This window comes from Amia ocellicauda, chromosome 18, assembly GCF_036373705.1.
Source record: "Amia ocellicauda isolate fAmiCal2 chromosome 18, fAmiCal2.hap1, whole genome shotgun sequence".
Classification (NCBI taxonomy): Eukaryota; Metazoa; Chordata; class Actinopteri; order Amiiformes; family Amiidae; genus Amia; species Amia ocellicauda.
Genome location: NC_089867.1, coordinates 15,899,655 through 16,165,000, shown reverse-complemented (window position 1 = coordinate 16,165,000; position 265,346 = coordinate 15,899,655). Strand labels below are relative to the sequence as shown.

The 265,346-nt window shown below is 45.1% G+C and overlaps 23 protein-coding genes and 1 long non-coding RNA gene across 49 annotated transcripts in view; 14 read left to right on the top strand and 10 right to left on the bottom strand.

The window, feature by feature from the left end:
• The first annotated feature begins 1,863 nt into the window (after nt 1-1,863).
• On the top strand, nt 1,864-6,272 carry stmnd1 (stathmin domain containing 1). The gene is made up of 5 exons (XM_066690514.1): nt 1,864-1,981; nt 3,177-3,318; nt 4,144-4,280; nt 4,799-4,930; nt 5,031-6,272. The coding sequence occupies exons 1-5, from the start codon at nt 1,898-1,900 to the stop codon at nt 5,175-5,177; spliced, it is 642 nt and encodes a 213-aa protein (XP_066546611.1). The 5' UTR covers nt 1,864-1,897; the 3' UTR covers nt 5,178-6,272.
• A 1,972-nt stretch (nt 6,273-8,244) lies between these two features.
• rbm24a (RNA binding motif protein 24a) lies at nt 8,245-18,566 on the bottom strand. The gene is made up of 4 exons (XM_066690513.1): nt 18,218-18,566; nt 17,369-17,492; nt 16,663-16,717; nt 8,245-10,801 (listed from the first exon to the last, which is right to left on the bottom strand). Exons 1-4 carry the CDS (start codon nt 18,383-18,385, stop codon nt 10,456-10,458), a joined length of 693 nt encoding a protein of 230 aa, XP_066546610.1. The 5' UTR covers nt 18,386-18,566; the 3' UTR covers nt 8,245-10,455.
• A 5,606-nt stretch (nt 18,567-24,172) lies between these two features.
• On the top strand, nt 24,173-28,272 carry triqk (triple QxxK/R motif containing). The gene is made up of 4 exons (XM_066691073.1): nt 24,173-24,281; nt 25,807-25,902; nt 26,605-26,690; nt 26,923-28,272. The coding sequence occupies exons 2-4, from the start codon at nt 25,842-25,844 to the stop codon at nt 27,028-27,030; spliced, it is 255 nt and encodes an 84-aa protein (XP_066547170.1). The 5' UTR covers nt 24,173-24,281; nt 25,807-25,841; the 3' UTR covers nt 27,031-28,272.
• A 1,805-nt stretch (nt 28,273-30,077) lies between these two features.
• On the top strand, nt 30,078-42,227 carry gem (GTP binding protein overexpressed in skeletal muscle). Its single transcript, XM_066690993.1, has 5 exons — nt 30,078-30,281; nt 37,229-37,572; nt 37,774-37,850; nt 38,204-38,408; nt 39,002-42,227. Exons 2-5 carry the CDS (start codon nt 37,233-37,235, stop codon nt 39,277-39,279), a joined length of 900 nt encoding a protein of 299 aa, XP_066547090.1. The 5' UTR covers nt 30,078-30,281; nt 37,229-37,232; the 3' UTR covers nt 39,280-42,227.
• A 32-nt stretch (nt 42,228-42,259) lies between these two features.
• Nucleotides 42,260-57,269, top strand: cdh17 (cadherin 17, LI cadherin (liver-intestine)). The gene is made up of 19 exons (XM_066690992.1): nt 42,260-42,362; nt 44,829-44,901; nt 45,662-45,763; nt 46,225-46,362; nt 47,034-47,172; nt 47,385-47,543; nt 48,007-48,165; nt 49,482-49,681; nt 49,765-49,896; nt 50,286-50,436; nt 50,924-51,154; nt 51,878-51,954; nt 52,475-52,666; nt 53,142-53,386; nt 53,564-53,694; nt 54,449-54,682; nt 54,888-54,998; nt 55,582-55,698; nt 56,060-57,269. The coding sequence occupies exons 2-19, from the start codon at nt 44,851-44,853 to the stop codon at nt 56,161-56,163; spliced, it is 2,673 nt and encodes an 890-aa protein (XP_066547089.1). The 5' UTR covers nt 42,260-42,362; nt 44,829-44,850; the 3' UTR covers nt 56,164-57,269.
• A 2,311-nt stretch (nt 57,270-59,580) lies between these two features.
• cibar1 (CBY1 interacting BAR domain containing 1) lies at nt 59,581-64,498 on the top strand. 2 transcript variants are annotated; one of them, XM_066691435.1, is made up of 8 exons: nt 59,581-59,757; nt 60,582-60,816; nt 61,927-61,995; nt 62,258-62,359; nt 62,839-62,943; nt 63,100-63,213; nt 63,538-63,657; nt 64,262-64,498. In XM_066691435.1, exons 1-8 carry the CDS (start codon nt 59,729-59,731, stop codon nt 64,370-64,372), a joined length of 885 nt encoding a protein of 294 aa, XP_066547532.1. In that variant the 5' UTR covers nt 59,581-59,728; the 3' UTR covers nt 64,373-64,498. The 2 variants fall into 2 exon arrangements, with proteins under 2 accessions (XP_066547532.1, XP_066547531.1); XM_066691434.1 differs by having other exon boundaries at nt 62,258-62,380.
• A 2,583-nt stretch (nt 64,499-67,081) lies between these two features.
• Nucleotides 67,082-73,315, bottom strand: rbm12bb (RNA binding motif protein 12Bb). 5 transcript variants are annotated; one of them, XM_066691430.1, is made up of 2 exons: nt 73,044-73,315; nt 67,082-70,416 (listed from the first exon to the last, which is right to left on the bottom strand). In XM_066691430.1, the coding sequence occupies exon 2, from the start codon at nt 70,393-70,395 to the stop codon at nt 68,437-68,439; it is 1,959 nt and encodes a 652-aa protein (XP_066547527.1). In that variant the 5' UTR covers nt 70,396-70,416; nt 73,044-73,315; the 3' UTR covers nt 67,082-68,436. The 5 variants fall into 5 exon arrangements, with proteins under 5 accessions (XP_066547527.1, XP_066547528.1, XP_066547530.1 ...); XM_066691431.1 differs by having other exon boundaries at nt 73,188-73,315; XM_066691433.1 differs by having other exon boundaries at nt 73,271-73,315.
• An 83-nt stretch (nt 73,316-73,398) lies between these two features.
• On the top strand, nt 73,399-88,312 carry tmem67 (transmembrane protein 67). Of its 3 annotated transcripts, XM_066691428.1 has the most exons (29): nt 73,399-73,504; nt 73,799-73,889; nt 74,056-74,147; nt 75,040-75,130; nt 75,399-75,498; nt 75,655-75,724; nt 76,457-76,528; nt 77,516-77,578; nt 78,072-78,226; nt 78,613-78,721; nt 80,660-80,746; nt 81,148-81,213; nt 81,737-81,893; nt 81,992-82,115; nt 82,290-82,395; nt 82,569-82,625; nt 83,654-83,752; nt 84,049-84,147; nt 84,691-84,777; nt 84,966-85,065; nt 85,468-85,607; nt 85,706-85,846; nt 86,104-86,184; nt 86,279-86,395; nt 86,521-86,637; nt 86,773-86,877; nt 87,162-87,264; nt 87,366-87,508; nt 88,092-88,312. In XM_066691428.1, exons 1-29 carry the CDS (start codon nt 73,502-73,504, stop codon nt 88,170-88,172), a joined length of 2,856 nt encoding a protein of 951 aa, XP_066547525.1. In that variant the 5' UTR covers nt 73,399-73,501; the 3' UTR covers nt 88,173-88,312. The 3 variants fall into 3 exon arrangements, with proteins under 3 accessions (XP_066547525.1, XP_066547523.1, XP_066547524.1); XM_066691426.1 differs by lacking the exon at nt 73,399-73,504 and having other exon boundaries at nt 73,542-73,889; XM_066691427.1 differs by lacking the exons at nt 73,399-73,504; nt 83,654-83,752 and having other exon boundaries at nt 73,542-73,889.
• Nucleotides 88,313-90,357: 2,045 nt separating this feature from the next.
• Nucleotides 90,358-95,915, top strand: pdp1 (pyruvate dehydrogenase phosphatase catalytic subunit 1). Of its 2 annotated transcripts, none has more exons than XM_066690580.1 (2): nt 90,358-90,487; nt 91,780-95,915. In XM_066690580.1, exon 2 carries the CDS (start codon nt 91,831-91,833, stop codon nt 93,448-93,450), a length of 1,620 nt encoding a protein of 539 aa, XP_066546677.1. In that variant the 5' UTR covers nt 90,358-90,487; nt 91,780-91,830; the 3' UTR covers nt 93,451-95,915. The 2 variants fall into 2 exon arrangements, with proteins under 2 accessions (XP_066546677.1, XP_066546678.1); XM_066690581.1 differs by lacking the exon at nt 90,358-90,487 and adding an exon at nt 90,495-90,690.
• A 153-nt stretch (nt 95,916-96,068) lies between these two features.
• LOC136713480 (kinesin-like protein KIFC3) lies at nt 96,069-108,842 on the bottom strand. The gene is made up of 19 exons (XM_066690579.1): nt 107,936-108,842; nt 107,382-107,484; nt 106,950-107,116; nt 106,484-106,742; nt 105,842-106,011; nt 105,333-105,398; nt 104,778-104,915; nt 103,986-104,183; nt 103,497-103,670; nt 103,027-103,174; nt 102,809-102,939; nt 102,481-102,592; nt 101,419-101,600; nt 100,908-101,012; nt 100,552-100,682; nt 100,157-100,280; nt 99,817-99,946; nt 99,474-99,703; nt 96,069-99,350 (listed from the first exon to the last, which is right to left on the bottom strand). Exons 1-19 carry the CDS (start codon nt 108,026-108,028, stop codon nt 99,219-99,221), a joined length of 2,793 nt encoding a protein of 930 aa, XP_066546676.1. The 5' UTR covers nt 108,029-108,842; the 3' UTR covers nt 96,069-99,218.
• Nucleotides 108,843-109,081: 239 nt separating this feature from the next.
• LOC136713806 (transmembrane protein 276-like) lies at nt 109,082-113,642 on the bottom strand. Of its 2 annotated transcripts, none has more exons than XM_066691022.1 (3): nt 113,510-113,642; nt 111,822-111,929; nt 109,082-111,701 (listed from the first exon to the last, which is right to left on the bottom strand). In XM_066691022.1, exons 2-3 carry the CDS (start codon nt 111,909-111,911, stop codon nt 111,192-111,194), a joined length of 600 nt encoding a protein of 199 aa, XP_066547119.1. In that variant the 5' UTR covers nt 111,912-111,929; nt 113,510-113,642; the 3' UTR covers nt 109,082-111,191. The 2 variants fall into 2 exon arrangements, with proteins under 2 accessions (XP_066547119.1, XP_066547120.1); XM_066691023.1 differs by lacking the exon at nt 113,510-113,642 and adding an exon at nt 112,599-112,865.
• Nucleotides 113,624-117,770, top strand: LOC136713805 (probable flap endonuclease 1 homolog). The gene is made up of 11 exons (XM_066691021.1): nt 113,624-113,755; nt 114,147-114,237; nt 114,486-114,588; nt 114,770-114,818; nt 115,057-115,118; nt 115,330-115,466; nt 115,772-115,832; nt 115,990-116,121; nt 116,230-116,390; nt 116,554-116,695; nt 116,808-117,770. Exons 1-11 carry the CDS (start codon nt 113,674-113,676, stop codon nt 116,859-116,861), a joined length of 1,074 nt encoding a protein of 357 aa, XP_066547118.1. The 5' UTR covers nt 113,624-113,673; the 3' UTR covers nt 116,862-117,770.
• A 268-nt stretch (nt 117,771-118,038) lies between these two features.
• ptpn23a (protein tyrosine phosphatase, non-receptor type 23, a) lies at nt 118,039-133,775 on the top strand. Of its 2 annotated transcripts, none has more exons than XM_066690654.1 (25): nt 118,039-118,272; nt 122,083-122,157; nt 122,332-122,459; nt 122,603-122,679; nt 122,904-122,953; nt 123,245-123,376; nt 123,563-123,643; nt 123,726-123,857; nt 124,097-124,144; nt 124,336-124,392; nt 124,655-124,713; nt 124,940-125,019; nt 125,131-125,245; nt 125,350-125,415; nt 126,848-126,993; nt 127,078-127,383; nt 127,524-127,678; nt 127,789-127,940; nt 128,034-128,213; nt 128,868-131,175; nt 131,350-131,534; nt 131,624-131,728; nt 131,879-132,017; nt 132,151-132,264; nt 132,372-133,775. In XM_066690654.1, the coding sequence occupies exons 1-25, from the start codon at nt 118,189-118,191 to the stop codon at nt 132,957-132,959; spliced, it is 5,562 nt and encodes a 1,853-aa protein (XP_066546751.1). In that variant the 5' UTR covers nt 118,039-118,188; the 3' UTR covers nt 132,960-133,775. The 2 variants fall into 2 exon arrangements, with proteins under 2 accessions (XP_066546751.1, XP_066546750.1); XM_066690653.1 differs by having other exon boundaries at nt 124,285-124,392.
• Nucleotides 133,776-134,069: 294 nt separating this feature from the next.
• Nucleotides 134,070-152,139, bottom strand: scap (SREBF chaperone). Of its 2 annotated transcripts, none has more exons than XM_066691485.1 (23): nt 151,971-152,139; nt 146,094-146,288; nt 145,344-145,464; nt 145,032-145,189; nt 144,686-144,906; nt 144,488-144,593; nt 144,220-144,392; nt 143,940-144,066; nt 143,205-143,317; nt 142,969-143,063; nt 142,781-142,879; nt 142,461-142,697; nt 142,009-142,361; nt 141,597-141,758; nt 140,515-140,716; nt 140,195-140,310; nt 139,502-140,003; nt 139,087-139,172; nt 138,788-138,870; nt 138,526-138,692; nt 138,184-138,264; nt 137,868-138,074; nt 134,070-136,441 (listed from the first exon to the last, which is right to left on the bottom strand). In XM_066691485.1, exons 2-23 carry the CDS (start codon nt 146,213-146,215, stop codon nt 136,196-136,198), a joined length of 3,777 nt encoding a protein of 1,258 aa, XP_066547582.1. In that variant the 5' UTR covers nt 146,216-146,288; nt 151,971-152,139; the 3' UTR covers nt 134,070-136,195. The 2 variants fall into 2 exon arrangements, with proteins under 2 accessions (XP_066547582.1, XP_066547581.1); XM_066691484.1 differs by having other exon boundaries at nt 146,094-146,308; nt 151,971-152,090.
• A 249-nt stretch (nt 152,140-152,388) lies between these two features.
• On the bottom strand, nt 152,389-154,805 carry elp6 (elongator acetyltransferase complex subunit 6). Its single transcript, XM_066691486.1, has 8 exons — nt 154,523-154,805; nt 154,181-154,314; nt 154,015-154,093; nt 153,816-153,886; nt 153,612-153,736; nt 153,284-153,476; nt 152,989-153,144; nt 152,389-152,863 (listed from the first exon to the last, which is right to left on the bottom strand). Exons 2-8 carry the CDS (start codon nt 154,232-154,234, stop codon nt 152,735-152,737), a joined length of 807 nt encoding a protein of 268 aa, XP_066547583.1. The 5' UTR covers nt 154,235-154,314; nt 154,523-154,805; the 3' UTR covers nt 152,389-152,734.
• Nucleotides 154,806-161,200: 6,395 nt separating this feature from the next.
• On the bottom strand, nt 161,201-184,183 carry LOC136713735 (chondroitin sulfate proteoglycan 5). Of its 8 annotated transcripts, none has more exons than XM_066690946.1 (6): nt 183,528-184,177; nt 174,273-175,245; nt 168,680-168,868; nt 166,214-166,292; nt 163,818-163,874; nt 161,201-161,799 (listed from the first exon to the last, which is right to left on the bottom strand). In XM_066690946.1, exons 1-6 carry the CDS (start codon nt 183,622-183,624, stop codon nt 161,632-161,634), a joined length of 1,563 nt encoding a protein of 520 aa, XP_066547043.1. In that variant the 5' UTR covers nt 183,625-184,177; the 3' UTR covers nt 161,201-161,631. The 8 variants fall into 8 exon arrangements, with proteins under 8 accessions (XP_066547043.1, XP_066547039.1, XP_066547044.1 ...); XM_066690942.1 differs by having other exon boundaries at nt 166,136-166,292; nt 183,528-184,127; XM_066690947.1 differs by having other exon boundaries at nt 166,214-166,289; nt 183,528-184,101.
• An 11,202-nt stretch (nt 184,184-195,385) lies between these two features.
• Nucleotides 195,386-213,446, bottom strand: LOC136714190 (SWI/SNF complex subunit SMARCC1). Of its 3 annotated transcripts, none has more exons than XM_066691527.1 (28): nt 213,211-213,446; nt 211,183-211,302; nt 210,871-210,956; nt 210,552-210,633; nt 209,798-209,890; nt 209,572-209,671; nt 209,374-209,443; nt 208,946-209,021; nt 208,642-208,767; nt 208,004-208,122; nt 207,719-207,846; nt 207,441-207,500; nt 207,066-207,103; nt 206,584-206,705; nt 205,859-205,930; nt 205,496-205,609; nt 205,253-205,406; nt 204,970-205,080; nt 204,804-204,863; nt 204,413-204,671; nt 204,004-204,165; nt 201,703-201,758; nt 201,358-201,493; nt 201,056-201,207; nt 200,537-200,671; nt 199,208-199,454; nt 197,926-198,057; nt 195,386-197,583 (listed from the first exon to the last, which is right to left on the bottom strand). In XM_066691527.1, the coding sequence occupies exons 1-28, from the start codon at nt 213,403-213,405 to the stop codon at nt 197,492-197,494; spliced, it is 3,297 nt and encodes a 1,098-aa protein (XP_066547624.1). In that variant the 5' UTR covers nt 213,406-213,446; the 3' UTR covers nt 195,386-197,491. The 3 variants fall into 3 exon arrangements, with proteins under 3 accessions (XP_066547624.1, XP_066547626.1, XP_066547625.1); XM_066691529.1 differs by having other exon boundaries at nt 208,681-208,767; XM_066691528.1 differs by having other exon boundaries at nt 209,602-209,671.
• A 1,081-nt stretch (nt 213,447-214,527) lies between these two features.
• Nucleotides 214,528-221,775, top strand: LOC136713758 (KAT8 regulatory NSL complex subunit 1). 2 transcript variants are annotated; one of them, XM_066690970.1, is made up of 13 exons: nt 214,528-216,423; nt 217,525-217,666; nt 217,752-217,814; nt 218,103-218,200; nt 218,592-218,754; nt 218,879-219,044; nt 219,196-219,402; nt 219,539-219,660; nt 219,762-219,880; nt 219,971-220,070; nt 220,213-220,325; nt 220,440-220,638; nt 220,842-221,775. In XM_066690970.1, the coding sequence occupies exons 1-13, from the start codon at nt 214,685-214,687 to the stop codon at nt 221,313-221,315; spliced, it is 3,705 nt and encodes a 1,234-aa protein (XP_066547067.1). In that variant the 5' UTR covers nt 214,528-214,684; the 3' UTR covers nt 221,316-221,775. The 2 variants fall into 2 exon arrangements, with proteins under 2 accessions (XP_066547067.1, XP_066547068.1); XM_066690971.1 differs by having other exon boundaries at nt 214,530-216,423; nt 220,440-220,602.
• Nucleotides 221,776-235,009: 13,234 nt separating this feature from the next.
• Nucleotides 235,010-249,740, top strand: LOC136713656 (nitric oxide synthase 3). Of its 2 annotated transcripts, none has more exons than XM_066690834.1 (26): nt 235,010-235,304; nt 237,237-237,333; nt 237,632-237,777; nt 237,935-238,097; nt 238,627-238,718; nt 239,259-239,400; nt 240,481-240,620; nt 241,019-241,193; nt 241,990-242,091; nt 242,252-242,446; nt 242,862-242,926; nt 243,392-243,536; nt 243,709-243,813; nt 244,143-244,204; nt 244,303-244,419; nt 245,138-245,312; nt 245,462-245,591; nt 245,782-245,860; nt 246,156-246,340; nt 246,645-246,811; nt 247,485-247,695; nt 247,808-247,895; nt 248,047-248,168; nt 248,315-248,463; nt 248,698-248,892; nt 248,996-249,740. In XM_066690834.1, exons 1-26 carry the CDS (start codon nt 235,186-235,188, stop codon nt 249,116-249,118), a joined length of 3,489 nt encoding a protein of 1,162 aa, XP_066546931.1. In that variant the 5' UTR covers nt 235,010-235,185; the 3' UTR covers nt 249,119-249,740. The 2 variants fall into 2 exon arrangements, with proteins under 2 accessions (XP_066546931.1, XP_066546930.1); XM_066690833.1 differs by having other exon boundaries at nt 237,629-237,777.
• A 986-nt stretch (nt 249,741-250,726) lies between these two features.
• LOC136713808 (lysozyme C) lies at nt 250,727-252,294 on the top strand. Its single transcript, XM_066691024.1, has 4 exons — nt 250,727-250,940; nt 251,269-251,430; nt 251,703-251,781; nt 252,095-252,294. The coding sequence occupies exons 1-4, from the start codon at nt 250,742-250,744 to the stop codon at nt 252,159-252,161; spliced, it is 507 nt and encodes a 168-aa protein (XP_066547121.1). The 5' UTR covers nt 250,727-250,741; the 3' UTR covers nt 252,162-252,294.
• A 709-nt stretch (nt 252,295-253,003) lies between these two features.
• Nucleotides 253,004-255,395, top strand: LOC136713797 (sialic acid-binding Ig-like lectin 15). Its single transcript, XM_066691012.1, has 3 exons — nt 253,004-253,216; nt 254,377-254,760; nt 254,944-255,395. Exons 1-3 carry the CDS (start codon nt 253,108-253,110, stop codon nt 255,372-255,374), a joined length of 924 nt encoding a protein of 307 aa, XP_066547109.1. The 5' UTR covers nt 253,004-253,107; the 3' UTR covers nt 255,375-255,395.
• Nucleotides 255,396-255,831: 436 nt separating this feature from the next.
• Nucleotides 255,832-258,177, bottom strand: rpp25l (ribonuclease P/MRP 25 subunit-like). Of its 2 annotated transcripts, none has more exons than XM_066691013.1 (2): nt 257,952-258,177; nt 255,832-257,359 (listed from the first exon to the last, which is right to left on the bottom strand). In XM_066691013.1, the coding sequence occupies exon 2, from the start codon at nt 257,329-257,331 to the stop codon at nt 256,759-256,761; it is 573 nt and encodes a 190-aa protein (XP_066547110.1). In that variant the 5' UTR covers nt 257,332-257,359; nt 257,952-258,177; the 3' UTR covers nt 255,832-256,758. The 2 variants fall into 2 exon arrangements, with proteins under 2 accessions (XP_066547110.1, XP_066547111.1); XM_066691014.1 differs by lacking the exon at nt 257,952-258,177 and adding an exon at nt 257,668-257,812.
• A 1,076-nt stretch (nt 258,178-259,253) lies between these two features.
• Nucleotides 259,254-263,056, bottom strand: dctn3 (dynactin 3 (p22)). Of its 2 annotated transcripts, XM_066690954.1 has the most exons (8): nt 263,038-263,056; nt 261,590-261,696; nt 261,326-261,410; nt 260,746-260,832; nt 260,572-260,655; nt 260,364-260,422; nt 260,057-260,116; nt 259,254-259,837 (listed from the first exon to the last, which is right to left on the bottom strand). In XM_066690954.1, the coding sequence occupies exons 2-8, from the start codon at nt 261,689-261,691 to the stop codon at nt 259,766-259,768; spliced, it is 549 nt and encodes a 182-aa protein (XP_066547051.1). In that variant the 5' UTR covers nt 261,692-261,696; nt 263,038-263,056; the 3' UTR covers nt 259,254-259,765. The 2 variants fall into 2 exon arrangements, with proteins under 2 accessions (XP_066547051.1, XP_066547052.1); XM_066690955.1 differs by lacking the exon at nt 263,038-263,056.
• LOC136713746 (uncharacterized) overlaps nt 261,691-265,346 on the top strand; it is a 19,873-nt gene continuing 16,217 nt past the window's right edge. For both annotated transcript variants that reach the window (XR_010804976.1, XR_010804977.1), the window contains exons 1-3: nt 261,691-261,924; nt 263,895-264,033; nt 264,143-264,397. This is a non-coding gene — a long non-coding RNA (uncharacterized LOC136713746). The remainder of the gene's footprint in view (nt 261,925-263,894; nt 264,034-264,142; nt 264,398-265,346) is intronic.

The window sequence follows — 265,346 nt, the reverse complement described above, 5'->3', positions numbered from 1 at the left end:
CAGCTTGAGGCAGACAGAACAAGCATTGTTTTTTCCCCATTATTTCTTAGGCATGCCCAATCAATATAAATATAGCTTATATATAAATCGGGGTACGAGGTACCTTATAACAAGTCATGCATGTTCAAAATTGTACATTGTATACGTCAAATACATAAATGTGAGCTTACTTATATAGCATCTTCAGCTATGAGCAGTGGATTACTGATTCTGAAATTATAACGTCTAATTACATAATTCTATATTTAAAAATGTTTTCCTGAATATTTAACGGTTAGGAAAGTGAAGTGACTGATTAATACAGCCACATTGTCTGCTGTATGACTATTTCAGGTGAAACATGTTACTTGAAAATCTTTTTACTTGATTTTTAATGATGAATAGACTAAACTGTTCTTAATCTGTCATGGCTTGCTTTGTGTGGTCTTTTCCAACATAAAGTGTGTATTGCCTCAGTTTCTTTTCTGATTCATTAAAAAACAAAACACAAACACCTTGGACTGTGGTTTTCAGTGTTACTTAGGTTTTAGCATTCAAGATGGATCTTGAACTCTGGGGGCTTATCTTAGAAGTTTGAGGCACCGCAGCAACGATACCTTGCAGTGGGAAAAGCGTCTTTTTAATGTGCTCTTCATTTAGAAACATGCAGTGTAATGTTTTCTTTCACATTTCATTACTTTTTATATCTAAAAAAAGTAATGTGTCTGTGCTCTCTCTTTTATGTTAGTTTTACTGAATCATTGTCAAGTACTAAAATAACTTAAATTGCCATCACTGCTGTGGTCATGAGAAAAAACACATCGACAGAAGTAGAAATGTATAGAAAAGCCATAGAATTAATTGTACAATCGACATTTTTAAATGAGATTAAAAATAAGATACAAATGACAGTAGTTTGGGCTTGCAGCACCCTAAAAACAGCTGTTGAAGTAGCAATTCAAATCTTCCAACATTCTCATCCAAGTCATATACATTAGCTTTGTACTGCAGACTCTTTGTTATTTAAACCAATGTCAAATGCAATTGCAGAACAAATGTGATTCTTGGTTGGAAAATACACTGAACCTTTGTTTCCATGAGGTACTACTACATATATTCCAAATGCTTTTAATTTTTGTGCTTTACATTTTTCTGCACTTCGTAATTGGGATGCAATAAAAAAAGTCAGTCATGTATCTGTTCTCTATTTTATGTTAGTTTTGCTGAAACTTTGTCAAGTATTTAATGAAATTGCAACATATGAACAGTATTACCCACCCACAATTAATTAATTAGAACGGTTTGCATTAACTAGTTAGACACCTTACATTTCTATTTTTAAATATAATCAGAAACAAAATAACAATTAAATTAAAATTGCAATTACTGTAATAATCAAAGAAGAGCACTCAATCAAAACGTTGATCTGCCTACGAATCGCTAATCTGTGGCCTGTTGCGCTTTACAGTATTGTCAGAAGACACAGTTTTTAAATCACAATTAAACAGCGTCGTGATTTGCCATTCGCGAGTGGGTCAACGTTTTGATTTGGTCTAGCCCCTAGTCTTGCTTTTATGAAAATAAATATAGATACACCGTCCATCTGAACCCCTTCACTGTTAAGGAGCCCCATGTGGCTGGTGCTGTCTGTCCTACGTGTGGGAGGATCTCAGTCTATCTATCTATCTATCTATGCAAAATTTAAAAATATGCATATTGCAGTATATGGATCAAAGTTGTGAACTATTGTTACTTGCAAACAATAAGCCGGGAGCCGCAATTAAGGCTTTAAACGAGACAGACGGCGGATACATTGTAGCAACGGCCCATGGCAACACTGAGTCCAGGCAACCGACCGAGTGCCAGTATAAGAATGCGCTCATGTCCGCAAACAGATCCACACCAGCAACCCGCTGCCATGGGCTGTGCCAACTCCAAAACCACCCCAGTGCAACCCGCTGCCATGGGCTGTGCCAACTCCGGCCCGGGAGCAGACACTAAGGTACAGTTCACTGCTGTTACCATGTGTTTGAGACTCCAGGGCTGCGTGTTTGTAGCTTAAGAACCAATACCAACAAGGAACTAAAGCTCTTTTTGAGGGTGTCCACATTCCACAGCCCACATACATATTGGTAATAATCACTGTTAAAATGGTCTCCGGTGTCCTGGTCCGTGTTGGGATTCATTCATGTGATTCAGTTGTTAAATAGCACTGGTAATCATGTATTATTTGCATGTATCTTATCTCCATGAAGTGGGCTAGTTAAGAGAGAGAGCGTCGTGTTTTACGCAGCGGAGCAGCAGCTGGTTTCACGCATTCATTATTCATCTGTTTTTGTGAAACTTTGTGCTGTAGGCTATTCATTTGTGTCGGTTTTATGTATTATTAAACGGGGTTTGATTCATCAGTGGTACATTTAGTTTTTCACCCCCCCAAAAACTTAAGTTCTGGCCTTGGCTACATTGTGTTGCGTGCGCAGCTACTGTAACACATACAAACTAAGTGCATTACTGTGTATGTACTAAATAACTATGTTACATTAATATTTGTGTTAGTATTGCTATTATTGTTGTTATTATAGTTATTTAATATTATTATACTGGTTATTTATTAGGAGGAGGAGGAGGACGATGAAAAGCTTGCATTTTTATTAAATTCTTTCATTTTATTAGTTTTGTGTGTACCTCTTCCATAGCCTATGATGTTAAACACCTTTTGAAATGTTTTATCAACTACCATGATGGTTTCTTTTATTTTTGTATGGAATTTCTTTAAATTCTCCTTAGTTTTTGACAGCTTTAAAATGGTCTATACATTGGGAGTTGGGACTTGTGAATTGATCAATGAAGTTGGTTTGATTAGGTAAGGTGATGTGAAACTGCTTTCCCTCCCAGTGAAAATGAACTGAATTTGACCCCTAAATAGTGGTTGTTTCATGAGAGATGTTCAAGATAGATAGTTTCCAAGACTACTGTTCAATGTAAGCTGCATGACTCCGCTGTCCATTGCAGATGTCTGTGGCAGAAGCCTCTCCTATGCAAGCACTGTGGAGGCTTGAATTCTACTGGGACTGCACAGATCATTAGTATATTTGACACAAAAAGAAGCTTATGTTGACAAAAGTTTTATAATATAATATATAATCATTATAATATTATAATAATTGTATTACAAATTGTGCATTTTCAATTTAAAGGGAGATGCCTCTCCAAATGCTAAACTGGGATCAAGTGCTAGAGGAGGCTCTGCAGTGTCAAATAAAACTACAGATAGTGGTGTGGGGCTGGATAGTGGGCACCTACCTGGAATAGTGGCAAGGAAACTGCCCCCTCTGAGAGGTAAGCAATACAAACTGCAGTGGGGCATCTACAAGAAGAAATAAGTCCACCATTGCAGTGTTAAATATGTTTGAGACATCTCTCTGATCAGAACACATTTTGTTAACCTTTGGATTGTACAGATAACCACTGAGGCAATTGCAAGACTTAAATTAAAAGGATAATTCAGTATCTGAAATCACATTCATATGGATGTACACTGGTGGTCAGAAGTGTGGGGACTCCTTTACATTTCCCTGAAATTCTATTCTGAAAACTGTACATATAGGCCTAAATCATTGACTTACACCAGTTACTCCAATTCAAATATCTGCTGCTAGTTATTTTAAATGGCACCTAAAAAAGTAACAGAGTTTATGATATAGCCTGCACGTCAGTGGGGCTCCAGTGAGGATATTAACAACAATCATATATCCATACGCACACCACACATAAATACAGTATTTGGAAGAAATAACAAAAAAGTAAATGTTCACATTCATTAACAGTTTGACGGGGCTCATCGTGTACATGGTGACGTAACATAAAACAACTGGAATTGATGCTAACTCATAATGACTAGTGGAACAGTTGTACTCTGCTGCTTTGGTTGAACAGCTACAGAATATATTTAGAAGTCAATGGTCACTACTTTGTTGTTTAATATGTACCCCCTTGCAAGACTGAGGGCTATATATAGCCATTCAAATAATAAGATTACATTGAGCAATGTGAAAAATTGTCTATGTGTCTATTGTCTAATAAATATTAAAACTGCTTTTCAAAGAAATGTTTGTGAAATGTTTAAAAATGCACAAACTGATGTGTCTGTTTCTTCCCCTTTAGCTGCTAAGAGCCCAGGCCTCTCGCAGGACCGCACTGAGAGACAGGACTCCTCTGATATCCTGGAGGAGCTGTTGAGTATAGGCCTCATCCAAAGCCAGGCCCGAATGGTTCGAAACGCAGAAGCCTATGATGTTACAGTGAGTACAAGTGTTTGATATTTTTACAATAACAATTCTGAGTAGTTAGTGTTTATATTATTCTGTGTTAAGTGGAGCTGTAGTCTAAGGCTCTATGGAGCTCAGACATACTCCTGACTTTTGTGTCATTTTAAGTGAACTTCTAACAAAAAGATTGAATATACTTGCTAGCATTTAAAAAGCAGTTAAAATGCCAATGGGAATGATGTGTCTTTCCTGACGTGATAAGAGAGGAGCTGACTTGTACCCAGACTATGATCAGAGAAATGCATGATGTGATAAAAACAGGTATTTTCCCATTGGAAAATGAACAGTGAGGTATGGTAAGGTTGGCTTGGGCATGCAGGATGCTCTCAGCTTCATAAAAAGGCTGCTGATAGGTGTCTGTGTTTGCATTCTAGTGCCTTTTCCACTTCATTTCCTCAAAAGCTAGATCATGCTCTCAACACTTTCCACAGAAGCCTGTGGGGGTGATTTGCAGCTAGGCCTGATTGCCACTGTTTTTTTTTTGTGTGCAGGTGGATTCCACATACAAGCAATTAAGGAGACCACCTCCTCGCCTGGAATCTCTGAAAATCAAGAATGAACAGGCCACTGTAAGCAAGGAGGACATTGACAGGAAGCTGAAGGCTGCGGAAGAAAGACGACAGGTAAAGTACTGCTGTTATGGAGCAGTCTATTAAAAAAGGAATTGTGAGATGGTGTGAGAAGTGTTTCTGAGATTGAACCTGCCCTTTGGTCCCTCTACAGAACAAGGAAGAGGATCTAAGGATGAGACTTCGCACTAAGTCAGCAAAGTGCCGTAATACTTTAAGGCAAGAGGAAGACCTCCAGCAAGAGACATTAGAAAATGCCACTCGTCCAGACCAAAAAACAAGTCTGGAAAAAGTACTATAACAGGAACCGCTTGTATTTAGCAAAAGACAGAACAATAAGAAGACTAATAACCTTGGTAATTGTCAGCCAACACTACCTTCAACAAGCCCAGAAGTCAGCAGAGGATACTGAGAATTACTTTAGCCCTTAAACAGGACATATCTATTTATTTTTTGGAATCGCCAATTATTTTTTGCATGTTTTTCTCCCCCCTAAATTGGGAATTGCCAATTATGCTCATGTATCTCGGCTAGTCACTATGAATCCCACATACCTTCCCGTGGGGATGGGAGAGGATGTACATTCAGGCTCCTCACGATGCCGGCTAAACAGCCTGCTGAGAGGTTCATTGCAGGAGAGGCGGACATTTGACTTACGGCAGGCTTTTTCAGGGATGCTGCATGTCTGAGAAAACGTCTGCCGGAAGTCAAATGTTGTGGCAGAAATGCCGCACACAATACCGGGTTCATTATTTATAGGGCCACGAAGTGTTGAAGTGGATTCAAGTAGCTCTGTGCCGGTAAACGAGTTAACGCCTCACTGTGGTGGCATGATTTATTGTCAATACAGGCTTTATAAAAATATAAAGCTGTGCTTAATAACCTTCAGCTGCGATAGAAACAAGAACAATTTGTGTTGTGAGACATTGGAATTTGTGTCTGTCAGGTTATTCACAGCTGTAGCATCAACACATGAACGAACCTCTGTGAAGACACTAGTGTATAAAAACATTGAGTTGCGGACATTTAAAAAACTATGTGGAGCTACTTGTTATTATTCAACATGTTGGAAAATATATAAAACTTATGTAGGTGAAACTTTTTCTGTCAAATACACTAATTGAGAAGTTTAATTACAGTCGTTCATAAACAAGTGCCAGGAGAATAAAGTGTCATTATAGTTTGACTCCTCATAGCCATATGTTGGTATTTTTGGCATGGAACCTCCATACACAATATAACTGAAAGTAATACAAATGTAACTAATTTACACATCATTCTTTTAAATATTTATTTAAATCTAAAAAGTGTACATCAGTGCTCCTTTTTAAGTCGGGATTATAAATCAGCAACTAATAACAAAAAAAAAATACAAAAAATGAAATGTAGTCATTTGCACATCTCTTTAAAATCTTTATTTTATTTGGCTCATATGTCTTTTTACAAACAATCTTTCACTGGCACAGCCCTAGATAAAAGTGTTGTATGGCGAGTTTGTTAATTTATCAAACATTTGTTATTTTGCCTTTGCAGACGGAGTTTACCAGAATAATGACACTTATTTACGAGTGAATTCACCTTCTCAATATAGCATGGATTTGATTGACACTGAACGACAACATTATTGTCTACGTCATTTCTGGCACGACATTTTAATTCCGGCAGACGTTTTGTCAGAGATGCAGCGTTGCTCTTTTTGTGATGTTACCACCCTTTTACTCCAGTTGTTTCAACTCCTCACTTTGCACCCCTCAGCTGTTAATACTGGGGTGGGGGGGGGGGGGGTGTACGCCTATGGAGGCAGGCATACATTATTGGGGGGGGAAATTTAAAGTTCTCTCAACATTGAGGGATGGGTACAACCCAATTGAAGTAACTGAATTTACAAAACAAAGTGGCTGTGCCAAAATGCTGCAATCAAAAGGAATTAAAGACCTGATATGTGATTGCCCCTTGTGTATAGAGTTCTTGTTCCACAGGGTGAAAAGTCAGCTGTGGTGAAGCTTATGCAAATATTATGATCATATTTCTAATGGTTGTGTTGCTATGCAGTTCTGATTTAGAAAGAGAAACCATCTGTACACATGCGAATTACTTAATTTACAGCAATATAAGGGAGGATACTAAAATATTTGTTTCTGCATGCATAAGAAGGAAATAAATATTCTTTAAAGAATCAGGAGAACTCCATGCATTACACCTAAAGGATTTATTTGATCTGTATTTTTTGAGCTGATAAAGGTGGAACTATTCCTGGGAACAATGTCTTTATTAAAGAATACATTATGAAAAAAAAAAAAAAGTTAAAATTGACTTTAAAGTGTATATAGCATAAAATATATAGCATTTTTAGTTAAGTAGCTGTGTAATACATTTTCTGTATGTGTGAATGTAAAAAAAAATTGACATGAATGTGCAGTAATATCAAATTAATCAAAGCATTTTTCCATTTAAATAATAAGGGAAAAGTTTTTGTAATAGCTTCACTCCCAGATCCTAGTAACCTTTACTTGATCTGACAAAACACTGAAAATGCAACTTTGCTCGACTTACTGTTGCTCTGGATTTTCTCCCTTACTGTCCAACACTGACCTTGACTGGACTACGACAGTCTTAATATTATTAGTTGCATTCTTGTAATGATTTCTAGGTGTGCTCTAATAATCTGGTTAAGGGGGAGGGGGGCATAAAAGGGTGTACATGGGATGTTGTGGGGGAAAACAAGGCCTTCTCGTCCTAATGAAGAGATATCTGCCCAGAGTGGGGTCTGTGGATTCACTTCAAAAGACTAATTTATAGAGTAACCAGTAGGCTGCCATATGGAAGGCCATGTTTTAGAAATGCTTATAAACTGAGTATTTAGTTTCCTTTTCCCCCCCCTTTCAGGCATAGATCTGGGAAACATTTTATGAAGTCCATACTTGCACTGTTCACATGTGTTTTCCAAAAGCAGAATTGTGCCTATACTCAAACATTGCATTGTCTTTAGTCAAGTGGTTGTGAAGCAAGAGAAGCTACCCAGTGGTTTTTACCAGTGAGAAGAAAAAAAGCAGGAATGAGGCCGGAAAGTCTGATCTAGGTAAAGCAATGCAGTCATCTGCTTATATAAGGGGTAAAATGGCAAGTAATTACTTCAAATGCATGTTCTTGAGTCTTAGGACAAATGGTTCCACCTCTTTCAATTTAAAACACGCCATTTCAAACCAAACCGGATTTGCGAATGGCTGTCCATTTCACAACGAAAACATCAAATAAAATAATGAATTCTGTTGCATTTCTATGGGAATAGCAACCCAGATTTCCTTTCCATCAAACAGAGACCTATTTGATTTCAAACCATTTCCCAATGAATGAATGCCACAATAATATGATTTATATATATCATTTTTATTTAACTGAGAGTATATACTATTGAGATTCTGAAATAATATTAATATCAAAAGGACCATTGCAGTTTAATTGTATAACACTGGAATTCCGCAAATACTTTACATAATCCAGTCACAATGAAAAGGCTCCTTAAAAAGTATATATATATTTTTTCATTATGTTTTTTCCCTTGTAAGAAATTGTTCAAGTATAAAAATTCTCAACAGTGTAAAATAGTCCATTTGATAAAGATCAACAATAAAAGCACAGATGTTCACACTTTACAAGACAATACATTCTAACATATAAAGCAGCATTTTGCAATTAATTTTATCATTAGTTTTGTCTGTTTGTGTGTGTGTGTCATTTTTCATTTCTAGGTTTCTAAACACGAGCAGAGATACATACCTTCTGGGCAACAGGCCTGCATTTAAAATGTTTAATAGAAAAGGCATTGAACTAGAAAATATTTAATGTCGTTCTAAAATTCAAAGGCAAAAATATATTGTACAGTGCACATACATTTTGGATCTTAAATAACCCTAGTCAACATTTTCGAATGAATATTAATTATACTACACCTAAAACCTATTTCATAATTTATATGCCATGAGATGAATACATAAGATTAATTTATACAGTATCACAGCTAAGTTTCCTTACTCAGTGCGCAACAACTTTCAAAATAAATATATTTTCTCATAAATAGTATTACAAATATTATAAGGCACAGTAAGAACCACAGACTAGTATTTAACCCTTTAAAACGTCAGTGCTGTTTTTAAACACAACAAGCGATTTCATAAATGTGTTTTCTGGGTGCACAGGAATATTTTTAACCTTTTAAGATGCAGCTGTATGGTAGATATACACATAAAAAAATTAAAATACAAATGGGTGTGTGATTATTAATGTTGAACAAAACAGCAGGTTTTAAAGGGTTAAGCTTCACATTTTGTTTTTCCTCTCTTGCATTTCATTCAGAAAGAAACAAAAAAAATGCTCTGGACAGGTGCAATAAATAGAAAGACAAGTCTGTTGTCGTCAAGGGCTGATCCTGTTGCAGAATTGGAATAGCTGACACCAGCAGTTAAAGTTTCCCAAACGGACGGGGAGAGGGATTAAAACGTGACAGCTCATCACATAAGCACAAGTGATGCGTTCTTTCCAGAGCTGTCTGTGTTATTGATTGTCCGGACAGCTGTTGCACCGTTTTTATTCCACATCGTTCGCTCCCGAGTTCCACTCATGCAGAGAACGAGAAAGAAAACAATGTTGGTGCCTTTTTGTTTTTTTTTGGTGCTTTACTTTGTTTTACTAGAGTGCCTTAAAATTGTTCGATGCCCTTTAAAGAGAGATATCAAAATGTCCTAAAAATAAAAAATAAATGCATAGGTCAAGATGAAAGCCATAAAGGACATTCAGCATTTGGAAGATGAAAGGCAGTTTTTTTGCTTACAATATGAGCTACAGCATTTTGTATAATTAGTTTGCATGATTACTTCTACTATTCCCTGATCTGCAGAGTCTTTAAATTAATTGGAAAATACTTTCTTTCCCTGATAACTGGAAAAAGGCAATGCAGTTATGAAGAATGAGAGCCCTTTCAATCATAATAATAAATAAACAAATAAATAAATATAAATAAATAAATGAAACTGGACTTTACTTAATTATAAGGGACAGTTATAACAGACATTTCTTTCCTCTACTTATTGTGTAAAAGATAGCACTATTTCCTTATTAGTATTAAACTTATGCAGCATTGGTTTGCTTTTACACAATTTGGAGCTCTGCTTTAGTAAATAAAATAAGAGTTAACTGAATACTCGTCTCTCCAGCTGCAAAAACAGTGAGACGCGTCTTCAGTGGTACTTCTGCAGGGCTGCACTTATTGTATTTATTGAGCAGTGAAAGTAGAGCTTCAGAATGCAATAAAGCAGTTTTTGTGTGTGTTAATTCAAATACTTAGATACTTTTCATTGACATTAATGATCGAACCTACTTATACAGCACAGGTGTTTGTTTTTGTTTCACTTTTTATAACTATCACCATGATAAAATAAAACAAAAGAAGTAATCTTCAGCTCCTTATTTCATACTGCCTTGCTTTTAGTATCACTGCAAGTTGTAAAGCTAAGGAATATGACCCTACACCTCTTCCTGCTCACAAGGCCATCACCATCGCTCTTATTCCGGAGGTCCAGCTGTTATTGCATGCGATCGGTCTGCAGTTGCTGTGGCTGGTACTGGCCAAAGGCAGCGGCGGCAGCGGCGGCCGAACCGGGAGCCGCAGCTGTCAGGGGCTGCTGGACTGCATAGCCGTACCCAGCCGTGGTCATGTACCCAGTTGCTGCCGGGGAAGCTGCATAGGGGTACTGTTCGTAGGCAGCTGCAGCTGCATTGGCAGCGGCAGAATACTGTGCATAGGCGGCACCAGTATAGTCGATGTACGGAGAAGTGGCTGCCGCTGCTGCGGCTGCAGCGGGCTGAACATGTGGGATAACAACGCTGGGCTGCACAAAAGCCTGAGGATAGACATAATGAGCAGGGATCCTGCAGGGCAGAAAAAATGGGTGTCAGCATTTTTAAAACACGTTCGTAACAAAAGGCAAATACAACATTCAGTAAAAAAAGAAAAACAAATAAATAAAACACCAAGTAGTTGTTATTAGAGACATAGGGTTGCCAAAATAGAGGTCTGTAAATATTCAGTTTTAAGGTTTCTGTACAGATCTGCTAATTCATTCCAATTGCATTTTTGATTTGTTGATATAATGGGGTCATTAACTTTAGTTTGCAAACTTGGCAGAGTGTTCAATTCCGTTTGCACATCACATGCATTTCATGTTGCTTTTGTTTGCCGCACTGTGCTGCTCCACTAAGATGAGGGATGAAAGATCATTGTGAAAATGTCACTGCCATTTTGACAGCTGGACAATTTTCAGAAAGGACTTGCTTGCCATTTACAAATGCTTTATCGAAGCATCTCATTTGAGAAGGGTATTGGATTGAATCACAATGAGGGAGGAAACACTGTTTCAGATGCCATGGGCAAATGTCATATAATTTATCCCAGAGAACTGAACACTGCCTTATTTGTGAACCAACATTAATTCCAATGCCAGTTCACATTTAATGTCTGATCTATTGTAAAAAAATAAAAAAATAAATCTTATTTTCACTGTATACAGAATGTCAAGTTTTATCAACTACCATAATAGTAATAATAGCCTGCACCACTTCATACCATCCCTTTTTTGGCAGATTTTAAAAGAATGAAGTCTTTGAATTCTGCTTGATTCCTGCCTGAAAAAGTATGTCTGACCTGGCAACATCCTAAACACACTTTCACAAACATGAAACTTCTGCCTACAAACACACTACATTATATTTGGTCCCAAACCCTACTGGTACAGTAGTATTTTCCCTACTAAATCTCTGTTTGCTATAAAACGGTTACAGTTTAACACTTTGGCATTTATTTTAGTTTGGACATTTTTTACGGGTTTCTTAAGACTTCAAATTTGAATTTCAACTTTTCCATTTCAGAACAACATCCACATTTTACCTATTTGTGTGGCTGATGGAGTCATTTCATTTAGGAAGCCTGAGAAGGATCAAGATTTCAAAACTAAAATTGAATGTTTTTGTCAGTGTGTTTTTGATTGTAAAAGCCTTTATTGAGCTACAAAGTGGTTCAACCAGTAAAGGTGCTTGATGCGAACACAGGTTGTGCTCTATAGCAGAGACATTGTGGGTTCGAGTTTGGACTAGGCCACTAGCTGACTGTGACAGGGAATTCCCCCGGCAGCGGGATGCAACTGGACTCATTCTGGCAGAGTAGGGTTTAATGTGGCCAGGGTTCATTGGGTCAGCTCTACAAAGGCAACTAGGGATTCGCCAGACGCCTACAAGCTGTTGCTGTTGGCAAGATGTTAACACAAGGACAGCACTGAACATAATTATTAAACAAATTGCTGCATGGAAGACCAATCTCGTGCGCTCGTAGTTTCTTTCCTTTCTTTTTTGCCATACAGGAAGTGATCAAATGACATCCTCACACCTCGAAGGTGCTATGCTTTCAGTGACACTAGAAAAATATAGTGATCACTCCAAATTAATTAACACAATTGTATCTGAAAACTTACACAACGATTTCCATTGAAAGCTGTATTCCTTAATTTGAAGGAAATTAGATGAGATGAAACCAATCTGGACTACAATGTAAACAATTGCTTGCTCCTGTATGGACTCCTAATGTGAAGAACACTGGGTGTTGAATAAGGTCTTGACCAAGGTGGTTTAGAGTACTGCGTATTGTGATGTGCATATCATTGCAGTGCAGACGATCTGACAAACAGAAGGCTTGATCTTGTCATGTAATGTTCAAAGATCAAGGTAACATTAAGCATTAAACATTCTTTAAGGATTTCCTCCGGTACAGAGCACTTTTAAAATGTCGAGTTGCCAGGCCCAATTCTCTTTTTCAGACTGTCAAAAAGCAGCAATGGAAAAGAGAGACTTCAAACAAAAATACTTGGTATGACAGGGCTTTCAGACAATTTGAAGCTTAGTGGTCTTCAAATTGTCTGAAAGCCCTGTCATACCAAGTAGTTTGTTGCTTTACCGCAACGAAATGTTCCTAATATTGTCTTCAATTTGTGTACAAGGACAGTACCTTTTTAATTAATAATTAACCATTAAGGTTTTAAAATATAAATAATTTACATTGTTATAAATTAGATTCCCCTATTTTGCTTAAATAATGGGGGAAACATGTTCTAATTGCACAAAGAAAATAAATGGAAGGGTCTTAAGAAACAAATTCTACAACCTGTAAAAATAATCTATTATGGCAACCCTATATAGTTTGCAGACTCAGCACTCCATTATGTAACCACATCTCCACAACCCCGATCACCCTCATTATAAAAAGACAAAATAAAAAAATGCAGGCGTCACAAAAATATAAAAAAAAGTCCACAAGTGTCATCAACAGCAGAACAACTCATCAAAAATAGATAAATATGAAACTCCAGTGCAGCTTTCACTCGGTTTAAAGTTGCTCCTGTGACATACACAAATGTACTTGACAACAAAGCAGTAAAACCTAGCACTTGTGCATCACAATACACTGTACACAGGTCATAAGCAGCGTTACAGTCAAACCTTGGTTTAAATTGCAGGCCCTCAATGTCTGCTAACTGACATACAAAAGACAGATGTTAAAAAATAGTTAGAGATTCCTAAACAAAAAAGTGACAAATCCCAGGGAATTGCACAACACAGCAATTAAAGATATCAAGCTTCAATGTACCGAGTAAATCAATTTACTTATACTGCCCTGGCAATTTCAATTCTGTATAAAGATATGGGTATACATAGTTATGGCCAATGCCTTTTTAAAAAGATAAGCTAATGGCTGAAATGGTTGTCAAAGAATATTATAAGATTGACTGATCAACAGGTTTTTGTTTTAAAGAGTTCAACATCTATAAAAGATGATGTAGGTAAAACAAAAAACAAGTGCGTCACAATTTTGTTTTCAGTTTGGGAGCAGAGTCAAGACCTCGCTGTAGTCTCTCATTTGTAATTGGATATGTTCATTTATTATTTATTTTTAAACCAGACAAAGTTTCCAGCTGAAGAACATTGAGAAACTTGTTTGGTAATGAAAGCTGTGGTAAATATGTTTTTGTTGACAACAAGTGCACAGTTTTAATGACAAGAAATACAGCTTAGCTTGGCATTTTACCTTGATATATTATAAATAAAATGATCGCAAGATAGATGGCTACAGGTGCAGCTTACAACCCCCTCACCCTTTTTCTTTTTGAGTGCTTAAAAAAAATACACAGAACCTCTGGGGCACAGGGAACAGGTGGCAGAGTGCGAAATTGTATCCGTCAGGCCAACTCGCATGAAAACTAAAAGCATACTGTCTGGCACTGTTCTTTAGCACCCCACTGACTGACAGCAAGGGCTGAAGCAGTGCTATTTTTGTTCCTGTGTCATCTGAAAAAAGACTTGCGATGGCTGTATAAGGTCAAAGGGAATATGTTCTCGTCCACAAGATATTGCCTGCATGCAATGGAATTCCTGTTCCACCATTAACCTCTTCCGTGCCGCCTTTAAATCCCTCATCTCATACGCACATCAGAGACATTGTCTGCGTCTCGTGCTGTCAAGCAGCTGTGGCTTTCAATTGAGCAGTTTAACACAGCCTTACTAGTGCAGCATATTACATTCGAGACTGAGAGGAAACTAACCGAATATTTGTTTTCGTTGACAGAAGAAATCTAACCTAGCGAAACCGTAAACAAAGCAACTAACGTGGAATTTTAGCATCCATCGTACGCAGAGACATGTTGATATATAAAACTGTGGTATAGATGGGTTTTTTAACATACATTTAGTTTTGCTGCAAATAAGGTTTACACTGTTACAAAAGTAAGATTACAACTTTCCATATCAATACAGACTTACAAAAGGGGTGTAAATTACTGCTTTAACCTCATTATTAGTCACCTTTCATGTGATACTGTGTGCACCCCAGTGTAAATATTTTCAAAGCTGTTCAGTAGTCTTTAAAGTTCAGAGCTAAATAAAGATGTTTTGCCAACCACATGACTAATCTCTGGGGTGTAAGGAAATATTCATCCTCTGAGTTTATAGCCCACCTGTTGTTTTCTGCCGGCCTTAATTAATCTATTATTTAGCAGCGTAGAACAGATCTAATTTTCCAAATGAATGTGAGGAGGGAAGTAGTTTACTGAAACGTACCAGCTGGTGATTAATCCTACAGGTTGGACATTTCAAATAAACAAGGTTTATTTTATTTATGTGGTTGGTTTAACGACCTTTAAAATGGTTCAGTCATCCTAAATTGCTCTGAAACTACATTGTTACACACAGCTGTATGTTTAGTGTTTTGCTGTGTACTGAAGCACGCTGTACAACAGGGCACTTTCTGGGGGGTACTACTTTGGAGGAGTTATGTGGTTTGCCTGCCTTTTAACACGGTAACAAATATTTTTTGTAAAAAATCTATGAAATATATATACATACACAGAAAGCCTATTAGGTAGCTAGGTACCCTGTTAGTATCCTACATTGTTAGTTGAACAGAACTGATGGAGAATACCACCACCAATCAGTCTGCGTTGTTTCACCCTCTCTCGTTCTCCCTCACACACACACACCAAGTACACAACAGTGGGATGTATTTATCCAAGGTAAAACATGGCTGCCAAGACTAAACTTTTTTTTTTTTTTTTTAAACTCATAAATACCGCCTGACAAACAGCAGAGCTACATGAACTCTCTGGTACTGTTACTTCTTCAAAGTCTACCATATAGGGTTGAGAAAACAGAGGGAGACTGAAGTAGATATTTTGCACAGAGAAATCAAGGGGAGGCCTAGAAGAAGCAAAGCATTGCCTTCTAAGGAGGCGGGAGAGGAAGCATGTAGTTAATATAAAGAAACAAACCAACAACAAAAGAAAAAATGGAAAGAGAAAAAATGGCAACATGCAAGCAATGAGTTGATTTTCTTTTGTCATAAAATTCACGCAAACTCAGCACTCACTCCAACAACAACAAAACTTGTTAAAACAAAAACCAGAAAAACAAACAAACAAACAAACCCCAAAAACAGGCTACAGCAGGAAAGCAAAAACCAAACAAAGACCCTTTGCTCCCCATGGCAAAGTCAACACTCCTCAACAAAAAAGGAAAACCCCACAAATCCTCAATACAGCTTTTTTTTTTTTTTTTTCCAATTAAATGAAAGCACACAGTTTAGCTATCAACACCACTTCATTACGGTAAAAAAAGCACACACAGCTCTATTGACTATTAAAAGAAAAAAACATACATGCATCGTTAATCACCATTTTAGCTTGTTTGTGTGTGTTTGAGTCTACTGGTAACAGTTTAAGATCTGCTCAATGCGGAACACAGCTATTCCACCTCATATCATCAAATCCTTCTCATGACATCAGTTATCTTAACTGTAAACGACCCTGTCAGATCAGAAAGAAATAGATAACATTGAGTCAAGCTTGAGAATGGGACACAAGTGGACTTCCACAAAAATCACACCTCTCTGTACTACAAAACGTTACTGTGACTTGGTGGTCATTATGTCAAGGATTAAGTTAATAGAAAAAAACAGTACTTGACTCAAGTACATCATGACTATAACATTTCTGTGTTGTTAACCAAAAAGCAGTATTAAAGGGGGAAAACATTTATGAATTTATCTGAAAAGGAAGTCAAGATAATTAAAAAAAAAAAAAAAAATTCAAGTACTGTTTATCCTGATAATACAATGTTGACAATACATTACAATAATACTTCTATAGGCCTATATAAACAGCATCATTCATACTTAAAGAAAGAGATTATCATACCCATACGGTCTCTGGATGAATGCAGGGTGGATTTGTTGAACACCAAAGGTAAAACCTGCAAAGAGAAGACAAAAAATATATATTTGCTTTCAAATGGTAGTCACTGTACCTAATTTAAAAAATGTATTAAAGAAAAAAAGTCTTATCCAGGAGTATGACATCTAATCAGATGTACATAGATATATTCTATGTCAAATTTGTAACCATGAATCAATAGATTAAGTCAATCTATTGACAAAATATTTAACTCTAAACTTTATTATTTCTTCTGTTTTCTGCACAAATGTTTCCTACCAAAATATTACTGGAATTCTATGTAGAATTCTAATGAATTCTTATTTTGCATGATGATGCGTTCTGAGGAAGCAGACAGATAAACATCTTTCGGTTTTGTTTTCCAGTTTGACTTCAACGACAAAATCAAAAAATGCTACATTTTATGCCTAACTGTTACACTCTACAGAAGAGTGAAATGTCTCTGGCATCCCAGAGGAAGATATACTTTAAACTTGTCTCAAAGCCAGGGGAGGATTTTCAGTGGATATTCCTTGTGGTTACTTTCAATGGAAACATCCTTTAAATGCCTTGATATAAACACATTAAAACACTCTTGATTTAATATATTTTATGAAGTATAATCAAAAACAATTTTAAAAAGGAAAAATAAAATAAAAACAATGGTCCTTTACAAACCAAATCTTCTCACCTGGTTGCATTACCCTTGGTTTGGCACCTAAGTATGCCAGATTTACATTTGCTTTCCTGCCATCTATGATAGGATTGGGATCCTTGCAAGCCCTTTCAGCTGCAGCTCTGTCAGCCATGGTGACCTCAAAAGACACAAAAAACATGACATGGACCAGACTGTTCCCTGAGACAACACAGCATTTATTAAATACTACAGACTGCAAAATCAAGTCCTCATTTCACCCTATTTAAATACACCTATATACACTCACAGTTGCCAGGCACATTAGCATTATCCTACATACTTACTACTATATGGCTGAACAGAAAATACATACCAAACAAAGTACTTGTTTAGATGTTACAATGAACACTGCTTTACTTTCTTCCACTTCAGGCACCACAAGTTAAAGCTACATAAATCATATGGCAACATGTTTTATTTCATTTAAATCCTATGTAATATACATATGAGATGCAGATCAGAAAAGAACAGGGTTCTTGGAGTGGCCATCAACAGACTGAATGAAACACACAAACACTTTAAAAAACGACTTACTGACAAGAAAGACAGCAGTGCCCTCAAAAACAGCTCTTGTCCCGTTTAAGGTAATACACAGAGCACCTCATTAATGAATCGCTCAAAAGACACTTCACTGAAGGTTATCTGCGCATAAACAAGGGAGAGCGCTTATGTGGAATTGCGGCAGGTCATGGCATGCTCTGAAGATGGACAGCTTGACCGCGACTTTAAATAAGTGTCCAGGTCTAGTTTGTCCCGTCCCGTCCCCGCGGACCGGGTCAGTTCTCGGAGGCGCCGGCCTGTCCCGCGGGCGCAGTCATAGCGCGACACCCGGTAAACACTTACGAATCCGTAGCCGCGGGACTTGCCGGTCTGCCGGTCCGTGATGACCACCGCCTCCTCGATCTCGCCGAACACCTCGAAGTACTTGCGCAGGCTGGAGTCCGTGGTGTGGTACGGCAGCCCCCCCACGAAGATCTTGGTGTAGGTGGTGTCCTTCTGCGTCGTGTGCATCTTCTCAAGAGCCCAGTGCAATGTGTGTGTGTGTAAAGGGGGGTGTCGCTTTTAAGAAAGGGAGTGGGAAAACACTCGAGGTAGGTGCGTTTTCAATCGTCCGGGACGAGGCTCGCTGTGCTTCTCTTTGGTTCTTCTGCACCGAACTGCCCTGGCTCTCCCCATCCCACTCAATGCGCTCCTGCAAACCCCACCCAGCCGTGTGACACCCGAGAGGGGCTCCCCGCCCACAGCACCCAGTGGAAACCCCACCCGGCGTGACACCCGAGAGGGGCTCGACCCCAGTCCGCCCCGCTCCCCGCCCCCCGCGGCCCCCAGCTGTTGGGCGACACGGGAGCCCCTGTGATCCTATGGGAAATGCTGTTAGTTGTGTTGGGCTGCATGGAAAAAGTCAGTCCGCTTGAGTTTCATTGAGTTTCATTCACAAGTGTATCTATCTATCTATCTATCTATATATATATATATATATATATTTGTTTTCGGCGTGCTTTGTTTAAAGTCTACCATTGTTGAACCTGTGGGCCTGCCTGTGTTAACAGATATTGCTATGTTGGATAAATACTATGTGGAATTGACTAGTTTTCTTTCAACTTGTGTAGACCTCATCTAAGATAGCCTGCTTAAAACAAAGAAATGATCCACAAGACTGGACAGGTCAACAGAAAATAGATGATCTGTCTGTATAAAGGCTATGCAACTCTTATATAAACGTGTAGTCCAATGTAAGCTAGAGAGAACTAAGAAAGTTAATGAAAACGTTTTTTTCTGTTGAGAGAAAACAAACAAACAAATTCATATGTGGGGGGATGTAAGCACAAATTCAATTCATTGTTAGTGTTAAGTCGCGAATTAAAGGCGACACAGATAATACATAATTAATACTAATACATTTTAGTTTTTTTCTTCTTCTTCTTCTTTCTTCCCCGGTCGGCTTTAATAATAGGACACATTCACTTAATTAGCTGTTTGTCATTAATAGTTCCATATATACAAAAATATACATTCCATAAAAAGATAAACATAATTAATTGCAAGTAGTAATATATATTATATTTTAGTAAATTAAACATTTATTTTTGTCTCTATTTTTAAACAGCCATATTTAAAAAAATATATAAAAACATGTATGAATCACCTAGATTTTCTTTTTTATTCCCTCAGTAAAATGTATAAAGATATTGGAGTAGAGTATAGGACCCTGGACTCTGAACAAGAGTGTTGAGGGTTCAATCCCAGGTAGAGGACACTGCTGAAGATTGTAGATTATGTAGATTTCTGCAGTAAAACTCCAGCTGTATAAGTGGGTAAACATAATGTGATATGCTGTAACAACTGCAAGTTACCCTAATAAACTTTGCCAGTATCAGAAATAGTTTAAAACAGTTTTCCTCAGATCGCATCTGATAGACTTCAGTCTTTCTTTAAAGTAAATGTATTCAAAAGCCACAAATCATCATAATTACGTTTACATTTTCAAATTAATTAGAACTTTATATGATTTCTTTATTATGCCTTGTTTTAGTTTAACTGGAGCAGCTACATAGACACCTGCAGGAAAACAAATGAATTACAATGTAATCATGAAGGCAGGACAAATGCCTAATTATTAGTACTCATGTTTGAATTTGATCATTTAAATGCATAAACAAAGCTGCATTTAATACAGGGAATTAGACTAGCTTTAGCAGAAAAACACCTAAGTATTGAAGGAGATCAGAGAGATATAATAGCTTCTGTCTGGCAAGTGGTTGGCTTCTGTATTTTCTTCTGAATTATAGGAAGCTAGTGAAATTGTCTTTTGTGCTTGTTAATTTATATGTTAACTGCAGAGTTTGCACCAACTGACGACTGAAAATAATGCAACAAGGTGACCATTACAATAGTCTTATCTAAATTTAACAAAGTAATGGATTAAACTTTCCCCTGCAGTCATATCCAAATAAAGCATATTTAAGCACTGCTTCTAAAATGGAAAATACAGGTCTGGAAAAGAGTTTAATATGTGCTTTAGAACACAATTCATAATAAAAAATATTAGTTTTTCATTAACAGGACTGACATGAAATCAGCATTCCCTGGGTTAAAACCTACTGCAAATTGTTAAACATCATTATAGTGGTGGATTGTAAAAGCTTAGTGTCTGTATCCATATGATGAGTGCACAGCGGGGGAGGGGGTTGTCACATTAAGGTATGTTGGTTTCCTGATTGGTAGACGCATTTTGCAGCAAAGCCTGATAGGGTGTGGTACAAATGGGAATGAAAGGGGCTGGTGTCAATGAAGTCACTGGGGGGAGTTGAAAAAAAAGTTGCTGTTGAAAAAGTGAGAGCGCTCACCATGTGGTAGACAATCGGAGCTCTAAGACTGCTGAATACTGAACATTATACTTTGTACTCCTTCATCACTGTAATCCTGGGAGTGACCATAACAAAGCTGTTCAAAAGAGTCATGGAGTCACTGTAAACTGAAAAGATGAACTCTTGTAACAGAAAGATTCCTGAATGAGAATAAAAAATACAAGAATAACCTCTTCAATTTTGTATTGGACCAAATAGTTATGATCTTGCTGGCTTTCACAGGGTACAACAATGAGATGCAGAAGAAATCTTTCTATGACCCGTTTCTAGAGAGTGTGCAACACCTAATTGAAGGATGAGACTGGCTGCCAAGAGAATCTTCTTTTTCTGATAGAAAGAACAAGCGTCAACCAGGTTTTAGTGAAATTGTGTGACAGTTAGCCTACAGTGAAGAGGGATGACAGTCCTAGTGTCTGGGGCAAAATGTCAAATAGTTAAATCACTGAATAATATTATTGCCTTAAAGTGAAACATCTTAAATCAGTGAATTGGACAAAAAATCAATAAGTGTGACACATTGTGATATATATCTAAAACATAAAGCTATTATATATAAATAAAGATATATACATATTCAGTGCCTTTAACTGTGATTACAATAAGAACATGTCTGTTACAATTGTAATATATCATTGGATTGTATTATGTTAGAACATGGTTATCAAAATGCTTGGGTATCAGTCAATGAACTGTGTTGATAGTCACAGGAATATATGAGGGTTGGTTCAAATAATTCTCATTGAACAAACAATATTAAATGAACACCAATATACCCCAATACAATAACCATATCAACACTCTTGTGTAAACACTTATATGGCTTGCCTTTTAAATGTATTTGAATACTTGTTGCATCATTGTGACTCATTGTCCTGCCCCAAACTCAAGCCAACAGAATGGTTGATTATGTCATTAATACTGTAGAGCTTAAACAGAGGTCACAACACTGCAGATAATGTTGTTGTGATGTATCTGGGAGTCTACAATTTGAAGTTGTCAAAATGTAATTTAACTTAATGTTAAATGTTAAAATGTGGGGATCACACCATTATATTGTCATCTGGGGTGATCCCTCATCTCAAACAGAGGAAACTATGTAGGGATTTGAATTCGGTATTCACAATTCTAAATGGGATATAAAGCTACCCAGAAATACTGGTCCAAGCTTAATATTTATATGTGTGTCTGGAAATTCGGTTTGGTTATATATTTAAGACTACAAATCCAAATGAGTAATATGGGCCAGATGCCCCCCCACACATTTGTAAGAACTCTAATGTTATAACGAGAAAACCTGATCTGGAACGCAGTAAATTATGTATGCCTTTTCTCTATAGAATAGACGACTATTATAGACAGACTTTTTATGCACTAGAAATGTGAGAGGCTGTCTCTTTCAAACCACATGCCCCAGGGCTCTGTCAGCTGCATCTAACTAGTTTTGTATTGGATCAAATCATTGTTGTGTGAATAAACCAGGAGTAGACAACATGACAATTTACCAACTGCTACTAGCATCTGAATTAGGCAACTTGATCAACAAGTTTATCTTGCGAGTTAGTTATTTATTCATAAAGTGCCATATGCCTATCACGGTAAAGTGAAGTAGATGTAATGAAGCCAGTCATCGAATTACTGCACACAACAAAGGAGGCCTGATTATGTTGCTCTCTTTGCTGACTCTTACCTTTGCTTGGCTCTTTTGTAACAGCCATGGGGGTTGGGGCGGATGGCTGACAGAGGGCTTAACAGCACTGACGTTCCAATTAGGTCAGTCATGACCAATAGAAAAACGCAGAGGTAAGTGATCTGAATGCAGCTTCTGTAAAGATCTCCAATTCACCAAAAGCGTGCTCGAAGTCAAGTGTCATGAGATATTTTTTTCTTTGTTTAATCCTAGCCAGAATGTGAACTGGGGCTTCCTGTCGGTCTTAATTCGAGAAACTCTTATTGTATTCAGACTTTTGTAAATAAAAGGGTTAATTTAATATCTCAAATAAAATAAAAAATGTGCATATGTAAGTTTCATATATGCAATGATTTGATTATGTTTTATATTCTTTTTTTATAAGAATTGTTTAATAAAATACTACATGCCAGTCACCAATTTGGAAATACTAACTGGGTAAGAATTGCTTGCTTTGCTGTCATGTGTTTAAATTATTAAATTATGTTACTTAAATAAAACATAGCACTGTCCTCTGTATAATCTTCCAGTGCCTTCCGGGATCCCTTTTCCTATTAACAAAAGCATTCCTTCGTTTGGTTACATAGTGGACAGTTTTACAGATTAACATCTTGTTTGTTTAACTTTCATTGCAAAATCTACATCATTAACAAAACAATATCTGTCCCCTTATTGTGAATCCATTGTGCCAAGTATCTAAACGCTGCTCCTTCTAATTGTATTTGACTTATAATTTGATGTAATGGTAATCAGTATGTAGATGATGCAGTCAACTTCTGAAATAACAAAAATACATGATATGAATTCCTTAAAATCAGCAAAGTCCAAATTACACTATATGATATCATAAAAGATATGCAGACACAGTTCAGTTGGGAAAGCAAACATGGCTTTCAATACACACATCCTTTTAAGATAATCTACATCCCTTTGTCTTACTGGCCATGTTGAGGTGTCCTCTGGTGAGAACATCCAGCTGAGGTGTAGCTAAAGATAGCTGTCTGTGTTTCCAGTGTATTTAGGAAGAAGCAAGCTCACCGTACAGCAGTATTCATATTGCCTAGGGATGGAAATACATTTTACATATTGTTAAAACGTTAATGTGTGTCAATTAAACATTTAAATAACAAGTATCCCCCAGCTTCCTCCAGTACAGGGTGATGAGCTGGAGGCCAGCCCAACGTACACAGGGCGCTTCAAGGCCAGGCACACCCGGGACGGGACACTATTCCATCCCGGGCAATGAACACACTGAAAATGCAAAAAATACAACAACAAAAAACACTCAAACGACTACAGGGCAATTTGGATTATCTCAAATAACAAATCTTTGTCTCAGCCAATTCCACCACACTTTAAACAACACATACTGTAGCACAGTGCAACACATGCATAGTAAGACAGGAATAAAACCACACGAAAGGTACAATGAAGCTGTGCTAAAATGACCCACAAAGTCATGGGGCACTGCTGTAGCAATTGTTTTTTTTTCTGTAGTAATACCACAGGACGTGTGCATTAGGGACTGGCACATATAAACGGTATGTATCTTTGTGTGTCGTCTGCCGCTCTTATTTTCAACTGAAGAGGCGTGGTCGCTGTATGACATCACGCACAGGTCACACCTTCATGTGGCGCAGATTTCCGCAGATCTGCGCAGATTTGCAGAATCTCTCCAATCTTATTGGTGTATCAGCGCAGATCCGTGCAGAACTGCGGAAATGTGCGCTACACGGACTCGACCTGTATGCACTGCTGTCTCCGCGCATTGGATAAGCGCGTATTCGTCCTGGAGCAGCAGCAGCAGGCAAAGTCCATCTTGCACCACATCAACATCTCGGAAATCAAGCAGGTATCGGCACTTCTGCAGCTCTTTGAAATATATAGCTGTCCAATAAGCATGATATCAAACTGTTTGTTTTGCTTTATTCACACCAATAAGTGGTATTTTTTAACAAAAGCATTTTAACATTGCATTGAAGATGATGCCATGATGCACACGCTGACTCTTGTGTTTGCAATTGGTTGCTTCATGTGTAATCTGGACGGTGATTGGTGAGTGGAGCTGTCAGTCAGCGGCAGGGAGGGCGGTGTTAAGAAAGCGTAGTGTTGGCATTTGGCAAGAAAAATATTAAATCAACTGCGCAGTGACGCACAACTTAATTAGCGTTCATAATATAAGAATATTGTTTAAAAATGACAATGAGCCCAGACGTCGTTCTGCCTGAGGGATTTGCGTGTGCATACATGATACATGCGTGTTCAGTGTTTGTGATCCAGAGTCTGTTTACTCTATCGGAGCCGGAAGGGAGAGAAAACAGTTTCATTAACTCCAAAAACTGCAATATCTGAATTTCTGTATCAGGAATCTCAGTGTTTCGATCGGTGATCGGAGGATAATCGTGCATAATAACAATGACGACAATACAAATAATATCGGTTCATTTTGTCGTCTGAATTAGAAACGATATTTAGTAGGTGTTGGTCCAGATGTTTTCTGTATTGCAAATGCAGCAGAGCATGGATGCCCTGAATGCGCCGTTTCTGATCTCATGTGCTGCTGTTGAAGATGCATCATAAAGAAAGCAAAAGCCGTCACATGGAGAGGTTCTAGACAGGGCTGGATGTTGTTTAAGAAAGCTCAAGATCGTCTGAAATTGTATGAAAAATAACACTGTATAAAACACTTCCCTGACTACTGCATCCTGAAGCAATCTATCCCCCATCTCTCTCTCTGTTGATTTTTAATGCCTTTATTCTCAAAAACCAAGGCAAAAAGGTGCTCCATGCAAAGCAAAAACAATAAAAAGCAGCAACACAGTGCAACAGAGTAAAAACAAAAACAGCCAGTAAAACAACGGAAAAAGTCTATCTATCTCTTTCTATGCACCTATATATATGTGTGTGTGTGTGTGTGTGTGTGTACATCATTTCTTTAAAAGGTTTATTAGTACTATTAGTTACTTTGCTAACAAAGTTCCAGTGGAAATGATTAAGTATTTTACCTGTTCAGGGGTTATGTTACTTATTACCACGAGGGGGCAGTATATTCTTATAGTTTGCGAATGAGTGCATTGCCTTCATTGGGAGAGAAGACTGTAAGCAAACCAGTTGCTGCTACATGTTTGTTAATAAACAAATTATCTTTATGAAATTAATACATATTAAAAACTACAACAATGTGTATATATACTCATCGTACATGACCTGTTCTAACAAATAATGTAATTTGAATAATTTCACACATTTTGTTTCTTTGTATACTCACATTAAGTTACACTTTGAAATAAAGTGTTTTCTGTACATACATAAGGAAACGTACTTAAGTGAAGACTAGTGTTTAAGACAGAGGTGTACCCCATCTTTTCTTTTACCAGCTTCCTTTGGTTTATTTTGGACATCTGAGAAAATCATGGGAAGGAAAGATGCGACTGCTGCCAGGCTTCCAGTTGATCAATACCGCAAACAAATCGGTATGTTCATGTCATTGCTGCTTGGTAACGTGTTTATAGTGGTTGATAACATGTTTCAGAATTTGAAAATTCTTGTGACTGAACGCTTAGATAAGGAAACATTACAACTAAGTGTAACTTTAATAAGAGATCCTTGGTCCTTGATCCTTAGCATGAATTACTGTATAGAGAGAATGGATAAGAAGGAGTTCACTTAACCTGAACACAGAGTCCAATTTGCATAGTGGTCTTTGTTAACTGTTTTTCAGATAAGACTGAGTGGAGAGCAGCTTCTCTTGTGCTAGTTATTTATTACACTAGATGTAAATAAAATAAAGTTCAGCAGAGGGAAAGAAAGGATATCTAGAGAAGTTCACATTAAGCTTTGCTTGTGGTGATTCATATCCATTTAAGATGGTATGACTGAAAGCTAGAATGGAAGAGAGAGGAAGATCAAAAGAATAAGATAGTCAAAAAGAGAAACCCTGATACCCTCTGATCCTAGCACCGATGCACGACTGTGAATCCTTCATTGCACGCTTCAGGCATTTGTCTCATCCCTCCTGAGGACGTCGTAGCAGTGAGCCAAGTTCAGTAACTGGCAAAAAAGTGGGAAAATAATTGGACATGCTGTTAAAATTCCTTATCTGCTCTGGGTAGACATCAATATTGATGGCTTCATTGATCATTACAATCAATACAATCATCATCATTGTATTTCAGGAAAACAGGACTATAAGAAAACCAAATCTGCCTTAAAAGCAAGCAGATTAAAAGCAGAAGCTAAGAAAAGTGCCCTGGGAATACGGGTAGGTGCTGCTTTGATATATGAACTGAATTCATAAAGCTATTTACATTTGTTTTTGCCAATGAGGATATTTTTAAGTGGTAATCTAAGAGTTAACAACAGCAAATCAAATGTTTATTTTCAATGTTCTAAGTCATGCAACTATATTTTGGCAAATTATAAACATCACATTATACAGATTGTCTTTCCTGCCCCCCCATTTATTTAAATAAGATTTTATTTTGTGATTTCAGGATATTGTTCTTATCCTCATGGCTGTGCTGGTATTCCTGGTGTCTGTATATGCTTTTTTCTACCTGAAATTGACCACAGAAATGGACTTGGACCTGGATGTGGAGTAAAAGCCGCCCTCCTTGAATGCTGCCTGGCTCTCAGCAGACTCCATCGCCCCCTCGGTCTTGACTGGGCAGAGCCAGAGGAGATGAAGACTCACTGTCCTTTTCAGAGTCCCAGTGCATCGCGCTTCATTCACCACGGCTCATAAAAACAGGCTCCCTGCTGTGTGGCCTACCACACTTCCACTGCACAAGAAGGGCTGCGCATGGTGGATGGGCATCATAAACATCTGACCTAAAAGGGGAATGAAAGAATGACCGGATCGACAGGGACAGCAATCAGACTCGCAAGTTACAGACAGTAACTGCTCTGGACGGCATCGGTAGTTCTGTGTTGTTTAGGGTGTTCATGATGTTTAATCACTCAGAAGCACCATTCCACTATATTTGTGTTATTCCAGATATTTTTAGGTGGCGTGCAATCAAATGTTTTCAAAACCAAAAAAGCACAATCTCATTGTCCTGATTTGGTACTGTTATATTGTGTAGGGACTTACGATGCTGATCTATAACACATTGTCTTACTTTCATTTAATTTCACATGCTTTGGGAACAAAAATAATGAGGAGTGAAAGTTTTACCTGCAAAAACAATAAGTAGTGTATGGAGAAATTTTCTATTTCTTTGGGGAAAAAAAATGTGTCTTTAACCTTGAAATTATTTCTTTATAATATACGAAAAGGGAAGAAATTATAGCAATTTTTCAAATATGGGCTTTTGTTTAATGGGGTATTGGGACTCTGAGAGGAAAACTTTTGATATAATTCTGCGGTTTGTTAATTAATACTGGAAAATACAGCCAAGAAAGAAATGAATAAATAATACATAGGTAGAAAAACTACCTTTACTTGTTATCTTTGCTAAAGGTCATTGGATCTGACAGGAAGTGAACTATAGTAAAAATATATATTCATTTGTTTCACTGTAGAAATATGCAAATCTATCGCTGTAAAGCAATCTCCGTGCATTCCTCTACACAAACTATACATTCAGGGATCCTACTCATGCAGATTTGACTTCTGATCGTGGGCTGATTAAACGGGTCTCCAGTTCCAAGCAACACTCTGATGAATCGAGGAGATGTTTGAGAGCTGCTGGTAATACATTAATACTGCAGACGTGGTGCTACATGGCAGAGACACAAACTGTTTGAAGGAAACATAATGTAAATGTGAAGCATTTGTTTAAACGTACAATTGAAATCTTTGTATTTTAAAAATTGATTAAATTGATTCGACACACAAGGTTGATGAAGTTCCCTTTGACTGTTTATAATGAACTACACAACATTCATGTTCTACTTCCAAAGTTGATAACGCATGTAAATATCAGTTTTGAGGACAGATTCCCTTTCACATACCACTGCTAAAGACGGCATACAAATGTTCTACATATGGCTCTGAAAATCTGGTTGCTCTGGAATGTGCGTCCTTATCTGCCACATAATAATAATAATGATGATAATAACAAATTAGATATTAAATCCTGCCTGATAATCTCTCTGGAATCTGGACGTCCAATCTGCCAAGGGGTTTTTTGGTAGCATTATTATTTTAAAAATCTGTCTAGCACAGCTTGAGAAGGCAGAGAAACATTTTGTTCTGATTTGATTTTTTGTTTCGTTTTGTTAAAAGCTAATCTTAATGGGCGTACACAATATAGTTGTCAGATTTAAACCTCAATCTCAGGAGAATAATTATTCATGTAATAAAAATCAACCAAACAATTTAGCTTTAAAATGAAGCTAAGATCCAAATTAAGGATTATATTACTGTTCCTAACCAATCTGTTTCTCAGGCCTATTTTGAGGCTTCACTAACCTAAATTGGCAGCTGTTGACACAATCATATTTGCACTTTGTTGGCATTGGTTTTAGCAATATTATAATATCCAGGGCAAATAACTATGGTTACAAGATGTCACATTATTTTGACATACAATTACTTATGTATAAAGCTGGATTTTTACTGGAGCAATCTAGGTACAGTACCTTGCTCAAGGGTACAACAGCAGTGCCCCCAGCTGAGACTGACAACCCTCCACTCCAGAGCCCTGAGCCCTGAGCGCTTCTCCACACTGCTGCCTGGTACATGTGCTTTACCATGGTGTTTCATAATTTGTATTGTTTTTTTAATTATATATATATATAGAAAGGTGCCTGTACATGATTTTGTTGCAGTATTGTAATCACTGCACTGCTAATCTGCTGGACCAGGTTCAGAATCACCCTGAATGAACCATCTACAAAAGGATATAGCTTAATGTATCATATATTTAGAAGTTTGTTTAATATGCTTATTTAGATCAATCTTGTTCTCAGTAATCTCTTTAATTAGCAGTTCAGGACCTTACTCTAGCAAGCTTACTCTACGGTAACCTCATTATAACTCCCGATTGAATTGACCTAAGATGACCAGTTTCTTGTTGTCAGAGCGCTTGTGTAAAGGTTCTTTACAAAGTACTTAACCTTAACAAAGACCTGGAGTGCACACCCGAGGCAGAGAATATCTGAAGAGGACAAATATACAAGTTCTACACTTTACACTGAGCTCATCCGACCACAGTCCAAAATGCATTTACTCACCATTATAGATACCGAAAAGATTTTGTAGGACATGAGAGAACTGTTGCAGTTCTATATGACCATTTTGAGAAAACAGATGTGAGACTGACAGTTACCTCAGAGGAGATTCAGCCCTCCTGGTGCCAGCAAACGGGCAGAAATGGACTTCTCCCATCTCTCTGTTGGCTTTAAAATACAGTTCTCCCCTAGAAGGGAACTCTGAGAAGCTTCTTTCACCAAACCCTGGATCAGTGTAGGGGAGTGTCTGTAGGGATGCAGTGGAGGCACTGTAGATAATGCAGTCAAAAATAATAGAGATTTCCCTATTGTTGCATTTAAATACAAACTCATAAGATAGGTCACTAGAATATAAATCCAATGCGGTATTGCCCATGTATAGTCTACTGCTTTCAAATGATAATGGTCTCCCAGTTGGCATGTATGAGCTGGCCAACCTACAGACTCCTCTGCTGGATTAGAGGAAACCCCCTCTCTCTGACTCTGGGGTCTGGCCTGGAGGAAGGGAGGAATGATGACGTCTCTGAGCCCTACTTTATATAAACCAACACAGTGGAAAGCGCATTAGTGTGCAGCAGAGATTCAGACGGGATTTACAACACAAAAAGCCAGAGCACAGATCAGGATCCCGGGCAGAGAGACTCTAGGATCACTGACGCTGCCTCCATCACACCATGTAAGAAATCATCTCGGTTTTGAAAATAATGCACTAAAAACCACATTGACGTCTGTCTATGTGCTTCTTTTTCTTTATGGTAGTTTTTTCCACAGAGATGGTGATTATTTCTTTGTTGCAATTGATTTTGTTTCTTTCTGTGACTATTTGAAGTAATTTAAACAACTATAGGGCAGATATAAGTAGGAAAAGCCAGCCGGACAAATCTTGCCTCAATATGCATTTCTATTTCCACAAATCGGTAATATGTTGTCATTTAAGTTAATAAGATCAAAGGTGATAACCAAGAGAGCAGTCACCTGTTGCAACCCTTTAGTGAGATAAACTTTAACTTTTCGACATTTGTACGAATGTATTGTGGTAGCTGATGTGTTGCTAGTGTAGTGTGTGTATAGAAGCCATATACTATATACTACAATATTATATAGCTACTACCGCAAATACACTACACTACACTACACAGTACTGCAGTCCGTGTGTTTTTCATGTCCCGGTCTGTCTCATCAGGACCACAGGGAGAGGAAGGCAGATGAACAGTCAAATCAATGGTTTAAAACTTATAAATACATAGCATATTTTAAAAGTGAAACGGCAGGGAGTGTGACAGGTATTTGTATCGATTTTAATGAGAAAAGCGAGTCGGAAATATAGAAGTTGTGTTAAACACTTGGAGTCCAGTCTCTCACCTGTGCTGCTGCTGTTGGACAGACCACTTTCCCAATTAGGATCACTGTGGGCACTATGGAGGACAATATTTAAATGATCAATTCAAGTAAATTAACTTTTTAGAGAATATTTAAATGATCAGTTAAAGTAAATAATCTTTATAGATTCTATGAATATGGTAGATATACTGCTCTCTTATTTCGAGTGAGAGCCGAAGCACTTTTACTTAGATATCAACAACCGATTAGTTATTTTATTTTCATTCATTGGTGAATTGGTTTAGTTTCTTATTATTATGAAGTAAATTAGCAGACGATTTTAGTTTTATCCAAGGCGATAATCAATTGTATTGTCTCCAACCTTTCTTGCTTGTTCGCTGTTTTAGAAATTCATTACAGAAATCTAAATATATGATTTATTCTATAAATTATTGTATATTCAAATGTTTGTATTGATGTGATTGTTTTTTTCAACCTTTTTAAGTGCAAATAAAAAAATGTCCCTGTCTTCCAAATCTCCTGGTTATGTTCAATCCATTGACTGTTTAGTCATTTGCACCAGAGACTTGGAGCAGCAGAGTGGTTGAACTCCGCCCATCCAGTGTGTGGCGCTGCAGCTGCGATCCACGATCCAGCTCCAATTAAACAATTAACTGTATAATAATTATTTGAAAGAAAGGGATATCACTGATTTGCAAAACATGAATATTTTATCTGAAACTTAATTCTGACTTTTTCCACCTGCACTAAATCCCTCAAATGCTTGAAGGCCATGAAGAATGAAAAATAATGACCATTAAGAGACATTAAGTCAAACTGAAATCAAACGTAAAATGTTGAAACATAGAATATAGTAATATTTTATAATTAACTTAAAATGTAAAATTCCTGAAAGATTGTTTTGTGATAGTGAGACATTTTCTCCCTTATAGACAGGTGGACTAATGAAGAATAATGAAGCGCTCTGGAGATGCCAGTCGGGAAGACAAATCTGAAGGTTTTCTAACAAACATACCATTGTATATATAGAAGATTACTCCCTTGGCTGCTGGACAACTAAGTGATGTCAGCAAGGTTACTAAAGTACCCCGTACTAGATCGGCCCTGTCCCATCAGGTGTATCAGAAACTTAGAAACAGACAATCTATGAGATCAATTTGATAAAAAAGCAGACAGGTCAAATTCTACAAAACAGATTTTTTTTAATAGTTTCCAGGTTTGCTTCCCAACATTCCCATCTCAGTTGAGGCTTTAGGCATAAATATTTTGGATAAAAAGGTTGGAGCAGGAAAATCTTCCTTGCATTAGCTCCGCTCCAAAGCCCTGGTTTGCACAGTTCAGTTACAGATACCCTAATCCTATCCTGTGTTAACAGTATAAAAATAAAAATGTACAAACGTAAATAATAATAATATACAGTGAGGGAAAAAAGTATTTGATCCCCTGCTGATTTTGTACGTTTGCCCACTGACAAAGAAATGATCAGTCTATAATTTTAATGGTAGGTGTATTTTAACAGTGAGAGACAGAATAACAACAAAAAAATCCAGAAAAACGCATTTCAAAAAAGTTATAAATTGATTTGCATGTTAATGAGGGAAATAAGTATTTGACCCCTTCGACTTAGAACTTGGTGGCAAAACCCTTGTTGGCAATCACAGAGGTCAGACGTTTCTTGTAGTTGGCCACCAGGTTTGCACACATCTCAGGAGGGATTTTGTCCCACTCCTCTTTGCAGATCCTCTCCAAGTCATTAAGGTTTCGAGGCTGACGTTTAGCAACTCGAACCTTCAGCTCCCTCCACAGATTTTCTATGGGATTAAGGTCTGGAGACTGGCTAGGCCACTCCAGGACCTTAATGTGCTTCTTCTTGAGCCACTCCTTTGTTGCCTTGGCTGTGTGTTTTGGGTCATTGTCATGCTGGAATAGCCATCCACGACCCATTTTCAATGCCCTGGCTGAGGGAAGGAGGTTCTCACCCAAGATTTGACGGTACATGGCCCCGTCCATCGTCCCTTTGATGCGGTGCAGTTGTCCTGTCCCCTTAGCAGAAAAACACCCCCAAAGCATAATGTTTCCACCTCCATGTTTGATGGTGGGGATGGTGTTCTTGGGGTCATTCCTCCTCCTCCAAACACAGCGAGTTGAGTTGATGCCAAAGAGCTTGATTTTGGTCTCATCTGACCACAACACTTTCACCCAGTTCTCCTCTGAATCATTCAGATGTTGGCAAACTTCAGACGGGCCTGTACATGTGCTTTCTTGAGCAGGGGGACCTTGCGGGCGCTGCAGGATTTCAGTCCTTCACAGCGTAGTGTGTTACCAATTGTTTTCTTGGTGACTATGGTCCCAGCTGCCTTGAGATCATTAACAAGATCCTCCCGTGTAGTTCTGGGCTGATTCCTCACCGTTCTCATGATCATTGAAACTCCACGAGGTGAGATCTTGCATGAAGCCACAGACCGAGGGAGACTGACAGTTATTTTGTGTTTCTTCAATTTGCGAATAATCGCACTAACTCTTGTCACCTTCTCACCAAGCTGCTTGGCGATGGTCTTGTATCCCATTCCAGCCTTGTGTAGGTCTACAATCTTGTCCCTGACATCCTTGGACAGCTCTTTGGTCTTGGCCATGGTGGAGAGTTTGGAATCTGATTGATTGATTGCTTCTGTGGACAGGTGTCTTTTATACAGGTAACGAGCTGAGATTAGGAGCACTCCCTTTAAGAGAGTGCTCCTAATCTCAGCTCGTTACCTGTATAAAAGACACCTGGGAGCCAGAAATCTTGCTGATTGATAGGGGATCAAATACTTATTTCCCTCATTAACATGCAAATCAATTTATAACTTTTTTGAAATGCGTTTTTCTGGATTTTTGTTGTTGTTATTCTGTCTCTCACTGTTAAAATACACCTACCATTGAAATTATAGACTGATCATTTCTTTGTCAGTGGGCAAACATACATAATCAGCAGGGGATCAAATACTTTTTTCCCTCACTGTATAAATCAGCTCTATCATAATTGCTACTATCTTGAGTAAAGGTATAAATGCAGCAGTTATAACATATTTGATTTGCATTTATATATTACTGGTTAGAGAGTAAGGAAACCATACATTTGATATCCTTATATGTTCTGTATGCCAAAATTGCCTATTTTTTGATAATTCAAATACATACAATATATTTTAATTATATTTTAGTTTGTAATCTATATGTTTATTTTTTAGGTTGAATATAGATGGTGATGTCTCCAATATATGTTCAACCTATAAGTTAAATACATTTAATAACATTTAAGTTGTAGTCAGTCAAGCATGCGGGCATATTGTAGACTGAAGAAACTTCAAAGTAGAATACAGACCTCTGATGATATAATGTCCAATACTGAAATAAAGTGATTAATCATAAAATGACAACCAATGACCAATCATAATACATGCTTTTAATATTGAGACAATGAAATGATGGTGTCCATATGTTAAATTGTAGTACTCTATTGCCACATTGTGGCTACATGCAAAGTGTGCAAAATATTTCCTAAAACATAGAAACTAGATACAACTCATTAAATTGAATACATGCAAGTTCTAGTAAGTGTCCTTTTCTTTCTTTCTCGGTTTTGGTCAAAATTCTGGAATCTGATATTCATCCTGAAAAAAATACTAGAACATTTGAACCTGTTGACTTTAAACTTCACATGTCTTTGTTGTACCTTGAGCAAATGTTCAGACTGGATTTGATTGGATGTGATGCATAACTGCCATGTTGGATTATATGTTTTTAGTAAAAGAAAAACAATCTTACACCAGAACCACTGGAGCACTTAAATGTGTAACATCTGACCATGGTCATGTCCGCTTACTTAGACATTCATTTATAGAGTTTTTTAAATCCAAGATGGTTGACTGGAACCAATGAAAATCAGCATATAAAAAGTTGCACAAAAAATATAAAATGTAATAATAACGGTAGAGCGGTGTGGTCTTGTACCACAGCTAAAATAGCACTGATAGATCACTCTGGATTTGCGGCCATGTTGCATTTTACTAAGCCTATAATGTTTTGATATATTTCAACAGTGTTCTTCTCCAAAATCACTTATTGTACAGATGTGAATGTCGGTCCACACAGTTAAATGATGATGTACATTTACAATTGTTCAAGGTATAGTCTGCACTGACCCATCAAAATGTGCACTGCAACATATCTGTATATATGTTAAAAGACACCCCGAACAGTACTTTGATTCAATTTGTCATAGTGTGACTGTTTTCAGATACGTTACTTTTAGTACGAATTTAACAATCTTGATTGATTTATAATCTATGGAAAACACCAGAAATCCCATTGACAACAATGTTGGGACCCTAAAAATACACTCCTCCGTGCAGCACTTATCGCTTGCAGAGACTGAAGACTTTGGTAACATGCCTAAAAAGCCATTTGTACTCCCTTTTGTGTTTTAATTGGGATCTAAATGAGTCAATATGTGTTAATTTCCAGTGAGTTGGCTATAAAAGAAGAGTGGTTTAACAACACATGACAGAGGAGCAGGGGCCGGGAACTGTGTTTGTGTTTGTGTTTGTCATGAAGCCGCCGGGAAAGACGCTGGATTTGTTATCTTGGAGACAGAACTTGTGCCAGCAGGTTTTGCAGTGGATTTAAAGGGATGTGAATCTCCTGCAATGACAAGCTGTACAGAACTATAAGTTACTACCTCTGATGGACGGTAATTGATTTGTGTATCTTGAGATTGACCTGGACTCTAATCGGGCCCCTCCCTCTCCCTTGTGGTTGTATATTTGTGCCCTGGTTCAATCTAAGACTGTGATACTGCAGCAAAATAAGACTAATCCTATTCTATATTCTTTGAATGCATATTAATTACATGTGCCTGGATTAAATTAACATCAGTCCTATGCCACCCTAATTATAGTTTTCTTATATTTTTAAGTATTGAATGTTTAGTAAATGATATCAGTAGAATTATGTATTTATTGTAAAGTGATACTTGGTGTGTAAATGTATGTGACATTTATGTGCGAGTGGCTAATAATACCTGCTTGGGGATTAATTAATAAAGGCATTGATTTAGGAAGTCTGTGAGAGGGGTAGGGTGTGGCTTCGGGCCCCTGGTGGGTCTTTTTGACTTGGACTTAATTGAGCCCTGGGGTTGATTTTCTTATATTTTTTTCTTTGATGATTATAATTGGCTTGCAATTGGTTTATTTTTGTTTCCTAGATTTGTTCCTTTTTGATATTTGAGTAGGGGACTCTCTGGGCTTTTTTATAGTAGTTATTCTATATGCTAACTACCACCACTTTCTCACAGAAGAGTGTGGATGTGAGTTTCTTGTTTTAATAAATTAAGATCAATCTTAAGAACTGCCACTAATGACCTGTTTCCCCTCCACCCTGGTTAACCATTTGTTAGCACAATATCTACCAACCTCCCTGGGAAATAAATGTGGTGGCAGCGCACACATTTCTGGGGTATATATCTGTGATAAATGTATGCCTGAGGTTGGGGGCAGTCATAGGAGATGGGAGTTGTATGGATCTTTAGCCCATATGGGGGCTGTGTGTATGTGTTTGTGCATATACTTTAATCTTATGCATGGTATTACCACGTTTTTACCAGTATTTTGCCATATTTATACCATGTTTTGACCATATTGTCCTCATGATTTTACCATATTTAGACCATTTTATTAAATTTTTACAATGCTACACCATACTACACTTTAACATATATTACTATGTTATTACCATTGTAAACTATTTTACCAAGTGTTTCCATGCTACACCACACCTTACTGTATCGTTACCACAGAGCACCACTATACTACAGCTACTAACCTACATGCTTTAATACTGATGCATAAGTAATGGGGCTCATCGTGTACATGAGCTCGTTACACCCTTCTGCAAATCAGTGCAGTGATAAACCTCCCGCGTCTTTTGGTGTGGTGAGCTTATTGCTCTACTAGGTGGAGGAGGAGTGTCTTTACGGCGCAGTTCAATTACAAACTATCACTGATATCACTCACATGCAGACAAAATATATTAAAATTCTAATTAATAAATCATACACTAGCTGTTAGTGACTTACCTGACAATTTACTAAACTATAATTTATAGTATTACTTGTAATGAATTGTTACCTTTCATTAATATTCAAAACTAATGGAATTTGTTGGCACTTTATGAAAATACATGATTTATTATCTTTGCATGCTTTGATATCTTTGCTATGTTGCTTTCATTTTTGTCTTTCAGAAAGATGACTCTAAATGCATCCACGAGGCGGAGGAGTTTCTGTCTGCAGCCTCGGCAGCATCGCTGGAGTATTTCTACAGATGGGAATCTACTATCCAAAAACCCTGTGCTTTCATCTCATGTTGTACGCTCCACGTCGTATACCAACAGCAGCGACACTTGTAGGCAAAGGTGGTCATCTTCAGACTCGTCTTCAGACTCTTCAGATTCAGTCACTTCCGAGTCTGGCAGCAACCTCTACAGAGTTGTTTTAATTGGAGAGAACAGAGTTGGAAAGTCTACATTAGCCAACATTTTTGCTGGTGCCCAGGACAGCATGGACAGTGATGGTGTCCTATGTGGAGGTTATTATTATAATTATTGTTGTTGTAGTTAGCTTTAACAGCAACCATAATTTTGTTTTGTAAATTTAGTATTTGAAGCATATTGTACATAAACAAAGGATAATATGTTTATTGCGTTCAATATCTTTTAGCTCAGAATACTTTTTGCAGAAAATCAAAATAATAATAATAATTAATAATCTATTTTTGTTTTAAATCCAGAAAACACTTATGTGCAAACTCTGACAGTAGATGGAGAAAGCGCAACAATTACTTTATTGGATACGTGGGTTACTGAGGTAAGGGTTTCTCATGGTGCAGGGATTGATTTGGAACAGTTGAAATAAATGCTCTCTACCTCGCTCATATGTGTACATATGTGTACATTGATCAGCACCTGCTATATTATATTTTCTATATAATGTGTTCCTAAGCTGCACAGTATCGATTGGCTACAGATTTTCTAAATATATTTTAAAATGTAATTTAGCATCAACACAGAGACATAGATGTTTGATTAAGGGAGTATTTTGCAAATACTGTACCAGATCATTCTTGTCCCTTCACTTTCCATAGGCAGAAATATCTTTGGAAGGTTGTGATATCAATTGTTAATAACTGACTAAAGTTGAAATGTCTTACGCTTTTTCAGGAGGAGGAAAGCTGGAGCCAAGAGCAGTGCATGCAGGCAGGAGACGCATACCTAATTGTATACTCAATCACTGACAGAGCGAGCTTTGAGAGAGCCTCCGAACTGCGAATCCAGCTGCGGAGAGCTAGGCAGGCAGAAGATATCCCCATCATCCTCGTTGGCAATAAGAGTGACCTTGTGAGATGCAGAGAAGTGTCAGTGACAGGTTAGGGTGCTCTTGTCTTATGAATGTTTACCACAGTACACATCTAACTGGCATGGGAAAATATTGTAGCTTTACCATTTCTATTAAGGCTTAATATGATACAGTTATATGAAGATGATTAAATAGATGTTAGAGAAATGCACAAGTGTTAAATGTGGAAACAATATCTGTACAGGCCAATTTTAATACCTTTCAGACCAGAATCAAAAACTGTTACCAACATATAATTATTAATTTAATAGCAAATACTAAAAACATATGGGCAGGTAGAAAATTGCCAGTTGTAATCAGCATATCCAAGGACTGGAGAACTTATGAATTTGTCCAAAGATTTGTGCAACTCTGAAAGACCTGTGAAACATAATGACATAGATGCTAAATCTGTAATTGTACACATTTGTCAACTCATTAACAATGCAAAGCAAATTTACATGAACAATATTATAGCAACACATCTGCACATATTAAACAGAAATTGACAAGAGCATTGATTCAATACTATCATATCAGCACACAGGCAGTAGGGAAAACCTAACTGTTTACCCCACTTTCTGTTTCAGAAGGTGAAACTTGTATTTCTAATGTTTTTGCAGAAGGCAGAACATGTGCAGTGGTGTTTGACTGCAAGTTCATAGAGACATCAGCTGCCGTGCCGCACAATGTTCGGGAGATGTTTGAAGGCATTGTGCGTCAGATTCGTCTCCGGCGGGACAGCAAGGAAGACAACCAGAGGCGGATGGCGCTCAATAAGAGGAGGGAGAGTATTCCCAAGAAAGCCAAACGGTTCCTGGACAGAATTGTTGCCAAGAACAATCAGAACATGGCGTTCCGACTGAGATCCAAGTCTTGCCATGATCTTTCGGTGTTATAAACCAACAAGTGGACTTTCGTCAATCTATATTAGAGTGCATTACAAAACGGTACAGCAGCACTATGAACACAGTCTTTGAGAAATGAAAAACTGCTTGGGAATTTACAATGTTGGGGTTTATCTTCAGAACTGTACTTGGGCAACAGTGGCTGTGTCTACATGGGGGTTTCAGTTATGCCAAATGTTGTGCTTTAAGTGACAATTTTAAATGGGTTAGACTTAAATACTGCAATGGTGTGACAAAGACAAATCCTTACCATGTTTGTCCTGATGGGCTTGCTGTATTATTTAAGGACTTTCTTCTTTTCCAAGCTCTGCAGCTGCCAAACAGGCTACTAAAGCACACGATTGAAACGCATGATTAAAATGTCATTGCCAAACCACTTAAAATAAAGTAGCACTTAGAACATATGCAATGACTGTGAAGGAAACAAAGTAAAAAATTCATGATATATTAGTATAATTGTTTTCATTACATGTTTCAAATTTAATTATTGTGGATTTAGGCTCTGTTTGAAGTATGTCAAATTTCACTTTCCCCTTAGACCCTGAGTCCTACTTGGACAAAAATGGTGAGACCTTGTGTATGTAAAACCATTGTTGTCTCATCCATTTACATGTGTCAGTTAAAGCACCTTTGGAGCAACAAAAACTCGCATGTATGCACAGTCAATGGCAGTGCCAAACTGATAGCTCGATTGATGATATAGAACAGATTCTGATGTATACTTCTGCTGTTCATCGGTTAGCTTGATATATTCCTTATCACTCCTTCAGAAACTTGGGAGAACAAATACATGTCAGTGTTGTAATGTTTGAAAGTCTTTATAGCGACTTGCACAGATTGTTGAGCTAAAGACACGCACAATTCATATTTTCTCCATAAAATATGATTCTAATCCAAAGTGCTTTAAGACTGTAATGACATCCTTAAACAAATCTAATAGGGTGATGAGCAGCTTTTCTATGTAGCTAAAGCACATTCTGGATTTATTTTTTAAGTTTTATATTTTTCATTAAGTGGTCTCTGTGTTCTTTGGAAACAAATACATATTTTTTTACACTTTGCATCTATTGAATCTGATTTTGTGCGTGTTTTCATATTGTAAAGCAGCTCAACTCAAAATCTTTAGAAAGCTTTGGTACAATGGCAAAATTGCACAATTGTATAGCTGTTATACAATGCCTAAGAGTTTAGTGAAATAGTTTAGTGAATAGTTAAGTGAAATGCTTCATTCACGAAAGACAATTTCTGTTTTTAATTTGGCTTCTGAAAATATCAGACAAGTAAACAGAAATACACAAAAACAAAGTATTGTATATAGTTCAAATGAAACATAAGCAACAGATGAAAATGGTTAACTTCTATTTCAAGATTATTGGTCATTTAACATGAAGTCAAAATAGTGAGTCTTATCAGCATCATCTGTCACTTCTGGTATCAACACTGAATTAGCCCTGATAGATTAGCTCTGATCTGAGTATAGGATGCCATAGTTTAAAGTCTGCTTTAGTACTGAAAGCCTGGATTGCTCTCTCTTTCAGATCTCTTTCAGCTAACTGTACTTTCAGTCTGCATTTTGACCTCCAGTTCATAACTGTGCTAAATAAATAGGGTGTGTGTGTCTAATTCTGTCCTATAAGATTAAAAAAAATCTTTTAGCACTAAGAGCCAGATGTTTTAAAGGATTGCTCCAGTTTAAGTGCCCTAACCTACTGAAAATACATCAGAAATCTGGGGTTTACAAACAGAATTATGTTTGCAAAGATTTAAGACATATGATTCTAATGTTCCTATTTCAGCCGTGTCACTTTAAGGCAGTAAGTGATGTCAATAAAGTCTGGGATTAGCACAGCTTATTGTAAGGGGATTCCATATGCTGCAGTGTTTTCCAGAGATTGCCTCCATGGACACTATCAAGGGCTGTTTGAGAGTCTATAAAGTTTATGTTCAATTCTCTCTGCCACTCCACTGCACACAATTATGTTTATGAAAGTGAAAATGCGATCTATACATCCTCTTTGTTCCCTAAATGTAGCCAGTTCATTTCTCTCGTGTGTCTTCAGAGAGTCACTACAAAATCCTACAAACAATGTGTATGAAGATGATCGCACAAAATCCCTTCCCGTCACGGACAGTAGGGTGGTACCATGCTAGTTGATACGAGAGTGATGCCACCTTTCTTGGGAATTTTCACAGTGGTTCATTTGTGCCAGTCTTACAGACGTTCCTTATAAGCATCAGCTCTTCCCTCTATTTTGATTTCCATATCTTCTGGTGCCTTTGCAATATCCGTGTTCTCTGTTGCATCTTCTCTATTAAGAATTAATTTAAACTACTCTGCCCATCACTTCTCTTGTTCCTTCTCTGATGTCATCCTGTTTCCTTTCTTGTCTGTTTTCTCCCTCCATAAATTGACTTGTTGAACTTGAAGATGGTGTCTTGATCTAGAGGCTTTTCTGCCTCAGCCACTACAGTAGTATCTTAAATATTTTTCTGACCGCTTGACCTGTATTTGCTTCCCTATAAAGTGCTTTGTTTCAAAGGTTTAAAAAGGTTATTTTATGTTTATTTTAAGTATTTTTTTCCTATTAAGAGCAACAACTACTGTGTCACATGTAATCCAGTTGAATGCAAGTTCAAAAGAGTAATTACTCCTTTTCATTATCATTCTTAACATTAGAAGCTGCAATTATATTTATATATTTCTCAGATACAAACATTTGCCTGATTTTTTAAAATGTCAGTTGAAAGAATACTATAACAAACCTCAGTGGCAAATATATTCTGAGCAGAGTGAATAAACTATTGCCTTTATATTGGAAAATATCAGCTCCTGAATCACCTTCTTAGTGACATTGTAAATACCTAATATTGTAATCATTGTTTCTGTAAATTAAAACTACAGTTTGCGCTTCCCATCTGTGTCATATGATGACTGTTCATCTAAAATGATAACCATTAGCAAATCATTAGGTCCAATAAAATGTCCTTTCGGTTAAAGTTTGACTAGCTCAAAGGAGTGTTTCAACAACCATTTATGCTCAAGAGCCTGAGGAATGACAAAGAGCTTTTCATTAAGGTATGTCTTCCACTTTCATTTCTTTATAAGACTTTTAAAACAACTATTTTTTGTTGTTTTAGTCGATGACATTCAAACTGATTCACAGTTTAATATGTAGAAATTATTATTTTGGATTAGTAAAGGAAATATAGTGCTTGCCTACAAAGGAGGGGTGTTTTCACGATCATTTGGAGCCGAACACAGAAATTGTTACTGACACTAAAATGTATGCTTTGATTCTTCATATTTGTTGTTTTTCTTTACAAGAGAAACCAGCAAGTACGTCCACTATAGATAAGATAAACAAATTACCACTTTCACTTTACCTTTTTTCTCCTATACATTCATCCTGTAAATGCTTCAACTTTTGCAACCTTCTGGTATGATGTTAGATATACTAATACATTGTTTTCTAATCCATTGACTACAACCTGGACAATAGAAAGGTACAATGAAAGGATTGTTTTATTTTAAATCTGATTTTTATGTTATCGTTTACTGTACAGAATCCGAATGCAATCTAGTCTTCAATTTAGAATTATGCATTTAAAAATCAGATATCAGGAATAAGGACCTGAGGTGAAGTCTGTTATATCGATCCGTCTGTTTAATAGTATAAGTAAGATCCTCTGCAGACAGAGGCCTTATACATGTCCTGTATATGACCTATTGTGCTGTTAGTACAGAGTTCTCAAAGTCACCTTGTTCAGTCTCACTGAAGTCTTATCACATCTCCGGTATCATACGTACAAGGTCATGTTATTAAAAAACAGCAATAACTGTTACAAGTCTCATTCATATGTAGAGCTTGATATGAGATTTTACAAACAAATTTAAAAAACAAGGCTTTCAACACTGACATTGTTTTGAAAAATATATTTAAGAACACTACATTTTCTTGTACTAATTAAAGGGAATATCAATTTCCAAATTAATGTAATTGAATACTATGCCTTTGACTCCTTAATTTACTTGTATACTCCCTTTTGAACACCCTGCCAGTAACTGTAAAAGAGCCCTTTGTCTCTCCTTGTTGAGATTTAACTTCATCACAGATGTCTTTCCTGTCTTTCCCTCAACCTGTTTCTATTGGAGTTTTTGTTATAATAATTGTATCGTGGTGATCATCTATACAGCACTGTAAACCACCCTCAGTTTATTTTAAATCGTTCTGTTATCTTCCAATTTTAATTTCTAGAAATGGAAGGCACGTTCAGTTGAAATCTGCAACAATAGTTTGGAATTGTGAAATTATGTATTTCCTGGTATTAACTGATTTCCTGGTTGTACATTGCTCTGCCAAATTAAAATTGGACAGCTGTCACATTGACATAATACAGCGAAGACAAATGAAAATACAAAGAAAATAATTCAACAGACAGGAACATAACCGTACATGCATTTTACAGGGCATGAGGCAAATGATGATTCAAATTCAGATAGTTCTGTCTCGGCCCTGCAGGACACGACTGCAAGGTTATGTATTTATGTAGTTTGTATGGTATTTGTAAACTATCAATTTACAAATCCCTACATTACATTAAACAAAGATGTTTCAGATGTTGCTTACATTGAAAGAGTATCCTGTGTCATTAAAGGTCTTCCTGCTCAATTGCATATAGTGATTTTCATTACCGCAATGTTTGGACATACGTGTCCATTTCATGCTTAATGTATATTCATATTACAAAAGGAAACAAGGAAACAATTCAAATACTGATATCTATGGTGCCATGTACCATGTATCTTCAAGTGTGTGTAGTGTGTGTAAAATCCTTATAACACACTTTACATAATAGAAGCATTTTCTTCCTTTTTTATCTGGAAATGACATGGAAAGCAGGAGAAAGTTTATTTTTTATTTTTTGCATTTGCTGCTTCTCTTATTCTAAAGAACATTAGAGTTGATCAAAATCTCAAATTAGAAAAGATAATCTCACAGAGATCTATCAAACTCCAAAGTCCTTCCTTTGATAGTATTGAAAGCATGGAAAATTAAGTGTCTAACACTTATCACCTGGATTTGTATTTCATTCTTCCATATCTTTGATTTTATTGACTGCAAGATGTTTCGTTGATTGGTTTTCCATAGTAACTACCTGGCTGGTTAGGAGGTTACTGTGCAACTCAAACAAGTATTTCAAGTGTAAAATAGCTGTAATCACAGGGTACATTTGAACCCCTTAAACATTCATGTTTAATTAATGCCATGTTCAGTATATCAGCTGACTGGTTTGGCAGGTGCAGTACAACAGAACTGATACACCATAACTGATATTCAACAACCCAAATATCTCTTAATGTTAAGAATGCTGGAACTATTCAATAATTGAGATCACAATATTCAATTCACATATAATGCTTAATTGTTTCTGAAATCCATTCGTTATAATAGAAATAAAACGTTTTGTCAGCACCTTTTCAGAAATGTAATTGAAGATTTTCTCTGATTTTGAAAAACTGATTCACATCTTTATTTCACAGGTTCCCACATTTATAATTCAGGATGATTCTCAATCAATGTAATATATATCTAATTGTTCTCCTATGTACTGTGGTAAGTATGCATTTAATATGATCAGGTTTTATTTGACTGACTGCCTGACTGCCAATCTGGCCACCAAACCCCCTTCCAGTTTGCACCTCCATTGAATAAGTCCTTTGGTCTGGGACACCATAAAACACCATAAAAGGGTGGAGAAAAAAATCAACAACTCTGAATGGTTTCATACAAAGAAAGGTCAAAGTTACTCAAGTGTGTGAGTTGAGTGTGTGTGTATGATTTACATATGCAGTTGTTCTTTTAACCTTCTGCTTTGTTTTTGCCTCAAACAACACCAAAAAAACTGATATTTTATGTAATGTCCTCATCTTAGATTCCGCATGAGTATTTCAGATGTGTTCAGAAGTTAAAGTATGTATAGTATGAGACGTTATGAAAAACAAATACATTTCATATTTGATTCTCAACACATGTAATGTATGAACATTTTGAAAGTCCCCAGAGTAACATCTACCCATTCATTAATGTTTATCAATGTATCTTGCTATACATTAACAAGGACATTGCCCGAAGTGTCATGCAACAATTACTAAGTTCTGAGTCCATTTTAGTCATTTGTTTCAAATGAGAGCATACTTCATTGAAAATATTCTATCCTAACAGTATTTCAAGCTAGGTATATGCATTGTTTCATGATATATCTCACAATACCTGAAAAATAGCTAGTACTGGTAGTAAGTAAATTACTGTAACTGTTGTTAAAATGTGTGCAGTTCTCCCAGCTACCACTTAGGCTGCTTTATTGTTTTTTAAGACGATTACGAAAACTGAATTCTGGGAACACAAGAAGGGTCCAATGGTGGACAAGATCCTAGACGTTCAAGAAGGAACTGAGACACCATATCCAATCTATCAGGTACCCTTCAGTTTTTGATGATTAGGATACCATAGGCATATATTTGTCTTCCCTCCCTTCCTGACCAATTCCATTAGGAATCATGCACAATTTTGGTCACTATTTAATATAAGTGTTAATTAAATAATATACAGTAGGAAAATACTTTGCGACTACCATTATTTGGATTAGCTTTAGTATAAGGAGTGGCATACTTTACTTTTTAAATCGTTACAGACTGCATTTCATTTCACAATCCGAACATAAAACTGGCATTTAAAAGTCTAATTGTAAATGAGTCATTTCTGTCCTGGTTAAAAGTTCTATAAAGAAATAAAAGGGTGCAGCACGATTAACCAGGATTAATCATTAAAAACTGTATACTGCGAAAGTGAAAGTAATTCATTACTTATTGAAAGCTGGGACTGAACTGTATTTTAAAACCTGATTGTAATGCAGTTGTTTGTGCGTTTTTATTTTAGTTCAAAGCATCTGATCTTGCAGTGAAGACATTTCGAGTAACGGGGGAGACAGACAATAAAATTGAAATTGACAATGATGGATGGCTGTATCTACAGCATGCACTTGACTGGGAGGAAAAGCAGAGTCACAGTTTAACGGTACAGAAGTGAAGTGGTAACAATGTCTGGAATCACATTAATCACCATCATTATCATCATCAGATGGCCTAGCACTGAAGGCTCTTTACATATATGTTTATTTCCTTGTTGTTTGGCTGCCATGTTGCTTTTTTAGGAAACATTTTCTTCTCTTAAACCAAATACAATACCTGAAACTTGGTGCACATTGTAACCTGACCTCCAGCCTTCACACTTTCTCATCACAAGATGATCGGTCACATATTTTGGTGGCATTGTTTTTTTTTTTAACATTTAAATGACTTCACTGAATCTCATCTGAGGGTTCAGATAAGCAGTAGGTTAATACAAACACAGATAGGAATCCATATCTGGTCTATACAAAAATCTCCCTCTGTCATTTTTGACATCAGGATTGTAAAATTTGCTTAAATTGAATTATAATTATTATAATTATTATAATTATTATTAATAATAATAATAATAATAATAATAATAATAATAATAATAATAATAGTTGTGCTCCCTTTGTAAGACATTTATTAATATTGTTTTGATTATCTAGATCATTGTACAAATGATCTATGTCTTTGAAAAATGTTGCAGACAATACATACAAATATAACTTTGATCGTGTAATTCTAGTAATTTATGGTTTTCATTCCATAATATTATTCATATTTTGATTACAGATTGAAGCCCTTGATGAGACATCAGAGACAGTGGAGGGACCTATCTCAGTCACGATAATTGTAAAAGACGTAAATGACAACAGGCCAATCTTCAACCAGTCTGAGTACAATGGAGTTGTGAGAGAGCACTCATTAGCTGGTTTGTAATTTATTGATTACTCAGAATTTTTTCTTCTTCTTCTGCCATGTTACTTTCCATAAACCGAAATCTATATATATGCTTCAAACGTGCTATTGTAAAAGATAATTTTATTTTTGACAGAAATGCATTACAAAATCATACAAAGTCAGACAAAATCCAGCTTTTCCCAATGCCTGTTTGAGGTGCTAACGTATGCATCCTGTTTTCAGGGGAGCCTTTCATGAAGGTTTTTGCCACCGATCTGGATGACCCAAGCACCTCCCATGGCAAACTGAGATTCAGCATTTTAAATCAAATTCCAGATCGCCTCAAGGTGCCTCTTTTTCAAATTGATCAGTTAACGGGGGATATTTCCACTACTCCAGAAGGTATGTTGAGGTTACAATATCAATTTACTTCTATTCTAAGTAGCTAACATTGTATTTATGTGTCAGGTAACTGAACAGTTTCTTATTGGAAAGGAGTAATACTCTCATAAAATTAAACCATATTAATCTATGTTAGAAACCACCTGATTTTCAAACAGCAAACTAAATTAATGGCACACTATTTTCATTATTGATTTATTTGTGTGTGTTTTAATGTAATCATATTTATGTTAACTTAAATAAAATAAAATAAAATATTAAAGGTTTTTCAAGTGGAATCTTGGAATTAAAAATCTTTGGAACATGTTAGAAGTTGAATAGGTGTAAATAATAAACCTTAAAAAATGATTATTGGGAAAACAAATCTTGGTGGAATGATGGAGGAAATTAAAGTAGAACCCACAAATAATAAATAAATAAATTAAGGTCTGAAAAAATGAATCGCTGTCTCTGCACATTTTAGGGACAGAAGCACTGAAGGCCAGAACACCATTCATGATTCATCAAGAAGAGGAAGAGGACAGTCTGCAGAGCTTGATGAGAAAATTTGATGCATATTGCATTCCCAGACAGAATGTAACCTATGACATGAATCCATTCTTCACATGTGTACAGCGAAAAGGTGAGACCTGAAGCGATTTAAAGTTTTTTACTTATAAGAATTATTCATTGAGCTGGCATGACCCACACTTAGTACCTAAAGACTTAACCAAGATTGGAAAATTATTCAGTGGTGAAATTAAACTATTTTATAATTATGAATTAGAATAAAATACAATACCAGTCACAACAATTCTTAGCTACAAGACCTTTTAAGACCTTTTTTGGTTCTACAATTGAAAACAATTTATAAGTTAGTGTAAGCTGGAGAATTAAAGGTCTGTCATTGATATTTAAATCTAGGACATGTTCCCATAATATTTATATTTTTAGACCCCCCCCGCCCAAAACCCATTGTGTTTCCAAAAACATGATGTTGTGTCTCATGAGAAAAGAGTTAAACTTTGTAATTTTGCCATGTAAGTTGTTTCCTTTTCTGTCATATCTGAAATGGAAAACTGAAATAGAATAATTCAAGGCACAGCTGGATAACTGAGGTTGTATGGTGAGGGCTTTGTTTGTGCACATTGAATAAAGAAAGCACTTATACTTGCTGTAAGGAAAAAGTGCTCGACTGCAATCTTGTCAATCAATGGTTCTTTATTGGGACGTAGCTGCAGCAGAGCAGAGGACGCAGCCATTGGTTTCAGCAGGAATTCAATCTTTTGTTCCATCTGATTCCGGGGGTAACCATCTGTTATGTGAAATCTGCCTAAACAAGAAAACAAGTCTATTCAGGCTGTGCCTCTGATTGCCCTACCATCTTTCCATTAATTGTACTCATTCATATCCTGTGGTCACTCACCTGGGCCCTGGATCACGATACACATTCCCCCTGACAAACCTGTCTGCAATCAGTGCCTCTGCTCATTGTTGTGCTCCTGGCACACAATGAAATCATCTTTCACTTGCTGACTTCTCATCTCCTGAGTGTTGACATCTCAATACCAGGGGTGTGCCCAAAACATTTGAAATGTGGTGGCACAGCCTTTGAAATGCCAAATCATATTGGTGACGATTGTGCTGACCGCTGCATGACAGCTAAGCAAATTCGTCCCCTTAAAGCGTGGTAATTCCACTGCAAAACATTATTTTTGACTTAGTTCCAAATGGCCCCTGGCCCCTGGAACCCCACCCTGGTCCCACCCTTCTCAATACCCCACATCAGTGTTTACTACTACCATTGATAATAATATCTGTTTGATATGGAGTTATATTTGTGTAATCACTACAAAACCAACATGATGTGCTGTACACTACAAGTCTTACAAACCTTTTGGTGTCCATAACTATAACACATTCAAAGGATGCTTTCTAATATTTTTCCATTTCTTTCAGGCGGTTTGAGGGTGGACCCACAGATTGATGCTGACTATACTCTCATTATTGCCGTCAAAGATTTAGAAGGCTTGTCAGAAAACGCTTTGAGTGGAAGCACAAAGGTGAACATTGTGGTGAAACAGAATCTTTGGGTCGCCCCCGAACCATTGTCCATTCCAGAGAACTGGCCAGAAGTGCACCCCTTCCAGATCACACAGGTGAGCTCTCGCCAGAGGAAAATCATTTTAAAAAAAAGCATTTTCTTCTCAGAATTACATAAGTTCTTTTGATCAATCTACAGGTCCAGTGGAATGAACCAGGAGCAGTATATGTACTTGCACAAAAGGAGAGGTATCCAAAGTTTCCCTTCACGATAGATATAGAGGGCAGAATCTTTCTGACTGAACATCTTGACAGGGAAGAAGAAGATATGGTAAATAATTTTAATATTTGCAAAAATTCTAAAGTAATGGAAAGAATACATATGTTTAATTATTAATGAATATATGGTGAGTAGGGGCAGTAGAAGAAACAGCTCCTTTACACCTCCAAGCTTCTTAGCTTTTTGGACTGTTGCTGACCTTGTTTAGTTTACTAAATAAAATATTACATTACTTTGATTCTCTGATTCCTTATATTCAGATTTGGTCAGTATAGAAATGAATTGATTAACTTTTTGTAACTATCTCAATACTTGAATAATGTACAATAACATCAGCAATCTGAAAGAAAAAAAAGTGTTTTGTGGAGTGACTGACACAAACCATGACTGTATCAAGATAGTTATTTGCAATTTAGTGTCAATGTCCCTTGCTGTTTTAGTATGTATTGGTGGTATTTGTCCGAGATGAATATAATAATGATCTGGACAGACCATTGGAGATTCACATCACTGTTGAGGATGAAAATGACAATGCACCAGTGTGTGAGGAGAAAGAGACTGTTTTTGAGGTGCAGGAAAATGAAAAAATAGGTAAGTCCATTCATTGACGTTTGCTTCCTTATCAAATTGTATATTACTCATTATATCAGTCTCATTAAATATAATGCACTAAAAGCTAGTTACAATTTTATATTGCTTCGAGATGTCGAGATTGTTCTTATGGATTATTATCACGCTTAGATTTCTATAGAAGTTCTATATGCAATCCAATCTGCTATTAACTGAGGGTCAAAATAGGATCTTAAGAGTAAGAGATTGAATCGTTTTTAAAGGAACAATAGACAGGGCCCTTTTTAACAGTATCATCATCTTATTATAATTTACACCAAGAAAAATAAATAAATAAATGTTCAATTGATTGTACAAGATAAAATGCAGATCCTTTCAAATAAATTGTTGTATGTCTAAGCAATTGGAAATGGATTATTTTCCTGATTAATATTACATACCAGTATGCTCAAGATGTTTAGACCTGTCTGGATGGGTTCTGTCATATCTGTGTTTCGTGTATCACTAGGTAATGAGATTGGAAATCTAAAAGTCACAGATCTGGATGAAGAAAATACAGAGAACTCCTTGCTCAGCTATCAGATCAAGAGTCAAGAGCCAAAGCATCCTTTTCCCAGCATGTTCAGCATTGATGAAAATCTTGGGAAAATTCAGATTGAAAACGCACATTTCCAGAAGCGGGAGTTTCCACAGTACAACCTAACAGTGAAGGTTTCTGACAAGGGAGGGAAAGCCTCAGGTGTGTTTGTGCATTTTATTGATTAATTGTGGTCATTGATTGTAATTAACTGTGCATTACAAAAATATTCCCCAGTTATTTAAATTAAGAGATAATGTCAGCACTTTAAATTACAGTACACATATCACCATGCAATTACTGTATAATTAAGTGGCAATGTTATGGTAATGACATATTTACTGGGTAATTACAAATCATTCAAATATTCTAACTATGTTTTGAATAAGAATGTAATTAGAGAGAACATGTAATTGTTTTCAACTATAATTACACACTCAACAAAATCACCAGTGTACAATTAACAGAGACGGAGTAGTAGCAGACTTGGAAGTGGACTGATTATGTTACAACATTACTACTCAATTACTACCAACTTACAAATAATAATAATATAAAAGAATACTGTAGAATGTTGGTATGTAATTACAGTAGGAAACTTTATCATTACAATCATAGTTACATTGTTACATGATAATATGTTACTACAGAAGAATATGAACCAATTGGTAATATTAACCAGTAAGACCGTCAATACATATAATTACTTGGTTATTCATCCATTGTAATCTAAAGTGCTATGGAACTAAGCAAGCAAACAAAATCAACCAAACACTTTTCAGTAATGAAAATAACATTACAAGCATTATTCAGGACATGTTGTTGTTGTTATTAATATTATTATTTATTTGTTTCTTTATTAATGTATTTGTTTTATTTTGTCAGGATTAATCACTGAATGCAAAATTGTCATAAAAATCATTGATATCAACAACCAGATTCCAATATTTCAAAAAAGTCAGGTAACTAAATTCTTTTCTTGTATCAAAATGGACCAACACTTGGGTTTTAAGACACATCTTCTGACACTGCCTGAATGTCTCTTCACATTGTGCTGTCCATCCCCATGGCTTATTGCACTGAAGCTGTGCACGGGGAGGTATTCAGACCACTGGGAACTGTGTTAAAAACTATTCAGAGTAATGAAGCTATGGATTGACCACAACACTGTCACATTATTGGCTTAATATGGCAAAGCCAAATTATCATTTAGAGATATCTCGAAATGCTTTTAAATATATATCTAAATGATTTGCAGAGATCTTGAAATGATTTAGAGATATCCTGAAATATTTGAAAATATTTTAAAATAAATTAAAGATATCTATCAATTATATTTTGACTTGCCATAGTGTTTAGGACTGTCTAACTTCACAAAATGCTGTATTATCAAAGAAAACTGCTAATGTGTGTAGCGAAAATTCATACCCCTCCCAGCATGAAACACAACTGGCAGGTTGAGCTCTGCTTCCTTCTTTTCAGTATGAGCCCATAACCAAGTCAGAGGACACCGCTGTTGGAACCACTTTGCTCAGTCTACAGGCGACTGATAATGATGACCCAGGAACAGGCAGCTCAAAAATCGTGTACACTGTCGGAGAAGGGGATCCCGAAGGAGTTTTTGCTATCAATACAAATGAAGAAACAAATGAAGGATATCTTTATATTGTCAAGGTAAGCATGCAAATGATCAAAGTTCTCTTTACAAATGTGTTCATATTTGCAATCCTGGAAAATTCAAATGCTTTTACACCAATATTTTAGCTTTTCTTTTCATAAAGATCTAAGTGTCCAAATAAAAGAACACAAACATATATAATTGGGATGTATTTATATATTTATATTTCAAATATTGAATGTATGTTAAGAAAAAATGTAATCAAATTGAAGAAGCATATGTCAAGAGTTTCGACTTTTAATCAGAAAGCTTGGGTAAACAACAGCAAAATAAATTAAAATGAGGCCAAAAGCAAAGCAATTCAGTACTCATCTCACTTACTCTTTGTGATTAATGTAACAATATATACAAACATACCATTAAAACACTGAAACAATATGAATTAATCAACCCAATTTCATTAAAATGATTCTGTGAAAGAATGTTTATTTTCTATCTACTTAACTTTAACTTATATATTTCTTTTTGCAGCCCCTTGACTTCGAAGCTCAATCTCTTCATCGCCTTCGTATTGACGCGAGAAACCCAGAGCCCTTGGTTTCTGGAGTAAATTATAACTCCAGTTCCTCAACATTTGTCACCATTAATGTTACTGATGTCAATGAAGCCCCAGTTTTTGATAGCGTTATTTACCAGGAAACTGTCCTTGAAGACCTTGCTGTTGGAACCGTGATTCTAAATGTACATGCCAATGACCCAGAACATACAAAAATCAGGTAATTCAATGTATATATATTTATAACAAATAAATATATCTGAGAACAAAGATGGGTGAGGGAATGGGTGTATATAGGTGTGTATATAGAAACCTTTATACATGGATGAATAATTATATATTAACTAATTTTAAGATGATTCATATTCAGAGTACTGTGCTCTTTTTGATAATTTAGCTATAGACTAGAAGACGACATCTTCAACTGGTTGGAAGTGAATCCCGATACTGGAGATATAAGTTCAAAAGCAAGCCTGGATCGGGAGAAGACTGATGTGTACAATGTGCGCGTTATTGCTCGTGAGAAAGGTAAGCACATTGCCCAGTGGATAGTGTCTGAAGACCTCTGCCTTAGATTCTCATCCGGATGGACAAATATCATTACTGTTGTGGCTTCATCGGTTGTGTGTACTGAAGGGGTGTTCCCTGCAACCTCTTATCAGCCCATATTCAGCTCTGGAAAAAATTAACCACTGCATTTTTTTCTTAAATCAGCATCTCTACATGTATGGCAGCCACTCCATTCCATTCATGTTTTTATTTGTAATTTGGGAGAAATGTTGTCAGTAGTTTATTGAATAAAACAGAAATGTTATTTTTACCCAAACACATACTTGTAAATAGTAAAACCAGAGAAACTGATAATTTTACAGTGGTCTCTTCATTTTTTCCAGAGCTGTAGATTGACTCATATTTTCATCATAGTTTTCAATGATAGGACATTCTACATAGTCTTGTCTCTTCATGTCCATTTGGTAGATGATATAAAAATACTTTTTAGGATAAACTGCACACATGGAAATGTTCAATTTTGTAAATTATAATTGCAGGTGACAAATAAGAAGAAACCCAACAGATCTTCCTTTTGATTTTATTTCAAATTAGCCCACAACACTTGTTATATATACCTGAATATATATCATATATATATATATATATATATATATATATATATATATATATATATATATATATATGTAGATAGCTAGATACATAAATAAAGACAGATTTTGTGAAAATTAATGTATTGATCATGTTTCTGTATTATTCTTTGTTTACGCAGAAATCCCTTACCAGGAGACAGAGGTGCAAGTCACTATTTATTTGAATGATATCAATGACAATATCCCAAAATTGACAATGCAAAACCCTGAAGCAGTCTTTTGCTACCCTCTGGGAGAACCCAAGGTTATCCTGCTGGAGGCAACAGACCCTGATCTGTCACCCTTTGGAGCCCCTTTAACCTTCTCCATTGATGACAAGTACTCTCTGGACTGGAAAATCGAACAAATTAACGGTAAGCACACTTTCATTTTGTTGATTTTGATAAATAATTATTAATCTCAAAATAACACACACAAAAAATAATGTTTTGATTATTTCTACATTTATAGTTCCACATGTTTTGCAGTGTAATAATAAACCTCATGAATCTAACATAATTTGCAGTACCTGTACAATTTATTGCTCGGAATTTATTTATTTTTCACCTTCATTATTAGGAACATTTGCAAAGCTTGTAATGCAGCACAAAAATTTTCAAGAGAAATCCCACAAGGTTGACATAAAAATCAAAGACCATGGAAATTTAGAAAATTCACAACCATTTTCAGGTAAGTCTGTTTAAAATAACAAATTGGAAACTATCAGTCAGTTTAAATGTCTTTAAGCCAATGTAAGATATAACAATGTGTGTCAATACATGTGAGTTTCTGTCCTGTTAAATGTACAGCTTTAAGTACAGACCTGTCAAGTCTCACATTTGGATGTTGTATGACGCTCACACGCCTTTGTATGAATTTCTGATGAATTTCAAAACGTTTACACAGACATTGATCTACACCACAACATTCAGAGCAATATGAATGTAGTTTAAATGAACTCTGCCAGAAATATCAGCTTACATGAGCACAATTGCTTCTGTTAAATATGATGCTGTTATATAATGTTGAATGAAAAAGTCCGAATGCTGTGACATCATTTTACTGTAACCATTTCCCTTGCCAATTTAAATCTGTCATTCCATTCAACTGAAACTTGCATGTAAATGCAGCCACTGTCTCTCTAATATATATATATATATATATATATATATTACAATTATATACTTCTATATAATATTGTATTAATATATGTATATGTATTTAATTTCATTTTCATGCCCGTAACATTTATATTTTATGTTTTTATCACTAGTTGGCATTTGTACATGTTCTAAGAATGGAGATTGCTACTTTGAGCCAGACACACAAAATGATAAGCCATCAATTACCTTAACTGCTGGTGTGCTGGGAGGAACATTTGCATGCATTGGTATGTATGCTTAAACAGAGCCCATCTTTTCTTGGTTAAGGATGAGGGCTGTGGGTTAAACAACTATAATCTGACAGAATTAACTTGACTTTCATATGCAACTAAGCAGGCATTTCCAATTTAGTTTATTTTCTGTAAACTCTAGTTTATTTTCTTTTTCCATATTATATATGGTAAATGAATTAATGGTTTAACTAAAAGTAATGGGTATATATAATTGTTATATGTATTTAGTAATAATATTATTTATTTGCATATTATAACTATGATCCATCCAAGCTATGTTATGGTTGTACACTCTCTGATACACATATTCTATACAAAAATGTTTATGTCTGACATCTGTTCCTTGTGTTCACAGCTTTGATTCTGATGACTGTGTATTGCCGGATTAAAAAGAGGAATCCTGAAAACACGACAAAACAACCTAATGGTTCAGCAGAAATAAATCCAATGTTAGAGTAATTTTCCACAAAAGCACTCATTTTAAGATCATTTTTAAAAACAACCAAATAACAGCACTCTCTTATCAGTACCTTCCTGATTATTATATCTTCTTGTGTATGTCTGTTTATCAGCGATGTCAAACTCATTGTCCTTTGCATTGATGTGTCTCCTAGTTTTCTTTTCAACTGAGTTCGCCTTTACTTAATTGGCTTAATTATGTGATTATGTAACTAGAGATAAAATAGAAATTCCTTCCAGGTCTTAGAATATTTTGTAGCTCTTTTTCCTTGGCCAAGCTTAATATTTAAATCGGCAAGTGTGCATAAATATATACATACATACATATATATATATATATATTAATCAGAGGAAATGATTAGTAAGTACTGAATATATTAAGAATAAATCATAAATGCCTACAGTCCTTCAGGTTCAGAGGCTGAATTAAAAATAAAGGAAGTGCAATGCTTCCTAGCCCTGGCTATTAAAACATTTATGGTCAAGCAAAAAAAATGTATAAGGAATGTAAGGTTTTAGCTTATTTTGATGAGTAGTTTTAGCACCAGCATTGCATATCTTAATTAGCTATTTTAATTAAAGCACATATGTTCACTGTCTAAAACTAAATCTTGCTGATTGTTACCTGAATGAAAAGCTTAAGAAGTAAGATATTTAGTAAGTAAGTTGCTTTTTCTTGAAACAGAGAAATACAAGTCTCATTAATGATCTTTGGTGTACATGAACTTTATAATGAAAACCATTGAAAATGTATTTTGGGAGTTATGTGTAATACATATATGTAACGCAGTTATATGTAATGTAATACATGTAATCATCATATGGAGGACTACACAGAATGTGATATATTATTCATATTTATTGAGAGACATACAAAGAAGCTAAATAGCTAGGGAATGGTTTATTTACCATAATGCCAGGCCATTCATTAAATTAAAGGATAATAATAACATAACTGAAATTATATTCTGGTCCTTCCATCTGTGTAACAATAAATAATTATAATTTGCAGAGCCACCTCACAGTAGGATACAATATTGTTTATTGTTGATTTTACTGTACTACAATAGACTTAACCACAATGCAAATAAAAAAAGTTAAAACGAGGTGTATTATTATTACTTTATTATTCTATTATTAATTTCTTCTTAGCAGACGCCCTTACCCAGGGAGATTGATATCTATAAATGTTTGAAGAATTATAAAGTGTAGTAAGTACAATATGTGTAAAGTGAGGCAAGATAGAGTAGGGCAGGCATACGTTCAGAAGTAGAGTAAAGATATTAAAACTGCTCAGTCATCGGGAGCACAAGGGAACATTTCATAAGTGCATTAGAGTCAGAGAGCCATGATGTCAGAAGATGCTGGCTAAAGTACAGGTACAGTTGTGTGTCTTGAGACTAGATTTACAGATATAGAGATTTACTGATATTTTTCCAACATACAGTGAGGGAAAAAAGTATTTGATCCCCTGCTGATTTTGTAGGTTTGCCCACTGACAAAGAAATGATCAGTCTATAATTTTAATGGTAGGTGTATTTTAACAGTGAGAGACAGAATAACAACAAAAAAATCCAGAAAAATGCATTTCAGAAAAGTTATAAATTGATTTGCATGTTAATGAGGGAAATAAGTATTTGACCCCTTCGACTTAGTACTTGGTGGCAAAACCCTTGTTGGCAATCACAGAGGTCAGACGTTTCTTGTAGTTGGCCACCAGGTTTGCACACATCTCAGGAGGGATTTTGTCCCACTCCTCTTTGCAGATCCTCTCCAAGTCATTAAGGTTTCGAGGCTGACGTTTGGCAACTCGAACCTTCAGCTCCCTCCACAGATTTTCCATGGGATTAAGGTCTGGAGACTGGCTAGGCCACTCTAGGACCTTAATGTGCTTCTTCTTGAGCCACTCCTTTGTTGCCTTGGCTGTGTGTTTTGGGTCATTGTCATGCTGGAATACCCATCCACGACCCATTTTCAATGCCCTGGCTGAGGGAAGGAGGTTCTCACCCAAGATTTGACTGTACATGGCCCCGTCCATCGTCCCTTTGATGCGGTGCAGTTGTCCTGTCCCCTTAGCAGAAAAACACCCCCAAAGCATAATGTTTCCACCTCCATGTTTGATGGTGGGGATGGTGTTCTTGGGGTCATTCCTCCTCCTCCAAACACGGCGAGTTGAGTTGAAGCCAAAGAGCTTGATTTTGGTCTCATCTGACCACAACACTTTCACCCAGTTCTCCTCTGAATCATTCAGATGTTCACTGGCAAACTTCAGACGGGCCTGTACATGTGCTTTCTTGAGCAGGGGGACCTTGCGGGCGCTGCAGGATTTCAGTCCTTCACGGCGTAGTGTGTAACAATTGTTTTCTTGGTGACTATGGTCCCAGCTGCCTTGAGATCATTAACAAGATCCTCCCGTGTAGTTCTGGGCTGATTCCTCACCGTTCTCATGATCATTGAAACTCCACGAGGTGAGATCTTGCATGGAGCCCCAGACCGAGGGAGACTGACAGTTATTTTGTGTTTCTTCCATTTGCGAATAATCGCACCAACTTTTGTCACCTTCTCACTGAGCTGCTTGGCGATGGTCTTGTAGCCCATTCCAGCCTTGTGTAGGTCTACAATCTTGTCCCTGACATCCTTGGACAGCTCTTTGGTCTTGGCCATGGTGGAGAGTTTGGAATCTGATTGATTGATTGCTTCTGTGGACAGGTGTCTATTATACAGGTAACGAGCTGAGATTAGGAGCACTCTCTTAAAGGGAGTGCTCCTAATCTCAGCTCGTTACCTGTATAAAAGACACGTGGGAGCCAGAAATCTTGCTGATTGATAGGGGATCAAATACTTATTTCCCTCATTAACATGCAAATCAATGTATAACTTTTTTGAAATGCGTTTTTCTGGATTTTGTTGTTGTTATTCTGTCTCTCACTGTTAAAATACACCTACCATTGAAATTATAGACTGATAATTTCTTCGTCAGTGGGCAAACGTACAAAATCAGCAGAGGATCAAATACTTTTTTCCCTCACTGTATATACTAAATCAGGGGTTTCCAATTTGAGATTTTTGGTGCGCCCCCCCAAAGCCAGCCTTCAGCCATCCCTTTTCTGAACCTTATCTATATTTTTACAAAAAATGCAAACAGCATCCAGATACAGACTGCAAATGACGAAGAAATACTGCAACGCCCTCTGCTGGTGGCACGGCGTTCAATAATAAAATATGAATACTGATGTGACGTTTCCATGAATATGTTTTGTAAGAACAGTTCAAATCAGAGATCATCATTTCTCCATGTTTAAATAAGTGTGCTGTACCAAAGCCTTGCCACGGTGCTGCCTCTGCACATACCTGACTGCGGAGCGCCGGCACATACACGGCGCTTGCGCAGTGCTGCTTTACGGCGGAAGTGCCCAACCCTGCAGACGTGTGCGACGGCGTCATGGAGACGGCGTGCCGCTCCGTACGCTGCCCTTGACCGTGTAAACAGATGCGCGCCATCCGGGCCATTAGCAGCCATTTGTGATGCCTTTGCTTCGGTACTGAGGTCCAGACAACAGGAATCATGAGTCGCACTCCAGATGCCAGGGAAAGGTGAGTGTGAGCCCCTGGGCTGCTGCGGGTCAGACTGGGCATGGCTGCTGGGGAAACAGCGAGGCTGCAGTGGGCCTGTTCGAGCTGGAGTACCGCCTAGTGATCCGGTGTGCTGTTCAGCTGGGATTACTTTCTTAAACAATGTCTTTAAAAGTATATAAGCTGAGAGACGTGTGAGCTGTATTATATTACCAGATCGTAACAAAAGCATCCACTTTGTGCTGGCAGATTTGAATGTCGGTGACAGTTATATTTAAGGTATGATTTCCAGATTTTACGACATGTTATCTACGAAAAGGAGACTTTCCAAAAAGTTTTCATGAAATCAGTAGCGGTGATGCAACTTTTAAGATGGGATTTCATATTCATTACTTGACTGAAGGTTTTAAATGAAGTATGAGACTCGCCTGCTGTGCGGTTATTTTTTGCCTTTTAGAGATGCAATGGCTTATATATTAATACTGCCTGCAAACCAGCTTTGTTTTCACACAGCACTTGAGTGCATTAGACGTCTGTACCACTATATTATGCATTGTTCCTCTATTTTGTAATGGACTATTTCTTATTTGTAGCAGAAAATACTTTTTTTTTAAATGCTATTTCTAAAATATTGTACTCCCCTACAATAGTGTATAGCTGCAAGCACTCATTATTAAGATTACACCTGTGCATCAGTTTCATAATGAATTGTATCCCACATAATAAACTGTAAGCAAAATAAAACTCTGGATGAAGGTTTTCCTGAATTACGGTTGGTTTGCCTTGGTTTTGCACATTAGTCCAGTTGTGCGTGCCAGATTATAATCTGTGTCTCTCCTTTGAAGGGATAACCAGACCAAGCAGATCCAGGAGAACATCACAAATGTGGAGAAGCACTTTGGAGAGCTGTGCCAGCTGTTTGCTGCCTATGTCCGGAAGACAGCACGGCTGCGGGACAAGGCAGACCTCCTGGTGCGAGAAGTGAGCCTGTACGCTGACTCTGAAACACCAAATTTAAAGAGTGGATTGAAACATTTCGCTGACCAACTTGCTAAAATTCAGGATTATCGTCAAGCAGAGGTATGAACTACAGCTGTATTTTATTGTGATGATGATGATGATGATGATGATGATGTGGTAAACTAATATTTAATTGAGAGGAACTTGGCCACACAGACATTCTTGTGGCCCTTTAAAATGCTTACTTAGAGTTCACCACAAATAGTATGTATATCAAGATGAAAAAGAGTGTGAGTGTGTGTGTGGACATCAGGCTCCTTAATCAAATATTTGTTACCACTATTTATATTTAAACCTACATGTTGGCTGTGAAACAATTGAAAAATAAGTAAGTTATGCATTTATATTAATTTGTAGTAAAACTGCAATAAAAACACTACAGTAATAAACTACTTAGCTACAGTAATTAATTTAATTGGGGAATTAAACACTTGTTTTCCTTTTATACTGCGACATAACTACAAAACATTTAGCAACCCTATAGTTCACAGGCAATGCTACAAGGAATGCATTGAAGCAGCTCATACAATACATTTTAGTCTAACACCTTGACTAGAGTCAGATCAGAGCTTTCAGGCCTTTATTTTCTTTTAATAAATAAATAAATACATACAATAGCAGTACTTGCATCACGATCAATACTGTATTTTACAATGTGTGCTTTATTTTTTCTTGCCATGGTTGATCTTGGATTTAACCAAAAGCCCTGAGCAATAATAAATTGCATTATCATAATTCAGAATATTTTAGCTTGAAATATAACACAAATTTAATAAACACTTTTCATTAATGGATGTGATGTAATGACAAGATTAAGATAATACATCCCTGAATATATGCAATAAACATAATTATAATTAAAATATAATTAATCCCCAAGAGTTAAATTACATGTTTGTTACGTTATTAGGCCTATATCATATTCAGAATGAATGTATATGATAATAAATTAAACCATTCTTGGTCTAAATGTAAATGGTATGTAAGATAGTTTTAGTATTTTGTAGCGTCTGCAATAGAATGGTGTTGCTAATCATGCTTTTCATTTATAACACAGGTTCCTTTGGAATTGTCAAAAATAAATTAAATGGTCTTAGTCTGACACACTTGTATTGAAGATGCTCAGAATCCTTCAAGACCCGGTGTTTGCATTTTATTTTTATTTTACAGGTGGAAAGACTTGAAGCTAAAGTTATAGAGCCGTTGAAAAGCTATGGTACACTTGTGAAGCTCAAAAGGGTAAGCAGGACAATGAAAGCAAATCCAGCCACTGTGAAGAATGACATCATATATTTTGACCCTGTGTGTTGTGAGTTTCAGTGTTTAGATTTTTACAATATTGATGCTGAACAAGTCTCTTGAAATTGACTGAGCCCTGGGTTATTGGGCTGTCCACTTGATGGCAGTAGTGTGTTATTTAACAAGCATAAGCCCATTGTGCCCAGTTAAACGGATAGCCTACATGGTATTGGCAGTTGAATGTCTCGCTTCTGATCTGCAGGATGACCTCAAAGCAACGATGAGTGCAAGGAATCGAGAAGCCAAGCAAATGCAACAGCTGGAAAGAACGAGGCAGCGGAACCCCTCGGATCGCCAGATAATCGTATCCTTTCCTTCGGCATCGGTTCGTCATTCACCCGCATGTATACCCTGATCTGTAGATGTACACTTTCATAATTGCTCTGAAAAGATGTAATAATATGACGTATCGGGAAACGTTTTCCTTAACTGCAGGACACAGTCTCAGGTGGGTTTATGAAGAGAGATCTGAAGCTTCTGTATGGTGTTTTTTTTCATGTATACATTTTTATTGTAAGAAAACAGAAAAATGTTAGCCATCCCTTTTTTGCACTTCAGTAAATAATATATATTATAAAAATGTCAATGAAATAATAAGTTGAATGAAATTCTACTTGTTTATGAAACACAGATGTGCAGTCTGTAAGCTCTGCCCTGTTGTGCTTCGTTAAAATGTGTCTAAATAGTCTCAAATGAAATCCTTTATAAAACAGTGTTGCAATTCGAATAATTGAAAGTGGATCTGACGGTTTAACACATACATGGTGCGATGTTGTGAGACAGGCCGAGACTGAACTCCAGAGAGCAACGATCGATGCCACTCGCACAACACGGCAGCTGGAGGAAACCATTGATGACTTCGAGAGGAAAAAAATACGAGACATCAAGGTGTGTCCGCTCTACGTACTGTATTGTTCAATTGTTTAAGATAATAATATGTTGCAGATGTTAAAAATGCTCACAAACGCTATGTAACCACACACAGTCGGTGAACGAGGCAGTGTTTGACTTTTTAATTGCCTTGTTCTGTCTTGGTTACTGCAGAAAGTCTTTGGCGATTTTGTGACCGTGGAAATGACGTTCCATGCGAAAGCTTTGGAAGTCTACACGACTGCTTTCCAGCACATACAGAGTGTAGACGAGGAAGAGGATCTCGAGGTAAGTTGTGGGTTGATATGATGAGAGTCTGGTATAATCTTACTAAAATAATAAATAATAAAAGAATATTCTATAGTTGAATTCAGAGCTTCAGGACTAAGTGATATGAAATGTTATTCCATGGTTTTCAGAATAAAATTATGCTTAATGATTTAGTTGGAACAGATATTTTTTAATTATAGCCCTGTTAATGACCCAATAGAGCCATACTAATAAACGTCAGTACAAGGAATATGTAAGGATTATGATTATTTGGTATTAGTTCATATCGGTGTGAGTATCGCATGGTCTGAGAGAGTATAGCACCTCTCACTGTGTTGGCAGGTTTTCAGGAGCTCGCTGCACCCGCCAGATCAGCAGTCTCGGATAGAAATCGTGCGTGCGAATTCCAAAACGTCACTCAGCCGGACTGGGTCAACAAAGAATAACTCGGGGACCTTACAGGTAAGAGATTATTTCGATATGTAATGTATAATGTTGGTTTCCACATGGTCCATTAAAACAGACCCTTAGAATGGCTTTAAAATAGAATAGGGCTGGTAGATAAACCGCTTATTGTGCATCTCGGACCTTCACTGCCGGCCCTCTCATACTGCAAGTGTCTCCTGATGACATGCTGTTCAATACTAAATTCAGTATAAGATTTTATTCATTCAAAGATATAGCATTTCATTTCAACTTTATGAGGTCCTGGAGATCCTCAAAACATACTGTCCTATTGGAGCAATGGGAGTAATTAAATACATAACTTCCTACACGTTATTTGTTCAATGCATTTATTTGGAGTGCTGACTTTTCTTCTACACAAATACACATAGAGGGGCATTCTCACTAATGAATGAGAACCAGTTGCATAGTTCATCATATATTCATTTTATTAATGAAATGGAAATCCCAAATGTATGTGTATTCAGATGACGTCACCCACATCCAGTGAATGTGCCCTGCCCTGTACTTTACAAGTCGTCTTTTTGAGGGACAGTAATGTCTACAAATCTATCCACGTTAATGCCTGAACAAGACGGTAACTGATGGATTGTGTTTGCAGCAACAGACGCCGACCTGGAAAAGGGCAGTTGAAGACGAGGAGGAGGAAGAAGAGGAGGAGGAGGAAGCTGATGAGGATGACCTGGAAGATGTCACCGAGGATGAAAAGTAATTCCCAGCCTTATCTTAACACTAATGTCTTACCAATTGCATTTTAATTAATGTTAATCAGTATTTCTTACATATTTATGTGCACTTTGTTGGAAATCAATAAAATACTTATTATAGTAACTATGAACAGCATTATTTTCCATTTATATTCAAATAGTTATATAGATGAATTGCCATCAGCCTGTATGGATCCACTGCTGAATGAACGCCCCCAAGATGTCTCCACTTGCTTTGATCTGCAGCTCCCCCTGTCTCACCTGCACATTTTATTCAATCTTCTGTTCTCAGTCTTTTTTTTTTTTTTTCTTCCTCTATTGGTTTCCAAAGTTCTGGCAACGTATCCAGCCCATTGCCATTTTAACTCTTTCAATGATGATATACACACACACACTTGTAATTTGATTAGTTTGATAGGATTGAAATAGAAGTTGATTTCAAAATGTATCAAACTAATCAAGTTGCAAGTTCAATGAAGTGGTGAGCTCAGCAGGAAAATAGAGCAGTAGACACTGGGGTACCTAGACCCAGGACATAAAACTAGTGCACACAGAAGAATACCAACTTGTAGAGCCAGTAGGCCTAAACCTGCATATTACAAACTTGTAATATGCAGGTTTAGGCCTACTTGCTCTACAAGTGTATTAAGGTTCTCCATGTGTGTGTGTATGCATATATATGTATAAAGGGGCTTGGCAATTGCTTGCCCCTAACCCATTCATTTAATAAAATAAAAATACACCATAACTTCAGTGCACTTGGCGTTTACCCTCCTAGCCTACAATAATTAATTTCTGGCTCTATAGACGTCTAAGAGTGCAGTTTGATTTAGGTAAGTTAAATACAGTATACAAGGAAAGATAATACAGCTAGTGGAGAAAACCACTCAAAATGCAGGACCTTCGAACAGGATGTTTCTGAAATGTGCAATGGGTCTTGGGCTAGAAACAGCTGCCTGACTACTGCCAGGTACATTTTCAATATAACACTAACACATTTCTTTTTTTTTTGTATTGTTCCTGGGTAGTAAGCATTATTTCCTAATTGCTCATGCCTCAAAAGTATAGAAAAGGTGTATTATTCCCCACAAACTTTGCTTTTGTGACCAGGACAGAAATATTTTGAAACTATTTCCAATGAGGAAAAGGGTGACATTGTCTTTTCGTTCAAAAAAAAGTCAGAAAAAACATGAATCCAAATTACAGTAAAGTATGATCATAAATCTCAAGAAACTACTCACTTCTAACTCTTTTGTAGTCATTTTTGTATTACTTTAGTATAAATACATGTTAATTTGGATTAATATGTGGTAATCAGTGTAATCAGAGTACATCAACTGTGCAGGACCATGTTAAACATGCTTTGGCCGCATTATCCCTTGAAAACACACCAGCTCCCCTGTGTTATTGGCCCTGAAGAGTAGTGAATTAACTGGTAAAATGTGATTCCACTCAGTGCCGGCCTTACACATTATACCGCCCTAGGCAAAATATAAACGTGCTGCTCACCCCCCATTGGCAAGATAAACATAGCGCCCCCTCTCTCCTCCTGTTCATTTACACACACACACAAACGCAACTCTAAATCAGTTAATTACCACAAAATCATGTTGATAAATACAATAAATGTACCAAAATGATGAACAATGTTTGTAAGAAAACAGTATTACCTTCAAATTATGAAAACGTAATTCGTCAACCATTCGACCGATCCTGTCACTGTGGGCCACAAATAATTTGCGAGTAGTTCCAACTTTGACAAACTGTGTACCCCACTCGCAACAGTGACAGGCAATGCCGGCAGTATTGTGAGAGAAATTAACGCATTTGGAAACATATGACATGTTATTCTTGCAAATGTATTCCAATATATCCTTAAGTTTCGATCCCAAATCAATTAGTCTTGATAGAGCTTTTGGCACGTCGCATAATTCAAGTGCATCAATGTCCTTTGGGTCTCCGTGTGCGAGAGCCATTTCAAGAACGTTGCATTGGTCAAGTCACCCTTTTGTTGTACAGAATTTTGAATACATCAGTTTTTGAAGCTGTTAAAAAACATTCAGTGTTGCAGAGTCCAATACCTGATTAAAAAAGTTCACTTTGAATTTCTTTTTGCGATCATAGGTTCGTCCTCTGCGTCTTTTTTCCTTACGAGATCGAATCTGACATTTTGAAAAAAATACATATTTCCGTTCATACACTGCACCAACACAAATTCGCTGTAGTTTAATTTGAAGGAAACTAAGATGGTATCATGTGACCGCGTTAAAAAAAAAAAAAGTCAGCGAGACTATGGCAGTGACACCAAAGGCAGTCATTTTGGTTTGTAAGCACACATCACAATATATTGCAATCTGATTACCTTTTATTTTTTTCATGTCGCCGTCCCTACATTTTGCCACCCCTGAGTTTTTCCGCCCTGGGCATTTGCCTACTTGCCTACCCGCTAAGGCCGGGCCTGATTCCACTTTATGATGGTAATGAAAAGAGGACAAAAATAAACGTGTAATGAAAAGTGTACGGCCTTGTATACTTTGTGTTCTTTAACACTACTGAAAACAATGTTTTTCACCTCTTCAACTATATTAATTGTAAGAAAGGTACTTGCTCCAGAACTACACTCCATTGTATTTTTTATTTCACTAGCACTTTAAATTAAATAATAAAATACAATTAATATAGAAAGATGAATCGATCAATTAGTATTTGAAGGCCTATATACGTACGTGTGTGTGTGTGTGTGTACATATGTATATACATTAAAAAATTGCAAAAAGCAAACTGTTTAAATTGGCAGAGATAGCGTTAGCACATTTTAATCTTAGGAAACAGCTATTTTTCAACAACAACAAAATCCAGTGAGAAGCTTCCTACCAAATACAATAGTACTTGTCTCAAAAGCTTACTTCAAGCTGAAATGAAAACAGTTTAAATGTATTAACAGAACCGTGTGATTCATTATTAGAATCTGAATGTATACAAATGTATCCATTTAATTCACAACACTATGTTGTAAAGGATATTGTACAGTTGGGTCAGTAAATTACCCCAGTAAATAAACTGTGACCTAAATCACCAGTTTCAAAAAATGCCACAAATGTATTTTTTTTTCTTCTTTAATAAACTGAAAATATTACACAGAAAATGTTCCACTCAAGTGGAGTGGCAAGTTTAATTACAAATGACATGGAAATTATATTTAATTATTTATCAAATCTAGTAACACAGGTTTCGGAATTGATCTCTAGTAAGCAAATGTACGTTTCATAAGCAAGTCTTCTTAAATACCAAAACTTCATTTCTACAAATATTTTTGTAAATAGTGTGGGGGGGATACACAATATTAAAAAATAATGAACTGCATATAATTCGTATTTTCGATATTTAATATATCGCCATGTCATTACTAAATACCAAATTGTGACAATTTAAACAATGCATCAAATGTATACCTTGGTTTTCAGAAGACATCCTTGACCTGGATATTTTTATAACCCTGCTGAAGCTACTGACACTCAATTCCAATAGAAAAACGACATGCTTCAATGTGCTCTCAGTCTAAGGGTGGGGGGGGGGGGAAGGAATAGTAAAGTAACATTTTTAGTTCAATCCAATCTATACTGAACATCAACATTTTCACTTTCATTTATCAAATTAAATCTACATTAAAACCTGTGATGTGTCATAATAACCCAGTCTATGCACAATAAGGATTATACTGAAATTACCAGTTTACCATGTTCGAAGTTCTTGTAGTAAAAACAGAAGCAAAGAAGAACTACATACAAAGAGCCCCGTTTATGTATTTTGGCACACAGGTAATGATATAAGATGCTGTAATAAAGGTGCCAACCAGTTTTTCAGGGAGATTTTCCTTAGAATCCCCAAAATTACACTTCTGGTGAGAATACACTCCATGCAAACTTTAACAGCCAACAGTTTCAGATGTTAAAACCACTCAAATTCACAATTACGTCTTGAAAGCCACAATTCCCTTTCAGTAGTTCATTAAAAGCAAATCTGAACAAAACTATGCAGCTTTTTATTCCTCCAACAGCTTCCTTCAGTTTTAAACAAAACTTAACCGAATTTTACGGGTTCCAATTGGTCTTCCGCTTAGTTCTTGCAATGCGGTCTTCGCTTCTCGCCAGGTTTGAAAAACAACAGTCGCAGAACCTTTTGGAATACCTTTTCTGGTGTACTGTAATGAAACAGACCCTGGAATGACACGGTACCCATAGCAGAAGTCATAGATTTCATCTATAGTTATTTTTAGAGGTAAATTAATCAGCTTCAAACACGTAGGGCCATCATATTGTCCGGGATTACCAAATCCACTGTGTCCAGGACCACCTCCTCCATCAAAGAACACATCAGAGTTGTTCATTCCTGAATCAAAAGCATTGCCGCTTCCCACAGAATTTGGCAAGTCCTTCAGAGTGGGAGCAGCTTGAGGAATATCAGAAAATTTTGATTTCTCATTCTGACTTAGGTATACCAGAGGACTATCCTCTCTTGGTTGGTCCTGGCTTAAAAAATCTGGAACACCAAATTCCTGCATTTGTTCTCTTGAAATGCGTTTCAGCATCACCTCAGATCCAAGAAACCTCTGCCCATTCAAATATTCCGCCTTTGCTGCCTCTTCCTCAGACTCAAATTTTACCAAAGCCTCGCCAAGACCGTTTCCTTTGTCATCAAAGAGCAAGTGAATGCAAAACTCAGATATCCCAAAGTTCTGGAAGAAGTCCTTAACCTCCACTTTGCGCACATCGAAAGGCAGGTTTCGCACATAAATGCATACCCGTTCAGACAGGTAATTGCTTCTTTGTGAACGCTGAGATTTTTCACGGGATCTACTAGACCTTTCACGGTACTCCTCCAACTTCTGCTCCATAGAGTCTAGCATTTCCACCATTTTCTCCTTCGAAATGGGGGAAACGTATGTCGTACGGTGGGCCAGGCTTTCTTTGTGGCGTCCTAAGCCAGAGCAGTAATCCCTCAGACTCTTGAACAGCACGAAAGCTGCCCTTGTTCTTTTCCCATTCTTGTCATGCAAATGCAGAACCTGGTCATCATGCAAGACCACAGGCTGGAAGAAATTCTTAATATCACTCTTTTCAACAGAGTATGAAAGGTTTTCCACCAGCACACAATACTCCTCATTAGAAGGTGAAGACGATCGGGATCTGCAATCCACTGGCGACCTAGACCTCGACTTCTCTTTGGAATATCTTTCTAGATAAGATGCTGATGGCCCTGGTTCATACCCAACAGCTTTATCTACAAGTGGTCCTACATGACCCCCTGCATTTATCCACTCTTTCTCTGTACAGGAATTCACTTCAACAAATCGAGACCCAATGTACTCACGGTCCAGTTTAAGGCCCTCATTTGCATCATGCAGAGATGAAAACTTAACAATACCCCTCCCATTATTTTGTCCACGGTGGTTTTTCATCAAAAGGACATCCTCCACATCTAAACCTTGGAAAAACCTTCTAACATCTACTTCTGTAGCAGAAAATGGCATTCCATGTAAATGCAAGTAGAAGCCATCATTATTGTTTGGAATCACCTTCCTTGGTGGGCGAATACTATTCGGACCCGAAGCACTTGGGCCTGAAACAGCAGCCATACCCAGAGGGTCCATTCTTCTGACCTCCACCGACAGATTTTTTGTAAAGGCTGAAGGGACTGTCTTGGTTTCAGACCTTCTGAATCCTGGCCTTTCATTATAAATCCTTCTTTTACTTGCTTCTGGTTTTTTTGCACTTGCTTCAAGAACATTTTGCATTTCTGTCTTGCTGCTTAGTTGGAGATGAACCGGAGACCCTTTAATGCATCCTCCTGAGCGGATCATGGCACGCCTTGCATCTTCATCGGAGGCAAATATAATAAAAGCTTCTTCGAGGTCTCCACCAATAATGTGCACCCCACCATCAGGGATTTTCAGTCCAGTGAAGAAACTGCGTATATCCTCAGAACCAGCACTGATTCTGAGCCCCTGTAAACGGATGACCACCGCCATGCCGAGCGCAAACAACAGCACCTGCAGACAAAAAGGCACACAGAACAGCATTATTATACCAAGAGTCGTTGTCCGAGAATTAACAGTGTGCACTGCACATCACAGTAACTAAGCTCTAGGAGGAGCCTAACATCAGCCATTTGGAAAATAAATCAAAACGGAGACAACCATTATATGCATTTCATGTTACTGAAAGACAACACTAATAATGGCTTTTCACGTGCCTGGCCTTCTGTACAATGCTGAACAAGCATCAAGGTCTAATAACATGTCTGAGAACCAGAGCAGACACGTGAGGGGTCTATGGATATTGTCTCTACATATACCGTTAACCATAAAAACAGAATAACCTACCCATATCAAAATCACTTAGTTCTAATATCAATATTATAAATTGTATTTCATGCATGGTGTATATAGGATTTATTTCTAACTAGTTACATTAAGTCGTCTGAGTGACAGGAGAACCTTAAGGTGCCAAATGATGGCTTGGGTGTCCGCTGAGTCTTTACATAGCTGACTCTTCTGACACAGCTTGGAACCGATAAGGCTATACGCCAAGTCTAACGTTCTTCAGCCTCAGCTGTATTTTCAGCTTCAACTTCATAAAAGACATTGATAAACACATTAAGGCTCATCACCAAACTGGCGTGTCCTCCTTGACTATACAGCATATCTGGTCTGGAAACTGATTCAGTACAATTTCCAGTTTCTTTGGAAAATGTGAAAGTAATCCCCAAAACATCTCACCAATGATACATTATTGAAAGAAAATAACTAAATGTAATGTATACACCAATTTGCATGATAGTGGATCTTTAATGCAAATATAAACAATGTTCAGGGTTTTCATTAATAAATCAATAACCAAAAAGCCAATGTAGTCAGTACAAACAGTTTTATAATACTAATATTTACTTTTGTATTTTCTCCTTCTCGAACTACAAAAACATATATACAGATCTCAAGATCAGATGACACCAAACAGGAACCATCACGTGGGGAACAATTCTCAATTGAGCTTAACAGAAATGCACCATCTCCTCGGTAAAACAAACACCTGGTGATACTAATGACAGGTTATGGGTTTCTGTCATTTTTGTTTTATGCTGCATTTCCATATTCAAAGACCAATAGCACACCAATACCACTCAGATTCTCTGAAGCCAGAGAAGATCAATACAACGACACCTAACACTGCAAACCAAATTAAGGGCTCCATGCAAATCTGATGTCAAAGAGTATCCCATGTTCTGATGGCTCTTTCTCCATTCTTGGTACTTGTACTTCAGCACAGGAAATTAATGTCACAAAACTCAATTTTCTGTTTCATCCTGCAAGCAAAATTCAATTTAAATAGTTTTTACTTACTTATTGTGCTCTAAATCAACAAAGAAATTCAACATGATCCACTTTAATGAATTAGTGTCATATATTTAACATTACCACCTCTGGGATGTAAGACAACCACAATTAAAAATGACAAAACCATAATTTGCAACCAGAAACAAAAAAAAAAAAAAAACAGTTTAAGAGGTCAGGGAAAAGATATCACAGATGAAGACTAAGGAAACCACAACTGTGACTCAGTTATTGCTATCTCATAGGTACAATCTGGAGTCATGAATCTTTCCTTTCAATGGGATGCTGAGAAATGAATACATGCTTTCATCACAGCTACATTACTGCAATGCCATTCAAAAGGGTAACCCTACCCACACTCTGTCAAGATGTCAAATAAAAAGTCACCATATTAAATCCAACTGATCACATCACTACTCAACCAGATGAAACCTGCAAACCATACCTCTATCAACTGCCATTCATTCAGCTGCACCAGTTTTACATCTAAATCTTTGAGCTATTAAGTATTGCACACACCAGTAGGTAATTCCAACCTAACCTTAACATGATCCACTCTGTAAGTCACTGTATTGCTTAATATTAAACAAATTGTAGAAGTTAATCAATATCTGTTGTATGAAAGTAATTTTATTAGTGAAGACAAAACATTTCCATTAGCAAAAATCTATTTCAACTATATGGTCATTTAAAGACATTTGAACACAAGTCCCACAAACGCACAAATATGCATATGTATTTATCGAGGGGTTGATCCCCTTCTGTTGGCATTAGTCTGGTGACTTCTGGCAATGAGGGGAAACAAAATAGATTAAGGACATTTTTCTATAATACACATTTACAAAGTATATATCGAAGTGAATCTATTGAAAACTAAATTCTGATTGTAAACGATGATGCATAGCAAGTATAAATATTCATGATCTGCTTCTAAAGTATTAATCACATATGCAGATGTAGTCAAATATTCCCTATTACCCAGCAAAATGAAACCTATGAGGAGCAGGCCCAAAAAACAGTGCAGTCCTACACATTGTATTAAACCCAGTATATATTACTGCAAGAAAATTCACTGCATGCAAGCAACAGCATGACATTTTAAATATATTTAACACAAGATAACAAATATATATTTTAAAAAAACTGGCTACTATTCCTCAAATAACAAAGAAACACCCTTAACCCTTAAGTGATGCTAGGAACCAAAGAGGCCGTGTCTGAAGCGAAATAAAGACCAGTTACACGACAAATATCCAAACAAAAATAAACTGTATATTTTACACAACCTCCAAAATGTCTTGAAATCAAGAGCACTGTTCTTCCTGACAAAGAGGCAGAAAACGCCTCGGCCAAATGCCTGCGAGATTAACTGACTGCACCGCCTCCATTGCAAGGCACACGCAAAGCTCACTGGCACACTTTTTCCTTACGTGTCACAATAATATATTTCTTAAAAATGTTTACTTGTCCACGGAAACAGAAACAGTAATTTTCCCCGATGTCCTAAACCGACCAGCCATGCAGCAGCCACTGCAAAATGTCGTTTGCACCTCAGCTCGTCCCGTTGGCGGCGTAAGCGTGATGACGACATTACGTCTTGAGGTAAACGTGGACTACGGAATAGCACAGGGGTCAAAATTCACTGTAAAACGACGGAACTGGATAGCGCCTCAAACTGAAGTGTCTTTGTCGCAGTAGAAGCGCTAGTATGCGTCTTAAGTCGGGGTGAACGTGTGTTGCTGCTATGGTATATTTTTAAGACAATCACATTACTTCATAACATATATATGAGTGCTGGGTGGTGGTGGAGGAAGGGGGTGACATACTCCAGAAACTGAATCCGTTCAGATGAATGGGAGCATCTCCAGCCCCAGCCCTGCAGAGCCCTGATCCCAAACTGGGGAATTGTGGGAGCCCGGAAGAGCATCAGCACCAAGCCATGGCGACGGGAACGCCACAGCTCTGCACTTATACATCTCTTTTATTCGTCTTGTTCAATTCAGATGTTTACCATTGCCAACCATTTTCCATCCCCTTTCAGCAACCGTCAGGGTGTGGTAGCGATCAGTTCTTTGATATTTCAAGGCTGTCTTGTGCGAAATGTGGGCTGAACCAAATCACTAGTATTGCTGGTGAGTGTTACACTGTAGCAGTAGTTTGATTTATGACTTTTGTACGTGAAATTATATTGCTGTCATATATAAACAAAATCACATCCTTATTCCATAATGTAACACATTCCTGTTATCCTACCTCTGAAAGAAAAAAGAGTAAAGGACAGTAAGTGCTGTTTTGCAGGAACGTCGTGCGTGTGTCAGACTGGGTTCAGAGCTGTCTCTAATAATGGAGGACCTCTGTCCTGTGAGATATGTCCATCTGACACCAAACAGGTATGTGTTTTTCCTATAGGTATGTAGGATGTGTGTGTTGGACTCATGCAAGAGTGATTAAATGTGTCTTAGATTTTCATTAAACAAACAATTCCCCCACTGTGCCAATGTCCAAGATTAGACAAACACATTGACAGTGTTTTCTGTGACCTATGAAAACCTGTGGTAGGAAAAGTCAATTAGCCAATCAGGCATACATGCAACCTTCACACAAGAAACATTGACAATAAACCTGTATTTATTTATGAATCATTTCCAAATTTGCTGAACACTGATACCAGATGGTGTAAATATTTACACGATCAAAACTAAATGAAAGTGTGACTTAATACCAAATGCATTTCAGATACTCTTTAGTTCAACAGTTAATAGGTGATTGATTACATTATAATGCATTTGTACAGTTTTTTTGAAGATCATGAACCATGTGAGTGTGTTGATCTCAATTTGAAGAAGATGGGCTACACACAGATGAATATAAACTTTGCAAATTAATGAACAGTATTTAATTACAGCAATAATACAAATACTTATGGAATATCACAATATTTTGGAATATTCGGATACAAAGAGAAATTCAAATGCTTCAGAGTTTTTAAATGTAAATGTGAATGTGTCTGCTAGAATAAAATCTAGAGTTTGCAGTACATTGTGTACATCCTCTGAATGCCCCTCCATTGCTTTTTGTAACATTGCAGTCAAATGAACAGTGTGAAGACTTAACTACAGTGTGGACTACAATTATTTATTTTAAGTATATCAAAAAGTAATAGGGATAAATATAGGTATAACCAAAAAGAAAAGGAAAAAAGAAAAAAAAAGAATCCTCTCACAGACATAGAGTCCTGTTACTTCTTCCGACTAAATTCAGATGGTGCTCTCTGTTTTAAAGGGGGTCACTAAAGATGGTTTTGACTGTATCAGATGCCCTGGAGATTTAAATGAGGATGGAACATGCCACTGTCCTACAGGAAGTATACTTGGTATGACATATGATATAATACATTTTGTATGGATATGGTTTCAATTTCTAAGACTAAACCAAGAATTCTATGTAGTTGGTAAACCTAATGCAAATTTCAAAATCTGAAAAAGAGATTTTCAATATGTGGGCTACATTGCAATGTTCTCACTGTTATGACTGAAAATACATTTACATTTTCTGTGTTTATGTATAAAATTGATGTTTTTTATTTTAGTTAACAATCTAATGTAGCTCCAGTTTGAAAATGTATGTTTTTGTGACCTCAGTTGAAAGGGGCATTGATGGAAGTTTACTGGAGGAAGGGAGATGTGAGAGTTGCATTGGTGAAAATCCGTCTTTTACAGTCCCAGATGTTTCTGGAGGCAGGTAACTGGCTTTGAATGTCCCTTTAGTTGCAAAATGATAATCTGTCATCTGGATCTTCCTTATTATGTAATATCTGATTTGCATCACATTCTATAATGTCATCTCTGTACGTATTCAATTTCAATAATGATTTTCTGTTCTTTTGTTTTCTTTAAGGTGTGTCAGATGCCAGCAATCGTTTATCGATACATCTCTTTCCTGTGCATGCAGTCCAACTAATTTAGCTGTAAGTCCCTCTGTTTCTATAGGACAGATCTGAGTCCTCAGCACTTGAAAAATTACTGGTATTGGTAACCACTATTTCACAGGTACTCTTATTATGATTATTATTAATACATATTATTATTGTAAGATGTTAATGCCAAGGCACTACTAATTGTTATTACAGCAGTTGACATATTAATGACAAATCCTTTCCTCTTGCAGATTATTGTCTCTGCTGGGATATAGAACTGCCACTCTGGGTTTAGTTAAAATTGCTAATAAGATAGGGTCAAACAGATTGTATTGTAGTCTCTCTGGATGTTGTTATATATGATCTGAAACTGTGTGGGGGGAAATAGATTTCATCATTGCAAGGCTTGAATTAATCATTCTTTAGAAATGGGTTACAAATCATGCCTCAGTGTTGAACTGTGCACACCTCCAGCATCAGGAATGAAACCAGGCAGAGCAGCACAGAGCCTTCGGGACTGGAGATGAGTTGGTAGTGCCTTCATTTCAAAAGTCTTACATTTTTGTATTATCTGCATTTTCTTTATTCATTCATGATTTTCTAATTTTTCTCATTCGGCAAAATTATATTTTTGACATGTTATGTTATTATGCTTTGTACAAATCCTGCAAAACCAATTTGTTTAATGGACTAACACTGCATGTTGTTATTTTTGAAGTAAGGATCTGCTACAATCTCAGATTGCTTGATATCTACATCAAAATGAAATCCTTTCTCTTCTAGTCTGGAGGTTTGTGCTTTTCTTCAAGTAATCTACCAACACCAGTGGCTTCTAACATCAATTTTGCACAACTGGTAAGTAAACACTAATTTTCCTATTCTAGAATTACTTTCAAATACCACAATAATACAATAGTATTATAATATGAAACTTTATTTTGCTATGTGTGCTTAATTATGTGGGCTATAGATAATTTTAAAACAACTTCCTATAAAGTCAAATAAACTTATCTTACACTAATTAGCATGTATTGTTTATCACTTTCATATGTGTAAGTGAATGATAGTCAGAATCTATGGATTATTACTATTAAAATATTGACAAAGACAATTTAAGGAACATGCAAAAAGATGGTCATGGTCATAAGCAAGAATGATCATATCAACAAATACAACTTAAATCCATTTTCACATTTTCACCAGTTGCTTTCTGGATGGTGGTCTCTAAGAGGAGTGAACAAGTCATGTTTTCCCTGCAACTCCTCTTTTACAAAACAAACGAACAGGGGCGCCATCTGATTTTTAGAATTATACATCGAAATGGTCAATGGAAGCAGTGATCTAGCAGTAATTCATCTTTGAGATAAATTAACTGTTTACTGCTGGTTAATATCTGCGACTTCCAACACCAAGTCATTCTGAGCCGGGTTTTGTTATTAGTGTCAGTGTTACACATTTTTTTATTTACTCAAATCCACTGTGACGGCAATTGCATTATTCTGCCATAAACCACAGCTTCTCATATTGTGCCATCCAGCAGCAAACTTATTTGCTAGTAGCTTCCGCCATTCAGAAACTGTAGGATCAGTCCACTTATTATTAAAAATAGTAAAATTATCAAAATTAATAATGATAAAACAATCCTACATATATTTCAGTGGAGCCACATCGATCATAACAGCACAGCACAGATAACTCTTCATGTAGGAGTTCTAGCAGTAGTAGCATTAAAAGCAATTCATACAGACAGAAATGCTGGTATTACATCTTCTGTGTAAATGGAGCATTTGATAGATATTTTAGACATTAGATATATTTAAGATTTTCTTTTGAACCATGCAGGCTATCCTAGTCCAGTCTTTATGGTTTACTGAACATCTGCAGTCTTCAGCAGCTGCATGCTTGGTAAGTCTTTTTTGAGGTACAAACTAAAAAGAAACATCTGCATCCCACCTCCCCCTCCAATTGATAATTATGTTTTCACACTTGGTGTATAACCACATAATACAACGCGCCCTGCTTATAAGAATCTCACTTCACCCGGACAATGTGATTCTTACAAAAATAAAAAAAAGTGAGAAAAAAGTGGATTTACAAAACAAATATTAAATGAATGGTTATGTTTTAACTGCATAAATTACATAAAGGAAAATTAAATTTAAAAAATGAAAATAAATCTTCCACTAGCAAATGACTCAAACAGGATTTGATAAGCACCTGCGCACTGGGGAATACTTATATTTTCATAAATGCTAAAACTGGTTATTTCTAATCTATTTCAGTCTATTTCAGTAGGAAGTTGATTGTCTAATACTAGTTTGTGTTTTTATCCGCACAAAATATTGGGTATATTTTATTTAACAAATTAGACTTAACACATATTGTGCTGATGTTGCAGATGTTTTACAACCTCACTGCCTGTCAAGCCCTTGGGAACATGTGTGTGATGAACATGAATGCCATCAGCAGTGTCAGTAATGATGCCTGTGGGCTCTTCGGCACCGTCTTCAGAACCACTGCGGCTTTGGGATCTGTGCAGACAATATCCTACTGGTGAACCATATCTTTTTTTAATTTTGAAGATAAAGATATTTTTTTTTACAAGAGTGCATGGCTTATTACTGTATAAAATGTGATCAAAATTGTGTATTGATTAGGACAGCATTGGGACTGGAGAGAATGGCTTCTGTATGCTAATATCATAGGCCACGGTTTCAGAATCCCGGGCTGAAGATGCAGTTATAGCAGTCCGCTGAGGAAGCATTTGGTTTAAAATAAATCTTGGGACTAAAACTGTCCTGTTTCCCTCCTGTCCTTTTTGATTGGAAACATCTGAAGAGAGAATAGATCAAGCAGATTGTGAAACAGAAGCCAAAAGTATGCTAGGTTTCTCCTGTGCAAATTCAACTCTAAATGTATATTTTTGTCACTTGTTTCAGGAGGATGAACCTCCCATGGCTGTATTATGGTGACCAGCCAGGTTTAGCCTCCCGGGTCCTTTATGCAGAGCCTTTCCCAGCAAGCTTTAGTTTCAGGGGTGCAGCCCAGGTAAAGGACCCGGAGACCAGACATCTGGTGAACACCGGAGTGAAAGCAGCTGTTTTTCTTCAGCAGTTTTTATTTCTCATTCTCAATACCATGCATATTATTTCTTCTGATTATAGCTGATGAATAATTTAGCATTTCAGAAATGTATTTAGAAATACATTTTGGCACTTTTTTTTAATTTAATGGAACATATTGGCTGGGATTAAACCTTTGACCCACCTGCTATTAGAAAACTACACAACTGTACTCAGTTGCAGCTTCATTTTTAGTAAGATGCCACTTTCTCCTAATCAGAAATGTAACCGCTATGATGTACAGGTTTTTAGTTTGCTATTAGCGGGTGGGTCAAAGTTTTGATTTTATCCGGCCCATTGTTTATTATTCAGTTGTGTGAATCCATAGCAATATACACTCACCTAAAGGATTATTAGGAACACCTATTCAATTTCTCATTAATGCAATTATCTAACCAACCAATCACATGGCAGTTGCTTCAATGCATTTAGGGGTGTGGTCCTGGTCAAGACAATCTCCTGAACTCCAAACTGAATGTCTGAATGGGAAAGAAAGGTGATTTAAGCAATTTTGAGCGTGGCATGGTTGTTGGTGCCAGACGGGCCGCTCTGAGTATTTCACAATCTGCTCAGTTACTGGGATTTTCACGCACAACCATTTCTAGGGTTTACAAAGAATGGTGTGAAAAGGGAAAAACATCCAGTATGCGGCAGTCCTGTGGGCGAAAATGCCTTGTTGATGCTAGAGGTCAGAGGAGAATGGGCCGACTGATTCAAGCTGATAGAAGAGCAACTTTGACTGAAATAACCACTCGTTACAACCGAGGTATGTAGCAAAGCATTTGTGAAGCCACAACACGTACAGCCTTGAGGCGGATGGGCTACAACAGCAGAAGACCCCACCGGGTACCACTCATCTCCACTACAAATAGGAAAAAGAGGCTACAATTTGCACAAGCTCACCAAAATTGGACAGTTGAAGACTGGAAAAATGTTGCCTGGTCTGATGAGTCTCGATTTCTGTTGAGACATTCAGATGGTAGAGTCAGAATTTGGCGTAAACAGAATGAGAACATGGATCCATCATGCCTTGTTACCACTGTGCAGGCTGGTGGTGGTGATGTAATTGTGTGGGGGATGTTTTCTTGGCACACTTTAGGCCCCTTAGTGCCAATTGGGCATCTTTTAAATGCCACGGCCTACCTGAGCATTGTTTCTGACCATGTCCATCCCTTTATGACCACCATGTACCCATCCTCTGATGGCTACTTCCAGCAGGATAATGCACCATGTCACAAAGGTCGAATCATTTCAAATTGGTTTCTTGAACATGACAATGAGTTCACTGTACTAAACTGGCCCCCACAGTCACCAGATCTCAACCCAATAGAGCATCTTTGGGATGTGGTGGAACGGGAGCTTCGTGCCCTGGATGTGCATCCCACAAATCTCCATCAACTGCAAGATGCTATCCTATCAATATGGGCCAACATTTCTAAAGAATGCTTTCAGCACCTTGTTGAATCAATGCCACGTAGAATTAAGGCAGTTCTGAAGGCGAAAGGGGGTCAAACACAGTATTAGTATGGTGTTCCTAATAATCCTTTAGGTGAGTGTATATCATGCTGTATAGTATTGTATTCCCATTTCCAAATAATGTTTTGATGCACAGCATTGGTTTTGCTTCTCATCTGAAGGATTGATACCAAATGAAGGGGTATAATAAACAGCAAGATGGAGTATAAAAATCAGTATCCATAAACCAGTAGATAATGCAATGCACTGTATAGGCAACGATAACAAATAAGTTGCGGGGCCACAATACAGTTCAGTGCAATACAAAGTACCTAATAAGAAGGCATCACGTGATGTGATGATTTGTGTAGTCAGAAAAATCATTGTTTTTTAATTTAATTCCTTACAGAACAGAAAGATCCAATTGGTTGCAGCTGTTTACAATGCAAGAGGTGATTTCTTAAAATGGGAGAATATTGCTGGAGGTACATTGCAGGTAAAGTGTGGAAATGTTGTTTTAACAGTAAAGATAAAGCACAATACTCAAAATACATTTACCACCAAACTACATTTTCTTAATGAGAAAAAAACAACATAAATAAGTAAGAGGAAAAAAAGGATTTTGTACAATTTGTTGTTTTCATCTTCTAAAAAGGCGATGGTAAACTTAAACTTACATTAGAAGTTTAATGGTTCAATGTTGGAAAAACGTGTCTGGCAAATGAATATTTGTCTGTGCTCTTGTACCTGTGAATTCTACCACGTTAGGATTGTTTTTGGTATATTCTACTTAGAAATGAACATCAATTTCTGTAATGATGGATTTTTTAGCATTATAATTGAGTCTACCAAAGCAATTATACTTCAATCTAATACATATTTTTTTGCTTCTTCCAGCTCTGTCCTGATACCTCAGCCAGACTCAATGCTGCTTACACATTTGGAACTACATATCATCAGAGTGTGAGCTCTTTTCTCTTGTTTTCTCTTGTTATTATTAGCATGTAAAAGCGAGCCCCCAATGATCTGACCAGGCAATATTACTGATTTGCTGTCTGACTTTGATCAGTTCCATATTTGCTCTGGTTAATTACTTAATGGTTTAAGATAATACTTTGCTTTAGGACACAGACTTGAAATTCATAATAATTTGAATAAGTATTTAAAAATCCTGCATCTCTTGTGTGCCTTAACATACGACGCAGTGTTAGAAGATTCTGTCCTGAAATTTGTCTTGGGAACAGGAAAACAAATCCTGTGACTTTATACATCAAACCATGTAAACATGCTTCCCTTGTTTATTGCTAACCATTATTTCAAGGCTAAAAAATGATTGGTCTAAAGCTGCTTTTGAGGCCTAACGGTTAAATTATTGCAGGAAATCCCATGAAAATAAAAGTAACGCCTCTGAATTTATACCTCTCTTGGAAGAATGAACTGTTTCTCCAAGTGTGTATATATAGTATATTTTTATTTTTGCCCGCAGTGCTTCCTGCCAGTCTCAAAGCTTTTAGCAGCTTTTCCAGAGCCCTTCTTCTATGACCTCTACATGGACTTCAGTGATGCAAATGAAGAGAAAAGGCTCTGGGCTGTGCCTGTTCTGAACCGGAACCTACAGTTTAATGGACAATTCGTAAACCAAGGTCATATCCATATTAATACATTTAGGTCAACTGCAATCTTTATTTCAAGGTTAAAATATAACTTGTGTACCTGTAACATGTTTTTTGTTTATAAACAGGAGATAATTTGAATAACTGGTATCTGACACGTCGGATTTTTCTGGTGGATACCTTGAGTGGCCGCGAAACTGCATTAACAGATCAACCCAAAGTCATACGTGTTGCAACAAGTATAAGAATAGGGTGAGATTTGCTTTTGTTAGCAAATGGTAAAAGTTTGATGTGGATTATCTTTGCGAATTGCAAGTTGATGTCTCTATCACCATGAATACATTTGGAAAACAGATAAGAAGAAATATGTACAATAATACAAATAATAATGTTAAGAAAATGCTAACTGTTGGCCTACACTTACAGTTTCAAGCTGGTACGCAACACTCGGAAAGGAGAAATCTATCCACCGCTGCTCACTGTCTCTTATACAGATGTTCTCATCACAGATGTTGACACACAGACTGTTCCGGTAAGTTATCTGTGCTGTGAAGGATAAGTGCTCCATGTGTGCTTAAGTGTTATCTGGTTACTCTTGTCTTATTAGTGTCACTTTGTCTTTTCATTGAGATTTACAATGGTAATATAATTAGGGGTACCAGTTGTTCATCCAGTTATAGTAGTTTTTTTTTGTATATATTACAGGTATTCTTTGCATTGGAGTATGAAATGGATACAAGTGAAGCTCAGGTCCAAACTGATGTGAGTATTGATGTACTGAGTATAGTCAAATAACAATTATTTGATGTGGAGGAGCTCTGCTAGATTTGGGAAATGAGGTATTTGTTTCATGTTGGCATTGTGCCTAGGTTAAGGATAATGTTTAGGTTTGGATTAGGGATTTGGTAGGGGGTTAAAATCTGGTTTTGCGCTGACTCTGTACTTTCTCTTAAACCATAATTGACCCCGTCAGATCCTACAGATCAATCAATTATTCTTTTTTGGTATACCACCCTTTACAATGAGTTGCCACAAAGTGCTTTCTCAAATTTAAGACAAAACAAAGATAGTCACTGTAGCCATGAAAGTCAACATAACTCAGGTACAGAGGCGAGGAAAACTAAACCTCCCTAGAACAACACATCTATGGACAGAGATTGCACTCTGCTGTACCAGGTCATGTTGAGGAAAATTAACTGCAATACTTTGCTTTTCTGATCTTTGGCTGTCTTTTAACATATCTGAAGAAATAAAAAAACAGAAAAGCTAAATTAGCCCGCTGGGGCAAAATGTTTGGATACAGCACAGAACTCCTCCTCACATTGCTAACCCTGTTCTTTAAAGGGACTGTGTATATTCAACTGTACAACTGTGTAATTCTCTAGGTACCATACATACATACATTTATTTTTCCTGTTACAATTGTTACAAGAATTGAAATGTTTGTGCATATTGTGTAAAATATTACACTACATATTAACCACTTCATACTATGTAACAGTACTCCACCACATAATCATATTATTATTATGAGAATAATGGTCTGACAGTGTCCTGTGCGTGCATGATCACCTGTCTACAAATCAGTTATTTTGCCAAAGTTTTAAATAAAGTTTAATAAAAGCATCCTTATCAAATATTCAAAAAGCAATCAAAGTGTACCGAGTTGAACAAACTGCTATGGGAGCTTACACTTTGTATCCACTGACATATCTCGTCTGCAATGTATACAATATCTCCCTGTGCCCAGCTGTCAGGCAGCTGTTCATTTTAAGACCCATATCTTTCAGATTGCCTTAGGAGTCCTTGGAGGCTTATCTGTTTTGTATTCCCTCCTGAAAACTGCAAGCTGGAAACGAAGAGTAGCATCACCTTTAATTGACTTAGAGGTGTGTACAGTACATTGTTTGTGTGACAGAGTATTATCTTAATGCTTTTTATAAAATCTTTTAAAAAGTGTAATTCCTATGAGGGAAAAAATAGAAAATAATACTTGCAAAAGCATAACAAACAAGCTCAGAAAATATAATAATAAGCACATTGAAAAGTGTAAGTAATTAGAGATTTGGGAAAAGAAAGCATTATTTGAGAAGAGGCAATATTTAAACTGAAGAGCCATTTTGAAATAATAAATATAGGATGATAGTATTTTAGTATTTAGTTTTTCTTCTGTCTTTCTTTCTAGACCATTCTAAAGTTTCTGCTCTTTTATGCTGGGGACTTAGGAAATGTTTTCTTTGCCGTTACATTTGGAACTGGACTCTATTGGCTCATTTTCTTTAAGGTAAGTGCAATATGCTAGAAGTAAAGTAGCAGTGTTGGTATCCCAATCTAATCCCCCTCATAATAATGCATTGGGAGAGAACAGGCCGATTGAACAGTAGACAATAACAAAGAAAACAGAACAACACTTATTTGAAACCCTTATAGTTAAAGCGTAAATGTGCATAAATATAATAACAACAAAACAAAGAAAAATGGCTTCGTCTAGTCAAGAAAATCCTTCACACTCAAAGCAAAGAAAATGTATAGATTAATGGGCATATATTTATTCCATCTTCCCATGACCTTGTATTTTGAATGTAAAATGTCCAATTGTAACTGGCAGCAATAAAAGTGATAGAATCTCAGAGGGATGTATGTATTTATTTAAATATAATTAGTTTTTTTCTAACTTTATGTTTTTATTTTATTCCTTCTGTTATGGGCATACTGTCCAGACTGTTGAGGCAAGTTTCCTTTAATTCATATTCTGTTTTCTGCCTTCCTTATTTTTTTCATTCATAGTTCAGTGTGTGAAACTTGTTTTGTCTATTGGTGTTTTCAGGGTCAGCAGTTTGTGTCAGTTCTGTTGCCTTTGCCAGAACAGGAAGAGCGGTTTGTTACTTATGTTGGCTGTGCATTCGGACTGAAGGTAATTAAAATAATACAAACTGTGGTATTTATTAATTAAAAGTTAATTGCTTTGTACTTTAAGTGGCATTCAAGGATATCACCCAGCATTGTTCAGCATTATCCTTAACCAGGTTGAAAAAAGAAACCATGTGCATCTTTAAATGTATGAATTTTATTTGTCTGTATTTACTTTTTGTTTTCTTTCAGGCAGTCCAGTTTCTGCACAAACTAATAAACCAGATATCTATTGACATCTTCTTCATTGACTGGGAGAGGCCTAAGGGAAAGGAGTTTAAGTCTGTAGAAGGTAGTGCATTTTAGTTCACCACCAGAATATGTGTTTTGCTTTTATTTGATTGTTTGTTTTTACAATTTGTACCATTCCAGTCGTAAGATGTTTCATTATGCAGTATGTTTAAATGGCAGATTGTCTGGATGTGCAGGAGGATGAGTAACTGGTAAGAAGTGTTCGTTGACGATCTCATAATGACTTTGATGTACGAAATTAATCTGAGAATGAATGAAGCCGTTCACCTTTACCTCATAATGGAACATCTGGACTCAAGGGACACAATGTTATGTTCATAATGATTTCCTCTGTAATGTTTGGATTGAATAAATATATGTATTTAATATATTTGTTTCATCATAATTAAATCATATTGAGTTACATCTGCAGTATATTAAAAGTAACCCATGATGTTTGAAGGTGGAGGCGCCACTAAAAGGATCGCTTCTCCTGTGAGCATCTGGAGGACATACTTTGTGGCCAATGAGTGGAATGAGATCCAGACAATACGGAAAATCAATCCTGCGTTTCAGGTCATCGCAGTCCTTTTCTTTCTTGAGGTAACTTGCAATTATATCTTGTGAGAGAGTTCCATAGTTTGTAACCCTTTGGAACAGTCATTTTTATATTCCAAATATTTCCAAATGATTCTCTTCAGGTTGTTGGCTTCTCAAACCTGGCATTGAGAGATCCTTCGTCTCGTCTCAGCAGAGATCCTGGGAGTTACACTGCCCCCTGGAGCCTAATTCTGAGATTTGGTGTAACCACTGCCACGTGGCTCGTGATTGGATTTGCACAGGTACATTTTTTTACATAGTATTATTTATCAAACTCTCTATTTAAGAATAGATAATGTACAATACCTATATTGTCTTTAATTTAGCAAATCGTCATCCCAACAATCTTTCTCATACTGCTGGGTAATCAGAAGTGACGTGTAAATTGATTAATGGTTACTTATAACCCGTTTAAAAATCCAATTATTATTGTTCTCGGTTTAAGTAAATGTGCTTTGTCCCTGAATGTAGATTAACTTTACAATCGTTTCTTTTTCAGATGATGTTCTTCACAGTATTTTATGAAAGATATGTAAAAGACAAAATAAAGCAGTTTGTTGACCTTTGCTCTATGAGTAATGTGAGTATAAAAGTGATATTTATCATAGAGCTGTGACACGTATTTTATGGGAGCAGAAAGATGCATTTATTTAATTATTCATTTTACACTTTAGATTTCTGTGCTGCTGATGTCGAACCGATGTTTTGGGTATTACATCCACGGGCGTTCGGTCCATGGCCACGCAGACACCAACATGGAGGAGATTAACGCCAATTTCAAAAGAGAAGCGGTACAATGAATTTCAAGAGACTTTTTTTATACAAACCAATTAATAATTTGCTTATATGTCAGTTTGAATGTATGTTAACATTACAGTCATCCAGCCATAGTTGTCTCTTTTTGCCTTTTGTTTAGGAAAACCTGTGTGGTCAGAGAGGTCTGCTTCCAAACACTGACGTTCAGACCTTTCAGATCGCCATTTCATCCAAACTCAGACAGCAGTATGACAGGATCTTGGAACCATTGACAAGGGTTGGCATAAACTGCTTAATTTCTTCTTTTTTTGGTTTTCACTTTTTTGTGTTTCATTTTATTGGCTCATTTTTTGTTTGTTTCATGTTGTGTGGTTGACGCGGAAATAGTGATTTCCTTTGGGATTTTTTGCAGAGAAATGGTCCGTCTCGACTTTTAGATTCAACTGCCGATTCTTTCGAGCAGAGCGCCAAGACCTATCACACAATGAACAGATTCCTCACCTCCACCATCGACCATGTAAATATGAATTTCTTTACAGTCATTAAAACATGAAATATACCTAAATGCAATGTCAGTGTAGAGGAAGTACAATATTTTGTATTAGACTGAGAAAAGTAAATATAAATACCCAATTGGTTTTGGTTTTAGAAAAATGTTTTAAATTGAATGTGAGTCTTGGTTATGCAGCACTATACGTTACTGTGGATCTGTCTGAATCTTGTGTCTGCTCACCTCCAGTCAGTGTTTGTGTTTAAATGTGTGTTGGGACTCAGCGTTTGTGTTTAATTACATTCCCACAGGCACATCCCGACATGGACTACATAGTTAAGGACAAGCTGCTGCTTGAACGAGTTATTGGAATGGAACTCATGGAGCCGCTCGATAAAAGCATATTTTATAATGGTACATGTGTATTTTTTCTTGTGTAATGTAAATATATTGTATTATTTATCTTATAATAAAAACAAATCTGAATCTTCATGTATTTAATTTGTTTCCCACAGACGATTCCCATTCATTCAGTGATGTTCTTTTCTATGGTAATGAAGCCAGTCTTCTTATTTTCGACACACTATTCTTCTGTGTTGTGGATCTGGGAACTCAAGATCTTGTCTTAGCAGCTATCCTGACTTTTGTGCAACAAACGGTAAGTATGTACAACTGGAAGAGAGATTGTAGTCTGTAGTAAGTAGTCTGTAGATTGTAGTAAGTAAACGACAATATAATCAGCTTCATCCTCAAAATAAATGGTCCAGAATCAACTGGTTTCAAGGCCTTGAGAAGTCATGCAGAACAATGAGGAAATGTAGATTGGGAGTGATGTGGTGTACAGTAGGATGCTATGTATCTGGTAAAAGCTGTTAGCGTATATTACATATATGTGGTAAACAGAGCAAGGATGAGGGTGAAGTGAGTGCTGTGTACATTGTGGAAAACTGCTAAGATCTCATTAAAAAGTCAGAAGACGTATTTGCTGAAGGCCTGTGAGATTGCGATGGTCACACAGAAGGGTGTAGTGCAATATTTGTTGGGTTACAGGGGGATGGGAAAGGAAGCCTTGAATGGTGTTGTCTGCCCTCATGGGGGATTCAGTCAAAAATGTGTTGTAACCAATATTAAGAAAAGTATTGTTATTGCATAGTATCAGTGAATGCCTTTACACACAGTGTTTTGTTGGAGTAACACGATTTACATGAAAGGTCATTGTTGTTTTTTTCCATTTTTGACAGGTATTTCAGTTCATTCGTAATGCAAGTGGACAGAAAAATATGGCTGCCAAGTCCCTGGTTGATAAAAGATTCCTCACATAGTTTTTGCTACAAATTAATAATAATAACTTAACCAACAGTTGTAATTTTCAGTATTTTTGAGGCATTCACCACTGTATATGTTTTTGTTTTGTATTTTTATATTATTAATTAATAAAATGTATTCTGTTTAAAAAAAAAAACGTTATTAAATTACTGTTTTTATTTCTTATAGAGATAAAGGTGTATGAATATATTAAATATTGTTTTCGGTATTACTGACTAAGAGGACAGTAGAAGGACCAGCTGTGAAGTTAATCCAATTTGCTAACCATTAAGAGAAATTGAATGTGGCCTCATAGAAACAGAACACCATGAACTGCATGCCTGTAAAAGCAAGATGAGCTGGAACAGTGACTGGTCAAGCCTGCTAAGAGTCCGACTGATGAAACTGCGGTTTTATGCACGTTTATATATATCCTAATTAACATGTTGTCTCCTCAGCAGTTCATCCCAACCTAGTTATCATCTTTCTGTTTTTGTAACACACACTGTCCTCTGTAATGTATTTTGATGTGATTAACTTGAGTGATACTTGAGTGCAACCCTGTATACGCAGTAGCGGGGTCACTAGCCTCACTGGGATCCTTTAGAGGGTGTAGTGTGGCCTAGGTCAGACAATTTGCCCGTCTCCTAGCACTACACCACATATTGCCTTTATTGGTCTATCTTAACACAATTCTTATTGGTTGAGACCACTACTAAATAATAAAACCCAGTCCTCCTGACTCTCTCTCCCTATCACACTGCCAGTCTCCCCCACAGCTACAGCTGCAGTCTGGCAGGGCACAGCTCCAAAGCTGGACTCTCCTGCCCTGACTCGGCACTGTCAGTATCAGTCTCGCCGTGGCGGTTACTTGTTACCATTCTTCCCCAAAGCTGATCTTTCTTGGACTAAACACTGCACACATGGCAAGAGAGGCCCTGGCTCTGTTTTTCACTGGAACTCGCCTCAGCTTTAGCCTTATTTACAATATCAATCTAGTCCAATCTGGTCCTTTCCTAGCAGGCATCACTCCCAAAAAAACATGCCTAGTCTTCTGTAACCGACCCAAAATAGTCCTTCCCCGTCAATGGGACTGTGGAGTTGTGGTTGAAAAAGTACCATAGTGGTCCAAATGAAAATCAACACAGTAACTTGTCAAACAGCATGTCATGTATGTTTATTTATTCATGTAACTAATGCTTGTGTCCATGGTAACTCTCGGATAATATTACAGCATTCTTAATTAAATGTAATTAATTAATAAGTTAAATAGTGCAGAGTTGTGTTACAAACTGCAGACTATGGCATGAACCTAATGCATTACCTTACACTGACAAGCAAATATACGTTCATTCACTCAAATATACATATTATATTTTCAATAGGAATAACATCTTATCTTTAATGCAATTTACTTTAAAAAAAGATTGTAGTATTTAGTAATTGTATTGCACTATATAAAAGATAAGAGAGGTCATGCATATTTTAGTGGCACTATAAAAGTCATAAAAGACAATATCCACTGGTAAATAGTATGAAGTCTAAGCAAAGTAACTGGAGTGAATGTTTTGTGCTTTTGGGGTTTTTGATAACTTAGTATTATTATTATTATTATTATTATTATTATTATTATTATTATTATTATTATTATTTTATTAATAATAATAATAATAATAATAATACTACTACTACTAATAATAATAATGTTTTGTTGTTACTTCTACTTCTATTATTACAAGAAACCTACCGCAAATAATACATCTTTAGTGACTAAAATGAAAACCTATTAAAAGTATAAGATAAGACAACATAACCACATGAATATGAGATACACCCTTATATTTTCGGAATCTGGGTTTTGTCTCAAAACTACATGTATTTATTTTGTGTAACACTACTGTTAAAACCAAATCAATAAAAATATGTTCCTTGTCATGCATGTAGTCTAAGTACTAACAAAATCAATACAAATATCTCTCTCTCTCTCACTGTGTTGCAGCATGACATCAAAAGTTGACAGCTGAAGATCATGTTCACTTTAACCCGGCGCGCCGCATCTCTCGGTGGCAACTCCGGCATGCAAGTGGTTAATGACGGCTGACCAGCCAATCAGAGCTTGTATCCACTGGCACACGCCCCCCTAGCCCGGCCGGACCAGCCAATCACAGCTCGTATAGACCGACGTACGGCCCCCTAGCCCGGCCGGACGAGCCAATCGGAGCTCCGGCATTGCGGACCGAGCAGGCCTGGGATGCTGGGCAGCGGGTGTGCGTCGTGTTGGACACTTTAATAATAACCTCTATGGCGCTGAATCCACTGAAGTACAAGTGAGGTTAGTGTTGATGGTAGTGAGTGTGATGTACGAAGCTATTGTTGCGTGAGACGACGTGCGCATCGCGTCCTGATCTCTCCGTGCCTCTTTGAGCTCAACTTTGGGGATTTAATAACACACCCGTTCGCTGGGGTTTGCGGGACGATTGTGCAGCAGCAATATGTGATGCGTGTTCTGTTTTATTTAATTCGCTAAACAAAAAGGTAGGTTTGCACAAAGTTGCCCTGTTGTTCGGCTGCATTGCATAGCTTAGGCGTGACATGGGCTATATGTAGCAAACCAATATGGCAACTGTGTGTTTACACGCACGACCTTAAGGGATGGATGATGCCGCTCCCCTTTTTTGAAGGGGGTTGACGTTTTATTTTGGTTAATACAATAATTAGCATCTCTAAACAAATAAAGGTCTATATATGACGTGTTGTGTTTGATCCATGACGGGTATATTTGCAGAGCTGTGTGTTTATTCTGCAAGTCTGTCACATAGTGTTTCGGCACTATTTACATTCTTGCACTAGCAGTGTGATTAAAGATTAGGATTATTCATGGCGGAGGTGGTGCTCTTTTAGTTTTAACCACAGAGTGCAGGACAATGCTTAATTGTTTGGTTTTAATGCAAAGCATAACCATCTTGATAAAATGCAAACATACTCCTAGTTTGAAGTATTTAGGTCAGCAGGGTCTTGTGCGATGCCTTTCAACAGTAAATGTCAGAGCCGGAGTAGCTGCCAAAACAGACACTTAACAAGCACATGTATTTTTAAACCACCTCTCTTGACTAGGCTTCTTATGGCCAGCCAGAAATAGGTGTGAGATACTATACGAAAGAAATCACTTGATACTCTGATTTATATTAAAGGTTCGTCTGTGAAGAAATGTTGACTAACTGGACATTTTAGTGCAGAGTGAGCTCCCACTCATGAGATACACTTTATACATGCAGGACCTCCGCCCAGCCTTTTGCTTGGTCCTAACTTCCTCCATTACTGGTAAAGAAAGGTGGATTAAATGTAATGTTAAGTCTCCTATAGGGTTATTTTAGCATGTCAAATTAAAACAAATGCAAAAGTTGTCAGATTGTTTGGTTTTATGCAATTTTATGATTTTAACCTAGTCAATTGTAAACCTTCAGCTCCTTAATGTTAACACTGGGATTAATGAATAGCAGTGATCTTCATCCAGTGACAGTCGATTTTAATTATAAAGTTTAGCTGCATTTTAAATGATTTTGTTTGATAATTTTGTAAAAATGACATTCACGATACTAAATACATCTCAATTTTCTGTTATAGGATTATTGAACATATATCATAAGAACCTGAGAAGCTCGGCAGTTTACTACCATGCCGGTGACCTCCCAGCTATTTGCAGTGCTTCGCAGCGGGGAGATCAGAAGGATATGCTGCTCGGCCTTTCAGTGCCCCGTTCAGCACCGATGCCGTCAGTCACTGCCGCACTCCTCGAACAGTGTAAAGCTCGTGCAAGGGAAAACGACCCGTGCAGCAGCTTTAGGATCAAGCCAGTGGGGCATTCAGTCACGCAGCTATAGATCTTCTTCAGAGAGATGCTACAACCTGACCCCCCCTCAAGTGAACAGCATCCTGAAGGCCAACGAGTACAGCTTTAAAGTCCCAGAGTTCGATGGGAAGAATGTGAGCTCTGTGCTCGGCTTTGACAGCAACCAGCTGCCAGCCAATGCGCCAATCGAGGATCGGAGGAGTGTTGCCACTTGCCTGCAGACAAGGGGGATGCTCTTGGGGGTGTTTGATGGGCATGCTGGCTGTGCTTGTGCCCAGGCATTGAGTGAGAGGCTGTTCTACTATATTGCAGTCTCTCTGCTTCCTCACGAGACATTGCTGGAAATCGAAAATGCTATGGAGAGCGGGCGGGCTGTGTTACCCATCTTGCAGTGGCACAAGCATCCCAATGATTACTTCAGCAAGGAAGCTTCCAGATTATATTTCAACAGCCTGAGAACGTATTGGCAGGAACTAATTGATTTAAACAGTGGAGAGAACCCTGACATTAAAGAAGCTTTGATCAACTCCTTCAAAAGACTAGATAATGATCTTTCATTGGAAGCTCAAGTGGGAGATACTAACTCATTCCTCAATTATTGGGTCCTCCGTGTGGCCTTCTCGGGAGCCACGGCCTGTGTCGCCCACGTTGATGGCAACGATCTGCACGTGGCCAACACTGGAGATGGCCGGGCTGTGCTTGGGGTGCAGGAGGAAGATGGGTCGTGGTCAGCACTCACCTTATCAAATGACCACAATGCACAGAACGAGAGCGAGATCCAGCGCATTCGATCTGAGCATCCCAAGAACGAGGAGAAGACGGTCGTCAAACAGGACCGCCTGCTTGGTCTACTGATGCCCTTCAGAGCCTTCGGAGACGTGAAATTCAAGTGGAGCATTGAGCTTCAGAAGCGAGTGCTCGAGTCTGGGCCCGATCAGCTTAACGATAATGAGCACACCAAGTTCATCCCACCAAACTACCACACTCCCCCGTACCTCACTGCCGAGCCTGAAATCATCCATCACAAGCTAAGGCCCCAGGACAGGTTCCTGGTGTTGGGGACCGATGGACTGTGGGAGACCTTACACCGGCAAGAAGTGGTGAGGATCGTAGGTGAATATCTCACTGGGGTTCACCTCCAGCAGCCCATCACTGTGGGAGGCTACAAGGTGACACTTGGGCAGATGCAGGGCTTGCTCATGGAGCGAAGGGCACGGGTATCCTCCGTCTTTGAGGATCAGAACGCAGCGACTCATCTCTTAAGGCACGCAGTAGGGAATAATGAGTTTGGCTCAGTGGACCATGAACGTCTCTCCAAAATGCTGAGCTTGCCAGAGGAGCTGGCGCGTATGTACAGAGATGACATCACCATCATAATTGTTCAGTTTAACTCCCATGTTATTGGTGCACAGAATAAGACGGGGACGACAGGTGATCCTGCCTAAGGGACTGAATGTTCATAATACCAAAGATATTGCCAATGATGTAATGGATTTTGTGTGCATAACCATCCTGAAGGTAAAATACAACGGTGACATAGCATTAATCCTTCATCCCACACTTCAGATCAGAAATATTAAGCCGACAACAGAGGCCTTGGTTCAGTTATGGTTCAGGTACTGATGTAAATTCACCTGTATATTAAATGTGGTTATACATACTTAATTTAATAGACAAATTATTAGCATTCAAAATCCTACTGTGTGCCCCAGTTATGGAAACAAAAAAACTTAGTGGTGGCTAGAATGTTTAGTTATATCTGGAATTTTAATTTGGAAACCAAATGAAAACCCTTTTCAATATTAAATATTAACTTTGCAGTTCCAGCTTGAATACTAGCAATTGATTACTTGCTAGATGTGTCATGCAATGGTAATGTACAATGTCAGTTTTAGATATGTATTAACCATTTTTGCTAAATTCACACTCATTCAAGCTTCATTTTTTTTGTCTATTTAGTTTCCGGTTTGTTTTTTTCTTCCAAAATGTTCTAGAAACGTCCTTTTCAATTTCAATATATCTTAATATATTAAATTGTAATTCTCTCATGAAGTATAACTACAACAGGACATTACATGTAATTCTACCACTAATATAATATAGAAAATAGCAGTTTTCCACTGTCTTGTTATAAATTTCAGACTTTTGGTTTTGTTAAAGGCTCTGAAGATGCCAAATGCTTAGTCTCTGCAGTAATCTGAATATCAGTTTTGCCAATAAAACAGGTGCAGCCTTATTACCGTCAGGGTAGGGTGTGATTTGGAAAAGGTGTGAGGTCGTAGAGAGTCTCTTTACTACTCATAGTCAATAAGGAATCGGTTGGGTTATTGCACAGAAACAGTGCGATTAAAACATATGTGCAATCATTTAGATCAGCGGTTCCCAAACTGTGGTAAAAAGATGAAGGGGTGAAAAATCTGATCTACAGGACTCCTTGACCTGTCCAAGGACAGGACCCTGAGCGCAGCTTTTCCTTCAACAAACGGTTCAGCAAGTAAAGCAGCATGGCCTCCATGACCAGAGGCCAAGAAAAAGCAGAAAACAATTATTACTAGACTATTGTTCTTTTGAGAGTGTGTCCAAATTATCACCAGACATCAAAGTGCTGTTGGAGATGTCTCCAACACTTAACAAACATGAGCTGTGACTCAAATGGGAGGTGCGGGAAAAGCCAAGAGGTTTGGGAACCTCTGCTTTAAATGTTTGCCATCACAAATGTGCTTTGATTTACAGTATTGAACCAGCCGGTCTTCCTCAAAGCCCCACAGGAGCAACTAATTTGTTTAAGGAAAGATTTTTATATTTAACAAACAAAACAGTCTCACTCTGTACATCACACAAAATCTCTTCACTGTTTTCTTTCGATCTGATATTCAGAGATGGAATGAATGTTTAGAAATCTTTCTCAGGATTGCATTGTTAATGACATTCCTTGGTATGCGTTTCATTTGTTACCTGTATGGAGTTCGAGTTCAGGTTCGACTGGGGTCACAAATGGAATAGGATGAAACAGAAATTAAAGCATTCAATACTAAATTAAATAATATATTTTTTACCTTTTAATGTTTATAGGATGACATCATTAAGGCTATATCTTAATAAGCAGTTGCAAAAATTGATTGGATGTTCCATTTTGTTGTTTAAAGGTAACCAGTTGCCATATATCAATTTCAACATATTTTAGCTTTCAGAATTGGTTATAAAGAGCATGTATTATTGAATGTGTTGATAAACAAAACCTATCCTTTTCCATTTAAATCATTTTACATTTTTATTGTTTGTAACACAATACAATTATTCTTTGTTGAAACGGGCTGATCTGTCAAATTAAACAAAACTCACAGGACAACATTTTCAAAATACACCTTGGATCTTTTCCACCAGGAATGTTTTCATCTTTTGTGGAAATTGTGCAACAGTATTCACTGTAAAAAGCTTTTTATATGCCAGTTTTTATTAAGATCTAAAAGGAATTGCACTGTGAGAGTTGTTTGCCCATAATATGAAGATTGTATTGCTCACAAAGCAAGGTCATAAAAGGGGGATAACTTCAACATTGGTAGTTTTAAATCCTGTTTTGTTCTTAAATGAATGTAAAGCAGCTTCATGTTAGATTACATCTGTTTAAATTTGATTTAGAGTGTTTTGGACTGTTACAGGAATTGAGCACTTTACCATATTTTTTTACATGAGGAATCCTTAGTATAAGACCAATGCCGCCAAATGAGAGATCAGCCTGTAGCAGTAAAAGATACTTGAAGGTTATTTAAAGTACTTATAAATAATATTTTGTAACACAGTACTTACAATATATACCTATAATATGTGTTAAAAACATGATGTATGTATGTATGTATAGCATTTTGGGGATTTCAAATGTTTTAATAAAATGGAGAAACATTCTATCCAATGCTTTTCAGAACTGACTCCCTCAAAAACACACACAACACACACACACATATATCTTGAGCTTTGTTTTGGTGCTTAATTTCATAGCCCATCCAACAGCAATCTGTGGTTCACTATCACTGGTACAACTCTACTTATGTGATGAGGAGAGAACTTGCCTTTGTTTCTTTATTTTGCAGACGCCATTAGCCAGGGCGACCTGCTGTTGTCACAAAATACACTTCTCAAAAGATTTGCATAATACAGTAAATTACAATAAATGCAAAATACAATATACACCAATATACAATAGGCATGTAGGTCCTAACAAAACAAGTCAAATACAGTGCAGTATTACATTCCTAATGTGTGCAGTGGCCAGATCAGGCACAATTAATTCATTAAATATTACATTCAGCATTATTAAAATGTATTTTTCATTAACCCAAGATAAACAGGAACTTTGTCATATTAGTAACGGCAAACGAGACACATATGGATGTATTATGAGCCTTTATTTGATGTGTTTATTGCAGTGCAGTGGGACTCCACTTGTTAATGGTGTAAATAATGCCAGATTAAAATGTTAATCTCTTTTAAAGGCTACTTTCAATCTCAAAGTGTCCCAGTGAACACAGAGCCATATGCTCGCTGTGCCACTGAACTAGCCCCAGCTGCAGGGGTAAGACAATCCCTTGCTCTTGAAGAAGTAGACTTTTCTGCTGAAACGTCACTTCCTGAAACACCAAAGAGTTTTCCTTTGGGTTATTGACAGGAGTCACGATTACAATGTAGGTTACAATTATAAGTTTTAAAATTACTAAAATGATAGAATGGAACAGGAAAATCACAGATATTTTACTTATACACTGCTACTAACACACTAAACCGACTAGGCGGGACTGGGATAGTTCCCCTCTGCGGTGTTTTTATAGGAATTGTTCACATGGGTGATGAACATTTCACACAATGCGTCTCCATTCCATTGGTTCACTAATTAGTTAATTAGCTGTCTTATACTACAAAAAACAAATATGTGTCCCAGCCTTTAAACAAAGTAAACATTAAAATAATTGAGCAGCCCAGAAAATCTATTTTCAGCACCCATTATATACTCAGTTTCTCTTATTCTTCAACCTCATGACACCCTCCCCCCCACAAAAAAACATAACAAAACTCTATAGCAATTTCATTTATAAAAAAAATGCAAAAGTATGCTATAGTATACAGTATATGCTTTTAGATTTGTTAAAATAACTGCATGCATAGTATATATCCATGTCTACTCAAGAAGTACATGTCCTATCAGATTAAGCACTAATACATATTTATTTCCACATACTCAGTGGTATGGACAATGGACAGTTGCTTCTATTGTAAAGCATTGCCTGCTTTGTCAGCCAGTGCAATCAGAGGTTTTTAGGCCAGCTAAAAGGGTTTGGGATATGTTTGCATCTTTAAATGTAATTGAATAATAGTACAACAGTATTAATGAATAGAATATTTTCAAGAACAATCCATTTATTTTAATCCACTATTATTGAATAATCTATAGGACGTTACTGAAAAAAATAACAATGAAATAGATATGAAAAACAAAAATGTCATTAAGCACATAGTTCTACTAATATATAATTTTGGATAAGAACATAGAGCACATTGTCTGTTCTGAAAATAACATAACAAGCACAATCTCCTCTGAATTCCAGATCAGAGCTGAATGACATTTAAATGGCTCAGCTGAAGGAATGCTGGGGATCAGACGATGCACACAACCACCATTAAACCAACATGGCCTATTTACAAGAGCAATCTTCAGTGCAGTGTAACACCTCATTTCTGGCAACAGTCAAAACACTGTAAAACTGAAGAGGGACAGGAAAGTTCTGTATTTTAATAGCAGAAAAGTCAGTAGAAGATATTTCACCGAAAATAGGAGCAATTGAAAATAGTATAATCAGGACCTTTGGGTGCAGTGCAATCTTGTGGCCGTGCATTTTCTCAGAACCAGCATGCAAAGTGTTAATATTAATCCCATAAATTAATTATTTTTTGCTGTGTTTTTATGGCCCACAGTTTTGCTGCTGTTTGTATGTTGAAATTACCATGTCAGTCTCAATGGTTTTCACATCCCTCTTCTCCATGTCTATATGCCACAGTCACGTGCAGGTACGGAACAGATCAAATTGTTAATTATATAGAGTGGCTGTGTTATTGTTTTATGTCAATCAAATACATTATTTTCTATGTATTCCAATTATGTAAAATCCTGTTAGGATTATTAAAGATTATTTATTATTGTCTTCAGCTACACGTATCTAATCAATATTTCCTTCACAGGACAGGATGTAAATCACTGAATTTGTTCAGCCAAATTTCAAACCCGTGTTGACTTTAACACAGCAAATTTAGCAACTGAACTCCAGCATAAAATGAAGCGTTTGGGCTTTATGTTTGTAGTGTAAAGTGACGTAATCTCAACTTTGCAAGTAACAGATGTAAGGCTAAGTTCTGTAATTACCTGAGTCAGTTTAATGCACCCTTATATCAACAGAAATCCCATTGATATACATGAATTATTTGTATAATTCACTTTTACTGAATCAATTCATGTTTTCATGTTTGATCTGTCAGGTTAAATAAATTACAGTCCATCTTACTTGTAACCACCCATGCTAAACAAAGCTCTGAATCTGAAAGGTGATGAGACTGATCACAAATATGCTAATCATCTAGACAACAAAAGTGTAAATAAATTAGTTCAGCTTGTTCAGAAGTCACCTCTGTTAGTTAGTTACAGTCAATAAAATGGATTGAGAAGATTTGGCCTTCCTCCTATTTCAGGATCTCTGTTTCAGTATTAATTGAACATTAAGCACACGTGTCTGTTTAACATTAGAAATATCCACTTCATGGATCCTGTTTTAAGTCTGTCACACCATCCAAAGCCAATCTCAAGAACAGAGCCAATTATATACTCTGGAGTATATTTTGTTTTAATGTTTAGGAAATTCTTCAAATAACATTTTGAGTGTCTAGTAATAATACCAATGATAACTTTAAAACCAGTGGCGTGTCACAGACAGCATCATAGGTGTGTTGAAGAAAAATGTTTAGCATGCAGATCTGCCCAAGCCAAGCCAAGCCAAGAGCTGCAGGCACTATTTCTGGATTTAAATTTGAATATGTTTGGAAAATGGTAAGAATAAGATTGAAATCCTAGTCACATTATAGTGACCCGTCTAAACTCAGCCCTTTAATTGGAGGAGTGGGTTGAGTCACTGACTTTTGAAATCGTCTTCTGCCCTCTTTCTCTGTCACCAGATTAAGAGAGAAAGTCACAGTGTCCTGCAGACTCAATCTTACGTGACGCAGGGCCCAGCTCCACTTTACACACTCTCTGTGCAAACTTCAGAGAGCACAAGGTCTCACCCACGTTCCTCTCCAACGAGGAGATCTGAAAGAGAGAGACAGACAATCAGCTTGCTTGGTCTATACAGTGACAAGTATAGTAAAACAATGCCAAGGTCCTAGTCTAGGAATCAACCCTTTGTGTCTGACATCCCTCTGGGAACCATACCTGCACTACCATCGCAGTCTTGTTTCCCTTTCCCAGCGAGTCTTGCAGCAAGTAGGTCAGCCTGGAGTTCCTGAAGGGAACGTGGGTCTGCCGGCCCCTCAATGCCTGGATGACGTCCCCCAGAGCCAGCAGGGAGAGATTAATGTTCTGAGCCTCCTTCAGCCGCTCCCCTTCGGCCCCGGACTTCCACACGCGCTCAGAACCCGCCAGGTCCACTAAGTTCAGCTTACCTGCATGGCCGCAGCACAGGACAAGACAACGAGTGAAACGCTTCCCCATTTCAGCTAGACATCACACATACATACACGACTCTAAATACCATTTTAACTTGAAGAGGTCTCACCTATAGTCTTTGCTCCACTGGCCAGGTCAGTGCCGGTCACTGTGATGGTGAGCAAGGCGTGTGAGCGAGAGCTGTGCTGGTTCATCTGGGTGCTGTAAGTGATCCTGTTCTTCCGACCCAGAGCCAGAATCTGCAGGGGAAGAACGGCACTAGCGCAAATGTAGACAAGGCCACCGTACGCATCACAACCAGAATGGCTGAGAGAATGTATCTAGACTGGAGTTACTGGTCAAAAGTATCAAATACACTTACTTTACTTAACAAATACCACGTTCATTTAAAGAAACCTGAATAAAATGTTTGATCTGCTACCATCCAGTGAGAAGGGAGGGACACTTACTTTCTTGATGTGCTGGAAGCTCTTGACCTCAATGACCCTCAGCCCAGGAACATGGAGCTGCCCGGTCCCGTCAGGACTGATCTTGATGTCCAGCTTCTCCCCGGGATCCTTGCTGAGCAGATCTCTGTGCGTTGTGGTGAAAAGAAATAAAAAAGAGTGAAAGGACTGTAGTGACTGTGAGGGTGAATGTAAAAGTCAACCCGAACTCCTTAACACGGATGAGAGAGAATGTAATACAAGTACATTTATTGATCTTTCTAATTCTCTGTGATCTTTCAAGACGTTGTTGAATGAGATAGACATGGAATATGCAGATAGGGATCAGTTACACCAGATTCCTCCTGCTCCCCTGTAAGAGGGTACGAATTACTCAGAGGAAGATGGCAGACGGATACCTGAGCACTTCGTTGTAGATCTCCACTAAACTGAGGGTCACAGCATAGTCCCACATCCCCTTCCTGTCCTCCATCTCACTGAAAAGGTGCTTCAGAGCCCTTTGGTTTATCCCAGGGTTTTCAACACTTCCCTGAGAAAAGGGCAAAAGATGTGATGGAAACACATCCCTGTGATGTTATAAAGCATCGGGACAGTGCCTGCTGATATTTATTTTTCCTGCTATTATAGTTTGTACTTTACTATGAAGATATATCCAAGATTCCTAACTGAAGACTCTGTCACGAGTGAATTGTTATTTTCCATTCTTTTACCACAAGTGATTCAGCTAAGAAATGGAGTGGACTAAAGGGAATACCTCCATAGTGTAGGTTTTACCAGAGCCAGTCTGTCCATAGGCAAAAATGCACACATTGTAGCCATCAATGCAGGAAGTCACGAGGGGTTCAATCTCCTGGAAAACCTTTACAAAACAGAAATACAGTTGTTTAATTGTTGGTTTCTACCATTAAACTTATTTTATTCATGGAGCAGAACCCAGGGTTTTGCCATAACCGAGTTAAAGCTCATTTACTCCAGCTCATTGTTAATAGGTAATTCAGAATACAGAGTAGCAAACCAGTGCCTGGCTGTCAAAGGAGTGAGTAGCCTCAGATTTAAGAGGGGTTAACATGAGATTCAATTAATGTTACTGAGTGATTACGTTTGAAATTATAATAAACGTTATATACAGAATACCAGTAGAAATATTCCAATGCTAATCTGATCTGACCCTGTATTGATCTCGGCTGGTGGAATCTATGAGGCTAAGAGCTCGTGTGGATTTTTATTGATGCAATATCATTGATAAGTACAGCCGTGTCCAGCACCTCATCCTGAGAAGCCTGAGGCTGAAACACTTTGTCCAGCTCAAACTCTCGCGCCCGTCCTTTGCTCCGCACGGTCACTGCGGATTCGTTGTTGGGGTCGGTTGTCACAGCTGTGGTTTGTCCTTCTTCCTGCTGATCCTCAGACAGGACGGGCTTCACACGGCATAGGACCCGGATGTTGCCTGGCACAAAACAGGACACCTTTTCTTATAATACCGAGACTACAATCTAGGTACCAAGACTAAAAGCCTAATGGGTCATTCCCGCTGCATTGTCAGGGGAAATTCCAACCTTGCTGGAGCACAGAATTCTTCCAGTTACACAAAAGGTTTATATTTGATTTTGTCGACATGTGATACAAACCACTTTTGTTTTAGTTACACATTACATTCAGGTATTTATAAAAAAATAAAATAAACGCATTCAGAATGTGAAAGGATTGATTTTCTCTGCCCAGTTCAAGTTAATTGGTCTAAAGCTGCCCCTGTTGGCGATTAATTTCTTGTAACTTACAATTTCCTCAAACGTTTCCACTTTTTTCTTTCCTAAACATCTTATTTCCACTTGTATCACAGTCCAGCCTGTCTTCCAAGGGTATCCCCTGTTCTATAAAACCCTTAACGCCAAACTAGGGGACTCGGAATTATCCTCTCATCATCTGACAACTTACTGCAATGTCTTCTACCGTTTAAACATGAATAAGTCAACAGGTCAGAGTTTCAATTTCATCCATGTGTTTCGCTCTCTCCCTATATACTCAGAGATGTTTTTGTGTTGTTGCACAGTGCGGAACATGGTCTATGTCTCTCTAAGGACAGCCTCTGACACAACAGTTACACACACAACACCACACTGTTTTCACAATAGAATTACGTAATTGAGGACATGATTATGCCAAATCGAAACTCTTATGTATGGATCATTAATAGAAGTTAGGGAAAATGGGAGTGAAGATATTAACTATACATTTTAATACAAATACATTTAAATTAAATTAATACATTTAATCACATCAGTTATTAGGATACTATTCAACAGGAAGCAGAGTAACTAATGCCTTACCTTTAAGTTCAACCAGTCGCTCATGGTACTTCCTGCGCAGAGCCACTTCCTTTCTGTATTTCTGTAGGATGTCTCTGTTGGCCTCAGACATCTCACTGATTGCAGAACATAACTGTTGAGGACAGGAGGAATTACACAATTTTACTCGGTGCAAACTGTTGGGATGCAAACGATTTATACCGGGGGTTAAAAACATGAATAAAACATCACTAATCATTCATCCAGCCGTGTATTTCAATAACTGCTTCATCCAGTACACGGCCACGATGTTACTAATCTCATAAATGCATGTATATATGTATGAAATGATCAGCACAGCCTGACACACCTGTTTCTTGGCTTCGTTGACTGCTGCCCCGTAGAACTCAGAAAAGCTGCGCACCTGGCTGCGCAGACTGCCGTAGTCGGCCTGCACTGAGCGCAGAGCGGGCTGGAGGGCAGACAGGCGGCTCTGTAGACCTGCAGGACGGCACAGTCTTTAAACTACAGACCGACGCTGTGATGCACAAACTCACAACAGTGCAGGGTGTTGCTGTGAGCTGCTACCTGTGAACTGCTCCCTCAGGTGCTGCAGGTGCTGCTCGGAGCACTCGGCCGCCTCTCTCACTGCCTCCTCCTTTCTTCCCTCCAGGTGGCCGATCTCCTTCAGCAGGTCCTCCCTTAGCTTCTCGATTTCAGACTCATAGGCAACAATCTGAGGAGTGTCATTAAGAATCAATCAAGAATGGTAGGCTGTGAACCCCTAGGCTTTTGCCTGAAAGTACAGACAGATTGTGTAGTTATTGTGTGTTTCCAACATCTCTGAACTGATATTTTCAATAAAATAACAGAATGGCTTGTGACAGAGAATACAACAATATATGCAACAAGGCCAAACACAAATTAGGGGGCATGGGTTACAATGTATAAGTAACTGTCTACATTGCTTCAATGAACTGATCCATCTTGATTGTCGGAAAGGATTTTGTGTCAGTCCTGTCAACAGGTCTGAATTGTTTGTTTTGTGTTTTTTGTACCTTTTTCGTCAGACCAGCAGTCACTTCCTCTGACGCCCTGATCTGTTCCTCCAGGCGGCTGCATTTCTGGCTCTGAATGGACAGCTCCTCAGCCAATCGCTTATTCATGTCCCTCGTCTCAGCCAACAGCCTCAGAGTCCCGGGTGACTCCACTTCCACCGTCTTAGTGACGTACTGCGGGAGGAAAGCAGTGCCAGAGCTCTGTGAAATCTCTCCAGCAGACAGACAATGAATAATTGACTTCAGTCCTAGTTTTAGTCCTCCTTTATCTAGCATTTACTTACAGCAAAAATGTGTTCATAGTGGGTTATATTGGCACATGATATATAATTTGAGTTTTGATTAATTGTTCATTGGCAGTTGGGTTGTGTATTATATTGTTCAGCACTGCATTATGTTACAGTATGCACCAGAATGACTGTTCTATGCTACCTTTTCTTCTCCTTTGTGGTGTCTCAGCCCTAGTTTAAGCTCCAATGCAGTTTATACCTTTACCACTGGTTCCCGGCCCCTCTCCTTGTCCAGATCCAGCTGTAGCTGCCTCACTCTGTCATCCCGCCTGCACATCTCGTCCCTCCTCCTCCACTCGGCCTGTTCGCTGTCTCTCTCCAGCCGGGACAGCTGCTCTGCGCGATGCTGCAGGGAGCTCTCCAGCTGCAGGACCCGGCTCCGCAGGGACTCGTTTTCCTGGCAGGAGAACACAGGTACAGATTTACACAGTTAAACTGTTACACAGCTCTCTGCAGTTCAATTTTACAGTCACCCTTTGTGAGAATTGCTAGTGTTCTTCAGCAACATTACTGAACCTGTGTGTATCTGCCTTTCTTTCTGTGTCTTGACAAATCGGTAGCAGACAGAGACACTCAGTTCTCAAAACAACTGATTTCTCTTGCTTTGACACTTTTGGGGGATGAGGTAAACATGGCTATATTGATAACAAACCTTCCTGTTGTTTCTCAGAGACATCCACAAGGTTACAGCAGTGGTGCTGTGGAAATGTACCAGAGGGTTTGACATATCTACCCATTAGCTATATCGTTGATTATTCAGTAGCCAATATAATCTGTTAGCCTTGCCTATGAATCAGTATTTAATGCATATTCATTCTTCCAAATTATGTATGCACTGGGTATTATTTTTCCGTGAAGAAACTTTGCATTAGCTTGCAGTTGTTGCTCCATTTAGTCTCGACCATGGCCTGGGTCTGTGCAGGTCCCTGCCACTCCATGGGGGAGAGGACAGAGGGCAGCTTTGGGCAGGGTGAGGGTGGAGATCGCTCACCTTGATCAGCGCAGTGCTGGACTGAGACGGCACGAGGGACAGCTGCTGCAGGAGGCTCTGGGTGACGCTGAGACTCTCCTTCAGACTGTCGTTCTCAGCTGCCAAGCGGAACATCCTCTTCTCAGAATCTGTCACTCCCTAGAGGCAAAATACCTTTTCCATGTAATCAAATGAAAACACTGCTGAGCACCTTTCATTGACTTTCGCAGAGATGAAGAATGAAAGAATGAAAGATCTGACGCCAACTGCAATGAGAGAGCTCCCGAGCTATTCAACTATGAACAGGATATACTATATATGAGGATTTGCTTGTTTTATTTCCTTTCCTCTGGGTTTCGGTGACATGGAGTGTTATAGTTTCTCATGAAAGGAGAGACAAGCCTGGGAAGGAAAGCATGATGTGAAGACTCTGCCATCTGTGTTGCCATATAACATTTATATTAAATCATCCTGCTAAGGGGAATTCATTACACCGTTACAGCAGACTTCTCAGAAAACAAATCTGATCTTCTCCAGCCTTGATCAAAATGAAAGAGGTAAAGGCACTGGACTCACTGTTTCTGTCCTGAGCCGTGTCAGCTCACCTTCACGCTCCTCGATGCAGCGCTGCAAGTCTTCAATCTGCAAGAAAACATGTGCTTTACAGAAGAGTGTCATTGGATACGCCACTGACACTGCATTTCAAATTCCAGAATTGGTGTTTCTATAGACTCAACAGGAGTACAACGATATGAAGCACTTATTTGCAATATAGTCTTACATTGGGTGTTTATTTCTGTTGTCTCTACCTGGCTTTTAAGAGATAGGCTGCGAATGCGACCTCGGCTATCTGAAAAAGAGAATACTACCCAAAGAGGGAGGGGCCTATGCCGTTATCAAGCTTGAGTGATACATACAGTGACATAGGCCCCTCCCTCTTTAGGAATTACTGTACAAAATGTCATGCTGTGTATTTATTGATCCAATAGCTGAGTTTCACTCTTGGCTAACAGGGCGCTTCACATATGTGTAATAAAATCAAGAGAGTAAACAAGAGAAAAGTGGTCAATGGACCAGAACTTCACCTGCTGCTGGAAGTCCTTTGTGGTGTGCTGCTTGTCCTGCTCCCTCTGCTGCAGCTGTGAGTGCAGGCGCTGCAGCTCCCCCTGCATGCGGCTCTTCTCCCCCTGCAGACTGCGCAGGGACTGCACCAGCTGGTGAAGGCTGTCTTGGGGCGGGTGGGGCATGGTGGGGCCTGACAGGGACACACCCACAGATACTCAAGAATGGAAGCCACAGGTATCAAGAACATCGTCCAAGTTACAATTACTATTAGTAGTTTACAGCGGCATATACTGAATACCACCATTATGACCAGGTATTTTCAGTAGGACTGTGTTAAAAAGCTGCACTTTTAAATAGTATGAAAATGTGTCTATTAATCCAAAAAGTATTGAAAGCCACTTGATAGGCTTTGGAAAAGTTGCACTACAATTTACCTGTGCAAACATTACCAGAGCAGTGTATATAATAAATAATTATGAACTAAATATGACAGAAATTAGTTACGGAGTTATGCAAACTTGTATGAAGTTTCTTGCTGTATTCAAAACTAAACTATTCTGACATTCCCTCCTGCAGGGCCTGACACAAATGTTCTTGCTGCTATATACCATGGAAGGAGAAGTGTTTTGGGGAATCTGGACAATTCCAGGCAGTGACCTCACCACCAGACGGCATGCTGCTCAGCCGGTCCTGCTGGTCGGTGATCACCCCCTCCAGGCTCCCGATCACTCGACTCTGGTCCCTCAGCCGCTGGCGGTAGGAGGCTTTCAGGGTCTGCAGCTGCCGGCGGTGCTGGGCCCGGTGCCGCTGCAGCCTGACCCGGTACTGTTGCGCACGCTGCTGCAGCTGCGTCATGTGGGCATGCTGCTCCAAGAAGGTCAGGAGGTGGGACATCACCGTCAGCAGCGGGGACTCGGCTGCCTGGAAGAACACAGCCAGTGTCAGCACTTCTGTCTCCGAAACGCGTAGGACTGAACCCCCTCAGGAACAGCATCACTAAGATTATTTTATGCTTGGCCCACATAAAGCAGCATTGCAAGACATTGCTGAAAACCAAGATTAATGTATATCTCTGTATTAAAAAACGAGTCTATCACGTGAATAGCGATAGACATTCCTGCAGGGTACCTTTCCACTGCTGGCTTCGGCCTGGGCCTGTGAAACTCTTCTTCCTTCAGCTTCCTGTTTAAAGGACAGGAAAGCAGCCAGGGGGGAGACTGCACTGTCCTCCAGGTCTTCGTCGTCACACTCGTCTTCCTCACTGAGAGAAAGGCCATCACTGTCAGAGCTGCTGCCTGCAGACAACATTTATGAATCAGTCAAGATACAGATATCACACTGACTGAGAGGGGGAGACACAGTATAATTATAGTCCTGAAAGTATGTCCTCTCACACAGGTTTTCACATCTTTCTTCGTGTCAGCAGTGATCGCACTCAGTCGCTTCTGTGCAGAGAGCTAACCTTGCCAGATGCAGCAGTTTCTCAATGTGCCAGGCACTATATTTCAGCCAAAATATAAAGGCCAAATATGGATCACATTGATTGTCTTGGACACCTACCCTCAGAGTATTCCAGCCCTTTACAGCCATCTTCTCGCATGCTTGGTGGGGGGGCATTTTTCCCCCTCAAGCTCTTTGTTCTCACAGAGACAATGTCTGGTTCCTGAGGAAATCAAAACACACCAGAACTGTTGCAGGACTCTGAGCTCATGTCCCCTCAGAACTACAAAAAAGCATATTTATGTTTTCAAGTTTAGTGAGCAGAATCGTTAATCAGGACTGTTTTGACCTGTAATTAGATATATATATATATATATATATATATATATATATATATATATATATATATCACAGGGAAAATATGAAGCATTAGCATTTTACCTTCCAACAGCTGACTACAACAACAATGTAGATCGGCAGGAAAACACACATATATAAACAGAGATGGAGATTTGATGACATTTTAGGAAGAAAAGCCCGTTCTGAAAACAAGGAGACATTTATTAAGTGTCCCAAATCCTGTGGCTGTGACCATTATCACATTAGGTAATGGACAGTGAAATCTGGCACAGCGGGACCTGGCTGGGTTTTCTCACGGTGATGGTGTCTCCTACCTGTGTAGAAGGTCCTTCTTCTTCCTGCGCAGACTCCTCCCTCTTGAAGAGCGTGTAGAAGATATAGACGAGCAGAGAGTAGAAGGCGTACATCTCCGGGCCCGGACCCCAGCCCAGTGCACAGACACGGGTCAGACTCCCAGGTAGCCAGGCCCGTGTTGGCCCTGCTGCACTGGGAGGCTGGAAAGAAAGACAGCTCCCGACACCAGACTCGCGACCACAACGACACAGGTCTTCAGGACACCATCCCAACCTGCCCCAGCTCGTTACTCTCGCCTCATTGAAGTCAGGGAAGTCTGCACAAACGGATTCACTGCAAAAGAACAGGCTTAATATTGCAAACTGCTTCTGTTAATAAAGGGCTTCCTCTTTCCTGCTCCATCCACAGTGGAAAATCCAATGCCTTTCTCCTTGCCCTCCTTTATCACTCTCCCCTCTTCATCCTTTCTCTCTCCCCATATTTACTGTGCTTCATTCCCCTTCAGCACCCCTCCATCTGTCATTGCATTCCTTTGTCAGGTTTTCAGTGTCACATTCTGCCAGTTTGTGGTTGAGCCCTGATACAGATCGCCCCCAGCTGCAGCAGCCTCCCGCACTGTGCTCCAGTGTAGTCTGAGTCTGGCCTCTATACTGAGACAGCCCCCCCCCCGCTACAAACACACACACACACATCGAAGGCAGAATGCTGCAGCTGTTCAGAGCATGCTCAGTAGAGACTCTCTCCCGCAGTGGTGATGAGAGGCAGTGAAGATGGATGAGGCTTCGGCTCTCACAAACCAAGCCGCCACACAAAGCCTCGATCTGAAACGGTCAGGAGGGGAGCGCTGTGATCTGTGCCGAAAGTCTCTAGAACATGTGGAAAATATGTGAAAGATTACTTCAGTGAAAAATACAACGACATTATTCAAAATTGTGGTAAGACAAGAATCAATACAACAACAACCTTTTCCCTCGGGCAGGTTCTGAAACGTTGTTCATGACAAACACAAGAAAATACGTGAAATAAATTGTTTTAATATCCTAAATACAGATATTTCTGAATGTATATAACATTATTTCTTAATCTTCCATTATCTAAATTGTTTAATATAAATATATATATATATATATATGTATATTTTAGTAATTTGTAGGATTATTCTTTCCTTTCTCCTCAGTTAATGATTCATTAGCTGACTCAGATTAGCACCAGACTAGGACTATCCAATGCTATTCGGGGTTGAGTTGTTATAGACTGGTGAAAATCTGGGCCTGAGAAATTGGCTGAATATATTTGTGTCAGGCAATGCTACAGAGAGTGAGAATAATCCAAATAAATGTACTACAGAGTATAAGTAAGGTGAAGACAGTAATTTAGCCTTTCCACTGATTGTCCTGTTTTGGATATTGTCAGATTTCAGTCAATCAATTCAGGAGACGCATCTTCTAGACAAGAAATCCTCTTTATTCGATGGGCACAAAGGGAGTCTCACCCTAACTCAATAGCTGCCAGGCAAAACTCAAAGATGCTTTGTTCAAACAAGATACTTATACAGTCTCGGTGCAGTTGACATTGTTAGTGACGTAATCATGCTGTAAACACCTGTAGTTTTGACACCCTCAGATGGATTCAGTCCCAGTCTGACTGGTTCCTATTCCCCCGGTTTTAGCAGTATCTTTGTTTTCAGACCTTAGCTATCCTTGAAAGTCAACCTTCATGAAAGGAAAATACTCCCTATATACTGTATCTCATCAATGGAAACACTCCGTGCCCCTTGATTAAGGAGAGTACAGAAAATAGTCTCTAATCTAATTGAATAAACAATAATACATTTTCCTCTTTAGTGTTGAAACTTATTTCTGCTGTTCTTATCTCATACATACTTTCTTGCTGACTTTCTTTGGACTCACGCAGAGTGTCTCCATTCTTCCATGCTACACATTGACACCCAAAGCTTTCTAAAAACGTTTGTTTAACAGCAGAGCTACCTTACTTGTACACAACTAATTTTCAGCAATTGTTAATATAAAGCATTCAGAAATATTTATGTATTTATTTCTCCTCCCCCTCGTTACAACCCATAAAATACAGGGATTAGGAAAATATAATGAATATAAATAAAGATCGCCACTTATGCACACTGATCAGTGTTGGCAGCCTTGAGTTTGGTTACATAGATTACAAAATATGAATCACAAGACACAAATTGTATTCATCGCAGCCCACAGTATAGCGCTTGTTCAATTTAAACCAGAGTTAATTCAATGTTTTTACAAGATTAAAGTTCAAACTCTTACACAGCAGTTGCACTAATTCAAGTCTTTATATTACTGTAGGTATTGCATTAGTGAATTCCCAGTCCCCTCACTGGGTGTTTCAGTCAGTCTGGTTTATGGACTCTAAAGACATCTCTCTGTGCTGTTCTCTCTTTCTAAAGGCACATCCCTCAGTGCCAGAGACATGACCGGCTGCTTTATTAAACACTTTAGGTAGAGTTGTATCAGACTATAGTGCTAAAGGAGGACTGGGACACCAGCTGGAGGAGTCTACAGTAGTCACACTCTCACCAGTATGAGTATATCTGTGCTGGGAGCAGTGGAAGCTCAGTTCTGCAGAGTCCAGGACTGCTGAGGTCAGCTGACTGCATCATAGTACGCTGCCTTGGAAAGCAAACATGGGTTTATACATTCTGCTTAGGTCTTCAGCAACAAAATATCTGTGGAGGTGCAAGCATTCCTGAAATCCTACCAACAAAAGGAAACTATGCATGAATCACTTGTGCAGACAAATGTTAATGATCACTTTGGTGCTTAGTCTGAAATTCATCAAGTAGAAAGAAAACGTGTTAGTGATTGTAAGTGTGCAAGAACACAAGCCTCATTAATCTACTTAGAGAACAAAACCGTTAGTGGGCCACACTACAGTCATTGTTCATTACTTACACATTACGACTTGACCTTTTAAAAAAAGAAAAGGAATGTAATGTCTCTACAATTAATGAATGGTAAATTTTTATGTATTAAAGTCAAGTGGCCGGGTCAAAGAGTCTGGCTCAGTAGTGCTCTCCACTGGTGTTTCTGGGCTTCCCCTCCAGCAGTCCATCACAGCTTTTATTTAGGCGAAATACCAACAGTACGGCCTAGGGAGGCATGCGCATGCCAGTACTAAATGAAAGTCATGCCAGAGAATGGGTTCACACATACAGGGTCTTCATACTTATTTAAAGAGGGGAGTAAATCTGACAGGCCTCCCCCAGCTGTACAATAATGGCATACCTCAGCATCCCCCCTTCAGCTCCAGCTGGTACCATCTCAGTGCTCGTTCTGTGGCCAGGCTGCCCAGTGACATCAGGCAGCTCAGAATGGCCTCCGAGGTCTTCACTGTGAACAAGGGTATAACACCCAGATCTCTGACCTCAGGGCCCAGCAGGGCAGGCAGACTGAGAGCCAGGCTGCCCAGGGCACCGGCAAAGCTGGCGGTGAAGAGGCAGACCGTCAGGGAGCTGGCCAGCGAGGACAGAGCCACACAGCGCGACAGCACGGCCACGGTCTCCTCCGACAGCCGGTCACGGAGTGCAGCCAGCAGGGCTAGGCCCCCCAGCAGCATGTAGGCTGTGCCACGGTCCTCGCTCAGCCACAGGTAACCGAATGAGACCAGCGCCGGGCCCACAACATAGCCGGCCCACTCCACGTCGCGCTGAAGCCCTGCCAGCAATGGGCCGGGCAGCACCCCCACAGCAGCACTGCAGGCCAACAGGAACAGCCCCACTGCAGGTGCTCTGTGATCCTGCAAGGGACGGCAGAGAGAAAATGAGAGCTCAAGAGGGTGCACACTTTCAGAGCTGGAAGACGGGAGTCATTAGATTACAATGTGCATGACATAAGAACAAAAGCTCCCAGTCTTCACCTTGAACAGCCGACGAGCCGAGCGCAGGCCGGAGAGAAACAGAGCCACTTTCGACAGGGTGGAGATGCACTGCGCAGGACTGTCAGCCATCAGAGACCTGTACCTGAGCTGTAACACAGCAAAGAGTCACAACGTACACAATCCACTGTCTCCCATCCCAACGCACTGATCACTGAGGTCCATGGAGAGGCAGTTGAAAGTTCACTCATCCCCCTGACTTTGATCACTTTTCTCTCAGCTGAATCCGTTTTAAACAAATTCTTTAGAGATGTACCTGATGAATTTGTTTAGATTAACAATAATCAAATATCTGAACGAAATAAATGAATCACTGAATAAAACTTGCAAATTTAGGGTACAACTACAAATATTACTAACTGAAAATATATATGATTTGCATTATAGCTATCATCCACAGACGAAGGACAAGGGTAGTTTACTTTACAATCAAATGTAGCATTGTCACAAAGTTCAAAGATGCTGAATAGTGCATTGAGCATCCCAGTACAGCAGACAATTAGACCAGAGACACATTTCCACACCAGTGCCACGGTGGTAAGTGTAGAGCATGACAAACAGATCAGATGTGTCAGTGCTGAAGGACAGTTAGATCGGCCCACAGCTGGGGAACAAACTGGGCGGCACCGATCCGCACTCACAGCGTCTCTGCCGACACCAAACCTCCAGGGTCGCACCAGGCAGGCCCGTTGTTTCTCTGCATCTACTGCAAATATAATTAAATATAAAATACATACTTGACATCAGGGAGTATATTACCTATATGATTCACGGGTTTATGGATGAGACACGTTTGCTAAACACAGCTGAAGGCAGTGAGCGAGCCGCGGCGGAGGGAGGAGCCGGGTCTGCAGCAGCTCCTACCCCCGCCTGGGATCTGTATCCGGGGGCAGCCTGGGCATGGGCACCATGTCGCCCACGACACCACCGCCATCGCCAGGGCTGCCATCTACACACAACCCCACTGTTTATTCATTGCATCCTCTCCGTGGCTATCATTTATAAAATCCGAAATAATATATATTGTTTGTATTCAAAGCAAGTTTCGAGGAACAGGACTATTTTATACCCCAGTGCGCTTGCGCCACAGATCTACACTCGCTCGGTTTCTTGTAGCGCAGATTTGCAGAATCCCTCCGATCCCATTGGTGGAGCACCGCAGATCTGCGCAGATCTGCGCTACTCGAGCACAGCTTTCTAGAGTCTATGTGTGGTTTGCGCAGACTGTGGGTGCAGTGATTAAGTTAATTGTTGTCGCTACAAAATGAAACAATTCAATAGTCGCTCGCATTGAAGGGGGTGGTTAACCTCAACCGCCTGTTAACCTCAAGAAAAACGACATCTGTCTTTAGTAGGCTGAGGTCACGGTTTCCCCCAGATGCATTTGCTTACATTTTAAAATAAAACACTTAACCAATTACTGTGTTGTTATGCATTACTCTAATTTTACCAATGCGTTTGTGAGTTGTTATTGTTGTTTATCTGTCAACTCGCGTTGAAAACAGCGTTGTTACTATGTTACTCTAATGTTCACTATATGAATGTGGTATTAACATTAATATGCACATTTTCTGTAGTGTTTACGCTTCGATCATTTTTATACTGTTGAAATCATCAATATAGTTACATCTGCAGGCAATGACATAAATACTATAAGAATGAATACGTACATAAAATGCGAAGGTGTATATCGTGTGACACTAAGTTACTATTATTCGTTTCAAATTGTCCGCCAGCTGTAACCGGATCCACATGACAGGAAAGCAGCAGTTTCGCTTTCTTCCTGGATGCTCATCTCTCAGAGGTGTTTTAAAGGTTTCATTCGGGCTTCACAATGGGAATCAGCAAACTGGCCGAGCTGGTCCGCACCGACGCGCCGGCCGCCATCGCCCACCGGGAGATCAGCCACTACACAGGTCAGCACCGCCCGCCACCACGCATGTCTGCAGCTCGGCCAGGGCCAGGGCAGTGCGAGGGATGCACCTGAACTGCAGAAGACGTATTATGAGATAGTGGGGAAAACATGACATTTGAATGTGGACTATCCACATTGTTTTACAGGACAAAAGCGAACTAGACTTTTGCGTATGGTTTGTAATTAAAATAACAATAGTGTCTGAAAATACTCTGGAGCCAACTGTAAGCATCTGAAACTGACCCCTGCTCTATACATTTTCATGATTTATTTTATTGAAGGTGCAGGTGTAAGACCAAATGATGGCACTGTATGTGTGTTCTGTGTGTGATGGCAGTGCATGTGTGTGTTGTTGCTGTTTTTGTTTGTGATGGCACTGTGTCCCCCTCCAGGGAAGATCATTGCTCTGGATGCCTCCATCGTGCTGTGCCAGTTCCGGACTGCCGGGCCCAAGATCCAAAACCGAAATGGTACTTTCCTGAGGTGAGGCGTGTTTCATATGCTCTTATAACCCAACAGTCTGCTGCAAACCTCATTTGGTTAATGGTGCCAAAGACCGAGCCCCCAGAGAGCTCCTTACCTGTGAAGACAGGTCTGTGAGAGGAAGAGTGTGTAGAGGTATGAGTGGTTGAGGAGATGGGGAAGGCTGAGAGGGCGATGGAGTGGTGAGTGGAGTGAGAGGTGCGTGAGGAGAGCAGTCGATGTGACAGAGCTGTCATCCTGTCTCACAGCCCCCTCACTGGCCTATTTTTCCGCACGCTGCACTTTCTGGAGAATGACATCAAGCCAGTGTTTGTGTTTGAAGGAATTCCCCCCGCACAGAAGAGCGCTGTGGTGAGTGAGCTGCCACACCTGGGCTGGGCATGCTAATAATTTAAATTAAGCATTTTAGGATTGCAAAGGTTGTTTACAAGTCTCATTCAGGGTTGTGTATCCCTCCCTCATAATGCAATGAGAAAACAGTTGGTGTGGCTGTACGGGGAAACTGACAAGCACTGTGTGTGTATCTGTACAGCTGGAGAAACGAGCTGCGATGCAGGGCTGGAGTCACAGGACCAGCACAGGTGAGACAGACACACGGACACACACACACATGGACAGGGGGCATTATTACATTATTATATTATGTGTATATGTATGCAAACAGACAAAAGAGGCATGCAGACACAGGTACATCAACACTGACATCATGGCACTGAGACACACAAACTAGGCAAACAGACACAGACTTACAGCTGGACAGTCCACTGGCCCCACAGTGTGAGAGCTTCCTCTTTGCTGAGCTGCTCTCTGTCCCCCCAGAGTCCCCCCAGACCCAGGACTGCCAGCGGCTCCTGCAGCTGCTGGGCGTGCCCTTCATCCAGGTGAGCCGGCCGGCCGCATGGGTTACAAATACAGGGAAGAGGGTAGAGAAAACAATTAACTTTAAGGGGCAATGAACTGTAATAATACCTAGAATTAGTCAATCAAAAAGATCAATACAATCTTAAAATATCAATAGAAATAATAATAACAACAATAATAATAATCATAATGATTATTTAAGGAGCTCTAACATTAGGAAATCTTCCCCAGGCGGCAGGTGAGGGTGAGGCCATGTGTGCCCAGCTGGTCCGCTGTGGTCGTGTGGACGCTGTGGCCTCGGAGGACATGGACACCCTGGCTTTTGGGAGCTCACTGCTGATTCGCCAGCTCAACGCCAAGAAGTCCAAGTGAGTGGAGAGCTTTGTCACCCTCTCTGTCATAGTGCCTCCTGCAGGCCCCAAGTGGAACAGCAGCCAGAGGGCAGTGTGTGTGTAGGAGGGACAGACTTGTCTGAATAAAATCATTGGGCTCTCGTAGTCTGTTGACATCTGCTATAGGAGGGAGAGCGGGCTGCACATCATAATGATATCACTGTGTCCAATTGCAGATGGAGCCATGCTGTGAAAATGTTTATTACAACTGTTTTAATTCTTGACAGGCTATACTTACTTTACTAAATTAATCTCTCTCTCTCTCTCTCTCTCTCTCTCAGCGATATTGTGGAGTACTCTCTGCCCAAGCTGTTGGATATTTTGGGACTGACACAGGAGCAGGTGAGTACTGAGGTAGTGTCTCTGCAGAGTTTCCTCCACATGTGTACCAGTGTATTCACACAACTTTAGCAGGGTCTGCAATGCATTATGGGAGTATTACCCAGTCCTCTCTGCAGTGTCATCGGGTCAGCGTCTCATTTAACGTCTCTCTCCCCAGTTTGTGGACCTGTGCATCTTGCTGGGCTGTGACTACTGTGAGAAGATCCACGGGCTGGGGCCACGCAAAGCACTGGACCTCATCCAGGAGCACAAGACTATTGAAAATGTTCTCCTTAACATCAACAGAGAGGTAGGGAAACTCTCCAGTAGATGTTTAGAAGGAAGCTGCTTTGTTTTGTTGTGTAAGGGGGACTCACCCTGCAGTGTATGATGCCTTGTGTCTCTCTCTGTCTCTCAGACTCACCCTGTGCCTCTGTGCTGGAAGTACCAGGACGCACGCAGGCTGTTCCTTGATCTGCCTGGCAACCTGGCAAGCGACCAGCCTGACCAATTGCTGTGCTGGGAGGAGCCGGACGAGGAGGGCCTTGTGCAGTTCCTGTGCCGGGAGAAATACGTCAGGCACGGCACCTTTCTCCTCAAACCCCAGCTGAACAGCCTGTGACAGCCTGTACCCCATCCCCTAGCCAAGGATATCAAACACACTGCTACCCCCTGAGTGTTACTCGGAATATGTGTGGTCATAATATATATATTTCAGCCTTAACCTTGTGTGTGCCAGCAGGGAGGAACGGGTGCGAGGACGGATGGAGAGGTTTCGCAAGACCTTGCAGGAGAGGAGGAAGGAACGGCAGGCCAGTGCCCAGGAGGGGTGCAGCCAGCAGACTTGCATGGACCAGTTCTTCAGGGTGACTCGGCGGAGACAGGTGAGGCAGAGCTCTGTGGAGAGTGACAACATATGGATTGTTAGGTAGATAACCACGTAAGTAACAATGTAACATTTTTAATAGACCCATTATCTACTGTGTGTTGTGACAGGCCCCTGATGCTGAGGAGCAGAGCAGCAGTAAGAAGTCCAGACTGCAGTCATAGAGGCTATGTGGGCTGTTCATGGACTGTCTGTGGATTAATACAGACATGAGTGAGCTGTTCAGGACCACACAGACTGTTGCAGCACATGAGGAGCTTAGTCTGTGCTGGCTGAGCCCGGCTAATGCTGACAGACATGCACCTATCAGAGCAGCAGTGTAGAGGGAGCAGTCTGCCTGGATGGCTGAGTCTAGGAGGCTTCCTTTAGTCTTCTTCAGTCCCCTGCAGAAGTCAGGGACTGTGATGCCCAGAATAAAATATTTCCTTGCTGGAGATAATCAAAATCACTTCAATATTCCAGAATACAAGGATGTTCTCACCATTGCAGATGAGGATCTACCATAGCCAGTCCAGCACAGTATCTCTAATTTGGCTTTATATCTGGATTTGTCATTTGTCATGACTTTATCATTCAAATTATTATTTGTTTTACATATACTGTATAATTTATTTTTACTTAAATACAGTTATCCATAATATAATTATGTGACACATTCCATGGGTTAAATAATGACATAAAAACAGAATAATGCTGTCATTTAAAATGAAAAAAATATGTGAATGTGTTAGTTATTACCTTTTTGAAATCTATAATTTCCATTTCAAAAGTTGTATTAAAAACAATCCATAAATTACAATATATATACCTAATATGCTGTGTAATATCCATCTTGCAGTGTCCATTCATCCACCATTCGTTTGGGTGTAATGAAGGTGCGTTGTGCAGTGTAGATGGGCTGACTCAGTGGACTGGAGTGCTGAGGGGGGAACTGCAGTAGAAGAGAAGTTGTCTAATATTGAAGAACCACAGAGAGGCTAAAAATTAGACCGTTTTGCTTGATTGGTTACTGTTAATATCCCCGAATCAGTTCGAGATGTTTCTTGAAACTCGGCTGTCAGCTGCGAGAACCCGGATGGATAGGTTGTCCCACTGCCTGGACTCTGAAAAGACATGACATGGCATATATTCTGTTTGAAACTCGCTTAACGGAGTTGTGTCCACACCTCCCCCCCACTTCTGTGATGTAATGTGTGTGTTTGTGTAATCATACGTTTTTTACAGGACACTGTGGTAAATCATTCACCCAAGCAAATTGTAGCTACACGAAACACAGTAGTGTCGGTTGACTACATTCCCCAGAATGCCTTGCGCTCGAGGAAGCTCCCTGATGACGCAACTTCCTCTGGTTGCCTTAACTTCCTGTTAGAGTGGAAAGTGGACGACACAGGCGCAGAGGGCGCACGAATGAAAACAATAGCCATAACTCCTCACAGCACCGACCGCTACGAGTAAAAACACACGGGCAGCAAGACTCCGATCCCGGCCGCGATGGAGGCAGTGCCCCGTATGCCGATGATATGGCTGGACCTGAAGGAAGCCGGGGACTTCCAGTTCAGCCCGTCCGTCAGGCAGGTGAGAGCGGAGAGCGGGGCGGGGAAAGAGTCGGGGTGGGAACGGCAGTCAGGCGCTGTGGGTGTTGGAGAGTCTGGGAGAGAGTAAATAACAGGTATCGGCCTCGGTACTGCGCTGTGGGAGATAAAGGGCAACCTGTCGTGGCAGGCAGCGGGGCCCGCACTGATCTCTATCGGTCAGCACGGCGCTCATCAGCCTGTCTCTCGGTCCTTGTCATCACTCGCCATATTGGCCTGCTGATGATTTGGGGGATCCCGGGGATGCGGTGTGTGGGAGTCCCCGCAGTGTATAGCAGCGCTGCGTGTGTTTCAGTCACAACCAGCCGGCTGTCACATCGCACTGCATTCAGGGTCTGCCTGGGTCTACAGTGGCACAGAGGCAGATACAATACTGGCAAATGAGATGCGGTCATCTGAACCATCGTTGGGTTTGTCAGGTCACTCACACGCGTCTAAACACACAGTCTCTTGCCTGCACTGTGTATAGCTTACACAGCTCACACCCTGTCCCGGGCACTGGACTGGCACCTGGGCAGAACAATGCAGATGTTTCAGCTCATGGGGAATGTGCTGGGTTTGCCATGACTTTGCACGTATCTCTGGAGAGAGAGAATGAGGAAGTGATTCAGTTGGATTCAGTGCACTGCAGATGTCTGCTCTGTACTCCCAGCCTCAGCATATCTGGGCTCTGTCATGATTTCAGTGTGAATGGACAAAGCATCCCAGGCCATTCACCCCTGTCTACGTCGTTTGACTGTCACACTGGCAGCCTCCGTTGTTGGCACAGTCCGAGCTCTCTCAGACAGGGCAGCACCCGTTGTGATTCCGCCTGCTCTCGCCATTCGTGAGAGGAAGAGGCGACAGCCCCCACACTCACACAGACACAGCCTGTCTGGCTAGCAGGAGCTGTAATTTGATTACCAGTTTCCCCAGCAACAGATTGCGGATGTACTGCATCTCCTAGGTCTTAACAGATGTCAAATACAGTGCTGCAAGACACTGGCTCAGCACCTCCAGAGCAGGACTGTCATGTCAACATTTGTAATATTTGTTAGCATGGCACAGTCATTTATAGACTACACCAACTATTGTATTTACTCATTGTGTTCACAATACAGGGACTCAGTCTGTGTCTGCATCTCATTTGCCTGTCTGTACTATCGACTGCGCTGACTCCTCACCCTCGGCTATAAGTCTCCTTATTGTAATTGTATTAGCCTCACTTCACAGAGAGCTGCCTGCTCCTCCCAAGCAGAGCTCTCTTTTATGAGTGCTCTTCCATGCCCCTGATTTGATAGTGCTTTCTAGCACAGCAGATTTAACTATGTTTGTTCCTGTATTTGAATAATGGAAACAAATTTACGTTGAGTAACTGGCCTGCTTGGTCAAAGTCTCTTTACTGATATAAACCATCACTGCTTCTGTATCTCTGGTTACTCCCACTAATCACTCCACTCTTACTTTCTAGTTTAAATCCGTGTGTGATTGAGTGCCTCCTCTAAAGCAGGCCACAGCTGGCTATGGTTAATTGTCAAACTGAAACCCATAGGAGCAATGGCAATGTATGTGCATGGATTGAGAACCCAGAATAAAACCTGACGGTATAATAAAACATTACGAATCACTGCTGCTTTCCTCTGGGATGGAGGTGGCTCTGTGTATTGTAATAGTACCAACTGCAGTCGAATCACAGAGGAGTGATTCCACCCACACTCAGTCAAAAGATCCAGCCCAGGCAGGAGCTGTATATCGGCTGTTAGGCCACCTGCTCCCTTCAGCACTCTGTTTAGGGTTGTTTGGTGGTTCTGTGGGCAGGGAGGTGTTGTCATCCACATTCATTGAACCATCTCTGTATGAAAACTTAAGGGATGACGAAGCTTTGGTGGGCAGTGCTGTGACTCTTAATTACTGGACAGCCCAAACAGACAAGCTCTCTTTGGTCCATTGCTGCCTGGAGCATAAGGATCCTGAGGCAGTGATGTCATCGCCTTCCAATGAGGGAGAGCTGTAGTGATTTGGGGTGATGTCGCTGTCACATGCCCTGCCTCAGTGTGCTGTGCGTGAGTGAGTGCCTGGATGAGTGTAACTGATCACAGCACTGCCTCTTTGCAGTACATCTTGAGGAGACTGCCAGGCACTGTGTTGTTCAGTATGGCTGCTGTGTTCCTTTAATTTTCTGTTGTGTTAGTGCCCATCTCCTTAATTAGGCCTGCACAGTCACTCGCTTTCCCAAAGGGAAGCGACTGCTTGGTATTCAGCCCCCCAGCTTGTTTATTGAGCCATGTGTGATTCACTGACACAGCCGCTCTCATTTGAGAAGTGTGATGAATAGCAAACTACATTCTCTGAATGTGTCAGTGAGAGCGCAGGCCTGTCATAGTGTGTTTATGGACTGTGTTACTAAAACATCCAGTGTCCAGTCCACTGCCAGGATTAGCCTTAAATCCCAAGGACTTTGCTATGTTATGAAATCCGCATCTCTGTTTTGCAATGGAAGAGAAATGGAGATGGAAATGGAGCTAGAAGGACAGGGAGAAAGAGTCGGGTAGTGTTGAAAAGAGAGAGACCGGGAGGGAAAGAGAGAGCAGAATCAGGCCGCACACTGTAGCGTCAGTTTGCCTCAAGAGGACAGAAAAGCACCATTGAAGAGGCCATTAGAAAGGCATCCCTCGCTGTGCCGGCAGGACTCCCTGCCTGAGTGGGTTGTTTACTTTTTAAGCTTGTTGGTATTGTTGACTGATTCTCATTACCGTCCCTTTGAATATGCTGATGCTGAATGAATTGTACGATCTAGCCCATTCAGACTCTCGTTAGGAGAGCGCTCGCTATCAGACACACAGGCTGCAGTGGGCTGGGGCTGGGCGCCAGACCGGCTCGCCCTCAGGTAATCCCAGCCTGCCTGGAGAAGAGCTGGGGTTCATTATTCCTGTAACTATGCAGCCCTGAGGAAGAATAGAAACATTATGAACTGCGACACAATGCTTTTAAAATCAGCGGTTATATTGAACAGAACTGACTGGGTCTGGGAATGCACACAGTATGTTTGTGAGCGAGTTTCTGAGTGTTTGTTTGTAGATCTGTGTGTCATTGGGGTCTGATTTTTGTCTGTGTGTTTGTTTGTTGTGAGAGAGTCTGTGTGTATGTGCCTGTGTATCCAGCGAACACTTTGTAGGTGATATGAGCCTGCAGGGTAGTATAATTCACTAGGGTGCATTCGATAAGAGCAGGACCCTTATCACAGCATCAGTAACCATCTGGGAAACGCAGAGGCAGGACTGCAGCAGTAATCTATAGGAGTGCCTTCTGTCAGCAGTAAGCTGATGTGGTGGACTGTAATAAATATAAGGACTCACACCAAGGCAGATCAATGGGTAGAGGTGGAACAAAGATGGCTGCTCTTAGAACTGTGCTAAATAGATGTTGTTTCTTGAGACAGCTTCGTGGTACAGTATTATTAGGGATCCCAGCTGGTAACCAAATGTTTTCAGATGTTTTGATTTTGTCAGAGTCTCGATTTTAAACTCAGTGGCAGAAAGCAAAAGCAGCTGCGAACGGGGTTTGTTTTAGACAGTGAGTAGTAAACTGTCTGCTTTATCTATCATCAATAGTCACCAGGTATTAGGACTCACTACCCCTACAGATGCATTTTATTTATAATTATTATAAAATAATGTTATTTCAGTTTACATCTTTGGTCCTTTAATGGGGGGGGTTATGTGTTAAAATCTGTGGTTGTTTGGTGCAGTAAGGCTGCATCCTCACTGAAAGGATGTTGTTCACTAAGTGTTCTGTCTCCTGCCCTCTTTCCCAGTTCATCCTGAAGAACTATGGGGAGAACCCGGATAACTACAATGAGCAACTGAAGAAACTGGAACAGCTCAGACAGGCAGGTGGTGGGCGGGGCCAGGAGGGTCTGGGGGGCATTTCTCTCCGATTCACAGAGACTGTATCAAGACTCATTGCAGTGCAGGTGTTTCAGGTGTAAGGAGCTCTGCCTCTGGCATGTAAGCCAGCAGCGTTGCGTGCAGAGCCTAACGTGTGTTTTGCGTGTCCCTGGCAGAGTGCGGTGAATGTGACTCGGGATTTCGAGGGCTGCAGCACCCTACGGAAATACTTCGGCCAGCTGCACTACCTGCAGAGCCGCGTGCCTCTGGGCTCTGGGCAGGAGGCATCTGTGCCCATCTCCTGGTAAGGAAGACCCCGAGCCGCTGTACTCTGATCCCCTCTACTACCCTTTGTCACAGTGATGTCATCCCCATGCTGTCCTCTCTGTCAGAGTATGGTCAGCTCTGGGCCCACTCTGTTGCTTGATGTGAGTTTGTCTCTTCCAGGACCGAGATCTTCTCTGGAAAGACGGTTACTCACGATGATATCAGCTATGAGCAGGCCTGCATCCTTTACAATCTGGGTGAGGGCAGTGTCTCTCTCTCTCTCTCTGAGGGCTGAGAAACGGCAGGCTGGTTTAAGTTACAGTGGCTGAAGTAGTTTGTATGGAGAAATAATTGTTTTTATTGATACTTCAGCAATAATGTGCTTTAAAAGTAGTGCTATGTTGTAGGGGAAACCTACAGGTTAGTGGCATTGCATGCTGTGAAGTTCAGCCATACCTGTATTCACACTGCTTCTCCCCAGGGGCGCTGCACTCCATGCTGGGAGCCATGGACAACAGGGTGTCGGAGGAGGTGAGCTGTGCCTGCTGCATCCCACTTCTGACAATGTGTCCCTTCAGGCTGTCTGACTGCTTAATTTGTCACTGTCCTGTACATCTCTGTGTTGTCTCTCTGACCTCCACCTGGCATGTCTGTGTGCTCTGCCACTGGCCAGCTCTGTACTTTTAGAGTGTGTGTGCGCGCGCCGGTCTATTTTACTGTTGGCTGTCCTTCTTTATATTTTCCATCTCTTTCCACTGCTCTTTTCCTTTCCCTTTCTCTGATGCCCATCCTCTCTCTCTCTTCGTCTTTCCCCCGCTCCAGGGAATGAAGGTCTCCTGCACCCATTTCCAGTGCTCAGCAGGGGCCTTCTCCTACCTGCGGGATCACTTCAGCCACAACTTCAGCGTGGATATGAGCCACCAGATCCTCAACCTCAACATCAACCTCATGCTGGTGAGCCCCGCCGTCCCCTCCCGTCCATCGCGGTCCTTCAGCTTGTCCCTGTGGGGATCAGGCGCTCACTCAAGGACGCATGTCCTATAACGCACGGCTGTAAAAGATTCAAGTTCTGCGTCCTGTGCCGTACCTCTCCCTCACGCTCGGTGCTGAGATTGACCCATGTGTTGTGCTCTGCCTCAGGGCCAGGCTCAAGAGTGTCTGCTGGAGAAGTCCATGCTGGACAACAGGAAGAGCTTCCTAGTGGCTCGGATCAGCGCTCAGGTAGGCCTTCTCCCCGATCCCACCCGTCTACTCTGGCTTCCGACCCAGTATGTGGTTCTGACGCAGTGTGTGTGACCCACAGGTGGTGGACTACTACAAGGAGGCATGCCGCGCGCTGGAGAACTCTGACACGGCCTCGCTGCTGGGCAAGATCCAGAAGGACTGGAAGAAGCTAGTGCAGATGAAGATCTACTATTTTGCGTCCATCGCACACGTGAGTCCGCTCTCCCTGGCTCTGTGGTGCGGCAGCTCAGAGAACCCAGAGACCCAGTGTGGTTAATCTTTCCACCCCAGTTTGAACTCTGACCTCCATCTCTTTCTGATTCTTCCTGTGGTTTTACCTTAACTGCAGCAGAACCCTTTGTGAAGGTCCTCTCTTTGTGACGGTGTCTGTATAGCAGCAAACACTCACATTTTCCTAAAATAGCTCACTCTCCTTCACTCTCTCTACAGCTGCACATGGGAAAACAGGCAGAGGAGCAGCAGAAGCACGGGGAGAGGGTAGGTCTTCCTCTCACTGTCGTGCTTGTTTTCTGTGCTTGTGGATGGGGTGGGAGTGTTTATTTCAATCCTTAAAATCATGTTTCTACAGCACTGAGTGTGTGTATTCACTACAGTAACTATGCAGACTTCTATTTCAGGTTACGTTCACATCAGTCACACAGTGTGTTAAAGTCTCTGTCTCTGTGCAGCTGGCGTACCTGCAGAGCGCCCTGGACAAGCTGACCGAAGCCGTGAAACTGGCCAAGGTAACCGTGCTGCTCCGCCACCCTGCCGAGCACCAACACTGCAGAGAGACAGCTGGACGAGGCCGTGTTGCTCACTACAGTTTTTGATAGACCAGGCCTCAGTACAACACTGGTCACACAACACATCTGCATGCCATCAGACTTAACAGAGACAGATTTCACAATTCAGACCAGAGAAGTTAGTCCTACATGGTCTTGGATGGAAAGCTGTTAATGATCTCCTCTCTCTCCATCCCTCCTTCTCTCCGTCTGTCTGGAACAGGGTCAGCCAGACAGCGTGCAGGACGCCCTGAGGTTCACCATGGACGTCATTGGAGGAAAGTAAGTAATTGTGTGTTTCTGTGCGTATCCCCGTCCTACCATCTCTCCTCATGGGTGGAAGGGTCCCCCATGAAATCTGCCTCAGATTAAGAGCAGACAGGATCCCGATTTGAGATTGCACGAGTCCCCCCCCCCACAGCTCCCTTCAACCAGTGGTACCCTGTCCGCCTGGCCAAGGGCCCGAGTGCGTCTGTCCATCTGAAGTCTCGGTTCTGTTCTGTTCCAGGTTCAACTCTGCCAAGAAAGATAACGACTTCATCTACCACGAGACTGTGCCTGCCCTGGACACGCTTCCCTCTGTCAAAGGTACCCCCCAGCTCGGTCTTAACCCTGTCATTCTGCAGTCCCCTGTCTCTGTGTCCCCCTCTCTCTCGGCAGCCGTCTGTCTCACAGTGCCTCCTCTTTCTATCTCTGCAGGCGCCCCACTGGTGAAAGCTCTGCCAGTGAACCCAACCGATCCCAGCGTCACTGGCCCGGACATCTTCTCCAAGCTGGTGCCAATGGCAGCACACGAGGCCTCCTCTCTCTACAGGTGCGAAGGGGGGCAGTCTGACATCTTGTCTTAGAGCTCAGAATTTCAAACGGATTAACCCAATCGATCTTTTCTTTCCTCTTCCCCCACTCCATCCCTCGCAGTGAGGAGAAGGCCAAGCTGCTGCGAGACATAATGACAAAGATCGACAGCAAAAATGAGGCTCTGGAGTGAGTGCCACTGCCGGTCTCGGACACACACACACTCTATCTCTCACGTGGTCGTAGTTGGATATTTTCCTGTTGAAAAAGATCAAATAAACGAACAATGTTAAATGCATAAATTATGTTTTGAATCGGTGTAGTTGAATCTACACTCACCTAAAGGATTATTAGGAACACCTGTTCAATTTCTCATTAATGCAATTATCTAACCAACCAATCACATGGCAGTTGCTTCAATGCATTTAGGGGTGTGGTCCTGGTCAAGACAATCTCCTGAACTCCAAACTGAATGTCTGAATGGGAAAGAAAGGTGATTTAAGCAATTTTGAGCGTGGCATGGTTGTTGGTGCCAGACGGGCCGCTCTGAGTATTTCACAATCTGCTCAGTTACTGGGATTTTCACGCACAACCATTTCTAGGGTTTACAAAGAATGGTGTGAAAAGGGAAAAACATCCAGTATGCGGCAGTCCTGTGGGCGAAAATGCCTTGTTGATGCTAGAGGTCAGAGGAGAATGGGCCGACTGATTCAAGCTGATAGAAGAGCAACTTTGACTGAAATAAGCACTCGTTACAACCGAGGTATGCAGCAAAGCATTTGTGAAGCCACAACACGTACAACCTTGAGGCGGATGGGCTACAACAGCAGAAGACCCCACCGGGTACCACTCATCTCCACTACAAATAGGAACAAGAGGCTACAATTTGCACAAGCTCACCAAAATTGGACCGTTGAAGACTGGAAAAATGTTGCCTGGTCTGATGAGTCTCGATTTCTGTTGAGACATTCAGATGGTAGAGTCAGAATTTGGCGTAAACAGAATGAGAACATGGATCCATCATGCCTTGTTACCACTGTGCAGGCTGGTGGTGGTGGTGTAATGGTGTGGGGGATGTTTTCTTGGCACACTTTAGGCCCCTTAGTGCCAATTGGGCATCGTTTAAATGCCACGGCCTACCTGAGCATTGTTTCTGACCATGTCCATCCCTTTATGACCACCATGTACCCATCCTCTGATGGCTACTTCCAGCAGGATAATGCACCATGTCACAAAGGTCGAATCATTTCAAATTGGTTTCTTGAACATGACAATGAGTTCACTGTACTAAACTGGCCCCCACAGTCACCAGATCTCAACCCAATGGAGCATCTTTGGGATGTGGTGGAACGGGAGCTTCGTGCCCTGGATGTGCATCCCACAAATCTCCATCAACTGCAAGATGCTATCCTATCAATATGGGCCAACATTTCTAAAGAATGCTTTCAGCACCTTGTTGAATCAATGCCACGTAGAATTAAGGCAGTTCTGAAGGCGAAAGGGGGTCAAACACAGTATTAGTATGGTGTTCCTAATAATCCTTTAGGTGAGTGTATATCAAGGCCCAAACAGAAAGATGTGTGTGAGTGCAGGATATGTGACTGTATGTGTGTATCTGCAGGCAGTTCATGGACTCCCTGCGCCTGGACCCTGACACTGTTGACAACCTGGACACATACAGCCACATCCCGCCGGTGCTGATGGAGAAGTGTGCGGCCCTGAGTGTGCGGCCCAACACGGTCAAGAGCCTCATCCAGTCCATGCAAGGTGAGCCTCTGCTGTGAAACTCTTACACTACCTCTCTCTCTCTCTCACTCTCACCCATTCACTCTCTCATTTACTCTCTCTCAGTGCTGTCCGGCGTGTTCACGGATGTGGAGGCCTCTCTGCGAGAGATCCGGGACGTCCTGGATGAGGAGGAGGCCCGCGAGCGCCAGCTGGAGGAGGCCCTGGGGAAGCAGGCGGCGCCGGCGCCCCACCCCGCCCTGGGAGAGCTGCGCCGCGACCTGGACAAGTACCAGGAGGTGCACGAGAAGGCCAGCTTCACCAACACCGAGCTGCACCGCGCCATGAACCTGCACATCGGCAGCCTGCGCCTGCTGAGCGGCCCGCTGGACAGCCTGCACGACGCCCTGCCCCGTCCCCAGCTCAGCGAGGGTGAGAAGTGCAAAGAGCTGCGTGCAAGTGGCAGGGCTGTAGCCTGGGGGTTGTGCAGTCTGTGCTGTTAGTTAATACTACAGGGATGTGCCATCTGGATGTGCTGTCTCACAATGACCCGTGTGTGTGTGTGTGAGCAGAGGACATGGCTGTGCTGCAGTCCATGAAGAGGATCCTGGGGAAGGTGTCAGAGATGCGGGAGCAGCGCAGCTCGCTGGAGAAGCAGCTGAGAGACCTGATCCATCAGGATGACATCACCAGCGTGCTGGTCACCACAGAGCGCGCTGACATGAAGGTACACTGACACACTGCAGTGTGCGCTGTACATTCACTGCGCTAACTGCTCCCATGGCAGTGTATTGCCAACAGAGAGGACTGCACTAAGTATGATTCTCTCTCTCTTAGCGGTTATTCGAGGAGCAGTTAAAGAAGTACGAGCAGGTGAAGGTGTATATTGACCAGAACCTGTCTGCCCAGGAGAATATCCTGAAGGCCCTGACTGAGGCCAACGTGCAGTACGCCACCGTGCGCAAGAGCCTGGCTGACACAGAGAGCAAGTGAGAGATGGGAGCGCTGTGGGGGTGGGTTCTTTGTCTCTGTGTGACATTGTGACGTTGTGTGTGACATTGTGTGTCGGATGCTGTACTCAGGTGGAACAGCACCGTCCAGACGCTGGTCTCCTCCTACGAGGCGTATGAGGACTTAATGAAGAAGTCTCAGGAGGGGAAGGAGTTCTATGAGGACCTGGAGGCCAAGGCCTCCCGCCTGCTGGAGCGCGCCAAGACCGTGAGCCAGGCCAGGGAGGAGGAGCGGCAGCAGCTGCTGGAGAGGTGATGACTGGTGTTGCACGGCTGTTCCGCAAACTCCACCCTTTATCGATACTTTAAAAAAAAAAAAAAAAAAAAAAAAAGAAAACGGTTCGATACTAGATTTGTTTTGCGTTCAGTACTTCTGTCAAATGTGTCACGTTGTCATGATTGAGAGAAATTAGTCGGTCTCGTAATTTCTCTAAATCTGCTCAAGGGGGCAGATGTCTGTCTAAAAGAGGCTACAGAGCAGTACAGTGCAAGTTTGCAAACATCTAAGTGACAGACACCCTGCCCTCTTCACAGAATACAAAAGACAACTAGTGACTGAATAACGACTAGTTAGTGAATGAGCCAGCCTGCTATAGCAGTAGCAAGCTAGGATTAACCTGCTGTCAAAAAAGATACTCGTGAGATGAAAATGCACTGCATACAAAGACTTGAGTTCCAGGAACAACATTCATTTACATTGATTTGGGGAATGTCACAATTTCATTCAAGGTTTCATTGAATCAAATTCTAATCCTAATCTTTTTGTGAGAGAGAGATTATATTCTGTTATTAGTTTTGTTATTTAGTTTTGTCTGCCCAGTCATCAGCACAGTGAACAGTCTAGTGGATAACCTTTCCTGGATAATTCAAAGTTGTTCTCATCGCCGTCTCTTTTCCTCTCATTAGGGAGATGCAGAAGAAGGCGCCCCCCCGGCCCACAGCCCCCAAGCCCCCGCTGCAGAAGAAGGCCTCCGACATGGACTCTGGTGCGAGTATCGAGGACCCTGAGCTGGCTCAGTTGAGTGCAGCCATCCTGGGGCTGGGGGGGGAACTGCCAGAGGAGCTCCGCAGCCTGCCCCCTGACGCCCCAATGCCCTTCTCTGGGGGGCCCCGGCCCCCTGCCCCTGAGACTTTCCTCCCAGGGAGCACAGGTGGCCCTCCTCTACACTGGCCAGCAACTGCTCTTTATGCTCAGCCCCGCTTCCCTGGGCAGCTGCCCCCCCCCGAGGCCCTGACCAGACTGCCCCACTACCCCTCCCAGCCCTTCCCCCCTACTAGCGCAGCCCTTCCCCGGCAGGCCCCCTTTACCCCGGCAGCTATGCAGGGCCCCTCCCCCCAGCATCCCCCTGGCACCGGCTATGGCCCGCCTCCGCACTCCCAGCCCGGCGGCCCCATGCCCAGACACCCAGGCGGCCCTGTGCCCCTGCGGCCCTCCACCACCACAGTAGACAGCGTGCAGACCCCTATCCCCAGCTACACCCCCGCCCCTGGCCAGCACCCCTTCCCAGCTGCCAATGCCATGCATCCATCCCGGCCACAGATGCCCCCTGCTGGGTATGGACCGCCACCCCTAGTCGGGCAGTTCAATTCTTACCCACAGCCGCACATGCAGATGCAGCAGCCCCCGCAGCAGTACCCCCAGCCCCCCGCTCCGTTTCCCCGTGCCCTTGGGCAGCAGCAGCCGCCCTACCAGCCTGCCCTGGCCCAACACCCAGGCCAGCAGCCCCACCAGCAGTACCCACACTACCTGCCCCGGCAGCCGCTGCCTCAGCACTTCGGGCAACCCCAGCCTCACATGCACCCAGGCCTGCCCCCGCAGTCCCAGTACCAGCCTTCACAGCCTCACCTCCTGCCTGGCACTCGCCCCTCCCAGCCTCATCTCCCCCCCGTCTCCCAGCACCAACTACCCCCAGCCTCCATGCCCTCTCAACCCCAGTTAATGACTTCACATCCCTCCCAGCCACACCTGCCACCTCCCCCCTCCCATCTGTCACAGCCTCACCTCCCCCAAGGCCCGGTGCCTCGTCAGCCCCAGCTACCCTCCTCGACCCTCCCCTCAAAGCCTCACATGCTCCCTAACTGCATCCCAACACAGCCTCAGCTGCCGCCTTCCTCCCAGTCTCACCTGCCTCCTGCGTCCCAGCCTCCCATGCACATGCCCCAGCAGGCTCTACCCCCACATTCGGGGGCAATGTGTTACCCTGGGGGAGCTCCTATGTTGCCCCACCAGGCGCCTCACGTGCCCCCACAACAACAGCAGCCTCAGCCCCTGGTCCCTCAGGCCATGCCCCCAGTCGCCTCCACCCCCACCTCCATGTCCTACCCTCCTGCTTCTGGTGCTGGTCTTCCTGCCGTCTCCTTACAGCACCCGGGGGCCCACCTCCCACACCCCCAGCACATCCTGCCTCCCTCCTCGGGGGCTCCTGTGTCGCAGCCCCCCAGCGTCATCCCCCCCTCGCCAGCCCCGTCACCCTCCCCTTCCCCTAGTCCCTCATCCTTGGGCCTCATCCCTCAGAGGCCTTCCCCCTCCCTGACCCCCGTGGGGGCTCACCTCCCTCCACCATCCTCCTCTTCCTCTTCTTTGGGCAGCCTGCCACCCCCCGGCTCTGCAGAGCCCCTGTTCCAGCGGCAGAGCACCAGCACTGACGACCTGTTGTCGTCCAGCCCTGAGAGCCAGCACGGGGGCCCCAAGGCCGCCGCCAACGTGCTACTGCCCACCAAAGCCGACCCGCAGGAGGGGCAGCGCAGGAGGAAGGCAGAGGGCGTGCGTCTGATCGAGGGCGACCCCTACCAAGCCCCAGAGCGCGTGTCCCACCTGTGCGCAGACCTGGAACGATTCCGAAGCATAGTGCAGGCGCTGGAGAGGCCCCTGGCAGCGGGAGGTGGGCCCTCGGAGCTGGACAACTTGTGGAAGGAGCTGCAGGAGCTGCAGGAGAAGGACGCGCGGCAGCTGTCCATTGCCATCGCGCGCTGCTACAGCATGAAAAACCGGCACCAGGACATCATGCCCTACGATCGCAACCGCGTCGTGCTGCAGTCTGGCAAGGACGACTACATCAACGCCAGCTTTGTGGAGGATCTGTCACCCTACTGCCCCTGCCTCATCGCCACGCAGGCCCCGCTCACCGGCACCGCCGCCGACTTCTGGCTCATGGTCTATGAGCAGAAGGTCTCGCTGATCGTCATGCTGGTGTCTGAGGCCGAAATAGAGAAGGTCAGTCCAGACACGGTCATGGTCAGTCTGGCCCGCGCCCATTTCCACCTTGCAAGAATGTCTGTACAAAGTAGTGTGTAATAAACTGAGAAAAAAACATTTCCCCATGTCTGGTGTAGCCGTGTCCAGTTCAGCTTGCCCTCTGTAGTGATGCTCCTTCCTCTGCTCCCTCAGCAAAAGGTCCTGCGGTACTTCCCGTCGGAGCGGGGCCAGCAGCTGTCCCAGGGGCCGCTCACCGTGACCCTCACCACTCAGAAGACCACCCCCACCCACGTGGAGCGCATGATTGGGCTGCAGTACCGCGACCAGAGTCTCAAACGCACCGTCATCCACCTGCAATTCACGTCTTGGCCAGAGCTGTGAGTGCTCACTGCGCTCAGCACGAGTGTGGCACAATGCTGCGGTGTGCAAGAGGGCTGTGCGAGTCACTCTCTCTCTCTCCTTCCAGGGGTCTCCCTGACAGTAAGAGCAATCTGATCCGTTTCATCCAGGAGGTCCATGGCCACTACCTGCACCAGCGCCCCCTGCACACGCCCGTCGTGGTCCACTGCAGGTACACGGGAGGGGCTGGATATCCATCTGTTGTGTGTTAATCTGTATGCACGTCTGTATGTTAGGGCTATGAGGATACATGAATGTGTGGTGGGGTGTTCGTGGGGTCTGAAGGAGCGGCTGGTTCATTGCCCGTCTTGTGTTTTGTCAGCTCGGGGGTGGGCCGGACTGGCGCCCTCTGTCTGCTGTATGCGGCGCTGCAGGAGCTGGAGGCAGGGAATGGCATCCCAGACCTGCCGCTGCTGGTGAGGAGGATGAGGCAGCAGAGGAAGAACATGCTGCAAGAAAAGGTGAGTGCTGCACCCAAGCTCTGACACACAGAGGCAAGGTTATTGGTACAGGACCACACGACAGGCCAGGTCTACACACAAAAACATCCTCACAAGCATATGTGCAAATAACAGCGCCCCCCGTGTCCTTTAGCTGCACCTGAAGTTCTGCTACGAAGCTGTCCTGAAGCACGCCGAGCAGGTCCTGCAGCGCCACGGCGTCCCCACCGCGCCCTGCAGCAAGAGCGCCAGCAGCACCGCCCTCAAGGTACGGCCGCCCCCACCCGGGCCTCGGCTCCCACACACACGCACACGCACGCACGCGCCCCAGGCCTGTCCTCTCCTCTCACGCTGCCTCTCACTCTCCCGTTTCAGCCCTACTCTCGGCAGGAGTCCCAGGACATCGTTCTGGGGGGGGACATGCCCATCAGTTCTATTCAAGCCACCATCGCCAAGCTCAGCATCCGCCCCCCCTGCTCCGCTGAGGCGGGCCTAGACCCCGGCCTGGAGCCCTTTGCTGCCCAGCAAGGCTTCCCCTGTCTGGGGGGTGTGGAGTCTGGCGGCCTGCCTCCCCAGCCCCAGCCCCAGCCGGAGCCCCCTCTCTCAGCACAGCCCAGTGACCCCCTGCCCTCCTTCTCCCCTCCTCTGTCCTTCTCTCCTGTGAAGACGCACTCCCCCCCCCCACTGGAGGACAGTGCTGAGGGGCCGCACCCCTCCTCCAATCACCACTGCGACGCGCCACCCTCTGATGCCCCGATCGGCTCCTCCTCCTCCTCCTCGCTGGAGCTGCTGGCGTCCCTGACCCCCGAGGCCTTCACGCTGGACAGCAGCGCCCGGGGGAAGCCCCGCATCAGCAAGCACAGCTTCCTGCAGCCGCCCGAAGGCCAGGGCCTGCAGGGGGTGCCCTCTGAGGACGACCCCCTGAGCTCCCTCGACCCGCTCTGGACACTGAACAAGACCTGAGCCCTGCGTGCATCTCTCTCTCTCTGTCTCTCTCTCTCTATCTTCAATCTGTCTTTTTCTTTCTTTCTTTCCTCTTCTTCAGCATGGGACCAGTTCAGCACTGTAACCCCCAACCTGGCTGACTGCCCAGTGCTGCTGCTGAATCTACAGCCAATCCCCTCCCGCCCCCAGCAGAGCTGTCAGAGGGACCGCAGCACTGTGTCTGGGTCTCCTGAGCAAAGCGGTATGAGAGCTGCATCGCTGACCTCGTCTCCCCGTCCCCCGTAGCGTCCACTGTGCTGTGCAGAGGGTAGCAGCTATCCCAGCATGCAACGTTGCTCCAGTCACACAGCGACCTCGTGTTGTCCTGGTGCGAGTGATTCTGCGAGGGGGCTGTGTGGGTCACACAGAGAAGCATGTCTCCCCCTGCATAGAGCCGATGGAGAAGCACCCTGCAGCCACAGAGCACGAGTCCAGAGTCACTGCACCGGAGGGTGTGAGGGGAAGAGCGCTGTGCTGTCAGACTGGACACAAACCCCCGTGACTCTAAACCGCAGACTGGAGATGCAGTTTTAACTCTTCCCAGGCGGCCAGGCTGGCGTCGCTGTGAGGGGAGATGTGGCACAGAGAGCCCGGCCTGAGCTGCCCGCCGCCCACACTACAGCGGTCCGACCCGCGCGCCATCCTGTCTATGTAGAGTTGAAGCATAACCGGTAAGAAGTAGGGGCTTACATTTAGTATTCTGTTCTTAATCAGTCAGACAGAATCAGCCGATCCTAACACTTCAACTTTTTTGTTGTTTTATTTCTAATATGTAAATAAACTTAATTAACATAACTAGCCTTTGAAGTTGTCGTCTGTGTGTTGCTGTGCAGTTGTGTCTCCGGTGGGGGTGCAGTGCTGGCTGACAGGGAAGCGCCAGGTTTCCTCCCCCGAGTCCTCGAGTCTAAATAATATGATCTCTGCTCTGAAGGGGGTTAACATTTGGGGTGTAGTATTAAAACTTGTCATTTAATATCCCTCAAATGCAGTGCTGTTGACTTCACAGAAAACTCTTACAGATCTCGAATCAAACCGTACGCAAAGCCGTCGCAGACGACTAGTGGATATGAAAGACATCAACACAGCGCAGAGGTATCAAAGCCTTTTATTTGTAAATTAGTATAAAGTTTCTTTGTGTTAAAATGTTAAAAATAGTACAGAATGTTAGGTACATCCTCTACCTACAGTATGGGTACACTGTACAGTAATGGGGTGGCCGGTGTGGGCAGCAGGCCTCGGAGCCACACGCAACAATATTTACACCCAGAGGAGATCTGTGCCACACGCCCCGGCGCACCGCTTCACATTCCACAGCGCTGCGGGACGAGCAGCCCGAGAGGGGGGAGCTGTGCGGTTCACACCCAGCGAGGCTTCAGCCGGACTGTCCAGCGGGGGTCTGCGGGTCACAGAGGCGATGGTTCCGCCTGCAGCTTCCACACAAAACAGACCCACCATTCCCACGTGCCGCCTGAAGGCTCGGGGTACGAACACGCACACGGCAGCGGTCACGGTAAAGCGCTGAGCGAACCGTCGGAGGACAGGAGTAACCGCTGCCACTGCGGGTTCAGAAGGGCCTGGACACGGGCCTGGTGCTGTGATACATCTGTATTAGGAAAGGGGCTTCTCACTGAACTTCCCCTCAGAGCAGCAACATCGCTGCCGGTTCGTTAGTGCAGCAGGATTCATTAAAGGGATATTTTGGCATTTTAGCCCGATGTCTTACTCACCCACAGGTCAGAGATTTGCACCCATTAGCTTAGCACAAGTCCTGGAAGCTAACAAAACAACAAATTCAAATTTCTTCAAACTGGATGCACAGAATTATAAAAGGTTTGACTGGGTGAGTAAGACATCAGGCTAAAATGCCAAAATACTGAAATATCCCTTTAAACACCTGATTCAAGGAGGGCCGCAGAACAGACTAATTTACACTAGTGTCTCTGAAGGGGGGGGTGTCGCTCGGCCTCCTTCACAACACACAGCCGTCCCAAACCCACGACACTGGGACACACCGCGGTCTGGAAAAATATAAAGTAAAAAGAAATATCGCATCTCATTTCTAATAAAAAGTTTCTCAATTTCTAAATCTCATCTAATATTTACATCTGAAAAACTAATAAATTATAACCGTTGTTAGTGGACTCGATCGGTATTGTGTGAATCAGCAGGTATCCCCGCTGCAGTACATTCACCCAGCGCGGGGCTGGGGCTAATGAGAGGAGCGGGAAGGATTGGGATCATGGGCTCTGAGAGGGAGGGAGGCTAACCTTGCAGCCCCCAGTCTCTCCTGCGGTTCCCGGACTGCGTTCGATCCACAAGCACTACAGGACAGACAGCCGGAGCGGACTCTCGCTGCTCTCTGGAGCTGATGACCGAGGAGTGAAGACTCTTGTTATAACCTGGTGACGGTGGGAACAGAACCGTGTGCCGGGCTGTGCGGTCTGGGCTGGGTCTTTAAACCTCTCTATAGCACGCGTGTCCCACCAGGGGGCAGCGCTACAGCCTCCTCGCCCACTACACGCACACACCCAGGGCAGAGCTGGTATACTTAAAAGAAAAATTTAAATTAAATTATCTGTTAAAATAAATAAATAATAAAAGACTTTAGCATATATAAAAAAAAAAGAGAGATCAAGGGTTGGCGTGGGCACAGCGCTCTCACACAGTGCACGCAGGCGTCTGTGTTAGCGGGAGCCCGTTGCTCCCGGACCGGACTCGGCACACTGCGACCCGAGGCCGGACAGGAGGGGCCCTGGGGACACGGCCGTAGGGACAGGAGAGGGACAGACAGAGAGATAATGACTGCCTGTGTGCTCTGTTGTCAGGAAAGTCCCCTGCGGTTAACTGAAGGTTTCTGGTTTCTGCAGAGGGAGGGAGTGAAAGGAAGTGTGACTGAGAGCAGGGCAGGGGTGACGGGGGAGGGGAGGGAATGTGGTTGATGATACAGGGCCAGGGTGGGGGGGGAGAGGAGGACAGCAGTGAGTTAACAAATAAAGTTCAGGAGCAACTCCTGCGATAGCCTAGACCCGCTGCCCGGTCACTGGCACGGCGGTCCGTCCTCAGCCCCTCGATACGGCGTCTCGGAGCTGCAGTCCGTCCGCGCAGCTACTGTCAATCCGCAGTCGGGCGTGGGTCCCGTCTGTGTCTTCTGATCCCAGAGCTGGAGGGCAGGGCTGGCTGGGGAGGTGCCGGGCCGCCCGTGGGTGTGTCCAGGCTCAGTCCAGCTTCTCCAGCACAGAGGGCACGTACACCAGGCTGAGCTCGCTGCCGAAGTCGCAGACGATGGCGGCGTTATCCAGCACCAGCAGCTGCCGCACGCCCTGCCCCTCGCTGCTCTGGCCCAGGTACACGGTCTGCAGCAGGTCCCCGAAGTTCAGGTCCCAGAAGGACACGCAGCCCTGCCCCCCCGTCACCAGCAGGCTCTCGGAGATCACGCCAAGGCTGGCCCCACACCCCACCTCCTGCGGAGAGAGGACAGTCAGCTCCCTGCAGGCACCAAGGCTGTACAATGCGTTACTAATCATAAGTATTAAAAATTTGAAATGTTTTTATTTGAAAATGTAAAATACTTTAAACAATAAAACAGTATTTACTACAGCATGTGGTCAGTGTGTGCGGTACAGAGAGTATACACTCACCTAAAGGATTATTAGGAACACCATACTAATACTGTGTTTGACCCCCTTTCGCCTTCAGAACTGCCTTAATTCTACGTGGCATTGATTCAACAAGGTGCTGAAAGCATTCTTTAGAAATGTTGGCCCATATTGATAGGATAGCATCTTGCAGTTGATGGAGATTTGTGGGATGCACATCCAGGGCACGAAGCTCCCGTTCCACCACATCCCAAAGATGCTCCATTGGGTTGAGATCTGGTGACTGTGGGGGCCAGTTTAGTACAGTGAACTCATTGTCATGTTCAAGAAACCAATTTGAAATGATTCGACCTTTGTGACATGGTGCATTATCCTGCTGGAAGTAGCCATCAGAGGATGGGTACATGGTGGTCATAAAGGGATGGACATGGTCAGAAACAATGCTCAGGTAGGCCGTGGCATTTAAACGATGCCCAGTTGGCACTAAGGGGCCTAAAGTGTGCCAAGAAAACATCCCCCACACCATTACACCACCACCACCAGCCTGCACAGTGGTAACAAGGCATGATGGATCCATGTTCTCATTCTGTTTACGCCAAATTCTGACTCTACCATCTGAATGTCTCAACAGAAATCAAGACTCATCAGACCAGGCAACATTTTTCCAGTCTTCAACTGTCCAATTTTGGTGAGCTTGTGCAAATTGTAGCCTCTTTTTCCTATTTGTAGTGGAGATGAGTGGTACCCGGTGGGGTCTTCTGCTGTTGTAGCCCATCCGCCTCAAGGTTGTACGTGTTGTGGCTTCACAAATGCTTTGCTGCATACCTCGGTTGTAACGAGTGGTTATTTCAGTCAAAGTTGCTCTTCTATCGGCTTGAATCAGTCGGCCCATTCTCCTCTGACCTCTAGCATCAACAAGGCATTTTCGCCCACAGGACTGCCGCATACTGGATGTTTTTCCCTTTTCACACCATTCTTTGTAAACCCTAGAAATGGTTGTGCGTGAAAATCCCAGTAACTGAGCAGATTGTGAAATACTCAGACCGGCCCGTCTGGCACCAACAACCATGCCACGCTCAAAATTGCTTAAATCACCTTTCTTTCCCATTCAGACATTCAGTTTGGAGTTCAGGAGATTGTGTTGACCAGGACCACACCCCTAAATGCATTGAAGCAACTGCCATGTGATTGGTTGGTTAGATAATTGCATTAATGAGAAATTGAACAGGTGTTCCTAATAATCCTTTAGGTGAGTGTATAGTGCAGTACACTGAGGACACACTGGGCTGACCTGCTGGACGGAGTACAGTTTGATGCCAGTGCTCCGGTCCCAGATGCAGATGAGGTCGTCCAGCCCGCTGCTGATGATGCAGGAAGTTGTACAGACGAGGGAAGTGACATCACCGCGGTGTCCGTACACGTGGCTGACCCGGCTGCCCGTCAGGACGTCCCACAGGCAGATGGCCCCGTCCTGGCCCCCGCTGGCGAGAACCATGGTCTGAAACGCAGGGCAGCGCACACTGAGACGGGGGCGGCACCGCGGTGCAGGGGGGCAGTATGGACCGCGTCTCAGTGCCTCGGTGTGCAGTGGACAGGGACGGCCTTACCTGGTCAATGTAGATGGAAGTGATTCCCCCCGAGTGGCCCTGCAGGGTGAACAGACAGCAGGAGTCCTCCAGGCGGTACACCTGCACATAGAGGGAGACGGGTGATCAGCGCGGGTTCCGTGTAGATCACAGTAAAAATAATTACATAGTAAAAACACGTGTGTCTTCAAATAACTATTGATTCAGGAACATCATGTACCAGTGGCCTTCAAGACCTTCACTAAACTTTAGAGCATTAGACATTAAGAACATATTAAAAGTATTATGTGTTACGGCATGTGTTTGTACATTGTGTGTGCGAGTGTGCGCTGTGTTTCTGCGTGTCGATGCAGTGCGTCTCACCCTGACGGTGTGGTCCTGGCTGCCAGTGACGACGCGCCCCGCCGCCGCTTTCAGCACTGTGATCGGCTTCTGGTGAGCACACTGCACCGAGCGCGTCAGCTGACAGCTGATGACATCATCGCTGCTGTAACAGGGGGAGGGCGGCACGCTGCCCCGGCTGGGAGTTCCTGGGGGAGAGAGAGAGTCAGAGGGTGGGACTGAGCAGGTGCTGGGGGCTGGAGGGCTGGGGGCTGGGCAGAAGAGGGTACACAGTCAGGCTCACCCCTGTACTGCAGTAGACCCAGCGGCTTGTTGATGTCGACGGTGAAGAAGTCCAGGGAGCCGTTCAGTCGAGCCGCCACGATACTGCAACACAAGAGCACAGCCGCGTCATACAGCGTCAACCCGCCACTCACTAACATTTCATTCCTAGGACATAAGCAGCTCAGCATAGTGCTTATTATGCCCTGAAAGAAACATGCTGACCAACACTTGTGCATATTCTGCAGGAGTGTTGGTGTGTGTGCGTGCGTGCGTGTGTGCTGCGTTTGGGTGGAGTGTGTGCGTGCGGTGAGGTATTACCGGTTGTTGAGGAAGGCCAGCGCTGTGATCCCAGATGACGCGTCCTCATTGCTGCTGCGCAGGACCCCTTCCACCGCATCCCACAGCTGCAGGAAACCCAGTTACACACCGACACTCAGCGCCTCTCAGTTACACACCGACACTCAGCGTCTCAAACTGGGAAGTGCACTGTAACTATTTTCCCTTTAATCTTCCCCTTTAGGTTCCTGAAGTTCTTATACTTCAGTTTAGTCTCTTTGCATATACGCAATGTTATATACTGAATCTCAATACAAATCCCTCAGAAATGTTCATGGTTAGTGAAGCGGGAACGTGATTCTCCATCACACACTATTCCAGACTGCCGCAGTGTCAAACCTGCATCCTCTCTGACACTGTGTTGCACACCGATTCTCTCTCTCTCTCTCTCTCTCACCTCCAGTTTGCCGCTGCTCCTGCCCGCAGCTATGAGGTTTCCCCGGAGCTCCAGAGCCCACACCGCGCTGTCCCAGTCTGGGGGGCTGGGGGGAGGGCGCTCCTGGGGGGGCAGGGGCTGGTCACCCAGGCTGCCGCGCCGCTGGGGTGGAGGGGGAGGGGAGGGGGGGTACCCTGGCAGGCCGGCCGAGGCCTCGTGCTCCTGGTAGGCACGCTGCACTAGCCCCCTGAAATCAAACGCCCCTGGCTGGGTGGGGCACGTGGGGGGCGGCTGCTCCGAGAAGTTGGTGTCAATGAGGGGGGTGAGGTCAGGCTGATCCCCAAACATAGCGGGGCGTGAGGGGGTTACTCTCCTCCTGAGAGGGTACCCTGCCCCGCCTGGCACCAGCAGGCCTGCCCCAGTTTCCAGGCCCTCCATCCCCCCTACGCTCTCCGGCTCAGAAGCACCCCCTCCATCCCAAGCATCTCTCTGCTCCCACACACCACTGCTGCTCCTGTGTAGCCTGAGACAGAGGGAGAGAGAGGGCAGGAGAGGGTGAGGGCCGTAACTGTGCCAGCTCTTACTCATGGGAGTCCAATACTGAGTGATTAAGGCTGTGTGTGTGTGTCTTCGTGTACCGATGTGTCAGTGCTTGTATGGCACTGTACATTCGAGTGCAGACAATGTGGGTGGGAGTGGGAGTGTGGGTGTTACCCCTGGTTGGGGATGACTGTCAGGCAGTCTCCAGTCTGGGCGTCCCACACGCGGATCTGTCCTGCCAGGCAGCAACTGGCCAGCAGCATCCCATCACTTGCCAGACACTCGATATCCTGCAGAGTGACACACAGACAGACCGGTGTCAGATTGCTCGGTTTGTTCTGTTCGTTTGTAAATATCCTGAAATGTATTCTTGTTCTACACGTTACACTGTTCCGTTCACTGGGATGGGCTGTAAATGATTTGGCCAAACTGGTATCGCCTATGCGCCAGTGGGCTGTACTGGTGTGGATGCTTGTGGGGTGAGGGAGCCATACCATGTTGTGCCCGCGCAGCAACAGCGGCGAGATCTCGCTGACGGGCGGGGAGTAGCCGTAGTCGTCGCAGGGCAAGTCTCCGCGGCGGCGGCGGCCGACTGAAACTCCGTTCTGGCCGTAGTTCCTGGGGCAGAGGACCCGGTACAGACAGAACAGCAGCAGCACCAGCAGCACCCCGGCAGCCAGGCCCAGGGCCGCCACCCTGAGAGAGAGAGAGAGGAAGAGAGGAGAAGAGGGGTTCAGGCAGAGACAGGACGAGGCAGGGGCTCCCCCTTGCAAGCTTTAGTGTTTTTTCCCCACAGACAGTGTAGGGCTTTGTTTCATGAATGAATGTATGTGTTAATTTACTTATTTAAAAAAAATTACCAGAAAAACATGTAACCCTGATCCTGACCGAGGCCTGGCAGGCACTGTATGAGGAGACTGATAACACACCCCTAAGATGTCCCTGGGCCCGCCCACCTACTATGACATCACTGAGCAGCTCATCTTACGAGAAGCGGAGTATCCAATGAGCTCTCGGGAGGCGGAGCTGGAGGGGTTGTAAATATTTGCCAATAGTACGGGTGCAACCTTTAAAGCGGACAGATCGAGAGAAGGCAAGATAAGAACTCCCCTGTGATAATGACTGAAAGGCGTCCAGACCCAAGACACTTTATCTTCCAGGAAGGAAAATGACATCATTGCTAAAGCGCTGCAGGGCAGGTTAGACTGCATGCTTTGTGGTGGGACTCTTGAACAGACAAGAGCAGCCTGGGAGACCGCAGACTCATCCAGCAGGTTTGGGGACTCTAAACACAGACGCCTCCCTCCTGTCCCCCGCTGTCACGAACACCCAGAGACGGAGAGAGCCTCTCCCGTCACTGCTGGAGAAGGGGCCCGCGTGTGGATTGTGTTAATCAGCTGTGTGGCAGAGACGCTACGCCTCCCTCCGCTATCAGTGCGCTTATCTCTAGTGAGACCTGCTAGTAGAGCAGAGTTCAGCTTTAAATGCAGGCAGTTGTGAAAGCACTGACACCGTGCCCTGGAGCACAGATGGGTACGGAGGTCAGGGGTGAGAGCAGCAGAGAGGAGACACTGACTTGTACAGCGTGAGGTCGGCCTGAGCAGGAACGGGCGGGGGGCCAGGGGAGCCAGCCAAGGGGGTCTGGGGGAGCCGTGTGTCCTGGGGATGCCGTGTCTCCAGGGCCTCCTGGGCGCTCAGGTACAGAGACACTGGGATCACTGGCAGGATACTGATGTACCTGGAACACACAGCACGTGAATGAATCCACAGGGATGCTGTACAATCCACACACTCACTCAACGTTAAGATATACACTGACCTCGAGTGTATAATGTACCACACACAGTCAGGGCAGCTCAATACACACTGACAAGCATCTTTAAGGGTTACTATATAATATATGCTCACACATACATCAAATCTACTGTTACAATATAGTTTCTGAACAACACACACACCAATGGGTTGTGGACGACATCTACACCCACCTCTTGGCTAGAGTAATGTTGTAGTAGCTGAACAGAGAGGGCCAGTGGCGGAAAGACAGGCGTCTCCAGGTCTCCTCGTCCTCGGGGCCCCAGCTGATCTGGGGACCGGGAGGGCTGTGGCTGGGGAGACCGTGGCCCTGGGAGTGGTTCTCCGGCAGTGGCACGGGTTCGGGAGGGGGCAGGACATTCAGGGGGCTGGTGGGGTCGCCTCCGGGGAAGACCGGGGGCACGCCCAGGGGGGGCAGGCCAGCCTCACCCAGGGGGCTCTGCTCCGACACCTGAGCGGCCAGGTAGGTGCGCAGCCCCGCGGGGTCGGTGTACACCAGGATGCCGATCCAGATCACGGTGCCGGCCTGCCAGACACACAGAGGCCACCATCACACAACAGGCAAAACCGGCCATGGCAGAACTTAGACTCAAACACCGGGAATCTCTGAGTTACTGAAACTCACCATGATGATGCGCTGAGCCAGGCGTGTCCGTGCCAGGAAGTAGACGACGCGCAGCCGCTTGGGCAGCCGCAGGGAGCGCAGGGCGGGCTGCAGGGTGATGGTGTGGGGTGTGGAGGGCCGGAGTGGGGGTGGGCGCTCGCTGCGGGGAGGGGCGGGGCTGTCCCGTGGGCGCAGGGGGGCGGGCTTCGGGGGGGGCAGACCAGCCTCTGCGGGCAATCGCCGATTCAGATCAGCGAGCTGAGGAGAGAGAGAGGGAGGCGGTGTTTCCGAGGTTGACGTGAACATGGACCTGACCTGGAGCGCCTGGCTTAATGGCTCACCTCCATGCGGCGGATGTCGATGGAGAGGACAGTGGTGAAGAAGAACATCTGCAGGAAGAAGTCCGAGACCAGGCCCACCACGGCAAACAGACAGAACTCCTGAGAACGGACACAGAGAGTAACATCACCTGTAGGGCAGTGTGCGCCCGTGTGGGTCCCCTGTAGCGCGGGGGGCACAGCAGTGGTACCTGTATGGCAGGGACGAGGGTGAAGTAGCCGATGAGGATGATGCCGAGCTCGGTGGCCATGTTCTTCATGATGGACCAGCTCTCATTGCTGAGGCCTGGGGCAGAGTGCAGGTGGAGGTCAGTCATGAACCTTTTTACCCGTTTTTCCCCCACACACACCTCCCTCTCCCCATTTCTCTCATCTGTTGCCTCCCTCTCTCCCCCGTGATCCCTCCATCTCTCTGCTTCCCTCTCACCCTGAGCGATGCGCAGTCTGACCTCCAGGTCCACGGGGGTGGACACTACTGACTTGGTGAGGACCAGCACGTTCTCCAGACCAATCACCACCACCAGGTATGGGAAGATCTCCCTGCCCGAGAGAGGGGCGGAAAGAGACGGAGAGAGAGAGCGGGGGGGTAGAGTGTAAGTTTATATATCTTAGTGTGCAAGTTTGCATGTCATTCTGCCTGCATGTTGTGAGTGTGTGTGTGTTGGGGGAAGGGGTGATGAGTGCGTTTGTGTTTGAGTCAGTGAGTGTGTGTATCAGCCTGCTTATTGACCACACTGACATCACAGCTGCACGTCAGATGGGGTGATGCGGTCGCACCATTGTCCCGGGAATACCCCCTGCTGCACCGGGGGCCCAGGCTGCAGTGGGAGGGTCCAGCCCTCCAGAGCCACAGACACACTGAACTGCAGAGGTGCTGCTGATTGGGAAGGACAGTCAATAGCCCATTTACTCATTAACCAGCATAGTGTGCTCACTGCACGGCTACACACCGATTATTAACCACTACAGCACAGGCAGTGGAGTGTTAATGGCAAAGAGCATCGACACCAAGAACATTTGGGCAGTGTCCAGCATAAAGCATCCACCTGACAGGAAGCTGATCACTCTATATCACACCAGAGCTCAGTGTCAGTGTCTGTGTGGCAGAGTGTGGCAGTGTGTGGCTGTGGCAGGGAAACCCCATTCATGGTGCCAGCCTTACCCCCCATTGAGAGTGGGTGTGAGTCCGAACAGTGTGCACAGCCCCACCGACATCAGCAGGGAGCTGAGCACCGTCACCACGGCCGCCAGGGCCAGGCCCCACTTCGACTTCACCATGTCGATCTTCCCTGGGGGGACAACACAGCACAGGGTCAACACACGGCACAGCGACAGCCTGAGACACTGAGTGTAGGACGGAGTGACGAGTACACGTCACGTCGGCAGGGAGAGAGTGAGAGGCAGTCAGATGCCGGCGGAGCGAGAGCGGGGCGGTGGCGTACTGGTGGAGAAGTAGATGTAGGCGAAGAGGATGATGTAGGTGGTGACCAGGGGGATGAGCTCCGCGATGCCAATCTCCTCCTTGAAGTGCACATGCACCATGTGGTCCTCCCGCACGCTGCAGTTGGCACTGGGGTGCAGCTGCCTGAGCCGCGAGCGCAGGCTGCCCACGAACCTGCAGGGAGGCACAGACACGGCTCGGTTCCCTGGGCGTCAGAGGAATAAGCGCGGCTCGGCGACAGAGAAGGGCGGCTCGGCGAGGGTGCTGACCTGGCATCGTAGCTCTGCAGCACCACGGTGATGGTGTACGTCACCACATGCTTCCTGCTGTACAGACTAACCCCCGTGTGCTTTCCCGGCACGCCGAACAGCAGGTCTGAAACGCAGCGTGAACACACGGGCACTCAGACGTGTACCGGACAAACTGTTCCACTCACACACAGCCACCGCACATCGCACATACTGTACCTCTCAGGGTGGCCGATGTGTGCAGCCCCTTGGGCTCGTGCTGGTGCACAGTGCGCAGGATGTCCGGGTCCGAGTCAAAGCGCTCACGCTGGTTCTGCCAGTAGTTGCCAGGGGAGACGAGCAGGCAGCCGTGTTCTGGCAACACCGCCTGCATCCGCCGTAACCCTGGCAGCAGGTCTGTCACCTGGAGACACAGCTCCTCCAGGCTGTGGACACCAGAACTGAGACACAGGGAGGGGGAGAGAGAGAGTTAGTGGAGCTGGGTCTGCTCTGGGTTACATCAGGGATGCAGGGTACCCGTCTGAGCTGTGTTTCTGGTGCACATCTATGCAGTGTTATTGGGTACCTGTCTTTGTGCACATGGTTGCGAATCTCCTCCACCAGAGAGAAGACTCGGCCCAGGGGAGACCGGAAGGCGTCAACCGGAACCAGCCGGTTGTCCCACGGGGACACGGCCGCCTTCACCAGCACCTGCTGGATATAGGCCACGGGGGGGCCGCGGTACTGCACAGCACAGGAGAGCGGGGAGACAGAAAGACCCATGAATTTTACACACAATTTTTACAGCTGCTAATATTCCCAACATTTCCTAAGTAGCTCATTCCGTTTTTTATTTGTATGTGCGCCACAGAGAGACAGAGGAGGTGAAAGGTCTTACCCAGTCGGGCCGGTCCCCAGGGTCCCCCTGCGGCTCGGGAGGCGGGGGGGCGTAGTCTCGTAGCCCAGTGGTGAACTCCTCAGGCCCCGTGCCAGGCAGAGGCAGCTTCAGCAGGGGATAACTACAGAGAGAGGAGAGGGAGGGACGGAAGAGATGAAGACTCTCTCTCTACCACCATTCCAGTTTACTGCGTTTCAGTGTGTGTTTTAATATTCGTATTTGTAACAATATCTAATCTAGCCACACTATTTCTGAGCAATCAAGAATTCCTGGGTTCCTCTCATCACACAACACATCTGCATTGTGATACACCAGCAGGGCTGACTATAGCATGATGCCACTGCGGGGGGGAGCTGGAGTGTACAGGACTGGGCGCGAGGTGCGTGGAGAGGGAACTGGGGCACTGAGCTGTAGGACCGCACAGCCATCTCCTCTCCTCTCATATCATCCTGTTGTTTGGCGCTGCACCGAACATGAACCAAGCACTTAATTAGGTCATTTAATAATGTATAAGATATATGATCTCTTACATCTTTACTGAAAGTCTTGAGCGGCTAAAACCAGTTTCATCCTCCCAGTCTCTGAAATTAACTGAACACAATGGCAGCCCCTGTCTTCAATGTGCAAACAAATGCATGCCCTCTGTGCTTTGTTTATACAGCATCTGTCCTGATGCGATGAGAGGCGTGGAGAGACGACTCGCCGACGGAGGAACGCAGGGACAAGCGCCAAGGCCCCCCACCCACTCACCAGCAGGCCAGGATGCACAGCGCGGTGAAGAGGATGATGGGCACAGGGTAGGAGGCGCACAGCAGCCCGTGCCGGTAGAAGGCGGCAGAGATGCGCTGGCGCAGGCGCTCGCTCACGGTCATCCTGGGGGTCAGCTGACAGCCATTGGGGAGCGCCGCAGAGCCGGGGGGGGGGGCGCGGCGGGCATCCAGGGACCTGGGCACACCGAGCACGAACTGAGCAACAACAACACAAGTAATAGTCTATTCACGCAACACATGAGCTGTAAAATAATATAGATTTGGGTAGATATACCACATTCAGGTTCATAGTGGTGCATCTGTCCTTGCTAGACCGGTACATTTCATCGTTATGACAGTCGTGTTTTGATTTAAAATTCGGCTTACAGGTACAGGTGCTTACTGGTATGTGTATTCCTTTCTGTTTTTAGTGTATAATTCAAACATTTCATTAAAACTAGGTTACTTAATAAATATGTTCATTTGCTTCCATTGCTTTTAAAAATCATGGAGAAGATACCTCCACACTCAACTCCAGCAAAGAGTCTCTACAACACCCAGTGAGAGGAGAAGATGATGATGGGAGGAGGAAAGAGGAAAGATCTACTCCTAAACTGAGCATCAGCCAGTAGAATCTCTCTCTCTGGCAGGTTAAATATTTCACCTATGATAAAGATAAACCACTTGTGCAACCAGCTTCCTAACCTATAGAGAGCTGGAAGGGTAACCAAATATTCCACTGGAAGCCCTGACAACACTTTTACTTTAATAATTAACCATGTCTGTTTGATCATATCAAACAGGAGGGAAAACTGCCAAGAGATTGTCACCGGGCCATTCCCCTGTCGTATGGGACCCCCAGGAGGGTTTTCCTTCTCTTCGCAAAAAACGAAATCACAGCAGCATGCCTCACCATGTTCATTTGGAAGACTGTCCAACACGTAACGTTACTCATTAGGCAGCTGTTAGATGTGCATGTTTCATACTGGACATCCACATCAACTATTTATTCTGAAATACTTCCTGGCATATCTATTATTTGCTGCACTTTGCATTCACAATACAGCACTGCTAAGGTTTATTGCTTTTCTTCTGATTATGGCACTCAAATATAAGCCGTGAACATTTTTAAAACACAAAACATGATTTCCCTCACTCCATTCCATGAAAATCATATTAGAGCAGCAAAACCACCCACTGGCCAAAGCAATTCGAGATTTTGACATTTTAGCAGGGATGTACACATTTCCATGGCATTATCCAATATCAAGGCATGCCAGTCTGGTTCATTAGGAGTCTCTTAACTCTGTGCCACCCAATCCCATCACTGCCGCACTGCTGAAACCGCAGAGCTGGCACTCCTGAGCACTGGTGTAACTGGTGTAAAGACAGACCTCCACATATACCAAGTATATACTCTCAGATAAACTGTGTGAACGGCTATGGACAGACACAGGCTCAGAGGGACAGAGGGAGTCTGGCTGTCTAAAACACACTGGCACCCCTCTGTAAAGAGGGGACAATCACAGGGCAGGGCTGGCAGTGTGGACTTCTTGCTCCCAGCCCTGCTGCAGACAACAGAGTTGTTCTCACAGAAAGAGGCTTATAACATATTTTAAAATCCCTCAGAGAACTGTGGTTTGATTCTGTCTTTTGTGCAGAGCTGCAGACAGGGCTCCATTGTTGCGAGGGCGAGCCCCGCTGTGCCCCGACTCTCTCCCTGCCCTGTTTACGCCACAGGGGCACTACATTCCACACGGGATTGAGGGGGCGGCTCACTCACACTGCAACACTAATCTCACTGTACACCCACCCTGTTACTCACACCAACACTAATCTCACTGTACACCCACCCTGTTACTCACACCAACACTAATCTCACTGTACACCCACCCTGTTACTCACACCAACACTAATCTCACTGTACACCCACCCTGTTACTCACACCAACACTAATCTCACTGTACACCCACCCTGTTACTCACACCAACACTAATCTCACTGTACACCCACCCTGTTACTCACACCAACACTAATCTCACTGTACACCCACCCTGTTACTCACACCAACACTAATCTCACTGTACACCCACCCTGTTACTCACACCAACACTAATCTCACTGTACACCCACCCTGTTACTAACACTGCAACACTAATCTCACTGTACACCCACCCTGTTACTCACACTGCAACACTAATCTCACTGTACACCCACCCTGTTACTCACACTCACCTCACTGTACACCTACACTGTTACTCACACCAACACTAATCTCACTGTACACCCACCGTTACTCACACTCACCTCACTGTACACCCACCCTGTTACTCACACTGCAACACTAATCTCACTGTACACCCACCCTGTTACTCACACTCACCTCACTGTACACCTACACTGTTACTAACACCAACACTAATCTCACTGTACACCCACCCTGTTACTCACTCACCTCACTGTACACCTACACTGTTACTCACACCAACACTAATCTCACTGTACACCCACCCTGTTACTCACACTCACCTCACTGTACACCCACCCTGTTACTCACACTCACCTCACTGTACACCTACACTGTTACTCACACCAACACTAATCTCACTGTACACCCACCCTGTTACTCACACTCACTGTACACCTACACTGTTACTCACACCAACACTAATCTCACTGTACACCCACCCTGTTACTCACTCACCTCACTGTACACCTACACTGTTACTCACACCAACACTAATCTCACTGTACACCCACCCTGTTACTCACACTCACCTCACTGTACACCTACACTGTTACTCACACCAACACTAATCTCACTGTACACCCACCCTGTTACTCACTCACCTCACTGTACACCTACACTGTTACTCACACCAACACTAATCTCACTGTACACCCACCCTGTTACTCACTCACCTCACTGTACACCTACACTGTTACTCACACCAACACTAATCTCACTGTACACCCACCCTGTTACTCACTCACCTCACTGTACACCTACACTGTTACTCACACCAACACTAATCTCACTGTACACCCATGTTGCTACTCACACTACTTTTCCACCACCAACTCACTCCTTACTATAAACAACTCAATACTGTGCATCAACCCAACCCTGCCCCCTCTCAGCCTTGCCCCCTGCACACCTGCAGGGGACATGATGTTTGGAAAGGATGGTGCAATATTTAGTAGTCTGTCAGTTAAGAGAAAACATAGCTGGAACATAAACAAAAACCAAAAGAGCGCAGGCCATTGCGAAAGCAGATCAGTCTGACCCTGAGGCACCATGAGGGGACGCCAGCCTCGCATCTCACTAGGATCCACCTATAATGATCCGCACTGTACTGAACTGGAGTGGAGTGGATACACCAACCCTTATTTTCCACTTCAAGCCAGTAGGAACAGATTTTAACACAATACCAGAGCAGCAGGTTTACGATGCCCTGTTGTGTGCAAAACACACACACAGTCAACTCCCCCACACAGACACGCCAAACGTGAAATACTAAAACTCCTGTACACCGCCCAGCCCTGGCGAACCCCCTGCTGACTGTAGAGCAGCTCCCCTCACAGCTGCCTGCCTCTCTAGTCCTCGCACCCACACAGCTGTGACCCTCACTAGCATTCACACTCCCACACACAGACTGCTACCCCACACTCAGAGATCACTTCTACTTCACTGAAAAAGAAAAACAGGGAAAAACTAACTCAATTTTTCTTCCCATGACATTGCCAGTCATGCAAAGACTAGGCCTTTCTGTCACCAAGTCACAAGGCGACCCCACCACTTTACCCCAGATTGTCCTGCAGACCCCAGGGCTCAATCACAGCCGGGACGCCCGTCCTCTCCCACGGCAGCATTGACAGCCGGAGCGCAGGCAGAGTCTCTCTGCACCAGTGTCTCAATAACTGTGCACACAGAGCACCAGCCTGCGCCTGCCCCTCTGGCTGTCTGCCTGCCTATTTGTCTTCTTTAATGACCGTTAGCCTGTCACCGAGTTTGTCTGCTGGACCACCACCCTGTCCGTCTGTCCTACTCTACTGTGTCCAAGGTCTGCCACAGGCTGCTCTTTCAGTGTCCTCTGACAGGCCGAGGAGAGCCAGTAAGACCTGGAGTGACCGAACAGAGAGCAGCGCCTGCCTCTCTCACTCCAACATATACCCCTTACTCTCACTGTCTCACCCCAACACAGACCCCCTGCCTCCCTCACTTCAGCACAGCACAGCACAGATCACACTCCCTCCCTCCCGCACAGATCACTCTCCCCACCCCAGCACATCAGGCACCCTGCCCCTCTCACTCCCGCACAGATCACTCTCCCCACCCCAGCCCCTCTCACTCCCGCACAGATCACTCTCCCCACCCCAGCACATCAGACACCCTGCCCCTCTCACTCCCGCACAGATCACTCTCCCCACCCCAGCCCCTCTCACTCCCGCACAGATCACTCTCCCCACCCCAGCACATCAGACACCCTGCCCTCTCACTCCCGCACAGATCACACTCCCCACCCCAGCACATCAGGCACCCTGCCCCTCTCACTCCCGCACAGATCACTCTCCCCACCCCAGCCCCTCTCACTCCCGCACAGATCACTCTCCCCACCCCAGCACATCAGACACCCTGCCCCTCTCACTCCCGCACAGATCACTCTCCCCACCCCAGCCCCTCTCACTCCCGCACAGATCACTCTCCCCACCCCAGCACATCAGACACCCTGCCCTCTCACTCCCGCACAGATCACACTCCCCACCCCAGCACATCAGGCACCCTGCCCCTCTCACTCCCGCACAGATCACTCTCCCCACCCCAGCACATCAGACACCCTGCCCCTCTCACTCCCGCACAGATCACTCTCCCCACCCCAGCCCCTCTCACTCCCGCACAGATCACTCTCCCCACCCCAGCACATCAGACACCCTGCCCTCTCACTCCCGCACAGATCACACTCCCCACCCCAGCACATCAGGCACCCTGCCCCTCTCACTCCCGCACAGAGCTGACAGCGGAGTGATGCAACAGCCTGCAATGCTGGAGCTCTGCCTGTCCTCCAACGCCTCCCAGAAAGCCAGTCTTCTGGATACTGTCCTCTACGTGACGAAATCACGACACCCTTGGCTACAGTCTTACAGCTATTTTTATGGTATTATTTCTTTATCATGCTGTTGCCTGGCTTCGCACTAGTTTAGGACTGCTCACGCTAAAACAACACGACTAGTCGTCCATGCCTAGTCCGTGAAACCAGCCCTTGAAGTCAGAAAAGTACCATCCACACCCCCAGTATTAGGAAACGCAGGGTTTCAGTCAGCAGGTTTTCGTATGGGGGTGGCGGGGCACTATATACGGCCGGCGTGGATGCCAGTGTAAACAAATCCAGCGGAGAGACGCACAGGCCGGGCCGGGACAGGGGTCCTCGACATGGGGGAAACAACCGGCGATCTCCAGCTTCTGCCACCGCCTGGGTGTTAATGTGGGAGGGATGACCAGCACAGCCCCGATACCGGTTTCAATATCAACAGCTCCCAGTAACTCTTTACACCCATAACAAACTTGAAGGCTGTGCTATCAGCTGCGGCCGGCTGCTGCGCTGTGTGTCGGCACTGTTATTACAGCCGCGGTGTCCATGCGACGCCGCACACGGACGCAGGACACCCGCCGCCCCGCCGCCCCGCCGCACACAGCCGCCACCGCCGCCGGCCTCCGCGCTCCTCCGTGCGGGGCTATCGCACACCCTCGCCGCACTCCCGAGCCTCCCGCTCCCTCTCCGGGACCCAGCTCTGTTCAGGATGAGGTCGGGGCCTGGAGCATACACCCAGGGATGTGTCTCTCGAAAGCGCCCAAAAACCCAGCCGTCCGGCCTCTCACCTCACTGCGCCTCTCCCGTGGCTGGGCGGATGGGAGCCCCGCTGGCCAGTCGATGTTTCGCGGCTGTTTTGCGGCGTTTTTCCCCGTTGGCGGCTGACTATCAACACCTCCAGCCACAGAAACCTGTCGCTCACTGACAGCAGCGTGAAATCCCGAGCAGCGACCTCTCCACTCCGACCTCTGACCCAGCCTCCGACAGCCGAGCCGGGGCGCTGGCGGCCTCTGCGGGCTACACTGGGAACTGCAGCCTATACTAATACATTTTAAACTATTTTTAAATGGTCATGCAATTCATACTGTGTCTAAAGCTCAGTGTAAAAACCAGACGTGTGTAAAAACGTATGTTATGAAATTGACTTCCAGGAGATGCTCAGGTATAAACTGTCACCTCATCTCAGAAAAGCAGACACTGAGACAGTGACTTTTTACAGTTTATTTGTTTATTTTTACAGTTTCCAATCCCATCCAATCCTGTGCATCTCTCTCACGGCAAGTCTGGTGCCCAAAAGCAGAGCGTGCTACGTGACGGAGGAAAGCACTCTCTCAGACTCTTCTGGCTCGGGCTGGGGGCGACTCGAGGATATCACACTGCGGGTGAAGCGCTGAGGTCACTCATCAAAATGACCTTCTCTTGTTGCAGTCCTCCTGTGTCCCTGTGCCCTGACTTGTGCTCCGACCCCTGGGAGACCCACGGCATTTGGGTTCCACTGTGTTGAGGTGCATGTGTGGGTGTGTTGGGGAGCCAGGGGGTCAGAGTGGGAGGGTCACAACACGGCGCTGGAGGTGCCCCTGGCGAAGAAAGACACGCCCCTGTCCTGGATCTTGTACTGCAGGACCCGCCGCCGCTCTGCTGGCCCACTGGCACTGCTGCCCCTCCGCCAACACAGCTCCAGCTGAAAAACACAGCATCCCATTGACTGAAACAGCACACACAGCCCTGGGACAACTGACACTCCCACAGCAGCGCAGACTCATACACACACCTCCACTCTCACGTGTTTGCACACTAGTCACCCACCTGTCCGTGGATGTCCCTGCAGTGGCCGGTGTTCAGGCCCTGCACTCGCAGCTCCAGGCTGCTGTGGTGAGAAAGGCCAGCCAGCAGTAATCCAGAGCCTTTATCCTCCTCTTCCTCCTCCTCCTCCGCAGTGCGCACCAGCACCACTACGCTGCCCTGCAGGGCGGCACAGTAGCAGGACAGACGCACACAGACAGACCAAAGCACATGCGAGAAACATCAGTGACAGGAAATCGGCACTGTGTACTACATCAGAAGACGCATTCAAAGGAGAACGAAGGCCTCGGCGTCTGACCTGCAGTTCGGTGCAGACCGCGGCCCTGCAGTAGTGGCTGAAGTCCGTGAGGGCCGAGGGGCTGAGTCCCAGGCTGAGCAGCACACTCAGGTCGTCCACGATGAGCACTGGGCCGGCCCCCTCTTCCCCTGGCCCCGGGGACACTGATCTCTGCACAAACTCAAACAGCTGGCGCAGCTCTGGCCTCGGGGAGCTGGGGAGAGAGCAGAGAGAGCAATCTCAAGAGGGAGGACAGGAGGGAGGGAGTCAGAGAGAAAGGGGATGAGATTCCTCAGGGCAAGATCGGTGTGCCAGCGCCAGAGCGAGAGACAGTCAGAAAGAGAGATACCTGAGGAAGTCCAGGGTGTTGGCGTGTGGGCCGGGCTCCTCCTGCAGCAGGGTGCCCAGTGAGTCTTTCAGCCCCTCCAGAAACACCAGCTGACCCCTGTCCCTCGCCTGCACCAGGTTCACGCCCTGCACACACACACACAGACCGGTTAAACACGGCAGCGCACACGAACACTAACACACAAAGCAGCGCTGTGTCACTCACCAGCCTCTGGCCCACCGCGCTGTAGTGACTGAAGGACTGCACCAGGCCCAGGAAGCACACCTTGCAGCCCGCTGAGAACACAGACACACACAGATCGCGGTTAGGGCACTGTCCAGACCAGACTGGCAGCGGGCACAACCGAATGCCAGCACCGCAGCCAGGGACACGTCTGTGGTCACGGGGTCACTCTTTCGCTCACCTCTCAGGTAGAAGGACAGAAAGTGATGGATGAGGAAAGATGCATCCGCCTGTCTGTCTGACACCAGGACAAACTCCCCCTGCAGACATACAGAGATGGCAATACAAGTTACAGGCACACATGAAGAGGAGAGAGAGAGAGAGAGAGAGAGAGAGAGAGAGAGTACCCGTGGGCAGTGTTCAGGGCTGGTGTTCAGGATGCTGTTGAGCTCTGGAAACATGGCAGGAGTAGCTTGCAGGAGTACTGCAGATGTTCAGATTTTCCCTCGATACCTTTTCACGACTCGGGTGCTGGGAATACCTGTCGCGATAAAGACAAGGGCACGTTTTATTTAATGAATGCACAGACGTAATGCCAGAAGAGTTGAATTAACAACGTTACACATAACACAGCGGATACAGCTCCAGATCAAACAGCACATTCATACAGCGTGGCGCTACTGCAGTGCATGCTGGGTTTGACCGATGCCAGGGTTATTTTGGGCAGACTGTCACTCAGAAACACACACCTCCTGCGCATCAGGGTCCTCAGCACCGCTCGGTTCGGATTATACTGCAGTTTGGTGTCGGACTGGCTGACCTGCTCGCTGTTTGTGTGTCTCCCCACGTTGTTTACATCGCCCTGTCCTGCGCACTGGCACCGCGACTACATCTAACACAGCCGGAGAGGGACAAACTACTCGCGTCGGTCGCGCTTGATTTGAAAAACGCGAACCTCAAAGGGGTGTTGAAGAGTCTTATTTTCGTTTGCAAATCAGAGGACAGACATACAGATTGATATATTTTTGTATGTTTACTGTCGACAGTATTTAAATGCAACAGAACAGAGCATGGCAGGATTCAATGGAATTAATCTTCTCTTCTTTTAAAAAAGAAATGTGCACAGTAAAGTGTGTGTGTGTGAGTGTGGGAATCTAGAAACAACACACACAAGGTTATTTCCTGTGGTCTAAGCTATAATTTAGTGATGTCATTTCCAGTGTCACAGTGGGGCAGAAGTTCACCCACAGAGAGAGGGACGAGAGAGGGACGGGCCTCTGGTTCACACCATGATTGATGACCATTCCTTGGGGCTCCCCAGCATCGCCTGGGCAGGACATAAAGGAGAGGAGGAGATGGGGAGGAGGCAGGGCGAGGGGCCTGGGAGAGCAGGCAGTGAGGGGGGAACAAAGACGTGTTTGTGCAGCAGTGTGGGGATTGTTTCCCCACAGTGTGGCCCTGGACCGCTCTCCCGTCCCCCGCCCCCAGCTCTTGCACTCCATGCTAATTAGCCGTTGGTGTCCTTTGTTACTCCCCTTGAGCTGAGAGGCAGCCTGGGAATGTTTAACTCTCAGCGCTGACGCCTGGCTCAGCAGAGGGGGATTAATCTCCACGCCGGCCCCTCCACCCAGCCCCACACACTGGCTGATTCAGGGTCTTGTGATGGGGGTGTAGGAGGTAGGAGAGCAGCAGAAAGGGCTCCTGGGTAACAGTTCTGTGCTTTACACTTTTTTGAGGGGACAGTGTGCTGAATGGCCAGTAGGGGGAGCTCATCCTCCCCTTATTGCTGTGGTCCGGGAGACAGTGTGTGTCTGTGTCCCTGTCCTGGTGTCTCGGTGTGGCTAATGGAGCGCAGTCATTTAATCCCAGGGTCACAAAGGCCCTGATCCCCTCACTACACTGAACCTGCAGAAAGAGGCCTGGGGAGGGAGAGAGAGACGAGGGAGAGGGAAATTGAGGGAATGAAAGGTGGAGATGGAGAGAGGGAAAGGGGGTGAGACTGGGGAAGGGAACACAGGGAAAACAGGAGGAACAGTTATATTACAGATGCCCTCAGAGCTCCCCCACTCCTCTCTGTATGCCGGGGACCCCGGACTCTGAACCAGATGCTTTTGTTCTGATTTCAAATTCCACAACTATATTTGAAAAATGGCAATTTAGTAAATGATTCATGTTGATCGTGTAGGTTGGTGTCCCTGGGGGCCCCAGCGCGTGTCTCAGTGCCTGGGTATGAGAGGCTGGGGTGGGAACTTGTACCAGTGTTTGTTATCATGTTCTCTCTCTCTCTCTTTTTCTCTCTCTCTCTCTCTCTGTCTTTAAGCAGCATGTATACAACTAAACCCTCCCCCACCCCTTCAATGTCCTGTGATAATTGACCCAGTTCAGTCCCCAGCGCTGGGCAGTGTGGGTCCTCAGTGGATGTGACTGCTGGCCCCCCCTTCTATTTATGTTTCTGTGCATGTGAGCTGCTGGCCCAGTGTCCCGTTGAATTAGAGAGCATGGTGCTCCTCTCACACTCACTGCACAATCACAGAGACAGCACCTCCCCCGCTCTCTCTCTCTCTCTCCGTTTATCCATCTTGTATTTTCTGTGAGTATTTCTATCTTGCTCTGTTTTCCAACTCCATGGTTTGTGCGTCATCTACTTGTTTCTCTGCTCTCCCTCCCCATGCTTCTCTGTATGTCTCTGCCCTTGTGTAGCAGTGGGGTTGTGTATCCCTGTGGTCAGTACTCTGCGCAGTGTGTGGGCTCGGGCAGGGGCCTGGCAGGGGCAGCTGTATTGTCCTTTAATATCCTGTGATTATGTTTGGACTCAGCAGTTAAAGCTGACAGAACAGTGTATACATGGTAGTTAGGCATGCACCAGAGCTAGAAATACACAAAAAGGAGAGGACAACATTTTTAGAATGTAAACATTGATTTCTTTATTTATTATTTATGTAATTATGTGCTTGTTTTTACTGGTTTGGGTACTTGCTAAGTTGCAAAGCATTTGTTTATAGCCACCCCCACATTCACATGGTCAGAAGTTCAGAGCACAACCTCTAATGAGCCACAGCCATTCAGAGAAGACATCTCTCAGCTGCTTTATCCTCATCACTGTCTCTGTACAGATGCATTTCAAGTGACGTCATGAAAAGGAAGAAACTGGAAGGTGAATTAAGATTTACAGTACAATGATCTGTATTAAATCCAGGTCTATTTTAGGAGCTCAGGAGAAGCAGTGTCTCTTCTTTTGATCTGTGATGGGAGGTGAATCCTCAGCAGTCCGTTGCACAAATAAACCCAGCTGTCAAACCTCAGCAGGCGGACACAGAACTCCCTTCACCTGGAGATTTCACTCGTGCAGTTTCCTGATCACATACCTGTAATCTGACCCTGCAGAAGACACATCTCGGAGAAGGACGTCAGACAAGAGCATGCAGCTGTTATTTTTCAATTCTGTCACTCGAGATTTGGTCAATTGCTGTTATGAATGATGTGGCTCAGATGCCCAAAATATATAATACATTTTATTTGTATATGTACAAATACAGTATATTCTCCCTGTGAGTCAGTCAGTGAGTCAAGTGTGTGTCAGTGTCTCAGTGTGCCAGCAGGTCAGTGATCCAGTGTGTTGGTGTGATCATGTCAGTACGTCAGGGCGTGCAGGCTTTGTCCAGGCGGCTGTGCGGCCTCTTGCTGGGCAGGGGAGGCAGGGACTGGGTGCTCTGTGGGTCGTAGCCCCGCCTCGGCCCTGGGGAGCGCGGCACCTTGTAGAGGTAGACGTTGTAACGCATCGGGGGGCTGGCGGGCGGCAGCACCGTGGCGTGTTTGGGGATGTGCAGCTCCACATCAATGGTGACTCCAGCCTGCCAGACACACACACACACACACTGTATCTCTCTGGGGGCTCCCACCACACTCTACTGTGCTCTACTATTCCTAGTAATAACTCAACTGAAACTCAGTACAAGTAGAATTAATAAAGAGGGAATGCAAAGGTGTAGTTTATCCCTTTTTGAAACCTGTTAATGTATGTTCCATGATAACAGATGATGTATTTTAGCAGGGTTTTCATTTGCATGTCCACTTTTTTAATTAGTTTTATGAAACAGTCCCCTCTAGTGGCAAAACAAGGATATGGACACACAGCAACTAGAGGAATATCTCCCACAACAATACAAACACAATGAGCTAAATCTTCTCTTACTGACCACAGAGACTGTTTCAAGATTGTATTAACCTATTTAGGCCATAGTCCTGAATAATACATACAAATATTAACATTGAATACCAAACAATAGCTTATTATATTTCCCTTGTTTGCATTGTTCCATGCAAAATACATTTTATAAATGAGATCCATGCATTGATGACAGTATTATTGTTTATTTCAGATCACACTTATGAACTTGGATGAATTTTAATTTTATAATGTTTGGGTGGAAGGCTAAAATAAATTAAAACAGTGTGAGCAACACGGAGGGATACAAAATACCAGACTCTCCATCTATCAGGTCCCATTGCACCCACCCAGTACACAGAACCCCCTCGGGGGAGAATCACACTTCTGACTGTTGGTCATCAATAAGATTAACATCTTTTACTGAGAATTAACCCTGCAGGGTCTGTCTGTGGGAGAAAAGATCACATTGTACGCCCCCTTGCTCTCACACTCACTCACACTCAATCACTCACACACATGTATTTAGGCTTTGTGTTGTGTTGCAATTGTATTATCTCTGAGCCAAGGCTAACTAATAGAGTAGGGTGGTGTTCTTTCTGTTTCTGCGTTAGTGCACTCTCACCAGACAGGAACACTGCCTCTTGAAGACAGGAAGGATCTGAGAGGGTCTGCGGGGTGGGTGCAGGGGGGTGCGGGGGTCTCAGGGGCCGCCTGAGGGGGCTATTGGGTTCATCACGACAGGCTGCACGGGAAGCCAAGGGCCGCTCCTTCTTCTCCGGCTCGGTGTCATTAAATTGGTTTAATTTGCTCTCAGGAAAGATGTCTTTGGTCTTGCAGGCATTCTTAAATTGTCGAGTGTTGCCATGCGTGTGAATGAATGAATGTGACACAGCAGCCCTGTGCCGTTTGGCTGTGGGCTGTTGAGGGAATGTAGGTCAGCTGGGAGGCTGGCAGACCGCGCTGTGGGAGAGGGGAACGGGAGACGGGCCGGGAAGCAGCACCAGGCCACCGATTGGCAAACTGTACTGTGTATACGGAGGAGAACCCGGAGGAACAAAACTCTCTACCTGTCCTGACCATCCAGCCCAGCTGTCTTTAGATACGCCTTTGCAAATCAGCCAGTTAATAGTCTAATAAACAGTCGTCGGGGCTCAGAAAATGGGCAATGTGGAGAAGAAGTTGGAGCTGGGAGATGGGGAGAGAGGGAAACAGTGTTGGTTTACTGTTCGAGCTGAGGACTGGACAGTATTGTGGTCACTTATTAGAGGTGATGGAGTGGGATGGAGGAGGTGGAAGAGAAGAAGAGAGAGGAGAAGTAAGGGAGCCGAAACAGCTGCCAGTACAATGAGATTCCAGCATTAAACTCTCAGTATTGCAGGTTATAAAAACCTCTGCATGTAATTCACACCCACACATCGAATGCAAAGTCCCTCGTTATTTTACTGCAGAGAAAAATCCATATCATTCCTGAAAGTAAATACTAACCTTATCGTTCTATCACAATAAACCTCAGGTGATGACTCTGTTTCAGTGATTTATTTTTATATCCAATATATACGTGAAAATGTATTATAGCAAGTAATGCCAACTGTGTGACTGTCAGTCCATTGAGAGTGCCAGAGATAGATATTTCAGCTTCACAAAGGGTCATATCTGCATCAGAGAGCGACTGAGGTTCCCTACTGGATATAGATGACAGCTTCATCAAAAACTCAATTTACACCGAGACAGACAGACACAGAGAGAGAGCGCTAAGTGTGAAGAAAGACTTGCACCCAGTATTGGAATAGTCCCGGTCATGGATTGAACTCCGTCCCTCTGTGGCACTCTGCTCCAGATGAGATCTCACTATAGTCAATTGTCAACTCAAAATAGATTTTTAAGAAAGTCAATTTGAGCACAATTACGCATTGAATGAAGTATTTTGAATTCGGTTGGAGGTTCAAACAGAACAGAGACCCCGGGGCCCGGCTTGGGAGCACTGCTCTGCCTGTGCTCAGGGCTCAGGTGTCGGCTCCAGCTCACAGCACTCCCCCACTCAGACACACATCCCCCTCTCCTTTCAGTCAAGAATGGAGCAGCCCTAACAGCACACTCTTTCATCACTCTGGGAAGAGAAAACAGCCGTGTGGGATAGTTCACTAGGTCTCTGTCAGCGGAGAGACTGTGTGGAACAATGGCCGTAGATGCCTGCCCTGCGCTGAGAGTGCTCTAGCAACAAGAGACAGAAGTGCTAATTAAAATTGTAGTCACTACTTGTTCGAAATCCGCTTTCCCCCCTCGGCATTAATTGGCTCTTTCCAGCAGAGCGGCTGGCATTGTTGTGTGCGGGGCTGCCGAGGCACAGTGTTTGTTGTGCTGTAAAGGCAGAGTAGAAAGCAGAACACAAGAGGCCCGGCTTTACAGTAGGACACAGAGCTTCCTGTGATACGGCAAACAGAGCTCCCATCTGCTGTGAGCCACGGAGAGCACCGGGCAACAGAAAACACCACACTGGTGAGGCAGAGATAGTCTGTCTGCTTCCTGTGCAACACAATCAATTCTCAGATGAGCTATTCATCCCGAGAGACGACTTCCCATCCCCCAGTAAAGAAAGTGCCCGCCTGTGTGGCCCTCTAGTATTACTGTGTTCAAATGTTGAGGAAATTCTTACGGGGGAAGTGTGGGAGTCGGTTGTAATTCCAGTTTAACATCTTATTCCTTCAAAACAGATATGAACGGGCAACTACAACACCCTGCCCCCAGCGAGGGTCCAGCGCTGTGCCATCCAGGCAGGGCGCCGGACTGAGCAGGGGAGCTGTCCAGGGTGCTGTCTCCTAACCGCTCAGGGCTGGGAGGTGGTGTAAAGAAAGACACAGTCCTGCAAGGGAGGATTGCACAAACACACACATTTCGGGGAGCCAGCACACAAGTCTCATACAGACCCATTCATTCCCACAAACTCCAGCACATTTGTCTATTGCTCAGCTCCAGCACTAATCGTTCTTTATATACAGTACTGTGGAGTTAAAGGGTTAGGAAGATGAAAGATGGCTGCTTCTAGGGAGCAGAAAGGTGGGTGTGTATGTGGCTGTGTTTCTGCGTGTGCATGTGTGTGTGTGTGTGTGTGTGTGTGTGTGTGTGTGTGTGTGTGTACTAGACAGAGGGCGACATGTGTGTCCAAGCCATGCACAGAGCTGCAGAGAGAGAGCGTGCAAGCGAGCGACAGTGAGCGCGAGGGGCGAGGGACCGGTACAGAGCAGGAACACACAGGGACCACTTCTTTAATGTTAAAAAGTTTTATTTCAACAACTGTCTGATTTTTTTTATTTTTTATTCTGTATTCCCAAAAAAGTACAAAAAAAACGAAATACATCAAAGGATTAGAAATCACATCAATGAAAACGAAGACACATTGTGTTTTTTTTTTTATATCAATCCAAGCATTTTTCCATATATTTATACATACTCACTGAATTAGTCAAACAAACATCGAAACCTCTCAGTATCTTTTCTCAGTTTTCTTTTTTTTCTTAAATCGTTTTTTCTTTTTGTTTTATATAAAATACACCAACGCATGCCGTTATTGAGAAGGCGGGGGAGGGTGTGGGGCAGAGCTGGGGGAGAAGACAGAGCGGGGGGGGGCAGTTGTCGAGAGTTTCTGGTGTGGCGTGGTGGGGCAGTGGCGCCGGTGTGTGGTAGCGTGTGGTATTACATCATGTTGTTCTGCAGCGAGTTTACCTCGGCCGAGTCGTCGCTGCTGGCCTTGTTATTCTCGTGTTTGGGTGTCAGCGAGTTCTGGATGTTGAGAGGCTCCTCGTCCTTGGGGGGTGGGGCCTTTACAGGGTCCTCCAACTTGTTCTGGGCATTCGGGTCATCCTGTGAAACAACACCCCCATTAGCCCTGACCGACACCCTCCCCCAGCCCCCACCCACCACCCACACTATTCTGGTAATCCCCGACAGACCCGAAGGGAGGGGGAAGTCTCTTTCTCTTTACTACAAGAGAGGATTCACTGGAATCCTTTGGGATCTTCTTCACATGATCAGGGACCTCTCTCTTATAGACTGCCACTGAGAGGGCCTGTGGCTCGCCTGGAGAGCAGCAGTGTGTGGACGGGCCCGTGTGTAGGGGTTGTGGGGTGTGGTGTGGGGGGGGGCGGGGGCAGGCAGAGGTACAGTGGGGTGTGTGCTGGTGGGGCAGTGTGCAGTGACCGGACTGAGGAGAGTAGTGTGTAGTGCAAGGGTTTCAGTGTTCAGTGTGACGGTTCAGTGTACAGTGTACAGTGTGAGGGTTTAGTATTCAGTGTACAGTGTGCAGTGCGAGGGTTTAGTGTTCAGTGTACAATGTACAGTGTGAGGGTTCAGTGTCCAGTGTGTAGTGTTTACTGTGAGGGTTCAGTGTGCAGTGTGAGGTTTTAGTGTTCAGTGTGCAGAAGTGTGCAACGTACAGTGTGCAGTTTGAGGGTTCAGTGTGCAATGTGAGTGTTCAGTGTACAGTGGTCGATGTATAGAGTGAGTTTTAAGTGCACAGTGTGCAGTTTCAGGGTTCAGTGTGAGGATTGAGTGTTCAGTGTGAGGATTGAGTGTTTGCAGTGTTCAGTATTCAGTGCTGCGCGTAACGCTAACCCTGACAGCACCTGGCGATCCAGCTATAGAAACACACTGGAGGCAGTGGTTCTCCTCTGATCCAGGGCCTCCTTTAGCCTCACTCTGTCACAGCTCTTTAATTGACCCATGATGGCAGGGCTGAAACAGGTCCCTCCTGTTGATGTGACTGTGCTATATAACCTGGAGCAGCCTTATCACTGCGCTCAGGGGCACTCGTTCTCCATCTCAGGTGCCGCTAAGGGTTGCAATCTCAAGCAGCGTACGCACAGCTCAGTGCATCGGACTTGTGAAACATGGACCTTTGACCCATTTCAATCAGTCAGGCAGAAATAATCCAATCCAATAGAAAGATCTAGCTAAATCGGCGTGTCACCAGAGGCGCTTCACTCGCATCACCTGACTGCACTTGAAAAACCTGCATACAGTTTCCAGGGACAGCTGCCACCTGACCTCCTAACCAATGGGACTCCCTGCAGAGGAGCACATGGGCTAATCCCACTCTCAAATTAAACTGGATCCTCCCACATCCTCCCTCCTCTGTCTTTGTGGGTTAGCAGTAGGGACAGACTTAAGGTCTTTGCTGTTCGGAGAGCAGGACGGTGCAGAAGCCCCCTCCCCGAACACACACATGCAGACATGCAGACATGCACCCCCCACCCCCTACACACACAGCCGGCCTCTGCCACCGTCCTGCCCCCCGTCTGTCTCCCTACTGCTGGACAACTCTCTACTGGACCGCTGTGGTTCTGTTCAGTCAGAAATCAGCAGAACTCAGAGACAGTTTTCTTACGTGTGAAGAGCATTACAGTTCAGTTATATAACAGGCTAATAAGTCCCTCAAGTTGCTAATGGGCAGCACATTTTTCATTGTTTTCCCATAAAACAAAAACAACAATAAGATGTGTCAGTGGAAACTTCTGTTTTGTAATTAGCTGAGGAAAATGCATCCAGTCGTTATTCATTCCAGCCGATGCAATGTGCATTCTCTGCATGCACTGCCAGTGTGTGGAGCCTCGGGAGAGAGTGTGTAGATGTGTTGTGTTGTGTTGTGTTGTGTTGTGTGTGAGGCCGGGTACCATGTGAGTGCCAACCACCATCAGACTGGCAAGGGCATTTTACTCTCACTCTCACTGGTATTCTGGTTCTGGGTTACTGGCTGGGTTCCTGTGAGGCTGCACTGGGGCTATTGCTGGGTACTGGTCACTCTCTATTAAGGATCAACAGGGTTCAGCTCAGTGAGTGCAAACAGCTGTCCTGGTGAGGACGCTGTTTCTGTGGCTCCTTACCTGGCAGTCTGGCTCCTCTTTGGTCTTACATTCCCAGGTGTATCTGCTCATGGTTTTCTATGGGTTTGGGAGAGGCACAGTCCTCAGAGATTAGCACATCCTCACAGAGAGAGACAGAGAGGAAGAGAGGGGTGCAGGGCCCAGGGGAGAGGTGTGCGACGGGGAGAGTCACAGCCACGGTCACAGGCTCTCTGCTCACCCGCTCGGGCACTCGTGGGGCTGCCACTCAACTCCACCAAGGGGCAGTACACGGCGGAGGACACAGTGATTGCATCACCCTCGTATTCTCATGTCAGATTGTGCTGAGGTGCATCTTCAGCATAGCAGTGGTTTACCTACACTTTGGCAAGATCCTGTGAGGTGAGTCTAGACCCTAGTAGCATGCAGCTATCTGTCTGAGACTGTTCTAGAAGAGTCATTACTTGGACTTTCCAATATGACTCTGACGAAGCCATACTGTGAGAGAGTTCTGACACATGAGCATCAGGAGAGACCCTCAGTTCTCCTGAATTGAAAACCCTTATCTGGGGCTCACACTCTCCATCCTGGGGCATTGGGACAGAGTCCTGCTGGAAGAGGACTCAGAAGAGGGTCAGAGGGGCCTCTCTTGTCCGCCTAGATCTGGAGGTCAGGGGTCAACACTGATGAGGAGCAGGAGACTGCTCCCCCGGGGGACATGCCTCCACACAACCTACTCTGAGGATGAGGGAGATGCGATCGTGGTGACCGAAGGAGGCGGACGCAGTGTCTCTGTCCAGCACAATGCTTTGATCCCAGTGCTTAGCAGCGTCTGTGACTTTCCAGTCATACGCTGGTGCATGCACTGAGATCCTAGCCAATCCCAGCAGTGCCTGTGAGTCACCTGACCAGCAGGCAGTCAAGGGCTGTGGATTGGGTGTTGTGCAGCAGAGGGTTCACAGGGACCTCACAGTAGCGGCAGCAGTTTCCTAGACTATGACTGCAGTTCTCCTCTCACCATGGAAAGCTTCACTGTGTTCTTATAGTGTCTTTGCTGTAGTAGGTGCATTTCTGGTACACTGCCCCTGCAGGCCAGTGCTTGTAAGTGCATGTGTTGATTTTTACTGGAGGGATGCTGTGTTTGTGAGCTTGTTAGTTAGTTTGTTTGTGTGTTTGTGTTGGTCAGCTGTCCTGCACACCCCTGATTGGGTTGTTAGTCAGAGTGCGGTCGGAGCTCCAACACATTCTGGTCTGGACCGGTCAGTGACAGGTCTCACCGTAACTCACACAGACACTGCAGATTAGACCTGGATTAGCAATTTCATAAATCACTAACGAACGTGCTTCAGCACACAACATTTTGCAAAAGTGACAATGCATAAATGGACAACGCTATGGGGACTCAGATTATAATATTATCAGGGACCTAGCCCTGAGACCAGCTTAATCAGACCTGCAAGATCTGCATACATGAACACAGGCCCTGACTGACTGATTGGTCAGAGCTCAAAGTCAGTGTCTGTCACTAGTGTGAGGGGTGGCACTGGGCCGGTCCTGACAGTGTGGTACCAGAGCTGATAGGAGCTCCAGCTACAGGGAAAGTGTTAGCAGTGTGTGGGGCTGGCAGGGTTAGACTGTCTGTTCTCTCAGAGCTACTGCTTCTCAGATGTTTATCCTGACAGGCTATCCTCACAGAGGGGTAGGTAAATAACACCCCCACCCGATAACACACAATCCCACTCTACATCCATTCCCCACCGTGAACCAGGATAAACGTGTGAAACAGACAGACAGACATACGCAGACAGACAGTTAGTGACTGAGCGACAGACAAGCTGCAGCGCCTTGCATGACCACCAGGGGACACATGCGAGCAACAGAGCATGCAATGTTGGACCTGTGCAAAGGTGATGGGGGGTGAGAGGGGCACTCGGGGACAGGCCAGCGGTGCGCCAGGCTGGACTTCAAGATCAAACCTGCCTCCAACAGAGGGACTGGATACGCTTGCTCTCTCTCATTTGAGAGAAGCTGTTGAGCACTATCCAAATTCTGTGGCTGACACTACTGCACATAGGCAGAACCCATGCCAGGGGACTTTAGACACTGAGATTCATTCTAAGACTGCAAATTGGGATGTCTGTTATAGAGCTACTGCTCCCATCTCAACACTGGGGCATTGGATCACTGAGCAAGACAGATTCACTGCTTTAGTCTGCCCACTGTGCTTAGAAATTGAGATCCAGGCTGGGGCAGTGAGTTGATAAGAGTGCCGCCCTGTCCCAAGCTGGCCTGTCCCGGTGAGACCCCCATGAGAGCACGCGCAGACCATGCAGAGGGGAGAGAGACGAGAAGGACGTTACCTGACAGATAATGTTATCATAGTAAGCCAAAGCACGGGCATGAGGGAGGTTAGGTGGGGTGTCGCAAAGTTTCCTTACATTTGGGTGGGAGCCCTCAGCGATGGTCGACAGCGAGAAATTATCATTGTGCTGCTCCGAGGGAGGGCGGTACTTACTGCTGAGAGACAGACAGACAGGGGGAGAGGGGGAGACAAGAGGAGGAGAGAGAGCGAGAGACAGGGAAAGTGAGGGGGGAGAGAGGGAAACGGTTATGGGAGAGGAGAGAATGCAGTAATAGAGGGAGAGGGGGGATGAGAGGGAGAGAACAGCAGGATTGGAAAAATGAAGGAAAAGGGAAGAGGAGGAAGGACAGGACATTAGATGCAGAGAGGGTGGGGATGATGACAGATGACAGAGAGTGGGTGAGAGGGGATACAGACAGAGAGAGACAAAGAGAAAAGCGAGAAAAGTGTTAGTGCCAGTCCAGTTCTTCTCAGTACAGACAGGGAGTTGCTGGGATGCTGGGGGCCACAGTCAGCCGCACTGCCACACTCATCTGCAGGGCCGTTCGGAGAGGAGAGGTGAGTCTCTACTGTAAACTGCATAGCGCCCCCTGCAGGAACCCCCAGCACACTGCAGCATGCTGTGAACGGGCAGTGCGGAAGATCTCCGTGCGCCTGGATCTGACAGGCAAACATTTATCTACTGCTAGGGTCTGCTAGGGAAGGTGGGTTTAGTAAGCAGATAGCGCACGTGCCAGCTAGCATCTCGGCAGCCCCCCAGAGTGTGCCCCCAGCTCTGCTGTTGGGACGGGCACAGCTGCACTGAAGCAGGAAGGGCTGAGTGACCTGTGTGCTGAGCACCAGAGCAACTGTGGGACGCTGGGACATTTCTAAACACCTCTCTAACACCTCTCTGTGTTTTCCCATTATATAAGGATGGAGATTTGCGATGAATTGCTACACAGGCGGCAGACACACACCCATGCAGCACGTCGAGCCCTGCACCGCTGTGTTTCATTTCATTAGCGGCACACCGGGGATTTATTGACAGCAGCGCCCTCACCCTCACTGCACCCCACTGTGCTGGGGGAGTGAATGGGTTTAATGGCGATGTGCACTCCGTTCAGCGGCATCGAATAATGCGTTCTGCCATTTCGATCGCTGCGTGTTCAGTATGGCGGAGGCAATTATCTATGGCAGATGGAGCTGTGGGCGGGAGATGTATTCATGAGCTTTCTCCTGCAGCAGTCTCCTGATCCACACACACACACGCACACACACACACACACACACAGCACCACTCTCTCCATGCTCTGGCTGACAGTTACGGGTGGTGCTGCTGTGACAGGCTGCAGCGCGGCAGATGCCAGCCCTCCTGCCTGCCACTTCCCTACTGTCTCTACACTGTTCTCCCTGCTTCTGTGTTTTATCTACTAATTCTGGGCTTCTCAGAAGATACATAAGGGGTTAATATTGCTCGCGCTCTTTCTAAGCTCTGTGCTGTGTACTGCCCCTTTAAATGCCTTCCCCTTCCCCCCCGGGCTGCACAGCTGTATGTAGGTCGCCCCCCCCCTCCCCTGCCACCCCCCCGCCACTGTCCCACTTTCCAGCTGAGGCGCTGACATCACACACTGCTCTACACTGAGCACGCTCACTGTCAGGCTGCTGTGTGTGCGGAGAGAGGAAAAGAGAGAGAGAGAGAGAGAGAGAGAGAGAGAGACAGAGACAGAGACAGAGACAGAGACAGACAAAGACAGAGGGGGAGAGCTGTCCTTTCTTTCTTTCTTCCTTTCTTTCTCTCTGTCTCTCCCATACTGCAGCCCCAGCCCTGGCCACAGACACAGCGCTCACTCACACTCACACATAGGCCAATTGGCTCCCTCTCTGCATTTCTCCCCCTCTCCCTCATTCTTTATCCTCTCTTTCCTGGCTTCCTTGTTCTTTTTTTATCTGTTTCTCTCTCTCTCTCTCTCTCTCTCTCTGTTTCCCTTCCCCCTTTCTGCTCTTGGCTCCCCCTCTCTCTCTCCTCTGTGTCTCTCTCTCTCTCTGTTACTCCGGCAGTGTGTTAATGTGCTTCCGTGTCCATTCTGTTACTGTGAGTGCACTAGCGCTGCCCATTTCTCTCCCTCCTTAACTGGGCTCCCTCGTTATTTGCATCTCTCTCCCTGTCTCTTCAGCAAGGCCATCCATCCATCCATTTATTCATTCATTAATTCACTCACTCATTTATTCATTCAGTTTTTAAGTGAGTGTTCTTCTCAGCGCTGGCTGTTCTTCTTTATGACTAATACAACTTTATCTTCTATTGACTTATCATCCTCCAGCTCCCACTCTTTCTACTTCTCACTTATTCCTTTTTATTCCCTCTCCTATTTTTCCCTGTCGTGCTTCTCATTATCCCCTCCTCCCCTTCTCTCCTCTGTCCCTTCACAACTTTCCCATCTCCCGCCCTCTATTTCTTCTCTCCTCTCATCCCCAACTCTCTCCCTCTCTTTCCTCTCTCCCGTCTCCTCCCAGGCGTGGCTCCCCCACAGCGCAGTCCCGCAGTGCAGTCGCAGCTCACCTGCGTTTGCGCAGCTTGCTGTTCTCGGTCTTGAGCAGGTGCAGCTTCTTGGCGAAGAAGACTGTGATCATGAAGAGCAGCAGCACCATGAGGGCGGCCGCTCCCACCGCCAGGCACAGCACCTGGAACTCCGTCACCACCGACTCACAGCGGGACCCCTTGTGCCAGATATAGTCCTGCACGTTACACCTGGGCGATGGGGAGAGGGAGGGAGAAGGGAGAGAGAGAGCAGAGGGAAGGAGAGGTGGAAGAGAAAAGGGGGGGAAGAGTATTACATCCCTGACAGATCATTTTATACTCAACACAGAAGCAAGCATTTCAAAACTCTCTTTGTAGTTCTAGTACAAATACTTCAGCAGACAAAAACAGGAAACTGAAAATAGCAACAGGGAGGAAAAAGAAAAGAAAGAAATGTGAACCCTTTCATGGGGTGAAAAAATGGAGACATCTGATTGTTTGCTTCATCTGTCTATTTTTATCTTGACAAAACACCCCAAAGCTGAACCTCACTCACGAGTCTCGTATCACATGACAGCCCAGCGTGCAGCTTTCATTGGGAACACAACACCAGCCTGTCCTCCAGACACGTACGCAGTTACACCTGATGCCCTGAAAGCCGGAGCCAGAGAGAACGGCCCGAGCATAGTATCTCTCTGAAGAACGCTCTCACGGACCAGACTGTTTCTTTATGAAGGGTTGATCCCCTAATGGTTCCAGGAGTAGTTGGCGGTGGTGACAGTGATGAGAGTTACTGCGTGTCTGAAGCGGTAAATTGCCTGATGTTTATTAATGCTGTGAGCTGACATCACGTCTCCGCACAGAGAGTGCGGCGCTCCACGGTTGTTTGTGACTCAGGGCTCAGTGCGGGACAGTGTGATGTGTGTGTTGCTCAGCGCTGAATCAGCGCTGTGGGAAGACTGGCCGGCCGGGTCCAGCACACACTGAGAGACTCTCTGCCCTGCTGGTGCCAGCGTTGGTGTGAAGGACAGAGCGCCGGTAGCACTGAGGGTGCTGAGAGGGCTGGGTGTGGAGGGCACATAAAATATGGTTGTCTGTAGTAGACAGAGCAGTGATGCTTACCCCTGGTCCTGACCCACCTCCCAGTTTTTATTCCACCTGAGCTCTGAGAGACTTCACTGAATCCATTAGTGTCTCTATGGGTCTAAATTACCACTGTGTCCATTGTGTACAGAGAAGGGGTTGGAAGTTTCTTGAGGGGGAAGCAGTGCATAAGAGAAAGGACAGGAGAGGAGAGGAGAGCAGAGAAGGGCAGAGAAAAGGCTGGCAGAGGAGAAAGTTGGGGCCGGTGTTTCCCCACCATGCAGAGAAGAAGATTACTTTAATTGGAAAAAAGAAATGACCTTGAAGCAAAACACACTGAGCTGCTCCACGGAGATAAAGATAAAAAAACAAACATAAAAGGCTTCTGAAAACAAAGGGCTCTATTTATTTATATATTTCTGAAGGGGTAAAATTAAATACATCTGAAAAACATCTCCTGGGAACGCAGCCCTCTGTCAGTCAGAGCGGAGGAAGGTCTAAACTCTCCAAGAGCCTCTGTCAGTGAGGAGTAGAGGGAGTCTGTACATCAGCGTCTCTTTGTCTCTGTGTCTCTTCATCTGTCTGGGGGTTCTGCAAGAGTGAGATCTACTGCAGTAATAGTGAGTGTGCAGTAACTTTTGGGATGCAGACAGAGTAAGGTGTCTTTGTGAACCATGCAGAAGAAAAGTAACAAAAGAGCAAAGTGACCCTGCAGGTTTGACACAGCAGGCTGTCACTGTCAAGCCGGCATCGTGCTGGCAGGCAGCCCAGGGCCGGGCAGATTGCTACATGCCCAGGTCTGTGTGGCAGCGGAAGGGCAGTGTGGGGAGGTATCCTCTCTGGGAGATTATGGGCCACGTCTGGAATCATGATCGGGACAGATGGTCCCATCAGAGGAGGGGGAGGGTGGCAGTGGGGGAGGGGCACTGTGCCAGACTGGGCAAGGCAGCAACGGCACACACTGCACAGGAATGGCCCTGTCGATCCTGCCGCGCCACACTGCCTCTCAGAGAGTCTGCTATTGCTTCAGATACCCGCAAAACATAAGGAAAAACATGCTTTTCAAATCTCCCCTTTAAATGCAATTCTACCTTGACGTGCAGGTAAGGGCTCAGGGTTTATGATGAGAGATAAACACAGGGAATACAGCTCAGCACCGAGGGAGTAAAGGGACAGCCCCAATGATGGCGCAGAGTCAGGAGTGGTAACAGGCCCAGAGAGGCGCTGGGCTGACAGTAAGTGGATTGTGGTTGCAGTAAAGGAGGATTAGGAATGGCTTAATCAACTCCTTTACTGAGAATAGTGAATTATCGCAAGCTGGCCAAGGGTGGCACAGAACAGTGAAGTGTTGGCAGCAATATTGCTCTCTGGTGTCAGCCTCCCACCCCGCCCTGAGTCCTCGGCCCTCTCTGAAGGGGCTGCTGCTCGGCTCTCTCTGTCACTGCAGGGATTATGACGGCAGTCTGTCATTCACCCTTTCCCATTAAACCTGATTAGACTGTTCTTTCTTACGTTAATTACAATACTGTGACACTGCAGTGTTGTTTAGTGGGGAGGTTGTTGATTTATTGTCAATGTTTTCCCTGCGCAGTGATTCAGGGGGCCACTTTTTGACCTGAGAGACACTGACACTCACTGTGTCACAACATTCAGAGGACTGGAGTGACAATGAGGTGTGACGACGAGGTGCAGCTCTGTGGGACTGACTGACTGGCACACTGACTGGCTGATGGACACATTGACTGACTGACTGTCTTGACTGACCCAGGGTGACCATGTGGCCTGGAGTTTCTGCTTCTCTCTAGGTTCACAGAGACAGTGAGGGCTGGGAAAGCTGGATTGTAACAACACTGCACAACCAGAACCTCAATAATTAGAACAAGCTGTTCTCCTCTGAAACCATAAACACACACACACTGACCTTATCACACATTTACATCGAAGCACTCACATACAGACACACACTCACACTGACACACAGCCCCAGTCTGGCTGACATAACTGTCTTCCCAAGCTGGCAGACACTACAGAGCTTTTTTTTCTTTTCTTTTTTTCCAATCTATAACAAAGAGGAAAAAACAAGAGCAGTTTGAACCTTCTTGTTTTGTAGAAAAGGAAAAAAAACAGGAAAAGAGCCCATCCAAAAGCAAAAGGCATCCAACAATAACAAAATAAATATATATATATATAAAAAATGATAATAATAACCTAACGAATGGGATTTCATGACAAGGCTCATCAATTATCTTGTCAAGTTGTCACCAGTTCTGTTACAAAAGAAAGAATGAAAGAATGCCTGTTTAACCCTCTCAGTGCCAGTGACTGTTAATGGGAGAGCGCCTGGAGCCCTGCACAGGAAATGGTAATGGCCTGTAACTGAAATGCAATTATTTTTGGGGGGACATCAGGACAAGGACAAGGGAGGGGAGGGAGCTGAGCAAGAAGGACAGTAGTGGTGGTTGGAGAGGGTACGTCCTCAGTTCCCATCCAGACTGCCATGGCCACAGTGGACACAGAGAGTCAGTGAGAGGCTGAAAGAGGGCTGCTGGCACAGGACTGCATTAACCAACACTGACGAGTTTATGTGGAAATGTGCTGTGGAGGCAAGAAGCTGCCAAAGAGGGCTGACGTTTGGTACTCAATCTGCAGATTGCACAAGGGACTGTGGGATGCTCTGTTAAAGTCATCACGAGCAAAACTATGGAGAACTACACAACTACTAATTTGGAAATATAGAAGGACAGCACAGCACACCCCTCCCCCCCCCCCAACACGGGAACGTTAAAAAAAAGATACCATGGCGCCAGGGCCACTGTGCTGTAACCCTGCCATTTAAACAGCACAGAGGGAACTACACACATGTTTCTCACATCTGCAAGTAACACAAACAGCTGTGTGCAGTCACAGTGCAGGCTGAGCGGTAGACTCGTGCCCGGGCCTCCGGGCGGGAGGGAGCTGGTTCTGGGAGTGACAGAGAGGGGGAACGGCAACAAGTGGACGCCTCCAAAGCTGTTCCACACTGCGGCGGTGGAAAAGATGAGTAATATAGCAACGGACACTCCTCCCCCTCCTCAACACACACACTCACTCTATCGTCTTTCCATCCTGTCTGTCTGTACTCCCCCCCTTTCTGTCTCTCTTTTTCTGGACCTGATCCATTCAACCTCCGTCTTAGGCTGTTCTCGTTGTCTCCCTTTCTCTCTCTCTCACTCTGTATCTGTCCTCTCAGGTTCCCTCTCTTCCTGTTATCCCTTCTTTTCTCTCTCTCTCTTCACTCCCTCTCTCTCTGTCCTCCCTCCTCCCCCGACAAATGTCTTCAGTCAGTGCAGCGTGTCCAGGTTGCCTGATTCCTGTGTTTCCTGCTGCCGAATTCCTCACCCGGCGTCTCACTGGGGCCGACCATCTGTGTATCCCAGCAGCACAGGCCTTGTGTTTCTCATCAGCGTTGAGAGAAAACAGCCACCCAAGCGCCTGCTCCCAGCCTCGTTCATCGGCCGAGCGTTCATAAAAAACAACCTGTTCGCCTGCAGTGTCATTTTGCAGCTGAATTTATCTGCTGTGGCAGGAGAGCGCTATGGATTAGAATGGTATTTACCTTCAAGACAGCTGCCAGTGACCTTTGGAATAATGCCTAGTAACACAAGTGCTTCAGAATCAAACTTCCACCATCATTATTATTAATACGAGTTGTAGCAGCAGCAGTAGCTGTATTGCTCCAACCTCTGTCTCTGTGTATCTGGGGTTGAAGGGCTGACCTATGGACACACACTCAACCCCAGGTCCCTCTGTCTTCTGCGTTTCACACAAAGGGGACAGAGCCCCAGCTGTGGCTCAGATGTACCTGTGAGGGGCTTCCCCATTGTGCAGTACAGTAGAGTAGTCTCAAGTACCAGTGCTGACAGTAGCATGGTGTACTGAGACCAGACTCTTTTCTTATTTGGCTTCAGATTTCATAACGTGGCTTAGTAACTGCTCTGCTCTGGATCAGCAAGCTGTTTCCAGTTTGCTTGGAAAGTACAAAAGCTAAGCAGTGAAGTCATCAAAAGGGAGAGACAGGAGCACGGCATTTATCTAAACCCAGCCCACACCCAACCCCCGGCATGTGAACACAGAGCAGAGACCGACACAGGCAAGCTCTCTCGGTATTTACACAGCGAGATGCTCCGAGAAAGATGACCCTTCAAACTGTTTGTCTTTTTATCGCTGAACTTGAGCGTGGCTTCTTTGGAGAAAGCCCTGCCAGGAACACACACAGAAACATGTGAACAGACAGTTTCACCCCTCCTCAGCAGCAACCCCTGGAGCGAACCAGCTCACCACTTCAGAACCAAAAGCTAGCTCTGCACAAACACAAATTGAAAACATCACGTGGAGGGTGGACTGTATTGTCAATTTGCACCGTTTTGTGCAGACAGAACCCTCTGGCTGTGCTTTGTGTTCATCGCACCCTGTAAGATGACAGGTCGGTGGCAGGGGCAGAATGTAACGCAATAAGACAGACCACGCTCACCCACACAATCAACAACTGGTCTCAGATCAGGCGTGCTCTTACCTGCAGAATACCCCGGTGCCCTCCACCAGGTAGCACTGGCCTCCGTTGAAGCAGTAGCTGGGGAAGAAGTCGCAGTGAGAGCGGCAGGAGGCGTTGTGCCGGATGTACCCCGGGCGGCACTCTGTCTCGTTGGAAAACTCTGCCGTGCCTGGTGCCAAAGGGGGGGGCTCCTCGTCCTGGGTACCGCTGAGCAGAACAAGAACTTCCTCGGGGGTCAGCATACTGGTGGGGGGCGAGGAGGTGAGACGAGGGTCGTTCTCGTCCATCAGGTCGGCGGTGGTGAACTGGTCCTCGTCGGGGTACACCTCGGTGGTGGAGTAGCTGTCCTCGTAGGGCGTGAGGTAGTCGTAGCCATCGGGCAGCGTCCAGGCCGTGGGCTGGCCCTGCAGCTCGTGGGCGGCTGGCTCGGGAGAGGGTGGGGGTAGCTTGTGGGCACGGACAGAGGGGTCGTAGTAATCCACGGTCAGCACGTCGGGGGGAGGCAGGGAGGGGGGGTGCGCAGGGGAGGCAGATTGGGGCTGCTGGGCGAGCTCCTTGTCACTGCTCTGCCAGGGGGGGTCAGTGTGCCATGGACGCTCTTCCTGCTGCTGCCCCTTGTCGTCCGGCCGCACCTCGGAGTTGGGCAGTGTGCCGCCTGCTGGCACCACCTCCATCACGTGGTCCTTCTCTGCCGAGTCGGGGCTGATCTCTGTCACGCCCATCGTCGCCGTGCCCCCACCCTGGCTCAGGGGGGCAGTCGTGGAGCTCTCCCCCAGCACCCCCACCGCTCCCTCCCCACTGCCCAGCTCCTCCCTATTCTCTCTGGGCAGCCGCGCAGCCCTCAGGCCCAGGGCGAATGGCCAAGCAGAACCTGTGACTGGGGCTGCCTGCTCACCCACTCCAGCAGTGCCCTCATCGCCCTGGCACCCCAAGCACGGAGAGGAGCCATTGGTTTTGTCGTCTGACTGAGTGGCGTTGCTCCCCAGGGAGTTTCCTGCAACAGAGAGACATGCAGGTTAACTACAGGGTTCACAATTTGCAACTAATATCTTAACACATTTTCATCACAGAGTATCACTTGTCCAGCTATTCCTAACCCTCTCTTGAAGGACCCGGAGCCCTGGTCCTGGAGAAGTTAAAAAAATAAGAAACAGATTCACTGCTCCTCTCTTGGTACTGTTTAAAGGGTTTCATGTATTGGTCTTAATTAAATGCAAAACCCTTATGAATAAAATGAGACACTTTCCATTTGATAGCATAACAAGGAAAAACTAATAAGGAGCTAAATGAATGCATAAACAGAACTGTCCAATCAGCCATTTGTAACTCCAAATAATCAAATAACTGCTTCCCACATCTATGTGAATTACTTATCAAACAATTACACTGTTAACAGGCAGTCCACTGGAATGCCATCAATACAATTTCACTGGAATGCCATCAATACAATTTCACTGGAATGCCATCAATAAAATCTAAATGAAAAGCCACTGAGGGGAACACGAGAGGGAAACGAGAAGAACTCTCCTGGCTCACATCTCTGCTCCTTCCTGCCAGAGCAGAGCGGAACCCACAGCACTGCAAAGGTTTTGGGCAAAGTCACCACATGAAAGATGATCGAAAGCAACAAAATCAAGATCTGAAATGAAAATCAGGAGCAGGTGCATTTCGGAATGAAAACACAAGATACATGGAGCAACTCCACTCACAATGGCTGGAGGAGATCAGCAGCCAAACAATAATGAAGACCTGTGGTTTGTGTTCCTTTTCTTATTGCTATGTAGGTCAGCCTTGAGTTGCTCTCCACTGCCCCCTATGGGCACTGAGCAGCACACAATGCACTGGGGCTCCAGTGAGGCGGGCATTGCAGTGACACATAGCGTTCTCAATCTATAACTTCATCAGCTGAGTTTGTGTTTAATAGCCTTGTACTTATTATCCTTTATATAACTAATCTTAAATGATATCTGTAGAGAACTGGCAAGCCATTGACAATGCTAGGCTTGCACACACAAAGTATTGCACCCAGTCTATTTCTGCAAGACTGGGTTGGTCTGAAATTGCTTTAGACAACAATCCAGAAGGAGGAACAAAGGAAGCCGGCCAGCCCTCGGCCCTGGGTTTATAATGTGTGCCCATGTGTGGCTGGTGATTTCTTCACAAAGCTGCTTTCAAGCCTGCGATTTAAGTATAATAATTTACTAATGTAGTATGATGGCAAGGAGTCGGATTAGGATTAGGATTAGGACCGGGGGGCGAGACTCAGGGTGGGTTTGCAACGATCCGGAACAAAGCAGCAGAATCTGTTATTTTATTGTCTTCCCTCAGCGAGACTGACAGGGCTGCGGCTGCTGTTAACATTGCTGTGGGGCAGGGTGGGGGGGTAGAAGTAAGACTTGCAGTTTTGAAGTCTCAATTACTATTTGCCTAACATAGCAGCTGCTGTTACCGATAATGGCATTATTGTGCTGACATACTATACTCATTATACCAGTGAGCATCTTCCTAGTTTCACTCTGATACAATCAAGTAATTAAGCAGTTGAGCAATTAAAAAAACTGTAGCGGCGGGTCATTGTTCTCTAAATCCCTTCACTCATCTCCAGACACACCCAGGGGTGAGGTGTCCTCCCTGGCACACTCGGCTCCCACACAGTGGCACATGGCTGTTTGACACTTGTGCTCTCAGTCCCCCGTCTCACGCCTGGCTGAGTGAGGCCAGGGACGGAGCTGTAGTGGACAGGCTCCAGGGGGGACTTTCTGGAGTGCGAGGATGACACAGCTGTAATGAGGGTGATTAGTCTTAATTCTGCCTTTGGTTGTTTGATCTGGAAATTGATTCTGTCACCATGTCCTTTTATGGAGAATTAAAAAGGCTTTTCCCAAAGGCAGAAGTTACAGAAAGCTGTGCTGCCTGGCCTCCCCACATTGACACTGAGGGTGTGCTGGTCCGGTGACTGACAGGGGGGATAAACAGACAGCGGATCCAGGGGTGAGGTTCGGGTCTCTGTGGACTGTAATCCAGCCCTGGCTGCAGGCTGTAACACCCTCCTCTGGGGAAGGGATGAGGGCAGTCCCACATTTAACTGAACAAATTGTCCTAATTTGCACTACAAGCACTGCTTATGGGTTTCACACAGATAACAACAGAGCTGGGAGGCATGTGCCTAACTAACCACCCTGGCCTCAGCAGGCTTCCCACTCCTCTAACCCCAGCCCCTCACTCCGCTTCAATAATCCTGCAGTGCAGCCCAGCGCACACCCTGTCTGCCTGCAGTGGTTTACAATCCCACACAGCGATGGCACAGACTTCTTCTGCAGAGCTGTACTGTGCGTGACAGAGCTACTGTACCAAAAAATGAAAACTAAAAAAGGATGTGAACAGAAACCAGCTGCTCCCTCCTTGCTCTCCCTCGTCCAGATCCACGTGGATACCCCCAGCCCCTCCGTCACTCCATCACTCGCACTGCTAAAGCTCCTGCTCCTTGACAGGTGAAAGTATTAACAGTAATTCTGATTTAACACACACACGCATTACCTGCATATACATCATCCCTGTAACACAGGGATCATCCACTGCCAGCTGAGCTGCATTAGTTAGGCTAGATGAGGAGGGAGGGAGTCTCTTCCCTGAGAGACACATAGACTCAGTACTGGTGCAACCCAATCATCAGTCCATCAGGCAAATACATCCACAGAATACTCAACTTCCATGGTGCTTTATAACCATCCCTTAAACTGAAATGCCATTGAAGTGAATGAAAAACCAAAACAATTCAAAACCAAAATGATCAAACCAAATCTTAAAATTCAAGTCCCTTCAGAGCGAGAAAGCCATAGTCCCCGAATATAAACTGTAATCTGGGCATCTTCTGTGGATCTCAGCCTCATCTCAGTGGTGCAGAACGAGCCACCCCCAGCCATCTGTGCAAAACCTCGTCTACCAGACAAGTATAGTTCTATAATTCAGTCCAAAACCTTCACCCGCAGGCACCCTGTGTCCAGTCCTCGCTGTGTCCCTTCGCAGCCCCGTGCAGAACCCACTGTGTGGACAGACTCCTTCTCCACACCATGGCACAGAGGAACAGACACCCCACACAGCTGGGTCTGAGGAGCCACGGCCACACTGCAGAGGACTGCTGCTGGCTGACTGGGAGCAGCCATGTGATTGCATGTGATGCAAGATGAATCCAATAATGCACAGGCCGTGAGACTGCCAGGCTGTGTTTACTCTGAGTGCTTCTGCATGTCTATGCCTGTTGTCCTCCAGGGAGGCTTTGGTAATTGGGCCTGTTTGCAGAGGATAGTGGTTTATAGTACTGATTAATATTGTATTAACAATATAATAACATTTCAAGTATTAATTGATTGACTGTAAATCCACATCCTCCATCAGCATGTTTGACAGGACCACAGCTGCGTGATCTCTGCCCTCCCCTTCTCCTTCCAGTTTCTCTCCTCACTCCCTCTCTCTGTAGGGAGCCCTCCAGCCCTCTCTACACTCTGCCCACGTAGTGCCATCGCTCCACTCTCTCACTGCCACACAAAGGAGGTCTATCTCAGTCATGGCCCTACACCTTCACATATAGTAATTTGCCCCTGAGTAAGGGTTTGGATTTGAGTTGGTGCTAGGGCTGTCTTCTGTGTCTTCTAGCTATTGTTCCAGCTGAGCTCTCTCTTGGGCAGTGTGTCTCAGTGAGCACAACAAATCAGTCAGTGCAAGTACAGTGCGAGCCAGTGCGGGAGAGAGGGAGGAGATAAAGGGTCTGTTGTGCTAACATCAGACAATAAGGTGGCATTTCATAACCCTTGCCAAGGAAACATCAAAACCTAACTCTCCTCTCTGAAGTTCTCACAAAGCCCAGCTATGCCTGTATTCTTATTGATGAAGCACAACCACTGGTTTCACTAATGACTAATGGACCCATGCCACTGGGACTGAAGATAGTCCTGGCGACAGGGCTTGGGCTTCTCCATGCCAAGTGTGTCCTCGGTCCGAGCTGTAATGAGGGAGACGAGGCCCTGCCAGCCACATTATATAAACAGCCTCTTTGGTGAAGGGGGTCTGTGAGTTCCCCATTGTCCTCGTAACCCTAGGGCTTTGTCAGAGACCCATTCCACCCAGGTCTGCACTCCACTGTGCTCTCCAGACAGCCGGCAGACGATAATGTTCAGTGACAGGCTGCTTTCAATTGGTCTCAATGACGGCAGCCCTGGCAGGACGCTGTGTTCAGTGCTGATTGCGCAGGGCTGGCGTGACAGGGCCACTCTGTGCTGTGAGGCAGAGGTGGGTGCTCAGAGACAGGGGACCTTGTTCAGCAGACTCAGACCCAAAGCAGTCCATACAGTGACACCCCACACCTCCCCTTCCTCTTACAGAAAGGGGAGAATGAATAGTTCCTCACTGGAAGTTCGTTAGTTCTGTATGAGGTCAGTTTAGAGTCTCCATGTGCAGATAGCTGAGTGAGGCATTGGTATGTGGGGGTGGTCTTGCTCTGGGGGGGGGGGGTCTCAATTGTGCAGTTCACAAAACAGTGCTGGGGAGCAGCCTGAACGCCCACCCACCCAACCCACACAGTCCCAGCACAACAAACTAAATAACAAACCTTACATTTCATCTTGTGTTTCTTCATCTGCCATTTTTGTGCTATTTATAATTATAATAATGGTCAGCACGAAAAACCAAGCTATCACCAAGAAGCTGTAGATCACAGACATGTTCACACTATCCCAGCCCAGGGGTCTCCTAAATCTGCATCCTGACACACTGATGGACAGTCAACAGCACCGGGCCACTGGGGTGCCTGCCAGGGAATTGATTATGATCGTGGTCTTCTGTGACAGTGAAGGACAGAGAGAGGCAGAGGCCAGAAAGGTTGGGTGACATGGTCCCATCTGAACCACTGAGGGAGTGGAGGCTTCTGGGCAAAGGGAATGGTATCCCTGCCTCCTAGTGTCTCCTATACTCTTGCACTCTCTACCACAGGCTGCCAGCCAGCACAGACTGTCTGCTCTCTCATCAGCGCAACCTCACAGCATCATCCTCTGGTCCACAGGGGGAGGGCAGGCAGCTGCTGTCCTTTGACCTCTCTCTGGGAAGGGACAGAGAGGCAGTGGCTATCATTCACTTTGCCACGGATGACAGGACACCCTGACAGCCGAGAGAGAGACTGATTGAGCGTAAAATCTACAGGGAGATGGAGTTCTTATAAATTGAACAAAGCAAAGCCACAGTCTCCCACAGAAGCAAAAACACAACAAAGGTAACTGAGAGATCCGGGCTCCATTAGCCCATCTACAAAACTGGCTGTGGCATGACAACATTTGAAACCTTAACAGAATCTGCTTTGGGTCTTTGTTATTTTACAGTGTTACACAGTGTTCTTTTTTAGAGTAATACTGGGTACATGTTTAGTGTGTCTGGGGCCTGGTGTGTGTGTGTGTATGTGTGTAGTTCTTCTCCCTACTACTCTGCACTCCCAGACAGAGAGAGCCCTGCTCCCCCTCAGCACCCAGAGATATCGAATTGAATACAGCCATACTTGTCCCAGGCACAGAGCACCCAAACAGACGAGTGGAAGAATCAGTACATCTCCAGCCTGCCTCTCTCAGACTGCGCTGCACAGTCCTATCCCAGCTCCTCACAGAGCCGGCACAGTGCCAGTCCAGCGCTGGACCCGGTCAGACAGCCCTGTGAGCTCTATCTCTCATGGCTCATTAACAGCTGCATTTAAAATGCCTAGTCTACTGAACACGAATGGCAGCTGTGTGGCAAAACTAGGGATACAATCAGAAGGCTTCAGGATGGGCCAAACATTTGAATGAATCAATCAAATAAAATAAAAAATGTATCTAAGGTTGAAGCAGGGTTAAACAAATCCTAAAAAGATACCATTGAAAAATAGATATAGTTTGTTTTCAAATGAAGGGTATGAATGCCCACTAAGGGTGATTATTACTATTATTTTGATGGAGACTTGCTTTGTAACCTGCTTCCTTCCCCTGTCTTATCACTCCTCCATTGTGGTGTTTCTCCCTACAGTCCACTGCACACACATGTCCAGTGCAGTCAGATTGCTCCATGCCTCGCCTCGCTGTAATGCACTGCTATGTAAGGCAACCACTAAAAAGCTTTACCAAAGCGGTCAACCAATCAAAAGACCAGATCGTTCCAACAGTGGACCATCAGAACCCATGCAGATTGACTTCATATGCAGAAGAGGCTTAAATGATCCAACACTTAGCGACCAAATGGTGCTGACACACTCCAGGGGCCTTCAGCTGTCTCAATCTGCCAACATCCACACAAGAAGAGAGCTCTGGTGGCACATCAGTAACCAAGGCTCTGAAACATTACACGTGACAGAAAGATCACAGGTCCCCTCCCAGCTGCCCCAGTGCATCCCACTGCCACACACAACACAGCCAGCGACCAGGGAAAGAGGCCAGGGGACAGAGCAAGCCTGACACTGGACTCTATGATGTTTCCTTCCATAGTCTTATGCTGACTGCACAGCCCTGGAGAGATCATACAGCAGACACACATCCTACAGTGGGATAGACATGGACACATTCACATCTAGTAGCCTGGCCTTGTGTATCTCAGGGTAGGGTTAGCAGAGGGCTGGTATTAATAACATACGGGAAGAATGCAGTGCTATGTGGTGGGGGTGAACAGACATACGTTTTAATATGGCAGGGCTCTATGCATGAATAAAATCGAACTCCTACACAACCCCCACACAAATACACACACAAACATACAGCTGCCATAGGAACGACAGGACTCAGCACTGAGGCAGGGCAGGGCTGATGGCAGGAGTGCAGCAATTATTGCGTGGGTGGGAGTGAGCTGCTGCCTGAGAGTGGGCGTGGGTGTGAGAGTGGGAGTGTGGGCAGTTTGTGATGAGGGACTATGGACTGTGGATGTTAAAATGATATGTCTATATATATATATATATATATATATATATATATATATATATATATATATGTATATATATATAATCAATCAATCAATCAATCAATCAATCCAACTGATGTGTTTAATCCAGGACCTGGTGCAAAAGCCTCACTGTGGTTTATTTATAACACACACTCAGCACTCTCCCTTTCTTTCTTTCTTTCTTTCTTTCTATTTTCTAACCGTGTTTCTCTGGAAGCAGATGCATCATTGTGCCCTGACACACAGCCCTTGACCAGCTCACTCTCTCTCCTGTTGCTGGGCGGCGATATGAAGGAATCCAGCTCTGCGCCGGTTGGATGAAGGCGCACCAACCCGGAGCGGCGCTTTGTCTGCTGGACGGAGCCGCTGCCTGAGCCGCTCAGCGGGGCACTATGCTGCCGGGGCACCGGGGCACAGACTCGATTGGGTCATACAATAACTCTATAATTACTCTTCGATCTGGACCGATGCACCCACCCGTGAACCCACACCCAGAGCCCCAAACCACAGCATCCACTCAGATGCCGCTCCTTTATCGACGGAGGTACATACATCTCATCCGCTCAGTCATTACAGACACATGAATCTGCACCTTCTTGTGCAAGACAATTGGGTTAGAACACATCTAAAACACACCCAACCTTTCCAAGATGTCGCCAACATGAACAACAACAACAACAAAAAAACCTATCAATTATCATCATCATCTTCATCATGTCAGAAGGTGTGCACGGAGCCTGTGCCCCTCTGGTGAATTCCCGGTGCAGTAGGAGTCCCTTTGCCCTGAGAGAGCCTGCCACTGTGCTCATGAATAATTCACACATCTAATCCCGCTTTTGTTGCGCTCCTGCATCGCTATGGATGCCAGCTGCAGTGGGGGGCTCCATCTGCCCCCCCAGCGCAGCGCCCTGTACCGGCACGCCAGCCAGGGAACAGGCTGCTATAATCTATTAGAAATTGCCCTCTTCCTATTTCATTCAGCATACACCCTTGAAGACTTCCATGACAGCCCCCTGTCCCTGTTACTGGAGGGGTGCGCTAATACAGTCACTGACCATCTGAGATGGACACTATCTTTACCTGGCAGTGCCACCTTAAAAGAAGGACCAAAACAAAAGATAACATCCCGGACATAATCTGAAAATCCCCGTACGGCGTTTAACCTACATCCCAACAGCATGTCCCTGCACTACCCTCCCAGTAACACCCTGCGCTGCCAGGCTGCAGAAAGCGTCCCCTATTCACAACGGCAGGCTCCCTGTGTGTGTGTGTGTGTGTGTGTGTGTGTGTGTGTGTGTGTATCTGTAAGAGGAATAAACAGCAGGCTCTTACCATGCACACACAAAGGAATCAAGTGCAGAAGGACACAAGTGGACAGCAGTATTGCTCTCCAGCAGCCACCACACAGCCCAGTCTGCGCGCCGTCCATGCTTGCATCCGCCGGTGCACCAAATGCAAAAGAAAAACTAAACTCGTTTCTTGAATCCTTTAAAGGTAATACAATGTATTTCTCGGCTAAGGTAGCGGGGGCATGAATATCCCAATTGGTATCTCCTGTAACGTTTCCCCCACGTTATAAAGCGTCTCCTCGGCGCTGCCCCATGGTCATCCCGGCGTGTGAGAAGACGTGTCCGCTCGCCTATTCGTGTCTGCGGGGTTTATTCCTCCAGTCTGAGTTCCCACGGTCCCATTGTCCAGCGCTCAGGCACACACAGACACACACCCGGCTCCGGTGTCCAGCGCCAGGACGGAGAGAGGGAGGGATGGAGGGATGGATGGAGGCGCAGCGCCGCTACAACAACCGCACCGAGGACACCTCCGCAGCCTGCGCTCTGTGCTGAGGACTGAGTGCCACAGACTGAGACAGAGAGGATGAGTCTGTCTCTCTCTCTCTCTCTCTCTCTCTCTCTCTCTCTCTCTCTCTCTCTCTCTCCTCCCAGCTTTTTTTTTTTATAAATTGCTATTCAATTTACTCTCTATGGAATCGCCCCCCATGCGCAGACTCCACAGTCCCGATTCCCACTCGATCGCTTTTTGAAAGCCGCCTCAGGGGGATGGGAGGGGGATGAGGGTGGTGGGGTGGGGGGTGTTTTTCAGTATCCTGCTGCTGTTTGTGTATGTGTGTGTCAGAGAGTGAGTGTGGTTGAGTGGTGTGAGTTGAGCTTGGGGGCGCGTTTAGACGTTAAAAGGAAAAATGTCTATCTATCTCTTAACTACATCCATGGGGATATATGGTGTGCAGGGCAATCATCACAATAATAACACATTTATATAACAAAGTCGTTTGCCGGATGAAGTTCTCGGAGCCACAACCTGCGGCTGTGGAGGAAGAGGTGCGATGGGCTGGGCCGGGCTGAGAGCTGGACATGCTAACATGGGGGAGGATGCGAGGCTGTGACAGGGGGGGGGGGTCACAATATAAAAGGAAGAAAAAAGGGAGGCCTTGGGGACTCCGGGTGCAGTGATGGATAGGAGGCAGGCAGCTGGAGGGGCCATGCACATTCCTGCACTCCACACCCCCGGGGAATCTGTGCTCAACAAGTGTCAAATACGCTGTGCTTAAGCAGGACTGATGTAGACACGCAAAATAATAATACATACATACATACATATACATAACCTACATTATAAATTGTAATGTATATCCCTACCTGGTGTCCAGATGCGGGGTTGCTGTATTGAACACACATATACAAAAAATAAATAAATAAATCACTAGAATACGAAAGGAAAATCAAAACAAAAACACGGGCTCTGATTCGGTGGGCTCTCTCTACCGACACAACATCTGGGCCACAGCAGGGGGTGTGAGGAGAGGGTCCAGTGGTCGATTGTGTTGTGTGGTCCATATTGATCATGGTCACACTATGGACAATGCAAGGACGAGGGGGGCGGGGGGCACTGTCACATTGGATACTAAATCTAAGCAGGCAACTCAATACACACAGGGACGGACTGGGACTGGAAATGGCCCTTGACTTTGACCCAGAACGGCCCACCAGAACCTTATCATTTAGTTTCGATGGTGTCCCACAATGCTTGCCGAGAATGAGTGGGAAGATAAAAATGAGAGAGAGAGAGAGAGAAATGTATAGGTCAGTTTCCTGAAGATGATTGTGTTTTTAATAATACATGAATATAGCTCATAATCTTAGAGAAGAGCTCGTCCGTTAATCCCCCCAGTGAGCAGGGGTCGCACTTCAGTTATTATTCACGGGTGCATGGGTGCACCACAAACTGCGGTTGTGCATCGGAGAGAAAAGATGTATCCTCTGTGTATAAGAGGTGGATGATCTGTAGCTGGGCGGGGGGCAGTAATCTGCTTTGCAGGGAGCAGATTGAGCCTCAGACCCAGGACAACCAGACACTGGGCAGCTGGCCGCATTAGACCCTTCTCCCGACAAACCAGGGAATTACTGAACTAGGGGACATCCCCCACCGCCACCCCACAGCCCTGTGGAAATAAAGGACTGGTCTGGCTGCTGGGAGTTGCCCTGTGATGAATGACTTTGCTGATCAGGGTGTGAACACAGTGCATGGGCACCTGGAAGGGCGCGGTCTGGCGCAGTAGCTCTGACTGGATACTGAGACACAGGGCTCCGCTGGTATTGCAAAGGCACAACAGTGATGAATTGGAAGACCCTCGCAATGCATGGGACAGTGAGACCTATGATAACAGAACAGCGTGACGAGCAGGGAAGTAAGAAACCAGGAATGTCAACATAATGTATTGTCAGAATACATCTTTCACTGCCAACCCCAATACAGTGCCGCTCCCACTGACTGGCACCCATGTGTCTGTCCCAGCAGCCCCTCTCAGGATCTCTGCACCCCACCCCCGTTTCTCCCTGGTCCAACTGCCTAATTATCCTCCTATGGTGCTCCAGCAATCAAATCTTTGCATGACTGTTGCTGGGATGCTCAACTAAAGCACTTCAAATGGCAATGAAGTTAAATTGTATCTGCTCAAGTGACAGCTGTATAACTCTGGCAGATACTGTAGCAAGACTGCGGTTTACAGCACAATTGACTGGGAGTATGAAAGGGCTGCTGAGTGGTAAATCCAGCACAAACCTCCTCCCGCAGTGCAGACCGAACCCTGCAGTCTGGAGGCCTGCAGCATCAACAGTTTGCTTTTCCCATATGTTGTGTGCGTTTGTGTATGTGTGTATTTGCATGTGTGTCTTTGTGATCGGGCATGTGTATGTGTGTGTGTGTGTGTATGTGTGTGTTATGCACTTCCTCTCAGTCCTCTGTTTCTAAACACTAGGAAATAAAAGAAAGTCTGGGGTCAAAGCCCTTACTGAATGTCTCTTTGAATTAACGGGGGGCTCCAGGGGGGATAAGTACTAGCAGCAGGGAGATTCATTATTGCAGCGCCCTGCTATTGTCCTATAAACCAGCAAACCTGGAGTCCCCCCTGTCTCGAGGGCCCCCACATCTCTGAATCTCTGTGTCTCCTGCTGGCTCTGACTGCTCTGTACCTGTACAGCACTCACTGACAGACAACCAACAGACCCCACCCTGGTTCAGATCTTAATTTAGCATCATGGAAGGTTCATACAACGCTTCACAGTTTTGTGCCATTTTCTGAGCAGGGACAACAGAAGTATAAGTGTAGGGTGGTGGGAAATGTTGAAAGGTTGCGGCTGACCTGATTGAGTGACAGAACAGACGGGCAGAGCCAGGGTTCGAGTCCCAGCCTGAGGCCGTTCTCACACAGCCTGGCACACTGGGCTCTGTACTGCACAGAGTACACAGCCAAGGCAACAGGCTAGAGGGGATCTCCATGGACTCACACACATTCAGTCGAAAACGCACAGATCCACCCACATAAACTCATGCAATCTCTGAGAAAGATTCATAAAGACTGCTCACCCAGCATGCATATTTTTATGCACTGTGCACAAGCTTACACGCAAACTGCGCTGTCACACACAGACACACGCACATGCAAAGACAATGTACTGACACAGACGCATGCAAAGAAACATAAATACATGCATTTAAACTCCCCTCCACTTGCATGAGACTAGAATCTCTCTCTCTCTCTCTCTCTCTCTCTCTCTCTCTCTCTCTCTCTCTCACACACACACACACACACACATGAGAATCTGCCCATCCAATGGAGCACAGAGCCCCACTCTGTCCCCTACACTGTGCCTGAGCCCCAGAGGAGCTGTGTTCCCACATTACAGTATGTGGGGCAGTGCTCAGCACCGGGGTGGCCTACTTCAATAGGCCTGTGAGAGTCAGGAGAGAGGGTTCATTGTCTGCCAGGAGACACACACCGGCATTGAGAGGGGCTTAGGCTCACGGGGAGGAGGGGAGCCAACAACAAGCCGTGACCACACTGCCAAACACACCGCGTTGCACTGCCAGAGAAGGACAGGCCTGCCACCATGAGACCAGTCCACAGAGGATGCTCAGAGCCATTCCCAAAGCAAGAGCTGGGAACAGGATGAGAGGAGACAACACAAAAATGCTGAAAAAGACACACCTGAAATCCCCCTACACAGTTTTCCCATGTAATAGGCAACATTACATGATTCTAAGACTTGCTGATTGCGTTCTTGTCCCTGGTACGATGGCAGAATCCTCTGGCTGTATTGGCCCTGGTAGAGGGTGGGTGTTGGCAGGGGTCTGGGCTCAGGGCTCAGTCTGGGGGCAAGGTTTGTTTGTGTTGGATATTAATAGGCAGATGTATTTCTACCTATCAACTGATCCAGCTCACACAGGCGACTGGGTGTGTAGGGCAGCAGTGGCAGAGTCCCCTCTGAGCCCCACATGGAGAGCCCCTCTGTCTACTATTACTATAGGTTAAAGATATGTGTGTTTTATAACACTGTCATAAGAATACTGATTAATCAGCAACTGAAATTCACTGGGAAAAGCTGAGAAAGTCAAATTGGTCATGCAACTCAGCTAGTTTCAGTTTGAGTGCAATGTTGCTGATCTGGAAGCTCTCTGAACACATGCCTGCTGCTCTTTCCTGAGGCCCTGGCTTCCCTGTGTCCTACCAGAGAGAGCTGGAGCGTGGAGCCCCCTGTTGGCTGCATCCCTCAGACAGATGCCCAGGCACAGGCCCTCAGGACAGCCCAGGGCACCCAGCTGCCCATTGACACCTTGCCCTAGGACATCCCTGCTATAGCAGCCGCGCCTGGGACCGCCCTGAGAGATGGGTGACCGCTCACTTCTACTGCTAAAACTCAGAACTACAAAGTCCATTATTAAAAATATATATATTTAGTAAAAATGCATTAACAAAATTGGAATTATGAAGCAGCAGAGCACTGTCTATCATATATTATGAAAGGGATTCTTTTTGGGGGTCCTTTATATATTGTTCATGGAAGTCTCTCCGCCTCTCTCTCTGGGTATAAGAGTTTCAGCAATTAGATTCTATGCTGCCGACAAACTCTTGATTGAACTCTTTCAGCCCCCCCCTCTCTCTCACAGTTTTGAGAGCAGATTGCTGTAGACACCCACACAGTTTTGTTTTTGTCTTAATAAAGCTTCCAATCTGTTTTATCACTGGCAGGAATGACGAGTGAACAGGATTAGTCAGTCGTCTCAACGAGTCATCCTGAGCAGCACACTGGCAGGCAGCTACAGAGAAGGTGTGAAAGAAGTGGCGTTGCCTGATCAGGTGTCCCATAGTGGGATTCTCACAATGTAAGAGGGTAACAGAGGAGAAGGGGGCTCTCACTGCCCCTGCTCCTCCTTACTGCCCCTTACTGCCTCAGCATGTTACCATTCACATGTGTTCCTGGCCGCAATCAGACACTAATAAAATATATTTCAGCGATTGCACAACAGTGTCTTCATACCCACACACTCACTGCCTCGGCCATTACTGGAATCCAAGCTGTTATCGCACCCTGGCTGGCAGTCACAGCCGCTCTGGCACTGCGTACCTGCCGCGCTTCCTGTCCTGCCAGTGTTTCCACTTGGCCCCTGCCAGTGCGTCTCCCGGTTTCCAATGTGCCATGTAAGCACATTCGCAGAGGCCAACATCTGCTTTTAGTTTGGGTGGAGCAGGGAGGGGGCTTCACTACAGGCACAGACATTGGAGCAGGCGACCGTCACTCTGAGAGACAGACACGGACAGGGTGGCAGGGCGTGGGCAGGGCTTGTGTGCAGCTGCTGGTCTGGGATGCGGCCCGTCTGGCCAGGGGCAGTGTGTGTCTGGCAGGAATAGGAGCACCTACTGTGGGATCTTACATCTTATGGAAGTATTATTATTATCTGCATGTGAAAAGGTGTAGAGTACTGATCTTTCTTCTTCGGTTCAGACAATCACTAGTTCTCCCTCAGCTCGTGCATCACACATACTACCTCATGCAAAGTAGGTTGCTTGTGCTTTTGAGGCTGATATAAATAATGGCCGATTCATAACCAAATATGTTGAAACAAATCGCCTATCGCCAATCGAGCACTTGACTGTCAATCAGCAATGGGTTTTACAGATCACATTTTCTGCCTCTGCTAGTGATGGATGATCTCCAGTTGTCAACATTAATGGCGTTATGATGTAAAAACAGCTTAATTAGTCTTGGTGGCTATTTCCATTGTATGATCAGTTATTAAGATCAGTCCACAGTGACTGTTGCGGTGGAATGGATGCGTAGGCCAAACCTCCGGCTTGTTTTGACTTAATGTGATGTTGAAAATGTAAGTAGATTGTGAGATTATATTAATCTATGCACATATTGAGTGAACCTGGAGAAACGCAGATTTGTTGTCGTTATTTTTACGTATCACAGGAGGTGCTGCAATGTTCAAATGCGTGTTCAAAAGAAAGTGGTTAAAATATAAAGATAACGGCATTGTACCCTTAACCTAAATGCTGTACTACTGTGACAGAATCAATGTTGGATGCAATGAAGTGCTCTGGTTTTAGATTAGGATTAACTGATGACAACAATGGCAACGGATTGTAAACGTGGCAACACTAATTCCTCATGTGAAAAGTCACACAGTAAGGGTGTAGTTAGACACTTCCAAAGGAGGCTCGTGTATAATAGGGTGTTTTTCTGTCCCCATGTGGATCCATTCCCTGCCTCCCCCTCTCTTTATTTAAGATCCATTAGAGCAGCGCTGCTATTCCTGGGTGCCCCGGGCTGCGGCTCTGAGAATCCAGGCTGACATGCTGCCAACCAGAGCAGAAATAAATTGTTTGTGCAGCAGCATCCCCACCCACCCCCCACCCCCCACTCTCTCTGTTCTCCAGCCTCCCACACCGGAGACACACGGCTCCACGCTGCCCTCTCTCCCTCCACAAGCCGGTTCCTCCAGCAGGGCAGGACGCCACAGAGAGAGAGAGAGAGAGCAAAGGGCCGACAGGGGTGCAAAAACTATGTCCGTGGTCTGTAATGTAACTCTTTACATAATATACATTTGCATAAGGGCAACTCGCGCCAGTGTGGGATGCATCTAAGTGCCGTCCCCCAACACTGCCTGTGTGTGAAGATCCCAGTGCCCGCCTGTGTGCCTGGAGTGGTCCTTATCTTCAATGATTCATAAAGGAACTCTAAAAGAAACTGAAACTTTCAGTGAACGGGTGGGAGGCACTTCAGTGAAGGTGTGACATAAACAATCTGGCGTGAAAAAACATAACAACACAAAAAAAACCTGCACTGATGATTCAGTTCTTTCCCAAAGCGTGAAATAATATGACTTCAGAAAAGGAACATGAACTCGAGGAACCCCAAATTATTCCAGATTCAAATAATGTGCTGGAGGATGATACGGCATGGGCGTTGGCTTCAGAGCTGCTGAGGATTGAAGATGGGGTTACTGTGCTGGGTTTCAAAGAATGGTATCTTTAGCGAAAAGAAAGATGCAAAAATAATACAATTGCATCAGCGCTGGAAGGGTTTCCTTTCCCAGCATCCTCGTGATCGTGTGCGTGTGTGTGTTGGTTGTGCTGTAAACGCCAGCCCCAGTGTGCAGGGCAGTGCGTGAGATGAGCTGCTCAGACCGTGGAGAGGCTGCGGCTGTTGACTGAGGCCTGCAGTGTGTATTTGTGTGTGTGTATATGTGTGTCTGACTGGTGCTGACCAGAGGTTAACTGCAACTGGATGACACTGCAGGACTGAGCCAATCACAGCCGCTCTTGTTCTCATCACAGAAAGGAACTTCTCTCCACAGATCTGGGAGTCGGAATCAGCGGAATTATCCCTTGTATTATTATTTTTTATTTAAATCGAAATCAGTTTTTCTGACTCCGGTAAACAACGCGTGTGTAGGTGTGAGAGAGCGGTTTTCCACACCATATTTTAACGAAACCATCTTAGCATTCATCGCCAATCACAGTTTGATTATTATGAAGACCTGGAGGCGTGCATGAGCTGCAATCAGTGGCTCTGCAGTCTCTGCCTCTTCGATCGCAGAGCTGTCGGCTCAGTGAGTGGGAGCTCCCCCCCAAAACAGACACAAGAGCCACACACTCACAGGAACACAGGGGCCGTAATCTGTAATCTCTCCGTGTATACCTCTGGTGCCCTATTGGAGCCTATTTGTCAGGGTGCCCATGATGGGAAGGTGTAACATAGCATAAATAAACTCTTCTCAGCCTGGATTAGTGGAAATGACCTGCACTGTGCAGCAGGGTCTGAAGCTCGCAGATCTGCGCCATTCTAGCTACTGCGGTTCCGGTTCAGAGCGCAAATCTGGATCCTGATGCAACGCAACTCAAGAGCTGTCTGTGAGGTGAGAGCACAAGCGCATTAGTGAGTGAAAAACATATGGCCTCCCAATGGCAATCCAATCAGGCTCTCATGCAGTGCTGGAGTGGCACGCTGAAGAGGAGGCATGAATAATGAAGATACATTAGAACATCTATAGAGTTCACTGCAGCCTTCTCCCACTGAGAATTGCCAGCTGGTCTCCACCGGGAGGAAGCAGGATCTGCAGGGAGCCAAGGACTAAGAGCAGATCTCTCTCTCACACACACACACACACACACAAACCATGCTATATTTTAAATTAGCATTTATTCACATACACAGTTCAGCTCTATTGGCAACAGGTGCTCATTTGAGTCACTTTTAATTGCAGTGAGGTTGATCAGGCCTTAATTATATATCGATTGAAAGAACGATAAAGCCACAAGTCCATAAATCACAACAGTTACCCAACATCTCAGAGAAAAGGGCTGTCTACAGATCAGTCATATGGGTGGAAATCGATGCGCGTCTGCTCAGACCTTCCAGTCCACAGCAACCGAAGGGACACAGTCTCCCCCAGACTGGACTGGATGATGTACACGGTGGACCGCAGCTCCTCTCAGGACCCAGATATACCCACCTCGCCACATTGTCACTTAGATCAGCATTGGAGCTGCTGCTGTGAAACAGATCTCACTCTGCTGGGGAGAGGCACACAAATAAAAGCATGCAAACTCTGTGCTTCACACGCACACCGACTGTAATTGCCGAGCGAACGTGGGCGGAAGTGAGGATGGTGGCAACAGAAACAGAAGGAGGGGGTGAGAGAGAGGGAAGTCAGGAGAGCCAGGAGAGATGGAGGGAGTGTGGGGATTTTAGAGGGAGGGCAGCCAGGAGAGGTACCAGATGGGACAGCTGAAACACAGAAGAATCTATACCGAGACCAGACCATGCAGCCCACAGAGATCAGCATCTCCCTCCAAAGCCATGCTAGAGCAACGTCGGAGGGGTTGAAATGTTTGCTGCATATTGCTCGCCTTCAAAGCATGGCTGGCCAGTTTATTCCATACATTAATATGTATAGGCCTTACAGTTCAGCTAAAGCCCACTCCCCTCGGGTTTCCATCTGTGCTGTGCTGGCTGAGCTCACTGGGAAATTACAGGTTTGTTAATTCCCTTCATTAAAATGTAAAAAATTATGCCGTGCCGCCATTGCTTGCTAAGACCCAGCAGTGGGGGAGAGGCCGGAGGGATCGGGTGAGGACAAAGGCAGGGACATAGAGATGGTGGCACTGGAATTGTGAAAGGGAGAGGGAGTGGAATGTAGGAGGGACATGGGGAAGAAAAGAAAGGGGCAGAGAGAGAGAGAGAGAGAGAGAGATGCTGTGAGGAACCTCGTCCCATGTGCCCGGCCGCAGGGCACCGTGATCCGCTGTCCTACATTCTCTCACTGCTCCTCAAATGCTACATTTTTAATTAACCACTCACATCCCCTCCAGCGTGGCGGTGACGGCTTCCTGTCACATTAATAAATAAGACGAGGAAAAATAAACAAAAAAACGGGATGAGATTAGTTTCCTCTTCCAGCAGCAGCAGCAGCAGCTTCGTCCTCCTCCTCCTCCTCCTCCTCCTCCTCAGATCCTTAATTAGCCATTTCCCTGGGACCCGGTCGGGGGGCAGGGGAGGGAAGGGCACTTGTGGGCTGAAGAGATGCAATGCAGTGACCTGGATTCATAGCGTGCCAGGCAGCAGCTCTCCATGCCTGTGTCCACTCTAGCTGGCTGCAGAGCTGTGGGTTGGGGAGCACCTGAATGGTAGAATGTCTGTTTCTCCCTGGCTGCCTTCTTCAGAGACAGACAGAGAAAGATGAAGAAGTAGAGGGAGAGAGAGAGAGCATAGGGGAGAAAGACACAAAGCAATGGAAAGAGAGACCAAGCAGGAGAGACAGAGAGAGAGAAAGACAGAGAGAGAGGGAGGGGACACATGCTTCAGTTACACAATCATAAGCTCATCTGTAATGGCAGATTCAGTGCAGGCTGTGGGGGTGGGGGGCACAGAGCCGTTTAATTATGGAACAACTGAACGTATTCACAGAGCTGAGGTCCTAACATCTCTCATAGGTCTATAGTGACCCACAGGAACATGCTTTCTTGTTCACCAACGCAGGGGCAGAGCCACACAGCTGTAGCAGCCCCCAGCAGCTGGATCAGGGGCAGGGCGTGAGATTACCTGGAATTTCCCCAGTCCCAGCATCTGCAAGACCCGCTCCTCCCCCAACGGACTATCAGGTGATTCAGCTGCAAGGTGTGGGACGGACAGGACTTCAGTCGGCCATATTGAAAACGCCCAAGTGGTAGTTTATATGCAGTAGAGTCTTTCCCACAGTGCCGTAGGACCCTCATTGAGCAGGAGCAGTCAGGACCTTAGTGTGGACCTCACCCGAGAGATGTCACACGGGCAGCTCAGCAGGGCCTGAATAGATGCTGGCATCAGTGGGTCGTCTGGCCGGGACACTAATGAGAGCTGGAGGAAGCCAGGGTGGGTGGGGGGGGAATGGCAATTGCAGGTCAGGTCAGGAAAACTGGTCCCACTGTGACAAACACAGACCCACACACAACTGCGTTTTACCCCACCATAGCCTGCTGGGAAGGATGACGAGACTTGGGCAAAAGCAGCAGGAGGTCGGCTTCTAATTGAGCAGCACAGGCGCACTCTGATGCTGGGACTAGTTTCTCCCGCTGCACCCCTCCCTCCGTCCCTCGGCGCAGTGAGAGTTTAATCACTTCTCACACAGCTGTTGCCAAGACACCTGAAAATAGCCAATTATAATCACCTCTCACTGGCAACCGTGGGCACATGGGGTGCCGTTCGATGCAAGAACACGCACATCGCCAGCCGTCTGTGTAACTAACCGCTCTGCAAGAAACGTTTCATACATATTATATTATTTAGAGTGCATTGGAAAGCGAGCAATGATGGTCTGATGACAAAAAACCTACAGCCATCCAACCTGGTCCACCTCTGGCTTTGCAGCAGAGATGGGGGCTAGACTCTGCCCTCACAGAGTGACTTTGGGTCCTTGGGTAAGCAGGCTGATGAGGTTCAATAGAGCATTAGGACACAATGGAGGAACACGGGCTACAGGACCTCCTGTCATGAGCACCAATTTGATCAGGGCTTAGCGAGAGATTACATGAGGCCAGGCTTATTTATAAATACCCAGTCATCCTGTCCCAGAGAGGTCACACACTGCCCACCTCCGAGACTCGGGACAGCTGCCGTGCGTCAAACATGGTAAAGTCAGGGCGTTTATTAGAAAGAGGAGAGAGGGTGAACGGGCTGCACAGGGGCGAGAAACCACCGAAACCAAGTTTGACAGCTTGTGAAAGTGAGTATATTCTTCCGAAAAAACACCTTGTTCACGAGATATTCTGACTAACTTTACAGGTTCAATATGATGGGACCTCTTCAACACGATAAACAGGCAAATGCACAAAGACACGTCTCACCGGGAAGCAGTTCGTACAAAACACAACTTTATTTGACAGTGTTAAGGTCTCAGTACCAACTTAATTACCAAAAAAAAAAAAGACAAACTCAGAGAAGAGAAAGTGAGCCTAAACAAGTTTATTTAAAAAAAAAAAAAAATACAACCATAAAATAAAATATGAAGCAATAAAAGGAAATGTATTGGGGCAATGAAGTTTGGTTCCCGTCACCTAGGAAGAAACAACCAGGGGGTGGAAGGGTGAGCAGGGGACCCAGCGCTCCGAGTCTGTGTGTAAAATCACCTGAGGAGAAGGAGAGCGCCGCATAGGGGGTGGGGGGGCTCAGCAGGAATGCATCGCGGTCAGACAGACTGTCAGCCCAGCTGCTGCGCCCTGGCATCGACAACAAAGGAGCCAATTGGCGTCAGAGGAGAATAAACCCCTGCTCTCGGACGCGCCAGCCTGATAGGAGGAGGTGGGACGAGGGAGGGGCCGTTTGCTGTACAATATCCACACAAGCCCAGAGAGGTGGGCGGGGGTGAAATATCCCTCACACCAGCACTGGGCTCCATCTCAGTGCCGCGCTCTGGTGCCGATGGGCCTGGGATGGAAAGTGGTTGCGTGGCACTGGAGCTGCCAATGAACCCTGACCCTGCAGGGAGCTGCTCACTGACACTGGCACTGCTGGAAACCTGACGGCTACAGAACCACCGCCAGGAAACTAAAGTCACAGTTTCTAAATAAGAGGTATAAAAGAAAACAAAAAAATTCTGCTAACAGCTCTTGCGGAGATGGGGGAGGGCCAGTGACAGCGGTCAGTGTGGAGAACGGTCGGAGTTGGTGAATAGAGAAGAGGTCTAGGAGCCCTGTCCCCAGTGTGCCTACTATGTCTGGTGACTGTCCTGCACAGCGCTCCTGGAGGAGAGCAGCCAACATCTGCTGGGAGCAAGACTGCAGCACCCCCGCGAGGAAAGCCCCCAGCTCCACAGCAGCAAGCACACAAAGACCTTTAATGCTACACTACAGCAGGCCAGACAGACAGACAGCAGTACTGCATCCCTTACCAAATATCTCCCAAAAGAGTCAAGTCCGTACAGCCAAGCCCCTAAAGGTCCTCTACGGTTTAACTGGATGCGTTACCATAGTATAATTAGGCCTGCAAGAGCCCCCTCCACACCACAGCACAGAGTGCACAGACAGGCCATCAGCACCAGAGGGCACCAGCACTGAGTCCCAGGGGACAGGGGTCAGAGGTAGATAGTCAGTAAGGAAAGACTGGAGTCTGATCTGCCAAAGAGAGGGGCTGAGGGGAGGAATGGGAGGGGGCCAGGGTCAAAGGTGAACAAGCACCTTGATAGGATAAGCCTGGAGAGACAGTTTAGCCCCCACCAGTAACAGACAGCAGTCTTGGAGGCACCCCCACCCAGCATCGTCCTCCGTCTCCCTCGGCACGCTCCTCACCTGAGCACAGAAGCACGGCGATGGCCTTGTGTGGGTTTGTGAATGTTTCATGACCAGCTGGCAGGGAGGCAGAATCCAAAACAGTGCCACAAAAAGAGGAAAGGACAGGGTTAGTGAGGCAGAGAGTGAGAGCAAGTGAAAGAGAGAGACGGAGAGATGAGGACAGGGAAGGTGGCAGTGTCTGGGCACAGTGACCCATACCAGCTCCCTCTCCACTCTATATATAGAGATGATTTTCATTCTAAATACACAAATGCCAATGCATCCTGTAGCTGGAGGGGAAAACCACAAAATGCAATAGCACAGCACACAGCCCCTCAAGGACACACAGCCCTGCCAGCCACCCCTCACCTTCCTAAACCGCTTTCTATTTGGTGGTGATGGGGCAACCAACACAAGTAAAATAAAAAACATTAAAAAAAAAAAAAAAAAAAAACACACGAGAGTCTGTCAGTGTCTTCCTGTCCTGTCTGTCTGTCACTCCAGTCTGTCCGTGCGTGTGTGAGCAGGGAGAGCGTGCGGAGAGGAGCGCCTGGGGGAGGCTGTGTCCGGGGGGCAGACTGCACTCACACTGAGGGCCGACGGGTGGGAGGCAGGGAGAGGAGGGGGGGGGGCGGGCGGGGTATGTTTGGTTTGGTGTGTCGGGAGGTCCTGGGTCCCAGAGTGGGTGGGTGCTCTAGTTTTCAGTCACGCGGGAGGGAGCGGTGACTGGAGGTCCAACCGGCGCCGGCGCTATCCCATCAGGCTGTGCAGGCGGAGGGGTGGGGTCTGAAGGGGAGCAGAAAGAGGTCAGTGTGTGTGCTGCCACAGTGAGGCCAGGCGGTGGTACTGCAATACTCCCACACACCAGGCTAAACATTCTCCATCGCTGCCGGGAAAAAAAAAACACACCATGGGATCAAAAGGAAGCATTTAAAGTATCTATAGGGAGAGTAAAGTCAGCATCCTGAAAGATTAATGAGAATTCTCAATTGCTCTGTAGAGCTGACGGAGATGGTGAATGTTTTTTTAATACGCTCCGGACGAGTTGACGTTAACCCGATTCCGTGAGCGATGCGATGAGAAGGGGAGCCGGGGACTCATGGGGAAAGGGGCGACGGGAGGACTCACACATGCCGTTGGGAGCTCCAGGGTGTCGGGGGCCCATCATGGCGGGCATGTTGGGCTGGGGAGGCCCGCCAGGAGGAGCGGAGGTGGGCAGGACACGCCCCGCCATTGGTTGATTGGCTCCACCCATTGGCCCTGCACAGAGGGGGGACAACAGGTTTAAAATGCAGACAGCAGAGAGCACCTTGGAGGAGAACACAAATCACACAGAGTACAGTGCCTTGGTTTTAGGCATTTATAAAGTGATCAGTACTGCCGTGTATAACACTCTAAAGTAGGGTCGATCACACACACACACACACTTCTTTAACACCTCATGCTTCACCCTGGGCGGTGCTGCCTCCCTTCAGTAAACAGGGCTGCGTTTCACTCTTGCTGAATGGAAACTTCCTTATAAGGGCAGGAGAAGCATTAGAAGGAGTAGCAACACCACTGTTAACTCGTCTCTCTCTCCCCAACACGCTCTCGCTCTAATCCCGTCTTCACAGCTCTGAATTATACAGCAGGTCCTGGGGGCTCCCGAGCTATACATTATACAGCAGCCACTCATCTGTACAGCTCGCCTCCCCACAGGGCCGGGCCCCCACAGTCTGTCAGGGGGAGAGCTGCCATGCCGGCTCGCACACCTGTATATCACACAATAAGCTGTGGCTGCCCTGCACAGAAATACACGTCTGACAAGCCCTTTCTCACTGTCCTGACAGAGAGGAGGCAGAGTGTTGATTGTCATGAGAAGTACCTAGAGGAGCAAGGGCAGCCCAGCAGGTCAGAGGCAACCACCCAGGGAGCCCCCAGGAGCGCAGAAGGCCAAGCACACAGCGTGGGATTGGCAGTCTCAGAGCTTCAGGGTCAGGGGCACTCAAATGTAGACGTGTCCAGAATATGGCAGGGATCTCTGTTCATTCTTATTTTCTACCTCTCCTGCTACCACCACCACCACCACCACAGTCTGGAACTGCGCACTTTTTCTCTCCCTCTCCCCCCCCTCATCCTCTTCACGTCAACATCGAAGCGCACCCACACAATCCCACGCACTCTCAACAAGCTGATGGACTTGCAGACACTTTACATCTTCCATCTGGCTGCAAGAGAAGCAGGAAAACCGACTCCCACGGAAACAGCAGCCTGGCCTAGGGTCGAAGAGAGGGAGTGTGTGTGTGTGTGTGTGTGTCTTGATGGAGACTCACAGTGACAGCCAGTACAGGAGAGGAGCAGCGTGCACATGAGCAAACACACTGACTCCACTGTGGGGCTCACTGCGCTGCGGGGGCGGGGAGACGCTCACCTGTGGGCTGGGGGTGATGGCCGGCCATGGGGTGGTGCATGGGCGGGAAGGTGGGGGCGCCGGTGTGGCCCAGCATGCCCTGGGGGGGCCCGTGGTGACCCCCGGGGGCCTGTGCAGCTGCCTGCTGCTGCTGCTGCTGCTGCTGCTGCTGCTCCATCTGCTGCCTCGCCTTCATTTCCGCATACTTGAGCTGCTCCATGTGGAACGCCTGGCGCTCCGTCAGCAGCTGCTGCCGCTGCTGCTCCAGCTGGAGGGAGAGGAGAGGAGAGCGTCAGGGAGAGAGAGGCAGAGTGAGAACATGGGGAAAATGGGACAAGAGATGGGGCATTTTGAGAAGAAAAGCTGAAAGGAGGATTAGAGCAGTAGAGCAAACAGGAGGGGCCAGGGCACAGCAGACAGGGGCTGCATAATTGATCTTGTGGGAGTCGGAGGGGGTCTAGCACTCGGCTGCAAACGGCATTGATTGGGACACCTTGGGGGGGCAGGGCAGATCTCGCACTGGAAAAGAGAAGAGGCAGTTTGTGCATTTTAAATCTGTAAGAACTCGGTGTCAGATCTCCGTGCACCTGCCTTCCACAACCCCAAGAGCCCTCGCAGCAGCAGGTTTCCAGAAAGATGTTTAAATATAAGAACAGAGCTCAGACCTGCTGTGAACGGTGCGACAGTACTGTAGTATTCCTGCGTTAAGTGCCAGAGAGCATTAGAATCGCTACATGTGCCAGAGGGTGCCATCTGGAGGCCTGTGCTGTCAGCAGCACTCTGGCCCGACAGCGCAGCCTGCACTGGCTCAGCACAGGGGGAGACGGGGAAAATGGCCGCAGTCCGCTAGGGATCGAGAATTGCTTTGCAAGTTCATTATGAGGAACACGCCGGCCGCTTGCCAGCCTGTCCCTCCCCTGGTCTGCCAGCCAGTCAGCTGCCAGGGTGAAAGAAGGCTGCGCGAAACTGCCATCAAGAAAGCACAGTCCCTGGTAATTGGAGTGCAAGATCTCCGTTGGGTTATATAAAAAACGATTGTTCATGCACTATTTACAGTTGATCTGCTGGTGTTCTGTGTCTATATTTGGCACAGCTCTAATGCTTTCCTCAGTGTCCACTGGACCAGGCTGAATGTGGGGGGTGCACCCTCACACAGAGACCCCCTTGTCACTGAGATTGAATGGCCAGGGGTGAGAGACCAACAGTGGAGCTGCCCTGCAGAGAGAGAGATGGCAGGATCGCCTTTTCCGCCCTAGTCTTGACTTCAGCTCACGGTCCTCTGTGTGCCCAGCAGCGCCAGGCCCCCGACTCCATCCCCTCTGCCTCCCCCCTTTCCTCCACTCCACTAACCGCTTCCTTCTCCCGGTCCATGATCGTCTCCAGCTCCTCAAAGTGCCTCAGCTTGATCTCCAGCTTCTTCATCTGCGTCTCCACCAGCAGAGCCACCAGAGACTTGATCTTTCTCTCCTCCACTGCGGCCAGGTGCTGAAACAGACACAGACAGACGCAGCCAGATTAGTAATGGTAAAATACATTTGAATATTCCACTGCTACCACCATTACTCCATATTTGGCTTCTATTACGCATATAATAAGCAATCTCTAAATAAGTCTTGTGGAGTAAACATGATCAAGACAGACCTGTGAGATTTCCCCTTACTGATTTTAACTTTCATACAGAGAATGAAGGGAGAAAATGCTGGATTTAGATTTGTTGGGGATTGAATAATTCATTAACTCATAGATAAGAGATATTGAAGAGATTTGCCCCCCTGAAAAACAACATCTTTGAAGGCATGTGCATCTGTCCTTGAAGTGCCAGTCCGTGTGAGAGGGGTGTCAGGTCGAGGACCTGGCGGAGTTATTCACCTTGGCTTTAGTGGCAGCGGAGGCCAGGGCAGCGGCCGCAGCTGTGGCAATGTTCCCCTCGCCCACCTCAGGTTCCAGCTTCTTCCTGCTCTCCTCACCCTCGCCCTCCTTTCCACTGTCAGCACCATCCTGGCTCTCCTCCTTTTCCTTGTCTGCAAGACAGAAACCGATAATGAGTACCGAGCCCTAAGACAGTCTGTAAGCCCTACCCCACACTTTCAACCGTGCAGCCTTTTCTCCCTCTCTCCCCAAGTGTCTCGGAGACAGTAGAGATATGGTTTGTGTTTAATGCGGACAGCTACCTGGCTTGCTCTCCTCAGCTCCCTCATTCTCAGCCTCCTCCCTCTCAGAATCCACGACCTCGGTTTTTGGCCTCTCTCTCTCCGGTGGCCTTTCGGCAGCCTCGCTGGGCTTCTCGGGCTCCTCTTTGCTCTCCACCTGTGAGGGGGAGAGGAACAGCACAGGCAGGTCAAGCAGAGTGGATTTGGGTTCTCAACTATAAGTTACATTTGATTGAGGATCCACAAGTCAGGGAGCAGAATCAATACAGAAAGCTCAACAAAAAAGCCAAGCCCAGACGGAGCCAGGGCTGGTCTCTTAGACAAGACATCAGTGACAAGCAGATGATGGCCCTGCACTGCCCTCACCTTCTCGGGTTGCGGAGACTCCGACTCAGTCTCCATCTTCTCTGGCTCTGGGGCTTCTGGAGAGAGAGAGACAACGAGAAAGATTACAAAGGGAGTTAATGTTACAGATCCTCTGGACCTCACGTTCAGTCAGTGCCATGCATCACCATGTCTGAACCTGTAGTTAGTGGATCCCCAGACACTATAGATACAACCTTTAACTGAAGGTCCTATGAGGAGTATTTTTATTCCATAACCAGTGACAATGGTTCCGCTGGAGGGCCAGTATTACACACATGAAGCTCTCGCAATGAAGTTCGTGGTCATTGACTACTGGGCTTTATCTCAGAAAGTGCAAAATACATTACAGTGAAAGAATATTTGATATAGCGCCTTTCACAAATATCACAAAGCACTTCCCAGAATAGCAAACCGATAAAATAATAAAACAAGACTCTTTTTCGCTGCTCGTTAAAATCTAAAAGTGAGCCCCCCTCAGAAGATGTTTAATAGAGAGAACTCTGATGGGGAGATGGTCAGGAATCTGAAGCGTTTTTGTTTTAATGCAGACCGATGTCTTTGAAAAAGACTAATTGGTAAGAATGCGCTACAGAGATGTTATATAAGCTACCTAATGTGTGATGCATGACTGGCTTGTAAATGGCACTTGATGGGTTGGGCTGTTTATAGAAGCAGGTTGACAATGACATGTTTTGTTCTGTACCCTGATGAGAAGTGCACGGTGCATTGGACCATGTGTGCAAAACTCCAACAGAAAGGGTACTTCATCAGAGTAGTTAATCTCCAATTCACGACTGATGCATTTTGTCATTTTGCGGTTCGGAGCAAAATCCTCCCTAAGGTCTACAGAATGGCCCAGGAACATTGACGGCCTATCGGACCATAAGAGGATACCTGTTGCAAATGAAGGCCTGGCCACCCACTCACAATGGTTCATCAATGAAGGTCAACCTTGTGTTTTCATTTGCAGCATCCCCTTAAACCCTTAAAAATCTGCTCCGGTTCTGTCTTTAGTGGAACAAACCACCAACCTGCCCACCTCCCCTCCCCACCGACTCTGTGTGTCACAGCCCGGCGCTGCGCTGCCTATAATTAACCACTGACAGGGCTCAGGGAAAAACAAGGAAACAGCCATCCATTATTGAGGAGGAAAACAACATTTAGCAATTGTCTGAATGAATGATTCAAAGCTTGCTTTCGAGCTGCAGTTTATCACGGGAGATAAACTCCCTGGGAATGGCCACAGCCTCCGCCTGAAATATTCAGCTGTTCTGAAGGCAGACGCTCCAGAACACAAACCGTGGGACGACAACTTGGTGCTGCAGGAGACTGTCACGATCACTAACGAGGAACAAGCGAGAGCGCCAGATCGCTTCTGAAAGTGCACATCTCCCTGGTTAGAAGACATCTGAAAGATGGCACACGACGCTGGTCTCTACAGCATCATAAAATACACTGATGCCTTAGAGCAGAGGGCTGGTTTGGTTCTGGAGAGCTCAAGGTGTTCTGGTTTTCATTCCTGTGGAGATTATGGGTTGTGGGGAGACTGGACCGTGGGGAGTTTAAGATGGAGGTTTGCCCTGTACACCCTAGAGGAGCCGATCTCAGGCCAGGCACCACCAAGATCTGCACATTGACCCAGATTCCCTTCCCTCCCCAACTGCAGACCCATCTGCCGCAACATCCCTAATCCGCTGCCTGTGTCACGGCAGCCTGATCCACATCACCGAGATGCCCCCCACGGGCGCCGAGACGTCGCCTGCACACTGCACCCACCACACCGCCCCCTGCCGCCCAGAATCGGCTATGGCACTCTGACTCGCTTACAGTCACGGCCCAGGCCTGCGGAGTCTGCAGCCGTGGGTGAAGCAGAGTTGGCGGTCGGTCTTGTCTGATGCCGTGTGGTTATCCATACGTTGGAGTGTGTGTGCAAATGTACAGAGGCAGGTTATGGATAGAGAGAGAGAGACAGAGAGAGCAGCAGCCTGTGTCACAGAGGCAGAGGTGGGGGAGGGTGGTATGCAAGCATGAATAAAGGGTACTGACCTGCAAACTTGCATTTAACATCCTGTAACACTGCTTCCTCTATCTCATCACCCCGACTGCTGTCACACTGCTGCCCCCTGCTGCCATCACACGGCTTACACCGAACCACTGGCATAGCACAGAGTGCAGGTGTAGTGTGGTTGTCTGTACACGCATGTGAGGTGTCGGAGAAGCATATGTACATGTAAGTAAGAGTATGAGAAAGGTGGAGCGTGATCGTGTGTATGCATGAAGTGGGTGCAATGAGAGCAGTACCCGTCTTTTCCGGCTCGTCGGGCGCAGTGCCTGCAATGCCGCTGCTCTCCAGGCCGTAGGCGGGGTCCAGACGCCCTGTGTTACGGGCTGCCTCCTGCACCTTCTTCACATGGGCCTCCACCAGCTCCGCCGGCACCTCCTCCCGCACCCGAGAGAACTCCTCTGTGGACGGGCAGAGAGAGAGAGAGAGAGAGAGAGGTGAGCGCAGGGACACCATGAGAGAGACACAGGGAGCCCTGCATGTTCAGAGCAATGCAGGCGGGCAGAGCTGGGTCTTACAGATGCTCAGGCACACAAAGACATACAGTCAGAAGCCTAGGCTTTACTGAGACAAAGACACAGAGAGAGAGACAGACGGGCCTCGGAGACAGACGGATGGGCTTTCAAAACAAAGACAGACAGGCCTTACCCAGGGCTGCCTTGGCGGCCGCTGCAGCAACGCGGGGGTCGACCACCGAGGCGAGGAAGGCCACGGTGCTCATGACGGGATTCCCCGACTGGCTGAAGGGCACGGGCTGGTAGGCCAGCGGGCCCAGAGAGGCGTCAGAGTTCTCCAGGTACGGGTCCTCAATCGGCAGCCGCAGGAAGTGCAGGATACACTCGTCCTGCGTGCGGCTGCCCACGTGCTCGGACACCTTGTTCCAGTCGTCCTTGTACATCTCCAGAGCCTGGGGGAGGGGGAGAGGGGCGTGACTCAACCTTGTTTACATCTTAACACATCACAGGCTGCATTGACATCAGTGCACGGGCTGTTGGCGACGCCCATTGTTTGCAGGCAAGGGTCCATGTCCGTGTCTCACCTCCAGCAACAGCAGGGTCTCCTGTTCAGTCCATTCCCTGCCGGCACTGGCTCCTTTACTCTGCAGACACAAACACACACAGTCACCTCACTGTACACAATCTGTAAACTTCTCAAAGCACAGTTATGCAGAAATAAACCCTTTTCTGCACAGCGGCTGGCCTCACCTTGGGGTTCTTCTTGGAGTAGATGTCTGTGCGCAGGCCGAAGTTCTGCAGGTCAGACGGCTTGTCTTTGCCCTTCTCGGGGAAGTTCAGCATCTGCTGCGAGGCTGGGACCTGAGGACAGCAGAGGAGAGACACTATAGTAACTAAAACATTTGTGCAATTCTTATAGGTCTTATAAAAGCAGATGTATCCCCCCAGCAACCCAGCATGTAGAGCTCTATAACAATGGTCATTTTTGCCACGCGGGGCCACAGTGCTGGGGTAGGAGGGGACAGTTCTGTACCTGAGGGGGACGGTGGTGCAGGGGTACCAGTCCAGAGGGGGTGTCTGCCAACACGTTGAAGTGAGGGGTGGGTGGAGGGCCCATGGGCAGCGGGCGGCTCTCTGCATCCACCTGGTAATTAATCAGCCCCCACTGCTCCAGAAACGCATGGACCCTGAGAGAGACAGTGTAAGGTCAGCATCGCTAGACCCCGACGCAGAGAGAAACGGCAACTGGCACACCAGACTGGAGACACTCCCTCACCTCATCACCGCGCAGACGTCTCCGGTCAGGTTCCTGCGGCAGGACGTGGAGGTCAGGTACTCTTGCGGGTTCAGCCGGTACGTGTCGATCATGAAGTTGCGGTACGCCAGGTATCTGAGGGAGAGGGGGGTTTTAGGAGTACGCAAGATTGAGAGGGTGCCGACAGGAACGTGATAAAAGTATGCGAACAAAGAATGAGAGGGTCTCCCGTCTACAAAGCGGACATCACTGCTAGAGCCCTGACTTGGTCTCTTACCTACTTCATTATTCATCACATGACAGGCAATACCCCCTGTACCAACTTCCGCCCATCTGTAGACGATGCCCCCCAACTTTGACCCCTCTCCACTAAATAGTACTCACATCTCCGGAGACTTGGACTTGTTCTTGCCGTTGAAGAACTCGGGCAGGGCGCGCCTCTCGATCTCATGGATACTGAAACCCACCGAGGGAGGGGGGGGAAGGAGAGAGATTGTGTAAGAGGAGGATAAAAAAAAATCCTGAACTGTGCAAAATTGTGTGATTTTCTGATTTACATTGATACTAATGATCTACTTTTGCAATGTATAAGTGATTCCTTTATTAAACACACACATATAATTAAATATCTAGATCCTTCCTTGTGTATTGATTTTATGCCACGTTCAGTGTCACTTCATGCTAAGGTTTACTGCTTTCCTTCTGAAATACATTTCTGATATACAAAAGAGCATAAAAAATGAGTAATCGGGCATCTTATTAGTTTACCACTTTTCCATCTTTTCCCGGAAGAAGCCTTACAATTACATTTGCCTGCCCTTACCACAGAGGCTCAGTTTGTTCCTGAACTTACGGGGAAGTAAAAAATGGGTATGGAAATAAAATAAGCAGTATGCAAATATTTAGACCCGATACGCATCATAATCACAGGATAAGGCTGTCAGAGGCCGGGAATAGGGGATGCAGTTCATAGGAGTAGGGATGGAGAACAACAGCTCCACTGATAGCAGGAGACGCCCACACCGCTCAGAGCACGAAGGACAGGGAGGAGATTACAGCCCGACGCTCCCGGCAGACAAACACAGCCAACGATCCCCCCCACTCCTCACCAGTTGTAGTCGAACCAGGAGGCGTAGCTGGGGATGATGATGTGGTGGGTCTGCTCAGTCACATTGTCCTCGCTGGAGTCGATCAACCGGTTGACCTCCGCTTTGCTCGGCTCTTCTTCCTCCTTCTCAGAACAACGAAAACACGATCTTCAGTGTGAACCGCACGCGCACACACACACACACACACACACACACACACACACACACACACACAGTCATTAGGGGATTCAGCAGGCCTCCGATAAAATCAATTGATAGGATTGAAATCTGTCAAAAAATGTATCCGTTCTATTTTTCAACACAATGTACCCTTGAAGATGATCGTTAACAGAGACTTGAAAGTATTGTCCCCTGTGGAGAAGTCTTGTTTGCCTGGTCTGGAATGAGGTGTACGAGCACCTGGCAATGAACCCAGACTGTGCCATGCCGAAGGCCTGCCTACCCTGCCCGCGTCAGCTCTCAGGTCAACGCACGAACATTACCTTGCCTCCAGTCACCATGGGCTCATCCTCCTGTTCATCTGAAACAAGATATTAAAGGAAATGAAACGACTCCCTCTCTCTCTTCTGCTTTCCAAGGCAACATGCTTCTACAGTTGTTGTCTTCAAAGGTACCATTGCAGAGATGCCAACTGTTCACACAGACACCACATACTCACAACCTGTACCCAAGATTGAGCACTGCACAGAGCTTTTGCATTTCAGGAAGAAAAAAAACAGATTCTCTGACTAACAGCAACAACACAAATAAGAGCATTACAAACAAGATACTCCTGTAGTTCATTTCCTGAGTGTCAGACAGTAGGAAATAGTAAACAAAGACACGTGAACATGCCACCTCTCGGGCCTGGCACTCACCCAGGTCAGCCACTGTCCCGCCCTTCACTGGGGTGTTCTCACTGTCCTTCTTAGGGTTCACTGGAGAGGAAGGGAGCGAGAGACAGCTTTACTGCCACTGCAGCATATTAAGATTCCCATGTACTGAGAAACTGAGGAGCCAAGTAGAGCACCACAATTCAGGAGCAAAACCCTAACGGAAAAGCAGCTGTAATAGAGAAGGTCACACTGCCCTCTGCTGGGAGCTCAGAGTCACAGTAGGAGTGTCAGAAAGGGTGGTCAGAGAGTACGAGACTGACCATTCTTGGGCAGAGTGACCTCCTCCATGTTGGGCACAGGTGTGGGGTCTTCCATATCCTTGGTTAGGTCCTCCTCCGGCTCCTCCTCCTCACGGTGGCCACGCCGCTTCCAGTACGGCCCAGGGTGCCTGGCAGAGGGAGAGGAGCTCAGTAAGACGCATGCAGACACAATCCTTCTGTCACAAACACGCCAACAGGACATTTAGGCTGCCCCGAGGGACTAACAGACTAGCCTTTCCGCACTGTGTAGCTGTAGAGCCGGTCCGTGCCAGGCCGAGTACCTACCCCTTCTTGCCTCCCTTTTTGCGGGACTCGACGGGGGTGGGGGGGGGCGAGGGCGAGCGCCGCCGCTTCTTCCCGCTGGCGGCCGCCTTCCTGTCCTTCCGGTCCGGCGTGCGGGACGACTGCGGGGGAGAGAGAGACGGGAGTGAGAGGGACGGGAGAGAGAGAGGCACAGATGGGGCACGCGGTGTAGCGTCAAGCTCATGCTGCCTGCATGCAAAATCCACAGCAGACAACACACAAGCAGAGCCACAAAACCCCGGCGCCCTCAGCAGCTGGACTCGAACACTACAGCTGACCTGGACCAATCACATCTCTCTCTCAGAACATCTATTCCAATGAAAGAAAACTAGACCCAAAACTATGAGACATGGAGCCTAGGAAGCTGATTGGCCAAATTGGTTAAGATTGACATGAACCACTATACCTAAAAACTATTATAGATTAGAGCTCTCCACAAACTACCTTCTTAAAAGGCCAGGTTTCACAGTGCATGCATTCCTTTGCAGCCTCCTTATATGCAAATTGTTCCTCCCAACACAGCTAAGGTGCTCTCCTTCTCTCTCATAGCCGCCCAACGCTGCCCAAGCCTGCACAGCCCCAAGCCCCCTGCCAACGCTCACAGCGGGGGGGGGGCCTACCTCCTCGTCGCGCGTGAAGATGCGCTGGCGAAAACTCACAGACTTCTTGTTCTCTTCAACTTCGTAGTCTTCCTCGTTCATCCACTCGTTGAACGCATCCGTGTCCAGGACCCACTTGGCATGGACCTGCAGGACAGAGACCGTCAGGACCATTCCAACAGGAGTTCGATACATTTTGGTGATGCAGTGCACACACAGATGTAATCCCGGACCGCACTTCATCAAGTGTTAGTACCTAATGGGCTTTTACATATGAACAACATAGCACAGGAAAGTCATGACAAGACGGGAGGGCAGATCTCACCTTCCAGGGCTTCTCCAGGTTGGGCGGCTCCTCCACCTCCCCCTCCACGTCGCTGGCCGAGACCCAGGTGTCGTAGCTGCAGGGCAGACAGACAGAGACAGGCGTTCGCACAGGTTCACACAGGTTCAGACAGGTTCACACTGCCCTGATTGGGTCTGAGCTTCAGCTCAAACCAGCAGCCAGAGTGGAAGAGCAGCCCAGATGACAGAAGGGGATCTGAGCTTCCAGCGAGTCTCATAACAAAGATTTATTCTCAAAGCTCGGATTTAAATCAGAATCGACACACACAAAATGTAAACTGTGGACTTCACTACATACCCAGTAAGGGTAGCATTTCTGGTGTTAATTTTTGTGTGTCACCTGTCAGGGTGCAAGGCATTGGGTGTTGGAGTCTCATTTGTCAGTGTGTGTGTGTGTGTGTGTCTTACCTATCGGGGAACATGCCCCAGTGCACCAACACCTGCTTGTCTTTACGCATCACAGGACGCAGCCACTCATCTGCAAAACAGAACACACGGAATTAAACCAGCTGTTTCCACCTACCTCAAGCAAGAGTCACTGTTCACGTGAATGTGTCCTGCATAGCCGTTTAATTGAATTCCCTCCCCTCCCCGGAGTAATCCTACCCCCTTCCTGCCGTGTGAACCCCGACTGACCTTCCTCCTGCGGGGACAGGGCGGGGTAGATGTGGTGTGTGGCCTTGGACTTGTCCTCGGTGATGGAGCCCTGCAACACGGACGTACAGACATGCTTAGACGTTGCCGCTCCCCTACTAATGGGTGTGAGCAGACAAAGGAACAAAACAAGAGATGAAGAGGGCCAAATAAGAGAAACAGAACAGAAAAAGAATACCTGGTGCCTCTTGATGATGTCCTTGAGCTTGTTGGCTGGTTTCTGCTCAATGTCCGGGACCAGGTACACAACTGGTCTGTTCAGGCAGTTGTTCTGAAAGCACAGCAGCTCAAATTGAGGACCTCAGACTCCAGCTCAAGGCTCTAAAGTTGAGTCAAACCCCCCGAGTAACATGCAACCCTGACAGACTCAGTTCTATTTGGCAAATGTTTCTGCGGCAGGAACTTTTTTTTTTTTCTCTCCCTTTTTACGCAGTTTGTAACCTTCATCCTCACTAGAGGCAGGCTTGGAATTAATGCACCAGCTCTGTCAGCCAGTGACTGAGGGAAGACTGTTGAATTTAATAATGGGGGCAGCATGCCTCGGCAGACCTCCTGCTGGCTCAGCTAAACCCAGCAGCTCCCTGTCAGCCTGCAGTCTGCCGCAGGCCGCTGTGTGCCCTGACAGTGCTCCTCCTGTCCCTCAGCGTCTGCGGCCGTGTGTGAGCGAGAGTCATTCCTATCACTGCGGCTGCATCACCACAGCACAGCTTTTGTATTGCAAAGAGTCAATAGTACAGAACTTCCTGTTTAGAAGTGTTTTAATAAAAAACTAGCATTGAATATAAACTCCTTTTGCAATTAAAACAGAATTGATTGGTTGTAACCACTAGGGTATTTATACAGGTAGTTTTTTTTTTTTTTCCCTATGAGGAACAATACAGTTGGAAAGTATCAACCTCAGTATATGGTCCCACACAAAGGTCAGGCCATACCTGCACCAGGGTCTTCTCCACAGTCATGAACATCTCCACATTCCTGTCCATCCGCGATGGGTTCTGCAGGTCAAAGCGGCGCCTGCAGGACGAGCATGACAGGGGCGCTTCAAACATTTCCGCAAAGACGGTTCTTCAACCCCAGCACTGCACAACTCCAAGATATCCAAAGGATTCTGCCCCCACATCACTCAGCCCTCACTGTTCCCAACCCATGCAATCTCACATCCCCCAATCCACGTCAATCTCCAAGTTCCTCCATTCGCTTCTTTCTCTAACCCACACAACCACCCCACACATCCATACGAGCTGCACTCACCATCCCTGCTCACTCTTGAACTTGTAAGCTGAACCCAGGATGTGGCACAGTGCACCGCCTGGCTTGAAGTCCAGGAAGCACTTTGCCTAGGGGGTGAAAATAAACACGTGTCAGATCATGAAGGATGTGAGAAAGGCCCTGCACTGGAGGACTGCTTAGTGAATAAGAGAGTGAATAAACATATAGCCAGCTTATGGAGAAAGAGAAAACTCCAATTCTGCTTACCTTTTAGTGACTTTCAAGTGCTTTGAGCCTAGAGCGAAATTAAGGCAGTTAAGAGAGAGAGAGAGAATGAAATAGAGTGGTACTCACTGGCAGTTTGGTGAGTGCAGGGTTGTTGACTCTCCTCCCGAAGGCATCCTCCTGGAACTGCTGCAGCTGCACCACCAGCCCGGCCAGGGACTTGTTGGAAGGGGAGTCAGTCTGAACATACTGCAGCAAACACAGGGAGGGACACAGCACTGAGATACTGGACGTAATGCATGAAATAAACCGACATGCTAAAAATAAACTGAGATGCAAACACGCTAAGAGACAGAAGCACAGAATTCAGACAATGGGAAAACTACAGCAGACATGGGCGATAGACAATGATGAGACGGCACTGAACACATGTGCACAATACAGCAGAAACCCCTGCAGCACTGAGGCTTACTGCAGGACACACAGGGGAGCAAGAACTAAAACACTTCAGAGATAGCAGCAGCACCGCAAAACTCCCTCACAACGCACATGAGACGAAAAACACAGCTCACACAACCAGACCAACAGAAACACCAACGGATTCAACCGAGCAAATACAAACACCAGGCTAATGTATTTTAAAGCAGGTCTTATTAAATCTCAGAGCATTATATTAGAGGAAACAACCCTCCTGTTTAAAATCAGCACTGCTTAAACAAGGAGAGCATTGTCCTACTCATAAATGAACAGAAATGACCCAATACACAACAACACAACACTGAATTCGCACAGGCCTGCGATTGGGGCACATTTTGCAAACATGCAAAACTCTGCAAATCATACAACACGCAAACCCAGACAGACCACCACCATCAAGCACAACAGCTGGAAATGACAGTACAGTACACAGACAGCCACACATCAGGCAGGGAAACTGCAGGCCAGGCAATCACAGACATGACAGCATTCCCGACCAGCCAAGGTCTTGCAAAATCTCGTAGAAGCTAATACTAGGTGCTGGGTGTGTCATGCTTCCTACTGTGTTTACAGCAGTTCATATATTGCGGGATTGTTGCTATTCTACGTTTACCGCTAAGATGCATGCAAGTCAATAACACAGACATCGCCACAGTGCCTAGAGCTGGAAGCCACTCCCTTATTGTGACAACATCGCGTCTGACCTTTCCCTTTTCTTCTCCCGCCCCCTTCGAAAGCATGAACATTAACTTAATAGAAAAATTAGCTGATCATCTGTACAAACCACAATCCCCGGATACTTGATCACCACTCTCTCCTCATGCACCCTGAGCTTTGCTGCTATAACACCCCGCAGAGCCGTGCAGACTCGATCGCTAAAGCAAACCCGGGTTTCCCTTTGTGAGAGCGCAGCTGTCGGAGGGACTGGTCTCAAGTCTTTGTTTAAGCGCCTGTGTTGTGTGGCTGAAAAACAGCCCAGTCCCGTGTTTGGGACAGATCAAACCCTGCCCGAGTGTCCCATCCCGGCCCGTCCGAGACCCCCTCACCCACGCAGGGTCTGCCGGAACCCCGATCTCCTCATTTGAAGGGTTTATCCATTGCAAACAGCCCCGTCACATGGTGGCCTACATTGTTGTATAACGAAGTACAAGGACTTCCAGTAATCAAGTTCACATTGGTCTCTTTAGGGGCTTCATACTTCTCATAACTAAGCTGTATGTATGCATGGTCGCTGTGGTTGTTGTTTTGGAACAGAGATAGAACCTTTAGAATAAACAATGGAACTCCCCGTTCCACAGGCTCGGCACAACAACACAACACTGCCCGCTTCCGCACACACTCATCGGCCGCTCGCTCCTAGTGATGTCCCACCAAATTACACACATCGCTCCCGATTTAAACACAGTCATGTTTATTCCACATTCCCAACACCCCCCCCCCTCAACCCCCGCCGGAGCTGTCTTCCTCCTCCCCCTCCAAGCACTACCAAAACAATCGACCCGCTGTCCGCATCCATAAGCATGGGGATATTTAACTGATATCAACAAAAAACCAGGCCGATCTCCCGGAAAACGATTCTCACTGCAGTAACAGCGCCGCTGATCTCTCCCGGGCCCCGGGCTCCCGTCTCCCGGCCGAGGGGGGCGAGCGGCGCTGAATCAATGGAGGAGCAGCGCGTACCTTCTTGTAGTGTTTCATGATCCAGAGCCGAATCGGTTCAAGTTGGGTCACGGTTTCCGAGCTCTCCCAGAACTTGGCGGAGGGCCCCCCGTCTTTCTTCCTGCCCACGGAGAGGGCCGAGGCGCCGCCGCCCGTCTGCCCGGTTGCCGGGCCCCCAGAGCCCGCTCCCCCCGCTGCAGTCGCCGTTGTCGCCATTGTTATCTGCTGTTCTCCTCGCTTCCTCTCCAACCGACCGCCTCACTCGCAATTCAAGGCCCAGAATCGCACTGCGCAGCCGCCAGCTCGCCTGACAGCACTCTCGCCATGCCTCGCGAGATAACAGAGGGATTTCTGGGAAATGTAGTTCATTTTCAGCGCTTCTCATAGTCACCACTATAGCTATGCTTTTTATCCATCTACAATAATTAAGTGTATATATATATATATATATATATATATATATATATATATATATATATATATATATACATATATATATATATATATGTGTGTGTGGATGTATGTATGTATGTATGTGTATATATATATATATATATACTTAATAATTCTTAATAATTCTAGATGGATAGAATAGTGATGATGTATAAATATACACACACACTATATATATATATATATATATATATATATATATATATATATAAAAACATTATTAACCATTAACCATTAACCACTTCATGGAAAATCGTGCAAAGAGAAATATGTAGTCTTTATTTTATTTTATATATATTAAATAAGGAATAAGTAACCATTAGTTATTTATTGAAAAACAAAGAAACAGAACTAAGAAAATAAACCATTACTTAAAAAAAATAATAATAATAAGGAATCAACTTCCCGGAGGTGTCGGTTGAAGGGTACATTGGAGGCGCACAGAGGGCTTCACTCGTTCCCTAGATTATTATTATTATTATTATTATTATTATTATTATTATTATTATTATTATTAATCAGCAACAGTGATCTAATACAAATCTAAGAGAACATCAACACATAGGCTGAAAATAAATCAATAAACATCAAGCACATTATTACTTGATTTCTTAGCAGACACACTTATCCAGGGTGACTTACAATTGTTACAACATATCACATTATTTGTATACATTTTACCCATTTATACAGCTGGGCATTTACGGGAGCAATCTAGGTACAGTACCTTGCTCAAGGGCACAACAGCAGTGTCTCCACATGCATGTATAAACCCCATGTACATGGATACCTTAAGACACTGGCAGGAGGATGAAATCGTGCGGCATCAGTCAGTGTAGTTTTCCTTTCTCCTTTAACACATTCCCGATTTAGAGTGGGATAGCATGCGCCTGCGCACTGCGTGTGAAGCGCATAACGGGAGAGAGCGCAGCGGAGAGGCGGGGACGGGCAGCTCTCTCCTCTGTGTCTCCCCGGGACACGGAGGCAGAGGCGGCGGGGGGCTCGATTGTCCTCCCGGCGATGCCACCCAGTCGAGCCGGCGATGTATTTTTACTTCATCTGGCCTAAAATGAGCGGCAGTGCGGCGGTCGGTGGAGGCGGGGCAGCCGCAGCCCTGTCCATCAGCGAGCGGGGGAGCGGAGGAGACGGCGGCGCTGAGCTGGTAAATGGAGAGGGAGGCTGTGCTGCCTCTGCCGCCGCTTCGGACACTACTCCAGCCCCTGGCTTCGAGGCAGAGACCGGCAGCGCCAGGGCCCGAGAACAAACCGAGATGAACAGCGATGATTACACCCACAGCGAGGCAGAGGCGCTCCGTGGAGGCCATGGCGTGCGTGTGGACAGCGCCTGTGGCAGCAGCGGGGAGACGGGAGGCTGCGGGGAGGACCGCCGTGGCGCCGCCGGCGGAAAGGGAGAGCAGGCAGACGGAGCCAGGAACATTAATATTGATGAGAAAAGTAGCGGATTAAAGTCGGGGGGAAACTGGGGCGGACAGAGGCTGCGGACGAGCAGGACAGTGGGCGCAGCGGGGCGGGTTACCCCAGAGGAGCTCTCCAGCACGGCGAGGTACAGTAACGGAGAGCCCGGCTCTGAGGGAGAGACTGCGGGCAGGTCCGTTGCTCCAGCCACGGCTAAGCGGCAGGGAGGCGGCCTGAGCAGGGCGCCGAAGAGGGTGCGCTTCACGGTACCGGCACAACGCGCAGCACTCTCCGGGGGCAGAGAATGTAACAGCCGCACAGAGGTGCCCGAGCCCGGCCAAGCCCGGACACACCGCCTGCAGCGTGTGGAGCCGAGAGGATGCGAGGGAGCTGCGTATTCGGCCCGGATTACAGTGCCCTGGTTCTCCACCACGACAGGAGACAGCTGCCCTAATAATATTAATAGCAGCCATGGACGGGAGCCCAGATCTGCCAAGGGCCGGGTTAGGCTGTACAGAGTGCGCTCCTTCCTGACCAGCACAGCTGCTGACCAAAGCAAGCCTGGACGTGCTGGTGGGAATGGTGTCAGGTGCGCACTGCCTGCCAGCACCCACTCTCCAGCTCTGTCGCAGCCCTGTCCTGGTCCGGGGCCCAGCGTTGGTTCTCTCCCCAGGCTCCAGGATTGCTGTCCCAGGCTGGATGCCAGTCAGGCAGTGAGCTTGCCTGGCTGGGCTTTTAGGAAGGCTAGCCAGGGAGCAGATGACATGCTAAGTGTAGGCAAGAAAAGCAATAGTGCACTTCATTTCACAACCAAGGGAGGCGGTGTGGGCCTGAACGGTGTGAGGTCAAGACCGACCCCCAATGGCCTGAGCACGGGCAGCCGTGGGGCCGCGGCTGCTCTTGTGGAGGGCAAGGTGAGCAGGCCTGTGGGGGTCCCCAGCCTGCAGGCTATAGAAACGGGGAGACGGGAGGCGGGTCAAAGGCAGGTGGAGTTGGAGGCCCAGACGAAGAGACTGTGGAGGAGGCTGCAGGCGGTGCAGGTGAAGCAAATGGAGAGACATGTGGTGCAGCAGCTCAGCGGACTGGAGCTGCAGCAAGGGAGAGGGGGTGAAGGAGTGGCCGGGAGGGTCCTGCCGGTGGGGGAGAGACCCTTCCTGTGTGGGGCCCTGCAGCCCCTCCGCCTGCCCCGCACGGCCGAGGTGACCCGCCTGGCTCGGAGCTGTGCGGCCACCCTCAGGACTGTGGAGAGCGCCCTGGACTCTGACGCCACGGCCAGCAGCTCGGGGGGGGACAGCGATGGTGACGCAGAGGACAACATGGGGGCCGGGGGCCACACACACACAGCCCTGCCTCCGCCCTGCACACTGTGAGTACCCACACCGCTACGCACTGATTCTGTAGACACTGAGTAACTGTTATGCTGACCCTGCACCTACTCAGTAATTACACTCAAGCCCCTGCACTGTGGGGGGGGTGAAGCTACCAGTGGCCGACACTGAACTTACTGGGGAGACTTCCGCCGCTTCAGCTGAAAGACTTGGAGGAAGCTTGCACGTGGTTCGTGTTTGTGGTGTTTAAATACTGCTTGACACAGCTCCTTGTGTGGGTCATTTGTTTAAAATATTTCAATTTGAATGTAAATTTGCATGTACGCTGAGAGAGAGAGAGCGGAGAGGGGCACCATGAGCTAAACTGTGCTGCCCGCTTGGGTTTTAGTAACCGATCGAACTCAGGATGTCATCCAGCTGCTCTCGCAGGAATCCAGAGAGTCATCATCCATATTGGCTGTCAGTGACTCCCCAGGGAAGGCCCGAACTTTCCACTGGAACTCGGCAGGGGGAGGAAGGGGTCAGAGGTCGTGGAGCCCTTCTGCGTGTGTCTGTGTGGGTGTAGGGAGGCAGTAGCAAGTTCTGATGACGTTCCCCAGAATAACTGCTCTTGATCTTCTGGAAAGTCCTGTACTTCTTAGGCCCACTCTCGGGGTAGATTATTTCAAAGCAGCTGGTTTTCACGTGTAATGAAGTGGAAATATTGACAGTTGAAGTTGGATCTCTCTGCTTGTTCGTTCAGACGGTATAAATGAGCTGTACCTGTATTCTCTGGGATTCTGCACAAGAGCTGGCGATTTAGCTTGCCAGAAAAATAATGTGATTTGACAACTGTGTATTAATAGATCTATTGATCAGGCTGTACCGATCAATGCCGTATTGGAGCGTATATGGATAGGCGCATGACTAGCCTGGGGTCAGCGCTGTGTTGAGTATTGATCAGCAGAAAGGAGGAGGCCCTAGAAATGATCAATCAAGAGTCTGAGTCACTGAGTAATGGGAATTGGAACTTTTTTATTTTTTATTTCCTACGCTGCCCTGTTCTTTAAATGGACTGGCAAAACTGATGTAACCTTGTCATACCAATAAATGTTTTTATTTTTGACGTGAGATTGCTGACCTCTCTCTCTCTCTTCCAGGCGGGACAGTGCAGAGTGGCAGTGGGCGGAGCGGCGGGCATGGCTGGGCAGCAGGTGGGCTTGGCTGCAGGCTCAGGTGTCAGACCTGGAGTATCGCATCCGTTCCCAGACTGACCTGCACTCACGCCTGCGCCAGGACAAGGTACTGCACACTACCCCCCCACTGTGTGTCTCTGAGTTGTCAGCACTGTGTCAGTGTGATATAACCAGTGTGTCTGTGTGTACAGGTGCCGGTTGTAGTGAAAGACACTCCTCACCCCGGCCAGCTTCTCAACTCCTGCTACAAACAGGTAATGCACCCATCTTACAGTGCACTGTGCGTGTGTGTCGCTTCACTGTGTGCAGTGTTTATTCTAGTGGAGTGTTTTTCAGAGGTTTATTGCAGTGCATTGTAATGTAGTATAGTTACCAGTTTATTTTATTGTACTATAATGCAGTGTTTATGTCTGTGTAAATAGTGCAGTGTTTATTGTGCTGTACAATAGTGGAGTGTTATTTGCGTGTAGAGCACTTCAGTGTGGATTTAGTGTGCGTTGGCTGGTCCAGCAGTAACTCTGTCCTGTCCCTCTGTTTCTCAGACCAGAGACCTGCCCCACTCCCTGGATGATGTGCTGCCCACCTCCACTCCCCCCAGACCCCCTCGAGCCCCCTGTCCACCCAACGGCACCCTCTGCAGGTCAGTCAGCCACACACAGCCCTGGGACATTGGCATCCTGCGTGTCTGTCCTGCTCCATAGCTCATACCCACAGAGCAGAGTAACCACAGCAGATTGATTAACACGCGGCTTCATATCGCCTGCCCTGAACAGCACCAGTCCTCTACAGTGGGAGACCTTGATCTGGAGAGATTTGTAACAGTGATAGATTCTCTGCATGTGTTGGTCAATGGGGGTGATAACTGGGGCACAATACAGTTAATTTGCCTTTTGCTTCAATACCTTTTATCAATTAATTATTTAATCAACTAACAGAATTTAGCACACACAGTTTCTGGCCCTGGAGAGAACCTCAGACCTAGTCTAATCAAATACTCCAGCTCTACCCTCACAGTGTTTGTTCTCCCCCAGCTCTGTGCCCGGCCCCCCGGATCCCCTCAGGAAGAGGCTGCAAGAGGAGGCCCTCCCCTGCTCCCCCAACCACAGTGGCACGGCGGCACGGGTCCGAGCGCTGCAGGAACGCCGTCAGGGCCAGCTGCTCCGCCTGGGTGGGGGGCCGCCGTGCAGGACCAAGGTGAGAGAGGGAGGCGAAATTGTCCTTTCTTGTTTGGTATAACCCTAAAAAGTCATGTTGCTATCGCTTCTGTTAATTATTTCTACTTCTTACAAACTCTCTCTGCTTTTTTTCTCAATCTCAGTCTCAGGCTGTTTGTGTGCAGTGCTCCTGTGAGCCTCCCTCAGTGTGTGTGCTGTGCGGGGGCGGTCCACCGTCCCCCCAGTCTGCAGGAAGTGTTCGGGGGTCAGTGTGGGAGCGCCGGGTCAGGCTGGACCCCTGCCTGCACCATGTCTTGTCCCAACCCCGCGGTGAGTCCCCCCGCCACAAGCTGGGTTAGAACATTACTGTGTAGCAAGAAGGTCTATTGTGTAATAGTGAGTCCACTCAGATGCCCCTCTATTTTATTTACAATGTACATGGTGTAGCTGTGTTGTAACGGCTCTTCCTCCTCCCCCACAGATGTTCCCCTGGCTGTGCACTGTGGACTTGCGCCACTCTGCCCTTCTCTCCCCCGCCATGCTCTCCGGCGGCGGGAGGAGCCACTCCCCACTCCCTGGCTAGACTCTAGGGTTGGGGGGCCTCAGCGGCTCTCAAGACAGAAGAGGAAACTCCCCGACCCCCACCAAAGCCCCGGACACACACCCCCTCACCCTCCACATCCCACCTGTGAGTAAAACGTATACACTCCCTGACAGGGCCACTTGACACACAGTCTTTCTACACACTCTGGAACATCGTGGCGTGTTGTTGTTACGCACTGTGGTGTTTATCGGGACGCTAGACTGTCTGTTGTGGTTGCCAGGTGCCGACGGTCGCAGTGAGAAGCTGAACAAGAGCTCGGTCAGCCTCAGTGTCGTCACCAGACCCCTCCCCGAGTGCCCCCTGCACACAGCTGCTGAGACCCCCCTCTCCACTCCCCCACAGGTGGGTCAGCCAGTGTTCCCTGCGTTTGATGTGAATGTGAATGTAATGGTGACCAAACTGTTGCACTGTACTCACTCCTGGCCCCTGTGCTCTGTCTGCAGCCCAGCCGGCGGCGGCGAGGCGAGAGCTCGTTTGACATCAATAACATGGTGATGCCGCTGGGCCTGGGGGGGGGCGCGCGTGTCCAGAAACTGCAGTACAAAGAAATCCTCACCCCCAGGTCAGGACACACGGACACACACGGACACAGCTGGCATGGTATAGTGTGTGGCTTTGCATCCTTCATCCTCCCTCCCTCTCTCTCTTGTAGTTGGAGGCAGCTGGACTGTGCCTCTCTCTCACCTGCTGGCCAGGTGACCTTTGACCCTGGGAACCCCCCATCATCTCTTGCAGAGGAAGAAGGGGAAGAGGTGAGCTTTGCATCCATCCATCCATCTGTCTGTCTGTTTGTGAGAGTGCTGTGTCCATCTGTCAGTCAGGCATGTAAGTGCGTGCGTGTGTGTGCGTGCGTGTGTGTGAGTCCGTGACTGTGACTGTGTGTCTGTGCCGCAGGTGGAGGACATGTTGGATGCAGTGTTTCTCAGCCGTCATTCTGTGTGTGAGGACCAGGAGCGGAGCCGCTGGGGCAGCTGGGCCCAGAGAGCCAGCCAGCGCCGGGGGGGCAGGTTAGTGTGAGGGTGGGGGGGTTCAGTGTCACTGTGGCATTCTGCGTCTTGTCTGTCGTACCTTCATCACGGGGTTTTACTCACTCACTCACTCACTCTCTCTCTCTCTCTCAGGTCCTCTGCACGGGGAGAGGGAAAGCTGCTGCCCCCCCAGTTTTTAGGCTACGGCCAGCCTGCGTCGCCTGAGCCGATCCCTGAGGACCTGTGGGAGCCGTGGCCCCTGAGCCCCCCCGAAGTTGAGGACAGTAGCGGGCCCCTGGCTGATGATGAGGAGCTGGTGAGAGGGGGGATGGTATTCTTTCAACTTGTGTGGGTGTGTACATCAGCCTTTATATCCATCATTGTATTGTATGATTGGTTGCTTACAATAGTCTGACCCCCGAGCCCTGGCCAACACTGACATTTTGAAGACAAATCTGTACCTGGTTCAGTTCAATGAATAGCAAAGAGTTAAATAAGAGGTTCGGTTTACTACAGTTTGTCTGTTGATGCTGTGCTTCTTGTCTCCGTGTGCAGGCAGTTTTGCCATGGGAGCGCCGGTCGTTCCCACTTTCGGAGGACGAGCTTCTGTCGCTGAAGGAGGAGGAGCCCTCCCCGCCCCCCTCTTACCCCCCCGAGGACCCCACCGGGGCTCGCAGCCACAGCACCGACTCAGGCATCTCTGTGGGCAGCCTTGAACTCTCCCCCGTCGCTCCCAGGCCCCCGCTGCCCGCCCAGGACCTCCAGCCCGCCGCCCTGCCCCCCGGCGGCACACTCAGGACCTCCTCTCGACGCTCTGACTGCTGCCTCTCCCCCACAGAGACGTCCTATCCCCCTGCGCCCCCCCTCTCAACCACAGACCCGCCCAGGGAACCGGAGATCCCCCTAACGCCTCTCCCGCCACCCTCCCGGCCCCCACAGATGCGGTGCATTGCGGCCACGGCTGAGGGAGAGGGGGCGGGGGGAATCTGCAGTATTGAAACTAATCACCTGCTACGAGGAGGGTGCTGACACCCTGGGGCCCCCATATGGATGATACGAGGGCCCCAGACACGCTACACAAATGCCCCACTGCACTCACCCCAACTCACATCTGTCTGTTTCACCTGATGCCTGGGAACCAATGCAAAAGGCTCTCTTCTCTCTCCACCTCTGTCTCCACGCTGTGCTGGAGATGCCTAAGCTATTTCTGTGCATTTTTCTCTCTCTCTCTCTGTATCTGTTTGTGTCTGTCTCGGACTAAGTTCTCATCAACCCCCCCCCTCCCCACGTAGACCTGCTCCCTCAGCGGTGAGAGGCGCTTGTGAGGTTTTCTCCAGTGATTTGATATTTGTAAAAGTACACCAAAACATGCAAAAACAAATCTATGACCAGAAAGCTCAGAATGCTTGAAAGGTGCAAAGGTAATATATAAAAAACTAAAAAACAAACAATATATTGATATATACAGAAATAAACCTCTTTAATCAGATTTCTTGTTGTTGAATAATTGATCTGCCGAGGTTTGGTTAAGAACTTGCTAGTGGGCTGTAGGACTTGCTGTGGCCACATGATGGTGCCCTTCCTGGCTGCACTGGCTTCCTCTCTGCAGAGCTGAGCGAGACCTGCAGATGGCGCCTCCTGTTCCTGCAGTTAGGATACATTTCTTACATGCAAAGTAACATTCTTAACATCTTTTAATAATCAAGATTGACTAGTAAGGTGCTGTGCGACCCATCAAACTATATCTCTGGAAGTCCTGCTTTCCGTTTATGATTTTGTAGGTCCGGCCTACCATTGTGTGTATTTGCGTATTCTATATTCTCTTTTGTCATAATGTGAGCTAAGGTTACATAAGAACATAAGACAGTTTACAAACGAGGGGAGGCCATTCGACCCATCGTGCTCGATTGGTGTCCATTAATAAGTGATTCAAGGATACTATCCAGTCTGATTTTAAATGTTCCCAAATTTTCAGCTTCAGCCACATCGCTGGGGAGTTTGTTCAGATTGTGATGACTGTGTGAAGAAGTGTCTCCTGTTTTCCGTCTTGAATGCCTTGAAGCCCAATTTCCATTTGTGTCCCCGGGTGCGTGTGTCCCTGCTGATCTGGAAAAGCTCCTCTGGTTTGATGTGGTCGATGCCTTTCATGATTTTGAAGACTTGGATCAAGTCCCCACGTAGTCTCCTCTCTTCCAGGGTGAAAAGGTTCAGTTCCTCAGTCTCTCAGTAGGACATTCCCTTCAGACCTGGAATAAGTCTGGTTGCTCTCCTCTGAACTGCCTCTAGAGCAGCGATATCTTTCTTGAAGTGTGGAGCCCAGAACTGTCCACAGTATCCAGATGAGCTCTAACTAGTGCATTGTACAGTCTGAACATCACTGCCCTTGTTCTCAATTCTACACTTTTGACAATGTACCCTAACATTGTGTTTGCCTTTTTTATTGCTTCCCCACATTGCTTGGATGGAGAAAGTGATGAGTCCATATAGACTCCTAGATCTTTCTCATGCGTTACTTCTTCCAGTTCCATTCCTATTATATAATTATATAACATGTTTGTTTTGTTTGTGTTTTAGTGAGTGTGTGATTTGGACCAGTGGACAGAGCTGGCAGTAGAGACCCAGCTGTAGAGAAGGGGCATGGGCCTGGGTAGTGGGCTGTTGTTTCCTGGATATCAGCAAACGCACACAGACAGAGAGCAGGAGGAGCAGTCCCAGGACAGGGGTGACCACAAAAGACAGATAGAGAGAGAGTGAGACCGTCACAAGAGTCCAACATTGGGTAGGAACTACTTTGAGATTGAGATTTGTGCTTATTTCTTAAACATGCAGAAGCAGAGAGAGAAACTGAGAAAATGGAGGAAGCGACCAAGAAAGGAACAGGTTTGCACAAACGGGAACAATGCCCTGAAAGATATTAAGAAAAGAAGAAGGAAATGTAGACATACAAGCACCGACATTGAAATTATTGAAACGTGTATTAGGAATTGAATTGACAATTTTTTTTTTTTTACAGTTTAACGGTTAGAAACAAGCATTCAAAAGGAGAGTATAACTGTTTTAACTGTAGTTTATTAATAAGCTGATTGCTCATGTTTACAGATAGTGAAGGTGTTTACAGATACAGTGGCATCCTGAAAAAGCCAACATTGAGATAACCATAATTTACTGGGGTCACCAGTACCACAGGCATATGTACAATCTATGAATGCAACCTTTAGTCACTTTTTTATTTATTTTTAAGAGACCCAACAACTATATTCACAGCACAAAGCACAAGAATATCTTGCTGTCTGGGATATAAACTGCTTTGTAGAGCCTCATCCACTTTTTCAGGGGTTTGCTGGTCACCTGCAGATTCACGGACAGGTCAGTCACGATGGTTGAGCCTGGGTTAGGGTGTGAGCTGACGCATCTTCAGAGTGATAAAGGTGTTACTCTTATTGCTTATTTCTCAACACGTCCACCTCAGCGCGTGGCACCGTCGCTTCACATTGTCCACTGTTTCATACGTGCACCTGTTCATGTTCAACTTGATGAAAAAAGTTCACAAATATATGAAGTAAACAAACAAGACAAATGTTAGACGGTCACTTTGATGATGATGAAGTTTTGAAAATGGATTGTTTGAAATTGCCTCATGGTCTTCAGACTCCGAGTCATTCAGCATTTTGCAAATATAGAACCAGGCTTTTCAAAGCAAATGTAGATGGTGAATAGATTAATAGGCTTGTGCAATAGCAAGATGGTTGCTACAGACAGCAGTCTGATCAGGGTGTAGCATCCTCTTGCAGGATACTAAACCACAGAGAAAACTAAATTAAGATTAATAAGGAATATGTAACCAGCCCCTGATTTCAGTAATTATGTTTTGTAACTTTAAACCACATTCCACAGTTACATTATTGCCACACGGCGTTTATGTACTGGTGCACAGTTCTAATCAGTTGTTAAGTTCCCATTTTAGATTCTCAACTTTTTTTTCTTTACTGACACAAATTAGTATATATACACTACCAGTCAAAAGTTTTAGAACAACCCCATTTTTCCAGTTTTTATTGAAATGTAAGCAGTTGAAGTCCAGTGAATAACCTGAAATGGTACAAAGGTAAGCAGGAAAAAAAGTTTAGGTTGCCCAAAACTGATAAATATTGTACATTTCAGAGTTATATACTGTTACTACACCCTCTTAAGCATTATCTGGCAGTGTTACACACAGCTGTTGTGCATAGAAGTGATACTGTATTCCTACAATGCGCACATCGTTTGAAAGCTTATTCTCTTGGCTACCAGCGCGTTTCAATCACAATGTAAATGCGGGGGTAAAAAACACATCAGAGAATGCTTCACATCGTTAGAAAGCTGAGAGTCTCAGCTTTCATGGGATACCAATCACTTGGCAAACAACACAACAGTAAAGTGTTCACGTGATTAAAGAGAAGCACGCGGATTTGGTGTACCAGAGGGGTTTGCCAGCTTAAGGGGTTAAATTTTGTTAAACAAAACGATTCCATGAATTGTTTATTTGTTCTATGCTTTAATTTCAGAGTACACTTGAGACATTAAACTGCGTACATTTCAATAAAAACTGGAAAAATGTAGATGTTCTAAAACTTCTGACCGGTTGTGTGTGTATATATGTATATATACATATATAATTACATATATTTATACCAATAGAACAATTTAATGAAATTACAGTGACATCGTACATTTCAACTTGAGGAAGAAAAATAGATGTCTAATTCTTTTGTTTACAATCTCTTAAATGTCTTGAAGACATTTTCCTTCTCCAAACAGTCGTTGGGTGTTAACTTTATGAATTCAAGCTGGTTATTTCTTCTGACAATACTGTGAAATGTTGATTTTTCTTTGATACACTCAGTTATATATTTTTAAACAGTTGCAGTGTAGTAAGTTTAGTTATTCATCTTAGTTACTTGTAATAACAAAAGGGAGTAAAGTTAAATCACTCTGAAAAGGTACAATGTATCTTACAATTTTTATGGATTCATGTATGGCCTTAGAGGATTAATACAATTGACAATACTCAAAACAGTGTTTTTTATTCTGTGTCCTCTCTTAAGAAACTGTTGCCGGGTGAAGCTGCTGTTTTGGGTTTGCCCAGAATATCTTCAGATAAGAAAGGGTGTAGTATCAATTTGGGACAAGCGTTGTTCATTTGGTTTCAATGGACTCTCACCCTGCGTGCTTTTCTCTGTTCAGTCGATTTTACCTGTTTGTCAATTTGACAATTTGATAAAATGTAACTGCGTTTTGCATTCTACAAAGAGCATTAATAGCAAAGTGCTGAATGACTCTAAACCTGTAGACGACAGGCAATCTAAACCATCCTTTTGATAATTGTCAAAATGTAAATTGTCAAACGGTTGTCTTATTTACTTGAACATGAACAGGTGCACGTATGAAACAGTGGACAATGTGAAGCGACGGTGCCACGCGCTGAGGTGGACGTGTTAAGTGCAAATTAGATGCATTTAACAAGAACAAAGGAAACATACAACACGTTCCAAATGAACATATTTAGTTATTTCACAGGCAATGTGAACTATAAACCTGAAATCTAAATTTTAAGTGGGGCCAGAACAAGGAGTTGCTGTTTCCTTTCACAATAATTTCATTTTTCCAGCTGGGATCTTTAAAAATCTCCCTTCATCCTTGAGCTGCTCCAAGTTTAAACTCAGACTGATCTCTGTTTATGTAATTCACAAGTATTGCGGTAAACCCTTCGGGATCCCCAGCAGTGTTTGATTTCCAGTGTCTGTTGCTCCCAGGCTACAGGCGGCTGGCCATGCATCATTGGAGAAGTCACCTACAGTGCCTTGACTGAGCTGTTACAACACCGCCAAGTCAGACTACAAACTCACCAGTCTGTCTGCGTAATGTCACGAGTGCTGCTGCTGTTGTGGTTTCCAAACTTTAAACTACAGATCATTCAAATTCATTCCAAATGCGTTGTTTCATTGCTGAACACGGCCTTGCCAGGGGAAACCCCGGTGTCTGTGGTCAAGGAAGTAAAGAGAGAATATTCAAGATCTGTATCTGTCATTCTTTACCACAGCTCAGCAGACGCAGTGCTGGGAACACATACTCTGTTTCCGACCACAGGGAGAGGAGGAAAGGAAAGACTTGGAGGCAGCCAGGACCCGTTTACCTCCTCGAACAGGTCAGACCAGAAGCTGATTCCTCCAAGTCACTGACCCTCGCCCTCTGCACAGGCCTGCGGCACTCCCTCCACAGGGACCATGATTTGTTGTGTGCGTTTGATTGTGGTCCTACACAACTTTTCTTTTTGTAGGTGGGGTTTATTTTAAATGACCCTTGTTATTATTCCAAAAGATGAAACAAAGCCCGCTGTGCAGATTTGACTGGAATTAAAAAGTTACTATTTAGCTAAGTAAAAATCTGGTCGTTTTGTAGTTTTTCCGCTATCCAGGAAGTCGCAGAAGCCTTCAGAGAGGGTAGGCTGCAGTGAGGAGGTGCAGGAGATAATAGGCAGCGAGAGGCAGAGTACACCCTGCAGTCCATACCCACCTGCCACTGCGCCGATAAACACTGCCGACCCGCATTCCTCATCCCCGGCTGTTGATGTTGAGAAGTCGCAGGGCCCGGAGCTCCTGAGCTGCAGTGAGTGCCAGGGTAGAAGGGGAGGGGCTGAGCACTGTTATGTACTGATGTGGCAGTCCTAGCCCCCCCGTCCACTGTAAATATTTGTAGAATAGCTAGAGTTTCCCAAACACAGTCGCCTCCGGGATTACTCCCACCCTCTAACCTCTCATAAAAATCCCTGCTCTGTACACAGTGTCACAGCCCGGCACGCAAGCAGCAGCGGTAGGTAGTAACGTCCAGCAATAGTATTAGTCACAGTTTCAATAGCACCAGAAGCAGCAGCAGTAGTGCATTGAGCTAATAAACAGGAGTGTTTAAAGTGTATTTACTTCTTAGTTCTTAAGTGTACTTTGTAAAATTAATACATATGAATATGTTTCCCATAGTTAAAGCAACTGTGGCAGTTGTAGATGTAACAGCAGCAGACATTTTACAATCTGGATCCTCAGCTCCAAATTAATTCTGTAAGGAAATCTTAGCACCGACTGTTAACATCTTCTTCTCAACCTAGATAAAGCCTAGGTTGAATTCCCAAACTGCCTTCAAATGAAATTAAGAAAGCTGTGTGATTATGTGTGTATATGTGTTGATAGATGTTATTCATATGTCCGCTACATAAAAGGTTGCTTTCAAAAATGGGGAAAAGTGCCTTTTGAAAATCAGTTCGAAAGCATTTTGTTTAAAAGGCCAACGAAGTTATTCTCGAAATTCAATTTAATTATTCAAGACTATCAATGAAACAGTTACACCACAACACCCTGGCATCCCCATGTTTAACAGCCTCCCTGCAGTGATACCTTCCTGCTGTGTCAGCGCCGAAACCCCTTCATATGTAGCATGTATGGTCTGTTCTCATTCTTAGACCCTGTACATACTTTAGATTTAGATCCTGATCCAGGTGCAAACTTTTGCCCCGTTTCCACTGGTACCCGATTGGGCCCAAAGTGGCCGTCACGCCTACAAAGGAAATACGTCATTTTCAAGTGGAGGGGTGTGCTTGACTTGTAGACAGACAGGGAAGAGAGACGCATCAAAATACACATCAGCTTGAGATAGAATCGGAAGATAGAATCTGAACTGCCGTGTGGGATCTAGGGTTGGCCGTGCACTCTGGAAGCTTTCAAGTGTCAACATACAAAATAATACATATGTTGAAAAATTATCAGCATATTGCTTTACAGGATGTTGCAAAGTTGTTGTGCCATAATGAAATGCAATACACACATTGTTTAACAAGACAAGCTTATTGTTGTTTTATCCCTGCTGAATTGCTTTGTAACATCCTAGTATTTTCATGCAAAAATGAAATGTAATACTAATGTTTTATGTTGCTTAAAGCAGCGCGATGGTAGTGACTGAATTAAATGTAATACACACATCGCATCGCATTGTGGGCTGGGGGGGTCATTGTGGGTCATTCAATGATGGGCAAAAGAAAATGGGAAAAACAAAAGATCCTGATCCTATTCCTAAGCATCGAAGAATTTCAGATTTTTTCTGCTGAGTAAAATCATTCACTCCATATTCCATCACTGGTGAAAGCTCCTGTACAGTTTTCTTTCTCGGCGCATTTCTATTGACCTGTTGAATCTTGTGCCTGCCGTTTCACTCGAAAATGCTTCTTTCGGACACAGTCCTAAATCCTGGTCGTGTTTCCAGAGGTTTCATTTAAAACAATTTCAGGGGGAAGCCCTCCAGACCCCTCTGGCACTTGGTCTCCGGCCTTCAGTCATTGAATCCCACCTACAATATGTTTGGGACGCCCATGGATCAAAGTACATAAAAATACCAGACAGTCTGGCAAAATACTGGCCGGGTGCCAAGTCAAATTGCCACAGACATCTTTATTGTCTACTTTTCAGTTTTGAAAGGTTAAATCGATGTTAATCCTTCTAAAATATGAAAGACTGCTTTTATAACTGCATTAATTTAAGAGTTCATAAATATGTGTCGCAGACGGTGACAGCTGATTTTTCACTTTTATATATTTTGTATTTATTTTCCTTCATTCCCTGCTTTATATATTTTATATGCATATTTTGTTTCTTTATGTATTGAATTATTCAATTATTCACTTTAAACTATGGTTTGCTTTTCACTTAATTCCTTCATTGCTTTATTACAGTCAGAGAGAGGGAGTACTTTTAGTATAGTATTTTAGGAGTTTTAGTTTGCATTGTTATTGTATTTTTTATTACATTCCTTTATAGATTTGGGGATGGATTTTATGGTATAGTAAAAGCATTTTAAAACGGTTTTAGATCTAAATATATGTCTCTCTATATAACGTACTGTGTTGATAGCTGATGTTCTATTGTGATAATGAAATTTGTACTTTTGTATTAACCTGGTGTCTTGTTGTTGTGCCAAGATCTGAAACAACCTGTGTGGGGAGGGTGTGGACTGAGGTCTGACTCAGTAATATATCAGAGTGGCGTTAAACTTAGCTTAGCTTTAGGATAACAGATATTTTTAGATTGAGGTGCCACGGGACATAAGCACTTATTAGAATTCATGGTACTGTATCCTATACCTGAGATTATTGACTGTGTATATTTTAGTAAAACTTGCACTTACTAGGACTTAAGTTTTTACATTTATAAATGCCATGACTGCTGTTACTATACGATTATTCTTGAAACATACATATTTTATTTAAACTAATTTGCCCTGGGAAAGGGTAAGTAAATTAATAATCATACAATTGCTGGTATTTACAAATCTGAAGTAAGAGTAATTATTTAAGGGGGTCATGCTGCACTGTTTAAAGACAAACTGGTTCTCCTCAATCAATTACAGACAGGTATCTACTAGCACACATTTTGGTGATTGATTACAATACAACAGGTTCTAGAAGAATGCTCCCATAATTTGGGTGCGCCGCTGTCACGGTTACCTCGTGGGAGGACCGTAAAGCTGTTAGAGACAGGACCCAACTGAGCTACTGCAATGAGCAGACAGAAACCAAGGAGAATCCAAAGGCGAGGTCGAGGTCACAGGCATAAGGTCAAAATCCAGGAGGTCAAGAGAAACAGATTCAGAACAGAAAGAGAGAGATAGAGACAGAGACAAGGACAGGGCATAAAGCAAAAGAGGAAGGACAAGGCACACGAGAGAGGTTAAAGGGCAAGGAACAAGGAACCAGGAACCAGGAACCAGGAGAACACGGCTTGGTGAAGCAGGGAGAGCTAACAACACTTTGCCAAGAGTGAGGGGTTTATAAAGGAGAGCACAAACTAGGAAGACAAGAGCAGGACCAATGAGAACAAAGGACAGGAGCAGAAGTGCACAAGGGTGAGGAGGAATGTTAATTGATAGAATGAAAAAAGGCAAGGGAACATTGGTGGCCTCTAGTGGGGGGAAGACGGTCAGGGCTAGGGAACTGTGACCGCCGCATTAAAAAAAAAAAAACGCTGCGGAAACATTAGTGCAGTGATTGAAGTGCAATATTTGTTTAGCACTGAAGAAATAAACAAGCGATCTTTAGCAAATATCGTTACTTTATTGTTGCACATGGAAGAGTTTTCTTACGGCAATGTAGCCTAATGCTTGTCTGAATAATATGTTGTATATACATGGGTAGCTCTTCCTAATGTTTCTTAACAAAAACCAGGGCATTTTTTATGCTGAGAACAAAATAAAATTGCCACAAATAATTATTTCCATGTCAGGCTCCATCGCTCAGAGTGTTTTCTGTCTGGGATTTAAAAAGGAAAAACAACACATTCCCACAATCCCTCTGGCTCCTTGCACTCCTTGGACAATGGCCGTGATTTACAAAAAGCTCAGGAATGCCGAGCTTCTGAGTCGCCGAACGACTGAGCTTTTTGAGATGGCCTTAAAGTCCTAAATGCCAGCCCGGGCCAGCCTATCTGTAAATATGAATGCCCTGGGCCAGGTGAAACAGCAGTGCGTGACATAACTCAAACCACACCCCGGAGACCTGCGTGTCAAACCAAAGTTCCTCTATTTGGTCTGTATCAAACTAAAACTCTGCTTCTCGGCAACACAAAATAAACAGGCTACTAAAAAAGCTTAGACGACTTCTTAGAAGACACATTTTCTCTAAATTGTTTTAATTTCACTCTTTGTCATATCTACAGTGAGGGAAAAAAGTATTTGATCCCCTGCTGATTTTGTACGTTTGCCCACTGACAAAGAAATGATCAGACTATAATTTTAATGGTAGGTGTATTTTAACAGTGAGAGACAGAATAACAACACAAAAATCCAGAAAAACGCATTTCAAAAAAGTTATAAATTGATTTGCATGTTAATGAGGGAAATAAGTATTTGATCCCCTATCAATCAGCAAGATTTCTGGCTCCCAGGTGTCTTTTATACAGGTAATGAGCTGAGATTAGGAGCACTCTCTTAAAGGGAGTGCTCCTAATCTCAGCTCGTTACCTGTATAAAAGACACCTGTCCACAGAAGCAATCAATCAATCAGATTCCAAACTCTCCACCATGGCCAAGACCAAAGATGTCCAAGGATGTCAGGGACAAGATTGTAGACCTACACAAGGCTGGAATGGGCTACAAGACCATCGCCAAGCAGCTTGGTGAGAAGGTGACAACAGTTGGTGCGATTATTCGCAAATGGAAGAAACACAAAATCACTGTCAGTCTCCCTCGGTCTGGGGCTCCATGCAAGATCTCACCTCGTGGAGTTTCAATGATCATGAGAACGGTGAGGAATCAGCCCAGAACTACACGGCAGGATCTTGTTAATGATCTCAAGGCAGCTGGGACCATAGTCACCAAGAAAACAATTGGTAACACACTACGCCGTGAAGGACTGAAATCCTGCAGCGCCCGCAAGGTCCCCCTGCTCAAGAAAGCACATGTACAGGCCCGTCTGAAGTTTGCCAATGAACATCTGAATGATTCAGAGGAGAACTGGGTGAAAGTGTTGTGGTCAGATGAAACCAAAATCGAGCTCTTTGACATCAATTCAACTCGCCGTGTTTGGAGGAGGAGGAATGACCCCAAGAACACCATCCCCACCGTCAAACATGGAGGTGGAAACATTATGCTTTGGGGGTGTTTATCTGCTAAGGGGACAGGACAACTGCACCGCATCAAAGGGACGATGGACGGGGCCATGTACCGTCAAATCTTGGGTGAGAACCTTCTTCCCTCAGCCAGGGCATTGAAAATGGGTCGTGGATGGGTATTCCAGCATGACAATGACCCAAAACACACAGCCAAGGCAACAAAGGAGTGGCTCAAGAAGAAGCACATTAAGGTCCTGGAGTGGCCTAGCCAGTCTCCAGACCTCAATCCCATAGAAAATCTGTGGAGGGAGCTGAAGGTTCGAGTTGCCAAACGTCAGCCTCGAAACCTTAATGACTTGGAGAGGATCTGCAAAGAGGAGTGGGACAAAATCCCTCCTGAGATGTGTGCAAACCTGGTGGCCAACTACAAGAAACGTCTGACCTCTGTGATTGCCAACAAGGGTTTTGCCACCAAGTACTAAGTCGAAGGGGTCAAATACTTATTTCCCTCATTAACATGCAAATCAATTTATAACTTTTTTGAAATGCGTTTTTCTGGATTTTTTTGTTGTTATTCTGTCTCTCACTGTTAAAATACACCTACCATTAAAATTATAGACTGATCATTTCTTTGTCAGTGGGCAAACGTACAAAATCAGCAGGGGATCAAATACTTTCTTTCCCTCACTGTATTTAGTCCCAAATGTACTGATGAATTTTGTTAGCTGACATCTTCATAGAAATTAGCACAGTTTAATAATGAGTTTTAATGAAAACAGTTCAAACTGCTCTATGGTCAAATTAAAGTGTGTAGCTAGTAAACATTCTATAGATTTTTTCTTCTATTCATTTCTGTGCCGAATGACGAAACATGCTGACAGAGTGGTACGTTCTGGGTATGGTCGTTTTCGTTTTCGAGTTATTGATAAAGCGGAGTGAAATTAAAGAGTTGAAAATTGGACTACAACTGCTGTGGGTAACTGTAGGATTTAATAAAACTATGTTTTGGAATCGTTGTAGGACATAAGAAGTATTCAATCTAAATCAAAAGAGACAGTAAACTACTGAATTGAATATGTACTGTATTTGTTTTTTATGATTTATTAATAGCTCTATTTGTTTTTAGCACCGCTTATGATATATTGTGGCCTCACCTGGTTTCTATAAGTAGTGATTTCTAAATTGAAAACTTATAGAGCACACTGTTTTGTCAGTGACTTATTGTCTGTTATGAATTGTTGTTGGTGAAAAGCTAATTCTGAAAAGTGTGAAGATTTGATGGGATACCGAGCACGGACTGTATTGGTAATGACATTATTTATTTTTAAATTAAATTGGCAATTTCAAACTCATACCACTTCCTGTTTAAAGTAGGAGTCAATATTTTGTCTACTGATTAATGGCAATTTTTTAAATGCACTATTTTAACAAGAATAACCTACATATAAAATGTGGCCTAAGTTGTATATTTTATGCACGGCTTCCTGGGGCCACCTTGAGGGGCCCCACTTTGAGAACCACTGTGCTATGTAATCCCATATTCTAGAATCCCAATTCTAATTAGTTGACTGTAGAATTCAAAATGTCGGCTTTAGATGTAGCAACTGATGCAGAAATGAAAGCTCTGTTTACAAACTGTATGGAAGTTCAAAAAGAAATGGAAGGAAGTATACGAACGCTGCTGTCTAAATGGATAGCGGGCGACTTCTTTTGATGGGTATTAATCACTCGCCTGACCAAGTTAATAGGAAAATAAACATGCTAAGTTCAGACTTAAAAAAGAAAAAAATGTGGACCACAATAAACAAAGTGGAGTCCAGAGAAGAACTTTTCCAGGGAACTCTGAGAAAAAATACTGAGCAGCAGACCTTTGCATGGGACACTGAACTGACAGAAAAAACACAGAAGACGCCGACACTGTTCATTTACTATGTTATATAATATCTATACTGTATTTACGGTTGGAAAAAATTAAGAGACCACTGCAAATTTTTCTTAAATCAGCATCTCTACATGTATGGCAGCCACTCCATTCAGTAATTTATAGAATAAAACAAAAATGTTCATGTTACCCAAACACATACCTATACAGTACATGGTAAAACCAGATAAACTAATTGTGCTCTATGTGTGTGTATGTATGTATGTTATACACATTTCAGATTATACATCTCATTATTGATAAATAATGCATTCGACCATATCCTGTAATTTAGACGTGTTATCAAATGTGTTTCGCTTTCGGGTGAATTGTATAACAGCACCTTTACATTTGTAGAACTGAAGATACAGACATCTGAAATGGGTCATATATTAATAAGATTCCCCTTTGAACCCTGCTGTAAACCATCTTGTCGTCATGTATATTAAAATTACAATGCGTTGGCTGCAAAGGCTTAAGAGTATTTTCAAAGAGAATACAGACGCGATTAGGACAATGTTAGTACAGCAATTTACATACCATACAGCTGTAAGTTGACCTAATGTCCTGCGTAACTGGTTCTTTCATTCCCTTCATGCGTTTCTTCACAAGGTTAGGCCATGGAGTGGGGGTTGGCGATATGCAGTCCGGGTGTCTACTGGGAATCGACCTTCCCACCGAACTAAAAAATGGACCGGCCCTTCTGGCATTTGCCAGAATTGCCTAATGGCCAGTCCGCCTATGTCTGATGGTATATCAACAACACATTTGGTCACTTCAAAATGGTCGAGTGAATTTCCAACAATCTCTTGAGTGGGAAATGGGAAATCCGTCAACTGACAATGGAGAGGAACAGGTGCGTAGAAGTGGCATCACTGGAATTAGTGTGGGTGGGCCTCATTAGTAATCAAATAAAAAAAGAAATAATGTAATCAAAAAATCAACAGTGGACGCAATTAGTGATTAAAGCCAATATACACAAAAAGGAAAAGAAAAAAATTTACAACCAAGAAGAAAATAAAATACAAACAACCAAGTGCACAAGGTCTGAGCTCTGTCACCCCACGTGGCGGAGACCACAGAGAGATTCAGCATGCAAATCCTGGGGGGAGCAAGAACTGTTTCAATTCACAAAAAGTTGCCTCATACCCAAACAGTGTGTCAAGACTGTAAACACAGTGCGTCCCAGGAAGGAGAGAGGCTGTGTGAGAGTGGGAGGGACTGAGAGGAGCAGACAGACAGAGCAGACATCTGCAGAGAAGGAGGGACCAGAGGCAGTGTCTGTCCTGTGAGTGTATAAGAGTCGTGGTCGAAAAAAGAGGCAGAGAAAGAGAAGGAGAGAAAGAGAGATAGAATGAACTCCAAGATGACCTCTATAGACAGTGCTGTCCCAGGCCAGAACGGGACCCTTGGCCCCAGGAACTGCACCCAACTGAGGGAAAACGGTACCGCAGGTTCCTCTGCATCAGACTGGTGAGTGAACAGTGCTGTGGAGCTCAGGGCTGCCTGTTTATGGTGTGTGGCCCTGGCACAAGTCTGGGCACTGTCCCTGCCCACCCGCACCCTGCACAGCACAGCCCAGGCACTCGGACACATGCCATGTGGGCTACATGCTTCACATTGTTCGATTCCTCCTTTCTAAATGTATTGAGATAGAAAAAGGGAAAGTGTTTAAAATGCATTGACTTCTGTGTTCTTACGCACACTGGAGAAAACAGAACCTAAAAAAGCTTCTGTTTAATTCTCTGCTCAGAAGGACGGGTGGAATTGAACTAAACCCCCTGCTCCCCAGAACTGGCTGCTCCAGTCTGGGGCGGTCATGCTCCGTTGAGGAAGGTTTTGGGCTGCATCAAAACATTGCACTCTAGCATGTTGGTTTGAGTCGTGACAGTTACTCGAGATCTGTGGCTCTTCTAGAATATGGGTGTTGCATTCGGACTGTATCATAAGATTTGTGTCGCTGAGTGCTGTTGATTGCCGATGATTCCAGCTGTTATGGGTGTAGTGTGGAGAAAGCGATTGTTATTGTTAATTTTGAACACGCAGAGCAGGGTGTTACATTACTCACTTGATTAATTTATGTTTCCCCTGATTTATTACTTTAAAGTTCTAAAAGCCTTACTGTCCATTGCTGGCTAAGTAAACTGAGTTATGCTTTTAAATTTGTCATTATATTATTATTATTGATTTATTGGCCCACCCTAATCCAGGGTGAATCACAGAGTACAAGATCAATACAACAGTACAAAACTCCAAATCAAACCTAATACAATTACAGGTTCAACATTACAGAAGTACAAAGATAAAATATACTCTTCATATCAAATACAAGTCATACATCCTAGTTCTACTATCTAACAAATGGAGACAAGACAAGATCCGCTGAAGTCATAGATAAGAGTTACAGGCATCAGGGAAATCACTAATTCCAGGAGTGCTGAACCGCTTAGGGGAATAATCTGCTAAATTACAGGTACAGTGTGAACAGATATTTCGTGTGTATTTGCTGGAAGGTGGTTATATAGAATCAGGTCATGAAAGGTACAACTGACCCATGTTGCAAAGTGTCATAAATTAAATGTTTAATACAAATGGTATCATAAGACATCAAACAATTTCTACATTACTTGTTAGTGCAGGGATCAAGTTATGAGTCAAATTTATATTTAATGTTTTAACCCATGGAGTTCTATGGCAGTTTAGATTTTGTTCTCTTAAGTTAATTAAATGGAAATATATGTATGTGTGTGTGCGTGTGTATCTTGAATCCAGATCTGTTGAGAAACATTCAGTTATCAGTTAACGCATCACTGCAAATGCTGATAGGTGAGTCTTTGCAGGCAGACTTGGGAATTCTCCAGTCCTGACAATCCAGTGAGCACAAGACCCTGTGACCTTGTGACCCTGTGGCCCTGAGCTCTGCGTGGATTGATTAGTGTGCCTGGGGCCGCAGCACACTCTTCTAGACCCAGAGAGATTCAGTGAGATGTAGAGACCTGTCCTGGAATGAAGTTCTCTGTCTCATTAAGTCCCAATTAACATGGGTTTAATTTATTTGACAGGCAATCTCTTTAATTGGTCATGTGCACACACATAACACACACACACACTCAAATTTACGGAAACTTCGCAGTTATCAGAATGAAAAACAAAGATAAGGAACTTAAATCAACTGTTTCAGAAAAGTCAACAGATACATTCATTTCAGTCTGTTGTTCTTAATGAGCTGCAGTTTTTCAAGTTGACTCTTTACATTTAAACCCCTGGTTTCCTGGAGGTGAGAAACTATAATTTATCACCGTGAGAGCTGGAGACAGGCTCTGATCTGGAGTATGTTGACAGAAAGCCCAGTCTCCTGCATGAAGTTCTGGGATTACCTCCTCCTCTCCCTCTCTTTCCCCACAGCTCACCCTCCCTCTGCAAGGTGCAGAAGTATGTCCGCATTAAGAATTGGGAAACTGGCGAGTCGCTGTATGACACCCTGCACATGAAGACCACCCAGGTGAGTCTAGACACCTGTGATTACCTGCTGATGGAGAGGAACTGGAGAACACAAAAGATTATAGGCGAGAGGGGGCCAGTCAGTCCAACATGCTTGTTTAGTTTTCAGCAGCTGATCAACCCCAAGAAAGGGCTCCAGCTGCTTGACCTGGAGAGTGTGGTGAATTCGATCAATTAAGTCGTTAACGAGAGTCTTGAGAGGAAGTGCCCAGTCATTGCTTCGACCCCTGTCAGGCTGCAGTGATCAGTCAGTGTCAGTGTCGATCTGTCCTTCTCTCTCTCCCCCCGTGCTGCAGGAGATGGCTTGTGGAGGGCGCCGGTGTCTGGGCTCCGTCATGTACCCCTCAACAATGGTGCGCCGCTCTCCCGAACACCCCCCAGACCAGGTCAGCCTACTGGACCAAGCCACAGACTTCATAAACCACTACTACACCTCCATAAAACGGTGAGAGAGAGAGAAGCGGCGAGAGATGTCTCTGTGTGTTTGTGTCCATGTGTGCTGTGTGTTTAGCGCGCGTTTATACAGTGTGCAGTATCTACAGTGTGCAGTGACCATGTGCGTATGAAGTGCGTGGTGGTCACATGGTGCTCTGTGTTGGCAGCTCCCAGTCCGAGGCTCACCAGCAGCGGCTCAGCGTGGTGCAGAGGGAGATCATCACAACTGGGTCCTATCAGCTGGAGGAGACAGAGCTGATCTTCGGGGCCAAACAGGCCTGGAGGAACGCGCCCCGCTGCGTGGGGCGCATCCAGTGGTCTAAACTACAGGTGAAGGAGGGAGGGAAGGGACGGAAGGGGTGGTGGTGTTGAAGAGCAGCGCATGGTCAGCACTGTGCCCGTGGAAGGCCGTGCATTTACTGTTTAGGCTGGCTGAAGTAAACAGCTTTGAAAAAGTGTTCGGAAGGAGGGAGAGGGTGACAGCTCAAGAGCCTCAGTAGATGGATGTTTATCGCTGTGTGTGGCCCCTGCTTAGCCTTTCTGGAGCTGCTTAACACCCCCCCACCCCCGCTTTCTGCTGCTGCACTGTGAACACACTGACTCACACACTCGCACACACACACATAAACACGCACTCCTATGCTCTGATACACCCACTCTCTAACGGGTGTCCGAGACCCACGCACATTGAAGAGGGTCAGGTGGGCAGGGCCATAGGGAGGCATGGGGCTTTTGGGAATTAATAAACATGGGGGATGATCTTAAGATGCGCCATGACTGTATAACGTTACTGTTAGATGAGTGCAGTGTGCTGTGTGTGAGCAGTATCCTCCGCCCCTGACACTGAGTGCGTTTGCAGGTGTTTGACGCTCGAGACTGCTCCTCAGCTGCGGAGATGTTCACCCACATCTGCAATCACATCAAGTACGCCACCAACAAGGGCAACCTCAGGTCAGTTTCTCCCAAGCTTGTTCTTATCTGTTTTCCGTGGCTCTTGCCAGGTCTGTGTCTTTCCTCACGGTCTCTTAATGTCATCCCTGTCACTAGTTTGAATTTTTAAACCCACGTCTTTCCTCAGCGCAAACTCACCCCCTTTAGCTTAGTGCTGAAGTTTGGGAAATGTTGTGAATCAGATGGAATATCTTATAACAAAGTGGTTCTTCATAGTTCCTTCATCGACAGTTGTGACAATGTGACCTGATATGGTCTATTATTTTCCAGACATGTTCCGTGTTCCAGGTGATAATCTGACCTGATAAAACAGAAGGGGGTTCTTTGTTAGTCTCAGTCTCGCTTTGCAGGTGCACAGAATGAAGAATGTCTAGTTGTCTGTGTTTCCTGGAAAAATGTGCGACAGGGTTCAGACACGGGGGAAGAGACAGCATCCTTGCAGCACAGCCAGGTCTAATATCGTGCCTACGTGCTACAAAATACCCTTTACTGTTCTTCGTGTGTCAGTTACATCACAACCCCCTGTCCCTGTCCTCACAGGTCTGCCATCACGGTGTTCCCTCAGAGGTCACAGGGTCACGGGGATTTCCGAGTGTGGAACCCCCAGCTGATTCGATACGCCGGCTACAGACAGCCGGACGGCTCCATCATCGGGGACCCCTCTAATGTGGAGCTCACCGAGGTTAGCTGCCACCAATACTGATATCAACACCGATAGGGATACTACTGTGACTGCTGCTGATACTGATACTGATAGTTCTGATGCTTCTGTTGTTGAAATTGCCGTTTTTGCGTCTGCTGAATAAGGCTGTGCTGATACACGATTTAATGTAGAATTGCAATTCTATTTTTCATGATATTGTATCAATACTCTGGTCTCTAGAATCGACATGCAGAGTGAACATCTGGGGGGGCTCCATCTGGGGGGGCTAATTTATTTTCATGCTGGTAATTTAAGATAATAAAGTTTCCGGTTGAATTAACATGAATGGTTTCTAAGGTTGAGTTAACACAAATGCAGTACTAACCACAATCCTAGATAGCAGTAATCGGGGAAATAAATGAAGTCTGTTTCCTCATTCAAGATACAGCAAAATCAAAACCAGCAAACAGAAAATACAACAATAAATGTTTTATCGGGTTGACAGAAACAAAGACGCGGGTCACTAGGCCCATCTGTTTTCTTTTTTTTCTTATGTGTACTGTGTATTTGGCACAGTTCTGGGGCAGCTGTAGCAGGGCAGAAATATGATGAACTGACTTGTGACGGTGCCATGTTCAAAGTCACTGGGCTCTTAAGTAAGGCCCACTCTACTGCCAATGTTAGTCTAAGGAGATTGCATTGCTGTGTGCTTGATTTTATACACCTGTCACCAATGGGTGTGGCTGAAATAGCAGAATCCACTAAATATTTTTGGCCATGTAGTGTATGTTACGTTAGGCTATGCTGTTGACTGTTAATTGCATTTATTGCACAGCAAGCAGCTGGTCAAGTTTTAAACATGCTTCGGTTAAATGCATGTCGTTTTAATGCATAATGTGGATTAGTGCATAAAGTAATGTGGTCCCATTGTGATCAATTTCATAAAGGAGTTTACACCTGATAATAGTGCTGTCCACTGCAGTAAAGTTCTGACTTCAATCAAATACTTTTTCATACTTAATAGAAGAAGAAAAAAATTGTTTTCATTGACCTGTTTTCATTCACACTGACACAACGCCCCCCTGCCAAGGTGACAGTAACCTCCCCGTCTCTCTTCAGCTGTGCGTACAGATGGGCTGGCGGCCAAGAGGGGGGCGTTTTGACGTGCTGCCCCTGATCCTGCAGGCCCGTGGGGAGCCCCCCCAGATCTTCAGTCTGCCCCCTGAGCTGGTTTTGGAGGTGCCCATCACACACCCCACGTGAGTCTCATGCTCTGTGTATTTTGCTGTATATCTGTCTATATGCTTGTCTGTCTGAGTATGAGTTGATCTAACTCTTCTGCACTTGTGAGATTCATGTATGTATGTTTGTATGTATGTGTGTGTGTGGCATGTGGCGCCTCTCACAGGGCCAGATGCAGATGTGCCGGTGTTAATCCTATGTGGGTGCAGGACGGGTGCTCTGCTGGGTGTTGCTGTTGTGACAGGGCTCTTTGTGTGCATGTGCGTTGCGGGTTTAACACTCTACTGGGTGGGGCTGTGTGGTGCGTGGTTTCAGTCTCAAGCGGGGGGCTCCGACCTGCACACGCTACTGTGTACTATGTGCTGTGTGTTGTGTCCTGTGCTGTGCTGTGTGCTAACTGTGCTGTGTGTGGCAGGCTGCCCTGGTTTGCAGAGCTGAATCTGCGGTGGTATGGCCTCCCTGCCGTGGCTAACATGCTGCTGGAGATCGGTGGGTTGGAGTTCACTGCTACACCCTTCAACGGCTGGTACATGGGCTCCGAGATCGGCGTCAGAAACTTCTGTGACAACTACAGATACAACATCCTGGAGGTATGGCATCAGGCGCTGCCAGCAGCTGCCAGTGATCTAAACAGCAAAGCAACACAGGCAAAAAAGAATGACAACATTGACCTTAAACAGAGAGATTCAGCAGGCATGCAGGGCAGTCGCAGGAAAGAGATCTGCAGGGTCTTGCGAGCTCTAGTCTGAACAGAGACCAGTTGGACTAGTTGAGAACTGATTCAAGAGTGAACAGAGATCAGGCCTAATTTTGCGAGGGTTTGGGGAAGTGAAGCTCTGGCAAGAAACAGACAGGTTTTCAATATAATGATCTCTGGTACGTAGTTCAAGTGAGACAGAAATGTAGGCACAGAAAAATAACAGCCTGCAGCTTTTCACCACCACCCTCCCTTCACCCACAAGCTTTATTTGATTAGTTTAAGAATGCTGTTTCCTTTATTAAGGCGTTAAATTAAGCATTTCAAATCATTCGCCATATTGTCTTTGATCCAGATTCTTCACTGTTAAGGTTAGCACAAAAGGTCCCTTTGTTTAGAGCTCGATACATTTTTACCACAACCAGGTATGATTTGGCGGGATGTAGCTTTTGAATTTCTTCCAGACTCCCACCTGCTGGCCTGGAGGACCAGTTACAGTGTTCATTTCAGACAGCCCATTTTGTAGCAGTTAAAAAGCAACTACTTCCTAATCTCATGCAATGACAAGTTAAGGCAGTGCTGATGCTCCTGGGGTGGTAGCCACGACTGGGGACCCCCATGCGTATCTGTGCATCTAGAAAGGCAGCGTGTTGAGGTGGTGTCGTGCTCTTCTGTGTGTGTGAGTGTAGGAGGTGGGGCGGCGCATGGGTCTGGACACCAGGAAGACCTCGTCTCTGTGGAAGGACAAAGCCATGGTGGAGATCAACATTGCAGTGCTGCACAGTTACCAGGTGACCCGCTGACACCGACGCACACAGCACACAAACACCGGCGCATCGCACAGAGATACTCACCACACGCGAACCTCAGATCTCCGTCTCACTGCCCGTGTCTGTCTCTGCCTGTTGCCACTGTGTGTGTGTGTGTCTCTGCCTGTGTGTGTGAGAGCAGCAGGCAAAGGTGACCATAGTGGATCACCATGCGGCCACCGAGTCCTTCATGAAGCACTTGGACAATGAGTACCGTGCGCGAGGAGGCTGCCCGGCTGACTGGGTGTGGATTGTCCCTCCGCTGTCCGGCAGCCTGACCCCTGTCTTCCACCAGGAGATGCTCAGCTACATGCTGTCGCCCACCTTCCTGTACCAGGTAACTCAGGACACTAGGCTGCACACAGACAAAACACAACAGTAAGAAACACACAACTACCTAGACACAGGTTGCCCTCTGGACTGTTGTAGCTGGTTCACTTGATGGACACTGTAGACATCAAGTCAACTTCATGCCAGCAGCTGTCTGATGTAGTCTGGCTTGGTCAGGGTGTGGCAGTTCCACAATGTAGGAGCTGAGCTGTGGTTACACATGAGAGGAACATTGGGACACAGGACTTGTCTGAACCTCTCAACAGTTTTTAATCTGTTAAATTCCTTTGCAACCAATTTGTAGGCTACCTCCTTTAAATTCATATATTGTGGATCATTTATTTTTCTCTTCATATATCTTTTGTCTCCCCACTTTCCCTTGTCCTATCACTCTCTTCTCTCTCTATCTTTGCGCCTTTCAGCCAGACCCCTGGAACCTGCCCGGATTCAGTGCAAAGAAGAAGATCACCTTCAAAGAGGTTGCAGAGTAAGACTGGCTCTTATTTACTGTTAGCACCATCTGCCATGCTTAGTTGGAAGGGTTTGACACATTGTACTTCTGAATTGTTCTGGTGTGCCCAGGGAGAGGCTTTCCATTTCTGTGTGATGTATGGAACCCAGTCTTTTCTACCGTGGCATATTTGTATTGGGCTTTCAGGATGTTTATAAAGACACTTGAGAGGCGCTGTTCTGCTCTGGCTAATGAGCTGTTGTCTCTTGTAAACACATTCTTGTCACGTTACCGAATCCCCACCGCATTTCAGTGACGTGCCGTGAGAGCAGCGTCGGTGTGGGTTGTGATTGGTGCTGCAGGGCTGAGCAGAGTGTAGCTCCAGCTCAGCGTCCCAAAACACAGCCGTGATGACCGTGTGTCTCTGTCTGTGTGTGTGCCTGTGTGTGTGTGTGTGTGTGTGTGTGCCTGTGTGTGCGCTTGTGCGTGTCTGTGTCGCAGGGCTGTGAAGTTCTCCGCTTCCCTGATGGGCCACGCCATGGCACGGAGGGTGAAGGCGCGGATCCTGTACGCCACGGAGACGGGGCGCTCGCAGACCTATGCGAACATGCTCAGGGACATCTTCAAACGAGCCTTCGCCCCTACGGTAACCTGACCGGGGGCAGTGCAGAATGAATGTCGATGAGCCGATCAATAAAATCAGTTGATCAAACAATATGACATCTACATAAATTACAAATTATAAATTCATGTAGAACTTAGAGCAGCTGAAATGAATAGTGGACGGTATTGACCTCGAGGTGTGCGGCTCATTGCAGGTGGTGTGTATGGATGACTACGACATCGTGAACCTGCAGCATGAGAACCTCGTCCTGGTGGTGACCAGCACCTTTGGAAATGGAGACCCTCCTGAGAATGGAGAGGTAACTGCCCACCCCATTACCGTCAAGCTTTATGTGTGTGAGGTAGAGCAACAAAATGGGGAAGAAACAGAAAACAGACTACTCTATGGGGTCCTTAGAGTGCCAACTATAAGGACATGTATGTGTTGACACCTGGCAACATCCTTGTGTATGCTGAGAAAGATTGTGTGTATTTTATATGTAGGGGGTTCTGTTTTGTGGAGTTGGCCACTGGTCTTGGTCTCTGATGCTGGATGATTAGTTGTCCTCCAGAAGTTAGTTTGGCGGCTGTTGAGTGTCTTATCCGTGGCGGAGATGCAGTGAAGCATGCCTATCTTGCTCTTCTGCAGATGTTCTCCAAAGCCCTGATGGAGATGTCACACCCCAGCTCGTCCGAGTCTCAGCAGAGGAGGTGAGTAGGGTATCTGAAGTGTGTGGACCCATGCGTGTGCTGAGGAATGGGCTCTGGGTCACGATTTCCTGACAGTGTCCTGTCGGTTGGTTCGGCAGGAGCTACAAGGTTCGTTTTAACAGCCTGTCCAAGATGGATGACATTCTGGAGCACTTGAAGAGAGGACCTCGGCTGTCCAGCAACACGGAGAGTGCAGGACCACTGGGGACCATGAGGTACTGACATACTCATTGTACATCGATCAACTCACAGTACACTGGGTTCATTCTCTTGCGAAAGACCAGTAAGCCGGGACTCAGTGTCAAGCGCTGCAATCAGGACAGTCAGGCTCTGCTCAGTGGATTTAACCCAGACAGGCCTGTTGCTGTGTTGTATTTGAGCACTTGGAGTCACTAAGCAACTGGGAAGCCATTCCAGGCATTCCTCCACTGGGAAAAGTCTCCAGCACTGTACGATGCTTTCCATCAGTCTTGAAACCAACATAACTAAAGGCTATCTTTAGTTTGAAACATATTAAAACAAAACAGTAGATTCTGCTTGTAATGCTTATAAGTGGCAAAAACAAAAGTGAGCAGTTCTGGAGCTCCCCAAGCACTCTGAGGTGCAGCGCTACACCATTTTAGAGCTGCTTGGAAAGTACGGCACTCACAGATACTTTCATACCAGCCTACTTCAAACCTAAATAAATACCTTACACAGCCTACACAACACATTAACAAGGGAAAGTATTTTGCTGCATAAAAATGCTGCAAAATTCAGATGAGCACAAAATTTGAGGTGAGAGAATTAAAATGGTAAACGAGTGTGGAGGGTATTGCCACTGTGTGTGTGTGTGTGTGAGTGTTTTTTAAGGGTGTGTTCGTGTTGGGGGGTGGCCTGTGGTGTGGGTGTATGCCAGTGTCAGTTACCCCCTGCCTCTGGCTATGTCCACAGGTTCTCTGTGTTCGGATTGGGCTCACGGGCGTACCCGCACTTCTGCGCCTTTGCCCACGCGGTAGACACACGCTTCGAGGAGCTGGGGGGCGAGCGCATCCTGGAGATGGGGGAGGGCGACGAGCTGTGTGGCCAGGAGGAGTCCTTCAGGAATTGGGCCAAGGGTGTGTTCAAGGTGAGCCTGTGGGGGGTTGGGTTGGGTGGGGTTGAGGGGTCTTGGGACCCCTGCAGAGCACTGGAGTGGGATCAACGCATGACAGGCCACACACTTTGAAAATTGTATCCAATATTTTATAATACAGCTGTGCGTCTGGTTCTATGCAGGCGGCCTGCGAGACGTTCTGTGTGGGGGAGGAGTCTGAGCTGGAGGAGGAGGAGGATGTGTTCTCCAGCGAATGGCAGCCCCACACCTACAGGACCGTCATCAGGGCCACGCCTACCACCATAGTCACTGGTGAGCCAATCAGCACACAGCACAGCCAAGCCGCACCCTTGGAATTGGTCAGGAAGGGGTATGGTCAGCTCAGCCCCGACCTCCTTGTTCTGTTTTTAGTATTACATTCAAAGTGCGGGGTCTGTCTTGGTACCGAGTGTGCTGTTTTCCTTGTGTGTGTGTGTATTGATTCTGTCTCTGTGTCCCTCAGCTCTCTCCCAGCTGCACAAGAAGAAGGTGTTTGAAGCAAAGGTCATCTCTACACACAACCTGCAGTGTGACAAGTCCAGGTAGGCAGGACAGGCACTGGGGCCGAGGGGGACAGCAGCTGTCTTCTGAGCGTGGAGCAGGGCAGTCACACAGACAGGCCAGGGAATAACAATGATCAAAGTCGTCCTATTTGTATTCAGCCCGTAACGAGGAACAGGAAAGTGTGGTAGCCTCTGTTTCAGGTCTGCTCCTTCTCAGAGCAAACAAGGGCAGAGCTCGGGGTATCTGGGGGATCTGGTCGTGCATGTGCAAGATGATCCAAACAGCCACCTTTTATTTGTAACTTCATTGCTTTTCTGGTGCCGTGCCGTGCAGTCGTGCCACAGTGCTGGTGAAGCTGGACTCTGGGGGTCAGAGGGAACTGCAGTACCAACCTGGTGACCACCTGGGCATCTACCCCACCAACCCCCAGGGTGTGGTGCAGGCGGTGCTGGCCCGAGTGTGCGACCCACCGCCCATTAATGACACCGTCACCACAGAGAGCCAGAAGGAGAGGAATGGTAACCACAGCATGCCTCTGGTCTGGGTGAGGGAGGGGTCAGGGAGTGGCAGGGTCCAGAGGACTGAGAGACCAGGTGTCTTATGTGTTTCGTGGGGATCAAAGGTGATACACTGACACCGGAGACAAAGCAGTGGGTGAGGTTGGCCAGATTGTCATGGGGAGCTAGGAAAGAGCAGGGCAATAAAGAGGGATTATTCAGCAGGGGGGGTTTGGAGGGAGGCAGTTGGAGGGGTGTTATTGGTGTGGGTTCTGCCCCTGTCTCAGTGTGTGCTGATGCTGACATGCCCCTGATCCCTCTCCAGGTCAGAGTGTCTGGGTGGAGGATGGAAGGCTGCCCCCCTGCACCTTCATGCAGGCCCTGTCCCACCTGCTGGACCTCAGCAGCCCCCCAGCGCCACCCCTGCTGCGGCTCCTGTCCCAGCTGGCCACGGACCAGCAGGAGCGTTTGCGCCTGGAGACACTCAGCCAGGTACAACCAGTGTGCTGTGTGTGTGAGTGTGACACTGTGCTGTGTGTGTGAGTGTGACACTGTGCTGTGTATGTACTTGTGTGATGCTGTGCTGTGTGTACTTGTGTGACGCTGTGCTGTGCTGTGTGTACTTGTGTGACGCTGTGCTGTGCTGTGTGTACTTGTGTGATGCTGTGCTGTGTGTACTTGTGTGACGCTGTGCTGTGCTGTGTGTACTTGTGTGATGCTGTGCTGTGTGTACTTGTGTGACGCTGTGCTGTGCTGTGTGTACTTGTGTGATGCTGTGCTGTGTGTACTTGTGTGACACTGTGCTGTGTGTGTACGAGTGTGACGCTGTGCTGTGCTGTGTGTACTTGTGTGACACTGTGCTGTGTGTGTACTTGTGTGACGCTGTGCTGTGTGTGTGAGTGTGACACTGTGCTGTGTGTGTACTTGTGTGACGCTGTGCTGTGTGTACTTGTGTGATGCTGTGCTGTGTGTGTACTTGTGTGACGCTGTGCTGTGTGTGTACGAGTGTGACGCTGTGCTGTGTGTACGAGTGTGACACTGTGCTGTGTGTGTACTTGTGTGACGCTGTGCTGTGTGTACTTGTGTGATGCTGTGCTGTGTGTGTACTTGTGTGATGCTGTGCTGTGTGTGTACTTGTGTGACGCTGTGCTGTGTGCTCCTGCAGGCAGGGGAGCAGTACGAGTCGTGGCGCTGGGAGCACATGCCCACGATGGCGGAGGTGCTGGAGGAGTTCCCCTCCGTCAGCCTGCCCTCTTCCCTGGTGCTCAGCCAGCTGCCCCTGCTACAGCCGCGCTACTACTCCATTAGCTCCTCCCCCCTGGCCTGCCCCGGCGAGATCCACGCCACCGTGGCAGTGGTGCAGTACCGCACACAGGGTCAGTCCTTCTGTGTGTAACAGTGTGTGTATGTCAGGCATGACCGTGCGCTGTCTGTCTCTGAGGGGCCGCTCTGCACATGGCATCAGTATCTGTGTGTATCTCCTGACAGGTGGACAGGGACCCTTGCACTATGGCATCTGTTCCAACTGGCTGAACCAGATCCAGTCAGGCCAGCCGGTGCCGTGCTTCATCAGAGGGTAGGACTCCAGGGAGAGCGAGAGGGGGGTGGGGAAAGACGAGGGAGGAGAGAAGGGTGAAGAGAGAAGGTGCCCTTCTCGTTTTGCTTACACTTCTCATGAATTTGAACCAGATGTAATTGTTTTTGTCGTCCCCATCCCCCCTCCACAGGGCCCCTTCATTCCGCTTGCCCTCGGATGACTCCACCCCTTGCATCCTGGTGGGACCCGGAACTGGCATCGCCCCCTTCAGGAGCTTCTGGCAACAGCGGCTCTATGAGATGGAGCAGCTGGGTCAGTGGAGACAGGGTGTCTGTCTGAGAGGGAGGGAGAGGCAGGGAGGGGTGTGTCTGAGGTAGAATGAGAGGGAGCACTGTGGAGAGCACATCTGTTACCTAGCCAGTACATCTAGATGACAAGGAACCTCTCTCGCTGTGCAGGCAGGAGACCGCGGGGCTTGGTGCTGGTGTTCGGCTGTCGGCAGGCTGAGTTTGACCACATTTACAAGGAGGAGGTGGAGGATGCCCAGAGGAGGGGGGCGATCAGTGCTGTCTACACTGCTTACTCCCGGGAGCAGAGCATTCCCAAGGTACAGCAGCCGGACTTACACACTGCTACTATAGTTTCCCCAGGGTACGGCACACTGAATTGCGCATCGTCACTGCAGACACTAATCAACATACACCGGTATTAAACCAGTATTATACCGGTATTACACCAGTATTACACACTGGGACTTCAGACAGAGGAGGGCTGGGAGCTCAGGACTGCTGTTCTGTCCGTGCTGTACTGAACTGTCCATCTGTGTGTATGCGGCTGCCAGACGTATGTGCAGGACTTGCTGAGGCAGCAGCTGGTGGACACAGTCTGTGAGGCGATGGGCCCAGGCGGGGGGCACATGTTCGTGTGCGGCGACGTCACCATGGCCAGGGATGTGCTGGCCACTGTGCAGGACATCTTGGTGGAGCGCTGGGGCATGAGTGACAATGAGGCGGGCAGCTACCTCACCAGGCTCAGGGTAAGGGCATGGGGGCCAAGGGTTGATTTCTCGTTTCGTCAGATCAGTTTTCAAATCGAATGTCTCGCCGGTCTCACACACTCCCTCGTCTCTGTCCCTGCAGGACCGGGCGCGGTATCACGAGGATATCTTTGGGGTGACGCTGCGCACCCATGAGGTCACCTCCCTGATCCGGTACCGCTGCCATTTCCTGGAGGAGAAGAAGCCATTGGGGCCGGAGCTGTGACAGGACACCGGCTGGATCAGATACATGAACACACATTGACACACATACACAACACTCGTGCTTCGGTCACATCACTCGGCCCCATTTTCCCATAGCAACACACAACCCTTCAAATGAACAAGAGACAGCATTCACACAGACCCACACATATACAACTGATCTAATAAAGCTAAGCATAAAAATACAAAGATCTTCAATTTTAATTGTTTAACGAATTCCTAAATAATTAAATCCATAAATGAATCTCTCGAGACTCTCAGGTTGCCCTTCTGTTCTCATGCAGCCAGATAAAAACTTTAATTTTGTACAGTGCTTTGAGATATATAAAATACAGCTTCTATATTCTATATCCATATGCTTTCAACCCAGTGTGCCTCTGGGAGAGCCGTTTCACCTCCAGCTCACCTCTTCACTGCGTTGGTTAAAGTGCGAGATTGTAGAAGTGCTTGTAATTTATATATTTTATTTTATTTCTTCTGCCTCTTCTCCTTTATAATAAGATTTACTGTATATAAGACTCAAGGTGGTGGTTCTTTCAGGGAGTGTTTTCTTATTTGAAATATTAAACCAAGTATGTATTACAAACAACAACAATAAATGTCTGGTAGTTTTGTGAAACTCGGCCCGTGCCTCAAGGCTCGTGTTTGGTACTCAATCTCTGCACCCCTCTGCTTGCCACAGCGGCGAACCCACAGTTACATAAGAACATAAGAACATAAGAAAGTGTCCAATTGAGAGGAGGCCATTCACTCAGTGATCCAAGGATCCTATGCAGTCTATTTTTGAATGTTCCCAAATTTTAATATTAATAATAATAAACAACCAAACTCCTGGGCTTACATAAATTAACAAAATAATAATAAAGTATTTAAACAAATCACAGCCTCACCACAAGCTGTATGAACCCCCTCCTGTCCAGATCTGAATGAATCTTTTAGTTCCCCGCAGCCTTACCCCAATCGGGCCATACCAATAAAGCAGGTGAGCACAGGGGTAGCCAGCTGGCAAAAAGAAACAATTTAACCAGGAAGGCTTTCTGCCACATCCCTGTAGTTTCTCATATTTCGACGGTCTTCATCTTAAAATTGTTACATACTAGAGACGCCAGCAGGGTTCCCACCTGGGGTTATACTAGTCAGGGCACAAGTACTCCCACTCCTCCAACAATAGCTGGGCCAAAGATGTAAAAGCAGGTATGTGGGGCGATGGCTTTGTCCCCCCCATTCGCATTCCAGGAAGCAAAACAGAGGAGCGATAACAAACCCCCTGCTCTGTAAGTGTGCAAAAGTGTTTTCTTCTGCTTTCACTTTGACTCCTGTGTGGTGTTATCTGCTGTGTCAAGATGGTACAGAGCGCTCTGAGATTGTGGTCAGCACTAGAATTTGCACAGAGAGATATGATTTGATTTGTCTCTACACTTCCTCTATTTATGAAGTGTTTAAACAATAACAGGATGGAGTGATCACACTCCAACGTCATCACTCTTTCATTAGCAAAATGAAAAATCAAAACGACAACAAGAAAAGAGGACCTAGTCACTTTCACTGTGAGGTTTTAACAGTCATGTGAAATGGGAAGCGTTTATGGGAAATGTTAGGGGAAGTTATGAAACACCCCTTACAGATGGCTAGAGAAGCCCTATATAAGAGCCCAGCGCTGACAGACGACACCGCCACCAACATGCATTCCCTCCTGGTGAAGGCTGCTCTGCTCCTCCTGGCCCTGTCCTCTGTGGACGGGAAGACTTATGAGCGCTGTGAGCTGGCCAGGACGCTGAAGGCTGCTGGACTGGACGGGTACCGAGGATACAGCCTGGCCAACTGTGAGTACAGAGCACACACACACTGGACTACACTACTTTGAGATGCTATTCCTCTACTGCCACTGGGCTGGTGCACATAATCAGACAGTATTAGCCTCAGTAGCAGAAAAAATTATCAAAGTTAATTTATTTTAGTAAACACAAGATACACGTCAGGGCTATATTTGTTCTAGGATAATACAGAATATTTGTTTTCCTGATCCAACATTTAAAATTAGAAACATAGCATCATGACTAACTTTTGGAAGTGACACGTGAATATGTCATTGTTCTCCTGCGTCTCTGTCTGAAACGCATTGCTTCGCAAACCCTGCTGCTGTCCTGCCAGGGGTGTGCACGGCCTTTGCGGAGTCCAGTTACAACACCGCGGCCATCAATCACAACCGGGACCAATCCACCGACTACGGCATCTTCCAGATCAACAGCCGCTATTGGTGTGAGGATCACAAAACCCCCCGATCCAAGAACGCCTGTGGGATCGAATGCAGCCGTGAGTGGAGCTCTTACTGCTTCTGTCTCCCTGAAGTGTGCAACTCCTTTCCTGAGAGGAGGGCTGCGTCACCATTCCCCTAGTCTGCTCTTTCTCTCCCTCTCTCTCTCTCTCTCTCTCTCTCTCGAACCATTAGCTCGTCTGTTCCCTTGGCTGTTCTCCTGTGCAATGTGCGGTTTGCCCGTTTCTAGTTCCTGTTTGAGCAGCACAGTGCTGACGGGTCTTTGGTCCTGTTTTCAATCCAGACCCTCACCTCTGTCTTGTCCTTCCAGAGCTGCTGACTGATAACATCGGAGTAGACATCACCTGTGCCAAGCGCGTGGTCAGAGACCCCAACGGCATGTCAGCCTGGTGAGTTCAGGAGAGGGCGGGATGCTCTGTCTGTCAGCCCTGACACTGGACTGTGGGTTTGGGTGCCCAAGAATGAAAAACAAATCTTCAAATGAAAGCCAACCATTGCTTAATGATGAATTCAGATCAATCAAAGTGTAACATCCATTGTGAATTCTATTCACTTATTTCCGTTCATTTATATATTTCATAGTTTGCAACAAATGCAATGTGTTTAGCACCTCTCTTCTACCTGTAGTTCATCTGAAGTATAACGCTGTTTTTGTGAATACTGGACGGCTGTGTGCTAATAGGGCTCTGTTTGTGTCCTCAGGGTGGGCTGGGTCAACAAGTGCAAGGGAAAAGATCTCAGCAAATACACGGCCGGCTGCGGTGTGTGAGGGGCGGACACTTGCAGTCCATACGCCCGCCAAACCGGGGGCGGCATTTGTGCTATTATTGCAAATCTGAATAAACATCATTGTAAATCTGAATCATCACCATGCAGACATAATAAAGCACACTTTGAGACAACGGTGCCTTCTGCGTTTTCTTTTCATCTCCAGTGCCTGTGCATTTGCAGTGTGAGTGAAACGGACGAAACGGCCCCACCAAAGCATCGAGTTGTGAGAATTGTACACAGTGGGGCAGTGGCGTTTGTTATACACACAAATAGGGTGTGGAAGTGTTGTATTGTTTTGCCTCACACAACTCAGACAATACTGTCATTTCAGCAGGGTTGAAGGCTAAGGATATACGTCCATTTCTGCAAGTTTAGGGGCCAATATTCAAACCCTCGCCCTCTCCACAGGAATTATAGGAATGGTTTGTGGTTGAAAACAACAGGAAACAAACCTTGAATTGATTGAAACTCGTGAAAGTGCAGTTCAAGTGTAACACGTGGCCAGTTGAATTGGCACGGAAAGATAATATTTAAATCTTTATTTTCAGATAAAACAAAGTGCACTTAAGAGATGTACGTTTCTAATATCAATCTTCTTATTCATATAATAATTAAAAAAGTCCACAAGAACACTCTCATATACAGGCTTTTTTTGTTGTTGTTTGAAATACCTTGTTTCCTCTTAATAACACCAACTTCAATATCATTTTCTTTTAAATACCTCCATGGTCTTTGTTTATTGTTGGCATTTTTTATTTCTCATGCCACAGCAGAGCATGCTTGTCCTCCTGCAACAAGGACGTTCTGTCTGTGTGTGAGAGTGTGTGTCTGTCTGTGTGTGAGTGTGCCTGTGTGTATGTGCCTGTGTGTGCGTTTGTGAGCTTCTCCTGGACCCGTGATGGAAACTAGTCTGTGCTCAGAGCGCAGGGTGAGAGTGAGTCAGGATGTCTGGGCTGCAGTGGAGCGGAGGCTGTGAGAGACTCATTCAGACGTCCACCATGTTCCCTGAGCCACTGGCTGTCCTCCTCGCCCTCCTGCACCTCCACGGCACGGGTGAGTGCACTTCTCTCCGGGGTTAATTCATTCTGTAGCTGTTTGCTCAGTTAGAAAGGGGATTATTTTGCAGCGGGTGTGTCTGTGTGTGTATTCGTACAGTAGGTGAATGTGTGACCGTGTGCGGAAATGGGTCCCTCGTGTTACAATCCATCTTCTCTATTCACTCTTAAACAGAAAGTTGAAATCCAAGGTCTGAAGCAAGGCTAAGACAGACAGCATTTGTTTAATTTCAGTTTCTGTGGTTCGTGTCAACAAAATGATGAACAAATTATTGTTAACGAGAAAGTCAGCATTTTTTCTCTGTAGGAGATTGACAGTGGAAGGGAAGACTCTCGAGTTCCCCTCTTTTCATGCAGACATATCTCCACATTCATTTTTGAAAAGGAGAAAGATGAATAAGATATAAATGCATATACACTTAGGTCCATAAATATTTGGACAGTGAGACAATTGTCATCTTTCAAATCCATTGTGGTGGCGTACAGAGCCAAAATTATGACAATTGTGTCACTGTCCAAATATTTATGGACCTCACTGTATACAGTGGCAATAGGAAGTATTTGGCCTTTGGAATTTTCCAGATCTTGTCGTATTACATCCTGAAATGTTGACGCATTTATAAGGGATTTTTCCCCCCCTTTGATTTACACAACCCACTCCACACTTTCGATGTGGGGGCGAAGAAACGAATCATGTAAAAATAAAAACCTGAAAAGTGTTCATTAGAAATGTATTCACCCCCGTTCCTATGACACGCCTAAATAAACTCAGGTGCAACCGAATGCCTTACGAATTCACAGCATAAATTGCATGGAGTCTATTTGTGTGCAATAAAAGTGGTTCACGTGATTTCAGATTAAATACAGCCGTCTCTGTAAGGTCCCACAGTTGGGTAATACATTCCAAACAAAGATGTGAAGATCAAGGAGCTTCCAAAACATTGAAATGCATCAAAAGTCCAAGCGGGGTGAATACTTCCTATAGCCACTGTATGGATATATGTATCCATACATGTAAGTGATATTTACACAGATATTCAGCAGCAAGATCTGAAAATAAAGCACAGGTTTAGAATGGAGCAGAATGTAGTGGATCTCCAAGGCTGCCCCCTTTACTATTCCTTCTGTGCCTCTCTGCTCCCCTGGCTCTGTGCTCAGGTGTGCATGGCGAGGGTTGGTCTATTAAGGTGCCCTCAGAGGTGCGGGCGGTGGAGGGATACCCCGTGGTGCTGCCCTGCACCTTCTCCCACCCCCACCACACGCGGCACTCTGCCCTCCTGGCCCTGTGGAGGCTGGGCCCCAGCGCCGGCGGCCACGTGGTGTTCCAGTGCAGCAGCCACAACGCCAGCGACGGCTGCCGGCCCGGGCACAGCCAGGACCCCCGCTACCGGCTGGAGGGCGACCCGCGGCAGCACGACCTGTCCCTGCGTATCCACAGCGCCACCCTGCAGGACGCCGGCCGCTACTACTGCCGCTTTGAGCTGCCCGGGCACCTGGGTGCCAGCTTTGAGAACAAGATGGGCACTCTGTTGCGTGTGGAAGGTACAGAGACCAAGCCCCCTCACACGCCAACATACCTGCCATTTTCACAATCCTAAAAGGCAGCACATGCCCACACACATATGCCCGTCCCCAACAACACCCACCCAGACAATAATCACAACTCCAGCCCTGGCCACTGCTTTATTAGTATTTATATTTATTTTTCCTTGTGTTGTCATAAAGCCCCACCACGGATCTTGCAGCTTTGGTTGGAGGGTGGCGTGGAGTCGGGGTTCAGGGCCCTGTGCCAGGCCCAGGGGTCCCCTCTGCCAGTGGTTCAGTGGACTGGACCTGATCAACATCTGGATTACCTCCCCTCCTATGCCAGCCCCAGCGGGACTCACCAGGTCACTCGGGAGCTGAGGAACCTCACCCACGGGGGGCCCTTCACCTGTCTAGCCACCAACCCTCTTGGCACAGAGCGGGGCACCCTCTACCTGCTGCCTTCCGATGCCCCGCTGACAACCCCCCGGGCCCCAGCTGTGCCCCCAACCCCCGCCCCTGTCCTACTGCTGCTGCTCTGCCTCTCGCTGGGAATCAAACTGCTCCTGCTGCTGGCGGGGGGGGGCTGGCTGCTGGGGCGAGGAGGGGCGTTCCGTACCCTCCAGCCCTGATCACCTGACCACTGCTGTGCAAATCCCTGCTCATTGGGCTTGTCTGCCTTTGCAATGGGTTCTTTTCAGGGAAGAGAACCTCTTGAATCTCTCTTTAATACTCTCCCCTGCAGGGCTCTACAGCAGTACACAGTGACATTGCGTTGAATGAACAGCTGCTTTTTCAATTTCACAAGCACTCAATGTTTCGTATCCCCTCAAGGTATTTATAGCTAAAATCACTGAAATGCCAGCTGCAAGCAACAGAGAACAGCATTGTTTATGCATTTAAACACAACAATTAACCACGTCTGTGATGTCAGTTGTGTTTGTTTGCCCTCGTCTTCCTTTGCATCTTTTTAAAGAGCGGATGATCTGTCCTCACATGATCCTGACCTCTCCGATACAGTCAGTGTTTCTGCTCTGGAGGTTCCTGCACTGCCAGAAATAAAAAGAGGAAGTCATTCCATTCAAAAGCAACAGTTTCATTAAGTTTATTATCCCCGTAAATTCAACCATGCACGAATTTAAAAAAAAAATGGAAACAGAAAGTGTACAGCTTTCACTCACATACCTCAGTATTAGTAGACATGGTTATTTATGCAGTGCTGTGACACCTTCACCCCAACAAATTACGGCACACTGTAAAGCGATTGCACAAACCTGTACAATGCAATTACACCACTTCTGTATTGGAAACCATCGTGATGCAAAACACACAATCTCCCCAAGAGGGAACTGAAACTAGACTTTTAGGTGGTGGAAACTGTGGCCAGTATCTATTATATCTACAGGATTCTGTGCTGTCATTGCAGGTGTATGTGCAGGTACAGGCAAGGTGACGGTGCATGCTTGCCTCCAGGTGAGAGGAAGGGCAATATGTGGCAGCCAACACTGACGTGATGCTTTATCTTACAACACCAATAAAACAATCAAGTTTTCATGTGAGGTTGTAATCGCCAGTTTATGACATCAAGTGAACGAACACAAAAATATCTGTACACATAACATTGCCCAGATTGGAACAATACAAGTTGCATTTAAAAAATAAAAAACAGCTTTTTTGGCTGATTTTGGCCTTTTAAAGAGAGCTGTGTAGATTATAGATTATTTATTCATTCTTCTCTCCATTTCCTTTCTAAACACTCACTACCCAATGAACTCTAGCTTCTGTCCCATCAGTCCATCACCAGGGTGGGTCTGTCTTCCCCTGCCAGTCTCAGCTCAGACCACGGCGGCAGCTCCAGTCGGGTCAGTTCAGTGGCAGGGCTGTGCGGCGGGTACAGGGAGAGTGAACCGGTGATGGAGGACGAAACTGAAGAGCTGCTGTGTACCCGGACACCCCCTTCCTGCCAGGTTCTGACAGCGACATGTGGGAGAGGGCACCTCACCGGGATCTCGGGCCTCACTCTTGCGCCGCGCCTCCTCGGCTCTGTACCTTCCCCACTCCGTCCCTGCGACCTCCCTGCCTCGCCCCTCTGCCCCTACTGGCGCCGCCTCTCCTCCTGCGGGGCGGCGGTGGGGCCCCCTCCTCCTTGGCTGCCTGGGCCCACAGCGTGTCGAAGCACCCGGGCGGCTGGTACCCTGGCTGGGTGTCGTCCAGGGGGTCCTTGGACAGCAGGATCCAGACGGCTGGCACGTTCCTGCTGACGGTGAGGCTGTCCAGCCCGGCGGCCGGCTCCAGCGGCTCCCACACTTCCTGGGTGCGCCGGTACTGCAGGCGGGTCAGCTGGTGCAGCCCGTGCACCCGCCGCTTCAGCACCTCCACGCAGCTCACCGCCTTGGCCACGCTGCGTCCCGTGCCCACAAACACCACGCTGCGTGCCTCCCCGCCCTCCAGCCGCCCGGCCGCGAAGCCCAGCAAGTTGCGGATCTTGCTGCCGTCCTTCACCCGCATCTCTGGCGTGCCGGCGGGCAGCCCGGTGAAGGGGCAGGGGCAGGGCTCCTCCTCTGTGCGAGCCTTGCGGTAGTTCTCCATGGGCCACGGGTAGCTTAGGGTCTCACCCCTGCACAGCACAACACACACACAAAACAACACAGAGACAAGGTTGTGAGTGTCTACCCCCCAATTGCAAGACTGCTAGGACAACCATACAATTACACACAAATGTCATACATAGCCTACAAACATATAAATGAACATATAGGCTTATATACATAAACTATATATATATATATATATATATATATATATATATATACACACACACACACTGCAAAGTCTAACAGCCTGCGTTTACTAAGGATTATCTGTAAACGGACTTAAATACATACACATTATCATATCATAGCATAGAGCGGATCAAAGCGTCACCTAGTGGACGTTTATAAGTTCTGCGGAATCCGACATGCACAATGCAGACCCTTCAATGCAGCTTGCTGAAATATATGTCCAGTAATGTGTTTAAATAAACCCCAGACACTGGCACACACACACACACACACGCACACACACACGCATGCTGATGTGACTGGCCCTGCGGTGCGGGGCGGTGCGGGGCTCCAGTCTCTCAGCTCACACATGTGCCTCGGCTCTGGCTGCGCAGACTGAGCTCCTGCACTGTGCTGTACTTCAGCGCCGTTATAAACTACACTCACCGGTCAAGCGTTCACGGTGTCAGCAGATACCCAGAGGAAAATGCTATTGAACCGTCATTAAAACCCACGCATGCAGCTCAGCATAACTGCAACTTCACAGTGCCCGTTCTTCACGTACGACTGTTGTAAAATGCCGCAAAGTGAACGCAGAGCCTGCTGGGAAATGTAGTTCGGACGGGTTGTCAACACTGTTCTCTCACCGTTCTGCCGTTTCTGTTGCTGAAGACTGTCTGGTTTCAGAAATCGAATATAATTTTAGGCAAACAAGTGCAAAACTATGGCTAATCTGGTCTATGAAAGCAGCACTTTATCACGATGTTTAATTATCAAACAATATTGTTTTTAATTGTTAAATTACAATTTACATAATTACATATACACCGATCAGCCATAACACTATGACCACTGACAGGTGAAGTGAATAACACTGATAATCTCGTTATCATGGCACCTGTCAGTGGGTGGGATATATTAGGCAGCAAGTGAACATTTTGTCCTCAAAGTTGATGTTTTAGAAGCACAAAAAATGGGCAGCGTAAGGATCTGAGTGACTTTGACAAGGGCCACATTGTGATGGCTAGACGACTGGGTCAGAGCATCTCCAAAACTGCAGCTCTTGTGGGGTGTTCCCGGTCTGCAGTGGTCAGTACCTATCATAAGTGGTCCAAGGAGGGAAAAGCGGTGAACCGGCGACAGGGTCATGGGCGGCCAAGACTCACTGATGCACGTGGGGAGTGAAGGCTGGCCTGTGTGGTCCGATCCAACAGACGAGCTACTGTAGCTCAAATTGCTGGTTCTGATAGAAAGGTGTCAGAACACACAGTGCATCGCAGTTTGTTGCGTATGGGGCTGCGTAGCCGCAGACCAGTCAGGACGCCCATGCTGACCCCTGTCCACTGCCGAAAGCGCCTACAATGGGTACGTGAGCATCAGAACTGGACCACGGAGCAATGGAAGAAGGTGGCCTGGTCTGATGAATCACGAGTTCAAGGTGTTGACTTGGCCTCCAAATTCCCCAAATCTCAATCCAATCGAGCATCTGTGGGATGTGCTGGACAAACAAGTCCGATCCATGGAGGCCCCACCTCGCAACTTACAGGACTTAAAGGATCTGCTGCTAACGTCTTGGTGCCAGATACCACAGCACACCTTCAGAGGTCTAGTGGAGTCCACGCCTCGACGGTCAGGGCTGTTTTGGGGGCAAAAGGGGGACCTACACAATATTAGGCACGTGGTCATAGTGTTATGGCTGATCGGTGTATAATACACAAACCTCAAACAAACAAAACATTCATAGAGAAGTTTAGTTGAATAATTTAAGTTTATTGTGGTCCTTATTAAAACAGCACAGGTTATGACAAGCAAATAAGGGGACAGTCATCTCCAGTGCAGAGATCCACTAACACTGCATGTGTTCGATACAACCAGCACCTTATTCTCAGTGCTTCACACCTGCACTGAAAACACAGGCCTGCAACAGGACCTAAACTGAGGGAGGGAGTTTCAATTGTATTTAGACTCCAGATAATGATTCCGAACTAGGGCCTAGTACAGACTGTGCGCGTCAGTGGATCTGAATGGCAACTAGCTGGAGCTGCAGTACAAACGCACAGCACAGCATTCACGTCGTCAACAGCACATAACTGTGTCTGGGAAAGAAATTATATCAGCTCATATCAAGGGCGCTGTAAAGGCTGCACTTGTGTTTAAATAACATTGTTTAATCAGCACTAGCCCTGTTCTTCTTGTGTCCTCGTGTGACATGCGGTGGAGGATTCTTTGTGTGACTGGCTGCCCCTCGGTGGTTATTCCGGTTACTGCCCACTGCCCTCCAGCGCTCGCAGGGTCTCGTCCCACTGAGAGAACTGCTTGGACAGCAGGAACATCTGGGCTGGAGTCAAGGAGCACATCTGTCTGCCCACACAGCACATCCCGGCACGGCCCAAACCCACTGCGACAAAAGCTTCCCATTCCTTTCAGTAAACTCACTTCCTGCCGTCTCTGCCGTGGGAAGCATGCCCTGCAGGTGAGGCCCCTACTTGTTTATTATACTGACAGTAACCTGGGGGCCCGTTTAAAGGAGCAGCCAGACCTGAGAAGGATACCATCTTGTTGTAATCTTCAAACTGCTTCTTCACTTCCTCGGTTAGAGCCTCGGACTTATCCTGTGGAAACACACACACACACACTCAAACACTGGGAGAGGAATCGGACTCAGCTTCTTTCAGCTGCTGCTCTCTTGTATGACAGATACAATATAGCAGAAATCAAGACTTGTTGGCCACAGGTTGCCTCACATCTGCTCTGCTGCGAGGAGATGAGCTTCACCCTGCAGAGAGAGAGAGAGAGAGAGAGAGAGAGCGAGAGAGAGAGGACACATGGGAAGAAGAGGGGGCAGCTCAGCGCTCATACCTGCTGTTTGATGTGGATCTGTGCCAGCCGCTGCAGCCTGGCAGCATGGTCAGGGACCGCTGTGCGGAGAAGAGACAGGTGTTAGTGTCCCCTCAGGAGCAGCATGCACAGAACAGCCTCGCCTACAGGCTGGACTCTCACAAGTCACAAGCCAGCTTGATACCCTCGTCTCAGGGCAATAAGACAGAGCGGGGGCAGCGCCACTAACCTGCGATGTGTGGACTGTCCAGCAGGGGTTGGAGATTGCTGACCTGCTCCAGCAGAGACGCCTGAGACAGCAGGAAGTCCTCCTCTGCACAGGGAGGTGGAGGAAAAGGGATGTATAAGACCGTTAGTGCTCACAACTCAATACACACTTACAGACCCACACCACACAACTCACCTGCCAGAATAAACTCCAGCTTCATGGCGTCGGGGATGGCGATCCGCTCCGTAAACTGGGGGTCCAGGTACTTCATCAGGTCCTCGACTGCGGAGGACAGGAGCAGAGTTAGTCACAGCCACGCTCTGGCTCATGTGGAGTCCGGAGGAATGGACACCTATGGCTGGGACTGAAAATCCCTTGTGCAACACAAACAACAGTCTTTTTTACATATCCTCTGTGTGTGTGTGTGTGAGCTTATGCAACCATTCATATTTTTTGATGTAACTGCCCAATGATCTTTGGACTACCCCCGTGTTTTTAAGTTATTTGGAGCCAAAATCTCTCAGCTACATAGGCTTACTGGAGATGCAATCATCTTCTGCACCAAGTTACTAGCGCAGCATTGCTTTGCTTGGGCCGCACTGTATAGTTATGACCTGCCCTGCTCAAGGTGCAGTCCTCAGGGAACAGATGCATGATGGCACCCTCACAGCTGCCTAACAAGGGTAAGTGGACCGGGCGGTTAATGCTGCGCAGACGCAGGGGAATTGCGCAGACAGCTGCAGCTGCAGTCAGACCACGCATGCGCTCTGCTCACTCTTCTTGTGCAGGATCTTCACTCGCTCCCGCTTGTTGGCCGTGCTGGCCAGGGACGTCTGAACCCTCACCAGAGCCTCGGCACACTGCCGGAGAGAGGGAAGACAGGAGAGGGTGTAAGAAAGGATGAACAAGGGATCCGCCACCATTCTCAGACAGAGACGAGGACCACACCCGCTATAGGATAGGAGATGCGGATGGTGTTTGCAACGTTGACAGGTTTAGGGGTTAATAGGAGGAAGACAACCGTAAACGTGTGTCTTACCTTCACGGGCTTACTGCCACGGACAGCCCTCTGCCCATAAAGCCGCCTCTCTAGTTCCTGTAGTCGTTTTTCCAGACTCTCTACACACGGCTCCCCCTCCATCTTGGCTGTAAACAATAATGTGAGGGAAAGCCGGACGTGACGCAGAGGAATTGCGACTGTCGAGCGCAACGAACGTGGTGGAGGCGGAAGAGCGCCATCTTGGATGTGGCGAGAGGAGGGCGCTTCCACTCTGCGTTTCACACCCCAGTTTTGAACGTGTTGGTGATGACCAGATGGTGCCAGTGGAGGGCAGTGATCAACCAAGTACGTGTGCCTTGCATTGCAGCAGACAGGTACAACTTTTATAATGAGTCATTCACGAGTTTTGTGATACATTCAATTCGATCCCAGTCCAGAGCAGAGAAAAGGGAAAACAAATTATGTGAAGTAAACATATTTCCCTAAAATACTACAGGGCTGTGGCTTTTTATTTAGGGAGATTGATGCTCTTTATTAATGCAATAATGTTGATATAGACCCTTATTTAGGGTCCCTTGCCCTAGCATAAAACCACTGTACACAATCAGGGCCCAAGATGACAAAAGTACAGTCTCACATACAGTTCAGTGCTTCATCATTTTGTTTTGATTGCAGTGAAATCTATATTAACATTTTACCTCGCAAGAAACAGGTGTTCAGGAGATGTATTTTAATCTCAGGCAATGTTTCTCTGATGCCACCGAGAAATTTAAAGAGGAATTTAAAGTATCTGAAGATATACTGTCTGCATGTGTTTACAAGGTCTATTACTGAATATGTATTATGTTTAAGGTAGTATGCCAGCCAATATCAGTGATAGTTTGTAATCAACATAGTATAGTATTATTTAGGTTAGGAGTAGTATGCATCAGTAATAGTATAGGTTAGCAGCTGTAGTAGAAAAGCAGGTATGTTCATGATAATATGTAAATTACTATAATAATAATAATAATAATAATAATAATAATAATAATAATAATAATAAAGATCTTGCAGGAGAACAAGACTGTACATGTTCTTACACCCAGACTAATTACAGTAATGGTGTAATTCAGGGGTGTCAGTCTCCAGTCCTGGGGGGCCGTAGTATCTGCTGGGTTTTGTTCCAGCCCAGCTCTCAATTAAACAATTAGATTGATTAATTGAACCCTTCTCTCCAGACTCTGAAATGTTCTGTGGGTTCAGTGTTTTGAGTCAGACACATTGTATCAGCTATAAAAATAAAATAATGTTAGATAAGCCTACCTGAGTAAAGAATGACACTAATTAAGTAATTGGGAGCTCCTGTTGGACCAAAAACCAGCAGACACTGCGGCCCCCCAGTACTGGAGTCTGACACCCCTGGTGTAATTGTAATGAAATTGCAAAATAAAATAATACATTTGAAGTAATTCAGAATCCTTTCAAATGAAATGTGTTCTGCATGCCTGGACAATCCTTTCCTCTTCTGAGTGAAGCTCCAGTGATGGAAAGATCAGCAGGCAGCAGACAGTCGGTGGTAAAACCGGAGTAACGCAGTAAGATATTACTGTCAAATCCCCTTAATCCATCTAAGGATATACTATTAGCCTAATTGCCCACACTTGAGCTTAATTATAGTGTGATGGTTCAGGTGTGTCTAATTAGACTAGAAGTGCTCTGCTCTGCTCTGAGTTAGTTTACACTTTTCTTATCCCTGCATTAAAACCTGCACAAAATTCACAGCACAGTCGTGCACTTCTCAACCTCTCAGATGTGGGAGTCACACTGGCCAGGTCTTAAGCCAAAGCGAAGGCACCTGACAGCCAGCAGTGACTCACACAGCTGATATGTCTGGATTGCGTCACTGACAGATCCTCCTGCTGCACTCTGTATAACTATTCTCCGTCAGACCTAAACCCGGCTAAACCCAGAGAGCCCTCGCGTGTGCCACTAAACAGGTATTTCTAAATTGGTGCACTAGTGTAGGATTGAGTGGATTAGTTATAGTACTAAGTTGTGCAGCTGTATGGGATATGAATCAGTGTGTTTCTGCAATCTGTGAATGAATTTCACAACCTGGCAAATATTCACAAGAACACACTGACACTGACACTGACACACACACACACATAAATAAACCGGTTCAATTTAATTCACTTAAGTAAGTGCAAGGAAATGTAAAACCTTTAAAAGTTACAGTGCATTTTATTCAAGAAAAGTTATTATTCAGACATAATGTTTCAGGAAACACCCATGATTTGCAAGGCATGCTTTTAACAGTATATATATATATATAATATATAATTACCCGTTTTAACTGAAGACAGGTACATGAAATGGACTTTTAACAGCAGCTAATGCACAGCCCCCATTAGAGGAGTCTGGGGCACCGCCCGCGCACATCTCCTTGGAAACGTCTTGAGTTGGGAAGCGGAGTTTCCTGGAGAAGTCGAGTGACTCAGGTAGGGGCCGCGTTCACCTGCAGAGATGCCAACGCCACCCCTGTCTACCTGGGGGGCTGATTCATTGTGTCGTGGATGTGTCTTAACCCTCCGTCCCTAATGTTCACAGGGGGCCCTGCTTGATCTGTGTGCCATGCCGTGTTGTGTGCCAGGCCCAGCAGCTCCCGAAAGGACATGCATTCAGGTGGAGGCCAGAGAGTCCAACATGTATCCGCCCCGGCTGAGCGGCAGGGGGCTGCTCTGTGCTGCTGCTGCCGCCGGGGCCCTGGGAGGTGGGCAGCCTCCGCAAACCAGGGAAGGGAGCAAACTCAGATCACTGGGTTCGCCTGATTGCCCCATAAATCCATCGTTTCCATACACACTGGTGAGAGAGGACCCCTGGCTGAGTCTCAGTGGCAATACGGTCATTGCTTTAATGAGGTTTTTAATGATGGATAAGCACACCTTGTCTGCAGGTTGCTTTTCAGGCAGGGTCATATTTTAAAGTATGGAAATGGAAATTCAAAGAAGGAAACTGACTAAAACAGCTTGCTTCCTTCTTCCTGCTTTACCTTCTCTAAAACGCTATGTACGTACTCCCCAGGCACAGATTACCCGGCCCTGTTTGTTCCCTGCTGAAATGAATGCCAGGACAGAATTTGTCATCCTTTTACCTTGACAGTGTCGGTGTCAGACTGCCAGTGATTCATTCACATTTTAATTCACACGTTTAAACAGCTCTCTCTTGCAAATTGGAGACTGCCGTGCAAATCCTGAAACCTGTTCACTCGCGTCACTGTGCGTCGGGGACCGACTCCAGTTTGGATTTCGCAGGTTGACACACAGTATTTCTCAGTTCTGTGTCACTCACTCACTAGTCTTAACATCAAATCAACTTAAACACAAGGTCTGCCTCTCTCGCCCTCTTGAATGCTCTTCTGAATACATTCTCAATCCCACATGGTTGACGTTGACTTAGTTCAGCCCTCTGTCGCAAAGCATGATCGCAGGAGTTCACAGTTATTGGAAAGAAGGAAACAAGACTTTGGGTGTTATGATATTCAGTGTGACAAAAATATAAAATACAATGTACAGGGAAGTGCTAACATGTCTTCTTCAGAGGTGCAAGGCACAGAGCTCTGATACTGACATCAGGAAGTTCAACACCTCTGTGTAGCAATAGAGCGCTGTCCTGGAGGACCTGTCTCTCTCTGTGGGTCTCTGCTGGAGACAACCAGTCTAATGTGAAACAGTCAGCTGCAGTTTAATTTCCTATAGCTTTCTCAATGTAAGCTAAAATAAACAAACTAAACCAATCAATCAATCAGTGCCTT

Excerpts from the sequence above, each read along its gene's own strand:
- stmnd1 (XM_066690514.1), top strand. The coding sequence starts at position 1,898 with ATGGGCTGTGCCAACTCCAAAACCACCCCAGTGCAACCCGCTGCCATG. Across the intron at positions 1,982-3,176 it reads GCCCGGGAGCAGACACTAAG|GGAGATGCCTCTCCAAATGC; the intron begins GTACAGTTCACT and ends TTCAATTTAAAG. Across the intron at positions 4,931-5,030 it reads CTGCGGAAGAAAGACGACAG|AACAAGGAAGAGGATCTAAG; the intron begins GTAAAGTACTGC and ends GTCCCTCTACAG.
- rbm24a (XM_066690513.1), bottom strand. The coding sequence starts at position 18,385 with ATGCACACGACGCAGAAGGACACCACCTACACCAAGATCTTCGTGGGG. Across the intron at positions 17,493-18,217 it reads AGTCCCGCGGCTACGGATTC|GTCACCATGGCTGACAGAGC; the intron begins GTAAGTGTTTAC and ends GTGTCTTTTGAG. Across the intron at positions 16,718-17,368 it reads ACCAAGGGTAATGCAACCAG|GTTTTACCTTTGGTGTTCAA; the intron begins GTGAGAAGATTT and ends TTCTCTTTGCAG.
- triqk (XM_066691073.1), top strand. The coding sequence starts at position 25,842 with ATGGGAAGGAAAGATGCGACTGCTGCCAGGCTTCCAGTTGATCAATAC. Across the intron at positions 25,903-26,604 it reads TCAATACCGCAAACAAATCG|GAAAACAGGACTATAAGAAA; the intron begins GTATGTTCATGT and ends ATTGTATTTCAG. Across the intron at positions 26,691-26,922 it reads AAAGTGCCCTGGGAATACGG|GATATTGTTCTTATCCTCAT; the intron begins GTAGGTGCTGCT and ends TTGTGATTTCAG.
- gem (XM_066690993.1), top strand. The coding sequence starts at position 37,233 with ATGACTCTAAATGCATCCACGAGGCGGAGGAGTTTCTGTCTGCAGCCT. Across the intron at positions 37,851-38,203 it reads TGGATACGTGGGTTACTGAG|GAGGAGGAAAGCTGGAGCCA; the intron begins GTAAGGGTTTCT and ends ACGCTTTTTCAG. Across the intron at positions 38,409-39,001 it reads CAGAGAAGTGTCAGTGACAG|AAGGCAGAACATGTGCAGTG; the intron begins GTTAGGGTGCTC and ends ATGTTTTTGCAG.
- cdh17 (XM_066690992.1), top strand. The coding sequence starts at position 44,851 with ATGATTCTCAATCAATGTAATATATATCTAATTGTTCTCCTATGTACT. Across the intron at positions 45,764-46,224 it reads CACCATATCCAATCTATCAG|TTCAAAGCATCTGATCTTGC; the intron begins GTACCCTTCAGT and ends TTTTTATTTTAG. Across the intron at positions 48,166-49,481 it reads CACATGTGTACAGCGAAAAG|GCGGTTTGAGGGTGGACCCA; the intron begins GTGAGACCTGAA and ends CATTTCTTTCAG.
- cibar1 (XM_066691434.1), top strand. The coding sequence starts at position 59,729 with ATGAGTCGCACTCCAGATGCCAGGGAAAG. Across the intron at positions 60,817-61,926 it reads AGGATTATCGTCAAGCAGAG|GTGGAAAGACTTGAAGCTAA; the intron begins GTATGAACTACA and ends TTTATTTTACAG. Across the intron at positions 63,214-63,537 it reads ACGAGGAAGAGGATCTCGAG|GTTTTCAGGAGCTCGCTGCA; the intron begins GTAAGTTGTGGG and ends CTGTGTTGGCAG.
- rbm12bb (XM_066691430.1), bottom strand. The coding sequence starts at position 70,395 with ATGGCGGTGGTCATCCGTTTACAGGGGCTCAGAATCAGTGCTGGTTCT.
- tmem67 (XM_066691426.1), top strand. The coding sequence starts at position 73,610 with ATGGGAGCATCTCCAGCCCCAGCCCTGCAGAGCCCTGATCCCAAACTG. Across the intron at positions 82,626-83,653 it reads AAGCTCAGGTCCAAACTGAT|ATTGCCTTAGGAGTCCTTGG; the intron begins GTGAGTATTGAT and ends CATATCTTTCAG. Across the intron at positions 87,265-87,365 it reads TAAAAGCATATTTTATAATG|ACGATTCCCATTCATTCAGT; the intron begins GTACATGTGTAT and ends TGTTTCCCACAG.
- pdp1 (XM_066690580.1), top strand. The coding sequence starts at position 91,831 with ATGCCGGTGACCTCCCAGCTATTTGCAGTGCTTCGCAGCGGGGAGATC.
- LOC136713480 (XM_066690579.1), bottom strand. The coding sequence starts at position 108,028 with ATGTACGCCTTCTACTCTCTGCTCGTCTATATCTTCTACACGCTCTTC. Across the intron at positions 104,916-105,332 it reads CACGGCTCAGGACAGAAACA|GGAGTGACAGATTCTGAGAA; the intron begins GTGAGTCCAGTG and ends TTTTGCCTCTAG. Across the intron at positions 101,601-102,480 it reads GCGACTGGTTGAACTTAAAG|GCAACATCCGGGTCCTATGC; the intron begins GTAAGGCATTAG and ends GTTTTGTGCCAG.
- LOC136713806 (XM_066691022.1), bottom strand. The coding sequence starts at position 111,911 with ATGGCTGACAGTCCTGCGCAGTGCATCTCCACCCTGTCGAAAGTGGCT. Across the intron at positions 111,702-111,821 it reads CGGCTCGTCGGCTGTTCAAG|GATCACAGAGCACCTGCAGT; the intron begins GTGAAGACTGGG and ends CGTCCCTTGCAG.
- LOC136713805 (XM_066691021.1), top strand. The coding sequence starts at position 113,674 with ATGGGAATCAGCAAACTGGCCGAGCTGGTCCGCACCGACGCGCCGGCC. Across the intron at positions 114,589-114,769 it reads CCGCACAGAAGAGCGCTGTG|CTGGAGAAACGAGCTGCGAT; the intron begins GTGAGTGAGCTG and ends GTATCTGTACAG. Across the intron at positions 115,119-115,329 it reads TGGGCGTGCCCTTCATCCAG|GCGGCAGGTGAGGGTGAGGC; the intron begins GTGAGCCGGCCG and ends AATCTTCCCCAG.
- ptpn23a (XM_066690653.1), top strand. The coding sequence starts at position 118,189 with ATGGAGGCAGTGCCCCGTATGCCGATGATATGGCTGGACCTGAAGGAA. Across the intron at positions 123,858-124,096 it reads ATTTTGCGTCCATCGCACAC|CTGCACATGGGAAAACAGGC; the intron begins GTGAGTCCGCTC and ends CTCTCTCTACAG. Across the intron at positions 125,246-125,349 it reads GAGGCCTCCTCTCTCTACAG|TGAGGAGAAGGCCAAGCTGC; the intron begins GTGCGAAGGGGG and ends CATCCCTCGCAG.
- scap (XM_066691485.1), bottom strand. The coding sequence starts at position 146,215 with ATGACCGTGAGCGAGCGCCTGCGCCAGCGCATCTCTGCCGCCTTCTAC. Across the intron at positions 144,594-144,685 it reads CACATCGGCCACCCTGAGAG|ACCTGCTGTTCGGCGTGCCG; the intron begins GTACAGTATGTG and ends GCTGCGTTTCAG. Across the intron at positions 143,064-143,204 it reads CAGACTGCGCATCGCTCAGG|GCCTCAGCAATGAGAGCTGG; the intron begins GTGAGAGGGAAG and ends ACTCTGCCCCAG.
- elp6 (XM_066691486.1), bottom strand. The coding sequence starts at position 154,234 with ATGTTTCCAGAGCTCAACAGCATCCTGAACACCAGCCCTGAACACTGC. Across the intron at positions 153,737-153,815 it reads GCGCGGTGGGCCAGAGGCTG|GGCGTGAACCTGGTGCAGGC; the intron begins GTGAGTGACACA and ends GTGTGTGTGCAG. Across the intron at positions 152,864-152,988 it reads GCAGGGACATCCACGGACAG|CTGGAGCTGTGTTGGCGGAG; the intron begins GTGGGTGACTAG and ends TGTGTTTTTCAG.
- LOC136713735 (XM_066690942.1), bottom strand. The coding sequence starts at position 183,624 with ATGGACGGCGCGCAGACTGGGCTGTGTGGTGGCTGCTGGAGAGCAATA. Across the intron at positions 168,869-174,272 it reads GGCACCGGGGTATTCTGCAG|GTGTAACGTGCAGGACTATA; the intron begins GTAAGAGCACGC and ends CCCATCGCCCAG. Across the intron at positions 163,875-166,135 it reads ATGATAACATTATCTGTCAG|AAAACCATGAGCAGATACAC; the intron begins GTAACGTCCTTC and ends CCAAACCCATAG.
- LOC136714190 (XM_066691527.1), bottom strand. The coding sequence starts at position 213,405 with ATGGCGACAACGGCGACTGCAGCGGGGGGAGCGGGCTCTGGGGGCCCG. Across the intron at positions 209,022-209,373 it reads TGGGGCATGTTCCCCGATAG|CTACGACACCTGGGTCTCGG; the intron begins GTAAGACACACA and ends TCTGCCCTGCAG. Across the intron at positions 208,123-208,641 it reads TCTTCACGCGCGACGAGGAG|TCGTCCCGCACGCCGGACCG; the intron begins GTAGGCCCCCCC and ends TCTCCCCCGCAG.
- LOC136713758 (XM_066690970.1), top strand. The coding sequence starts at position 214,685 with ATGTATTTTTACTTCATCTGGCCTAAAATGAGCGGCAGTGCGGCGGTC. Across the intron at positions 218,201-218,591 it reads CCCAACGGCACCCTCTGCAG|CTCTGTGCCCGGCCCCCCGG; the intron begins GTCAGTCAGCCA and ends GTTCTCCCCCAG. Across the intron at positions 219,045-219,195 it reads TGTCTTGTCCCAACCCCGCG|ATGTTCCCCTGGCTGTGCAC; the intron begins GTGAGTCCCCCC and ends CCTCCCCCACAG.
- LOC136713656 (XM_066690833.1), top strand. The coding sequence starts at position 235,186 with ATGAACTCCAAGATGACCTCTATAGACAGTGCTGTCCCAGGCCAGAAC. Across the intron at positions 242,447-242,861 it reads CGCCCACCTTCCTGTACCAG|CCAGACCCCTGGAACCTGCC; the intron begins GTAACTCAGGAC and ends TGCGCCTTTCAG. Across the intron at positions 245,313-245,461 it reads GGGCCAAGGGTGTGTTCAAG|GCGGCCTGCGAGACGTTCTG; the intron begins GTGAGCCTGTGG and ends GGTTCTATGCAG.
- LOC136713808 (XM_066691024.1), top strand. The coding sequence starts at position 250,742 with ATGGCTAGAGAAGCCCTATATAAGAGCCCAGCGCTGACAGACGACACC. Across the intron at positions 250,941-251,268 it reads AGGATACAGCCTGGCCAACT|GGGTGTGCACGGCCTTTGCG; the intron begins GTGAGTACAGAG and ends CTGTCCTGCCAG. Across the intron at positions 251,431-251,702 it reads CTGTGGGATCGAATGCAGCC|AGCTGCTGACTGATAACATC; the intron begins GTGAGTGGAGCT and ends TTGTCCTTCCAG.
- LOC136713797 (XM_066691012.1), top strand. The coding sequence starts at position 253,108 with ATGTCTGGGCTGCAGTGGAGCGGAGGCTGTGAGAGACTCATTCAGACG. Across the intron at positions 253,217-254,376 it reads CCTGCACCTCCACGGCACGG|GTGTGCATGGCGAGGGTTGG; the intron begins GTGAGTGCACTT and ends CTCTGTGCTCAG. Across the intron at positions 254,761-254,943 it reads CACTCTGTTGCGTGTGGAAG|CCCCACCACGGATCTTGCAG; the intron begins GTACAGAGACCA and ends GTTGTCATAAAG.
- rpp25l (XM_066691013.1), bottom strand. The coding sequence starts at position 257,331 with ATGGAGAACTACCGCAAGGCTCGCACAGAGGAGGAGCCCTGCCCCTGC.
- dctn3 (XM_066690954.1), bottom strand. The coding sequence starts at position 261,691 with ATGGAGGGGGAGCCGTGTGTAGAGAGTCTGGAAAAACGACTACAGGAA. Across the intron at positions 260,117-260,363 it reads AGATCCACATCAAACAGCAG|GATAAGTCCGAGGCTCTAAC; the intron begins GTATGAGCGCTG and ends GTGTTTCCACAG. Across the intron at positions 259,838-260,056 it reads TTGAAGATTACAACAAGATG|ATGTTCCTGCTGTCCAAGCA; the intron begins GTATCCTTCTCA and ends ACTCCAGCCCAG.